This window comes from Larus michahellis, chromosome 4 (genome assembly GCF_964199755.1).
Source record: "Larus michahellis chromosome 4, bLarMic1.1, whole genome shotgun sequence".
Taxonomy (NCBI): Eukaryota; Metazoa; Chordata; class Aves; order Charadriiformes; family Laridae; genus Larus; species Larus michahellis.
Window position 1 is genome coordinate 51,295,026 of NC_133899.1, and position 221,301 is coordinate 51,516,326.

Genomic DNA, 221,301 nt, shown 5'->3' on the forward strand with positions numbered 1-221,301 from the left:
ACTTTTAGTCCAGTGATTACCTCTGCCGGAAACCTTATTCTAACCCACATTTTCCCACACAAACATTCTCCCTATTTTATCTTCTGATGTACATCTGAAAGTTTATAAAGCTTTAAAGAGACAGGGAAGCAGTGTCTACAAATCATGTTGGATTTTTGTGGGGGCGAGTTTCTATGTAAATTTATCGCTTGGGTTCAGCTGCTTTACTCACCCTCGTTCTCTCCTGTGTCAAATGGTAGGAAGACAGAGACTTTGAATCCCCAGCTGTCTAAGGACTCTTCTTTCCCAGACTAGGATTCCACTGACGGCTGAGCCTGAAAAAAACCCTTAACTTCTCCAGATTAGAAGACAGCATATATTTTTATAGAAATGTATATTTTAAAAACCAGTTTCCTGCAGCTTCTCCACATGTATTTTTCCCCTTGTAGTTCAGATTTGATATAAACTTTTTTGTGTTCATTCTTTTTATGTTCTGTTTTTACATTTGTAGTCGAAGCTTTGGTGTACTGTACAGGAGCAGTCAGCCTTTGTAATTACTGTATAAATGCTTTATAATAAAGTATATTACTTTTATTTTAACAAGTGAGCAGACACTTCCTTTTGTGTGTTTGCTGCCTAGGGCACCTTTTAAAAGACTGTTACATGTTAAAAATGTACATATATAAATATATTTACCTGTTGCTGTACAGTTGTGATAGACTGGACTGAATTTATTTTTTGTGTGCTTTTTTATAAAATATTAATACACTAAAGGAAATCTTGCTGATGTGATTGTAATGTACTATGTAACTTATTTACTTAATATCCTCTATATATCTAAAAAAACCTTTTATTAAATGAGGTTTAAAAAATAGTTTCATAGCTGAGTTTTTTGACGGTATGAGGGAGTGGCTGGGGGTTCGGGGTGATCGTGACTCTGGTGCGTTCGTGCAAAGGAAGCGGTTGTGATTCCTTTGAGCTAATCCGTGCTCTCTTCATACCCACCTCTCTGCTTTCCATAACAATCCTCCAGGCTGTTTCTCAATGTAAACTACTTCCTGAAGACACCAGCTTGCGCTGTGTTTTATGTCTTGTATCCAAGAAAACATGGCAGCTGCCACTGCAGTTGCGTTAGAGAAACGTCGATTCTGTGTGTGCGTCCCACTCCAAGCCAAGCACTGTCCTCGAACGCCAGTAACAACCTTGATAGTGTGTTAGAAATTTGCGGGGAGTAGTTCTAGGTTTGCTTCTGTGCTGTAAATAAGGCCAGCTGGATTCTGACCCTACCTGACACAACTACAAAGAGAGCGGGCAGAGCAAAGGCAGCATGGAGTAACCTGGTAGCTGAGGGGCCTGCGTCAAATCTGAATTCCTGGATGGCTGTAGCTGGGACAGAAAGTAGAGACAGGGAAATCCACAGCTGCTGGGAAGAGTTAACATCACCGCTGTTTAGTAGTTGAAGCTGCTGGTTGTAGAAACAATGTCTCCAGATGTAAATCATATTGCATCCTATTTTTCAATGGTAGAGTTTAAAAAACATTTTGGTGAATACTGTCTGAGAGGCACTTGCCTGTTACCTGAATCTAAGGGGGGTTTTAAACGTATTTTGTTAAACAGCGCTAATCTCATTCCCTCAGATGGATCGCTTGCTGTGGATTTTAAATATTAATATGCTTCCGTCCATCTTCAAAACAAAGGTTCCTCCTGTTTTGGGAGTTAACTGTTTTTAGTTAACTAGGCTACTGTTTCTCTCACCTACGGGCGTGAAGTCTTTACGTAGTGAAACACTGGTAGCTTTTAAAGCAGATGGTAGACCTGGGTATCGGTGTCTGACTGGCCTCCTGCTAGATCTCAGTTAGAATCCAAGGTGGCACACCTGTTTTCTTTTTAGTTGTTAATTTATGATGACAAATTTTAATTTCAATATTCTTGACAAAGCTGGCAGGAGAAAGACTCAGCCCAAGACATTGAAATGCTCTTTTTTTTTTTTTTTTTTCTTTTCTTTTCAGCTCAGTGCGGAAGCCCTTGCTTTAATTTACTGCTGTGGATGCGGCTGTTGATCAGCAACGGCATTTGGAGAATTAAGTGGTATTTCACTTGGTGGGCAAAAGAGAGAGGAAACACTGACGCTTCCACTTCAGACAGCAGCCCACGAGTTTGTTTAAGGCTTTAAATAATCTGTTTGCCTCCCTGTCAAAGCCAACTGGCAAAAGTGCCAAAGGTTAGCTACTTTGCACTAAAACTGTGAAGCTCTGCAAACAAACTTCTGATGATCAAAAAAGTCACAAGTTTTGGGCATTCTGGTTTTCATCCTTTTTTTTTAATTGGTGGACCCAAGCCCAGCCTTCTGGAAGTTATTTCAACTACTGAAAGAGACCTTATTAAAGCATTTTAGTGATTAGTAAGCTTTGAGTTAGTGGTAGTGTGCAGAATTCTGCAGTGATTCCCTACATGTTTTTCGAATAGCATTCCAGCCATCACTGCAGGATGCTATTCCTGTCACTGAGGCCAACTGCTATGGACTGTGGGGTAGAAAGCTTTTCCTTTATATATGGGCTTTGGAATTACATTTCAGTGACACTGTCTATTGATGGCTATAGTATATTAATCAGTTAACCTTCTCTTGTCCTGGTTTAATGGAGTTGATGGTATATTGCTTTAACAGAACTTAAATTGAAAGTGAGTTAGTAATTTTGTACTGAAGAAAGACTAGCTATTTAACTTATATGAATTTTTTCCCCATATAGCAGTAGTAGACTTTTCTCTGAGGACCTAAGAAGAAAGTCTGACAACCAATGTCTTAAAAGATTGAAAAATATTTATGTATCAGATGACAACAATCACAATGTACCAGGATTTTTAAAGTCTAAGTTATTTTCTATTGTAAGATATAGAGGCAATAGGGAACAGCATTTACATACTATAAATACATTGCTCCCTGAGCAGCCAGGAAAGTTTATGAGAACAAAATGAGAACAATATTTCATTACACATCCAAAGATGTTTGTATAAAACAATGTTATATTATTTTTTTTTTTAGACAAGTTTCAAGTTTTTAAACAAGAACAACATTATAAACATAGGCCTAAATTTAACAGTTTGGTCATGCTACAAAATTACTGTATACAAAAGATAGCCAAAGGGGGTATTAAAAGTGCTCTCTTGCTTGAAGATTTTTCTAGATGAGTCTATTTCTAGTGCAACCTGAGTCATCTGCTGGTTCTCGGGTCTCTTCTCACCTTTTTCCAGCAGTTCTCAATAGAATCACTGCATACACCAGCTCTCTGAAGAGAGGTCAATGTGCTAACGAGCAAGTACAAAACCTGGGCCAATTCTACCTCTTTATCTCTGACCATGACTTCAAGATTTCAACTCCTGCCACACTGTCACAAACAAAATAATTGAGTGGTGGTCTGCCTCCATCCCTTCTATGCCTGGTCTGGAACCAGCAGGTACACTTGTCGCCATTTTAATTTAAACAAAGATGGTACCATGAATCAGAAGAAAAGCTTTTAAAAAAACAACCCAAAACCAAGACGGAGTGATCTATTCTCTAAAGAGAAGATGAAAAAAAACCCACTCTTGGCATCCAGCAGTGCAATCAGGTATGTCTTCATCACTGTTTAAAGCTTTTCACTAAAAATAGTTATCTGTCATATAAGGGGGCTTTACTAAAACTATAGTTTTAGTAAAGAACGTTTATAGCACATTTAGTATGTCTTTATACTTTTTTCTAATGCTCACTTTCCATCTCATCTCACCTTCCCCACTAACTACATACGCTTCCTCTCACTGCTTAACATCTGTGCTTTCATAAAAAATTAGTATCTCCAAAACCAAAATTTTCTGTCCTCAAACCCAGGTCCTTTGTTCACTGTTTGTTTCTGTATTAGTATAAGCCTACTTAGTTATAGGAAAAATTCAGAGCTGAGAAGGATTATGTCCAGTAGTGACACAAACCAAAACTAGGAACCAGCTGTAGGCTAATAGACCACATATTCCAATCTAAAATAATTTCTTATTAAGAGACAAAAAAAACAAAAAAAAAGCTAGCAGATATTTTAGTCTCACTGAAACCATGCAAAGAATTCCCATTGCCTCTTTAAAATAAATAAATATATTAAGTTATACGTGGCCTTCTAAGCAACGCAGTTGAGTTCCAATGCGAGAAGCCCAAGTCAAAACTTAAGGCCAGTAAGAAGCGATCATTGGACCAATCCCTTTTTTGTGCGTAGGTCCACAACTACTGGGCCTGTTTGGCATAACAGCAAGGGGATGAAAAGGCAAACTCGCATACTTAAAATACTGAGGCATTCCCATGACAAAATTAAACACAACAAAGCCTGTAATGTGTCTCTAAACCACAACGCTGTTCTTTCGGCCTCAGTGTTTCCAACGATAATGTTGGCCAGCTGCACCTGACACGCCACAATGGTTCTATTATAACCCAAGAGTGAACAACAAGCACCACTAATCAGGGATGAAAAATAGCTATGCATTAGATTAGGCAAAGACCTCTTGCTAGCTGATAAACTTAGTTCCACTGGTCTCTGAAGAAGGTGTCATAAGCGTGACAAAATTGGTGTGCCCGAATTTTGGTAACTAACTCTTTGGGTGAGAGACTGTGGAGATAAGCTCATCTTTTAAAAATTGCCCAAAGATCTTCTTCAAAACAAACATTTATATAAAAGTTCTATATGCCGAGCTGTCTGGAGTTACTTAAATACCCAACAAGAAAGTGTCATCAGTTTGCTCCTTCTTCTTCATCTTCTTTTTTAATAACTGGAATACCTAAGAGAAAAAAAGAGAGGTAAAAAATTCTGCAAAGATTTACAAATAGATTATGCAGAGAAAGACATAGTTAATGCTGATATACCTGAAAGCTAATCTGGACTGTCGGCAAGTGTTGGACTGGCAGAAAAAGGAAAGAGTTGTATTTCCTGACACTGCTTCTAACTGACATGAACTTCTACATACCTCAACTGCTCTTAACTTGAAAAGCCTTCAACTGATGAGATCTTCTATTGGATGGGGTTTTTTCCAACTTCTTGGGTAACAGGGAATAAAAAGGGTACTAAAGCAGGACTTGCAAGGATCGGTCTAACTTGGGCACTGGGAGATGCACCATGTTAGTTCAACAACCAACCAACTGGCACATTGCCTTTCTCTTGTTGGGCCCCTACTTCGTGTTGCCATTACCATAACATAAGTGACCAAGTTAGTATGGGATCCCTCTTCAATGATACCCAACTAGGATGTCCAGACTACAAAATACAAATTATATTAATGTGGATCCAAGAAGCAATGTGGTCACGTCTCTGAGGGCTAACTTGGATGTCACGGAATAAAGCTGCATTGCACAGTAGCATCATAGTCTATACCTACCCCTTGGGTACGTTCAAAAAAACAAAACACTTTTTAACAGGCATATTGAGCAAGGGCACCTCAGCTTGTGGCATCCTGCAGGGTTCATGCCACCTCATAGTGATGTGTTCATGAATTTAAAATAAGCTGAAATGCTAGTAGCCCCAAAAAAGATTTATCAAGTTATAAATTTTCCCCACAGTAGCAAAACCCAATAGTACAGGTAAGCTCAGAGCATGATGAAATAGCACAATCAAATACATGCCCAAATAACTAGTACAAGAACAGCAGGGGCCTGAAGGTATATGTTCATTCACCTGCGCTGTCACCTAGGTAATGGGAACTAGGTCATACTGATGCTTTGCTCAGCTTGAGGCAGAAACTTGAACTATGGTGAGGTTTTGTGGTGAGAGCCCTGTGCTGACTGTAAGATTGGGGTGCTGCATTTCTTTTTTCACTGGTAGAAAACAGAAAATAAAAACCACCAGAGCCTGATTTCTGTTGTGCTTTAGGGACCTAACTGCTGAGCAGGGTTCCTGGCACAGGAACTAGCCGAAAGGAGACACCTACCTGCTGAAAAAGACCTTCAGTGCCTATTTTTTTGTCCAGCACATCTTCAACTATTTCAATAATTTTGAGGTCCCCATATTAGTCATCTCACATACAGTACACAGGCATAACAGGATCCTGGGACAGTTTAACAGCAAGAACCTTACAGCCAGTCACAGCATTTCTGACTTCTCTTTTGCTCAACATTCTAGTTTTTGTGGTTTCCGTTCTTAAATATCATCCTATCTTTCTACATTGCACAGGAAATGTACCTGCCTAATTCCGAGCTGCCCATTGCTCCTGGCTGCAGGAATGCTTAAAAAACTAAGGGTCTAACCTTATAGTAACAAGGTTACTCTTTGCCCATACAGATACTTGCCCTATTCCGTTTATTGTTTCACTCTTAAAATGTTTTCTACTACAACAGCAAATGGACTACTGCAGGCCGTCCTTCATAGCAGTACGCTTTTATGACCAGGCCTCCACTTACCAATAATTCTTAGTACTTCAGTTGATCTTGCTTTGATTTCCCATCCATTGCTCCCTGTACTGATGCTGTCCTCTTGGCGCCATCCCTACGCTCGTATCTTCCCTGCTGCTACTCTGACTCTTTATTACTGTTACCCGTCCTGCTCGCCTCTTCATTGCTTTAGTAAACAGCAGCTAACAGCGAACAGCTAACATCTCCATGAACAGAAATTAACATCTTTAAAAATAGATTTAAAAATTATCTCGCTTTTAAAAGTAGAACACAGTTTAATATATTTTCATGTCAGTGATAAAAAGGAGAGGACAGTTTATAAACTGAGGCTTAGTACGGTGACAAGAGGGAGATGTTCAGGCATTTAGGAAACTTGCATGAAATTTTGAAAACTTGCCCCTGTACCATAAGCAAAACAGAACATAACCCTGTCCGTCCCCATTCACCCATGTCACCCTTTTTGGTTGAGGAAAACTGTAAATCAAATTTGCTGGGAAAACTTGTTGTAATTCAACATGGCAGATGAAAGCCTTGTTAACTTATTTAATTCTAAACACTTAGCTATATAGTTACACAAGTCAACATGTGAAGTCCACAAGAGAATTTCAGACCAGTATGTTCCAGTTACCTATTAGTTATGTGCTAAAAAACTATTTGACTGCTTAACTTCAAGAGTAAAGCCCAACGGTGGGCTGCAAGACTACTTAATACTCCAAAATCCATCAAACACTTCCAGAAGATCCTGCAGCCAAGGCTGCAAAATTCAGCTGCTAGAAGTTAGCCTGCTTCTGAAGAACTCCAAAGACAGGAGGGAGGAATATTACATGGGCGCACACATGAACTTCTGAGGCTATGCTGAATTTCTCTGTGGTTGTCTTTATATCAAGCTGTTCACTCACACCAACTGCCTCATGCCCCAAACTCACCATCCAGCTTTTTCAGCTTGGGTACCCGTTTGGTTGCTTCTTCAATCCAACTGTTCTTCTGATCAGAGGTGTATTTCTCTTGTAGTGGATTGCCTGTAAACACCAGATCCTCTAGCAATGGCAGCTCTGCCAGTCTCACAAACTCTGCTGCAACCACAAAGGTGAAAACACCAACCAGATTGTGGAACACGGAAAGAACCTCTGCACCAAACCTTCCTTTCAAACTCAGTGCAAACATAAATAGCATGGGATACAACAGGATAGGGATTGCTTGGGCTTGAACTGGTATCAGGTTAAAGAACAGGTATACATTTTAACCGAAGTCCAATAAAGATGATTCAAAGAACAAACTCCTTTAGACTTAGGAGTTAAATTCAATATTCTAACTATTTTTACTCTCTTGCATGAGTGGATATTTAGGGATTCAGCACACATCTGCAGGCTTATCAGTGAGACTTAAAGCCCTGTAACATACAGAACTATTTTTTACTTGGTAACTTAATTCATGCATTCACCATACTACAGGAGAAGCTACAGAATAGAGAGGTGTGGCTTACCCCAGTCTTTCACCAAATTATTTGACATATAAAGAACCTTCAGCTTCTTCATTACACGGATACCCCTCAGTTTCTCAATGAAGTTGTATGAGATCCACAGCTCCTCTAAAGTATCTGCAACTGCCTCCTGGAAAATGACAGGACTACTCAGGTAAGCAGAAGTATATCTTACTTTTTTTTCAGATACTCTCTTCACCCCGTACAGGTCACCTCATGCGAGAAAATACTAAGGTATATTGGTCCTCATTTGCTTTTAAGCAGGTCCCTAATTATGCATGACAAATGCTCATGGGAATTAAGAGCAAATGATCTGAAATATATTTAGTAGGACAGAAAGCACAGCATTAGAATAAGATAAGGAATAGCTGACTGGAGTAGTTGTTCTTAAGGCATAGGGGCAGGGGAGACAACTTTGGCTGCTTGTCACTGCAAGTATACATGAAGTGAATGCAATTCAACAACTACTTTAGAGGGGGTTTTATACAATATGAGGGAATGATTCATTTCAGGTGCACGTATGTTTGTTCCTGTTGGCCAGAAGTTGCTTTCATAATTCTCTCAAAAGAGAGGTTTTTTTTAAACCAGCCATTACACATTGACTCTGCATTTCACACATAAGAGAGATGTCATCTCTGAAGGTGGGGAATAGCTTTGAAGAGAAACATTCTGCAGGAGAAACATACAATATCTCTTCAGGAAGAAAAGAATTTCTGTATTCATTAAAAAAATGTCAACTGAAAAAAGTTCTTCTGCCCTTAATTTAAATGTAACAAAACTGATCGAATTTTTTTCCTCAACAATTTTCCCCTACCTGGTATACTTAGTCCTGCCACCATCTTCTCCCCTAAAGCCATATTGCTGTGGGTGCCAGTTAACATAAAAAGGACAGACTCTCATGAAGTGTGTGTTCATAGCACTGCCAATATATGTAGCAAAGAAGCATAGCTTAAGTATCTTCAGGTAGAAAATTCCTCCTGCAAAAAGTCTGTAGGAATTATTTTCATGTAAAGCCAGTGGAATTTAAAGGGTTTTATAGACAGACAGCCATTTTCAAATAACAGTTCTGCTCATCTTTGTCAAAGACAACAAAATCCTTCTTTGTAAAATGCGTTTATGTAGTAAATTAGCCCTGAAGAATCTCCGAACATGAAGTGTTTAAACAAAAAAAAAAGAGAGAAAGATTATCTGAAAAAATAGAAACAATATGAACAAATCATAGTGAAAGCAGAAAATAAATGCTTAGGCAACAACGTAAATTCAGCAGACTTTTATAAACACAGGGGAATTATCCCTCGTTCTAGACAGCACTCCATTTTGTTAGTGAAGAATTGACACTGAGGCACATACCAATCCATTCAAGTTCTTTATGTTATTTCTTCCCAAAGACAGAATCTTCAAATTTTCTGTAATAGGTAAAAGAAAGTTTATTGTTAATAAATGGGGTTTTTTTAAATATAAGAAGATGCTGTAAGTCATATAGATAACAATAACAGAAATATTCAATAACAGAAATAAAACTTCCTGACCTACACAGATAATCGGGAATGGATGCAGTGGACAGCTCAGAAACACGCTCATGAATACAAAGCTACTCGTGCAGTTTACCTGCTTAAAATTCAGTCCAGATAAATATTGAATAAAAATGATTATTTCACCTTGCACCTGAACTCTAACTGCTAACTTGCTAGTTTTGATCTTACATAGTTCACACCCCTTCTTCTCCAGGCAAAAGTTGTTCCAATCTTATTTTAAGGCAGCAGATTTGATTTCCATAATAGAGGCAGCATATAAAGCCGCCTTACAGAAGTCTGATGAGAGACATTTCAACTTAGTCTAGCGCCCAGACAAAACTCTCCAAGTGAGTTGTTCTTGCTGGGGTTTAGTGTCATATTAGTGAAACTCAAAGCTATGACAAAATATCAGTCTTTTTATATAACTCATTTTAATTTTTCACACAAGCTTTCCTGCATGTGTAAATAAGCAAATTGAGCTGCGGCACATAGCTGAGTTAACTTTGGATCTATACCTTTCATGAATGTTTTAACCCTTCTTCCTAAGTGCATTAATGATTAAATACTTAATTAACTTGTTTTGCTCTTGTATGCACAATGATTGAAAATACGTGGTACAATAATTAATGGCAAGACCAATAAAAGTTGCAGCCAAATAGCAACAGATACTCCACAGACAGCACGTGTAGTGGCTAGAGATTGCTACAGATGAAGATTCAAGGCTGATCTAGAATAGATAGTTGTATGTTCTGCCTCAGGAAATGCAGGGCTGAAACCACACCTGACAAAACCACATCTGGCAAATATTCTCAAACAGAAAGATTAGTTTTCATTAAAAAGTTGAGGTACAATGAGAATTCTTTATCTTTTTAAACACAACAGCTTAATACATGAGCACGCTCAAAAAATGAAGATTCATAACCAGTAAGTCTAAAGTCCACTAGAGCTAACATTCTGCAGAATATCCCTAAGGATCCCCATCCACAGGGCAGAGCACTGGGAGATGGCCTTTTGCTCTAGACAGCTATTCTCTCTGTAACTCACACTTATAAATTATAAGTTTGCGCTAGCTTTTGAAATTTTTAAGAAATTAAAGGATGCTTACAAATACAAAAATGACAGATTGCTTAAAAAGCCATGCCTTAAAATTGTTTCTAACTGCTGTTAGTGTTTTTTATTACTCTTGTTCTGAAAAATTCCGCATTTTAAAGGAAGAAAGACCTCCCTCATGGAACATTTACACTCTCTAAAACACAAAACTAACACTTGCTGCTGTCATCTCAAACATCTTCCTCACATGTATCGATACAGGGGTGTGACACAGGATTATCTACTTGACGTAACTACAATATCAGGTATATACATTAATAGTAATCTTTTCCATCTGAAAAGAGTGTAGATGCTTAAAAAGATTTCTTGGCTTCCTCTCTGCAACAAGCAAAAGCAAATATGTAATAATGACTGGCTGTTTTTCATAGCTATAAGCACTGCTTTCTCCCTCTTTCACAGGAGCCAATAAGAGATGGTCAGTTCCTCATATTCTGTACCTTTAAGAGACAGACCACGTAGTTCTAGTTTGTCTGGCTTTAGGATCAAATATTTGGTACAGACTGGGTGTTTTGATTCTGTGTTTTGTTAATATAAATATTTAAGATGCTTTAGAGACTTTTAATGTTTTATCCCACTAGGAAATTTCATTGGTTTCCCTTTTATATGTAACTGCCTAATTATTTTTTGCTCATGATGATAGAGCTTCTCAAATTGAAATATTACAATACAAATACAATTCCAAGTATTATTTGGAAAGAATACAGGAATATTTTTTTCCCTGATTAGTATTCGCAAATTTGTTGAAGTCTGAGTATATTATGAAAACAAATAAGTTCATCAAGTTCCTTGACAGACCCATTGGTGTGTAGTTGGAAAGGATGGGATTCCGGGTTCCTTGTCTGTCTGCCTGGCAATTTGATAAGGACAGAAAAGCCTGGAAGCTCCAGCTCAAAGCCTGCAGCTCTTTGCCAGCCTCATGCCACAGAACCAAAGTCTTGAGGACAGATGATTAAGACTTCTGTCCCAAAGTCAGTAAGCCAATGAGTTTCAAGGTGTCATAGACAGCTGCCCATGAAATAAAAGTTCAGTTCCAGTTCTAGACAGATGGCAGGCCCCTTTCAAGTACAAACAAAATCAAACCAAGTATACCCAACCCTCTGCAAAGTGGAATGGCATTTTTCCATCCAAAATTTACAACACTCCAACCTCACACCAACCAATACCACAATTACAGATTATTGAACTGCAGACTATCTCCAACATGAGCATGGAAATTGGTCATTAAATCACTCTAGAACTGATTAGGTTTTGAATATCACAACTCAGGCCCACTGGAAGCTACAAAGGTGCTTTCTTAATGGATTTTTTTTTTAAACCTGCACAGTGAGACAACTGCCAAGGCTAGTGCACAGGAATACATGCTTTAATACACCATTATTGGTAAACATGCATTCTCTAGTAAGACTGATAATTTAAAGGTCACTTGTAATTTTCTAAGAGGAAGGAATTAAAAAGAATAAGAACAGGTATAATGTTAGACACATATAACAAATTATGGTGTATGTCCTAGCCAGGCAACTCGAAAACAAACATAATCGATCGCTGGCTTGTCACTTACTTAGGCTGTTCAAGTTGGCGATTCTTTCAATGCGGTTTGTAGACAGCGATAGTTTCCTTTAAAAGGAAGAATAAACAATTCACAGTATACAGGGGATCACTAGATCAGAAAAGTTCCACGCTCAAACACCATTGCATTAGAAATAATTGTCTATTCTTCTCTCGTTAGATGATGAACTAACTGGATGTCTAAGCAGACTCAAAATATCCTCAAACCATCAAGACTTCTGCAACATTATTTAGCTTCTGGGAAAGTATCATGAGTTACTTACGTGACACGCTGGACTATCTTGATTATCTTTTTATGCCTAGCCTTATCAAATGAATGGATGTTTATTTCTGAAATGGCTCTAATATCCTTCTGAAAGTTCTGTTTGTCTCCTTTTTTTTTTTTTTGCATAAATTTTGGAATGGATCATAATTGTGCCAGTTAGCTGATAGACTCCAAAATGGACCTGTAGTTATATACTGATAAACAGTATATAATATTTCTGGGGACAAATATCAATACAGAATCTCCCCTAACACCTTCTCAGTTAAGTGACAGGGATCTCTGAATTAAAAAGAGGAACTGTGTATGGAAAGAGAAGTTCAGCTGAGAAAAAAAGAAGAGAAAGCCGCTGCTTTGAAGGCCACACTTAAACATAGTAAATACATATTAGCACAGCAGACAGCAGAAAAACTGAAAATTAATATAAAGAGAAGAGAATGTTTGGTTTCAAATTTGTTTTTAACTGAACTTACTCGCAGTTAACAAGCGTGGAGAGAGATTCATCCATCATTTCTACAGGAGGAACCTGACCGTACAGTTTCACCTCCTTTGCCTCTGAGGCCTTCTGGCCATTTTTTGTTTCCTAAAGAAAAAAGGTGAGGAACAGGCTCAGTGCTACATGCAATTACTAGAAATTACTATAAAGGTAAATACTATATAAGTAATTTCAATATACTACTAAAAGATGTTACTGAAAAGTTAAAGCATTTTGAATACTGTTTATCAAGACTCCTGCTGGCATAGCATAAAGAAGGGAAGGCTAGCTTATTTTCAAGACATCAAAAGAACTTATACATTACATATGCTTTTTAAAAAAAGTTAATTAAGGGATCCTCTGCCATAAAGAAATGGAGAATAGATGGAGTTTTAAAATTCTGAATGAAGGTACTTCCATGGAGACTGACATATAGGAGCCTCAACTATGGCCAATCTGTAGCAGAAGCCAATTCTTAAAAGCTCTGACAGAAAAGTCTCCTTCCCACTTCATCCAGAAAACTCAGAACTCACGCCTAACTCACAATACAAACTGAACACAGGAAGTGTGTTTTGGGGGAAAACCTCAACAGATTCACAGAGTTAAGAATCTAAAAAGCCATTAAAAAAGAGTGGAGGAAGATTTCACACTTTAGAGAACACAGTAAAAGACAATTTCCTATTTACAAACTAGGTTGATAATTTTCTAGATTAAATACAGAGCGTAATACAGAGATTAAGTACAGAGCATTCAGAGCATTAGAAAAATGACCATAACTGCAGCATTTGGGTTTATTAAAAAATATAGTCCATTAAATCTTTTAAAATTCTGAAGCAATGGTATTTATTGACTAAACATTTGAAACAAGTATCTATTTAGGTAGTATCACCAGTTTTGACAGCTGTCTCCCTGACAGCACAAAGGGAGCATTTTGTGAATTCACTCAGTGTTCAGTGGTAGGACTGGAGGTCCATTAACAAAGGAGGAACCTACTCTGCACTTTCAGAACAAGGACTCTTGTTTTCTCCCCCATTTTTATGCAGCTACTGAAAAGTGAGATAGCTGAGGTCTGGCCTGGTTTATATGACTATTTTATAATGAAATAAATTGCATCCCAGAAGTCTTTAAGAATCCAACAGCACAAGATCAGGTTTTGAAAACATTATTTTCTCTCTTATGTACCCAAAATACTTCAGGCAACTTAATTTAATAAAAAAAATAGCACATTACCTTGTGCATTTACTTATATCCCAGTTTCTGTCTGAATTCAGTGTGATAATATTTTACTTACAGTTAGCGATGTAGCAAGTAGCCATCTCAGATGCTTTGCTAGAATATGGTGAATGTGTTCAATCTAAGTCACTATATAAATAGGAAACTTGTTTTCTTTTCTAAGAACAACACTGTATCTATTTGCATTTATACTCAGTTTATAATTATTGGTTTATACCAACAAATAAAACCACATTTTTTCTTAAAAATGTGAAAGGGAAAAAGCTTCCAACATAGACTGTGGCCAGTAGTGAGCACTTGCAGGAAGAAAATTCATCCTGATTGTCACGCACTTCTGGAAGAAAGGTCAGCTGAATGACCACAATAAGCCACAGAGAAACCACAGGTAGGACAGATACTTTTTTAAAAACAGGTTATGTATTCGCTAAGTTAAAGTTGCTTTGATTTAACTAATGTCACCCTGACTATAGGGCATAGGTAAACCCTTATGCCAAAGGGAAGAAAAACATCCAGAATGCAACACAACACCAGATCCAATTTTACAAGTCACATGGACCCAGATTAGGAGTAGTAAAAGGAAGATTTAGACCCACCCCCAATAACACGATCAGAAAAGCAAATTCAGCACTTCATGCCTAACACTAATGGAAACTCACTGACACAGGTCAATTATCTCTAAGAGACATGTGACAGAGGAGCAAATGGAAAATAAATCTTTAATAGGAAACATGCAGTTGAGGTTTTGCAGGGCAGACAGAGTGAGTGAGGAAAATTTTTTAATACTCAGTTCACACCCCTAGTAATGCTAATGTCTGCAAGTTGTTGCATTCCAGTTCTTATTAGGAGACCAGGAGTGAAGTTTGTGGGATATACCAACATAAATGAAAAAAAAAAAAAATTTGAAATACTGAAGGTACTAAATACTGATGAAGTTCAAAAAGGAAGTAGTCTTCAATTACAGACTAGTACCTTCAGCTGATGCTACAGATCTTCTGGCTTTCAACTGTACCTGCCCACACTGCCTCACAGCCCGATCTTCTACACCAAAACATTTATAAATTCTTTCCCTAGCAGCTGCCCAGAGTTAGTGAGAGAGTGCGTATGTATCGAACAGCACATCTACGCCCTAACCTAAAATTCTCTGAGACTGGGGCAAAATTCTCACTGGTTTTACTTGACTGTGCACCTGACCCCAGAGCATCCTATATCATCATTTGAAATTACATGCACATCCTTGCCAACAAACAGCTTTCTAGAAGGCTCTAAGACCAGGTCAGTCACTGCCCCAAATGACTGCCTGTATTAACACAATGCTTTAAGAAGAAAAACAAGTAAGAAACTCATTCTGAGTTAAGCTTTGTACGATATGAGGGACAATATGTTAAAAGGCAATTGTAGAAGCTTTGCTGACTTCAGTACAGTGCGAATGTCATACTTGTTTATTCTGTGGGAAGGACTACACTCAGGTAAAATGAAGAGAGCATAATTAATACATAAGACATCCCCATCTTTAAATGTCTTTGTAGCCTCAGGCCTTCTATCAATACATATTCAGCAGAACAAGGCAGGAGAGCAAAACAGACTCATCTTTACCAACCATATCAATTTAACAAGAACACACAGAAAGTCCAACAGAATGTATTATATGTCAATAGTAATAATAAAATTTTTACTTTGTGAAACTTATTATAGCAGATGCTTCAAACAAACATATTTCTTACAATAAGTTTAAAAAATGAATTTAGCTGAATATAGTCAAAACCCATCCTATGGAGGACTGCAAAGCATCTAGAAACTGTTCTAGTACTTACCCATTTGGCTAGAGCTTCTCTGATAGTTGTTGCTTTTGCCTGAAAATGAAAGAAATTTAAATGAATATTCATTGCAAATTTTTAGTTGTCTTGTTCACTGCAAGCCTATCTCCTCTCCCATCTCTCTCCCTATCCTGCTTGTCTACCCCCTTCTACCACTTGCCTGTATTATCTTCCTCCAGCTGAGTCTAAGAAGCTGGAACCCCTCAGTGTCCTGCAATTTTATTGTCTGGGGTACTTGGTAGCATTTTCAGAAGCAATCAATTGGCTTTATGTGAGGTTGTTATCTTCCTGATCTTACTTTCTGCCCCACGTGGAGCACAGGCTTGTGACACTGCTTGTTAGTTTTGATGGTGAAATTCAATTCAACTCAAAGACATAAGAAGTTACTGCACTGAAAAACGTGGTCTAATGCTCTGAAAACCCCCACACTTTCTCTTATTGTGCATTAGCAACTTCCTGTCTGAAAGCAAGTCTGTGAGTAGACAGAATGATACAGCCTCTTAAGATACATTAAGGAAAATAAGGTACATCTTGCCAAAAATCAAGAGCAATAGGGATTGTTTATATTTGGTTTTCTCCAATCATTTTATGTCAAGTCACATCATGCGATGAGAAAACATGTATTAGTCAGGAACAATCTGAGAGCTGCTGCACAAGGGTTTTTAAGGATTGACCCATTGACCAACTTTCTGTTGTCGCTGACTCCAAATCTACTGCCTTACATCAGAGTCTTATCAAAACCCAGCAATGATATCCAAAACAGTAGTATATAGAGAAATTCTGATATATCCTAAACATTAAACATTTTCCAAGATGTCTTTCAGATTAAAAAGGTTCCAGAGACCAATCTTTCACAAAACCTGATCAAAACAGCCTCCTTTCTACAAAAACAGGAGGGCTCTAGTTTGGGCATCTCTATTGCTCTTCAGTGTCGCACTACCATACGGGGATAGAAGCAGCCTTTCAAGTAATCAAGTATCAAAAAAACCCCGACTATAAATGTTAAAAGCAACAAACCAACTTCCACCCAAAATCTTACAGGCAATCACCGCTGTCACAGAGCTTTAGTGTTGGGTACCTTACTCCAGACCCCTGGGAGCTCTGGACCCAACAGTGAAAGAAAACAGTTGAGGCAGCTGCATATTATGGTAGCCAATCATTACGGCATTCAGGTACGTGATCTCAGTCACTCATGCGAAAGACAAAACCAGGTTTATACAACCAGTGCCTGCTTCTGTTTCAAACTCACGCCTAAAACAGGATTGGACTTTAAAGCTAGTGATCCCTGTGAGCACAAGGAGCAGCTTCTTCCCTGACCTCTGCTGACCCGTCTCTCCCCTTGTAACATCAGATTTGGTGGAAATATGAAAATCAGCATAGTGGGTTACGAAGAGAACACATATTTTGTTTTGTTCTTTGAAGTGCGCTTGAAATTTATGTAGATAAATCATAGTATCTTCTGCCAAGGGAGGTTACTTAAGGGAAACTTCGCTCTGAGAAGCCTATTTTCAGGGTTCCTCTACCTGCATATTGAACAATGTCCTAGATTAAAGAAAAGTCATATTGCTTAGAGTATTGAAAATACCAAATGATCAAAAGCTGAAATTTTCACCCTGAAAAGTCACCATCAACATTGCAAGAATAAGAAACATAATACCTTAAGGAGAAAAAAAAAAACCGTCCCTGTACATATAAAAGTTGTAGCAAAAGAAACATTTTTACCCCACAAAACATGGCTGTTGGACACAGAGTATTTACAAAACTCAGACCCTCCAAGTAAAACATCCACATTTTGTGTTCAGTTGCAAACATTTATTTGTCGGTCAAACACCAGAATTGCACAGCAACAGACACCCGGCTAATCGCTGTAGTAATTGCAGATACTGCTGCCTTAAAAACCCAAACTAACTCAGGTTTTCATATGATGGCAGCCAAGACTCCCCACTACTTTGATCTGTCCCTGAAATCCCCCTTTTCCCAGGCACAGTAACAGGCCACAACTCCCCCGCCTTAGCCAAGGCCCCGAGCACTGGGCTGCCTTCTGCCCGGCTTATGCCGTGCCCGGGCTGCTCAGAGCTGGTCTCTGGCGCCGAGGAGCCCCGGGCCGCGAAGGGCTCGGCTCCGCGCTGCCGCTCACGCAGCACCGGGGCGGCGGCACCGCCGCAGCCGGTCCCCGGGGACCGCTCGGGGGCAGCCCTGAGGAGACGCCGCTCCCCCGGCCCCTTCGCCACCCCATTCCCGAGCAGGCCGCGGTCGTCGTGCACCCCCCGCCGCCCAGCCGCCGCCAGGTCCGGGGGATGCCCCGGCTCAGCCTCTCCCCAAGCCCCCGGCCTCCCCAGCAGCCGCTCGGTCGGGCTCCGCGCCTGCAGACCCAGCGCGCTCCCCGCCGGGACCTACCATTGCCGTTGCTACCGTTAACGCTCCGGTTGCTATGGCACGGCCGCCTCCCGCGCACGCGCGGCGCCGCCGACACGTCGGGCTGGGGCAGCGCGAGCACGGCGGCAACCGCACCTGCCGGTCACAGAGAGGCGCTGCCACACAGAAAGCCCCATCCCCATCCCGGAAGGCGCGTCGGGGGCGGCCCGCGACGCCTTGTGGGACGTGGCGGAGGGGGCGCCGCGGTCCTCCCCTCCAGGCGCCCCCTGGCGGGCGGGCGGACCCCCCCCGTAACGGTAACGACTGCCCAGGAGCGCTTTATTGACACCTTTTATTGAAAGCGGACGGTGACAGAAGTTACAACAATTTGGGAATTACAGACAGCGCCCCAGCGGCAGCTCGGTCCGATGCGGCACCCCGGCCCCGGGACACCTCGGAAGCCCTCAGGTTTAGCCCGTGAAGCCAACCCCGGCACCCATGCAACAGCGTGAGGAAAGGCCCCGGGAGCAGATTCTGCCACCCGAGGAATGCAAACCAAGGTAAATAAGGCAGCTTGGACTAAGGCCATCATCAGGGACTCGGTTTAATGTACGTTTCAGGAAATCGCTACATTTTCCGCATAGTGTCTGCGATGTATCTTTGGTCTCCCCATGGCACTGTAAGAGTACAAAACACTACCGCAAAAGTTAGCTGGTTTTCAACAGATCATTTCTTGAATAATTTTGTCCGGGAATATCCTCACCTGTTCACAAAAGGACCTTTACAGTACAATTATATTCTTTTTATTTTTCCTCCCTTCTTTGTTTAAAAAAATACCATTTGGCTTTCCAAACAAGTGAAGTTATTCAGAAACAAAAGTGTCACATCGAATTCTTACACAGCCTTGCTTTTTAATGCAGGAAGCACTTTACTTTTTCACATTGCATATATCCAATGACAACTAACACTGAACTATTTTAAAGGCTTGTGCTTTAGAAACAAAGTCTGAGGACTTTTAAGCTCCCTGGTGTTGGTTTATTTACAACTTAGCACATACTTCCCGAACGTCGAGCCTGCACTCTCGCATGGCAGTGGCTACGCTGAGGTAGGACAGCGGTGTGGGGACACCGGTGTGGGTACTTTGTTGGTAACAAAGCAGGGTTTGGGCAGATACACAGCTCCCACTACTGAAGATGCACATGATGAGGCAGACCCAACAAACAGAAACCTTCAGATAAGCCCTTCCCCTACGGTTGCAACTTGGAGTGAGTTTGGGGAAAAAAGGCAGGATACTAAGCATGGGTGACACCAACATGCACATGACAGCGGGCTTGTGGTCCTGGACTTCTGCGGCTGGCAGTTCTAGTGGAGGTTCAAGCATCAGGTACAACTCTGCAAAGGCCTCTTCAGCCAGAGAGAGAGTGTAGAGAGACGAGGCGTGAAGACATTTTGTGTGGAGTGAGCAGGACGGAGTTTCTCTTGTAAGGAGTGGACGGATAAATTGTTCGATTGGCAGTGATGGCATGTGGAGAACATGTGACTTCAATCAAGCAATAATGAGTAATAACAGTTGCAGAAAACTAATGAGACCTGAGCAGCAGCGTAATGACAGTTAACTGGAGAGAAAAGATCCCTGAGAGCAAAGCAAAATTCAGTACCATAAATGAAGGTTTTTGGGCAGCTCTCAAGCTGGTCTGACAAAATGACCTTGGAAGGAGAAATTGTATTGACAGAGGCCCTTGTTAAACATGCCTTCAGCGCTGGCACCATTCCAGCAAGACCCTCTCAAGAGATCAACTCATTTGGGAAGAAGTTGTCTCTTTCTACCTGAACTGTGGGGAAAAATAAGGCACTAGCCAAAAATTAATTAGGACAAAAAAAACCCAAAACCAGTCTCAGGCAGTCATGGAAAAGACATCCTAGATTTGAGTTCGGGTTGGGTTTTTTTTTTTTAAGGGAGATGGGGTTTTTTTTAACGGAAGGTTGTTTGTTTGTTTGTTTAAGTATTATGATTCTAAATTAATCATCGCCATAAGGTGACAGCTTTTTACAGTCAGTCTTAATCTTCTACTGGCTAGGTTTTCTGTCTCTCAACTTTGCTTCCTCCCCAAGAACAGCTGTGACATCATTACTAAAGAGTTCCACAAGTAATTAATCCCTAACTTAATGGCAGGTGTTATTAGTTTAAAACAAGCAACGAGGAGAGAAGTAAGACTTACACATAGCGTAACCTGCATTTAACCATGCTTTAACCTATCCAACAGAATATTAATACCCTGAGTGTCAAATGCCAATCCAAGATGTTATAGGAACAGATGGTTACATCCCTAATACAAGACAGTGCTAGTGCTGCCATTCTCTTGGGATGACAGGAAAAATACTCTTCATTTTCCCACTCTACAGGTCATTTTTGTTGGAAAGAAACAGACTGTGTCACCAAAAGACCACTACCTTAGGTCTAGGTCTATGAGTCTCATTACAAATAGATATCCCCAGCTTCAGGTAAATAGAAAACATTTACAAACTGTATATGGCTGTAAATCTGAGAGTTCTGGGCTAAGGTAACTTAAGACTCAAAGCCAGAATCATTCATCATTTTGATGTCAAAGTTTATCATCCATGGGTTGCCATCATTCCCCAGGTGCAATCCAATCTGTTATTGCTGAGGATGCAGCCTAGCTGTTAAAATTCTCTGAGTCATAAATACTGCAAGCAAGAAAGTACCTACTGCTCGCTTCAGATACTTGTTTCTTGACACCATGACCAATTCAGGTTGTCAAATTTGTATTACAATGTAGGCTGCTTATCATTGTTTCACTTCTCCTCTGTGTACCTAGTTGAAATAAGTTAGACTAGTCCAAATACATCCCCTTCTTTTTGGATTTGTACTTGTAGCTAAGTAGTCATTTGGTTATTTCATATTTCAAAGCTTTTCTCAGTCAGTCCCTCCAATTCACCAGTCATTTTGGTGGCTCAAGCTCAGTCCTCTGCAGTTCTGCAACAGCTTGCAGGTGCTTAGGTGTTCATCCCAAATGCAAGTGCAGAAACTCCTGAATCTTTCCCCAGGAGTGTTCCTGTGCATGGGCATGTGCTTTGCTCTCTCCACCCCCCAGAACAGGCACCCCCAGAACACGATCCATAGCTACCTGACAAAATGGAGTAGAAGGAGGATCAATTCTGTGACCTGCTCCTGGATAACTCAAGAGTTCAAAGTTTTCTTTCCCATGCTGGCGTAGACGCCCGATTGCCAGCTCAGCATATAAGGAGCTCTTCCACATACGATCATCTTCCCCTACCACTAAGAGAAAGTGACCTTCTGCTTTTTCAATGGGGATCGTGCAAGGAGAATTAGCAGGATTTGTTGGGTCATCCAGAGCTTCAAAAGTGTCAAAAACACCAGTGTCAGAAACACTGACCTTATTCATATCAAAACGCAGCCCAGGCAGAGTCATGTCACCATAATGGAGGTCTGCAACTGTGTTTGAACTACAGCCGGAGACAGAGACAGCAGCCACTACTTCTGGCAGGAAGGTGATCATGGAAAGTCCTAATTCTGCCCCTTTCCCAGTCCCAATCACTCCAACTCCTGGTCCCTTCACCTTCAGATAAGACAGGGGGTGGGGAAGAGAGGAAGAAAGGAATAAAGGAAGTATACATTATAATGGGATTAGCCATTAAATGCCTTTGGAGTTGTGTTATTACACACACACAAAAAAAAAAAGGACAAGAAAAGAAAAGGTTAATTATTGATGTGACCTGTTGGAAAGCTACAGCCTGAACCCCAGCTCCTCCGTCTGTTTAGTGTCTTATTTTTCAGAGACACTAGAGCTGTCAAACTCCACAAAATAACACAAACAGGCACAAGAATTACCATCACTTGGACCTCACCTAGTCCCTACTGCATATTTTGATGCAGATATTTTCTCTTTTTCCCAAAATAGATAGCAGGAAATTCAAGCATAGTCTATTGCTCTGTAAGTCTCAGGCAAATAAAGTAACCTCACAAATGAAGGATCACATAAGTAGTATTTAGTCTTGTCCTTTTCTAGCCTGGAAAGTAAAACTGAAAGCAGCATCCTAAGTCATCAAATCCATTCCTTTGCTGACTATTACAGAATCACAGAATGGTAGGGGTTGGAAGGGACCTCTGAAGATCATCTAGTCCAACCCTTTTGAGCAGTTTTGTATCATCCTCTCTTAAATTAATTGCTTTCATTTTAAAAAATCCCATCTTTATCACCACTGCTCCTGTTCGGAGAATATTCCAGCACTTTATTTAGCAGACAGCTTGTGCTGGAAGAAACTCACTCTCCACAGTCATATACATAGCCTCCTATGCAGGACCTACACTTTTTCCATTATTGGACGAAAACCCGCCCAGCAGAAACTGATACTTCAAAAAAAATAATAAACCACCACCACTTGGGCATGACTGCCGAATCCTCCCTTGTCCTGAAAGATCTCTCATTACACTCACCTTTGGATGACGCTGCAGGAATCTAGCTGCCTCCTCAAAGTACTCAAGTTTGAATTCTTTCATGACTTTAGGGAGATCTTCAAAGTCAAAATATGGCAGAGAAAGGGCTGCAAAACCACGGGTAGCCAGGAGACTGGATCTAAATTCAATCAAACCTCCTTCATCACCATACATGTCAATCACTCCTGGAAAGGGGCCATCCCCTATATTAAAAAGAAGAGGTACAGAGGACAAGTTATCAAACAGGACACTAAAAACTATCTGGTGAAGAGTGAACATCAAAATATAGAAGGCTTAAGACATTTTCTATTAATACTCATTACTTTTCCATTTGCACAGCAGAGATTAGAGAACCTAAGAATAGGCCCTTGCCTTCCTGTAAACATATGTGAACAGTTAAACTTGTTTTTTAAAAAGAAAGTCTTCTAAACGTTTTTTTTTCAATGGTCTTAACCTCCCACCCTCAGAATAATCTTACTCTAAATCAGCTCTTTTCCTACAAAGAAGTCATACCTTATTTAGCGAAGTGCAAGCTCATTACTAATAAGGCAAGAGCACTGAGCCCTAGAATTAAATTCTACAAAACTTACGCAAACTCTGGAATAAGGTGCATTGAGCAAAGCACATCAGAGAGACCCATTGCTACATGAAATCAACTGGACTTACTAGCTCTATCTCAACATCAGCACTGTAACACTTGGCAGCAGAACTGCTACTGCAGATGTGAAGAAACAGGGTAAAATTGAGAGCTATATCGGTGTGGTGACTGATATATAGATAAACATGCCTATACAGGTGTACAGTCAGTCCCACTACAATTTTAAACGAGCATGCTTTTGCAAAGTCGTGTTGTGATATTACTGTATGCCATGCCAGCAGATCTTGGGTTAAAAGGCTAAGGATACTACCTCTTGGAATTATAAAGACCCCAGGCTGGCTATTTCTTTTTTTTTTTTTTTTTTTTTTTTCCACTTTTTTTTTTCCCTGGCCACCAGATGTTCCCACTGACTTACTCGGATCCAGCTCACTATAACTATCTCAGCAGAAAAAGTACCTGCTTGTGCAAGAGTGCATTAACTCTCTGACATTACCTATATGCAATTAAAAAAAAAAAAAAAAAGGACCTCTGGCATTTCAAGGTACTTGAGAAAAGGAAGTTTTGGACAAGACATGTTAGATGGTGGAAACCTCCTAACTTAAAGCATTAGGAAGTCAGAAAAGGACTGAAACATGCTTTTGGGTTCTTTCAGTTCTGAAATTTTTCATAGAAGTTCAATATTCTGCTGTAGAGAAAATATGTCTGGATAAATTTATCATAATGCCATGATCAACAGTAACCTTTTGTTAACAACAGTCAGCCTAGATGGCTAGAAAAAAAACACACATTAATTTATCACCCCTACCTGGAAAGCTGTCTAGCAAGAACATGTGATCAGAACACAGTCAAGCATGAATGCATTTCTCTTTCATGAAGACAACCTTTAACTTACACAAGGATCCCGGACTGCCTTCCTGAGTACCTACACATGCCCTGGCATACAGTTTCTGCATAGCTCACTAAAACGCAGGATAAAGCGGGCTACACAACTTTAGTATTGCTTAAAAACAAACAAACACCCCCCCATACCTGTAACTCCTATGCCTGAATTGAGAAATCTCTTTCATTATTAAAATCACAGTGTAAGCTCACTGATGTCATCTCACTTTTACTAAGAACAGTTCAGGTTTAAGATTCCTATCTTAATAATATTAAGATTTTTCCATCCCTGGAGCAAAGAAAGGTACGGTAGTAATGCTGTAACTGGATCCTCCATCAAGAAAGATGTCAGTATCATTTAGGCAATGATTCCAGAGTTTTCCATGCTATTACAAACGCCAGACTTTCTAAAGGGAAAAATGCAGTTCTATCTTGCAGATCTCTGGATTCCCACTTAGCTCAGCAGAAATCCAGCTAATCCTCTAAGGCAGGATATATCAAAACAACCATGTCTCAGTGATGGAAAATCCAGAATGCTGACTAAACATTTGATCTAAAATTCAAAGTTCAATCTCTGTTTTTTTTTTCTTCAGTGGACTTTGGATTTGTATCTAAATGGATAAAAAGATTATTGGTTTGGAAATCATTCACTGAAAATACTTAAATCCCTAATAAATGTAGTGGTACTTAGAGGATTTGCTGAACCAAGTCATTATAAATTAGAGGTAATATGGAGGGCGGTTCTAGTAGCACAACACTCGGGGACATACAAGAAGTTTAAATCATGGCTCAAGTGTACAAACACCATAACCAGAGAAAGCTTTCGTTTTCCAACAACACTAGTAGTCCATCAGAATACCACACCTCATAAAGCACAAGCATCCCACAAGCAGAACAGGTAGAACTTGCTCAGAAATCTATTCCTCCTTTATACCACAGAACAACCGAAGTAACTCAATTATTAACTTAGCTTTGGCTCTCACGTAACAGAGGTGGAATACCTCTATTTTCTAGAATCTCTTCCACTGCTCTGCTTACTGGCATGTGTTCCACCGGGAGGAAGAGCACCTTTTTGACTCGATCCTACTCGGGGCAAAATCCTTGGGAGATTTAGCACAGGCTCACACGATGAAGCGTATCAGGTTTTCTGAATGCTACAGGTTCTGGTAGTCCAGTGCAAACATCAAACTGACTGAAAAATCGTAAACTGAGAGCAGCACCACGGTAAACTCCTCAACCTCTGTTCTCATTTGGCTCCTGCCTGTCTCACAAGAGCCACCTGTGTCCACCTGCCCTGCCCGGTGCCACCGGTAAGGACCAGGCAGCGTCCCCACGCACAAGCGGGGCCGTGTCCCGACACGCCTTTCCTTGAAATCGCCATGACATTTCAGGGAGAAAAAAAAAAAACACAAAACCCGCCACCTGTCTGCAAGGCGGCGTTCGGATCTATTGCGGAATACGGATTTCAGGGGTGATGTCCTTTTGTACGTTTTTCTTTTGAAAGAGACTTTCGTTGCTCTGGACAGAGAAGCCCGGGGGTCCCGCCGGCCCCAGGGCGCAGGTGTTCGGCCGGGACACTCACCCGGCGGCAGGAAAAGGGAGCCCCTTACGCCTCCCTCCTTCAGCCGGATCCTCCGTACGCCGGGGGCTGTGAACCACCTCTCCACCTCGGCCTTGGCCACCACCGGCCCGGGAATGGCGCCGGGCTGGCTGTGGCCCTCGTGGACCAACATCTCCACCTTCATCGGGGTGCCGGTGCTGCGGGGAACGAGCCGCTGGTACGGCTTCTCCATGCCGGCGGGGGCGAGGCTCCAGAAGAGCCCCATGGGCTCCACGCCGGTGTAGTCCCCGCCGTGCGAGGCGTCGGTGCCCAAGTGCAGCTCGCCGCGGCCGTCCGCCCGGTAGTGCGCACACGACTGGAAGAGGCAGCCGCGCTCATCCGCCGCCACCGCCCGCAGGGTCACCGGCTGCCCGGGGCCCAGCCCCGCCACCCGCGTCTCTACCCGCTCATCCGCCAGGCCGGCGGCGGGGGACACGGCCACGCTTACAGCCTGCCGTCGCGGCGAAGGATGGAGCGGCGGCGGGGCGCGGCACAGGGCTCGCGCCGGGGCCGAGGCGGCGGCAGCAGCGACCGCTCTCCACATGTCGGCGGCGGGTGGGCGAGAGCCGCTGGGCCAACGGCAATAAGGCAGGGCGGCCACCGCCCCCGCCAGGCAGCCTCAATCGATAGCGGGTCGCGCGTTGCTACGGCGACAGCGCGTGGCCGGGGCGGGGAAGGCACCGCCCCCCGGGGCACCTCCCCCTTCCCGCTTCCTCCTCCCCCCCCCCCCCCCCCCCCGCCCTCCCTCAGACCATCGGGAGCCGTCGGTAGAGGTTAACGTTTCCGTTTAATCCGTTAAAAAAAAATTACAGTGGATGCAAACCGCATAAACACACACCAACAGAACTCACCCAAAACACGCATAGCAAGTTTAGACGATATCCACACTCGCCTTGGCTTTGTAAGGCACTCACGTGTTAAAAACTTACTTATATACAATAGTGCAAACTCGCCAGCGCCCCACGAGCAATATTCAGTAGTTTTTCTGTCAAACTCACCCTTGGGCGGCAAACATGACTGACAGCCCCCCGGCGCGGGGAGAATGGGCCCCCCTACCCCTGGCTGCTGAGAAGAAGTAGAAATGGAGGCCGGAGGCCGGCAGGGCCCGGCGGGAGAGAGACCAGTTCCCACCACGGCATGGCCACCGCCTCGCCGCCCCTTCCAGCCCGCCGCCCCGCGCACAGCGGCAGCCCCTACAACCTGGCCCGCACAGCACTGGGCAGCAAGGAAAAGACGACGGCTCAGGGAGCTGCCGCGCCGGTTCACTGCCTTGCCATTTGCAGCAGCACTTACAAGCGGGCAGCTGTGGAGGCACGAAGGGAAAATACAGGCAGGGAGCAACTGCCCTCCAACAGTGCTGGGGACCTACACAGGGATACCCAGCCCCGCCGAGGAGATGCCCACCAGCAGTTCTAGGCATGACTACCAACGGGCCTGATCCTGCCGTTCCTTCGTGCTTACAAACTTTCCAAAACTGTACAAATGTCTCATTTCTATTGCATGTGTTCAGAATGTCGCCTCAGGCTGTGTATGGGCTGTTGTCTATAAGCCGGAGATGTGTTAATCTGGGGATGGAAGCAAAGCATTGCTGCTTTTGGTAAGTGAAATATTAGATATTGAGTGTTAAGGCAGATGCATTTCAGTGACGTGGGAGAAGAGGAAGAAGCAACAAAGGAGATGGAAGTGCACAGGGAGAACAGAAAGATTGCTGGAGGAAGAGAAACTGCTGCTTCCAGAAAAAACTAGAGCACGAAGCTGGCTCTGGTAAGGGCATACAACATGTTTCCTCTGAGATAGCTAAGGCAAATTTTCATCCCAGCTCTCAGCTTGGATGAGCTGCCTTCCACTTAAATTCACATTCAAAGCAGACCCAGCCTTACCACCATCATTTTTCCACAGCTTGTAATCCCATCCTACACACAACAGGAGGCCAAGACCTCTAACCAAGGTTAAAGGATGGTGTTAAAAGGAAGCAGCTCTCATGCTCTCACCCACTATCATCCTCCAAGAAACCCAATAGCTTATTCTCTGATGTTCTTTGTTCTCATTCAGAGCCATTTAACAAAACAAACTTGAAACTCTAGCATCTCCACCTGTAAAGTAACCTAACTCACATCACAGCTTATTGGATGTTCCAGATGGCTTGCCCATGAGGTGTTTGCAGAAGAAAGCTTGGATCTGCTGCCAAGCATCTACCTGTGCCTCACAGTGTGCCTTGGGCTCCCCTCCCCACACCACAGGCTTGCCAACCAGCAGGTGCATTGAGGCTGCACACATCGGGAAAAAGGGGGGTTCAATGTAGTGCCCTGCGCCAGGATAACAGACTATCTCAGGCTTTTCCTTCCCATGAGCTTGCAAACGTTTGCTCCCCTCAACTGCAAAGAATTCACTTTTCCAGTTGCGATCATCCTGACCAACAATGAACAAGAAGCGACACTCGGCCTTCTCCAAAGGGATAAAGCTTTGGCGGTCAGGCCCTTCCAGTGGGTTGTTCAGTACATCCACAATATCAGCAATCCCAGACTTGTTGACCTTGATGCGTTTTACATCGATACCGAGGGGTGGAATGGTGATGTCCTTGTAGCGGAGTACTGCGCCCACATTTGCCACTGAGCCATTGATAAGGGCGGTGGCCATGATGCCCTTTAGGAAGGAGGCCATGGAGATGCACAGGTCACCACCCTTCGAGATTCCAAGCAACCCAATCCCTGGACCTTTAACCTGGAGGGGAGAGAAGAGAAACCACAAGCAATGAACCATGGCATGCCACTTCTTTAAAATGTTGCCATGTTCGCAGCACCGTCTGTCCTAAGTCTGGACCCCAGATGCAGGCATCTAATGTGCGCAGAACCCACATCTGAGGGACACTGGGACACTGTTCCGTGCTTGATTTGTGATCATAAGCCCTGCTGAGACTACAGGATCATCCTAACAAAACTACAATGCTCAGTGCTGAAGGGTACTGCAGAGGGTACAGCTATACTTCCAAAAAGCAATGCAAACGTGCAGCCCCAGATTCACTTTGCTTATAAGACGGTTCAGGGAAGAAGAGGGAAGGGGCAGGGGAAGCCTCTTCTACAAATGCTTTCTTTCAGTGCAAAATGCTCAAAGTCAGCCATGACTATGATACTGTCAATAGCTATGGTAACTTATGTTCAACGACTGTCTTCTATTCCTCTGTCAAGAAGCTAACACGGGGTAGCAGACTCCACACCAGCTGCCCTCCCATTTCTCTAATATGCTTGGTGTCTGACTCACAGGAAGTATTCTGGGGTAGCTTACTCATGAAAAAATATCTTAAAAAAATAACCTATTAAAACCACTTTTCTAAGCAAATTGTCCAGTCCTCTGGAGTCAGTCTAGAATAGGTTACCTTCAACTTCTTTTACACAGGTGAGTTAACTAGAATAGGAAAGCTAAATGATCTTATGGGGTGCTGAAATCCACTGGAAGAAGGCTAGCTAATATCACAACTGCTCCAATATCCAAAGACCCTCAGGGGTAAAAACGGTTTGAGACAGCATCCAAATTTAATACCTTTTGTATCTTACCAGTATAATAAAATATCTTACCAGTGTAATAGGCTCCAAACCCACTGACTTTGAAGCATGGAAACATGTCTGAATCTTTGTAATGTGTTAACAACATGGTGAGGTTATCAGTGGAGGTGATCGTGGGATGCTATGGTAATGCTCTCAGGGAAAAAAAAGGGGGGGAAAAAGCAATTTTCAGAGTTTTTTGTGGCACGAGCAGTTAGGGTTAGGGCGACTGAAAAGCAATCAAGACCTTTAACAACTACTCATCTTTCTGAGGTTGATGAAGGTATTTATTTTGAGTTCTCCAGAGAAACCAAGTGTTACCTCATGCAATTCTAATTATTGTCATACACAGCTACTTGGAAGGAGATGCAGAACCGATCAGGGTTCTCTTCCAAGAGGTGTCAACTTAGAAGGATGCCCAAGTTCACAACTAGCTACTAAAACCCACACTCAACAAATACCAACATTTGGCATGATTTTAACAGCTTATACAATACACAGCAACAAATGTGTACTGGTGGATTTCCTTGAGACCCAGATCACGGAAGCTTATCGTGTGCCCCAAGGCTGAAAAGGGCATTTAGTTCTGAAGGACATTCTACAAAGCATAAACCTAAAAGCCCCACTGGAAGTCAAATAAGCCTCCAGGCAACTAGTATCCAAAAGGAAGAATGGGAATAATCTTCCAGAGAACTACTGTAATGGGAGTTAAAGATATAAAACAAATTAATTACAGCCAAGTTGAATGGAGATGACTAATGAGAGTTCCCTGTAGTGAGAGAGTGTCAATGAACAAACCAACCTGGGTGTGTTGTAACATATAGTTCACGGCTTCTTCAAAATATTCCAGGTGGAATTCCTTCATCTCTTTGGGGAGATCTTCATAGCCATAGAAAGCCAGAGCCAGCACAGCAAAGCCATGGTTGGCCAGTAGGCACGCCCTGTATTCAGGGAGTCCTCCTCCGGTTCCATACAAGTCAATAATTCCTGGAAAGGGGCCATTTCCTGTAAGAGACCATGGAATAGGACACATTAACCTACAATTTTTAATTTATATTCCAAATTCATAGGCCTGGGAATGTGTTGTTTTTAAAAAGAATAAAACATAGAGCAGCAGAATGGTACTAAGGGTCTTAAACTACTGTGCCAGTTTTCAGTAAATGGCTACGTTGCTTCAAGATTAAACAGGACAGCACAAAATAGCAGGCCTGATAATGTTTTGGATAACATCGGGAAACACGTGGCTGGAAGGGCGGGGATCCCTCAACAGTCACAACTAGTTCTCTTTATCATGTAAATTCACTGCAAAGGTATGAAGCTCTGATTCAAAAATACCCAGGAGGCCTCCCCCCAGTGTATTTCTCAGAAGACTGATCCAAGAAATTTCATCTTTTGATGGTTCCAGCTTCACTGTAAATGTACTATAGACATTTGTTCTGGGATTAAGAGAAGAAAGTATTTGCAACCAGCCTTGCTAACCTGATGAGGATCCATAGCTGAGAGGGATTGCTGCAAACAAAGTATAGAAAGGAGGAGGCCAAGAGGCAGACTCCCATTCCTGCTCAGAAGTCAGGATGAGGTGTCTGCAGACTACCACGCAGAACTTGGGCAACAAACAAGAAGAACTGGAAATTCACCGCCAGCCACAGGGCTAACAATGCAATCACAGTTTGTGACACTGGTGGGGACAGCATGTATGATTTTGTCAGTATCATGGAGGAATTATCAGGGCCAGACAGGGCAGAAAGGGGAGAAGGGAAGGCACATACTACGTAGAGGAGCTCCTCGAGTACATGGAGTTCCAGAGACATGTTTGGTGAAAGCCTCTGGGTCACAGAGGGAAGGAAAGGTGGGATGTGGTGGTGGTGCAGCTGCTACAGACCACTCAACCAAGAGGAGGCAAGAGATGAAGCTTCCTGCAGACAACTAGCAGAAGTCCGGACAGCTGCTCGGAGGACAGCACAGCATTTGTCATGTTGAGAGATGTTGTTTAGCTCAAATAAGTAAGTTTTAATTAGAATAAATTACTTGGGGTTATAATACGGCGTGATTTATGCTGTTTGCCTACCTTTACTTGGTGTGAGTAGCTAGATCTGCGGAAGCCTTTAGGCTGCAACAAAGTCAATTTTCTTAGTAATTTTCACAGCAGTTGGTACAGTGGTGTGTTTAGTCTTTTAGTATAAGGAAAATGTTGATAACATGCTGATGTTTTGGTAGTGTTTTCCATAAGTCTGTGACTTTTCAGTTCCCCACGTTCTGCCAGCAAGCGCAGGCGCACAAGAGTATAAACCAGAAGATAAGGAGGCCACAACTGTCAGCAGAGACAGTAAAGAAACAAGGTAAGAGCAGTCAACAGCCTGCCTGCCTGGAAACAGAAAAAGAATCCCATAAGATGTTAGAAGACTCCAGACCAAAAATCACCATTGGACTAAAAGATGCGTGAACAGCATGCAAAGAGCACGTGAGGGGCGGGTGTAGAGATCACAAGGGTATAATTTGCCAGGGATTTCTTTTTTCGACATCCCTCTCTGAAGGCATCCAGTTATCTGACCCTGCTGCTGTACCTTTCAATTAAATTATTTATTTTTATAAAATCTGATGCGTGAGACTCTGCTGTGGGAAAACTAGGGTCGAGCGTGAGGGAGGAGGAAGCGTGCCCAAGAGTAAGTGTGTGTGTGAGGAGCCGAAAGGGGCACCCCTCCAGCCAGCTCACTGGAGTTGCCCGCTGCAAAGGGACCCTGGTCCGAGCAGCTGAAGACTCAGATGGTGTGTGTGCCACTCCTCGAATAGTGTGTGAATGCTCCAGCAGCAGCTTCTCCTTTAACAGTCAGTCAATCTGAAAACCTCACAGACCCTCTCTAAGATTATTTTCTAACAAAAATACCCTAAGGGCAAACCTGTCTAATGCTTTACTTCTGCTCACAAATGGGGAAGAACTGGGGACAAATGGGACAGCAAGAGGCAGCTTGGGTTGCAGCAACTATGACATTATTGAGTTCAGGATCTGTGGAGTTGCTAGGAAGGGAAGCTTAGGACTCTAGACTTTTGGAGAGCAACCTTCAACCTACTCAAAGAATGACTAGCTGAATTCCCTGGAAAGCAGCCAGGTAGAGGAAAGGTACCTTGAAGACTGGCTGATGCCACTTCCCACAGCATTTGGAAATGAAATGGGTACGGTGATCAATGCCCTCACGTCCAATACAAGTCAATAAAACAAACTCACAACTTCTAGCTCACGTAGAGTGTGGAGCGTGGCCAGCAGATCAAAGCTGGTCGGGCTGATCAGGCGGATCCTTGAAGAGTGACCAGTGCCAGCTGGCGAGGTCCAGCTCCCCCTCGTCCTCTGCCTGCTACGGGGCTCAAGGGGAGTCTGGAGGGGGTCTGGCTCTGGGCCTGGGAGTGCAGGGCCGAGAGCGGAGGCAGGACCTGCGGGGAGAGGAGGCCGGCGCGGCCAGTACTCACCGGGGGGCAGGAAAAGCGTCGCCCGGATCCTCCCCTCTCGCACCGGGACTCTCCGCACCCCGTCCCGCAGGAATGCCCGCTCGTGCTGTGCCTGGGCCAGGAGCCGCCCGGGGGGCTCCCCGTGGCCATCAAACACCTCCAGCTGCAGGAGGAAGGGGCTCTGGACGTCCCGCTTCACCAGCCGCCTGAAGGGCTTCTGGGGCTGCAGAGCCCAGAGCAGGCCCATGGGCTCCAGGCCAGAGAAGCTCCCTCCCGGCAGCGCGGGGCAGCGGGCCAGGTCCAGCTCCCCGTCGTCCCCTGCCTGGTAGCGGGCGCAGGCTTGGAAGAGCTCGCCCGTCTCGTCCCGCAAGGATGAGCGCAGTGTGACCGGCTGCCGCGGGCCGAGGCCCTGCACGGCGATGGCCAGTGGCTCATCGAAGAGGCTGCGGGCGGCGGGCGACAGGCGGACGGAGGGGGCCATGGAGGAGAGGCCGCGGGCAGGGGCCGTCCCGGGGGTCCGTGCGGGGCTGCGCTGCTGCGGGGCTGCGAGCGCGGGGCTGGGCCAGGGCAGCCGCCTCTGCCAGCCGCGGGAGCTCGCCCGGCACAGGGAGAGGGCAGTGACCTGCCACATGGCCCCGGGTCTCTCCCGCCTCTGTGGGCGGATTTCGGGGCAGGTCCCCGCGGGACCGGGGCCGGGCTCGGGCACGAGGTGCGGAAGCCGCCCCCGGCGGGGAGGAGCACGGCGCCAGATCCCTCACCCTGCCCGCCTCCTCCCCTGCTTGCCCGCCCCTCCCCGGTGGTGGGCGGGCTCTGCCGGGCCTTCTGTGGTCCGAGGCCCATTCTCTCTGGGGCGGCAGCTCCTCGGTGTTCCCCTGGACTCCCCGGGGCCGGGCGGTGGCTGTGGGCGAGGGGACGTGCGGGTCAGGGCGGGTAAGGGGTGTTGACGGGCCACCGAGCAGAATCGCGATGAGGATTCACAGTCAGGACGCGGAGAGGGAAGGGCCTGTGTGCGGCCGCCCGCAGAGAGCCGGGGCAGCCCGGGCGGCGCAGGGGCTCCAGCCACCCGGCAGCGACCCTGAGCGTGGCCGAGCGGCTCGGCCAAGGGAGGGGAGCCAGCCCCAGCCGCAGCCGAGGCGGGGAGAAGCCAAACCAGCGCCAGCCCGGTGTTGCTTCATGTCCTCTTGGCGTTTCTTCCTCCATGTTGGCTGCCCCAAGGCCTGGGCGAGGCAGGTTGTCTCTCACCTGGCTCTGCCCAGCCCTGGCACCTGCACAGCCAGGGATTGGGAAGGGCTGTCAGGGGTGCCGGAGGGGGGAGGGAGAAGCACTTTCACAGACTCTTTAGGCAGGTCAGGAAACACCTGGCTCTTCCCAGTAATGGATTATGCAGGGGTTTAAAAAGGAGGCCATTGGGTCTGTCTTACCCAGAACTTGGATTTTTTGCTCCAAAGGAAACTACAAAGGGACTCAGGCTCCCTGACTCTTCCTGGGAGATGCAGGTAGAGGTGCCTCTCGCTCAGAGCTCCCTATATCTGACTTAGTGGTGTGAAACAAGTGAAAACATCTGAGGAAATCCTCAGCATTGTCCTAGTTTGAAACACTAAGTGGTGAGGGGTATTGGGCAGAGTCTCAGCAGTCTTTTGTTCCTCATGGAGATTACCCATCTATCCTAAACAGGTGAGATGCTTTGTCATCTAGCATTAGGGTATGTTGTCTGGTGTCCAGTCCTCAATGTATGGCAACTTCGCCTGTTGTTGAGAACAGCACACCTTGGCTTGCAATGCTGGATTGGATCACAAGCTTGAACGTATTCTAGAGCAGATGCTAAGGGAAAGGGCGCTGAAGGCTTAAGAAACACTCCTTCTCCTCCACACTTGGTGCCCCAAGAGCAGTGGAAGAGTGAGGGCAAGGGGGCTATGTGTCAGTCTTCTCTGTCTCCTCTTACCACCTGGGCAGCTCTTGCTCCCAAGCTGCTGCAGGTTCAACCCTGGGGTGTGAGGGTGGTGGAGCTGCAAAGATCCCGGCTTCTAACCAAAGCATAGCAAATGACTCCATGGCTTTCAAATCTCAGGCTCTTTATTACAGTTCTCACCCTAATAATGAAGGTGAAAATGTTCCACATCATGTGGGAGAAGATCACAGTGGCTGTAAATTAAGCAGAATGGCTTTTTGCATGACATCTTGTGCCCAGAAGTATCCATGAGCCAGAGCACTACCTTCTGAAGTGAAGACAGAAAGAAGACACAGAGGGAAAACGACCCTTCCCCGAGGTTAACCAGAGACCCCCCTGGCATCCAGGCTGTAGCATCCATTCTTACGCACTTCCAGGGGCACAGAGATGAGAGACGTTTCCATTTGTGATGAGACATTCTCCCTAAGAGTGGTGAATTCCCTGCTCCACAATTAGCATTTAAGAGTTGTTGCTTTAAAGTACGAGCTGAGGACAGGGTATGCCTGTGGAGACCACAGTGATATGCAAAGTACTGTCAAATATTAGAAGAAAAGAAAGCTCTTGAGAAATGTGACTGAACATTTTGCACGTGATGTGTTCTATCGCGAGATAACGCAAATGTTTTTGCCATTCTGTTTCTTGACACTTGAGCAAAAAAGCTCAGGGAAAACCAGAAAAGGCCAACCCAGTTCTTTTCGGAGTTACGGCTGTGCAAAGCCATAGAAGATACTGTAGCTGTATTACAGTCTGTCAACAATGTTTGACCTGATAAACGTAAAAGAGTTTATCAGATCTGTTAGTTCAAAGTTGCCTGTTGCTTGCACATTATTTTTTGCCCATTAGTTGTCATTTAAATGTTTGTTGAAAAAAGCCTGGATCTGTGGCCAAGCATGAACCTGAGCTTTAGAATAAGCCCCGAGCTCTCCACCCAGGACTGCCCACTTGTGAAAAAGGGGATGGTGTCCTATGGAGTACAAAGGGAAATAGGGAGGGTCAATGCAGTGGCCTGTTCCAGGGTAGGAGAGAATCTGAAAATTTTCCTTCCCTTGAGCCTGCAAAAGCTTGCAGACTTCAGTAGCGTAATAGTCACTTTTGACAACATGGTCATCTTGTCCCACGATGAATAGTAACTGTGCCTCAGCCTTCTCTAGTGGGATCAGGCTTTGGTTGCCAGGGGCTTGAAAGGGGTCAATAAGGGTGTCGTAACAATCAAGAATATTGGAATCAATGACCTTGATCTTTTTTTCATCCACGGGTAAAGCGGGGATGATTTTATCCTTGTAACAGAGAGGAATACAGGTAATGGCCACGGGGCCATTGAGGGAAGCAACAGCTGTGATGTTCTTCAGGAAGGCGGCCATGGCGAGAGACAGATCAGCTCCTTTGGAGTAACCCAGAAGTCCGACCCCTGGTCCCTTCACCTGGTAGAAAGGAGGAAATGCCCATCAATACTGAGCTGAAAAACACAACAGCGAGTTCCTCGTGGGGAACACTGTATAATTGTAAGAGTCTGCAAAACACCGTGAAGGAGGTGATGGCAATGATCAGTTTTTCTTGTGGACAAGTGCGCAGCATGCTTCCCCCTTCAAACCGCTGCCTTTGATAATGCCCCCTGGTGCACTGACATCAGCCAAGAGAGGGGGAACATGTTTTCACCAATTTGCCAACAGGCTGTAGGACAGAGCTAAGAACTGTTAGTCTCAGACACTGGCAGATGCTCTTTAGTTTTCACTTCTAGGACTGTAGGAGGACATTTGGTGGCAATTTGTGAAGGGTGTCTCCTTCACAACTGTCCCACCTTGTTATGTCTCAGCTGTCTCTAATGTGAGATTGCTTTGTGATCTGTCTCCATGGCTCTTCCAGTGCATATCTGCTTGACCCTACCTCTTTCCTAGAACTCAGACACCCAAACTCCTGGCAGATGCCAGCCATGCCAGGTGAGCATTTCAGCAGGTTCCTCCAGACATAACTCAAGCAAAGTGACAGGCACTTTGGAGAAGTGCTCCCCGGAGCCCAGGGGACATGGAGGGTGCTCCTACCTGTGGGTGCTGCAGCATATAGTTCACCGCCTCTTCAAAATATTCCAGGTGGAGTTCAGTTGGCTGCTGGGGCAGATCCTCATATTGATAATAAGCCAGGGCCAGTGTGGCAAAGCCATGATTGGCCAGGAGGCTGGCTCTGTGCTCAAAGAGACCTCCTCTGAGTCCGTGTATGTCGATGATCCCTGGCAAGGGGTGTTCACCTGGAGCAGACAAGACAAAGACCTGTATTGCCTGAAATGACTTATTTCAACGTTTCTCTGCTTTAGAACGCATCAAATGACATACACAATGGGAACTACAGGAAGGCATCTTTTGTGGAAAGACGTAATCAGTCACTCGGCAGTGTGGTGTCAGCATCTGAAAAAACTCTAGTGTGTTGCAGAGAAAGAAAGGCTTAGGAGCAGAACCTCTTGGGTAAGGTGCAAACCCTTATTTATTTTAGGAATAGGCAGTACTTCTGCAGTGTGCTCTTCCTTCTGCGGCAGTTTGCAGGCAAGCAACAGCACATCTACTGACTCCTCATGGACTATGAGCACTCAAAGCAGCGGCTGTGTACCCCAGAGGTCAGGAGTGCAGCTGTTGGTGTCCCACGGCTCAGCTGTGTGAAGCAGTGCTCTGTGGGCTTGAAACTGAACATGCACAGAAAAGGTGGTAACGCTGAATAAGGCTGTGGGGGCTCCTCAAGGGAGGTGGGACGCTACTATAGCAAAAGCCTTTTAAGGTTTCCACCATTATGTGCCCTTAGGACGTTTGCTGAGGAATATCCAACTCCTGAATCTGAATGTAGGGCATAGAGCACTCCCAGGAACTGAGAATCTTGATGGGGGTAGCTTGGTGCATGAGAGATGATTTGAGTGTGGGGAAATCATGGTAGCAAAACACATCTCCAAGTGGAACTGTGTAACAGAAATACTGACTACAGGCCAAGCTTACAGGCTTGCTAAGCTGAAGATTTGCTGTGGTGGTGGCAGGATGAGAATAAACTCCTTCTGTCCTGTAGCTAGGAAACAATTCAAAGCGTCAGGGAATGCGGCAAGGGCCTGTCATTTCAAAACTCACACAAAAGGAGCAGGTCAGGGGACACTGAGAAAATGCACCAGCGTTTGGCTTACTGGAAGCGCCTCAGCTCAGGGGAGGCAGGACCTTTTGGATACAAAATGGATGCAGGTGTCTTCTTCCATGTGCTGGTCATCAGGTGGGGGCAGAGGTGAGGCAGGGGAGGGAGCCCCGGCCTCTCCCACCCTGGTGGGTGGGGTGCTGAGCCTGTGAAATCAGCCCTCCTGCACCCGGACTCTGGCCGGGAAGTCTCTGTGGAGCTGCCCAGAAGGTGCTGGAGCCTGGTGGTGCCTTGGGCAAATCTTGCACCTCAGAGAGGTGCTCTGCACCTTTTTCAGAGCAATGAAATAATTGTCTCTTCCTTCTGCCTTCTTGCAGGCTTTCATTCCTGCAAATGTTCTTGAGCCCCTCCTTTTCCCCCTTTTACAAAATGATGCTGTCCACAGGAACCCCAGCATGGTAGACTGTGGTCACTATATAGTTAGTTGTTACTGTGCTGGGGGGAGAGTGAGGACGCCCCAAACCCTCCCGGTGAGGAGGACTGCCAAGGACTGGCACAGAGCCCCTCTCCACCACTCTCCTCTGCAGCTCCTCATCTCCAGCAGCCCTCCTGGCACGCTCACTCCCACTTGCTGCCCTGGGGAAGCAAGATTATCCCTCTGCCTGCTTCTGCATCCGTGCTCTGGCAGCTGTATAGCCAGGTGAATTGGGAACAATGGCCAGGCTGGTCGGTAGTGCAGGAGGGAAGGAGGGAGGGAGGGAAGGACAGGGCCTTTCATGGACTTATCTTCCAGAGGTCATGGAACAGCTTGCACTACAAAACATTGGTTTATGGAAAACAGGATGGCCGTGGCCGGTACTCACCGGGGGGCAGGAAAAGCGTCGCCCGGATCCTCCCCTCTCGCACCGGGACTCTCCGCACCCCGTCCCGCAGGAATGCCCGCTCGTGCTGTGCCTGGGCCAGGAGCCGCCCGGGGGGCTCCCCGTGGCCATCAAACACCTCCAGCTGCAGGAGGAAGGGGCTCTGGATGTCCTTCTTCACCATATACCAGAATGGCTTCTGGGGCTGCAGAGCCCAGAGCAGGCCCATGGGCTCCAGGCCAGAGAAGCTCCCTCCCGGCAGCGCGGGGCAGCGGGCCAGGTCCAGCTCCCCGTCGTCCCCTGCTTGGTAGCGGGCGCAGGCTTGGAAGAGCTCGCCCGTCTCGTCCCGCAAGGATGAGCGCAGTGTGACTGGCTGCCGCGGGCCGAGGCCCTGCACGGCGATGGCCAGTGGCTCATCGAAGAGGCTGCGGGCGGCGGGCGACAGGCGGACGGAGGGGGCCATGGAGGAGAGGCCGCGGGCAGGGGCCGTCCTGGGGGTCCGTGTGGGGCTGCGTTGCTGCGGGGCTGCGAGCGCGGGGCTGGGCCAGGGCAGCCGCCTCTGCCAGCCGCGGGAGCTCGCCCGGCACAGGGAGAGGGCAGTGACCTGCCACATGGCTCCTGGGTTGCTGCATCCACTGTGTCTGCGTTCAAGATGAGGCTTTTTCTACAGATGCAGCTTCCCACACACAGGCGTGGGGAGGAGAATCAGGGCAGGAGCCGTGTGATGACAGTGTGCTGGAAGACATCAGGGGTGCCTAAAGCCACCGCCGCGGCCCTGTCAACGCCCAAGGCAGGGTGGGATCAGCACAGCCAGTTCCCTGGCATTGCAGGAGCATCTCTAAAGGGCGGCAGCTCTGCCCAGACACTTATTGACAAATACCGTGCTTATCTGCTGTGGTGGCAGCTCTCTCAACCAGGGCTGCTGGTTACCATCCTTGCAGGACTGGATCCAGGTGAAGGTGCAGCTGCAGCTCTCCTCTCTGGGCTTCTCTCACAGGCTCTATCTTTCCTCTCCCAAAGTCGGCCAAGCTGCACACTCCCTTTGGAAAAGGCTCCCGCTTTGCTGCACGCAGACCTGCAGGCAATTGGCACCACAGTCTGGGCGCATTTTGGCAGCTTGGTCCTGCCACCCCCATGGACCACTGCCCCCAGAAAGGCCACCCCTGCGCCATGATCCTGAAGCCAACAGGGCATTGTCATGTGTGACAAGCTGCAGGCATGGGGACAGTGGTTGGGGCAGCATGGCACAGTCTGGCACAGAGCACCTCTCCACTCCCCTGTGCTCCAGCTCCTGTCCCGTGCCAGGGCATGTGAAGAGAGTTCTGCTGCAGCAGCAGGAACTGCGCAGAGTCATCCCACAGGCATTCTGTGCTCAGCCCCTGGTGTGGGGCTGCAGGCAGAGCAACGGGGCATGTTGAGGGCTCAGGTTTCACCCACCCCCTGGGGGAAGATGCTCTGCAGAAGCACATGTGGGATGGGAGCCCACCATGCTCAGCAGGGGCATCCCAGGAGGGGCTGGTGTGGCCCTGTGCTGGGGTGGGCGCATGGGGCTATGGCCTGGGAGCACCACAGGGGAGAGACAGCCACACAAGCCCAGTGCTGCTCTCCTGACCTCTCCTGGGACTTGCAGTCTTGCACATCTGGCCAGATGATGGCATCTGTCATGGGCACAGGCTGCCCCAAGGTTCCCATCCCTTCCTCCCTCTGGCTCTGCCACCTGCTCTTCTCGCCCACGCGCAGACACAGGGCCTTACCCACGCTAGGGCAGTCCCACAGGTGTCAGCCAGAACTGCTGATAACATCTATTACGAAACCTGTCAGGCAGGGAAAGGCTGTGGTGCCCTGAATAAGGATGCCCAGGTGCAGAAAACAGGACAGGGCTGAGAGGCAGCTGCTGGCTCCGAGGTCTGCCCTGGTGTGCCAGGCTGGCTGGGAGGACACCCGTAGCCAGGAGACACCCCAGATGGCTGTTTGAGCAGAGCAGTGGGAGATGCAGTCCACGAGGGAGGTGGCAGCCCTCCAGGACTCACAGGGATGATGGCCCCTGGCAGGCTGGAGGAGGACCTCCCCACCCAGGACTGCCTGCTTGTGAAAAAGGGGGTGGTGTCCTATGGGGTACAAAGGGAAATAGGGACGCCTATATTTATATAGGGAACCTCCCCAGCTATTATGTCTCAGACACCATTTCTGTCACTCCAGGTGACGATACCTGAATGGTACCCATCTTCTGCCCTTCCAGTGCATATCTGCTTGACCCTACCTCTTTCCTAGAACTCAGACACCCAAACTCCTGGCAGATGCCAGCCATGCCAGGTGAGCATTTCGGCAGGTTCCTCCAGAGATAACTCAGGCAAAGTGACAGGCACTTTGGAGAAGTGCTCCCCGGAGCCCAGGGGACATGGAGGGTGCTCCTACCTGTGGGTGCTGCAGCATATAGTTCACCGCCTCTTCAAAATATTCCAGGTGGAGTTCAGTTGGCTGCTGGGGCAGATCCTCATATTGATAATAAGCCAGGGCAAGTGTGGCAAAGCCATGATTGGCCAGGAGGCTGGCTCTGTGCTCAAAGAGACCTCCTCTGAGTCCGTGTATGTCAATGAACCCTGGCAAGGGGTGTTCTCCTGGAGCAGACAAGACAAAGACCTGTATTGCCTGAAATGACTTATTTCAACATTTCTCTGCTTTAGAACGCATCAAATGAGGTACACAACAGGAACTGCAAAGGAGCATCTTCTGGGGAAAGGACATGACCAGTCATTTAGCTGTGAGCTGCTAAATGACTGCAAATTAACTGGCAAGATACTGAGCAGCAGAAAGACAAATACCACCTGAGTAAGATGCAAATCTATCTTAGTGCTAATAATTGACAATTGTTTTAGCATCTTGTTTAAGGTGCATTGGCAGAGATGATCTGTGTGGTGACTTCCCTCAATTTCCTCTTCCTGCTCCCAGACCAGCCCTTTGCCACCACTTGGCCCATTTTAATTCCTAGCAGGTGTCTGAAGGAACCTCTTGTAATTTGCCTTGGAAGAGAGAAGAGGAGCCACAGGGAGAGTTAAACTGAAACCTCTAAAAAGTTTGTCTCAGATGCTTGGGATTTGCTTTAAGTTTCACTCTACTGTTATGCAACTTTTAGGAGCAGTTTAGGGATAGACTATGCATGCCCAGATCATTATTTCTGCTGCTAAAACAAGAGAAAGGATGAACATCCATCAGTTAGCAGACTTTACAGCCGGAATATGAACGCGAGATGTGCTGCCCTCTGCAAGTGTAGGATTTCCAATCCTTCTCCTTTGCTGAAAAGCCTTGATACATGCATTGGTAATCACATTGTTCGTCCCTACAGAGCATGTCCTCAGTACAGTAAAAGAAGGAGTATCAGGCTTTGAGCTAGAACATAAGGTTAAACTAACAGCCATTGTTCTAAAAGTAGCCCCTGCAGAAGCCAGACCATGATACAAAGGCGTTAAATACAAGAAACGGAAAAAGAATCCAGTTACACAGCAGAAGAAGCATAAGGACGTACAATCCCACTGTCCTCCACAAGTCTAAGAAGACAAAATTGTTTGATATTAAAACAGCATGGTCTTCAAGAACTTCGGTAACAAACTTCAAGAGTTGGTTTGTGTTTAAGAACCATGGAGCAGCAGTCGGTATAAACCCAGCATCATCTGAAACAGAAAGTGTAGAGATGACAGTGCAGGCAGTACTACCAGAAACTGACCATCATGAGTGGGACACCTCAGTGCAGGACAACTCCAATGTGGTGAAATTATAGTGGAGAAAAAAAACCTCTGAGCAAAACTGTAAACAAGAGGCTGACTGTGGCTGGAGCTGGCCAGACGGGCTGTGGGGAGCGGTGGGGGTGAGGCAGGGGAGGGAGGCCTGGCCTTGCTGCTGAGTGGGAAGCTGAGCACGTGAAATCAGCTGTCCCAGTTAGTTCCCTATTCAGGAACATCAATTCGGTCCTGAAAATGACTTTTTGCATTTGGTCTGCCATAGCCCAGCACTGGGCACAAGGTAACGGGACTGGGCACAGGGCACTGTGTGTGCGTGTGGCATGGTCCCCATGCCTGGTCCAGCTCCTGCTCACCCCTCCGGCCAAGAGAGCGGGAGGGCTGGCAGCTGCCCCGGCCCAGCAAGGCCCTGGCCAGTGACAGAAAAAATTCTTGCACTTCTCGCCAAATGATGGCAGCTGGTGTGGCCACAGGTTGCCTCAAGGCTCCCATCCCTCCCTCCCTCTGGCTCTGCCACCTGCTCTTCGTGCCCACACCCAGACAGAGGGCCTTATGCGCGCTAGGGCAGGCCCACAGGTTTTGGCTGTGCCGGTCGGGAGCATGCATTACAAAATATCTTGTGTAGGGAAGGGCCTGGGAGTTTCATTTGCTAATTCTCTTTTATCAGTTCTGATCTCTTACATAAATTTTGCAACCCAAACACAAAGGAGCAGGCGTACATCCTTTTAGAGAAGATTGCAGAACAGCTTCTCGGATGACTGGACAGTATTTGGGCCAGAAGTATAAATGTGGTGAAATCTCTCCAGCAAAAGACGCATATGGTGAAAGTTGCTTTAAAGTATGGGCTGAAGATGGGGAGACCACAGTTATATGGAGAGTACAGAAATTTATTTAAAGTTCACAGGCCACCAGCAAGATAAATTAGCATATTGCATATGATCTGTTCAATTAAGATCAATTCAAATGCTATCCCTTTCCTCAATGCCTGGTCAAAAAAAAATCAGGAAAATTATAGAAAATGTGAATCCAATTCTGCTCGCAGCTGTAGGTATATCAAGCCCTGTTATTGGGGTTATACTGGTGCAGGTGTGAACAATATTAATGCAATAAATGAAAAAGCCCCCGTCAACTCAGGTTCCTTCAGACCTCGGTGTGCTTGCTGGTGGGGTAGAATAAAGCCTAGATCTCTTGCCAGGCATCATCCTGGTCCTCTGAACGAGCCTCACACTGCCTCGTCCCCCATCTTAGATGGCCAGCTGGTTCAAAATGGACTCCTTGCTCCTGGTGTTGAGTGGAAAGGGGAGAAAAATATGTCTAGCATTTACTTTCTTTGAGATTGCAAACATTTTTCTGGTTTGATTAACAAAACACTTGCCTTTGCAGAAATGATCTGCCTGCTCAGTGATGAAGAAAGAGGAAGTGCCTGTCAAGACGAGAGGTCTCCCCGGTACTTCAAAGGCTGTGCTCAAGACTCAGCCACTCAACTAATGCTGAACTGAACACCACCTGAGGCAAGCGCCAGCACAACTTCTTAGCTGGACTACCGCTGAAGGTACACCGAGAGACTGCACAAAGTACATAGGGGTGATGGCAGCCACCAGGGTTTCTGCCGCATTAGCTCCAGGCATGCTGCCCCAAGGCTCCTGTCCCTTCCTCCCTCTGGCTCTGCCACCTGCTTTTCTTGCCCACGCCCAGAAAGAGGGCCTTACCCGCGCTAGGGCAGGCCCACAGGTTTTGGCTGTGGGAGCATGGATTACAAAATAGGGAAGGGCCTAGGAGTTTCATTTGCTACTGATTCTCTTTTATCGCTTCTGATCTCTCATATAAATTTTGCAATACAAACACAAAGCAGCAGCTTCAGCCCCGTACCATGGCTTCTCTCCCAAATTTGGTGAAAATGCAGGCTTCCTTTGGAAAAGGTTGCCCCTTTCCCTGAATTCATACGTGTGGGGAATTGGCAACAAAAGTTCATGTGCTGAAAACAATATACTGGAGATCACCTACGTGTGGTGAATAGCATGAATTCCTAGTAAGTGAATAGGATTCTTCCTAGTGGAGGAGAATCTTACTAGGGCATCTAAGTACTGGTACTTAGCACTTGGGGTACTAAGGGTACACCTAGGATTCTGACAGACTGAGTGTTTGATCAAGGACTGATTCTAATGTATTCAGCCATCCCCTTCCTTCTGGCAGCCATCCTCAGGCCATTGACCATATTGCTGTGTGTGGTTATCATGAGGGGTGAGGTCCAAGATGTGATGAGAGGAAAACTGCACAGAGGAAGCGCCCTGTGGCAGGTAGTGTACAGTCACTCAGAGGAGCAGAGCTGTCTCACCCATAGATAGGTTGTAATACAAGTGTATTCTTGCGCTTTTCCCATTTCCTTCCAGTGGAGGGACATTGACAGTAAGGCCTGGGAATAGTTTTAGCTAGCCTTTGGATGAGAACTTTCCAGCTGGAATTCCAGGTGAATTTGCAAGGTGCACTTCCTGCCGTGGGCATGACAGCTTCACAGTTCCACTCGCCTTCTGCAAACCACTTCACCCCCATGAGGTCATTTTGGAAGCCCATTTCTGACTGAACCGCTTTAGGTCGCATGGAGATGCCATCTCTTGTGCAGGGAAACGGAAAACAAAGGGCAGTTAGGGATTGGTGAAAGTCTCCTCCATTTTCCTGGTGAATATATCCCAGGGAGATCTTCCATATGTAAGAAGTATAGAGAAGATTACAATGCCAGTTGGTTGTCTGGACATGTTTTCCTCTCCAATGCCAGATCCCCAGTGATAAGGTGTGACATCAGAAGGTTTAAGGAGGGCTCTCACATGCATACATGTTATCAGTAGGCTCAAGGCTATTGTAGCTTGTCCATCTGCCGCAGTGGAGCAATACGAGCTGGTCACCAGCCCCCCCTCCTTCTCCTCGATAGGAGCAGCCCCTGCTTGGAGGCTGCTGACCCGTGTGTGGGTATGGGAAATTCTAACTGCTATGAAACATTATGAAATCAAGCAATTGCCTGTTTTATCAGCACCATTGCGCTAAAAAATCATCGGTACCCAAAAATGGTACCTTTGGATCCAATATTATAAAAAGCCATAGGATATATATGATCCAAATAAACACTGTAATTTAAGACACCTCAGAAATCAAGGGAATTGGGTGAACTTAATGTTGGCTCACCTCTTTGTACTTGATTGCATACATACTAGAAAGTGAGAGACCATGAAAGCAACATCTGTGCTATTAACTTAATGCAAATGGCTTTCTTTTGTAAATTTTGCTTTTGGGCAAGGTACATAGAATTTTCCTTGCTAGCCATTGTCTGTAAAATAAAGGTAATCATAGTTTTTTACCTTGCCTTGGGTTGCAAGTTGAAAAGTATTGATATTTAAGAAATATGGAGATCTTCAGTGCTGGAGGACATTAGAGAAGGATGAAATATTGCTATTGCAAGTGTATTCATAGAATTATATTATTATTATTATTGTTGTTGTTGTTATTATTATTATTTTATTATGCACTCCATATTTAATTATTATGAATTCAAACATGCATGGAAAATGTGGTCCTATTTTTATATAGGGAACAAAGCATGAAGCAGATAGATTACTTTCTTATTCCGAAACTGTGAGATCAGCTTGTTGCTAGGTCTGAAATGCTGCAGCACGTTTAGGCATCTCACCATTTGTCTCAGTGGAAGTCAGCGTAGCGATCCTGAAGGGAAGACTGTTGTACATGGAACAGTTAGTGACCCCCACCAGAGTTAACCCAGGGCCTGCACACTGCCGCGCTGCACATCCAGCGTGGCCTTTGGGCCTGTGCTGTGTTGCGCAGAGCCCCTGGCCGCCGGGAGAACCCAGACAGCTCTTCCTAAAAGCAGAGCCCGCAGGCAGCTCCTGCTCAGTTCCTGCCATTACGCCACCTGCGTGACCTGGCCTTTATCCAGCAGTGCAGCAAGACATTCTCATGCGCATATTGTTCCTGTTTGACTGTAGACATGGTAAACAGAGGTATTTCCATATACAAAAATCTTAGAATACCTTGAAAGACCAAAAGGGGAGAATGTCTGCTATGGACTATTTCTGCATGGCATGCTGCATGTGAGTGTTAGATGCTACACTGCTCGGGGTTCCCAGCATCTGAAGGGATGTAAGACTATCTATGCTATTTTCTTCCTAGAGTGTTAGATCTAATAAATAGCATATTTAATGGTACCTTACAGAATGTGAGTGCCTTTCTTACTGGGATCATAACAGACCAGCACCTCCTAGTGCAAAAATATTGGCACAGTCGGTAGGTCTCAGTGAGAAATGCCTCTCTGGAGAAAGAACAAAGAAGAAAAGAGAAACTCTGTGCCTGGCTGGCCCCGCACAAATCTGTGAGGGGTATTTGCAAAGTGTTTCCCCAGTGGATTTAGAAACTGAGGAGGAATTATCAGAATGTCCCGCCCCAGCTGAAGTATTATGCTATCTAAGAAAACAGGTGCCAGGGAAAGGAAAAGCTAAGGAGAATTTTTGCTGTCTTTGGTTGTTACTAGTGCAATTGAAATGGACGTGGGAGTGCTTACAGCCAACGCATGAGCTACCGGGGCAGCTCTGCCCCACAGCCCCCGGGCAGCAAGCTGCAGCGCGGGCGCCTGCTATCCAGCTGCCCGTGGTGCAAGTGTCCGTGGTGTGGCCACCTGTGCTGGCAAGTGCCCACGGCGCAGGCCGCCATGGTGCAGATGCCTGTGGGGCACGGCAGGGCACACGGAGCAGCCCAGGAAGGGCACTGCAGAGGGATGCGCTATTTGCCAGGGGGGATGAATGGTGGGACAAGGACTGCTGATCCTCTGGTGAGGATGAGCAGACAAGAGGTGTCAGAGGATGAGTGTGGCAACAGCATTTCTGCCCAGCCACTTGTGATTCACAAAGCAAAGGCAGCCCCAGGGGCACCTCAGCACGCTCTCCTGGTGTGCTATTTTACACAGCCCAAGTTTCAAGATTTAGCAAAAGCATATGGGCAAAAGAGAGGGGAAAGGCTGGTGCACTGATTGTAGCAAGTACGGGACTTTGAAGGAGATGATAGTGTACACGTAAATTCTAAACCATTAAAGTGCAGGGGTGTCATCTCACAAGACCCTGATGACCCAGCAGCTCAGAGGAGCACAGGGTAATGCAGCCTGCTCCTTATGGGTATGGCTTCAGGCTTTAAAGACAGAATGTCCCTCACCTGCTGACTGCAATGAAAAAACAGCATTGTGGAAAAGTATGCCTGAGGCTTGTCAGTAAATTCATGTAACTTGTTAGGTGCCGATATGAAACTTCTGGCATCCAGCATGAAAACCCCCGTATTAGAGGGGGCCCCATTTGCCTTGAAAGGACCAATAATTTCCTTGCTGTGGGCTGCTGCAGTGGGGGAGGTTATTCTATCACTAAGACAGCATGCAATTATCTGACTGAAAAAGAAGAGCCCGAGCCTGAAGCATCTCAAATGCAGCAGCTCATTTGCATGAGAACATCTCGCTGCAACTGTTCCACAAGGGCAGGGGCACTCAAGTGGTGTAATCGCTGGCACTGAGTGGGAGCTGCCTGCGGCTCCACTTTTAGGATGAGTTGGCCAAGGTTTTTCCTGGGGCCAAGGGATCTGTGCAGCACAGCACAGGCCTGAACGCCATGCTGGATGTGCAGTGCGGCACAGCGCAGGCACGCAGAATGGTGACCATCAACAAATTTGCCTGTGAGTAATGAGAGTAATTCCCACAGCAGGGCAGGCTGCTTTAAAACACTGTGTAAGCATACAGATGATTTACAGACTGCAAGAAAAGTCACCAGCTTCCTGAAGTTACCTAGGGTGTAGTAATATGGCTGGCGAAAGGTGACAATAAAAAATGAAGCACTTTCCTTCTCTAGTCACTCAGCCATGCAAAAATCACTCTTAGAGCAGATACACATTTTAACCAGAACGTTTGATTTCTCTACCACGCCAAAGCTCTTCTGCCCCCAGATGAGATACTGTGATCCAGACTGCTGATTCACACCTAGCAGGTGAGATGAGAAAAGACAGAACGCTTTCTAGACAAATGTATGTTTATTTTGTTAAAAAATTAGAGCTGCACTTGCAGCAGGGGCTTCTTCGTAGTCAGAATGCCCTTCTCAAACAGGAGCGTGGCTAGAGAAATCTTGTCCTCCAAAGTTTCACATGGAAGGCTATCCACACTGACGTGATTTGGATAGGAAGACAGGAGAAATTCGATACTGTCTGTATACTCAGGATCTATCTCAAGGAACTTGGGTTCTTCCTTGTGGTATACTCTTGAGTTTTCTGTCGTGTAATACAGCATCACACCTGCTTCTTCATTACACAATCTTACAATGCCATGGCGGAGGAGACGTACTTCTGTGTCTTTTGTTATCAGTATATCGACATCGCGGGGGCCTCCATCTTGCCACCGGGCCGGGAAACCATACACACTCTGTGCCTTTTCACTTTGTGTGAGCACCGGGGGGAGACAGTCATGAAGAAACGCCTTGGCTCTCTGATCCACGGCAGCATCAATGGGTGCATAGCGAATGAGTTTCTTTATCAGGCTCTGCACCTTCTCCATAAAGGCCGTTCGGCGAGCGTCGGCTGTGTCCGAGTTGGCGACCCCCATGTACCCCAGGTAGTCCATGGGAAGCCCTTGCCGGTACTCCACGTCCTCCTCCAGGGCCATCTGCAGGGCAGCTGGGAGGAGCTTCTCCAGGAGGTCCCCCCAGGAGTTCCTCTGGTAGGAAGACACCGTGATGTGGAGCGAGTGCGCGTCAGGGAGACAGTCGCCCTGGTGGATAAAGCCACGGGGGAAGTACAGCAGGTCCCCGGCCTCCAGCACCGTCTCCAGCATGGGCTCCCCGAGCTCAGCCTGCGTGAGGTTTGCGCTGGAGAACTGGGGCAGCACCTCGGCGCCCGTCCGAGGGCTGTAGACCCGCCAGTGCTTCTTCCCCTCCAGCTGCAGCACGAAAGCCTCGATGTCATCGTAGTGGGGGGCAAAGCCCTGTGTCCCTGGTGGCGTGAGGTACGTGTTGGCCCCCGCCATGCTGCCGAAGTGCTCCTGCAGGATGGAGAGGAAGTGCCAGACGGTGGGGGAGAAGGTCTGGGGGCTGAGGAGCCGCAGGGAGCAGCCGTTCTGATAGAAGTCCCAGACGACGGCGGGCAGGGCCCGGCCGGACGGGTTGTGGGTCTCCCGCACCCCCTCGGCGTAGCTGGTCACGTCCAGGTGGGTCCCGAAGTCCACCTGGCCGCCTCGCAGGACGGCGTCGAAGTCGGCGGTGGAGAAGAGCCCCGCGTAGTAGCCGGGGTCGCCCCGCCGCACCAGCAGCGGCGCCCGCTCCCAGTGCCGCCCCAGGAACTCCCCCGGTGACACCGGCGACACCAGCCATCGGAAGAGCTCGGCCCCCCGCTGCCGGCTGTCCTCCAGCCGCCCCAGCCGCCGCAGCAGCCCCACCACGCCGCCGTCCTCTCCCGCCGGCCGCGGGCCGCCCGGGCCCGCCGCGGGGCCGCCCTGCCGCTTCGCTTCGGGGATACCGGCGGCGATCGGCGGGGGGGCCTTCCCGCCTCCCGTCCCGCCGCCTCTCGACCGCGCCTCGGGGCCGCCCTGCCGCTTCGCTTCTGGGACACCAGCGGCGATCGGCGGCGGGGGGGCCTCCCCGCCTCCCGCCCCGCCGCCCCTCGGCCGCGCCTCGGCCCGCTCCACGCGGCCGGGGGGGGCGGCGATCGGCGGCGGGGCCTCCGGCTGCCGGCCGCCGCTTGCCGCCCCGCCGCGCCTCGGCCGCGCCTTGGCCCGCTTGCCTCCCGCCGGCAGCGGCGTCCCGCGGCGGCGCCGCTCCAGCCGCCCGGCCCCCGCCGCCCGGCGGTACACCGAGAGCGCCGAGAGCCGGCCCAGCCGCCGCCGCTGCTCCTCCACGCCGCCCGCCGCCATGGCCGCCCGCTCCGCTCCGCTCCGCTCCGCCCCGCCCCGCCTCCGCGCCGCGCCCCGCCGCGCCGCTTCCGCCCCGGCCTTTGCCTGTGGGTGCACCCGGCAGACGGGGATTTGGCGGGGTGGCGGACCCCGCGTGGGGAGCCCGCGGAAGGAAGCGTTAAACGTGTGCTTGTGATGCTGTATAAACCGGGATGGCTTATGTTTTATCAGCATGTCCACCTAAAGTACTTATTTCCCCCTCCCCCCAAAAGGAAAGGTGAGGCGATTCCATTAGGAACCAAGGAATGTAGACGGATGTGTTCCCCGGCTGGAAAGCTCTAAGCACGTGCAGAAAAGATTTCTTTCCCAAGGTGTACCGTAAGGATATGCTTTTGGCCAGCATGCAATTACTTTGCAGCCTAATGAGGCGAGATGAGGTGTTACTGTAAGCTAGCAATTAAGGACTCTAAGACTCAATTTGGGAGTGTTAGAAAGCAGGCATTCTTTATTGCAGCGCTGGGCGCACAAGGGATCACTCCACCTAGTGTGTGTGCTGAGTTGCTCAACTACAAAGGTTATAAGCAATCAGAATATACATTACATTTCCCAGAAATTATTAACATATTCATATTATCACCTGGAACTCATTAATATATGTAAATGTCCTTGACACATGTGCATCCATGTCCATCGGTGGTCTTCCAGGGTCCTCTGGTGGTCGTCAATAGTCTTCCTCGCCATGTCGGCTGGTTGAACTTGGTCTTTGCGCATACTCAGTTTGTCTTTTGGCTTAGTTTGCAACTCTTGTTTTCACAAAACTAGTTTATTCTAGCATCTCTCCCTATCTGTTCTACTCAAGGATACAATGTCTCAAGACTTCCTTTTATCCAACTAAACCCAGCAGATGTTTAACCCATCTGCTTACAAAGCATTTCAAACTTAGCTGCATTATTCCAGTAAGGAGGGAACTATATGTTCTTTTTAACTCGGTGTCAGTAAGGCCTGAGGAGCCTTCCGCCCCAGTGTTTTGTGCTGTTCAAGGCTACTGTATCACCAGCTACTGTATCAGAGGCAAGACCTACTTCCTAAGGTTCTGTTGCGCAAGGAGTAGAAATCCAAGTTGGACAAAGCCAATTCTGGTGTGCCACCCCTCCTTTCCCTTTCTTGTGCTTCCAATGGAGACGCCAGGTGAAAGGCTATGTCCTCTCGAAGGATCCCCAGAACCAACAGGCTGCCATGTCATGTAGTGTTTGTGGGGTTTTTTGCCAAATCCACTAACTACCTAATAACCTGGGCAGACCTGTGGTCTCTCTCCATCTCTCTCCTAGGCCTGAGGCTTCCCAGAAGGACAGGGTCAGTGGCACTGCAGGTACCCGAGGGCTGCTCTGCGCTTCCAGAGGCTGTGGCTCCAGCACAGGAAGCTTTGCTGGAGAGTAAAGGACAGACCAGCAGGACTCAGCTCGTGGCAAACATGAAAAACTGGAGGGGTTTGCATCATCAGACTGTGTTGATGCTTTTCTGATCAAGAGCAAGCTTCAGTACAAGAAATTCACTATGCAATACTTCTGTGAGAATAATTTTTGTTGGACTCCAGTAATTCATGGGAATGGATTTTGCACGAGAATTTCATCTCCAGAGGCTGCTGTGAGCCTAGAGCATTTAACTGGAGCAATCACCAAGTGTACCCAGGAATCCTCTGGTTCACAAGGGTGTTAGTAGCCTCTCACAGATATGAATATCAGCTTTGCACAATATGTTAAATAAGCAGCTAACGTTCGCAAGGCATGTGCAGATTTGTTGCGTGGGCCACTTAGCGTTCTGGGTCTAGGATACCAGCTGAAAAGTGAATTTTTACCTCTTTTAACTTTACCTTTGCCAGGCTTTCATCCCAGATCTGCATTTCAATTTTACCACAATTCAGAAGCAGAAATCATTAATTAGGCCTAATGAGGATGACTTCAGCTGTTAATTTTTAATTCTAGAACAGATGCAGACATCTTAAAGGTTTAAGGTTTTTTTTGGATTGCCTTAAAACCAAGACAACACAACGCAAGAGCCTCACATCCTGTCACTGTGCTGTAAGCAGCTGGGACTCATTTTGTACATATGCAAGAGCAACTATTTTAATTTTAGAGGTGTTTTCCTGATAGGGTTCTGCCGGCACAGCCTTTGCAGACAAAACTGTGGGAAAAGCAACAGCAGCAGAAAGTTGTCCTGTTTGTACCCTGATGGTTTTAGCTAAAGGAGCTGGATTTTAGACGTAGAATAGAATAGAATATCATAGAATGTGTTGGGTTGGAAGGGACCTTTAAAGGTCACCTAGTCCACCCCCCCTGCAGTAAGCAGGGACATCTTCAACTAGATCAGGTTGCTCAGAGCCTCATCAAGCCTGGCCTTGAATGTCTCCAGGGATGGAGCCTCCACCACCTCTCTGGGCAACCAGTTCCAGTGTTTCACCACCCTCATTGTAAAGAACTTCTTCCTAATGTCTAATCTAAACCTACCCTGCTCTAGTTTAAAACCATTGCCCCTCGTCCTATCGCTCCATGCCCTTGCAAACAGCCCCTCCCCAGCTTTCTTGTAGGCCCCCTTCAGGTACTGGAAGGCGGCTATAAGGTCTCCCTGGAGCCTTCTCTTCTCCAGGCTGAACAACCCCATCTCTCTCAGCCTGTCCTTACAGCAGAGGTGCTCCAGCCCTCGGATCATCTTTGTGGCCCTCCTCTGGACCCACTCCAACAGGTCCATGTCCTTCTTGTGCTGAGGGCTCCAGAGCTGGACGCAGTACTCCAGGTGGGGTCTCACGAGAGCAGAGTAGAGGGGGAGAATCACCCCTCTGGATCTGCTGGCCACGCTTCTTTTGATGCAGGCCACGCTTTTGCCTCCAGTTTAATGCCTTGAACGTTTTCGGCTTTGCCAGCAGGTGGCAGAGGCCGATCATCGCTCTGGACCCCTGCGGTGGGAAACACGCGTGGAAGGGGATATTGCATTTTCCCGGCAAGGTGACTGGCGTGGATGGGGTTTAAAAGGAGAGGGATGTGCAAGCAGCCTGTGCCTGCCTGTGTAGGCTGGAAGAGAAGGGAAGGGTGAGCTCTCTATTTCAATCCATTCTTTGTTTTCCCAAGGTTAAGCCCTGCTTACCAGAATAATCTTATCAGCTGAAACCGTTTCAACAGAACTGGGCCCTTAACAAAACCAAGATACAGGCGCTTTGAAATATGGTAGAATTTAAGCTATTGTATAGTTTAATTATACGTTAGCATGGCTAAATAGGCTTGGGGGGGAAGACCTTTGAAAAATCTGGGCCTCTGTGTTGTTATTTGTGTTACTGTTTAATTTTCTGTAGTGCAACTGATCCTTCTCAGAAGGAGCTGGTCACTGGACACAGAGCCTGACCTGAGTTACACCAGAATACCTGTAATGACTGCAGCAAAGCTATTCTGGATGTTTACCAGTACGGCGGGTTCAAAGCCTCATTCGAGGGCTCTGATCTTCATGCAGATGTCACTTTCTACTGCCAAGAGACAGATGATTGACGTTGGATTTTGGTTTTGATGTATAACAAAGTCTCAGAGTGGAGGACATGGTGGAAAATGATGGTGGTGAAACAATAAAATGTTTCTTTCAGCAATTTAGCCTTTCTACTAGTAGATGCTTTCAAGAATAAAGAATGTTGCTATTTTTCTGTGCAACACAAGAAAGGGTTTTGACCTAAGGCAAAAAGAGGGAGCTTCAGTATCACTTACAGAGTACTCAGATGGTTGTCTAGGAATAGCCACAAGGTCTACACGCTGTTTTCATTCATTGTCCAATATTTCAAGGGAATTTGTCGTAAAGAAAGAACAGTGTCACGTACGGCTCTTTAAATAAACAAAAGGAAAGTAGCACAGATCTCTGAATGATTAGGTGGTCCCCAGCTGCTGCTCACATAGACAGAGTAGCAACTGGAGGCTCAATTAAATTTCTTAATTAGAATTTAGCACAAAGTTACTCAGTTTTTATGAGCGTATAGGCTGCATTGCCAAGAGCCACACGTGTTTTATTTAAGAGGACATAAAAAATGTGGTGAGCACAACTTATTAAAGAGCCACAAGTGAATTCACAAGAAATAAGTAAATGACACCTCAAAGACATGTAGAGTTCATTTGATACTTTAACCTTATGCCATTCCCTGTTCAAATAATGGAAATCTCAAGTTTAAAGAGCAGCTGGGGTAAGGCCTGATCCTGCACAGCTGTGTGCAGTCTTCACTAATGAGCAGAAAGGGCAAAATCCTTTGCAATTCTCTGCGTAGTGGATGCTCAGTTGTTCACCAGCATGCAAACTGCCCAGCACTTTCTCTGTGTTCCCGGTAAACCATTAATGTAAACCAGTCACTTTTAGAAAGTTAAACTCAGTTTAATCCTTTTTCTCATTATTACTTTGCTGGCAACCTTCCTTTTGCACTGTCAGTTTTGTTCTCGTGCCAAAAGCAATATCCAGTAAGGAAAATGAACATATCAAGTCTTCACTAATGGGTTTCCTTAGCTGACAATCTTTCTCATACAGCCTAGTGGCATCCAGTATGTCATCGCTGGAAGGACACTGGGCTGGATTGTGAAGCCCGCTCCTTGTTGTGAAAGCTATAGAGTTCACTGCCAGATAACAAGACCGAAAGCTAATTCAGGAACTGTTTCTCAAGAGCTATCCTCTGGCCCCCCTCATCAGAGTGAATGCACTCACTCACTGAAGCATCTCTTGGCAGAGATTTTGGCCTCTCTCCAGCTGTTTCTCTCTTCTCAGGGATTTTCTTATCCAGTGACTGGTTGTGGTCTTTAATCCTGGTTATCTTGCACACAAAGCCCCACCGAGAGAAGAAACCTTCCCTACCATGGAACAGTCCAATTAAAACAAATTTATAAAAATAATAATTACAAGGTCCAGTCCTCCCTATGAAATTATCTTTTTGGAGGGATTTGGAAGCAGAGGCATTTTCTCTTGTCCTGTGTGACACTAAAATACATACTTTGTAAGTTAAAGCTGAATTTACGTAATGTATTTGAGTAGGTTACCCTCGACTGAGCTTATTCACCCCCTTGATGGGGCATGTGTACTTTGAAAGCATTTTGAAATAATTTTATGAGGGTTTTTGTGCTCTTAATAGATGCCATCTAGCATTTGGTAGCATTGAGCAGATACCATCTGCAGTGACTCTGTAGGCAGTGACTAAACACGAAGCTGCAGACTCCAAGACTCTGGTCTTGTTGCTTTTCAGCGGAAGGAGAGAAGTAAATGGCCATGAGGGGAAAATCCCCATCCTAAAATGAAAGCAAAGAGAACCTGAATGAATTATGTGCCCCGTTTATCACATCTAGGCAATCAAGATAGAAGGAATAGTCAAGCTGTTCCTGCATGCATAATTGTGTATCGTGTGCTAGAGAATATTCTTTTGATATGTACAGACTATGGCTCTTGACAAGCTGCTTGGGTGATGCTTTTCCATGGAAGAAAGATTTTAAAGGATTGCTGTTCACATCCTTTCTGTATGAATGATGGCAACTGCCTAGCTTTGCTCATTAAATATATTTATGCTCACTGTTTCAAAATGAACATATAGCCATGCTAACATATTGCAGCACCATTCAGCGATTGCTTCTTCTGTAAGTTAAACCTTTTCAGAAGACTGGCAAAAGACTTTATTCTTTTTTTTTTTCTCTTGTAAAAGCTACCTATACTGAAGGTTTTCTGAAGTACTCTTAAATTGCTTGCTCACCTCTGACTCAGCACGTGCAAACAGGATGTCTTGGGTTAGCAACCATATTGTTCAGCTCTGCTCAGAGCGTGGTAGGTGGTACTTGCTTATTTGCTTCCTGTAGTAGATTTGTATCACTACCAGACTATATGGCACCTTCTAGAAGTATTTTTGAACATTTTCAGTGCTCATCCACACACACAATCTCCCACTGTTTTATCTGTTTTGTCAAAAATATCGATTTCTCTTGCTCTTGGGTGAGCAGTTATAACAGCATAAAAATGCTTATGTTGTAGTATTTATACTGGTATGGCTTGTTCCTAGAAGGGATAATATTATGGTGTGATTAGAGAAGGGAGATTAAATCACTGACATTGTTTTAGGTAGCCAATAGGGGAGAACGATGTTAAGCCTCTGGGCATCTGCAGTGAGGATATGGAGTTTGCATTATCATGAGGGCGCGTGTAAAATACTCTCAGGTCCTTAGGGGATAGCGTGCTGTCCTGCCATTCCACTGAGACCAGGAAGGATCTCAGCTAGAAAGGAGTAAGTGGGCATGGCAGAAACAGCCAAATCCATTAATCCCGCATATTACCCACGGAGCCCTGCTCTCAGTCTTAAAGAAAAGGTGGAAAGGGTGAAATAGGGTTGGGTTTCTCGGGGAAGCTATGAAGTCTCTCCCACTTCTTTGTTATCCGTAAGGATTATACCGCCGTCAAGCCTTGCTTCCAGTATCAGGCCTTGGAGAATGAATTTCCCCCCTCTCATGGAAACTCTCTGTGGGAAGACTGACTACAGGGAACGTGACTCAGACCCACAGCGCAGCACTGTGAGTGTGCAGTTTGCTATGTCAGATGCTCAGCTTGTCCTGCTAGGTAACCTGTAGGGTCATCTTCCTTTCCTTTCCCACCACAGCCCCCTTTCCCTCTGGTCATCAATGACTATAAGGGAAGGTCAAGTTAGGGAGAGATACAAACAGCCAAGCAGAGAAGCGGTAATGGCAACAAATCAATTTACTATCTAATAAATATTTGTGAAAGCTATATATAGCTGAAGCATACATTAGAACTTTATTTACAATAGCATGTCCTGGCCTTTTCCTTGACAGCCCTCAAATACTTTTCGTTTGGAATTAGAGCATCTTTATAATATGGGAATTGTTCCTTAGACATCAAGGTTTAGGGCACCATGTTTTATACATTTTTTTATCAGAAATCCAGAGGCTGAATAAGATGAAGAGTTACATGAAAGCTACTGGGAATGCAGTATTTTAAGAACTATGCCAGGTCAGGAATATTTTAATCAAATCAGAAGAAAACTCAGGACTGGTAGAAATGTCAAGACATTTGTCTGTCTAGTCATTTTGGAACATGTTTGGCTCAAAGATGGCTGTGTTGTGCTGCTGGCTGAGAACAGCAGTGTGAAAGTAATTGAGAAGCAACAGTGAGAGGGAAGGCAGCTCTGTGCTTTGGTTTTGCCTTCCAAGCACAGGGATATGCAAAAAGATGTAAGGAAAAAAAGGAAAAAAGCTATATTCTTCTTAGTTTAATTTGTGAACAAGGTTCATTTGTGAACAATGGTTTGTGGGTCAGAGCATCAGTCTGAAACTCAGAGTCAACGTCACACTCATACTTCTGCCCAAGCACCTCCTGCATGAGCTTGGTAGTTGTTTTTTGCACGCAGTGTTCTGAAATTCCCACTGATTTCAGTTGCTTTATTTTCTGGATGTTTGCCAGTTAACATTAAGGCCCATGTTCTTTGCTGCTCTGTTTCTTTGCTTGATTCAGAAACAAAGAGGAACAGGGGGGATGGTGCATGCAGGGAGAAGATAATGATGCAGAGAAACCTCATGTAATCTTTGCATTTCAGTTTCCTGAGGGTTTGGTTGCTTTTGGGTTTGGGTTTTTTTGGGGTTTTTTTTTTTTTTTTGGTAGCTGAATCCTCTGGGGACTGTTCTGGCTTGCATTTTGGATGAAGTAGCTGCTTGAAAAAGTCTGGGGAGAGGAGGCAGCTGTTGGAAATTCACATTCTGGATCAGGCGCCCAGGCCAGGCCCTGTGTTCGCAGCCACCACATTGGTGCCACACATGGTGGATTCCCCTGGGTGACTCCCCTTTGAAGTGCAGCCTCACCCCCTGCTGAATCCAGAAACCCGGTATCTCCTCTGCTTGGAAAATGGAGGCAGGCTGGTGTTGCTTGGGCTGAAGGCAGGAAGCTGAAACAACGTCTTGGATCTCAGAAGGTCCCAGTCATGGAAGTTAAGCGCGTTTTTCCCTACAAACGCGGCCTCTGGCCGAGGGAGGACATTCTGTGCCACGTTTCTGGGGAGCGGGCACGTTTCACAGCAGCCCCTGGGGAAGGCGACATTTATCACATGTGGCTTTTTGGGGGGAAACCGAGGTGGGCCAGCGGGAACCATCCTCCTCAGCCACCCCTGCCGCCACCCCGCGCCGGGGCGGCTGCCTCTCCCGTGAGGGGCTCTCCACGGGGTGTCCCCACTCGGGGAAAAGCCCCCAGGGCGGCCATGCCGGTGACAGGCTTTAGGCAGCCGCCTACCCCTGAGTTCGCCCTCACGGGGAGACACGTCCCCACTTCCCGCGTCAGGGGAACGCCGGCCGGAGGACCCCTGGGCGCCGGGTGCGTTTCTGCCCCACCGCCCCGGCAGCGGCCGCCCGCCTTCCAGCCGCGCAACCCAACCCTTAGCCGCGTCAACGCAGCCGAACGCCGAGTGGCGAGGCGGGTCCATCGCCGCAGCTGGCATCTCTGCCAACCTATCCTGGCAGGCTGCTCCGACGGCTCCAGCCAATCAGAAGCGGCTGCAAAAGAGTGGGGGCGCTAAAGCCCCGGCGTGAATAAAACACCCGGGACCCGTGGGCGGAGAGAGGCGGGGTCAGGGCTTTGACGAGCAGCTCCTCGCAGCAATCCAAAGGCCGGACGACGGGGCGGGTGGCCAATGGACTGTCGGGATGGGCGTGGGCCGGGCGGGCGGGGGCGGGAGCAGTTGCCGGGAGGGCGGGGGGGGGGGAGCGGCGGCGGCGCTGCTCGGTGGCGACGGGCGGCTGAGGAGGCGCTGGAGGGAGGAGGCTGCGGGCAGCAGGTGAGCGCGACCAGGCCAGGCCAGGCCGCGGTGTGGGGTAGGGCAGGGCCTTCGCTGCGGCAGGCGGGGGCCGGAGCTGTGGGCGGGTGTGGCGAGGCGTGCGAGCCCCGCGGGGTGCGGGGGGGGCCCGGCTGCGGGCGAGGGGGGGGACGACGCTGGAGGCGGGGGAAGCCTGAGGGGGTCGGCGGGCGGTGATGCCCCGGGAAAATGCGTGTGGGGGCTGGGGGAGAGGCGGGGGCGCCCTCCGGTCCCCGCCCCGGGGGGCAGCAGGGTGGGCCCCGGCGCGATCCCCCGGGTGGGGTGGGGTGGGGTGGGGCGGGGGCCCGGCGCAGGTGGAGCCCGCAGGGGGGGGAGCCGGGGCGAAGGCCTGGCGGGGAGCACCGATCCGCCAGCCCCCGGAGGTGGGGTGGGACCCCCCACCCCCGGGGCGCTGCCGCTTCCCGGTCTCCCTCTCCTGGGGCCGCCCGTGCCTGCGGTCTCTCCTAGGCCTTGAATCCCGTCCAGGTTTCCGTCAGAGGGTCCCTCCGGCGCGGCCGCTGCCGGGCCGGCTGTCGCCGTGCGCGGCGCTTTGTATCGCCTCCCGCCCCTGCCCGCCGCCGCGGCGGCGAGCGGGGGGCGCCGGGAAGTTTGGGCTTCCCCGAAAATCCTCCGCCTCGTCTCAGCCGGGGCTGGGGCGCTGTGAAGTTTGGGAGGCGTCGGGACGAGCCCAGCCGTCGGGACGGCCCAGCCCCGCCACGGGAGTTAGTGGGGGGAAGGGTCCCCCGCACGAAGCAGCGAAAATCGCCGCTTTTCACGCCGTTCGCGGCTTCCCCCGGTCCCTTTCTGCCCGTGCAGCCGCCCGCCGGGCTGCACAAAGGAACGGGCGGCCGGGTTCGGCTCGTCGGAGGGGTTGATGAGCAACAGCGTGGTCGGCGGAGGGCTGCTGTGTGCCCCGGGTGGGCCCTGGCCGCGGGCGAGCATCCCTTCCCTTGGCTTTCGGTAGCTAACGAAGGGTTAAAAGGCAGCTCCTGTTTGGAATGCGCTTAGCTCCCTTTTTATTGCGCTTGTGGAGATGAACAGCCTTCAAGAATGAAATGATGCATCCCTCGGAGGAGGGTTAATGTCTTGCAGCAGCTCCGGTGTACAACTCCTTCGGTCCAGTAGATTTATGTAACGTGCTCATTAATGGTTTATGAAGTGATAAGAGAGCTCTTTTGGGTTGATTTCTGTATCTTCAAGGTTGTTGCCAATGTTTTTTAATTCAGCTGTCCGGAGTGGGAGATACTTATAACTGTGAGCAGGGTCTGATTGTACCGTTTGAGGGGTTTTGTTTTGCTTTGCGTTGTTTTGTATTTTTGACCTTCCTGCTGCTCCAGATAGGCTCCCAAATGAGGAGAATGGGTAAAATGGAAGGCACAGTCATTCTGGTTGGCTACAATATTACTCTAGGTATGGCTTGTAGCAAAAAGTGTAAATATTTAAATGGATTTCTGACTCATCAGTTCTATTTGACTTATTGATCTATGTTTACTGCTAAAAAGATCTTTATGATTATGCAGGAGTTAATAGTTACCATAGAGAAACAGTATTGTTTTTCTGCTCATCAGTGTGTTTTCCATATCTTCATCTCTTGGCTATTCTCTGTGGAAATGCTCCTTTTTTTTTTTTCCTTAGCAAAAAATCTCACAGAAGAAATAAAAAAATAACGTGACTGAAGTCCAAAAAAATGAATTTGAGATGTGTTCATCCTTGCCTGTGATTCCCAAAGTCTTCTGATAGCCTGAGTTATCCTACAGTAAACTCTTTTTAACCTGTGATTGGGTAAGGTGTTGGTTTTAAGCCTCAGTGAAAACTGATTTACAGAACTCGAAACATAACACATCAAAGAAATTTTTTCCTGAAGTATACATATGAAATGCAATTCAAATCAGCCATTTAAATCCTTATTAGCAGAAAATTTATTTTTTCAGCCTGGGAATTACTTTCCTGCATTTATTACTTCTTAAATGTGTGGAAACTGAAGATGCATGTAAACTAGACAGAGTAGACAAGTTTGTTTATCTTCTTACCCTGGTGTTGTGAAACCCTCTGATTTAGTATTAGTAGCTGACAGCATTATGCATTTAGGAAGAAAAAACCCCAAACCAAAAAGCCACGCTGGGCTCTTAAAACTCGCAAGACTTCCAAGTATTACATTTCATAGTTTGATATGAGCAACCTGATCCTAGTGGGAGATGTCCCTGCCTATGGCAGGGGGGTTGGAACTAGGTGGTCTTTAAGGTCCCTTCCAAGCCTAACAATTCTATGATTCTATATAGCTGCTTGGTGTCGGGATGATCTGTAAATACTTTTCTTTCCTACCATAATAAGCATGGTGGGATAAAAACTTTCTGAAATGACAGTGACAATCCTTGCAAAAGTGCTTGCCTCCCTATGAAAAGGGGCTATTGGGAAAACATATTGTAGATTTTTTTTTTATCGCGTGTTCATAAGAGCTTGTTACAGCACCATACAGGATTCTTGAATTCTGCCTATAGCTGGTTTTTTTCTACTAGTAATATTGATGGAGCTTGTATAACGTTAGGAAAAAATTAAATTGCGCTAATGATATAGAAATTATATCTTCTGCACTGTAGAAAAGATCTTTTACAGAATCTCTCAGGTAAGAGATTCTCATCGCAGCCTAAGCTGGTTTAATTGCTGACTTTGGGGTCCTGTCCTACTTATTGCACTCATCTGACAATCTGCTGACCTTGTTCTTTTTTGGGGGGGAGGGGTCAAAGGTTATTTATATTCTTATTTTGCCAGCGTATCAAGCAAGCTTGGTTTAAACTAATGTGAAATCATGGCCTTAGTCTTGCTTTTGAAGTTTATGTTGATCAGTGACCATCTATTAAAATTATACATTACTTGTTCAGTCCAGGGATTTCAATTTTAGTAAGTGACATTAGAGTGTATTGCCTTTATTTTTCTACAGAATACCAAATATAAACTTGATCCAGCTAAGACTTAACGTGTCCTCTACAGTCATGTTGTTGCATTACCACCAGAGCAGCTTTGATTTCTCTGAAGATGCTTTTGCCAAAAGGAGCTATTTTTCCCTGTTAGTCCTTCTTTGCTGATCCAGCTGAAAACAGTGGTATGGAAAAATGTTGAGCTTCTGTTGGATCAACTGCCTGAGCTGGCTGACTTCATGGCTATGCAAATGTTATTGCTCACATAGGAGGAGGCTGTGACCGCTCTTTTCTGAAGCAGCTCTATTTCAGTTTTGCCTAAGCTTGTCTAGACTTGGCATCTTAGATTGGGGCTGTGGTGGTCCTGCCTCTTCCTTTACTGTTCATCTTCCCCTGCTGGCAAGGAAGCCTTTGTGGCTGTGAGTTAAGGAAAGTCAGGGACTTAATCGGGCTGGTAATGAATTGCTTTTTTGTTTTGTTGGATTTTGGCTGGATCATGTTTCTGAAGTGGCTGAGCATCCAGGTCAGGGGGTGGGAATGGGACTTCCCGTGTAAGTGAATGAGATAGAGGGTGGGAGATGGGCCCATAGTAGCTCTGATTTAAATTTCCTTGAGCTTTTCTGGAACCGTACCTTTCCATCAACGTGACCTGGGTTGACAAAGACCGATAGCAAACTGTTTTAACAAGGCTTGGCTAATAAAACCTCAAATAAATTGGAGAGTGTTCTTCTGTTTTTCTCAGCTGGCACATTGGTAACAGCGGCGGGTAAAGGATGAGGAGCTAGGGATGGGGTAACATCAGACTGACACAGCTGTGTCTCAAGATAATTTGCTCTCATCTTAATTGTGGGATCCATCAAATACCTATTTTGAACTACTGTTCTTTGCAGTGTATAGTTAAAGCAGATATTGCATCAGAAAGAAGAAAACTTTCATAACAAGCAAGATCAGGAAGAATATTCCACTGTGCAGGAGACAGTGATTTGTTGGTTTTTTTTTCTTTTCATTTCTATTGATCGAGACTCACAAGCATTAATAGGCTGCCATCAGTCTAGAAGTAAAAATGGCATCACGTCATGTGTAACTGTGGTTACACATTCATCCAGAATCCTTTTAAATGTTTTGTAGGAGGTACCTCTGTGAAAACTTGAATTGCTTTGTTCAATACTTGCCTTTACAGAGTAATTCTTTGTACAGTCCTGCTGTTTTGTAGTTATCAGGTGTGATGGCTTAAAGGTGTTTCAGGATAGTAATTTATATATCTTCTGTTTCTGCAGAGCTGTGGCTGTAAGTGTGTCAGGACAAATGATTCGTGTGTGAGAAATTGGCTGGAAGAGGAATATGGATGCCAAAATGTAAAGGTGCTCTTGAGGAAAATGTGAAGCCATTCATTTCAGAGTTTGGGGGGGGGGGGGGGGTGTCGTAAAAAAAACCTCTTGGTTTCTTCAAGTGCTGAATCTGTAGGATTTTTTAGATTTTGCTGGGGGTTTTGATATTGAAGCCAGAATCAAAGTTATTAGCCTTCTAAGTGAAATAGTGGTTTCAAATACAGTGTATTAAGACTTGGACCAAACTGTTTGGAATTTTCTCTGGTTACCTTTACTTTTCTAGGAAACAACAGTCTGGAACTTGCTGGTGAATTAGATTGTAAACGGTACTCTTTAATGTTTAGGTATACCCAGAGAGTTTATTAATCAGAATTGCTTTCTGTAGGTACGTACTTGGTTGTTGGCCTGGGGTTCTTCACAGGGCACAAATCTAGGAGCTACAAGTAGTACTGAGGCTATTAAGAACAAACATACACTGGTGCGTTTGGCCAGAGCCAATCTTACTGTATGCTAACTGTTCTTAATCTGGATGTGACCACTTCTAATCAATTTCTAGGGGAAAAACCCCACAAACCTGAAGGATGTCTCTTTCCTTCTACTTTTAATGTTGTTTAAACTTGATTAATGCAGCTCAAGCCTGTGTCGAGGCTCCACTCTCAGCAGTGGACTGATTTTAGAATGTTAAAGAAGCTCGTTGCCATGATCCACCAGGACTCGAGATACATTGGCTTTACCAAGGCTGTGCAGTTTGCTGATGGGCACCGCTGAGCATAAAACTGCCAAACTCTCCTAGTTACTGGGTTTGCCTTGCAAGTGAATGCTTAGTGGCTGTTAAATGCTTGGGTCTGTAGTTAGCTGATATCTTTGTGTGTTGACTTAAGATTTTGATTGAGGGTAGTCTGCTTTCAAGGCATTAGTTCGTCAACTGCTGAAGTAAAAATCCATGGAGACATAGGAATTTGTTCCCCATACGGAGGAATGACACAAATAGAAACTTGGTTCAAAATTGATATAGGCTGTGTCTAACTTTTGTTTAATAACTAATGGTAAAAGTGTTGGATTTGTATTTTTACTTCGTATGCACAGCAAGAGGGAAAAGCAAGTATGTTCCTTTCTTCTAAATGTGTTTAACAGTAATCTTCTAATTTTGTTCTTGGATGTTTTTTTCTGGAACTCGGTAGCACCAGACCAGTTTATGTGAAGCAAATACCGTAGTCCCATGGAACTTAATTGCTGGCTTTGTTTTTTTGCTCTAATATTTGTTTCTTACTCAAAGTAATAACCTAAATTCTGTGGAAAATAATCATTGGGTATTTTTTCTTATGAGAAGACAACTGATGCTCATTTGATTTGTACAGGTGATGGCAGCTGCAGGGCTACAGAGCTGTATTGGGCTGTGCTCTGGGGGTTGTGGCTGGCTCATGTCTCAGTGGTGGGATAGATGAATTTTGAAGCCTTTTCCTCTGCTTTACTAATACGCCTCTGTAAAGCATATACTTTTTTTTTTTTTTTTAAGGCTGGCTATTTTATTGTGAAAGTCTGCTTAACGTGATCTTTCTGCTGACTATTTTTCATTTACAAGAATGAGATGTGATGCTGTTTCCAAATAGCCTGTGAGGCTTAATCTGGTCTAAAAAGCCCAAGAAAGAATTTACCTGTGATTAAGGTGGTACTAGTCAAGATTTAGTGCTTTGTGCTGGACCAGGGTTACTGCGTGGGTTCTTCCTTGTAGTTGTGATCAGTGCAGAGTCTGCGTTTATGCCTTTGAGGTTGAAACGTGTATCACCTATGCGTCAAATTTGCAAACCCAGCCTGAAAATACCATGTATGAGAATTTCTGTGTCTAGTTTAAGGTCTTGCATAGATTGGGTTTTATAGGATTCAGCGGTTGTGATATTGGTTTTGCTTTTTGTATTTTAGCAGGTATTTACAGATATAGTGGAATTTGGGGGTTTCTTTCCTTCCCCTCCCCCTTCAGTGAACTATCAGTAGTCTAATTAATAGTTAGAATTAATTGTGCACACTTTTGTATTAACAGGCCTTGAACGTTATCAGAGGTTAACTTAATATCGTGTTCAGTTTTGCTTGTGTCTATAAGTTTTGGTTTTATCTCCAGAGGTTGCAGCGTCTACGTGAAAAGCATCTCTTATGCAACATGCTCTTTCTTTAACTGGATTTGCAGGGGGGGCTTTGAAAGAGTGTCATGACGTTTGTATACATATTATTTATTTACACATTAGGATTACTTGCTCTTTTTTTTAAATGACATGAACTTGTTTTTCAGAGGAAATTTGTTTGTTTTTAATGCCTCTCAACTGTGCAATCCATGGATTTTCCTATGTAAAGAAAGTAGCCTGTAAAAAGCCACTCAGTCTTTGAGCAACTGGGCAGCCCTGTGTATTTCTCTCAGCTTTGTCGCAGAAAGCCAGCCTCGTGCAAGGGAATGAAGGACTGTGATTCAATTGGCCTGGATCTTTTTGCCAGGATATTTATTGAAAGCTTCTATAAAGTAGCTGTTTTTATAACAGGCTTTTCATAGTTGATTTTATATATACATACACGTGTGTGTATATATATATTTGATCTAAGCTGTATCTTGGATTTACTGTATGCAGCTGGCAAATAGAGTCACTGAATGCTTTGTCAAACTCTCTGGGTGTGTTTTGGATAGGTGCATCATGCTAATATTGAATATAGATTGTTTATAACTTCATTTGAATGTCTGTAATAGCATTATGTGTCTCTCTTTTTTTTTTTTTTTTTCTTTTTTTTTCCTTCAGTTTTTATTTTGTCTGGGCGAATTCTGACCTGCTATCTTAGATGGCCTAGAGAGTCCTCCACCAGACTGTAATGAGTGGGATGGTAACTAGGTTATTTCTGTGTTGCCCCCAGGAATAGCACAGTGGTACATCAAGGTAATTTTTAGGTTCTATTTTAGCCTTTTACCAACCTGAATACTTTGTGTCTTGGATTTTCATAAGACACGCTCAAAGTCTGTGAGTGTTATCCTCCAAATAAGGTTGCTGTTATTTTTTCCTCAATCCTGCAATACAAATGTTCATGACTGTTCAAAGGCACTAAATGAAAGCTTGTAAGATAGGCTTGGAACAGTAAAAACCCCCAAAATATTTCTTTGCTGTTTAGTGAGGTAGGGTACACCCCTTTGAAAGAGGTGTATGTGTGGTACTATCTGAAAGTTTTCCTCAGTCTTAAAAGTACAAACCTTGTGCCTCAGAAATGACCTTTGTTGCTTAAATGCACAACCTTAGCTGTTGATACAGATGTAATACGGTTTCATGTCCATTACCTCACATTTTAGACTTGGTCTTGTACTTCAGTTTTATTTTCAGTTGTAATCACTTATTCTCTGTGTAATTAACTCTTGCTTTGGACATCGTTTACTTTGCGTGCAAGAGTTTGTTCTCAAGGTAGTCATATCCATGTAGTGTTTGGTATCTTGTCCATCCACAGAACAGGAACATAATTGGGACTAGAAAAAGTCAATGATGTTTGTCTGCCTACAGTATTTGTTGACTTTAAGCTAAGGACCCAACTCTACAAATCTTACAATGTAAACAATATTCATCATTCAAGTGAAAAAAAATAATTAAATATTTCAGCTCTGACACATACTAATTTAACAACTGCTAAATTGCTATTCTGGTACTGTAGATTTAGTTCTTCCTTTCTTCTGAGGCAGACAGTGCGGAGGTAGAAATACAGATACACCAAATACAGCAAGGTCCTGTGAACTGTGGATGTGTTATTCTTGTTTTGAAAATCCTAAGGATGATAAGAAAGTTGATCAAAATAATTATTTTTTGAGAAAATCCAGGGTGGAAATCTGTCCGAGTCTGTCTTAGTTTCCTTATTCCTCTATTTCCTGTCTTAATTTCTTAATACGTACTGTAGTGCTTTGCTGTGAATGAATAAGTATGGTGACTTGGTTGGAAAAAACCAGTTTTCCACAAAAGAGCTCACCTTCTCCTGTTGGGTGTTGTCTATCACCTGCAGGAATTTGGTTGATTTGCTAGTTTATTATTCTCTTTCATCTCCTGCATTTCAGAAAAGTAAATTAGGTATGCAGAGGTAAGAAACTTTTTGGAAACGTAATGTATCCTGGAATTGTCTGAGATGCTGGATCGTGACTTATCTCCAGTCTTGCCTGATGATGGCTAAGCTTCTTGCATTTCTGAGTTGCAGTTTAGCATCTGGGGACTGTTTGATTGTATATTCCTTTCTTGAATTGAATAAACAAAACCAACAATTTCTGTTTTCCAGTTGTGTTTTTTATTTATTTTTTTTTTTTACAGCAGGATCAGTTCCCACTTTCTACTTCTGCAAGCTCTAGCGCTGGAGCTTTGGGTGGGGGTGAAAGAGCAGAGGGGCTGTGCTATTCCTAAAAGGAAGTGACACGGATCCGGTGCATATGGCTAACGAAACTATGAGCTAGTACGTTTTGGAAGTGGTCCTGCCTGTCTCCTTCACGCTCGAAAGGTGTGACCTGAGGTGAAGATTATGCATTCAGGAGCTGTTTCCCTGGAGTTTCTTCTTGATGCATAAGAGAGAGGCAACCACTAACACGGCACAGGTAATGACAGCTTCACCTTCAATAGAGAGGCATCTGTAGCTCTGGTTGTGTGAGCAGACAACTGCTGATGGTCTTGCCATAGGATGTAGGTTTCACAGATGAGAACGCATCTCAAACCCATCAGTGATGGTAGATCTCCTGACTATGACCCTATTGTCTCGCTTTCTGCTTCTAGTAGATACCAAGACGTTATCCAAACCAACTGGGTTCTGCTCATTGCCTTAGCCCTTGCTCCCCATGTAGTGTATCACAATCCAGTGGCCAGACTGAGCTCTGTCCCCTCGCATAATAGCCCTAGAAGTAGGGGTTTCTGCAAGTGAAGGCTGTGCAGCCCTCTGACCACAGGTAAATAGTAATAGTTGAATGGATGTTTTGCTTTTTACGTCATTAGATCAAGTGGAGAATGGAGTCACTTGGTGTGGACAAAATGTAGGCTAATGCTAAAATGATTAATGAGGTGATTGTGAAGATACAGTTTATCTTGCTAATGATAATGTTACCTTAGGGAAAAAAAAAACCAGTAGTGCCCGAATCTTCCTTCCTTCAGATTTTCCCCAAAGAATGGAAACCTCCATTTCTTTTACGGCCCTGGGCTATGAGGTTGGGTTTTTGTTCCCCTTCACATCCAGTTACATCTGAAAATGTACAAACATGCGTACTCCAGTCTTCTTAATGTGGCTTTTACGTAAATGATTGCTTATTGTTCAGGTTACTGCTTCAGTGTCTAGGTAAATTCTGCATAAGCTTCCTTTCCACATTCAAAGATGGTCTTTCAACTTTCTGATGTGCATCTTTCTGCTGTGAGACATATCACGTGTAACAACTGATTAGTTGCAACTACATTTGCCTTTATCTTCATGGAGTAGCTAATGATTTGTTGACTCATTTATTTGAGATAGCATTGCATCTGGTCTAGTTCTGTGCAGAGATACTAGATCAATCTACTGTGAATTGGTGTCCCAGTTTCTTCAGTCGAAAGGGACTGGCATCTGCCAGTCTTGCATCATATCAGCCCAGATACTGAGGACTGCTGTTCTGTGGTAGGTGTAAAATGTCTACAGCCACAGTATTTTGAAATTCAGCTTAGAATTAATTTCATCTTCCAGAACTTGCTTTCAAATGTACTTTGTGGCATTTTTGGGTATCACCAGTAGTTCATGACTAAAAATTGTGTTTTCATACTGCACTTTTCTTGGTTTACCATGTGGTGCAGCATTTATGAGGCATGTATGGCTGTCAGGGCTCTAAACAATACTGGCTTAAAGCTGCAGGCCTAATTCTTGGGACATTCTGTTTTCAGAAAGTGGGGAATGGTGCCAGTGCAAAATACCTGGGAATTGCTTCTCTGCACGGCTGTTTATGTGGAACTGTGAATAGCCCTACCACTCAGGACTTAGTAGCTTTTAAGATCTAAGCAAAGTCATTTGTTGAATTCTGGTAATTCCTAGCTCTTGCTTCTTTTAGGCACGTCAGAATGATTGAAGACAATTGTTAGTTTAGGGAAGTAGCAAGGATGGTCTTGGTTTGTGGTTTGGGTTTTTTTTGTTTAGTTTTTTTTCTCAGAAACACCACATTATGTATTTTCATCCTTTAAAAACAAATAGTAGTCACCATGTCAGGTGTCATTAATGAGTACTTATTTAGCTTCAATAGGCTGTTTAAAAAAAAAAAAGAAAAGAAAAAAAGTAATGTTCCCCTGGTAATGCGGTTATGGAGTATATGGACATCAGTCTCATTTATGCTTAGGTGCTAAAGCAAGCTGCATTACTGTATTAAATTACATATTGCATAATTCTATGTTTACTTTGGGGACTTCATTATCTGCTGTTTTAAGTTTGGAACTGGGTTACAGAAGTTCCTGGGCTTTAATGCTAATTCTTTCCTTTCATGCAATTTAGAAGTTGTTTTTATTTTCTTGAAGATAGGAGTTCATGTCTCCATACGCCCCTCACAAGTCTGTAGTCCCAATAACATTTGTAAAGGACTTAACCAAGAGAACTGTCATTAATATATATTATTTTCTTAGGTATACTTTCCTAATGGAGTTGGGATCATTTAAGTTCAGATGCATGGGAAATGTGTGAGGGGGTTAATGTTTACATTGTAACATATTTCATTACTCTCAGTCTTGTTCGTAGCAAAATTAGGGAAGTTCTTTGCATCCATTTAAGGTTTTTATGACTTGTCTCTTTTGGAATAGAAATATCACAGTTTATCTGAAAGATGATGGGAATAGTTTAAAGCGCTTAAAAAATTTCCCTTGATTTGTAGTAAGTCTATATCATTGTGTAGTGGTCTTTAAGCAGGTAGCAGAACACTTCTTTAATTGTGACTAATAGAACATCTGAATATCAGAAATTCGGAGTAACAGGAAGGGGGAGAGGCAGGACAGTAGCAGTTTGTGTAATTTTGTATACACAGAAAGTAAAGGATGTTGAAGAAAATTGCAAATTCTTGTTGATTTTGCAAACTAAAATGTTCCGTGGTGTGGCACAGGCTTGTTGAAGAGGAAGCTGGTTGATGGATCCTCTCTTGTAATGTTTTGGGTTTTTTCCTCCCTCTTATTTTCCTTAACCTTTTTCCTGTAGAAATGTCAAGGGGAAAGGTGCAGGTTCTTTTAGTGAAAGACAAACTTACGATATCTGGCTTAATTTTTATTTTGTTCTACAGATCTATTTGCTAATATATTATTAGCGGTTAAATCCAGAAGGCTTAAATTTTGCAACATTAATGTTTAGGTTCTTGGCATGCCAGACTCAGGGTTGTGAATCATGTTTTGGTTCTGTGTGGTGCATGGTGGAAAGCGAGGAATGCAAGAATCTCATTGAAAAGAAAGGGTATTTGCTGCTCAGGGTAGCAAGTAAAACACAGACAAGACTGGAGTCCTCTTATTTTCTCGGGTTAAGGTGCCACACTCTAAGCTGCAAGATGCTTATAACCCTTGGGATTTATAGTTGTAAGCCTCTTTTGAAGTTTAAAACATTTCTGTGGTTCATGGGTCATTCCTTCTAAAATACCACCGAAGGAGGCGGTAGATGTGCCTCCAGGCAGTGTTATGACATTCGTAGGAACAGCCCAGGGTGTGAGCTCTAAGCTCAAAAATGTATTTCCCAAGCAAGTCCTGTTCACTAACAAGTATTTTTGATCCTGGCAATGACACTACTGAGGATATCTAAAGATATCTCATGAATTCTTATCCTGACTGTTTGCTACCACTGGATCATTGCCCATCGTGTGCTTCTGCTGTGTCTTTTGTGTTCGACTCTTGTAAACCATAACCATTCAATGAATCCATCAAAAAGTGAGTATTTTGTGCTGCTGTGATGAACTGAGTTGTCTCTGAGTGGTCTGGCAAATCCTGGTGTAAGGGAGAAAGGGAACTAGTGGGAGCAATGGGCACTTGGATTGGTACAACCACGTCCTGCAACCTGGTTTAAATGTGAAGGGATTGTAGGTTACATCAGTCGAGGTTCTCCAGTGCAGGGAATCAAGAAGATCAGTTGCAGCTGATTAAACCTATGTCAAGTTTCCACGTGGAAGTGGCATGCTGATGATTTTTGGGATGGTAGGAGAGTAAAAAAGTTGTTTGTGTGTTCGGGTGGGGAGAGGGGAGAAGTTGCACAAAGTAGTAAACAAAAAAGGAATTGCCCTTGAAAAAGTACAGCGTTTCAACTTTTATGTGGGGGAAGTGTTTTATGTCATCACTTTGAAGAGGTTCCTCGTTCCAAAAAAAGCAGTAGAAGCTATACTGGACTAGAGATGTGGGCGAGGGCAAGGATGGCCTTCCAGCTTAGTTGTCAGGGCTCTCTTATGAAGGAGGAGAGGATGGTGGAAGTTGTGGTAACCGACTTGAGGACTGTGTGGGTTGTTTTTTTTATTACTTTTTTCTTTGGTGTATGGATGTAACACTCTTACTCGGTATGTGAGTGGTTTTTTGCTTTGAATGAGGGTTACTTGGTAAAATGGCAGGCAGGTTGGTGTTAGGTGGGTAGCAGTGGGGAAGCACCAGCTTTGAGGAGATCTGTTGGGTGCCTGAGCTGCATAACCATGGCTAGGGAACAAGTGCTGGGCTTGCACGGGAACAGGTGCATTATAGAACTTCACTTACGCAGAAGCTTGAGCAATGGCAAACTTTAGGCTGTGAGAGGAAGGAGGTTATTGCTTGTGGGACTTTAATGTCTGTTTTCATCTCACCCCGTTGCTGACTGCCTTTCTCTGCCTCTCGGGAAGGAAGAGGAACCTCTTATCTGCCTAGGAAACCTTATTGATTTCAGGAGCCGCCTCTTACAATACAGAGAGCTCAGTGAGCATTGATTTTTGGGACAGATGATGACATGTAAATAAGCATTCGTATGTTAGTTTTGGAAATGTCTTCATTTTAACTAGCTCTTACTTTCAGAAAGGCTGCATCAAACATAGCAGAATTTGTATTTCTCTGCTTCAAACCCCGAGGCACCAGCAAGTGCAGGTGCAGACACTTGCCCTAACTGTTCAGTACTGTAAAAATCTGTATTTCACTGGTTAAAGATGTAGAACCGTATCTAACCTGTTATAGGCTATAGCTGTGACGCGGTCGCTCTGTTACTGTTTTCTGTGTTACTGAAGCATTAAGTCAGTACCTTTTAATGTTAACTACCACTTACCTTTCTAGCAAAAGGGTACAGCAGTACCAAGTACCCATGTCTGGACATTGTAGCTGATTATCAGTCTGTTAGTCCCCAGACAAGGTCTGTCAAGAGTATAGAATTTCTGTGAAAAAAAAATTGTTAGCTTTAAACAGCCTGTGCAAGGAAACCTAAAGTATAGCTGAGCTCAATTAAGTTTGAAAATTCATCACATGGACCGGTTATTAGTGAGGTAAACACCTTGTATTTATGGAAGAGCGAAAGAATTTTAGCCATGAAAGAAATGCTGTATGATTACAGACTCAGTAAAATTTATTTGGGTAGGAGGAAGTGTTTAATTTCAGTCTGCTCCAGCCAACTTTTCTGTAATACTCTGTGATGATGAATGCCAAGGAATCACTGTTTTTAAAAGCTATTTTGAAGTAAACTTGCATTTTACAGATAACTTAGGAGAAGAACCTGAATATTAAGTACAGTTTGATCTGTTTCCCTGGCAAAGATGCCTGCTGTGTTTATTCAGCTATACCTTAGTACTTTATCTTTAAAATTCCTATGGAATTTTCTGTCTCTGTTAGTTTGCAGTCTTTTTCTTTAAAGAGGGGTGATTGAGCATGGTTGTGTGCAACTCTGACTTTAAATAGGCAGTAAACAGCAAAGTTTGAAACATGGTTTCCCAGTTTGTTTATTTCTGTGATGAGGACAGCTAATCTAGAAGAATCTTAATGGGATTACGTATGCTTTGATTCTATTAAAACGAGTCTGGTTTTGCCTAAAAACTTCCCAACATAAATGCTGCGGGTTCAGTTTTGTTGTGGATGCATGCCATTATAAAATCCATATGCTTTTGCCATTTAAACACTGTAATCTATTCCTACTCTTTGCTTTAAAAGCCTCTAAATTTGTTAATATTAGTAATTCACTGGTAGGATGTTACTTGGGCTTGAGTTGTAGCAGGAATGGTCAATTTTGAGAAATGAGTGTGTGCACTTTTCTCCCTATCCCCTTCATTCTGGTGTGTGACACCAAATGGACAGCTTAATTGCTGTGGCACAGCTGTGATTTGACTCTTTGCTGAATGGAGTTGTCAGGTCTCCTGTGTGTTAATGTTGTAAAGGTGATCTGATAAGCTGTATGGGTGTGTTGGCTAAATCTTATTTTGATGCCTAAAGTAATGAGGGGTTATTCTTACAATGGTGTCTTCAGAATTGGGTATTCTGGTGTTTCTAGAAAAGTTCTACCCAGTTGTTCTAGTAATTTCTAAATCTCTATGTATAGACAGGCCATTCAGATTTTTAAAGTCAGAGGCTTTGTCTATTTCAAGTGAAGCATAATCAGATAACCCATCCCTGTTTTGCTGGAGGCTAAGATCAAAATTCTTTCTGAATTTGGCAAGCAACCCTTGCGTTTGGGGTGGTTTTTTTTTTTTTTTTTTTTTTTTTTTTAATTCCTTGATGCCTTCATCTTTGTGAAATAGCTTGTATATGGGCACAGGGGTTCTGCTGATATGTGTCATAGTGGGCTGCCTGAAAGTGAAGTGCGAGACTTGTGCTTAGGCACGGAGATAGTCCTATACATGTACCTTAAGAAGATAGCTGCAGAGAAGTCTGAGCCCAGGGAAAACTATAAATAATGGATGCCTTTGAGCACTATTTAATACAAAGGAGGTGTTAGGGTAATGAAGGTGATTGATAATCCAAGTTACTTGCTGACATCCTCCCTCCTGAAATGATTACTTATGTAACTCATTTAATTTTCTTAAATTACAGTGAGGATGAATTGCCTTTGGTGAGTTGCCTTCAGTCCAGCTAGGTTTGTCCAACTTGTTTAATTCTGAGAGCAGTTATTTCAGATTCTGACTTTGCAACTGTCCTGATGCGACTTCTCTCAGAAAAGCTCTTCACTATGAGTGTGAACAGGTTCGTTTCAAAGTGAAGAGTTTAATAGAAATTGAACTAGAAAAAATGCTGAGAGTCTTCAAAGTGAGAATGCGTATTAGCAGAAACATTGTGTGAGACTTTTGGAGATCAGTTTTTGTTTGATTCTGAAGTAATCTGGATGAAGTCCACCTCTTAAAAGTTGATATTGAAAGTTTGTTTTTTTTCCTCTTCTACTTGTTTCATAAAACTTGATCATGAATGAAATTAATTTTCTTCTTGTCAAACCCAGTTTTCCATTATTCTTCAAGTGGGAAAGCTTAAAAGCTTAAAACTTTGAGAAGACTTGAAAGTGCAGATGTCATCCTGGAAAGGTCTGTTTTCATACTGAGTAGATGAAACATTTCCTGCTTCTTTCTTAGTGAGGCACGCTTGCTCAGAACAGGCAAAGCTTAAGAGGAAGCCTTTACCTGGATATGGTTTCCAGCTCTTGCCCCTTTACAGTCAGCACCCTTCCTCTCAATCCCACAAGTACTTTCAGGAGGACTTGCTGCTGCTGCAGATCAAAGATCTGGTGGTGGTTTTGGAGCAATTGCCAACCTACAGGCTGTAGAGGCCTCTGTCTAAATTGTGCAAGTGAAGATCTTCCTGCAAAAGCACTGGAGGACTCAGTGCATGGCTGTTTTCCAGTGAAGTGGTTTATTAGCACAGAGATAATGGCTTTTGCACCAAAGAAGTACTAACAACACGAGAGGAGGAATGTGTTGCTTCAAAACTCTTGCTATTCAAGGTATGTTCTGTCTTGTGGTTCTTAGGTCCCATGCTAGGTTAACACAAGCAATGATCCTGGAGGAGGCAGGTGTAAGACAAGCTTTTTCTTCCTCACACAGTCTTATTTTAAGTTTGATCTCTTTTTCATTTTCAGGGGTTAAAAAATACATTAGTTCCTGAAGGCAAAAGGGTATGTTCAAAAGACACTTCAAGGAGCAAAAAAACCATAATACAAGAAATTAAGTAATTAGAGGTTGTAAGTACACAGTGAGGACTATCTATTTAAATAGAGGTGACTTCCAAAGCTTGTACACTTTGTTCTTTGGTTTTGTTGTGTGGTTTTTTTTTTTGTTTGTTTTTTTCTTTATGGATGCTGGAGCCACAAGGTCTACCGTGATTCTTTTAAAATCAATTCTGGATATGAAAGTGAGGGAAGGATCTCACAGCTATGATAAGTCACAAGCCTGTAATTTCTTTTTGCAATTAGTTCAGTCATGCCAGCTGAAGCTTTTCAGGCTCATAAATTTAGTAGTGTTCATGATTAATCTAACAATTAGAATTTGTGTTAAAATACGTAGACTTAAACACCCAGAAATCCTCTGTGACTGGCTTTGCTGAGAGTGAAAATACATCCACTGAAGCAGACAACATAATTCTTAACTGCTGGGTAAGCTGGAAAATAACAATGACTGAAAATGGGCAATCTTTTTCATAGAATCATGGAATTGCTGAGGTTGGAAGGGACCTTTAAGATCATCGAGTCCAACCATTAACCTACCCTGACAAAAACCACTTCTAAACCATGTCCCTAAGTACCACATCTACCCTATTTTTAAACACCTCCAGGGATGGTGAATCCACCACCTCCCTGAGCAGCCTATTCCAATGTTTAATAACCCTTTCAGTGAAAAAATGTTTCCTAATATCCAATCTAAACCCCCCCTGACATAACTTGAACCCATTTCCTCTCGTCCTATCACTTGTCACCAGGGAGAAGAGGTCAGCCCCCATCTCTCTACAACCTCCTTTCAGGTAGTTGTAGAGGGTGATAAGGTCTCCCCTCAGCCTGTTCTTCTCCAGGCTGAACAACCCCAGCTCCCTCAGTCGTTCTTCATAAGGTTTGTCCTCCAGGCCCCTCACCAGCTTTGTAGCCCTTCTCTGGACACGCTCCAACACCTCAATGTCCTTCTTGTAGTGAGGGGCCCAAAACTGAACGCAGTACTTGAGGTGGGGCCTCACCAGTGCCGAGTACAGGGGGATGATCACTTCCCTAGTCCAGCTCACCACACTATTCCTGATACAGGCCAGGATGTTGTTGGCCTTCTTGGCCACCTGGGCACACTGCTGGCTCATATTCAGCTGGCTGTCCACCAACACCCCCAGGTCCTTTTCTGCTGGGCAGCTTTCGAGCCACTCCGCCCCAATCCTGTAGCGCTGCATGGGGTTGTTGTGATCCAAACTTTTCAACTAACAGGACTTAAAATATGAAGCCTCGTCTGTAGGGATCCTACCTCTAAAGGCAATTTCAGCCTGGTTGCTAAGAGAATCTTGGGTCAGTTGGTAGCAGTAGAGATGGAAAAATTTCCAGGTTCTTTCCTGAGCCTCAACTCTACTGGGACTATAGTGGCGTTAACCACAAGTGCCAATCGACAATGCTCAAGGGTGTGTGGTAATTTTTAAATTCTAACTGTAGGAGTCTGAATGCAAGCTGATATTCCCCAAAAAGAGTATTAGCAGCACTGAGAAAAAATTAGCCTATTAAGCAGCTCATAACATCAACTTTTACAAAAAGGTCTTGCTTTTTGGATGGTAAGATGATTTTAGAGGTCGTTATTTGTCTTAGTGCTGCTACCAATCAAACATGAAGTCTCCAACTCTAGATAAGCCTTGTGTTAGTCTTCTGTACTATTCTTAGTACAGCTTTCAGTTACAAAATAGAACTTGAAATAAAAATAATAGCAAATGTGAAAATTACATATATATGTCTGGAAATTGGTTAATGTGCTGCTGCTGAAGCAGTTTGATATTTGGTATCCTTAACATTTAGCACTGTTGTCAAAAGAAATTCTGCCAAAGGTAAATTTATCAGTAGAATTTGAGTCTAAAACACACAGACTTGTAATGGAGGATCTCCTTGCTTTTGGAGTAACTGGTTGTAGAGGCAGATTGCTCTTCAGAGGAGGATAATTTATAAAGGTGGCTGACACGACTTCACCGTTAAGGTGCGAAACTGTATTTATTCATTATCTCTTCTATTGTGCTCTTAAACTTGAAGGCAATTTAGGTGCCAAGAACAGAAAAGACTGTATTTCTCACAGGTTTCCTTCACCTTGTTAAGCTGGACCGTCTTGAAAATGTGTATTCAAATGAAGCCAGGACTAAGATAAGGTCCAGTAATTGTTAATAATGCAATAAAAACTGCCAAGTTCCAGTTACGTACAAGTGTTTGCCTAAATCTGTATTAAAGCAGTCTTTTCTGCTTTTCTTCTTTAATCATCTTAATGAAGGCAGACATCAGTTACTTTGAAACTCTCAGTATAAAGGTCCAAGTCTTTCAAAGGTTTGCTCTAATAATTGGGGGAGAATGTTGCCAAAGTCCGAAAGAAATTGTGAAATGCAGTTTTATAGTAGTCGGTGTAATGTGTTTAAATTTAAGTGTGTGAAGTCTACCTAGTAGAAAAACTACTGGTATTAGGAAAAACTATTGGTGTTACTATAGTCACAAACTAGGCAAGTGAAGACAGACCTAATTAAGCATTTGACTCCCGATAGTGTTTATAGAGGTCTACTGAAACAATTCCTAGCATTGGCAAAATCTCGGTTTACCTCTTCTCAATGTTACAGTGCCTTAACTATAGTTAATAATGAAGTTCCAAGTGGAAGAGATTTTGTCAACACTGAAAAATTGTAAAAGCCTAGATTATTTTATTTTTTTTTAATACCCTACCTGGGATGTTGTTGGTGTAGATGGAGTAAAAGCCTGAGCTTGCATGTTGTATGTTATCCTCTGTACTTTCTGAAAAGATCAACTATAAGTTGCTGTTAGCTCAGTCCCGATATGTTGAATTATTAGTGTCTGCCATACTTTGAAGCCTGCTGGTTATACGAGAGACAGCCTGCTGTTAGCTTCAGGGGCCAGCCTTTAAGACAGAATTTTTTGTTTTGTTTCTGACCCTTTGCTATGCCTAAGTATAGTCAATACCTGCTTTTGTTTTGGGATTTTTCTCTGGATTGCTTAGTAATAGATGCAAAGTCAGCTCGGATCCCGTACGGTCTATTGGCTAGTGCTTATTACAGTGCCTCCCAGCCGGCAGTGTTGCTGGGTCCCAGCTGGGCTGAGGAAGCAGCACAGCTGCTGCTCACCGGCTCCATGCAGAATTACCATTTCCACCAACAGCTGGTTGTGCACTGAGCAGGCCTGTGTGCCATGGTACCGCTCTTGTCCTCTCTAGCCACTGCACAGAGCTGGGTCTGTCTCAGAGACGCTGCCTTTTGTAGAGCTGCTCTGGCTGCGTCTTGACACTGGGCTTCCCAGTCTGCTTTTACTTTATTTTCTCAGGGGTGAGGGGAAGCAAGTGGGGCTGCTCAGAGGAGAGCTGTGCTGGGCCCTGCATTTCCCAGGGTGATTCCAATGCCGGGAAGTTGTCGTGGGGCTGGTGCTTCCCCAAGAAAGACGGAGGTTGTGAGGTAGCTCTGTAGCTCCGTGGCTTTATGAGCAGTGGACTTGGGCTGACTCTACCTGGGTGGGTCCCAGGCTTTGTTGCAGAGGTCAATATGTACACTATAGCTCAGCCTGCCTTTATCCTAGATAAAGAGACTCTGTCTCTGTATATTGATTCAGTCTGCAAACAGTGGGCTGTGCAAAAGTGGGTCCCAAGTTTGGAGTTGTCTGCTCTTAAATAATGCAGATGCTGTAACTTTTTTCCCCCTCTCTGGAAAAAAACCAACAAAACAAATGAAACCACCAAACTTTGCCTTGTGGTATCTCCTCTTCACCCTGACAGAGTTAAAAGGAGTAATATTTCTTTAACAGCAGAGCATTCATTCCCATAGCTCTATAAAGCTCTGTGGTGTGGAATACGTATTTTAGCACATCTCCAATTAAATTGGTCTGTTCCTAGTATACTCTGAGTAACTAAAACTTTTTTTTAAAAAAAAAACAAAACAAAAAACAAACAAAACAAACCAGCCCCCGAAACAACAGTGAAGACAAGTGCTTAGATTTCTAGTGAAGTATGTCTTAATCCAGGGTTTGAGTCACAGGCAAAGTTCTGCTTAAATGAAAGTTTTGTGGGATCTGTAGAACTATTCTGTAAAAATTTTATGTGACTGACCCCCTCCCTTATAGTTTGTGATTCAGATTAGGGTACGGGTGCTGAGCTGGCTGCACATTTGCCCTTTGCCTGTGCTGAGCACACCCAAAGTGTTGGCCTTTATGAAATTCCCCATCAAGATAATAAGGTACGGGGTTCTCTCTTTGTCTGAGGTAAGGACTCTGATACCCTATCAAGTAGGTGGGCTTATCTAGGAGGTCCAAGTGTGTTTGGGCATATGACATTAAGGAACTTGGCAATAGCAGTATTGAAACTTTTGTCTCAAGAGAAGAATACTTCTGAAGAGGTGCTAAGAGAAAAGAAAAGAGTTAGAGGATGTGCGTTTAGCTTATATAAAGGTTTACCACCCCAAATGGTGAGCTCGTTCAGCCTAGAGGCATTAGGGACTGGGCACGAGGTATCTCAGCCTGGGTCTCCCCTTGCCCTCATCACTCCAGCAGCTCCTTTTTTCTTTTTAAGGGAGAAAGGTGGCAGCTTTAAAATGCAACTAATCTCATCTCTGTCATGCAGACATCCACTCCTGTCTCCACATTTAACTTCTCAGCATTTAGATAAGGTTTATGTTGAGTCTCTCTTTTCCTCATTTTGTTTTCTTTCCTAGGGGCACCATTTTGAACTAAACCAATGTAGTCTAATTGCAAATCTTTTATGAGGTCCACCTATTTTATAGTTGGAAATAAGACACAATACAGTTTCTTTTGGTGACCTTCTGTGGTAAAAACTTACACAAAGTAGACCTAAAGCAGCAAAGCCATGTTTTGTTTGAACTATAGCTTATGCTGTAAACCACACTCCCTATTTTTTTTTTTAAACTTCAAATGTTGGATTCTCCTCATATGCCTTGGCAAATTATTCCGGTGGCTAAAAGTAAACTACAAATATTGGTCTAGTATCAAATGCCAGCTACTTGATCTAGCAGGAAAAAAGCAAAAGATGAAAGGAAGTTTGAAGTCTTTGTCATTTAGATTATGATCTCCTTGTTGCTTAATTTTCTGTTATATATTTCAGAAGTCAATTAACCTGAGTATAAGAACTCAGTTTTCATGTATGTGTGGGAGTGGGATGATGACCTGATATTGCTGTGGGAAAGCAACGGAAGATCGGCAAGGAGGATTCTAAATATGCTCAAGTGACTCGCACCTGGGGTGCTGGGAAACACGTATATCACACTAATTGTTGTTCAGTCTTGGGTGCTTGCAAGTAAAACACTTGCACTTAGATAACGTAAGTCTGCGATGGGCTCTCAGGGACGTCTGCGATGGGCTCTCAGGGACGTCTGCGATGGGCTGTCTGCGATGGGCTCTCAGGGACGTCTGCGATGGGCTCAGGGACACCTTATCTAGCCGCTTGAGAATCCTGGCCTGTTGTTGAAGAAGATCAAAGCACAGTGGGAAACTATGCCCGTTTGAACCCTTTAAATACCAGCGAGAACAGGGAGTCCACGCATGCTTTTGCTAACAAGGACTCTCACTCTGCGGTGCCCGCATCCCCTGCTTGTGTGCCTCTACCCGGGTGTTGCTTCGGAGATTCCCCGCTCTGTGAGGTATCGAGATTAAACTTGTTCTTTGCCTTTCATCCGTGGTTTTGTGGTTGTTCCTGTGTTCTGCCTGCATCGGCTCACACAATTACAAAGCTTCTCTTAAAATGCGGGCACCTAAACTGTAGGCAATACTTCAGTGATAAACATGTGAGTGGACTGCTGATGGTGCTTGCCCTGCCTACGTGTTCTGAGGTTGTTTCTTCTGTCTCCTGCAGCATCAAGTATTCACCTGGCCCTTACTTTCCTGCTGGCATAACTAGAATCCAAGATAGTCCCTATGATGGAAATGTAGTCTGTGTTCCTTTTTGTGTAGACATGGTCTTATGTTTGACTAGTCATAATCCATAGTGAAATAAATTCATTGTGAGAAGGAATCTGACACCATAACTAGTCCTTTGTTGGTACCTCTGAATTTGTCAGTTTCTGATATTGGCAGATGTTACTGTTAAATATTCTTCTTCCCAGGCATGAGTACAATACAAGCAGTATTAAGCCTAACGCTAACCTCTGCTGGACACAAATAGAAGCACCTCCTTCTCCTTTCCCCTGTGGGCTCCTATTTACCTGTTAATCCAATTAATTGATCACAAAGGTAAACATTTAACCCACTTGAATTTAAGATAAGGCAGCTAAATTTTATGGGGTTTATATGCCTGTATTTAACTCTGTGAAGTCATGATAGTAGAGGTTAGTTTGTGGTTATGGTGATTCTTGTGACAGAAGCTCAGAGTGTATGAGAGAAATAGTGAGATTGCACTTCATTCTTTATTTGTTAAATATTTGTATTACGGAGGTCTGGAGACTTCTGAGCAGAGAGAAAAGAAAGATTTCATTCCTGTATCACTATATGATGTGATTCATTCTCAAATTAGTAATGTAAGAAGCCATGCATTACAAATGAGCTTAGAAGCCCTTCCTTTATTTGCTGAATAGCTAGTATGGCCATTGCAAGAGCTCCCAAGGTGTGAAGCAAACATCAGAATCTCTGGAGTGTTCCTTCTAAAAGTATTCTATTTTCTGAACGTAATAGGACTTAGAGTAGAAAAAGCAGGATGTAAAATCAAATATTTCTACAGTGTGGTTATGGCTGAACTGTGCAAGTCAAAACCTGTCCTTTCCTCTCTACCAGATATGAACTAACTTATATGTACTCCAAGTAGTGCATAGGATGTGCTTCAGATTACTCTATTTTAAGTTGTTTAGGTGAACTTCTCTAAAATGGCTCTCAGGAATATGGAGTTTAGTATTGCATTATGCTCGTTTTTCCAAAGAAGTTGAAAAACCTATTGTACTTTACTGCTTTTTTTTAGTGCAAAATGCTCTCCAAACTTTTGGAAATAAAGCCAGAAACAGCAAACCAGACTCTTTAAAAGAATCCTTCGTTCCATACATCTGAAAGCAGTTTATGAAAAATGTTGTTAGAAACCTCAGATGGCACCCTTCAATTTAAAGAAACAGTAAAATGAGTCATTCTTTTAAAAAAAAAAAGTCTGTAGTGGTTTTTGTCCAGTAATAGGAAAAGGGATTGACTCTGGATATAAAATGCTGACCTTTATTGCATTTGCATTAGGCAGAAATTATTAACATTGTATTGTAGAGGCCGTGGCACATTTTTGGCAAGCTGGTACATTCCTCCCTTTCTCTGTTGCTTCCTCCCACTCAAGAGCTTTTGTCTTTCTCCATCTGCTTTTTGAAGAGAGAAATGCGGTATGCATAAAGACCTCTGAAACTGTAACTTGAGTTTGGATTTGACGTAAATCTAAATTGTTACCATAAATTCGGACTACAGAAATACGCGAAATTAAAAAGCTCTGTTTTCTTATTTAAATAAAACCAAATACAGTTAAACTGTAGAATCGGGCAGTAGGAAGTTCACTGCCCAGACTTTTGTAACTAATACCTGGCAGGCCTGAGAAACAACTACTGTGAAAGTTAATTGTGCCTGCTCCCTGTATCTTTGTGTATCCTCTTTTCTCCATTGAGAGAAGGCTATTATGAAAGATGACAGTGAGTTAAATATGAGAAAAAAACCCACTTGTCACATCAACACAAGAAGTGTATGATTATGATGCAAACTACCGTCATGTTCTATTTTTAGCAAATATGAACTTGGTCCATGGTTTTACTTGGAAAACTTAGCCTCTATTGAATGAGTTTGTCTGGAAGAGCAGCAGTAACCTATGATTTGTTTGTTAGTATGGTAAGAACTTAAATTTTCATCATCAAACCTATTGGATGTCCCATGTAATGTAGCTGAAAATAGTTATGTGCCATGAGCTGATACCTTGAAGGATTCTTCTAAGCCTCTCATATGCAAAACCCCATTAGCAAGGCTCAAAGGTGGCTCCACACAGCAGATCTTTTATGAACAGCCTTGGAATGCTACGCGTGTGGTTGTTTCTAAAACAAACAGATAGTAACTCTTCCCCTCTCCCTCTGTTTATATATAGACACAGATGAATTTAAAAGCTTAATTCATTTTCAGGCTGCTTTTTACTTATTTAATTTATTGAAATAAAAGTCCGTAAAAGGTAATGTTCTCCTTTAAATGGATGTTAAAGTAGTTTAGGACTAATATTTAAGCAAGCGGGTTTTTTTATAGAGCTACTAATATTTTACTTTAAAGGTATTCCCCTATGATGTTTTACATCTAAGGCTGAAGAATTATGTCCCTGAGATGAGAAGAGAGAAATGGAGGGGGTGGTGGGAGCTGACTTTTCATAGCCAAGGATATCTAAAAATGGGGCATAAATAGTGTAATAGTGAATTTCCTTTTTATATCCTCTTCAAATTTTATACAATACTAACAACAGAAAATAGGTCTAATCCTTGTTAGGAGAAAATGGAAAATATTCTGTATGAAAGATGGAGAGGTGGATCACTCTTTTATGAATGTTGCAGTTTCTCAAGTTTTATAAGTTGCTGCAGTCTTAAGGGAGGCTAGAAAAATGTTCTCTAACAGTATCCTGCGGGTCTCGGGTCTGTGTGTACACAATAGCATTGGATCTTAGAAACAATTTCAAACTGTGTAAACTAGGTGCTTGTTTTTTAAAAAAAGATGTATTAAAATCTCTATTTCTGTAGATTGTATGTATCACCTTGGAGCAAGGTTTCTGGCTGTCCCTGCGCTCTTAGTTACTGGAAATTCTCATCTGTAATGCCTTTACGGTTATAAATATTATCCTGAATTACAATATTTTTGAAAAAGCAGAATAACTAATAATTTGATGATGGAAGACATCTGGCTACTTCCAGACAAAACTTTTCAAGTGATGGCAGATACTCTAAAAAAAAAAAAAAGTGCGTGTGTGTGTGAAGTATCTAAATACCTTCTCTAGGAGATTGTCGTGAAAGTTCAGAGATGCTTAAGAAGGTGGGGTTCAGCTTTCCTGGTGAAGTGTTGCATCTTGACAGATCTTGTTATTCTCAAAGCTGTTGGTGAAGTCAAGGGTTTTCAAATATTCAACTATCACACAAACTTTTCAGCTGTGTTAAGTTCAAATCCGCAATGATACGCTGGCATTATGGCTTTTCTATCTCATCCTTTGTCTTACTGTGTGCTGGCAAACCACTGTTGCCATTTTCTGCCCTTCGCATAGTCAGAAAGGGAAACTTTAGACCACTCTAAATACTTTAATCTGTACAGTCATTGGGTTTTCCTGAAGGATAGACTAAACAGTGTGTTCATTTTAGTAAAGTTGAGTTAGGGAAACATTGGTTGGGCGAGTAATACTTTTCTTTTGTCCATGTGGGCAAACCAGTTTTTCTTGTTCAGTGGTAACCAGCATAATACAAAATACGTGTATTTGGGTTGTAGTTTCTTTGTTTCATTTTTTGTTTTGTTTCATTTTGGGGGGGATTTTTTTAAATTTCCTGTGCTGCATATTTTGATCTTGACGTTTCAAACTGTAAAATTGTAATGAAACCAGCAATATGCTTTGGGAAAGCTAGCAGAAAATTCCATTATTCAGCACCTGAAGACTTTTTCATTTATTTTTGTTTTTGCTCTTTATGGAATGGCTACTGCTTGTTGTTTTCTCATCAGTTGTGCACAGAAGTCATAGTATGCTTATGTGCAATTTAATGCAGACAGGTGATCTGGTGGGGACTTAAATTGCAATATTTAGTAGCGTTATGCTGGTCGTATCAATATTTCTGAAAACAGAATGTCCTTAAACAAGTCCTTTGAGAAATTTGGCCTATTACTGTTAGTGCTTCCACTTAGTGCTCAGGAAAGCTGTGATGGGCTTGTTGCTGGCTTTCATGTTGATGACTGACCTATGATATTTCTAGCTCTGGAGAAAAACTCAATAAGGATATGTTTCTTCTCCTTATATGTAGTGAAATTTGTAAGATAGAATAAGAAACTATTGGTAGGGTCTTCAGGTATCGAGTTCAATTTTCGGTTTTGGGCATATTGTAATTAAAAACAAGCAGCAGGAAAACCATTCCCCATACTAAAGGTACTTAAGATTTATTTTCTTTCTTAATTTTTTTTTTCTTCCAGACACATGTAGCATAGATAGATATATTGTAATGTTTTGACTGCTGATTGTTAGTGGTGACCATCAAATAGGGTGAGATCTGGTAACAAACACGGAAATTTTCTTTGGGAAAGAGAAGTAATACTGTGAAATGATCCACAGCATGGAAATGCTAATTTTTCAGTTTTTCAGTTTTGTAAACTAAATTCCATTTCTTTAGAAGCCAAAGTAGTAAAGGACCAGATGGAGTTGTCTGATGAGCCATGTCTGACCTGTGGATCACCAGAAAGAATTTTCTGCTTTGCCATGATGAAGCTTTTTCTGAATGCGTGTTTTGCTAAGAAACTAAATACTGTGACTCTAATAGAGCTACATATCTGCTAATTACCGAATGCTAACAGTTTCTGGACAAAAATAGTTATTTCAAAATCTTAATAAAAATGCTTCTTGTAAGTCAATCTTACTTTTTCTTTGGATGCATGCAGAACGAACTCGTAGAGGTACAAAGGAGTCTCTGCTTTCCATACTCAGATGCCACTTCAGACGTAAGAAATGCTGAGTGGGGTGACCTGTAGCAGTGTTTCAAGTCAGGCTTTCAAATACTTGGTCAGAATTGTGTTGATACAGACTAAACTTTAGGTGTGCTGGCCTTTAAGGAGGCTTGAGATGTCATAGGTCTCACATTAATACCGGAATTTTCACTTCTTGTATTGAGAAGTAATACAATTTTGCTTTTTTGAACGCATGGAAGTTAATAGTAACTAGTACATGAATACAATTTAAATAAACAATGCTACAAAAAAAAATTTTTGTAGAACCTTACTTTTCTTCTTTACTCATTTGTTTTGGTACTTCTTCCATGCATTTTTGAAGCTGATGGGTAAAAAAGAAAAAAAAAATGATTTGTACACATACGATGCATTTTCAGTAGTAAAAATACTTGCTCAGGCAGATCTTTATATTCACTACCACACTTAAACAGACACTAAAAAACCTCACTGACTTGTTTCTGAAGGTACCACTCCCAACATTTCTTCATCTGCCATTCTACTTTTGTTGACGTGGTTGTGGAAATCAGTAGAAGTAGATGAAACAGCTGCATGCTGGCTGTTTCAGTTTTAGCGTGGTTTGGGGTCAAACAAAAATAGCAGTACTAATGCTGGAAAGAGGACTGTGCTGAACTGATTATACTTGTAAATGCACTGGAGTTTTACCTAGAGCACTGAGACAAAATGGGTGCTTGTTTTGGAATAGATTTAATTAAAGTTTTCTTCAAAGGGTTTTTTTTGGTAAACCTGTTAAATCAGTTTGGGAGCCACTGATCTGTAGGGAACTGGTTAGGGATGTACTCTTGTTTTTCTCCCTTTTTTTTTTTTTTTCTCCTGTTGCTGTTTCTACAGTTGTTCAGACTCCTTGTGCCTTTAACAGTTGCCTTATGTCACACAGGGGTAGAATGGCTGGGATACCTCTGACTGGAGAGGGTTGTCCGAGAGACTAGCAATGGTGTGGCACAATGTATAGGAGGAAGAGGAGTTGTAGGGAAGTGGCAGGAAAGCAGCATTCAAGTTGTTCAATTGGTGAAAGCCATGTATGCACTTGTGTGTAGGTGAATCGCTTGTGAGCTTGAGGGAGGAAAGATACTGGTGTGGAGTCCTATGATCACTTTTTGTTACCCTGAGAATTAGTTTCTCATATGTGACGCTTCTTATCAGCCTCTGCCAGATGCTTTCTGAAAGTCCAAATACATTTTTCATCTTTAAACAACTCATCTAAATGTAGTTGACAAGAATTCTGATGGACAACTAAAGCACATCTGGATTTCTACAAAATTGGGGTTTGTTTGTCCCACTTATGAGACTTGAAATCACTTACTATTTTGAGACAGGCTAAAGTTTGGGAACATGTTTTTATAAGTGTAAAGATGATCTCATTTTCATCTCTCTACAGATGTCAAGCTGTTAATATCAGCTATTCTGAGCTTCTCTGGAGCTTTCTGTGCTGCTGTTTTTTTGTGACACTTTGTTTAAACCAGCTTATCACCCTAAAGTATGTTTTGTAACTAATTCTCAGACCTGCTCCTAGCACCCTTTAAACATGAGTGCAACATTTACTATCCTGTGGCATAAGAGCTGGCTTGAGTATGTGCACATTAGTAGCTTAGTCATTTGCTCTGTACAGTCAGAGCTCTTTAATGCATCCTATCCAGACCTAGGGAGTTGTTTAAATTATTTGTTCTAACGCTTCACCTCTTGACATACGTATGACAGTGCCGTGCCCCAGAAATGCAGGGCAGACAGTAAGGTATGGGTTGATACGTTAAGATGAAAGAGCTGTATGTGCTAAAACACCAGAATACGTAACCACGGGGATGCATCATTTCAGTTTCCTGAAAGTAACAATTTGCTTTCATCACGATTATAAACAGGGAAGTTGTGCTGCTGTTGAGACAGCTGTCTTGCTACCTAATCATGTTCATTCCACTGCACATCACATATGTCAATCAGGCTTGCTATTTTTGACTGTAGGAGCAAATTTAGCCATCAGTAGCATGATCCTTGTGTTGTAAGGTTAAGCAGGGTAGAGAGGCAATTTGGAGCCAATTCTAACGAGTTGGTTAAGGTTTCCTTGATTCGTTTGTATTGTATTTAAATGGTTAAGTTAGAATATGCCCAACAAGAAGTTTTTCAAGAAGTGCCTTTTCCCTTATTTTGTACTTTTTTTGAATCTGAACTTAAGTCCTGCTTGTGGGTGTGTGAGGAATGACAGTAATGGAACGTAGAAAAGGTATGACTGGGAGTGGCTTTGGACCTCTGTTTTCAGGTAAGTGTTCAGGGACATGAAGGGCAACAAGAAGGGCTTCTGCAAGAGTATCAGCAGCCAAAGGAAGACTAGGGGAAACATGGAAAAAGCCTAGGTACTTGATGCCTTTTTTGCCTTGGTCTTTATTGGTAAGATTAGCCTTCTGGAATCCCAGGTCTCAGAGACTAGTGGGAAAGTCTGGAGCGATGAAGACTTAGCCTCACTAGAAGAGGACCAAGTAAGGGAACATTTAAACAAATTTGCTATAAGGAAGTCCATGGGACCTGACAGAATGTATCTATGAGTGTTGAGGGAGCTGATGTCATAGCAAAGCCACTCAGTTATTTTTGAAAGACTGTGACAATAGAAGACTATTCCTGAGGACTGGAAGAAAGCAAATGTCACTCTTGCCTCCAAGAAGGACAAGAGGGTCTGGGGATTTACAGACTGATCAGCCTCACCGTGATCTCTGGGAAGATGGTGGAGCAAGTTCTCCTGTGAAGCAATTTCTAAACATACAAAGGACAAGAAGATGATTAGCAATAGTCATCATGGATTTATGAAGGGGAAATAGTGCTTGACCAACCTGTGAGTCTTCTGTGACGAAATGACTAGGTTGGTGGATGAGGGAAGAGCAGGTGATATTGTCTGACTTTGCCAGTGCTTTTGACATTTTCTCCCTTAACACCTTCATTGACAATCTAGCTGATGGTGTATAGGCTAGATAGTAGACAGTGAGGTGGACTGCAAACTGGATGAAATGCTGGGCTCAAAGGGTTGTGAGTGGTGGCACAAAGTCCATCTGGAGGCAAATTACTAGTGGTGTACCCTAGGGGTTGATAGTAGGGCCTGGGCTGTTTAACATCTTCACTAATGACCTGAATGATGGGACAGAGTGCACCCCCATCAAGTTTGCAGACAATACAAAATTGGGAGCAGTGGATGACACAATAGACGGTTGTGCTGCTGTTCAGAGGGGCTTTGACAGGCTGAAGAAATGGGCTGACAGGAAATTTCATGTTCAAAAACATTCAATGAGCAAATCTGCTAGAAGGCTGTCTGCATTCCAGCACTGTCATCCCCGTACTTCACTGTTCGTACCACTGCTGGCTGTTGGCAGACTGCTTGTGCTTGGGCTCGGGCAGCACGCTGCCATTAAGCATGGTGATTACACTAAAAATATGCAAAACTGTTTGGAGAGACCTATCAAAGTCCTAGGGAAGAATGTGATAACAAAACTAAAACATTTATTGTAAGGGTACTTGAAGAGTCGAGGATGCGATTTTCACAGCTCTGGACTATCATTTAAATGTTACTGGGTGTCAGAGTTCAATGAAGCAAGGAATTTGAAAGTGGCTTTAATCACAGCTTAGGTAACGATTTGCCCCTTGAAAACTTGCAGTGTCGCTGGGGTCTAGCCTGGTGTTGCTGAGCCCACAATCTGTTATGCTTGGTACAGTCAGCCCTGCTGCCACAAGTTGCATGTGGTTTCTAAGTTATTTCTTTGTGAAAATGCAACATCTTGTCCAGCTATCTTTAAATCTTCAGAACCAGTGTTGCCACTTCATGTTATTATTTGCTTAAGCACATCTTTTTCAAGATTTCAGGTGTTCATATAGTCTTGGTTTGCAGTTCTCATCTTTAGAAATGTTTTAGCTGGAGTTAATCATTGCATAAAAAGTGGATTGTGAAGAGACAAAGCCTTTGAGTGTGAAGGCTAAGAGGAGCGCTAGGAACAGATTCCTTAAGTTTGTCTGTATTTACGGGTAACCAAAATAGCTTTAATAGAAATGTTGGGGTGTATGGTAAGCATCTTGTATGCAGCCATATAAAGCATTCGATACAAGGAATTGCAGTCCAAAAGAAGGACTTGAAGAAGATGACCTGGATTGATTGTTATGCCCTAACTTTCACAGTAAGTAGGGGTTGTGTGAACTCTGGAAGGTTTTCATAAACCTTATAAGGTTTTATTTTATGAACATTTATGAAATGTTTTATTTCATAAACCTTCATAAACATTATGAAACCTTTCATAAACCTTATCAAGCAAAAGACTAATGTGACTACACTTGCTTGAAGGAGCGAAAAGCAACAGTTTTGTAGCATCAGTGTTCCATCTGATCTTCGAAACAGGTAATAGTTCACAAGCTTCAGGAGAAAAACTTGCAATAGCTATCTGCAACTAAATGATGCTCTTTTCTGCTAAAAAGCCCAGTGTATCAATTTCTGTTATTTAGGGTTTTGTGCTGTTCTAGTACATCTTTATCAAGGTTTGAGACTGTGACACCCTTCCATGGCTTTGTTCTTTCATGAATGGTGGTGCAAGACTGAAAAAGCCATCACAAGCTTCTAAATTATAGATAGTCTCTGGAGTGGAAGTACTCATCAACATAGTTAAGCCAAAATAAAAAGAAAAATGTAGCTTGATTAATGTGATTATGCAAAGGAAAAAAAGTAACTTCTTGCCTCTAATACTTGATGCAGGTGTTCATCTATACACACAACACCTTCATGGGCTTCTGTGGTTATCTTTTTACTTATGTTGGCTTGGCAGATTGGGTGCAGCTAAGCATGGATTTTATTAGTGTGTCAGTGATAGATGTCCACATGTATTCATTTATATAATGAAGTTGCACAAGTATTATGAGTTGGTATGCGAAGGCAGAAGGCAGGTTGGTTGGCTGGAGGTTTAACAAAAAAAAAAAAGTCTCTCCTAGTGTACTGAACCTAGAAATACTGTTCTATATGCTCTATGGATTCCAAGGTACTGTTTTATGACCACTTTTAAAGGGGCATTTTCCAGCTTATTTATGAATCAAACTTCTGAAGACTTAAACTTGCTGTGGCATTTTCTGTTGACAAATATACCTATGTACCTGTGCATCATCATACTGCAATCAATTGCAGTCAGTTTGGCAATTGCTTAGATAGGCGTTGTTGGAAGGAACATGTCAATGGAAAGAGGTTCCTGTTTTAATCCTAATAGTGCAAGCTGGAATGTGTGTTGTCTACTGGATTGTTATTTGAAGTGGATGCCAGAAATTCTTATGATAAAATCAGTGATGATCATTATGCCAATTTAAGGAGACACCAGCTCCACCTCAGAAGTTCATAGGAAACAAAATCTGGAAAATTGGATCCAAGTTGAGACTGTATGTTGGCCCTGGTTCTCTCATTTACCCCAAGTGTGGGTACCCAAATTCTAGAAGCCTGTCTGCCTGTGTGACCTTAGTTTTATTTCTTGTCTGTGAAATTGATCTTAGAATTTTGAGATGCTCTTGGCAGGGAATTGATAAGAAAAATATTTATACAGTTGCAGCTGTGTGGTTCTTCCTCATGTATATACTTGATTCCAGATGTCTAGATCCAAGCAGGAATTAAATGGGGTTGATTTCCTTTTTTAAAGGGATGGTAGTCAGTCAGCTCCTCTGTATGTGCAGTAGAGTGACTGCTATGTAGTTTGCCGAAGATTCTGCAGTGGCAATACAGTTAAGTGTTTTAACAGAGGTGGTTTCTTGTTTAAGAGAGGGGTAATTATGGCACAGTGTAATATGTGAACCATAGCGTTAGAGGCAGGTAAGCAGTCCAGGAGGCTATAAAATTTCAGCCAAGGTTTTTTGATAAACTTTGCTCAATCTGAAATTGGACCTCAAGGATTAACTTTTGCACTTAGATCTTGCTCAGTGCAATTTAAGCTGAACCCTAAAAATACGGTGAAAGCAAACCAGTTTTGTAACAGCTCTCCGAAGAAGTGAATTATTTATCTTTTTTTTTTGCTGCAAGTTTGTACAAAGACCAAGTTGTAGCTCATAATATAGCTGCACTTTCTAAAAAATTTATGTTTATGAAACTTTCCATCCACTAACATATTTTATCGCTCTTTAAAATAGCATTTGTGATTTTAGCTCTACTTTTAGTTCCTGAAAAACAGAGATCTCAATGTTGCTTTACTCTGTAGGAAGGGGTGTGTATACATTATAAGGAATGTAACCAGAATCTGTAAATCTTGACATCTAGTTTATTCAGTCTGGATTGTGTGATTTGCTTTGTCATTGTGTAAAAACTACGGTATGTAAGTGTGCTTTGCTGTTTGAACTAGGGTTTAATATACACAAGCTCAGATTTGACCCTGTGACTTGGCTCTGTGTTTTGTTATCTGTTGCTTGCACAATTCTCTTTGCTATTTGATGAAATGACATTCTGTCCCTCAAAAATTCTTAGCTGTTATTTTAATCTGGTGTTAAAAACAGAGGTAATGCATTTTATCTAATGTATTAAGAGCTTGAACTGGAAGAATATTAACTGTTTGAGATCTTATCTGCCAGTTTTTTTCTTTCCTATCTCAGTTTCAAATGCAAATATCTAGAAATGCAAACTGGTTGCTGACACTTGGTAATTGAACTAAATATGAGAGCAAGCTCATCCAACTGTCTCACTCTAGCAAACATTTTTAAGGGTTTATAGTGCTGAACCAGATCTCACTGAATGAAGCTTTTATGTAGTTTTCAGTAGACATTTTACTAAAAAAAGATTGAAATAATGTTGCTTATTTGCTCAACGCTCTCCATTTCCATGAACTTCAAGAAAAATGCAGAGATCAGTGCTCCATCCGGGGGGGGAAATGGTAACTAAATATAAAAGTCTGCTAATACAAACACAGTAAAACCGCATTTGAAGCAGCCATTCAGGCAGTCTGGGCCAATCTTTTCTGTTAATTGTGTACTTGAGAAGACTTTCTGACCAGCAAAGCAGTAATTTTACTTAGGAGGGAAATGGGTAAAAGATTACCAGTTCATTTAAGTGCCCTGCAGTTTATTATTGACCTAACTAGTTTGTTCTATAAGGACTTGGTGCCAATACTAAGAAACAGGGAAAATGAGTCTGATCAGAATACTTGTTGACCTTGTTCCTTACATCACAGGCATCTCCTTGTGGGTTTGGGGATGTAGTCGTAAAAAAGGAAACACAGAAAAAGCTACAAAAGCAGTAAACATCCCGTCTTTCCTAAACAGGTGAATACATTTTCCTTAATGAACAGACCTGGACTATATTCTGATAAATTCCAAACCTCTCTATTGGAAGAGATAGCAAATAAATACTTTGTTCTGCTGAACCAGTTTCAGGAAACGTGTAACTCCAAAACAGAATGGATGTTAACAAATGAAAGCTTTCACACAAGATCACCACATATTGTTCTAGGAACTAGGAACAAGTATATTGTTCCTAGTTCCCTGCAGCTGCAAAAGTGGACATGTTCAGCAGCATTTCTGAACTGGACAAGACTTGATGTCCTGGATTCAGCTGGGATAGAGTTAATTTTCTTCCTAGTAGCTGCTGTGTTTTGGATTTATCATGAGAATAATGTTGATAACACATATTGGTTTAGTTGTTGCCAAGTAATGCTTATATAAAGTCAAGGATTTTTTCAGTTTCCCATAGAAACTGAGAGAGAGCATAGACAGGACAAGCTGGCCAAAGCAATATTCCATACCATAGCTGTCACGTGCAGTGTATAAATGGGGGTTGGCTGAGGGCCAGGAATCAGTGATTTCTGCTCGGGATGGGCTGGGCAATCGATCATCAGGTGGCGAGCAATTGTATTGCATCACTTTTTTTTATTTTTATATCTTTACCATTATTATTATTGTTGTTATTACTTTCTCTTTCATTACTGTTCTATTAAACTGTCTTAGTCTCAACCCACAAGGTGCTTTGTTTTTTTTCCTTTTTCAGCCTCTTCTCCCTATGCTACTGGGGGCGAAAGGTGGGGGGAGTGAGTGAGTAGCTGTGTGGTCCTAGCTGCCGGCTGGGGTTAAACCATGACACTTGGTTAGAAAAGCCTCGATGTTCTTAGACAATAATTTTTTTTTTTGGAAGCCGAAATAAGTAACTAGCAAAACTGTATTTATTATCCTAATCTCCAAATTCGCACGCTTGTTACTGCTTTCCTGACAGGATGTTTTGGAGGACAGTGTGTCCCTCCCTTGAGGTCAAGGCAGGACAGGGAATAGATCTTCATCCTTAAGAACTGAAGCCATTTTAAACAATGATGCACCTTTGATATGTGATTGTCTGCAGAGAAGAGGGGTATCAGCTACACCACTTCCTCATATTGTTGTGTACTCAGAAACACGTCACTATGAAAGTCTCAAATCTTTACAAAGTCCATGTTGTAAACCGGAGTGTGTGCAAAGCCGTAATTTATGAAAGCTCAATTTCTTGAAGACCTTTGTACTAATCGGTTTAAAACTCTACCTTTGCTTTGCAGATATAGTTTAGCAGGTGGTTTTACTCTACGTGACACAGCTGTTTTAAACGTAGCAAGATAAATGTTGAGGGGGATTTTTTTTTCGCCCCCTCCTCCCCCCCGGCTCCCAAATCATGACTCTTAATTTACATCCTTCACATCTATATAGACTGACTAGTAAACAACCTTATAGTGGAATTAGAGGGCTGGGTTGGTGGGGAGTTCTTGGTTTGTTTTTTAAAGCTGTGTTTTCTGCTGGAAGTCTCATTTTGAACTTTCTTCCGTGGAGCACCTCCCTTCTGGCCTTACGGGGCTGTGAGTTGGTGTTAGGTGAGCGCTGCTTCTGGGTGACTTGGATTACTGCTACTCATTATTTAGGTTTCCCAATTTGAAGGAGTGTCACTGGTTTAATTTCAGTAACATTTCAAGAACTACTTGACACAAGGAATGCAGAGGGTATCATGCCAGCTAGTGAAGACTGGGTTTGTTTGCTTGCTGGCCTGTACGCTAAATTCCGAACCAGCAGTTTAATGGGTTTTCCCAGATGTAGCACTCTGCTTATGGGGGTGCTGGTCTAAAAAACCTGTCCTGAAAGCGTTCTCCAAAAAAAGCTGGATCCCATTTTACTGATGACATATAACACACTTTCAGATGAGCGCAAAGGAGCTGTCGTTGTAAATTAAAATGAAATTATGAAGGGGGGTGTGTGTGTTGTGCTGTGGTGGTGGTGGTTTTTTTTCTTAAGATCTGAATGTAAATCTGATCTCTGATTACAACTGAAAGAGCTGCCAGAAGATCTAATGCAATGGTTTGATAAGTGGTTAGCTCTTTTGGGAGGAGGGTTGGGAATGAATATCAATTTTCATAAGAGGTTTGATTTTTTTTTTTTTTTTTTTAAAAAGTTGCTGTATTCAGTTGCTCAGTCAGTAGACTCTACCGACCAAAATGTCTGTTGAAACAAAATCATTGTTGATACAAAAAGCTGTAGACTCGCTTCAAGGTACAAGTTTTAAGTACTGATACTTGCTAGGAATTTAGGAATTAATTAAGAAGTTACTGACTTGCAGAAAGCCACATGCCAACTTAAGCTAAATATATAGAATTCTAATAGAAAAATGATACAGTAATTAATAGCGCCTAGCAATTTCATCAGGGATTATCATTATTTTGTAATTTTAAGTAAACTAGACATAATTTTGGTGCACTCACAGCAGCTGTAAAGTAAATCTTTTTCCTTTAAAGGGGAAAAAAAAAAGATGGGAAAAGGATAGGAGAGGCAATCATGGGAAGCAGGGTGGGTAGGCTATTCGAACTAGATGTAATATTCACAACATAGTGGTGTGCTGACTACTGTGATGAAAACTTTCTAATAATACCTTCAGGGAGATGTGGAAGAGGGGATTATAGCTGTGACTTTCCTACTGAGAGTCTTTAATTTTGGTTTCTACAGAAATGAAGAGGACAATTGTCCACTCCTGAGCCTTCCTGAATATAAATGTGATGTTGCCTTTCACTTACTGGATTGATACTGTGGGTTGTGGTTTGGTTGTTTTGGTTTTTTTAGCTGAGAAGTGCTTTGTTTTCTCCGCTGTTTTTAATGGAATGGAAAATGGAGATGAAAAGGCATGAATTCTCATTGAGTTTGCAGAGAGGCACTTCCGTCTGTCTCTCTTCTTCGTGTGGGCTGCTGAGGACTGAAATGGGTCGAGGCCACGGGGCCGTCCACCTGACGGAAGGGCACAGCAGAGCAGCGCAGGGCTCTCTGGAGACCTTTGTCCTCAGCATACAAAATGGATACCGTAATAGTCCAAGCTCTTCTTTAACCCTTAATGCCAAGTTTACTAGTGATTTGAATTGATTTAATTCAGGAACGATTTCTGTGTGTGAATGAAAGGAGTGAGGTAAGACTGTGTAAGAGCCCGGCGTTATTCTGCGTTGAAACTCTCCAGGTTAAGTGAGCTGGAAGTCTGGCCCTAACTTACACTTTGCTATTAATATCAGGACTTGATTTTGTACTTTGGTTACCTGAAGTCTGGTGGAAAGTTCTTTTTTTCCTTGTGTTTGCCTATAGGATATTTCGCTATGAGTGAACATGTTCAAAACATAACGCTTTGGTATATGTTTAAATAGTAATTGATGTTGGGGGTGGGTATTTCCTGAGACTTAATGATGGTTTAGAAGAGTTAGTCATCATTGGCCAGGAAATACCAACTCCAGATTAAACTGAGTTCTGTTATCTAAAAGATATTTCAGTGTCCATCTGAATGTGGTATGTTGTCAGAGACATTGTGTTCATAATAGCATCTTGTTTTGGTGATTAATTATAGAATAGGTAGTGGTTGTGTGGGTTCTGTGTGCTGTAAATATGTCATCTTGGAGTCACTGCCTCTGCTGCCCCAGGTTTTGGGAAGTGGTAGGATGATGTTGCCTAAAACTCGCTTTAAGTTCTCTAACTGTAAGAATTGCTTTTGGATTCTCAAATTAAAGAATACTTGCTACTTCCTCCTCCTCCTCCCCCCCCCCCCCCCCCCCCCCCAAATTTTTTCCCTTGGCAACCACAACTGCTGTCTATCTGTCTATGTACCGTTTACAGTATACTTCTTTGGGATTTAAACTGCACCTTTTCAGTTGATCAGGTTCCCTTCCACTTTCTGAATGGGAATGGGAGTGGTGATTTTGTGAATCCTAAGGAAGCATTTTTTCCCTCAGGACTCTTACAAATATGTAATATTTGTAATATAAATAATGTAATATAAAAGACTCTTACAAATAGTGTAATAACTAGTGATGTTTACATCAACCTATGTTCTTCAGTTTACAGATTGACTTGGTGCATGCATGTACTTTTTCCATGTCATTGACAGAAAGTTAAAGCACTGACATTAGAGAAAAACGGTATTTTATTCCCTCGGCTCTTCCCCCCCAGCCTTTATACAGATTGAAGGAAGGGCTTGTTTTGCTGCTTATATTCTTTCCTACCATAACAAAAAGCATTTTAGACTTGTGTTGGATTTTCACAGAAGTTCGTCAAGCTGTTTTTCAAGGTGAATTACCAGTCTCTTGGTAGGGTTAAGCAGATGCCATGATAAACTTTATACCACTATTTGAGAGATCTTGAGAGATAAAATACCAGTAACGCTGAGTAATGTTTCCTTTTTAATTCCGTTTATCCTGCTTAGCTCAGTTTAGATAAAGATGTGCCTCCTCCTTGCAGGAAAGGGACCAGATGCAATAAAGCCTTTTGTACCAGCCAGTAGACTGAACTGGTCAAATAAACTAGATGTGGGGTGTACAGTACATGGTGCATAATGGTCTTAATAGCTTTGGTAATGTAAAAACAAAACAACCCCCAAATTGCTGATGATCTCCTACATAATAAGTGTGTCTCTTTACTGTGTAGCTTGTGCATTTTTTTCTATGCTCATTTTTCAATATTGAGAACTCTCTCAAGGGTCTGAAATGCCAGATGTAATTTATCACTTCATGTAATGCTATTTGAAAGCACTTCCCCAATTTTTTTGTGTGTGGATATAAATTCATTATGATGTTACTCTTCTCTGGTTAGGTAGTCAGAATTTAGAACCTGTGAAATCCTTTTCCTAGTTTTTAAAAAAAAGAAAGCATATGTTGGCAAAAATTCATTGTTCAATATTAACATTGGACTCTGAATCTTTATCTTAAAATAAGATTGAGGTATTGAATTTAAAGCTTCTTCAAAATATTAGATTTGATATAGTTACAAGGCAAAATCACTTTTCCAGTTATAGCTATGCTGCTGAATTGAGGCTGCTTAAGGCCTTAATGTGAGAAGTAATAATCCAGAGGAGTGCTCTTATCAAATAATCGCATGTGCAACTGAAAAGGGATGGGATATTTTACAGAAAATATCTAGAAAAAGAGGTACGTGTATTATAGCGAACTTTTTTGTCATGCAACAGCATGTTTAGTACTAGAGTGGTGCATCTTAGTGGATGGCAGCACTACGTTACTTCCTACAGCAACAGAGCTGCTGTCTGGGAATCCTCACTCTTCTGCTCTCTTTGGTGAAGCAGGCTCTTTGCAGCTGGATGCTCTCTAATTTGCAGACGGATAATTAGACCCCTCTCTTCTAGGACACGTGCATGTTATTGCCTGATCACTCTAAACCCAGTAACAGCTCATACAGGGTTCACACAGTCATACAGGGTTCTGCTTTTGTGCTTGTAGTCCAGTGTACAAACAGTAGCTTGTACCTGGCATGACAGAATAAGTAAGTGTACTTAAGAAAACTGGACAAAAATGCAGAGGCTGGCATATACCAGTATTAAACAATGCTGGTAGTTATAACCAAATATTGTTTTTTGTTTTCTGTCATTAAAAAAAAAAAAAAGATTTGTAAGTAGTTGCAGACACCTTTCCCAGAAGTGCTTAGTCCAGATATTTGCTCCAGTCTTTACTGTCTAGGTAAACCATTTTGACTGAATATTTGTGGGGAGGTGAGGGGGGCGATGAAAACCACCAGTGACTTCTGTAATTCAAGGCTGAAGTGAGAAATTCTGGGAATATCTTCCTGACTGTCTCAATCTTTCTTCTGCCCTTTGGCTTCTTTCCTTCTCAGGACAGGGGATTTTTTCCAGCTGTAATCTTGTAAAAATGTATATTGGGACTTAAATGTGTAATTGTAGGCCCCTGCTTCCATTAAGTATTACACTCCTTTGGAAGAGGCTGAAGCGTCCTGCTCTCCAGGCCTGTAACTGTCTTATTAGTACACCTAGAGATCTTTTCTTCTGCACAGTTATTTTTATAGGTGTGTGCTGAAGACTAAAGTAGCTCTACCAGTCATTCAACAGACTTGAACAGCATGGGTGAAAGCAGGATTCACACAGTCAATTCAATTTATAGAACCAAATGTACTACGCAGTTTACATACACAAGAGCTAATCTAAGATTTTTTGCTCCGGATGTTACCCTGTGGAGAGTAAGGAGCCTGCGGTGGCCTATCCCACTGGTGCAGTTACTCAGGCTTTGCAGAACAGACATGGTGTCACTGTCTTGCTTAAGGTGTTGTACCCAAGAAGAGGACTGCTATTGCCTGCTAAAACCCACTGGTTTCCATTCTCTGAGTGGATGGACTTTGAGTACATTAACTGCAGAACAAAAAAAAAAAGGGGTTCAGTAGATTATATTTATAATTTTATGTAGACAGTGTCGGTGCTGCTTCAGGTGGAATGTGATAAGTGGCGGTCATGGTAAGCTGTGTTAGTTTCTATAGCAGGACATAGCTACTGCTTCTAATGGAGATGTCCTAATGTATTATGACTGTAGTAGTCTCTTCCAAAATGTTTGATTGGAGTCAGATATCTGGGAACTGATGCGGGTGCTACCAAAACCTCTGTAAAACCAGATAGCTGAAGATGGCTTTGGTTTGTGTGCACCACAGTGTCTTACAGATCCAAGTTAGGTACCTTTGACATAGCCTTTATTTTGACCCAAGGCCATGCCTAGTTTGTTGAGGTTTCCCAGAAGCGTTTTGGTGTACCTGACCTAGAAGGAAGGCTGTCCAGGCCCTTCCTGTTGTGTGTCACGTCTGTGTGCCTCACACAAGGGGATGTGGGTGGTGAAGAGAATTTGCAGGGAGTGTCTCAGGGCAGCCTGTCCAACAAAGCCTGTGTCACAGCCGCAGTCTCGCCTTACCCGCTCTCTCTGGAAGAGGTTTTACCTTTTCATGCTCTGAACTTTGGAGAATTACATCATCTGGATTTATTTGTGTGACATGTAACTGGCTGTGTGGGTAGTAATTGGTGGACTTCTTAAAACAACAGACTCTTTTTTTCAAATGGTAAGTTAAGTACTATGGAAACCATAGTGGTTTCTATAGGTGAAAGTAAGTGTTTCATAGGAGGCTTTTCTTTTCAAATCTTGGGTGGACTGGATTAAAATTATTAAAGGAGGTATTTGTTAGCACTTCTGATTGAATTAGGTACGACAGTGTACTCTCAGTCAGTTCTGCTTTCTTTGACTAGTTGAGTAATGTGTTTATTCCCTGAACTAAGCTTGTGAACTTCCCCTTCGTTTCTTAAAAACTGAATACCACATCTTTTTACTTTAAGATTTTGCAAGTTTTAAAATTTGAGAGATTCTATGAAAGATGTAAAATGAATTGTGAGGCATCCTCAGGAAGTTTATTCTACTGTAGCTCTTTTAAGTTCTCTGAACTCATCTTTACCAAAATCTTTCAATTTAGTGAATCTTTAAATAATATTTTTAATTGTACTCATACTGAGGATCTTTAACCACTTAAAATAGATTCAGAATATTAGTTACTGATATGTTGAAACAATTTGAACCTTTGAAATTCATTAAATAAACACTGGGGATTTTTACATTGCATTTAGTAGATAAATTGAAATGTTTCTCTCGTTTGAAGACTTCAGCCTTGCTTGGATTTGTTTTAAACATCATACTCAATAAGCTGATCCATAATGCTATTAATATTCAGATTTCTACTCAAAATCTATTTCTTCTGTGATGCCTGTCAATAATTAGCCACCTTAAAAGCTAGATATGGTGCCACCTAGCAATAGCTGTGCTAACGATGAAGTAATTTCTTTTCATTCGTGTTTTAGTCCTTATTTCCTTTACTTTTTTGTTCTTTCATTGCCTGCTCCCATAATCTATGGGTAATTATATCTTATAAAAGCACATAGTTTCTTTTTCTTCCCCATTCCCAAAATAATTGTATGAAGGAGAATTAGAGCCAGAGGACTTGGTTCTGATTTTGCGCCAGGGTGAGCATGGATTTAATTTTACATAATGTGTATCAACCTGGGATGCTTAGGTTTTATAGAGGTGTTCGGTCACATCTCTTGATGGTGTATTGCAATTGCCTTGGTCCCTTCTGGAGTCTCGGAGAGAAGGGGAGCTCTGCTGAGAGTTTCACGTGTTGCAGATACTTTAATTTTACCAATGTAACCATTTTTATGTGTAACGTAATATTATTACCCAGCAGGAAATATAGCCTCCTACTGTGAATGTCAAGACTGTCCAATATTTAAGGAAAGCTGTCTAACCTTCTTCCCAGAATCGGGGAAATCAGAATGTCAAATATCCCTGTCCTGCACAATCCCCACCCTCTACCCCTTTAGGAAAAAAAATTACAAGCTTGCTTTGTATGTCCTGACTCTTGTAAGATTTTTTTTTTTTTTTTTTTTTTTTAATCTGTTCAGATTTTAATTGTTTCATAACTCCAGGGTGGCTTCTAGAAGAGGGCCGTAACAGTAACAAAATTTTCAAAAATCCTTCTTAGAAAAGTCACTTAACTGCAGACAATATTTTGAAAAGTAAAAATATTCTTAGTAGAACAGCATCCTCCCCAAACAATTAAACAAACAAACAAAAAAAACAAACAAAAGGAGTGAAAACAGTTAAACCGCAAAAACTGGAGCAGATCACATGTATGTCCATCTATGAATAGGATCTTAAACATGGGCAGATTTTAGGTATGTTCTGTAAAGTTAATTTACCTGGTCATTCAAATATTTTTGGATCTTTTGCCTTATTAGATAATAAGGAAGGATGGAATTGGCTTATCTTCTCAGCACTGGTGTCTGAGTTTTAACTCGTGCTGCTTGAAATACTGAAACTTTCAAAGATTAATCTCAGTTATTCTGGAAATTACCATTAGATCAGGAATTTCAGAAGTTCGGTTTAATAAAACATGTATTCAGTCTGAGTGTGTTGTCAAGTTAGTAACCTATATTATGATTTTTCACTGCAGAAGCAGGATAGGAATGAGGTAGAGCAACCGCCAGTCTTACAGCCCCTCTCTGAGAGAGAAAACATGGAAATGCCTCTTGCTGCAGAGTTGTGTTTGCAGTACAAAACTCCATGGAGGCTGCTGATGCTCCTTAGCCTCGTGGTATGTCAGACACACGTGTGTGTTGTCTTCATCCTTATGTCTTGTGTTACGGGGCAGTCTGCTACTAGTTAATATATTTTTTTGACACAAAGTTTACTTGTTTTATCTAGAAAAGATTAGTTCAGTAACAGGATCATGTGCATCAGTATGTAATAAGAGGGAATTTGTCTGTAGCCCAAACTCCTGATTTCTTCCACAGCCTTATCTCTCAGTTGCTCTGTTTTCATGAGAGTTCAGAGTGCACAGGGCATGTGCCTTAAAGTAGGCCAATTCCTAAATCTCCTCCTCTTCTGTAATTTTATATTGCTGAAACTTTACTCTCTGTAATTAGTATTTGGGTCTCCTACATATGGCTCCAGTCTCCTCCTGTATCTACAGAACTAGATGTTTATAGCAAACCCGCCTAAATGTATTATTCCAGCGGTGAGAAACTGATTCAGTCCCACACTGTGATTCCTCCTGCGCCTACGTCAGCGACCAACTGTTGAGTTTTGGCATGCGTTGCATTCCTGGGTGTGGTGGTAGGACAATCCAAGATAGCCTCGGTTATCTTGGCTTTGTTACAGCAGCCTGTCGCAATTTAGAGGTTCACGATAGAGGCTATGAAAAGCATTTCATTCCAGACTGTGAAGTTATTTTGTCACCTTCATCTTTATTTCTTTTGTTGTAAGATTTGAGGGAGAGAGAAGCTACGTGAGTAATAAGAAAGGCCTGGTGTAGTTCACAAACTCAATAGATTATTTTATTTTTTTTAAATATTGTGAGTCATGGGAATGACTTCCCATAGTTGTGGTTGCTTTTCAGCTTTGGGATTTAGAATCCTGGGTACGCTGAATTTCATCCTATTCTTTTTGCTATAGATTCAGGGTTAAGGAGGTTTCATCTTTTAACACTAGGAAGTCTACTTCCAGCCAGCATGGCTGTAATGCTTAATCTTGAGAAGCTTCTAAAATGGAAGTGACCAAGACTGACCGAGATAGGACTTGGCCGTGAGTTAAGGTTGAACACAGAAGGACTAATACAGGAAAGAAAAAGAGGACAGGGCATGGAAAAACAAAACCCACGGTAGCTGTCAGATGTGATGCATGGACTGCAGCCCCTTCCTGTGACAAGGAATTCCCAACAGGCAATGTGAATGGGAGTGTGCTGGAAACTGTTGTTGCTTAATAGTGTTGGCATCCCTCAAACTCACAACTTGGAAAGGCTAAGAAAGTTCTGTTGGTTTGTATAGTCAGACACTGTGTACTTCATAGAAATGTTTCTATATAGTCCCTGTGTAAACAGTGCTGGAGGTCAATTTCCAGTCCTCATATTTCACAACAGAGAGAGGTGGAAAAGGAGAAGCTGATTTTTGCAAATGTGGCCTCTTTCTTTATAGAGTATTTTCTCCAAAGTGAGGGAACAATAAGAATATAAAACTCATTAAGAACTCTGAACTTGTTCAAATACTTCAGCTCTTCTTACCAGGAAAGATTGAGTGACTAAACTAGGCTACCCTAGTAAATTCTTATGCTATTGCTTCTGCAGCTTGATAAATTTCATTGGAGAAGCCTTATTTATGTAAAATATTGTGTGTAAATAACTGAAGAACATGTTATTGCATAGGTGATTATCTTTTTGGGTGGCATTTGTGAGTTTATCAACTTTGCCTAACCACTGGAAAAAATCAATTTGGCATAGATCTTAAATATGCTTAGTGTGAAATTTGAGGAAAGGTGGTTTGTGGCTTCCAACGGTACTTCTTGAGGCATGCAATTCAAATGCCCTAGACACTTGCATAATTGTACTGTCATGAGGCTAAATTGGCCAGAGAAACATACGTAATAGCTACTTGGCTTTTTCTCCTCCTCATTTATATGAGTTCTGCAATGCTGCTCTTTCTGAGTAGGAATCCAACTTCTCAAGTCTCGATGCTGGGAAAATTGTGTGATAAAATGCTTTTATTTAGAAGAGAAGGCTTGGTATAAATGCTTTCAGCATCTCTATCTACAGTGTAGCAGTGGGCTGCTACAAATGAAACCTCAAATAGGTTTTAGGGTCAAAAGAAACCTCTTAATAGAGAGATGAGGAGTTCTGCAGTTCTTGTCTGAGAATCCTTTCCTTTTCCAGAAAATAATACTGCTGATGGAGACCACTGCCTTTAATAGTGGCAGCTGTCTGTTTGGTGCGATGTGTGCAGCTCCAAAAAGCTGCAGGTAAGATGCTGCTGTGGAGATAATCTCAGGAGGTGAAGTTTGAGCTGGGAACATACAGAACAAACCATAAGCAAAGTAGAAGGATGGCACTGAAATAGAGACGTGGCACCTGATGGACAGGTGAAAATTGAAATTAAATCTGTCTTTTAGGAAGTAATGTGAGGTATTTGCACCCAGCAAGTGCTAGAAAATGCACGCAGGGAGACGCTCCCCATTCGGATGTAGACAACCTTTGGTTTGTTAGTGCTTGTTGATGTATGTTTGCAAGACACTGGTTGCCATCAGTTAACCAGGGGTGAAGATTGCTAAAGCTGCTGGAACAACACTGCAGTTTGAGTGGACTTTCAAAGTTCAGCCATGGGCACTGATGTTTTCTGGCCAAGTGAAACATGGGGCTTTGGTAATCTCAAAGGGACATAAGATCATGCTTGGTCCCCCAGGGGTTGTGGTCAAGATCCACTCTTGTGGAACTTGCCAGCAAGCAGGGATTATGCCAGCTTCTTAGGAGATCTGATTTTCCTAGAGTGGTATAAGATAGCTTTCTATCTTAATTCAGTACCTATGTCACCAACTTACTATTTGTATCCCCCTGCTCATGGGTTCCATTCCTGTGAGTGTAGTAAATAAGGTGAAGTTATATGTATATAGAGGAATTGTATGATAATTGAGGAATGTACAATTGACTCCCTGTAAAGGAAGGTTAGTGTTGTCTCCCACATAATTTTAATGACATTCTAAATTATAATACAATAATCCATATTATCAATGTCCTGTATGCTGCCTATTGTATAAGGGACAAATGAACCTTCTATAAGGAATAGACTATTTTTTAATGGTTTCTGGACTGAGACAGGGAAGGCAGAGGACACTGTTAAGAATGGTGATCTATGAATGGAGTAGTTAAGCTACAGTCAGTTGCCAGAATAATTGAGTTTATTCAAGGTCCTGCTCAAATCAGTGGACCCTGTGACCAGTCAATGGTGAAGATAACACAGTTGTGACTTTTATGATTGTGTGAATCTGCAGCACAATATCCAGTGCCCTTTGTACCAAGTCCCTATCATGCCTGCCCTGCTGCTGGGTGCCAGCTGTTACATTGCAGGCATTTTTAGACTGCTTTCCTCTTCATCCTGTCTTCTGCTTCCAAGCTCACTTGCCACCCCAGGAGGCAGCTGTCTTTTGTGGAAGTAAGGTGATGTGTTGCTGTCTTGGTACGGAGAACAAGGCACGTCATTTCATCGTCCAGCCTGGGCAGCAGCAGCACAATTGCCTACTTGCCCAGGCTGTGGAGCTCATACTGCTTCCATGTCAAACTCCTTCATACCAGGAGTGAAATTTGTGGCTTGCCACTGCAGCGTCCATCAGCAGGCAATGCACAGTATGGCAGTGGTAGAATCTGAATATGTTATTCAGAGGAGCCTCCTGTGAGTGATGACTTGGAGCCACTTGCTCTGTGCTGTGTCTGGTTTTGCAGAGGGACTGGTAGCAGTGTGCTGTGCTGCAGACATAGGAAGGCTGACGATGGGTGCGGGATTTCAGGGTTGTCGGGTGATGTTTCTGTCTGTACGAAGCTTGAAGCTTCATTGATTGCTCCGATGAACATGAGGCCCAGGGAGGATGAAGACAATTTTCCTGGTTGTTTCCCGTTTGGCTTTTCTTGTTCCTTTGCCAAGCAGTTTAAAGTTGGGAAGATGACAGCCCGTTTATGATTCAAGAGGCTACTGCAGCCGCGTGGTTTTCCAGCATGTGTTACTTCTGGGCAAACGCACTTTTTGGCACTCTCTGCCACCAACCTCTGTGTTGTTGCAGAAGATCGTTGTAGCAGCTTTGCTGTAGTGAACAACAGCTGATTTAGAAAGGTGAGAGACATATGTGGATTTCAGAGTTCCAGCCTGGCCGAGGTCATTCAGTGAGATGGGTGTGCTTGTGAGGACTGTTGGCACTGGTGGAGCTGATGAATTCCCGCTGTTGCGGGCAGCCCTGCCTGCACTCCGGTACTGACTCGTGGGCAGCCTGAGCTCCCTCCCGGGAGAACATCACCTGCTACACGGCTGCGGGATACAAGTAACCATCTGAAAGAGATGGAAGCGTGATCCCATATATGATAAACAAAATCCTACTTTGCTTAAGAACACGGTAGTGAGGTAGGTAATTTCTATACCAGTAGCATAACTAATGTGAGGACCACTTTAGGGATCTGTATTCTCTGTACTTACCTCTGTAGGTCAGTGTGGTGTTAATATTGGACTTTCTTCCTGGATTTGAACAACAGTAGCAAGAAAGCCAAGAACTCAATTTGTTCGAATAATGAATGTCTTTGTCTTTTTGTCCGTGTCTCAGCTGGCAGACTATTTTAAATAAAGTTAATAGGTGCACAATTGCAGCACATCATGCAATATTTCTGTAGCTCTTTCCTGTCCCTAGCTGACAAGATGAGCTTTACTGATGGCTTGAGATGCTTCTGACTTAATTCAGCAGATATTGCTTATAATTATACTTTCATTTGAAGCTTTTGCTGAAATAGGCACTTTTTCATGCTCTTCTGTTGTTTTTCTTAAATTGACTATGTATTTGCAGATCAGGGCTAAAATAAACACAGTAGGTTAGAATCTCTTAGGTGGGAGAACAGTTCATGAGTAATGGTGAAACAGGAGTTTTGTACATGTGAATATTTATGGGATTTTGGTATTCGTGGAAGAAGGTGATAGTCTTAGCTCCTTGTATAGATAAACTGGGGCCCTGGAAGGCAGCACTAGCATTTTCAGATGCATATCTTAGCTTTGTCTTTTGAATGCATGATTGACCAACTGTTAAAGTACTGTTGGTTAAACTTCGTCTCATTAGTAAGTGTTCTGTATCTTGCTGTACTAAGAATATGGGAACGCTTTTGATCTTAATTTCTAGATTCTACGGACAATTTCTGTGGAGGTTGTTTATTATTACGTGAAGGTTATTTTAAACTGCTGGTATTAGGACGCACATTGTGGCCTCCTCTTAAAATCCATTTCGAGATGCGAGTACAACTTGCAAGGAAAACATACATGCAAAGGCTTGTTCTGGCTTTTAATGCATGTTTGTTTGTAGTACTTGTTTGCCTTGTAGCAGAAAGTCCATGCTGAGCTTGAAAGAGGTAGTAAAACCTATGCTAACAGTTTGAATTAATATGGGGAAGAGAAAGCTAACAGAAAAAAGTTGAATTAAGATCCCAATATTTTATGTCCAAGAAGGTGGTGCAGTAAGGCTGAATCCATTATATTCGAAGCCAACGACTTGGCTTGTGTGCTAAATTACCATAGATTTAATTTTTACTAGAAGCTGAAATGCTGATGCGAGTGCTTGCAGTGCAGTTAGTAGGTAAAGCAGTTTTACTAGTTTGGAACAGTCTATCTCAGGTAACAAATTGAGATTATCCCCCTCTACACCCCCCCCACCTCCCGGCCCCTGTACTAGAGGATGTTATATTGGAATAAGTGGTTTAAATGTTGTCTGCAGGCTGGAATTAACATCTCATTGTTGTGCTTGAAAGACGAAGTACTTTAGCTAGATTGTTGGAGAATTGAACGTACTGCTTACATTTCTTGATTTTAAAAAATCTCTACATGGAGGAATTTTGTAATTATTAATTTGATATTAGGTGAAAAGGATGGAAACAATCTGTTTGGATGTCTATTGAGTTATGTATTTAGAGAAATACATTTTCATTGTTAGGTATACTTAAAGTAGGTTTGTATAACTGAACTGTTTTTTCTCTCCACTGAGTGTAATCAGAGTATAAATAACTGGTTTGGATGTGGACCCCTGGACTTTAAGTTGTTTAAAGTTGGGCATTTTAAGTTGTATGTGTTAATTTTCACTGAGCATGTAATTGTGGATTCATAATATGTTATTGCTGATCAGCAATAATGTGTTACTAATTTTAGTGATCATAATGAAACCTGGTGACTTCTGTGGAAGGAAATGTCTGAGAGATTACTACCAATATTTAAAAAAAATAGTGCCTGGGAAATTTCATAGCAATAGCAGTTAAATTCCAATCTACTGTCTCCATAAAGATGAACACTACTGTCCTTGTAAGCAAAAGGCTTTAAAATGCCAAGCGATAGGAAGAGGGAGTAGGGAGGGAAGTACGCATCTGTTTACAAGACCCCATCTGAAAAACATGATTTGGAGTTCTTCCAAAAAAACCCAAACCTTAAATGCAGTCTGACTGATTTGATTTTTTTTTTATCCTTGAATTTTTTTTTTAATCCCCCACCCAAAATCTTTCCCAATTCCATTGAGATTACACTCCCTGCCCCAGTTACCCACAACTGCAATCCCCAACACCCAATACGCAAACACTGAAATCAATAAGATAAAAGGTTTTGCCATAGGTCTGAGAAGCCTCAGGTCTGTTGCCATAAACAAAGGAAAATCCAGTCTTGACTGGAGTTGTGGCAAGTTGTTATAACGGTGTAACAATTTCAGATTGTGGGGTGGTTCTTTAAAAGAAATACTTGAAATATTCTAAACATTTATTGGCTTTTGAGGCACAGGGAGGAAAGGACGTAAGTTCTCAGCTGAAGCCTTTTTTAGCCCATATTTGACTTGACTTTATCATCTCTCTGTTTTTTTTTTCATCCCATAGGTTTATATTTTTTTGTATATCCATTGAGTCAAGATTATAGCTTCAAGAGAGAGGGATTTTGAGAGAGAGATTTTTAAGAAAAGTAGTATTGCAGAACCTGAGGGAAAAAACCTGTCAGTCAGTCACCAAGTCAGTGTATTCTTGCTGCTGTCATATGAATATTATGTTCTAGTAACTGATTCTATGACACTTGTGGTTGGGGCATTTTTTGCCACAAATTACGTAGATCAAGATTTTATGAAGTGAAATACTTTTAAAAGAGAAATCTTTGGTTATGTTGCTATATATAATTTTCAAAATCGCTGAGTAAGCATGCCACTGAAGTTGGGTTTAGATATTCTGAAGGCTTCGCAGTAAGCGGACATGGCAAACGTTAGGCACAAAATGAGTTTTTAAGTGCTGTGTAATCATGAGGAACACTAGATGTGTGTGTACCAAATTGTACCAGAAAGATGGAATTGTCTTAGAGTACCCTGTTGAGACACCTCTTGTTTAAAGAATCTGTCACCGTAGTCCCTACATTTTGTGAGTTCTTCTGTGGTGATGAAACACGTGACTTGTATTAGACTTGAGGGAGGATGCAGAATATTTTTAAAGGTATTTAGCTGGTGGGGGAATTCAGAAAACATTGCAACCTGTGCGCTGAAAAGAATTTGTAGCTTGTATCTGACTTCTGATTTGATTACAATTGTGTAGAACGAACAGATTTGAGATATAATCCTGTTAGTTCCTGGTAATGTTTTGCAAAGAGCTATTAGGAGAAAAGAGTTATGGAACAACTCAAAACTTGCACTGGGCAGGTGTACAAATGTTAACATTAATTCCTAATATAATAAATAAGAATATTTCTGAGAAGAAAAAATTATGTTCTTACAAGGCAGCCACAGTTGCTGTGCTGGGCACCAGAGCGAGTTCTCTAAGATGATTCTGCCCATCCTTTATGTGGAAGTGAGCTTTTCTGTGTTGCTAGATTTATTGAGGGATGATCAAATGATTTTTCCAATATTCTGACAGCCAGAAAAAGTTACCGTATCTTTTCTCTAGGCTCATTTTTATTATCACAACCTGTCGTTTTCACACAAGCTTGACGCAAAGCCTTCACAATTTCACTTCATGAGTTATAAATTAATATTAAAAATGCCTTTTGTGACACTCACCCTCCTCCTCTGCATTGGCTGCAGTCAAGAGTGACTGATTTATTGTCAACAAGCTGAAGAAAATGCACAGATAAAAGGACTTTAATTATATTTATCTAACTGTTGGAGGATGGGAGCGGGTAAAGTGTCTTGAACTGCCACATAACAGCTGCCAAGCAGTGACTGAAGTGCCTGGGCCCACTGCAGTAATGGTATAACATAACTAGGAGTCATCTGTCATCCTGGGAATGGATGAGCTAATTCTTCCTCACACGTATTTCACAGCAGTTTAAGCTAACTTTCATTTTCTAATTGAGATTGACTAGTGCAGGCATGGCCTGTTGCCACAGTAATTCAAATTTTGTGAGCTATCTGGAATATACAAATTCACGTGCTGATTTTCATTTAAATGTCTTGAGCTATAGAAACTTAATTAGCTCCTGTGGGCTTGGGAAAGGGAGATGCTTACCAGGCAGGTGCAGGGAGCCAGCTCTTGCCGATCCTGCTGTAGCTGGGCGCCAACAGCTCTGCTGCGATGCTGCGACAGCTGTAACGCAGGGGTTTGGCTGGATGGATTGGTACTGAAGGGAGACCAGCTTGTGAGTTAACGCTAGTTGGCAACAAAGACTCCGTAGCACCGTAATTCTCTCTGATACGGTCGGTGTTGGATCCCGAGGAAGAATAGAAGGTTAAGGCAGACATGAAATAAGCCTGCCCAGCTGGTTGGATTAAACTGAGTGATTTCCTGAATGGGAGGCTGCACCTCCACTGTAGTTTCTAATAACCTTTGGAAGTTTTGATCAAATAATTTTATTTTTTTTTAATCCTTTTCTGTTTTTAGTTTGTAAAACATCCCAGGGCAAGGAATTGTGCAAGTTAATTCTGTATTACGAGGGAAACGCTCTTACTTTGAAACCTGGACTGCTACAGAATTCCATTGTTTCTCCACAATTTCTACAACATAAAAATTGGACAATCATCATTCCCTGTTCATTTTCTAACACTTGTGGTACTATAGTTTTTGTAGCTCTCCCCACCAGTAAATTGCTTTTCTGAGGTGAAGGCCTTTGTTGTATCTAATCTGTCCTTGAGCAGAAACTGTTGATGCAGTCCTAATTATCCTTGTTACCTTCCTGCACCTTTTTGTTTCATTTCAGAAAGGGTATAGTAACTACAAGAACTCTGTGGTTCTGGTCTGGTTTTATGCTGCGGCTTCTCACTGGTTTTTCTTTGCTCCTTTCATGATAATTCTTCCTACTGTTTGATTATTTGACAGTTACCTTTTTAGAGGACTAAACATGTGATTTATGATCTTTCCTAGACAATGGTAATAGCTGAATTCATATTCAGCATTATTTGTAGTTGGGGTCATTCTCTTACCCCACTTCTGTGTGCTTTTCTCTGCTGTTTTTATTACAGAATAATTTCTTCTTGTGAGATCCTCTTGAATCTCTGAAATTAGCTTAGTTTAATCTACTCCAGAACATTTTGCATTAGCTGTAAACAGACACTTAACTGTTTGCTTTTGAGAGCATATATGGATGAAATAAAAATCACTGTTTCCACAACTCCTCTTTCTGCATTAGAGCATGCTGTTATTCTTTTGGATTTACCAAGTGTGAGTTACCTACTTTCTCTATACCCAAATCCTACTTGCTGACAGATGGGCAGCGCTACTATCCATTCCCATTGACGACTTCTCATGAAGCCGATATGAATTTAAAGTTTGCTGTTGCAAATGCGTTCAGAACACGGGCCACGTAGACTGGACTTTGAGGGCTGCTGTGTGCTGGTGCAGAGCGCTGTTGCTGCATCAGTTGACCAAAATGCTGTGGCTTTCGCTTCTGTGTTGAGCATGACCATTGTATATGAAACGCTGTGTAAAGATTCAGTATGAATTTTTTTTTTTTCCCCAAATCTTGCTAAAATGGATCCTCCAAGTGATCTGGTTTAGAGTCCATGTTGGTTCCTGACACGCGTGCTCTGCATCTGTATCTTGTTTGTTTGCTGTTTCTGCACTCACTTTGGATCTGGAACCAAAAATACAGTGTGTGTTCATATGTTTCTGAACTCACAGTAAGTAGGTAACAGTCAGGTCAATAGCACAAAGGTATGATTGATTGATTTATGTTTGACTTTTTCGGCTTCTAAGCAGCAGATGTCTGCTGTACTGGATACAATTCCTTGTCAGTTCAAACACTGATTATTTGGTTCTAAAACACTTATAGGTCCTATTGAAGTAACACTGGTGTAAAAACCTGAGATTTGTGACTGATTTGCCAATAAAATATGCTTCTTTTAATTGTAAAAGTTACTCTCTTTTAATTTTGAAAATGCATTTATTTTTGTGAGATTTAACATATTTAACTTCAAGCTTTGGTTCTTGAATTTGGGTGATTTAAGGAAATCTTCTTCCACTGTTTTAGCCCTTTTTGGTCTGTCTCTCTTTAATATTCAATTTCTTTTCTAAATTCCATATATATTTCTAAAGATACCTTTTGAACCGGAGATGTTCATGTTTGAAAACTGCTTAGTCGTCTGAAATTTAGCTGCCCTAAATGTAAATGATTCACTTGGAAATGGCGTGACTGGGTTAGTTAAAATTCTTCACATGCATGCAGATGAGCTGCAAAGCAGAATTGCTTGAACTGCTTTCCACAAGGCACAGCTAGTGTTTCTTTAGAAAACTTTTGCTTATTTTCGGTTGTTATAGGTAGTATATATAATTCAACTCGCTTTTTTTGTGTGGAGTGTTTAGGAGACCCACGTTTCACCAGTGACTGACAGTCATTGCAGGGTATTTTTAGAGTGAGTCTATAAAACAAGGGGATTACTGCCTTATATCTCTGCACTTAAAACGTTTTAGCATATTGAATTGGACCATAGTCAGGACCGTAGTCAGAGTTTGCAGTCACTGTGGAGGCTGATGAATTGGCACATTTGCTTTAGAATAGTTATTGATGGAGAAAACAGGGCTTGCTTTCTTTTATTTGCTGAACCTCACAGGTTTGGGAGAGGCAAGTGATTTCTTATTGCGTGGCTTATCTTTAGGAATAACTTCTGCCTTGCAATGATCAAACTCGTATTTTTCTGACAGTTTGAGAGTCTGAGTGTAGCTGCTGTGCTGGTAGTTCTGTTACATACTGTCATGGAATACTGAATACTGTATTTAATTGCTGCAGTGCAGGGATATTTATGTTTGAAGAGTCTGGCATATTTTGCAAAATTCTGAGACTTAGGATAGGGCTTCTGGTAGCCGAATGTTTTAGCCACGCAATTGTTGACGGTGTATTGGAGTACAGTTCATGATTTCATTTCCTGATATTTCATAAGCTATCTGCAATTTTTGTTTAACTCTGTTTTTTGCCAGTAGGATGTTGCTGTCATAACATTCTTTTTTCCCCTTCTTTCACCCTCATCTGTGGTGCAGATAGAATTGTCAAGTGCTCTGGAAACAGCTGTGGAGTTCTCACATGATACTTTAGCTCAGGTATGAGACAGCAAGAAAACTGATGGCTTTGAGAGGATGCTTAGTACCTCACTTCTTACAATGACAGGGCATCACAATTTCTAAGAACACTGTCAGAGAAATTGATATTATCGTTACAGCTCTGACCTCCTTGGGGTTATATCAAGAGTTTGCTGTTTCTGCTGTATTTTCAAAGTATGATCTAAATATTACTTTCACTGCTGGAAGGTGAGTTTTCTACAGCTGATGTGCTTGTTTCAGTAATCTTTTTATTATGTATCCAACACTGCATTTTTCTACAACAGGGAAAATCCCCTTAATTCGAATTCTAAATAATAACAACAACAACAACAAAATGTATTTACTGGCTCAACAAATGAGCTCATGCTTCACCTTTATGCGTATTTTGATGTCTTAGAATGTTTACATGCAGTATTGTATTATTAGATCTTAATTGGGTAATGAAAGGGTAAATGGGTTGGAAAGCCATGTGGTGAGTAATGTGGTTAGTCATACCGTATTGCGTAAGCAGGACTGTTAAGGTTTTAGTGAGCATGCTCATATGGTTACATGCCTTGGTTTGCTCCAGTGTGACAGTGCTGGATTTAATTAGATTTTATGGGATCTAAACTTACAAAAAGGCTCAAAGTTCTGCATTCAAAATCTGACACATGGGGTGACCTTTTCTTCCTTAGAAGATAAGGGTACTCTGTGTTCTTGTGCTGGTGAATAATTGCAGAGAAGCTGTTGCAGGGCAATTGCAGCAAGTTTTGGCTAACCTTTACAGTAGGCTTGGAGAGATAGGGCATTACATGTTTTTGTACTGTGTGAGTGGGAGAGGAGGGGAGACTGTTTGTTTAGCAGCAATGCTTAATAAGGATTTTTTCAGAGAACTAAAACTCCATTCTTGGCAGATTCATAATAGACAGGGACAGACTATTTACCTTGGCGGCAATCAACTAGCTTTCCTAGCTTGCCTCTTTCTTATAAATAAAATCTTCTTGCCTTGTCATCTTAAATTTAGAGATTCAAAATGTGCATTAGAAAGCAAAATAGATCTAAATGTTTTGAACCACTTCTTTATGTTTGCGCTCATACTGCAGATAAGCCTGCCAAAATCTTGTCACAAGGAAATGACTTGGAACAAGCATAATTCCTCACTGATGTCCTAGTGTCCTGCTTATAGCCAAGATTTACAATAATGTTCAAGCGTCAGCAGTGAACTGAGTTTTATGGGAAAAAGCAATGCAGAATACTCTTCTGAAATGCAGAAGTGCAGGCTGTTTGCTTTTCCTGGTGTGAACCCTTGTGGATTTCGTAATAAAATTCAAGCTTTGGTAATGCTAAAAAGATATGTTAGACTTGAGTCTTTGGACAGGTGTGTCCAGGTTTTACTTGCACAAAGAACTCAAAGCCATGGAGTTTTCTGAGGATACAGATCTTCACAGCTGTGCCAAGGAATGTTTTTTGGAGTGTTTTCCTACTAAGTAGGTTAGGCAAACACTTTTTTTTTTTTTTTTTTTTAATCAGATTAAGATAATTCGCATGTCCTCTTAGGCCTTAAGTATCAGGTAACTTTGTCAGGAAAAACGCATCCTTATTCAGAAAGCTTTGAAATGCCTGGTATTTCTTAGGCAAAAAACATATTAGAGATGGATGAACTTGTTGCTTTGGGTTTTGGTCTCTGTTTGGCTTGGTCCTTTTTTTTATTAGCAATATTAGGTGCATTTCGCTGGGAAAGAGGACATAGCTGATAGTTGTGCAGCTGCCCCTACCTCACCTGTGTGTGGCCAGCAGGCAGTGGAGATATGAATGAGATTATTTTTTTTTAAATACTTAGTCTCATTGTAACATGTTAATTGAATTACTTTCATGTGGAGGCTTGTAAATTTTATAATGATCCCTGTAACACGTTGTACTTAAACCTAGATTTCCCTGGTGTTTGAAATGCGTACTTCTAGGAATTTTATTGATGTTACTCCTGATGGTTCAGGCTTGCAGGATTTATACTATAAAGCAGGAGGATGTCACTGGGGTCGGGGTGTGTGTGTTCCCTCCCTGCCCTGGCTACTCTGTACTTGTTGCAGGCTGCAGAGAGTACTTTGCCCTTACTTGACCCATGAATTGTTGTGGGGTTTTTTTCCTAAATTGGTAAAGTAAATAGAAAACAGTATTCAATTCTGTGAGAAAACAGAAAGTAATCCCAAACGCTCTGAATGGTTTTAAAAAACCAGCTGAACTGAAGACTTAAAATCAAGTTTTATCCTTTTCCATTGCAAACAAAAAAGATACCACGTAATTGAATGTGGATTAAATAACCTTTGTGAGGGCTAGAGTTCAGAAGAAAGGTAAAAATGGGGTTATGCTGGTTTTTTGTCCTCAATGTTGAAACTGTAGGTGGTTGCTTAGTGTGAAATTTGTAGTACCCCTTGCCTAAAATCTAACCACTTAAATTTGCAAACTCAGTTCAGGTACCAATACTGCCCTTCTGCCCTGCGGATTCTGTAGTTTGGATCACCTTGGAACAACAACTGCTATGCGAGAAACATTTATGCAAAATGTAAAGGAACTGCTTATCTGAAGGTATGGGTATATGCGTAAACTCCTGCGAGGGGAGCTAAACTGCATTTGCATCAGCAGCAGCTCCCCACCTGATCCAGCTTCAGTTAATGTGAAAGCTTACCCATCTCTCACTGAAGGGTAAATTGCTGGCTTGTGCTCACTGAAGGGTAAAAGTGAACACATTCATACAGCAGAGCAGCTAACGAGACATGAATTAACATGCTAGTTTATCTTGCAGTCATTTGTTCTGCAGCCATAACCTGATGATGCACAAGGCAATGAAGCCGAGAGTGCTTCAACATGCACTTTTATCCGTGACAATGTTATTTCTGTCCCTCTGTTGCCCCTGAGTTGTCAGTGAACTGATATGGGTTAAAATGCTACCTTTTCAGGTGGTCAGAAGAATAATGGTGCCAAAGCTCTCTTTAAATTGGCTTTGGAGCTGTGTTTTCAAAATACCTAAAATACATCCATTCGCATAAAAACAAATAGCAACATAAATATATAAACTCACTGTGAATAACTTTTGTCTTTTCAATGCTTTTTGTAGATGCTCGTATGGTGCTTTGGGAACTGGTGTAATGTTTAGTCTAATGTTGTAATCTCTTGGATTGCAAAAGTGGTGAAGGTTTTCTTGGGGGGGGGGGGGGGCGGCGGGGTTGGGTTGGTTGGTTTGTTTGTTTTTCCAAGGGGCATGAACATTCAGATAACCTTGAAATGTACAGAACCCAAAGTGTCTCTGTTTCCTCTCTTCTCCAGAAGATTTTAGTGCTTTCAGCCTTTGTTACTGGTTTGTCTCTGATATAATGCTATGTTTTGTGATTTAGCTAGAATTTTGAGTTTCCCATCTTGGCTTTCCGCCAGGTTTAATCTTTGAATACTGTTTCTCCATGTCTTCTCTCCGGGTCTGAACTGGATTTGGGATTGTAAAAGTGAAAAGGAAATAGTGTCTGTGGTAGTTTGATTTGTTTCTTCTTGGGGGTTTTCAAAATGCTTTTAATTACAGGACAAAATTCAGCTGCTAAATATAGAAAAAAATCAGGGACAAATAACTTCCAGCCTGCCTAATCCCGAGACAGAGTGTAAAACTCTGTACAGTATCAGTGATGCTGTCAGTAGAAAATACCCTGCTGGCTTGTTGCAGGCTAGCTTGGTGTCTCTCGTTGTGTCGGTGGGCCTGCTATGCTTGCATGGAAATGTGAAGTGCCCTGCAAAGATTCAAAGTAGAAAACGCTCACTTGTTCTTCTCTAGAGCTCCTGAGCAGGGATTTTGAGCTCCAGACAAAATTAGTAGAAAGTTAAGCACCTAATTGCAGCAATTCATGTGCTTCTCCTCTCAAATACCCAGCGCTTGTGTGAATTGTTTTACTTAACGCCTTCAGTCAGATGGCAATCCTGGTTATATTGGGCTGACATGCATGTTAAAAGCAAATTAGGTGTTTATAGGGCAACCTAGTTTGCAACCTACTCCAAACAGTCCGACATCTCAGACATCCGAGTATGGCAGTTGGAGAAAGCTCACTGGTTGCCTGGCCAGAAGTTAATTTTGCTATTTATCAGCATTGCTATTAAATAGAACAAGCTATTTTTAAATTGCTTGTTGCCAACATGACCTCAAAATTAGAACATGCAGGAAAATGGGTTTGTTTTTCAGTGAAAAGGAAATACTTTTGGGCAAAATGCCACTTCAGCTTCTCATAGGAAGTGTAGTTGAAGAACTCTTTTTTTTCTCATCCTACCCCGTGGGCTGAGATTCCTGGTCAGAATAAATCTCTGATAAGGTACCAGTCTCATGGGCAAAAGCAATGCTTCCTGGGAGAAGTCCAAGGAAATGCTCACATAAGCAAATGTTCCGATAAGGCAATTAGGCTGTGATTTCACAAGTGGTACAGCAGCTGCCTGCTGTTCTTGGTTCTTGTTTTGATACTTACTGAAGCTTCTGAGTTACCTTCCTAACTCTTACACAGATTGCTTTTACACGGGTGTAGGTTGAAATATCCACAACACGTTTTTTTCATCTGTTATGCTCAGAATGCCAGCAAGTGAGTCTTACTGCATTTGTTTGTACCAGTTTGAGAACCTGTTGTCCTTTTTGGCGGAGCAGGGTGTCTGTGCCCGTTTCTCAGTCCCCCGAGCGCCAAGTCGGGTGGGTGGGCTCTAAGCGCTGGGCTGACGGCACTCCTGAGCTTTGCACCGACGCGACAGGAGCTCATCATGCCAGTCTTCTGCAGGGACAACAGTGGGTGTCTGTCCTCGTGAGCTGAGGTGCCGTGTGTCAATCTGCTGCAGTACAGTGTCACCTTCCCGAGGTGATTGAACGGCTTCCCCCATGAAATTCTGGTTCCTTTAGACTGAGTGATGCATAGACTCCTCTGTCTGCAGTTGGTGAAGCAAAATACATAACTAATACTGCTCTAATGCCTCTCTAAGCGTTAATGGAGAATAGAAGCCTTGCATCTTCTCTTAAAACTTTCAGAATTGCCTTTGCACTTTCAAAGATTTTTTTAAATGGCTTGTAAAATAAGGAAACTGTGTTTGTAGAGGAGCTGCCTCAGCTTCTTCAGTGATAAGAAATGTGCGTGTTTTTTATTTTGCACACATGTTCTAATCTCTAAATCCTACCAAGTAAATTCAGGAAAATATTTAACTAGTTACGTCAGGCACTTTGCAGCTATGAAGGAATGAAGCTAACGCTACTTTATAACTAGATAATTGGGACTGAGAATCCCTGAGCAACTTCCTATCCCTGCTCTTACACTGTTTGTTAGAGCTGGTGGCTACTTTAGGTACATGCTCCCTTCCAGGGACAGTCATCTGGCCTTTGCTGTACATCTGAACCCTTCACTTAATTTGCAAGAGAGATTTGGATTGCTTGGAGTGCTGCACCTAATTGCTTTCAAACGCTCCTCAAGCATCTTTGGGCGCAGGTGTTTGCTGCAAAAGTGGAGTTCGGTCTGGTTGTTTCGCTAATGTAGAAATACTTCAGGAACTATCCCTTATGCTGAAAGAATGCACCACAATGCTACAAGATCAGGCAGCATTGCATTCATTTGCCACTGAACTCGTGCACGAGTAGCATGCGTATTTGCACTTCAACAGGTATTAACATCACCACACTTAAATTTCCCACTTCTAGTGGTGTTTTCCTTATCCATGGGTATATCTTTAAATTAGTACGTATTGTACAGTATTACTTTTAATAGATGATGGAAAGACAGAAGATTCTAGAGAAATGAGCCAATGCCATGCCCGTAAGGAACGGTGGGAACTGGCTTCCCTAATGACTTACAGCTTGAGGAGGAAAGTAACAGTTGCTGAAGGAGAGTTTGGGGAGTCAGTGACAAAACTCACACCTTTTTGTTGTTTGGGAGTGGCTAAAGTGCGTCATGAGTTATAAAACAATATTTTTAATTTGGCTGATTGGAATTAGTACTGGTGGGCAGTGATTTTTCTGTAACGCTTTCAATTTCTGACTCTTGTTCAGCTTTGAAATTGTTGCATTTTGAATTTAAGCTTCTTAAATGTCAGATACCACAAACATGAATGTGTTGATTTTTCTCACCTATGTGAAATAGTTTTAACTGGAAAACACTAGTTCTTTTCAAGGTTTAAAATAGTGTTCAAACTGTTTTTAAACCTGCTTTCCTACAAGGGCTGCCTATTGATACCCATAAACATCTATATTCTGTAAATTAGTTAATCTAGCGGGAAATAAGCATATATAATCCAGTGAGATTTTGTTGCCTTGCATTCTGCAGTGTCTTTTTTTTTTTTTTTCTATCAAAATTAGATGTCACAGTTGTAAGAAGGCTTATTTTTCGGGAAAGAGGACCAATATCTCGAGAATTCTTTCAGCATGTTTTCTACATTCCCCCACGTTGTATCCCATATGATTTTACTTCTGTAGCTGAATATTGAATCTTTGTATTAGTAGTGCTTTCCTTGATATCTTCTTGGCTAATTGTAGTTTGAATCTAGTAAAGGTGAGCATGTCTAAAGTATAGACTGGCTTGTATATAGAAACTGATACATAAGAAAATCGTGTATAAAAAGCATCTAATTCTAGGCTTTGGAAGTGTTATTACAGAACTGTCTTCCCCCTTTGAAGAAGTAAGACTATGTAATTGTTTAGAGATTTACCCAGGACATGGTAGTCACTTCAGTGCATTTCTTATTTAAGTATAAGAACTTCTACGAGTAGACTAAGCAAGGGTTGGACTGTGCCCCTCAATAAAAGCATGAACCTGTCACTTGTACTTAAAGAACAGCACAGGCACCTAATTTTAGGGCAGTCTTAGGGCTATGAATCCTTGCCTTGCATGGGTGCCTTGGAAGCTTGTGCTACTGGTGTCTCACTTGGTTGCTCTAGGTAGGTGTTTAAGTTTGGGGAGGCAGGATTTCGTGTACGTCACTCTTCAGAGCTTCTCTGTCAGCTATTTTAGGTAACCTTATGCCCAAGAGTAATAGTTATTCCTGGGTCTAATACATCAGTTGCTGTGGAAAGATATTAAACAAGTAATGTGGATTTGTGTTTTCCACTTTGAAGTGATATCTATCTATCTTTGAATCTACATACAAAATGTTTTCGTTTCACAGGTACCTCCATTCATATCTGCAGAAGCTCAGATTTTTCACAGGGACATTTGTCAAGATAGTGGTTGATCCAAAGTGGCTAAATGTGTGGTTTGGTGCCTATTGGCAATGTTCTTTTTTTCTTCTTCTAGGACGTGAAAATCTGAGAAATGAACAAATTACGGCAAAGCTTTAGGAGAAAGAAAGATGTCTATGTCCCAGAGGCCAGTAGGCCTCATCAGTGGCAGACTGATGAAGAAGGCGTTCGAACTGGCAAGTGTAGCTTTCCTGTTAAGGTAAGATTTTTCTGCCTTTTTTTCAGATATCCATGAGATACTCTTGCCATGAATTATTATTTGTGGGTTCTTTTGGCAAGCATAAGCCAGCAGCATGCTTCATTACACACTGACCTATTTTACAATCAGCTCTCATTGCAAAGGATGTGGCTTTTTTAAAAACCCAGATGAGTCATGTAACGAATGCCTTGGAAAATCACTGTCTGAGATATGCTGCGTTATTATCTAGTTGAAATAAATCATGTAGCTAGGCAGAGGAGTAATATAATATTTGTCTTCATTTTTCTGGAAGAGCAGAAATGGTAGACCTCTTGGATTGCGTGGAAAGGTACTCGGTTCTCTCTGTTAAAAGTGGAGTTACGGTTACGGTTTTGACTTGTAAGGTAAGCGGTGGGTTGTGCTTGGAAAGGAATCATTCCTCCCTTTTGATAACTGAAAACGTTGCAATGTAACACCTGGGTTTCCTTCCAGCGCTTGAGGTTATAAGCACTTGCTAACTTCTGAGAGCGTCTTCTGTGCTGTGATTTTGTGTGTGTGTATTACAGACTGTTAATGCATGTGAAACTGAAATTACCTTTTTGAATTCTGAGAACTCATTCCAGATTATTGGAGTATTAGAAATAGTTATTTTCTTTTGTGTCACCATTTCTCCTTCCCCTTTATTTAAGAAATGATATTATTTTAATATTTTAGAATAATACTAATGCTTAAGAAATATAATAATAAAAGTAAATATGAAATTAAGGTGGCTTGTTGCATATGCTTCCCTTGTAATCAAAAGCTTTCTTCCTCAAAGCACGCTAATACTAACTCTACAATAGATTGTAAGCAGATGACACTTACGGAAAGCGAACGGATTAAATATCTATGCACAAGGAAAACAGCCTATGGTTCTGATGCCTAAGGACCTCTTATTAGTTTTTGTCTGTATTATACGTGAAGTAATTCTGTCTGATAGTTAAACAGGTGATGCTGCTAAGTGGAACTCTTGAAACTGGCTGTTACATGTTTTTGTAAAGCTGTGGGTATGTGCAGATATACAATAAATCTGAGAACTTTCACACTACGTTCATTCCTACATTCACTTTACCCTACTATAGTTGCTTATGTGTGCTTTTACATACACTCAAGTGTTCATAAGGTTTCTAGTTTGTTATGGTTGCTTGCTTATTGGTCTTTGTCCTGTGTTAGTTTTCAGGTAGAAGGAAGGAACTGTAATCCAATGCTAAACTGTGATGGTGTTTTGCCAGAGCTTTGAAAGTAACCGCTCTGTGGAAGCTCAAATTTAGGTTAAGGTTTAGCACCGTCTAGGAGAGAACAGAGGTGTTAGTTTAAGGATTGTCATTTTCTTTAATAACTTAGCCATTACGCAGGTTGAACAGCAAAATGCTGGCTTTCTAGACATTTACTTTCACTCCAACTTTTTCAGTCCTTTACTGAACACAAAGGGTGTGAACCATTTGTTGCTGTTTAAAGACTGTCTTTTTCTTTGACTTGCAGTCAGGACTTGCACTTAGAATGACAAATGCTTCCTGTATTTAAATGAAGCATTAATCTATTCTGGGCACATGTACCCAAAGTCAAAAAAGGTTTTAGGCTATTCTGTGCTGAAGAGGTGTAGAAATGGAGGAGTCTTTGCATCCTGTCATCATCATGGCACTTGTTTGCCTTTATTTGCCCACTTCATATTGGAATTCACTGAATTAATGTAATTTGTTCATTGGAAAAAATACTCTGAAGTAAATGCATTTTTACATATGTTTCTTGATTTGATCAGAATGGTAGACTTTTTAAAGAAGTTGCAATTAGATGAAAACTTAAAATCAGAACAATTTGACATTAAGAGGTATTTTAGCTTAGTCGATTAGAATTCATACTGTGCCTTGAGATGGGCAGTAGTGGAAACTTTTATTAGGCTTGGGATGCAAAGTGGGTGTTAACTGGTGTTTGATAGATACAGACAGGAAGTATGGCCATTGTGAGCGAACGAGATAAACCAGATGTAGAGTCATCGGTTTAGTGGGTGGTACTATATTTTGCTTGCAAAAAGAATAGAACTTTGTGCTATTGAAGGAGAGTATCCTGTCATGCTGTTCTTGGGTATTATTCGAAATTCATACATTCCAGGAAAAGTACGCTATCGCCTAGATTCTTAAATAGCCGATGAGGTGACTTTTCTTCCTGATGCTCCTCAGTGGAGCAGAATAAACACAGATTTTGGGAAAAATCGTTAATGAATAGGAATGCATTCAAGTCTGAAACATGGTGAAAATATCTTCATTTTCTTAAAGTTCCTAAGTGGGTATTCCAGAGGGGCCCATTGCGTGTAGTATAGCTGCTCGACCACAGTGTAATGTTTCAGGGGGTGTGTGTGTATGTGTGTGTTAGTCTGTCCTTATTGTTTATAGTCTGCCTTGCCCATTCTCTAAAAATCATTGGCTGTGGTTCTTTGGAGCTGAAAGCATAGCTGAGTGGAAAGACTGGAGTCTGGCTTGTGCAGGGATGATGAAGATTTTACCTGTATAGCAGGTGAAGACCTGAGAATTGTTAACAAATGTGTCTACGGCTGTCTTTAGGGTTTTCTGTATGAAAGTAAAATACATGAAACTAATGTAGTAGCAGACATGTTGAGAGCTTTGTTTCTTCTAATGCTTGCTATTTTAATTTAGGTAAGACTCAACATTCTTTTTTTTGGAGATAGGAGACTAGTACAAATGCAGAGTAGGGAACAATTGCTCTTGGTTTCTCTTGTAAAAGAGAAAGATCATGAATGTTTGATCGATGAAAGAAATGTCACTCTCTTAAAGTAGTGTTAAGTTCGTGTGTGTTTTAACTTCTTGACTTTGGGCATTTATACTTTGCCTGGAGTTGGGGTGTTTGTAGAGTGCTAGGACAGATTTATCCTTTTTTAGATATTACAGAACATGTGGAAGCGCTTTGAAAGTCATGTTGCAAATAGGGTTTCATCCTGCCTCAGGCTTCATTCTGTTAGTGTTGGATAGGGACTCCCGTACCTGCTCGTTCATTGTGCTTTGAGGATGCTGTACTGCAGACAGGTTTGATGTTGTTGAAAGGATTTCTATGTTGGCACAGTTTTCGATGCTTTTCCTGTGCCACGTCCACAGCTGATCCTTATTAGTAATTAAAGTCCATAAGCGTGCTGTTGGATTTTGAGCAAGTCCGATGCATCTATGGATCATCTTCATTTCGGTAGAGGAGATGCTCTGTGGAAAGCATTGGCAAAATTCCTTATACATTGTTGCTTTAAAATTGAGGAAAGTGGATTTGATGCACAGTTGGTTCTCTCCAGTGCTGTGCTTATAAATTAGGAGATGGTGATAATCCTGGGCACGTACTGTTACTTTTAGGCAGTAACACTTTTTTGTTGTTGAACAGTCTGTGTTTTTCCACTAGTTGGAGTGACTGTGTTGTATGTAATGAGCTACTGATCATATTTTTCTCAGTCATCTTAGTGTGTGTAGAATGTATTTAAAGATAGCTCTTCACTGTGTTGGAAATCTAACCACGCTTGAGGTGGTAATTTGACACATTCAATATAGGGCCTTGTAGTGGCTACTGACTTCCCTGCACTGCTCTTCTGCGTTAAACGGCTTTGAATCAGCTAAAGTTGCATTGGAAGAAGGGCCAGGATGCTGGAGCATACAACTGAATGTGGTTTTTTTGCACTCCGCTGCATCAGCAGAGAAGCAGGTGCCTGTCTGTCAGCAAGGGTATGAAAAGGGTGTTAAACTTGTGTTTAGACAAGTGTCACTTGCAAACTTCTGCTGTTCCATTGCGAATGTAATGGTGTTGCTCTCCTAACTTTTGTGGTGTGGAGACACGATACATTGCAGCTTTTATAGATGTACTCAGGGTTGCCCTGTTATTAAATATGACACTGTTACAGCTGCTGGAAAATCTGTGTAAAAGTATATTTTCAGGGGTCAATTCTCTTCCGCTGTCCTAACAAACTAAAAAGTAATGACCATGTTTCAGTAGTGAATCCTCTCTCTGAGGGGGGAAAAAGCATGACAGATACATGTAATGTGTAAGGGACTTAGACTGAGACATTGTATTTAAACTACATAAGTAAATTATTCTAACAGACGTTAGTCGTGCTTATCAGTGCTATAATTTATTTTTATGCAATCTTTATACACTGTAATTGCAAGAAGTGAAGCTCATTGACATACACGTTTTCAAACTTGCTTTCTTGCTCCAGACACTACCTCACTGAGAACATGCAGCTGCTCTATGTTTTAATGACTAAAATATTTGACACTAGGGCTTCTTTTGTCTGAAATGCCTTTTCGAATGTCCCTCTGGGTAAGTAGTTTTTATTCATACAAATGCACTTTAGAGTAGCTGGGCTGTGAAATTTATATGAGAAAAATTAGGTCATTTCCCTCTACTTAAAAGGACTAAACAAATCAAACATTTGCAAGTTCTTGGTGGTTCTAACCAACTGGGCATGTTAAATGGAATAGTAACAGCTGATTCCTATATGTGGTTGTAGAAGACACAACAGTCACATATATCTTGGGTTAATTTAATTAGCCTTATTCTTTCACTTTCATGTTTTTGGTGGTCAGTCTCTTCCCACCTTAATGTGCCGAAGGGTACTGTTGCCTATAGGCCTGCAAGTTTGCTTGCGTATTTTATTCCATTTATTCCAGTGAAAAAGGTCCATGTTGTAGAGTAACAAACCATATTTTTATTTTTGAATTTGAAGTCCAGGCTTTGCTGCTGAGTGCCTGGTATCATATGAATTAGCCTTTCCACTGAATCTTGATTTCTGTGCTAGTGTTGACAAATAAAAATTGTATGGACGCAGTTGTACACTCAGACATAAAAGAATTGACTTCACAGTGTAAATACACTTCAACTGTTTCCTCTCTAGCCTTTGCTTTGGTGGGAGGTGTTTGGAGGACACCATATTGCTCTGTATTCAAGCAGAGACAGAAGAAAAGGGAGCAACTCGCCCTGAGTCTTGTAGAGTATCCTCACTGGGACCTGTGTCAGTTTTCATCCCTGGAGTCCCTGTGACCCGGCAGTGTGCAATGTCACTAGGCCATACGTGGCTGTGTGGAAACTGCCATCAGTGGGACATAGGCCATTTCTGTCACTTTGCTGTGTGCTCTGACGCCACTCGAGGCTGCCCAGTTGTCCTCATTAAGCTTTGGAATTTGCATGTTGAACTTTATTGCTTATTGTCTAATTCATAAATCTCATATTGGAAATAACATCCTATTTTGGTCCGTTTGTAAACACAGCTTGCATGTGATTCTGTTCTCCAGATCAGAAAGCCTGGTACTCAGCCCAGGTAACTGGGGCTTTCAGTTTATGTCTGAAATGCACTTCTAGTTTGAAATAATAGTATCTGTGAAAGAATTTAAAGATTTAAATGCTGAAGTTCCTTTAAATTAGGCATGTGATATTTTTGACTGTGAAAGCTTGAGATGCTTGAATAGTCTTTGGAAACTATGTTAAGTATTTTTAAGAAGTTAATGTGACAAATCTGCTGATTTCTGAAATGTTGCAGAGCCTTACACATTAAACACTACAAATCCCTACCTCTTAAGGCACGCATTGATGTTTGCACTGAACAATAACCATTTCTATTGAATGCTAACCCAGCAGTAAGCAAAGGCACATTTTTAAAGTCCTAAAGCATTTAAGATCACAGGAAAAAAAGCTTGAAGACAGCTAATTATAAAAGAATTGTGATCATAAAAGAAGGTGTGAGAGTTGCCTCAAATATATTCCTATGTATTTTTGTCACGATTAAAAGGAATGTAATGCAGTCCCTCATCTTTAAACTTTTCATGCTTGTGTCCAACCTTTAGTTTTGTTTGAATAGCCTTGCAAACAAGAAGTTTTAAATGAAGCTTCTTACTCAGTTTTAAAACTCTCCTGTCTTTGGGCAAGGTCAAATTCATAAATTGTTTAGTAAACTTCAAATTGTTTTAAAGATATGATTATTATTGTTTAGAGCCATAAAAATGGTTTGAATGTCCTTGCAGAAATACTTCTTTTAAATGTAATTTAGGTGTTGGAAATAAATTTTTCAATTCCGGGTGTTCTGTTTTTTAAAACTAGGGGGTTTCCAGTGTCATAAGTGGAAACTGATTTTTTTGCAGGACTTGAAGAACAGGTACGATGTGCACCTGTGCAGTGTGTTTATAAAACTTTGTGCTTTTCTTTAAAAAAAAAAAGAAAACTTTAAATTTACTTACTTAATTCTGAATTCCTGGAAAAGTAGGGATTGCATGTCAGAGTGAACAATTGAAAACCTAAGTGTAACAGCACATCCATGGAGCTGTAAAGGAGCTAGGAGAAATAGCAGGTTTAAGCCTCATCAAGGGAAATTTCGGATAGGCACTACAACAACAGCTCAGCAAAGCAACCGCCCTTTCTAACAGTGAGGCATGTAAACTACAGAGTAGGTGGTCTACCCTATTGATCTCCAGTTACAGAAATGTCATTATACTTCAAGGCTGACTCCTCTGATGTAGATGTGGCAGTAGATCCTGCCTTGAGGCAAGTGCTGTCCTATATAACCTCCTGAGTTCCTTCTCTGCCTCATTTTAGGGATTTGTGAGAATATGAAGAGTATAGCATTTGTGTGTCCTGTACTGAGCTTTGCTGCTTCATCTTCAGTAGCCCTAAGGGGAAATGTTTTCATTCCCTCACAGTGTTGTTTCTGTTCACACTGATAAATATGATATGAGAACCAGTAAGTGAAATGCACGGTGTGGCTCTTAGATGGGTGTGATGTGATGAGACACAGAGAACTACTTGTACGAATACTGCTTTGGTTTTAGAGTTAGATTCTTTTGACCCACACTATTCAGAGACATTTAGCAGTCATAGACTGTTACAGCTCCTGTTTTGGGCGGTTTGAGAGGTTGGTGAGACATTTTCATTTCTGGTGACTTAGGGAAATGGAAGAAGTTGGACCCCACGGACATGTGTGGCATCATAACTAACCTGTAGCTTTGACTAAGCAGAATTAGGTTTATTTTGTTGTTTGATGCTTAATCATGGAGTTTGTTGTCTGTTCTTCTACAGCTCTGTCTAAGCAAACATCTGTTTCAAACCAATAAATTAAAAAAGCAGGAGCATGGGTGTGAGAGTGGAGAGAAATAGAGTATTGGACATTGGAATGTAAATCTTACAGAAGTCAGTGGAAAAGTAGCTCAGCTTTAAGACGTATCCAGGCTTTCTGGATTTAAGCTTGCTAGTTGCAAGACAGCATTTCACTGTGAAACTGTGGAGCTCAGGCTTCAGTTCTTAAGCAATACCAATTCCAGAAGCATATCTGCACATGCAGATGCCAAGCAGTCACTCCTACTGTTACAAATAACACCCTAGTTGTAGAGAGAATAGTACTTCCACAGCAGAAGAAAGAGCAATGTCACTGCCTATAGGAAAAATACCAAGGAAACGGGGGTGTGCTTCTCTCTGAGGCAGCTAGTTCCCTAGCACAGGACATCTTGGCCAAGACTTGAAGTAAGCTCATTTCCCACATCCGTCTACTTTCAAATGCAACCTGAAGAACCTAATCTGTTATTGCAAATAAAACAGCGCATGTGAACATCTGCTGTTACAGAGGGAACTTCAATGATTTGTGTAGCTACGTCTGTTTGCAAGAGAGGCTGTAGTAGCGTATTACCAGGCTTGAACAAACAAATCTGGCTCGAGTGAGTTGTCCAAGTGGAAGGAGTTCTGGTGAAGGATCTTTCTTTTTGCCAGCTGTTATTGTTGAACTTTGAAATTTTGAAAACTGAGTCAGCCAAGTGCTTGTGAAAGAAATGAAAACAAAGAAAGAAGATCAGGGCAGTATTTCTTGTACTAGGACACAGATGGTAGATCTGTTTCTGACCTGATACATCAGCCCTTGATGTTTCTTAGAAGCAATTTCAATAGCGTATCTTTGGGGGAAGGCAGTAGGATAGCCTCACCAAAACCACTTGATAAGGTAACTTAAGTTGTTAGTTTTCAGATGAAGTTGGAAAAAATTTAAAATGTTGAAAAATAATAAAGTTTCTCAAGTACTTTTCAAGTTCTAAGGGCGTTTTGCTACATGCCAGTTTAACTTGTTCCTGTGTTGGTTACTTTCTGTTTGACTTGAGATTGATATCAAGCACCACCATCTGTAAAAGAGAACAGTCTCTTTTTTATTATTATTATTATTACTTGCTGTACCATCATCTCATATTTTTTTATTTTTTTCCTGAAAATGTTAATATAAGCAATACTTGTATTTAGAAATATTTGTGTTAAGGGGTTCTCCCAACAGCCCCTGAAAGTATTTTATTTGAATTACAGCTTTATTTTATGTTACTTTGTATGTGGACTCTGCCCACAAGGATTTTAGCTTTCTGTAAAAGCCTTGGTGGTTAATTTCTGGTATAATGATTAAATATCATACAGAACATCTTATGGCTGAGAATTGATGATGTCATGGCTATCATTCATTGGTTGCTATGGGAATTAAGTAGGAATGCATTCAATATTAATACTGCATTCCCGCTATGTGCACTTTCATGATGGAAAAGTACTCGCGTTCTCGAGGAACGCTAGCTGCAGTGATCCTTGTGACAAGGAGTGCTCTTTGCAAGTATGTCCAGGGTACCCCCTTCCTTACCGTTCTGCAAAGTCATCAGCCACTGTGGTATGGATTATGATGTTCACATTGATTTTGTGCACCCAGTAATTATGCGTCCCAGTCCTTGAGCACATGTGTGGTAATGTTGCCATGATGGATTTGCATGAGACGTTACTTATATAGGACAAGTCGTTGCCCAGGCACTTAGCAATATGTTTCTTCTCCTTTAGTTTGAAAGGGAAGTTCCTTTTCAGAGATCCTGAAAGGTTGTGTATAGAAGTGTGGGACTTGTGTATGTGCTTTTTAAAGTGATTTCCATGCAATCTCTTCCTGTGGCAGTGGTGATGGTTTATTTTTATTAAGTCCTGATTTCTGGTGTTTTAACTTCCATTTCAGGCTGTGAAGAGCAGACCATGTCTTAATCTAACTTGCAGCTGTATTTTCTTTCTCTATTAAATTTTGAAATGTTATTCATAAAATGCTGTTGCACTAATAAGTTGAGATAATATTTCAAATTTAAGGTTAGGCAGTGATATAACTACAATTTAACAGTTCTGATTAAAATGTAAGGGTACTAGAAAAAAAATCTCAGTCTGGAGCAGAGCTGCTTGCCAAGTTTCTTGAAGAAATATTTATGTCTTTGATTGCTACCCATTGAAAGTCAGGTAGATATTGTAGCACTGGTTAAATACAGGAACCATGTATATCTACTCTCAGCCTGGTGGGGGGAAAAAGTTTTTAGAAATAACCCTGAAGACTTGGAAGGGGACCTGCTGCTTAAGGGACACTTGGCTAAAAAAAAAAGAGGAGGACCACAGCTTTCAGATTATACAGTTGAAAGTTATTTTTATAAGAAAGAAACTTAAAAATATGTGGGTATCTATAAGAAATTAACACACCACTACCGCACACTAGAAAAAAACCCCAGGAAGAATTTTGAAACTGGCTGTAAAACGTACAAGGCCACCAATACTGATACTGATGAGGTTCTGGCTTCTGCAAAAATGGTGTGATGGGAAGAACAAGTTTTTTTTTGATGAAGGGCTTAAAGTGTAAAGTGTAAGTGCAAACAAAGCACCTTTTTGTCCTCTATATCATGAAGTAGTATTGTGTGGCAGTGTAATTTCTTTTATAATTCAGAATTGATTGATGCTCAATGAGGTCTGTGGATTGTACCCTTTTGGTGTGGGTAGATGCACTTGATATGTGCAATAATGTCTCCATTCACTGGAGTGGAAGCAGCATTGAAAACTGGAGCTAAACTTGCTGTCTCTAGCAGCAGTGGCATGACTGATTGCTGAAAGTTGGAGCATGGGACTTGAATAGAGGTTTGGCAACACAGGGGAAAAGGGTTGTCTGTTTTGGAGTGTGACATGAGGCAATATTTACCCTGCTCTGTTTCTCCCTTTTCCAAGCAAAAGGCAGGTTGCCAAGTACAGAGACTGAATGGTTTGAATCTTCAGTTGGAAACTTTTGCCTACACCGAGGTAAATGAGATGTGCAGGTATCTCAGGAAATCCAAAAGTTGTCTTTACTCAATGGTCATGCAAATTAGATGGCTCATTCCATGCATCTATCTTTTTTTTCCTGTCCTCTATAAACATCAGCTTTTTTCCCATCTGTACACCCCCCCCCCGGCCTTTTTAAAGAAAAGCTGACAAACTTTCTTAAGTTACCAAACTCAAAACTTTCCCCTGACAAATATACACAACCACAGAATTTCTGCATCTCTGGGACTTCCAGAGGAGTCATGGTAGAAGAACATCTAGTTGTTGGTATAAATATGTACTTGCAGACACGTAGTAAATGCATCTTTAGTTGTTAATATTTGTGTATTTTTTAGGATTGAGATTTTCTAGTTCGTGTGTGTTCTGGAGAAATGAAGATCTTGCGCAAGTGTTCAGCAAGCTCAGCTGAGGGAGTACAGTTGCTGTTTTGGCAGCTCCAGCATTCAATTATAAGGCTTCAGCCTCACAGAGCTCATTTTGAAAAAGCTCTAAAGTGTCAGATCTCTTTTCTTTACCTTGTAGCTTCTATGCAATTTATTTTTCAAGCTGCTCTCCAGCTGTGAGGGCTGGTTTAAAGGAAATTCTTGCAGAATTGTTCCGTATAGATTTACTCTGTTTTAAAAATGCCACATAGTGAGATTTAATGTTAAAGCCCTCTGTCACTTATGATCTTTCAAATCTTCCAGCAGTTTAATGATACGTAGGGTAACATGTAGAATCTCCTCTTTTGGAGTATCTTGCTTTCCATGAATAAACCCTCAACTTTCAAAATTCCATTAAATCTTTAAAACAGTTTGAGTTTGTCTATTTTGTCGAATCTGTTGTATTATTCTGATAGAGCACTTCAGTATGGTGCTACACAGCAAAATCTTTTTTTGACCATCTAGTTAAGTGTGGTACCCTAATTAATGAAACAAAAACAGAGATTTCAGGTAACTCATGACAGAATATTCTGTGATGGAGTGGGACTTCTCGATAGATTATTAAACCTAGGTTTACTACTGCATTAAGTGACACAAGTATTGATTCTGATATTTTAAACCCATTTCTTCACTCTCCGGCTAGAATAGAATATAAATGCTGAATTGCATACAGTTCCTGCAATGCCATGTAAATTGGGGTTTCTTTGACCTATACCTCTTATTACCAAACATTAGAAAGCTGTTATTTAATAGTTTTTATGGTTTACTTCAAGAGTTAAGTACTTTGAATATGGATATTAATGTTTCTGAGAGAACATTTCCTTCCCCTATCAAAAAGAAGTATGATTGGAAAAGGTAGGGAGAAACTGGAAAACTTAGACCTTCCTCCCCACCCACAAAATGTGAAATTAAACTATTCACAGTACCCTGAGCACTACACTCTGATGTATTTCTTGAAATTGCTTTCTCTATAGGCTAATATTATTCCAGGTTATTAATTTAAAAGCTTTGAAATTTGCAGTTTCTGTACATTGTTGTTTTGTTGTTGTTTATAAGTTGTGATAAGACGAATATACAGAAAACTGGTATTTTTTTAAAACTTTTAGTGAGAATGATGAATGTTTCAGTGTCCATGTAAGAGCCTGGTATTGTAATGAACTTAAACAATTTTGATTTACAATTTTAAGAAAAAAGCAGGGGGGAAGAAGGCTTTTTTTTTTTTCCTGTTTGTAACATGAAATTTCTTCTATTTCGACATGAACATTCAAATATATTTGGTTATGTTACTATGTAGTATAATTCAGTTTTTGATAACTAAATGTATTTATCATTATTCAAAAATAATTTATTCACAGCCAACTCTTTTGACTTAATGTTTTCATGCTATGCTAGTGAAAAAAGTGACCAAAGCTCAAGCTGAATAAGAAGGAAAATACAGTTCTACTTTTGCATTTCATTTTTTCCCCTGAGTAAGCAGAATCTGTCTTTCCCTCAGAATTTCTAGTTGTATTATGCCTTTCTACTGACGCCAGTGCCCAATATACATACCAAGTCAAACCTCCAAATACAGGTCTCAAAAGAAGGCTAGCAGAGTGCTGTTAATGTCCATCATCTCAGCTGTACTGAGCTGGGTTCAGAGATTGGATTTTTAAACCCAGGGAGTTTAAGGAGCTGTTGTTAAGCTTTTCTCTCCCTACTCTCTTTCCTGCAGTACTTGGGACACGTCGAAGTGGATGAATCCAGAGGAATGCATATCTGTGAAGATGCTGTGAAGAGACTGAAATCTGTATGTATATTTGTTTCATGGAAAAGCTGGCTTTGGGGCTGTGAGTGTTACTGGAGAAGGTCCGTGGGGCGGCAGTGCCCCAGCTAAAGACTGAACTTCTGACCCGCGTTAGGAGAACAGTTGGCCGGTTTGAGAGCGCTGCTGCAGTTAGGGCGATGTGCTAATCCAGTGATGAGAGGGAGAGAGTTACAACTGCGCTTTCGACTTGCAGAAACTATTTGCAAAAGAAACGCGTAAAAAATCCTGTGTGACCTTTCAGGCTAAGTTGGTACACACATGGGACTTCAACCATTGTTTTTAACAGTTCTTTCTCCCTCTCTTTCTCTCTCTTCCTCTCCCTCTCTCTCTCTCCCTCTGTTGCCTGCCACTTTAATAGTGACTTAATTCACTGTTATTATACAAAATAGTACTTGATTTAGGCTGCTTTTTTTCTAATGCACTGCAACATCGTAGCCATGCATGAAATAATCTGGCTTGCATCTGCTCAGAGTGGCCTGAAGGCTGCCTAATTCTGATATGTCATGAAGTGGGCTGCTCTTAGTTTGGCTTCTGTGAACGTTTGCTCCTGTCAATGGCACTCGTTCAAAGCTCTTTTATTTCTATGGCTCATTTGAAGAGGTCTTGTCATCTCTTTCCTGCAGTAGTAATATCACAAAATCCTGCAGAAACAGCAAACTCCAGAAAGGCAATGATCAGTTTATCGAGGAACTGAGGCTAAAACAGCATTGAAGAGAACAGAAGGAGAAAGGGCATTAAAATTTGAAGTCTGAATGGAGATAAAGAATTGCAATCCTTTTCATCATTTCTCTTATGTGTCTTAGCTATATACATTCTTCAGTGATGCCTTTAGTGGAAGAAACTCTTCTATTCTTGTAGCTCAACAAAATTACTGAAAGTACATCGCACACTTCTACTGCACCTTTGCTAATTTAAGATTATCTGCTACTGGGCATCACTTTTTTCCCCTCACCAAATGTGAGAGCTCAAATGGCTTCCAACTAAACCTGTTCTTCCCTTCTTCCTAGCACACAACACAGGATTATAGGTTATCTTTTCTTCTGTTGTGCTGTAAAGTTTCTGAATTGGTTTAGTGCTCTGATTAAAATCAAGTCTTTTCATTCTTTTCTCTCTCAGCTAATGTATAGCAACCTGCTAAAGCCGCATCCCATCTGTTCCTATTCAGTCCAACAGTGATTGGTGATTGATTTTTATTAAAAAGGGACACACAAATTATAAATGAGTTTCTTTGTTCTATGGATTTAGTTTACGTAGCTAAAAGTGCAAGTACCGACCACATAATGAATTGCATCCGTTTTTGTCTCGTTCTGGTTTTTGTCCTATAAGAATACTTGCTATTAGCACACCAAATAATGTTGCAGTATCTACTTCATGCAACTTCTCTCATTCTGTTCACTGGGGAGCTATGCTGTGAAGTATTTGTTCTCTAGGTTTTTTTAATAAACCTTAAGCCCACAAGCCAGTTAAGTGTAACTAAGCTTATAAATAATGAGACACAGTAAAAGCATAACGCCCAGTTTCTTCTGGAATCTTGTTAATTCCAGGATTGTGATTCTTGATGACCGGAATTATTGATTCAAATGTCAGACTTCGATATCTAGCTTTTACAGTGCATTCTCTGGAAGTAAATAATTTCATTTCCCTATTCTGTGCTACGTCATTGTTTCAAATTGTGAATGGCATCAATTTTTACCCATTCTCATAAATTCAATGGTTTTCTTCAGATAACTTTGATTTCTTCTGCTGTTTGAAGCTTTTGATAGATCAGACACAAGCACATGTCTCTTGCGATTGCTATTCGCATTGTCTCTTTTGTCACTGTTGGAAGTTGAGAAGCAGAGGTGAAATTGTCATTGGGCCCCAAGAGGAAGATTCAGATTACGGAAATTGCTTTGTAAGCTTTGGTTGCTAGACTCCATCAGATCCAAGGTTCATTTGGAGCTGCTCGCTGCAATTCAACCCCTGCCCCTCGCCCCAGCATGTAGGTTTTAAACTGGTGGCATTTCTTTAGGACTCTACTATTACTGAAAGCTCTCTCCTGTACAATATGCTCTCTTAATTAGCAAAAGCCAGGCCACTGGATGATGTTTCAGCATGGAAGGAATGCGATAAGAAAACAGTTTGTTCCTTTGGAAGTCTCTTGCTTTCACAGTGCTTGGTTATTTTGATGAGCTTTCTCTTGGTCTTGAAAGAATCACAGGTTTTAGCTGCAGTGCTCAAACTGAAAGAGTAGCTTAAGGGAAATTGGACTTCGCTTTTCATGTGGTTAAACTACATCAAAATGTATGTGGCCTATTTTAATCTTTACTGCTTTCTTTGCAGGTAATGTGCAGGTTTTATAAATCATATCCAGTCAATAAATAATAGTCCTGTTCTCGGAGATAGAATTCTTGAATTCTTGTCTCTTGTATCTTCTAAAAATTAAGTTATCTCTGTCTTTACTTATTTTAATAGATATATTTTTTTTCTCTTAATTCTTGTTCTTCACTAGTTCGCAATTCATTTGGGGAACCAAAGTCTGTTCTTTTTTAGGGTTGACTAATGGACTTTAAAACATTTTATGGAATTTGTCAAGAAGAGTATAGAACAGTGTTAATCTTGGTTAACACAGCTTAATTTCTGCTTTGCTTTTTGAAAGAAAAGATGCAAATAAATCTTCTTGTCTCTTTTTTTTCTTGTGGGAAATAACCTTACAGGGCTTTTTTACCTGCTTGTTTAATGTGGCATAATTGGTTTTGAGTATTGCATCTTGCAGAACTTGAAACCAAATGATGGTGAGCATTTTATTCAGGCATTGTTTAATTGACAACTGAGTAAAAGAAGCCACTTTTAGCTAGAGAATCCCTCATCCATACTGTACTCTGTTGTTACAGTTTTATAGCTCTGAAATTGCACACCAACAATACTATAATGTGCAGTCTGTAATACTGTTTAGAATGAATGAAGACAAACTTTCGTTATGTCCCTATTTTCTGTCTAATGAAATAGCACTGCAGTCTCATTAATAGATCAGAAACCCATGTATTCAGCTATCAGTCTGTTATTAACATGGGTGTATGTTACCAATGGAGCTTGCATTTTTCCCGTAGTAGTAGGATATGACCAATATAGCTTACATTTTTCCCTTAGTAGGGATATATTACTAACTGCGTATACATTTCATATCAGGTAGGATCCTTGTATTTGGACACTAATCTCTAAATGGTTTCTTCGGAACCATTTCACTGAATTTAAAATATTTTGTGCAAAGTGGGAAATCACTTCATAAGGGCCCTGTAAGCGTATTTGACTCCGGTATGGGAACATCATATAAAGACAAAAGTATACTCTCTCACGTCATGTTTCGATTTTAAATCAGCTTTAGCCTGTAGTATTGGTTTCTAACTTGCCACTTTTTGTTTTTAATGATGAATTTGTTTTAATATATGTTCTTGTTTTAGCAGGTAAAGAGACATAATTTAATATTTTAAAACATGCATTAGTTATCTCTAAACTACATTAACTTAGTGTTGTTTAAAACCCATTTTGCATGATGCCTTTTCCATTAACCTTGTCTAGTTTATTTAAACAAAAAATCTTGTTTAACAAGCATTTTGCTGAGAGCAAAATTAACCATCACCTAAAAATGAGGTAGCTTCTGGTGAATCTCTTTAGCTTTTGCTATCTTTAAAAAAAGCTGTTATTTAGTGTAATGCAATAGTCATTGCTCAACTTGGCAGCAGCATCCAACCCCTTCTCATTATGTACACAACACTGTGATTAATCCATTAGTTCCCCTCCTAGTGTTCAGCATATCCTGTCCAAATACATAACCATTCCTGCCTCTAAAAATTGTTAAGCTTTTCAGCTGGCTGAACTTAGAGATGTTCTTTCTACAGTGTCTGAGTTGACATAAATATGTTACAGATACTTGGTTAAACGCTCTGTGGAAGGATGTCAGGCAGAGCCACACAGCAACAGAAGTCAGGAAATACAAAGTCGAGATTGACACTCCCTTCTTAACTTTGTGTTTCCTGGCTTTTGTTGGCTTGCGTCAGAACCATAGCTGTGTTTTAAATATAACCTTGTTTATCAATCAATTCTCGAGACACTGCCTCAGGATATTTGTAATAATATTTTTAATATAGTATTGTTATCAATGATCAACATGTTGGAATTACACAGGGTTAATTTGGGGTCAGGGGCTTTCACAAAGATGCTCTCTGTCTCATCTGCAGTTTTCCACCTCTTCCTCGCTCCTAGCTTTCTTACAAGCGAAACAGTTTGGAAAGATAGCGGGAACAGCACTGTGCTTCACGCCAGCTTCCCTCAAACGTGGAGCAGTGTGTGGCCTAGAGAAGCATTCTCTCAGGAGATCAGTTTAGATCTTGCAGTTTGCTTTTCACAGTCTGGTAACAAAATAAAGCCAGTAAACTTAACTGCACACAAATATACTTAAAAATGTGTCCTGCCTTTTTCTTAATGTGAATTGGGCAATCGGTACAATTACTTCCAGGCTGAAGAAATTTAGGAAGCGCTTGCCTAACTGTTGCTGTCTGAGCTGTCTTTAAAGGGGTCTTCTCCAGCCTATCAATTCAGAGTTGTAGAATGAATATCTAGTATTTGTATAAATATTGTATGAAGCCTTGGAAGGCTTCAGAGGGAGTGAAAGAGGAAGGATCTCATTTGTGTTTCGGTTGTACCATAAGGTAAGATGAAATTTCTCCCTGTTCAGAGAAGACTGCATAAGGTGTGAAGTTTAAGAGCACCATGTAAACCAAAGCAACAAATTAACGGAATAAAATGAAGCAGTGTTTAACCCTGCTTTATACATGCTTTCCCAGCTTACAAAGCACTTACTTTGGGAAAGAGTAATCGATATAGAGCAAACTTGACTGTAATTCTGGAGTTAGAACTTTGCATTTTACAAGAGCCCATACAGTATTTTAACTGTTTAACCACCATGTCTGCTGCCAAGTTTGGTTTATAACCTAACTAAAAGGGACTAAACAAGGGAGAGTGAAAATAAAGTAACACTTTGCATGAAATTGGGGCTGAGGTTCTCTTCTTTCCACCAATTTCAGGGCAATAGCTTGTTAGAATTGTGTGCGTGTCCTTTGATCTGCATTTTCATGGGATTATTTTCACGTTTGCCTGTCGCACCTTCTCATGGATAACTCTAAAAACCCCTTCCTTTCCCTCCAAACCCTATTCTTGTGTGTGCTTGTTGGTTTGAAAACCTGGGACATTTTAGCTACCTACAGTAATAGCGCTCGACTTGTCCCCCCTGTTCCTCCAGGAAAGGAAGTTCTTCAAAGGCTTCTTTGGAAAAGTAAGTTTAATGCCTCATTTGTGCTTGCACTATAAGGAGTTACATCCCTGGTATAGCACTGCCACAAAATCAGGGTGTTGAGAGTCCCCTAATCCATTTCAGAATAATTTGCTTCTGAAACAGACTTGGAAATACATTGATCAAACAAAGAATACGGCTAAAAAGCAACCTGAAACAGAAACTTAAATCTGCGTGGACTGTATCGGAAATCCAGTGTTCTGAAGTGATTTGGTCTTCCTGGAAAAAAAAAAAAGTGAATTTTCCTTTCTAAACCCTTAAACTTGGGCGGGCCTACATCACCTGGGAAAACATCTAGAGGAGTTGGGGTCTGTGCCTTGTAAGTGCTTCATGGTCGGCTGCCTGGCACCACCACGTTGACCCAGATGTTAGCACTGGGAGAAAGCAGTGTCCCTACACATACCGACTCTTATACCTTTCTTTTTTGAGCACAGTCCTATTTCAAAAGTATACGAAGATGAGACTAGGCATTTACCTACTATGTTTTTCTAATTGCAACTCAACTGTAGAACTGAAAAATTTACTGTTTATATTGTTGTTCTTGTTTTCATGAGGACAGTGTCTTAGATGGGAAGAGAAGCAACTCTTTGTCCTTATTAAGAATGCACTGTACTGGCGGCTGGGTGGTTTTATTCCTGCTGTCTACATCTCTGCAAGGTGGTGCGTGTAGACCTCTGAAAGAGCTCTCTCTCTTGCCTCTCATCTGTTCACTACCTCTGCATTTACAATTCCTGTAAAACATTTTAATTTAGTTTTCATGTAGAGTTAATCTAAGATATGGCTTCTGAAGTATCTTCTTATAAAATGAACTTTGGCTCAAATAGAAACTAACAGGTTTGTAACTTTCATACATACAAAAATCTTTTGGAGCATATTTGGTCACAAATTTGTTTTGGCATTACTTGGGAGTAAATAAAATTGTTTTTTTCACCTTTTTCACCTTTCATTCAGGTAGTGATGCATGTCACAGAGGGACAGCTGTTTCCCCAATTCAGGTTTCTTCCTATGATCTGGGAAAGCACGTATCTAAAGTGTAGTGATAGTGAAGGGCCAAAATACAGTAGGTAGGTGGTAATCTGTCAGATTAATCAGATCATTCCTACAGGCGAACAAAATTTAAGAGCTGGGATCCACGAAGAATGCAGTGAAAACAAGCTGTTTGATTTACAATCGAAAATGCTAACTACTACTTACAATTTGTTTAAAACAAATAGAAAAACCTGCACCTTAACCTCATCAGATATGTTAGATTTCTTTCTGCTTGCTGATATTAATTTATTTTAGGATACATAAGGAAGTAAAGATGTAAAAGGACAGAGCTTTGCATAGCACTTAAAATCTGTCTTTGACTTTTTTAGTTATCTATTAAATATGCCAGCTTCCCCATTACATCTTAGTAGCTTTTTTTATGAAGTCCAGTACTTTGCCACAGCCTTGTAGATTTGCTTTGCCTTTTGTTATAATACCTTGCCAAAGAGGCACCTACTTCTGCTTCAGCCTGTGAAGTTATATTAGTTAGCATTGAAAGCACTTAAATCCGAAGATATCCCCACAGTGTCAGTATGGCAGTGCTGGCAACAATAGGCCAAATCTAGGGGAAAAACTGCAAAAAAAAAAAAAGACAGCTGTTTTCTTTTTAATATTTGAGAAATACTAATAACTCTAATATCTTTTGGCTGTCTTATCTATAATTTTTCCACAGATGCCTTGCATGGGGATTAATATAATATTCCAAACCGCAGAGCTGCTTAAAACGTCCTACCAGCTTTCAAATAGTCAGTCTAGACAGGTTTGCTTCTTTCCCTGCCCATGTTTTCTCCCCTAAAAGGTAAAACTGATGGATTTCAAGTGTTTAGTATTGAAAATACTCTCTTTTCAGCTTTAAGTACAAATTAGTGTCTGTTGATAGCTTCAGGTTAGGCTTCTGCAGTTTTATTTTATGTAGCATATGCAATGTAACTGAATCAACTGTCTTTTTAGGCAGCTCTTCATATTTTAAAACTTAAGCTTTTCTGTTGTAATGAATAGTAGTATGGATTCAGTGATCTTTCCCATGTTTTGCTTCCATCGAGCGCATGTATTTCTCATCATGCAATGGTTTATGCAGGGACTGAAATGAAAGATTTTCTTTTTATGTACCTTAGGCTCCAGATATATCTTACAGCTGTTTGTAAGTCCCAGGACAGAATAAAATAAGCAGAAAGACTAGAAACAATTTAAAGTGTTTAAAAAAATGCCTTATTGGGCAACTTTTAATTCTGCTCTGGTATCCTTAAGACTTTATTTTCCAGCTTACAATATAGCTGCTTATGATCTCCACATTCCTATTGCCTCTAACAGTTAAATTTTTGTGACCTGCACTGTTGATTAGAAAATGCGCATTTCAGATTTAGTCCACTTAATTTTATTTTCTTGTTTTGTTTTTGTGGATGCCCATCTCTGTTGGAGAGGTTTCCCTTGTACCCAACACACAGTGGTCCTGCTTTGTCTTTGGGCCTTGTTGTCTGTTAAGACCAATGCCTCACCCACCCTCCTGGAGACCTCTGAGGGCTCCGAAGTTAGTCCGGGTAACAAATCTCGCACTGGAGCAGATACCTGATCTCCTCAGAAGTGCTGAGCTGCGAGGTTTCTATTGGGGCTGACTCAGCACTGACAGATCAGGCTCCTGGGAGTCCGTGGCACCCATGGCTCCTCCAGCAGTCCTGTCGTCCAAAAGCTCTTGAATATGAAGACAAGCTACTGATACGGATGTCTAGATGAGTCCCTTGGTAGCAACATTTAAGACCACACTGTTCCAGTAGATATTGACCATTTGCTTTAAATACATTTGTACATTTGTTTGGAGTCACCTAAACCTTTCAGCGTTCCTGCATTGGAGGTCACTTCCCATGCAGTATCTTGCTTCTGGTCTGATCTTTGTCCAGTGGGTGCCAGGAGTGCAAACGCTCATCTCTACTTTCTAATCACAATATACGTGGCAATATCCCACCCATTACAGAGTAGTACTTTGATTTGTATAGCCAATGTAAACTGATTGGAGAAGTATGTTCATATACATCACTTGCAGACACAGATAAGCTGACGATTCAGTAAAATCATACGTTGCCCAACAGTAGTAGCTGTGGGTTTGGGATATAGACTGCAAGGACTTACCCCTTCTAAGCACTGCACGCACCATAAATTTAGAAGAAGAAATTGGGAGATAAAAGTGTGTTTTCTGTTTTCCTTAGTGTAGCAAACCCGTGTTTGGTTATCTTGCATGAGGAACCTTATGTTTCCAGTGGGAGAGGAGGACTTAGACAGCCCTTTAGGCTTTTCATTTTATTCTGAGAAACATGAAGTTCCATGTCTTGGCTATTTCTAAATCCTCATTTGGTAAAATAGCAGGTGAGGAGTAGCTCTGCTGAAGATCAGTACTGCTCTATGAAGTACCCAGCTCAGTTAAACTTGACTTGTTTAATACAAACTTCAGGAACCATTCACTCTTTCTGCAGAAACAAGGTTTTTACTGTTTGTTGGGGAAAGACATGTATCTCAGTTTCTAATGCTGATAATCTAAACCAAACAGTTACCTGCAGGCATTGTCTTCACTTAATTGTTTGTATTTGCTTGGAATAGAGATTTTAGAACTATTAACAGCTTAGAAGTAACTGGTACTCCTTTTAAAAACAGTTCAAGGAGACAAACCTCTACAAACCACTTGCTTTTGGGTTTAATAGGGACTTTTATGCTATGGAAGCTGTCTGAGCATTGAAAATATAGACTATATTTTGTGGCTATCAGTATTTACTGCCTTTTAACACCAAAACTTAGAAGTGACTTTTACATGCTGCAATATATATATATATATATATATATATAAAAACACAAATGATGGTAAATTTATTTACATCTTCCTTTGTGAATTATACTCTTTCCATTAAGGAATTCCAGAATCTGACAGTTTTACTTTAAACTTTCTCTGGGGTATCCAGCAGGCTGATGGACATTTAGAAACTTGCTTCTGCGGGCAACTCTCCATAGCTTGCTTTCATGCTGTGCTTATTTTCTCTCTTTTCTCTTTTAATCACTCTTCCGTACAAGTCAGTGCCGTTCTCTGTTCTCACCAAGCTTTTTGAAAATGCTCGGGTTGTCATTGCTGCTTCCGAAATTGGGACAGATAGTTCCTTCCCAAAAACAAACAGAAGTCCTGCCAGGCCTGTTTTCTTCACAGTTACTGCTTTCTCTGAGAATGAAACCAATGTGATGTAGCAGACTTTTCACTCCAAGATATTTCATCCTTACAGCATTAAAATTGATGTTGCAGACTTGGTAGCTTATGCCAGAATGTGTGCCTGCTCCATTACTTGCCATATAAATATAAATTATATACATCCGCAATGAACTATTAAAAAAAATAAAATAATTGCAATTCTTGCATGAAGCCATTAGCTGATACCCCTTCATCTTTTGTTGTTGTTGTTGCTCTCTTCATTCCCCGCAGCGGTCTGTGGCGGGTGCCATTAGCAGCCACAAACTATGTAAACCCAGTGCTTCAAAAAAAGTTATAGGGAGAATAGTTTATTAGCTGGCTTAAAGTATGAGCTTTGTGAATTAAAGTAACACATTAAAAAAATAAATTATTTTGCTAGTAGTATTTCTCTGTAACAACCAGTGAAATCACGTTGACATCTTGTACCTATTTTATGTTCAATTAATTGGTTTCAGGAGAATATTGTGTCAAGTGTTTATAGTGTTTTCTGTAACTTTCCCTCAAAAAGTAAACAGTCTAGAAAGAATCTGTAGTTTAAATGGCTCCTGAAGACTTCCTGTGTTTCCCACTTTTACTTACCCTCCGCTTGTGGCAGCTGAAAGTTCCCACAGTCAGATCTTGGATAAAAGCCAGACAGCTCCTCCGCTGCGTCAGCCTGCCACGCACCGTTGCTTTCTCAAGATACACGCCAAATGGTTAAGAAATCGTATTTTTCCACTTCTCTTCCAAGATGTGACATTTAGCTCTTAATAAATTAGTGAAACATGTTTTGGATGATTGATCTTAGCATTAAGCTCATAACACAGCAACTGATGATTTTTGGGTGCTTTTGACACCGGTTTAAGGTGATGCCATGATTCTGCCATGCGACTATTGGGGCAGAGGGTAGGGCTGGTGGAAATACCAGGTAAGAATTTTCCTATGTTTAAACTTGTGCTCAAGAAGCTACCTGTGGTGTAACTCCTTATGAATTAGTGTTTTTCTTACTCTTTAGTGGAATTCTTCACCCACTTGGTCGGTCTTGAATTCTTTACTGTCAGTGGACGTACACCCTGTTTTTTGCCTCCACCCGTCCTTTGCCCTCTCCCCATCCCCACAACGTGCTGTTTCTGGAATACTGGCTTTGGCTTGGTTCTCTGAATGTTTTGCAACTTGGATTGAGTATCTGGCTTTGGGCACCCTACTGACCGTGGACTTCATCTACACTTACTGTTATGGTTCTTGGAAAGGGGAAGCGGGTGGCAGTCTGATGCTGTTGGCATAAAACTGTTTTTGTTTTTTTTTCTTTTTTTTTTTCTTTTTCTGAAAGTCTGGGAAGAAAGCCGTTAAAGCAGTCCTGTGGGTTTCGGCGGATGGACTCAGAGTTGTAGATGAGAAAACAAAGGTTAGATTTCCCTGGACAAAAGTTTTTAATCTTTCTATAATAACATATGTGCTATAACTTTAAATGGACACCAATCTTCATGTTACTGCAAATGTTGGTATTTGAAAGGAAGACTGAAGTGTCTGGTTAGTTTAATCATTCCTTGCTTTGTAAACATATGTATGCCTGCTAATTTTTTTTCCCCAGTTAATTCCACACTACTCTCAAGACATGTTTCATAAAATGCGGCAGGTAGCAAAAGCTTGGGCTATTTTTTGTTGCATTTACCAGATGAACCGTTTTTTTCCCTGATAAGCTCTGTTGATATTGAACTAGGAGAGTCCCTTGGCTTTGTTCTGCACCGCTGCAGGAGGCTGCCATAGTAATACGTGAGCAAACTCACGTTAATCAATATAATTTTCAGTGCATCCAAATCCCAGAGTGGGTCTGAATGAACAAGAACTAGTTTCCAAAAATGTAACGAGCATAGTAAATGAAATAGAGAGGGATTGTGCCTTCAGACTCAAGCTAAATAGTAACCGAGTATCAAATATGATAATTTCTAATTCTAGTATCTAAGCTGTCGTTCTGAAGTGGAAGACTAATGTATTCGCAGCGTGCTTCTGGATTGTTTTAAATATTTTATTTTTTTTTAATTGGGAAATAGCACAGTATGTACCACCAAGATGCCTGTGTAATAGCAAATGACGCTTGCTTTTATCTAGATGTGGGCAATTAGAAATAAGAGCTTTAGACTTGCCTCTATAAGTGTACTAGGATTTTAAAAGATGGCCTGGCTACTGGAACATTTTTTACTCCCATTAGTCTGAAAATAATTTGTTTTATATTCATGTCGTTTAACCCTTTGTCAACCTAAAAGATGATTTCTGCAAGCCAGCACTGAGAAGCAGGTAGAGATAATTCGTATCCTCCTGTGGTCAGCTGCCAGTCACATACCTGCTCTGTGGTATGCTCTAGGGCTGCGCTTACCGTGTCATTCTTGAGCGCTAAAGTTACCGCCTCTTAAGAATTCAGTTTCTAATACAAACATACTTAGGTAGTTGAATTCAGTCTACTGATTGCCTCACTTAAAAATAACAATACATGTATTATTTTTAGAAATGTTACTGCATATATCTAATCTTTTAAAACTGAATTTTAATAAATTGTGCAGACCCTGGAGGAAATTAAAAGCACAGGGCTTAAAAAGAGAATATGCTATTGCCTCCTGGTGGTTGATTACATTAGCACAGGTGCCAAGTACTAACCACTAACTAAAAGGAACGATTTTGAAAAAAATATTGAAAAAATAATTTTTAATGACGATAGCATAGTTGTTAAATTATATTGTTTCCTTTTTAGAAACACTTCTCCCATCAATCTGTGGGAACAAATCAGGGCTGTGTGGTACTACCAGTGCTGCTGGTGCTTTTCCATTGCATCCCTCTTGGCTAATTGCAGATCAGCTTTTGCTTTTTGGGTGGCAGCTGCTTAGACCTTTCCACACTTGCAGACCATTCCCATAAGTTTCAGCATTGTGTTTTAACCACAGTAAAGATTTTTTTATTTTTTTTTTTTTGATTGCAAGACTACTGGAGCTGCTGTAAACATAAAATAAAACAAAAATGTGAGCTCCATAGTCTAGAGGAGAGATCTTAGGAATTGTTTGTCCTCCTAGATTCTTAAGTGGTGCCTTGGCACGCTTCTTCCAAAGGTGGCTGGTGGAAAATGTCGTCTGTCCTCTTTGTTTCATACTGGGAATAGATTCTGAATGGTGAATTCATTGACAGATCATTGTAGCCACATGAGGTTACCCTCTTTTTATTGTAACTTGTCTTCTTGCAGTTAACGCTGAAAATGACTTGTTCAAGTGTTTCTCTGTATTTCCTCACGCTTCTTTTATTGTGGGGGGCGGGGATTTTTTTCCCTCTAGGATCTTATAGTTGATCAGACAATAGAGAAGGTTTCTTTCTGCGCACCAGACAGGAACTTTGACCGGGCGTTCTCATACATCTGTCGAGATGGCACGACGAGACGCTGGATATGCCACTGCTTTATGGCTGTAAAGGACACGGTAAGTTTAATATGGTGGTATCCAGCTCTTCCAGCTTCTAGCTGGAAGTTATGATTGGAAAAATTAACTACCTAGAACACTGCAATATGTTTTGACTTCAGCTAAAATATTAGTTAGTCCTTGCAAATTATTTTAGTTCTAATTCTTTATATCTGAATTATTTGACATCCCTCTGTGGTGTCATCTTGTGGAGAGAAATGGTGCCCAGCATGTGTATAAATGGAATGCAGTCAGCCTCAGATATCTCTAGCAGAAGGGAACTACTCTTCTAAAAATAGACAGGAGATATTCTCATCTGAAAATGTATACAGCCAAAAACTGAAACAGCAATGACAGTTTTTCCAGGATAAAATCATAGTGAGTAAATACAGAGTGGTTATGAATGCAGCCTCTTGTATGCGAATGTTATCTTGAATGGAAAGTCATCTGAATGTTAAGAGATGAAGTTAAACTGAATTAAATTAGCATCCTGTTTGCTTCTAAATGATAGAGATTTTTCCAGTAGAAGGTTTGAAAGTAAGTTACTTCTATCAGTCTCCTGCTGTGTAGACTTAAGTTATTTAACTCCCTCATCTGGCCTTTTTCCTCTTTCTGCTTTGTGTTGAATCCCACCCATATTACACAAAGCGCTTGAAACCTCATGCAAATTCATTGCGTGAGCTCCACATAGCTGCGTGTTCAGGGCAATTGTACTTGACAATTTATCATTTCTCTTTAAAGAGAAATTCCCAGTTAAAACTATGTTAGAGCTGGAGCGTTTCTATTTTCCTCTGTGAATTCACTTATTGATTATAATCGATGAGTTGAGCTGCTGGTAGTAGTAGCACTTCTGACTCAGCTGTAGCCGCCGTATCAGCTGGATTGCTGGACTTCCTCCGACTTGAATTCCCTTTCCTTATTGCAGACAGTGGATCCTTTTGACCTCACTGGTTAATAATGGAAGTGCTTTTCAGAAGGCACTCTTAATACTAACATGGGCAGTTGGTCAGGGCCATTAAGAGGTGTAAGTAATCACCATTGCATTTCTAATTTTCACACTTGCACCCAACCGTAGTGTCTCCCTGAGCCCTCAGTAAACTTTCTCCATCTGAGAATAGCACTTATCTGTCCTTCAGGACTTACACCTGCTTAAGATATCTTCACAAGCGTTTCTTTGTGCACAACTGTATCCAGAGGCAAGGGATCCGTGCAGGCACGTTATCACACTCGCATCTTAGTAGCAGTTGAACTAAACAGATATCCAGCAATCTCTTTCATTTCTGGGTGGCCTTGTTGAGCACTGCTTGTGCATTATTTGTTGGCGGTCTTTATATGCCGGGTTTAATTTTAGAGCCATACAAAAGGTGGCCAATTACAGTAGTTCTCTCTAATGCCTCAATTAGATCCCTCTTGTAAAGGCAGGTTATGACTTTGCAATGCTCGAAGCACATGTATGTTTCCGTTCCAGTTACTGTATGACGCAATGTTGTCTTGTACAGGGGGAAAGGTTGAGTCATGCCGTGGGCTGTGCATTTGCAGCATGCCTGGAGCGAAAGCAGAAGCGAGAGAAGGAGTGCGGAGTGACTGCCACCTTTGATGCCAGCAGAACCACATTCACTAGAGAGGGGTCATTCAGGGTCACTACAGCTACTGAGCAAGCAGAGAGAGAGGAAATTATGAGACAGATGCCGGATGCTAAAGGTACGGGGTGCGACTTACACAATCATCCAGAGTGAGCAAAACCAGCACGAAGGTGAATTGGAGCCCCTGCAGGGATTGAGGCTTAACGTCTTGGCCACATTCCCTCTCTTGAACCTGATTATGTACAAATCATATTCCCCGATGCTTGTCACTTCACAAGATGAAAAATGCTCCCAGATTCACTCATAGCGCACTTTCCCAAATCTCCTCTAGAAAAAGTACAAGTGGCTTCATATGCAAAAGCTGCTCCTGCTTTGTGTTGTCAGCCTGCTTTATGGCAGAGAACACTGTAGGTGTACCGTACTAAAAGGCCTTATTAGAAAAATGTTATAAAAATATAACAAGTTCGGCAAACATGAAGTAATCCTTTTTGTAGTCTAACGCTTATGGTAAATGAACAGAAAATTATATGCATTTTTCTTAGAAAATTATGTATTTTTATTTTTAAGGCAGGTTACAAAGTGTATGCATAGAGTTATATTGCATGAGGGAAGAACAGATCCATCAGTGTGCTTTCTAAAAAAACCAACCAGCAACTCCCTCCCCATAAAACACATGACTGTTGCACTGTTAATTACATTCAAAACTAGTAACTGATTTGAGATGAGTTAGTTTTTACTTCTTAGCCATTTAAAACGTCATTTAAAGCATTCTGAAATTCAAGCGAAAGTAGAGCTTCTTACCCAAGTTTATTACAAGTAGTGGAGTTCTACAGCTAACAAAAAATAAGTGTTATAAATATTGTTCATAGCCCCCTTTAAAGTGGAGTGGAACTTTTGTTTCAGAGGGTTCCGCAGCAAGTTTTATGCCGCCACTCGATTGCAAAACTTTAATCTTCGTTTTCATCATCCATCTGCTTGTTCCCATACGTTAGTTTTAGAATGTGCTAAATGAAGCTTAAACACAAGGCCTTTGTTACTTGAGGGCATGAGTCAAAGTCTTGACTCAATGAAGGTGTGTGAAATCCTTTCCAAGAAAGACTGATTAGAAAAGTTTCACTTGAACGAGCAGCTGCAACTCATGGGTACTGAAGCTTGCAAGACAACGTAATTAGTTCCTCCTACCATTCCAGCTCCTCAGAAATCTCTAGCGTGACTCCTCTCGTACCAGACTTCTAGTTATTCTGTTGATGTGCCAACAAAAAAAGTCGTTGTTTCTCCTGAAATGTTTGGAAAGCAATATAGGTAAAATAAGAGTTCACGTGGGTGTTGAGGTTTCCCCTTCTCCTGCTGTGGTGATGACCTGTGTTTATTGCCCCCAGAGCCAACTCCCTTGATAAGAGGGAGAGAGTTTTCCTAGAGATGGAGAAATCCCTGTTGCTAGTCTAATCATAGGTGTCATGATTTACACTAGGCTTCATCCTACATTTCTGCCGTTAGGCCTGGGTGACAGAAGCATTGTGGTGCTATGCAGAACCCTCCCAAAGGAAGCAGCTGACTTTAAGTCGGAGGAGCTTCCAGCGCAACTAACTAGTGACTGGGTGGTAACGTGACGGCTCGGTTCAGTTAAAGAAGTGACACAGGAAGTCACTAGACGTGGCTGGTGTTAGCAAGGCCTGTCAGCTCAGAGGCTGGGTCTGCCTTGCAGCGCGCTTCCATCTGTCCATAATGTGTTTCCCGGAGGAGCTGGGGAGCTGCAGCCTGAGCACTGAACGCAGCGTAACCTGTTGAGTGCTGCTGCTGTTGCTGCCTTTGGCCCGCTGAAGCTTGTGCAGTGTGTTTGGCTGCTGCTGCTGATTCTGCGGGGGCGGGAGGGTGGCTTTTAAAAGAAGGTCCTAGAGCTGGGTTCTGTTCCCTGCTGCTGCTGAGCTGTGCCGCCCTAAGTAACTTTAAAATACAGTCTGTGGTAATATTTTGGCCACAGTTTTTTGTGAGGCAAAGTAAAGGTCTCAATACGCTTTTTGGTCCTAATCGTAAATGAATTGCAAGTATTTCTAGAGCTGGGGTCTCGGCAGTAGCTAGAAAGAATACGTTTATAAGGCCATCATTTTTTATGAAGTGACTAGCCTTGTAAACTTTGCTTTGGAGACTGGATGTATGTAAAGTGACATGGTGAGGACAAAGAAGAAGAAATGATTCTTCTACTGTGATATTAGAAATTCTTTTGGAAGAATACTATTTATGTAAATTCCTGCCATTTCTCTTTTCAAAACAAGTGGGAGTAGGGGCAGGCAGTTGAACACTACTTTGCTTTACTTTTCTAACCTCACCGTATTTCCTCCAGCAGTTGAAACAGAAGTGAAAACAGTAGCACCAGGTGCTGCACCAAACAATACTGCCCCCTCTTCTGGCTCACCAACCTCTCCTACTGCTGAAGTTGCTGCCTCTCTGGATAAAGAAATGAGCAATCCCCACGCTATTCCACGGAGGCATGCCCCTATAGAACAGCTTGCCAGGCAAGGGTCTTTCAGGGGCTTCCCTGCCCTTAGCCAAAAGATGTCTCCTTTTAAACGTCAGTTGTCTTTGCGAATAAATGAGCTGCCTTCAACAGTGCAAAGGAAGACCGATTTCCCCATGAAAAACTCAGGTAAAACCAAATGGTTGCAGTGAAACATTACCTTAAATTGTCTCTTCCTCCTTTCTTTCTCTGTGGCTTCAAATAACTCCTTGTTTTCTAGTAAATCCTTCTTCCTACCTCATGTGGATCACTTCTTGTGAGCAAACAGCACCATGCCAGAAAACTTCTGCTTTGGGAGTAGGCAAGAATTTCAAATGCAGTACTGACATGCAGAAGCCAACAGTTCTAATCTCTGTCTGAAATGTTGGAGCACAGCTTGCAGCGCTCCAGGAATGGGTGTCGGTGAAGTAGTAGGTGCTGGCTCTTCCCTCTGAGTCACCGAACCAGTTCCTCCACTTAATGCCAGGGCATCTGGAGAGACAAATCCCTTCAAGGCCTTAACTGCTTGTCGTGGGATCGTGTGATGCTTTTCGGCAGTCTGTCCTTCTGCCTGTGGGAAGTCCTCTTTTTGAGAGCAATGAAATGGCTTTCCACCTTGCATTAAAAGAAACTTTACTGTTTAGGCGGTACAGCTGGCTGTATCAGTAATGCGTGGTACGGTTTTTAGATGACGGTAGTGGGCTTTTCTAGAGTCATCCCAACATAAACACCCGGGGTGCTCAGTACCTTGCATAATGTCCTAGAATCCCCTTAGCTAGGTTATCCTGCAGGCCAGCTGTACTCTCACTTGGCAACAGAGCTAGTTTTAGGCTTCTAAGCTTTGAAGCAAGAATTACTGTGGCAAAGGCAACACCGACAAAAATACCTAGCCTGGCTTCTCTTATAGTCCTTATTTGGTGACCTGTACTTTAAGACCAGCACTGAGTTTATCGGTTTTATAGGAGCAGTGCACTGCTTACTGGTGATGCTCACTGGTGATGCTCACTGAGCACACTACAGTCTGAGTGTTTCATGATTCAGAACATTTCTGATGCATGTTCCCATGTATGCCGCTGCCAGTGCTGCTTACTGTCACACCACATGCCCTGTGTTGGAATATCCCTCGAAGAATCAATTTTTGGGCATGCCTTCCCCTGAACTGTAGATACGGTGCATGTCGTGTTCTGACATCTTATGGTTTTTGTACTATTTGTGCTTAATTATGCTTGCTCGTGTCAGTTCTGTGCAATGAAGGACTGATGATCAGTACTTTTGAGAAGCAGTGCAATTATTACTAATGAGAACATCTGGTAAGATGGCAGTTTTGCTCCAGATGTTACTTTATGCACATTATGCTGATACTTGGTTTAAAACTGAACGTCCGTTTTATTTGAGCAGTCAGCTTTTGCCTTTCATAACTCTACCACAGGAGCTAGGGATTTCAGCTACTGCTGAACTGGAGCAGTCAACATTCTAACTCTAGACCTAACTTGCCACTGTACATTGCTGTCAGCACGTTTCAGCTTCAACCAGTTACTGGGGAAGTATGTTGTTGGAACACTTAAATCTATCATAAGTATTTTCATTTCACAGAGTGCCAAATCTGAGTGCCAAATCCGTGATATGTTTAGCACTTTAATACTGAAAGATTTAGATCTCTACTAAAGCTATAGAAAACCCTTTTATTTTCTGAAATGAACATCCTCTTACATTAACACAGAGAAGCAGTAATAACCGACTTTAAATCTGGAACGCTGATCTCCTTACCCTCTTGACTTAGTCACAAAATACACTAATGTGGTGTTCTATTTCAGGTCAGGTCTTCAACACAGATTTTAAAAAAAGCTGTCATGCAAATCAGTAGCAGGAACATCTAGGACATTAGGGAACTGATTATATTTCAGTTTTACGTCGGTGTTTGTAAATTGTTTCTATATCCTTTAAACTTCCAATTTAATGAATTTTGTTTACATTTTAGTCCCTGAGGTAGAAGGGGAAACGGACAGCATTAGTGCTCTGTGCTCTCAAATCACCAGTGCTTTCAGCACACCATCAGAAGATCCTTTCTCTTCGGCCCCCATGACAAAACCAGTGACAGTAGTCGCACCACAGTCTCCTGCCTTTCAAGGTTTGTGATTTCTTTGTGTGCCGTGGTCGTGCTGGATGAGGCTTGAATGCACAGAATGTTCCTTTCCAGTAACACATGGTCTTAATGTCTTGTGCAAGTCCTGTTATCAGTATTCTGGGGGAATGCATCCTGCTTTATTCATCTCGTCTGTTTACTTTTTCTGTGTTTTTTGTTTTTAACAAAACGTTCACGCACCTGCCACACAATAGTTACTGTAAAAGGGACTGGCTTTGAGATGACGGCTATTTTAACATTCTCCTGAGCTGCAAAAACCTTAACGAGTGTGTGTCTCAGGAACCATATCCCACGAGGGAAGAGATTTTGTGCCACCACATGATTACTATTTTTCACACAAACTCTTAGATAAGTTGTGGAAAGATGCCAACTATAGAACTCATAGCAGCCTCTAATCTTCATTTCCCTGATAGGCTTTTGTACCAGTTGTGTGAAAGAAGAACCTCTCCTTGTTAAATGTAGTTATAGCTACTTTACATCAAAAATCTGTTCTTTCGAATCTAAAATTAATCATACAGTAACTTCTGGTGAGCCATCTCTCTTCTCTGTAAAAACAAATTTAACTTCCGTCAGTCATCAGAACTCAAGATCTCATCAGATACATGAAAATCCACCATCCCACAATTCTGTTAACATGCGTTGGCTTGGTGAAATGGAATTTACTGGCTTTATCAACTGTCAGTCCCATTCGGCTAATTTACACCAACTGCTGTCATGTGGAAGTGTCTAAAATTGTTGTCTGTTGGTAGGTATGACATGGCCCACTAATATTCCCGTCACGTGCATGCCTTGCATGAATTAATCGCACTGATGTTGTCTGCTCCCATTTTAGTTAATGGCACTGCCTCTGCCTTCTGTGTGCTTGCTGCTAAACCATCCCAAGCTGCTGTAGTGTCCACAGCTATGCCAGTTCGGGAAACCAATCCTTGGGCTTATGCTCCTGCTGCTAATACTGGAGCTGCAGCCATGGTCGCTGGTAAGATTGGAAGTGGATCCGGTGCACTGCTATGAGAACTTGGATCAAAAGCCTAATTGAGCCCTTGAGACAATTGTCAGTGCCACTTAATGGCAAGTGGAAGGAACGGTAACAAAAGCCGGAAGTAGTAGCCTTTTGCACAAGTGGATGGAGGGAAGCGATGAACTCATGGGTTCTGGGTCTATAAGCTGGACTGATTCTTATTTTGGCAGCATCTTAGAAAATACAGTGCTTAAAAAGGAAGTAATGAAATAGTGTGTGTTTGGGGATGAAGGGCAAAGAATCTGTATGTGTACCCAAAATAATTTTTGTGTGTTCTTCCCACTAACGTACGTAAGGAGAGAGTAAGTTGGTCGCTTAAAGGCTTTCGAGGTTCATTTCTTCTGTGTAATAAGTTTAGTCTGTGCCTCAAATCCTTGTCTATAGTTACATACAACGTAAGGTAGTACTTTAAATGGCTGTCACCCATGTGGTACATGTATGCTAGAAGGCTACAAGCAAACTAACATCATTTCCTGGTATAAGCTCAACTCTAAAAGGTAAACTTTGCTAGGGAAATAGTAGGTGCTGCTTGGCCTCGTAAGAGTACTAGATCCATTTTCAGTAAGTCTTCCCCCATAAGAGAGAGCCCCTAAGCTCTGACTCCAACAGTTCCCACTGGGAAAACAACAGTAAACTGATCTTTGGATGGCGTTTAATTAGATCAGGCTGAATGAAGACTATTGAGCAGTAATGATTTTCCACGTCTCTAAAACACCAAATAACACGTGGATTGCAGAGGCATCTCCAGCATTCCCGGTTGCTTTTCTCATCACATTGGAAACCTGGCAAGGCCCTAAGGGAGGGAAAACTGTAGGGAGAAGGAAAACCAGAATTCAGCTGGTGGGAAATAGTTCTGAAACTGTGGGAGGAATGGAAATGATGGTGATTTTTTTAATATTTTTTTTTTTAATCAATCATTGAAGATAATTGAGTTAAAATCAGAGCTGGTTTTATAGAAGAAAAGTCTAAAATGCTGTGTTGAATATTGCGAAAGAATTTGCGAGTTTAACAGCCTGAGTTATATATGAAAAGAGTAAGGGAGGAGTGAGTGGAGATGGAGGAAAAACGTAAAGGCGTCATAGTAAGTACAGTTTACATATATAGTAATTTGATTGGATGTATTGCCTTAAATGTGCATGTATATCATAGGGAGTACTCACACTTCAGTGGGTATGGGACAGAAAAATGAACTCCCAGTACCGTTACATTACTGTCCTTTAGTGGGTAAAGCCTTAATTTAGGAAACGGAGCAAATGAGTCATAAAACCGGTTTCTTTATAGCTTTGTGTTCTGGCAGTCCACCAGTCCTGAGCTGTACGTTCAGAAACCAGTACTCCCCAGTTAGAGGAATTAGTGGTTATGCACTAGATCATTGCCACTAAGTTATGAGTGCAGGCGGCATCTCTCCTGCGTGCCCTAAACTCTCAGATATCTGCTATGAAGAAAAAAAAATAATTTTGCATTTTAACGAAGAAACTCTTCTCTATTTCCTCTCGACCAGTGTCTTACTATAAGAGGACAGTACAGTGGATGCATTAAAGATGCTTCCAGTGTTGGTGGCAGTCCTTTCAACTGTGGAGGCGTCTGTTCTTGTGTACATCCTCCAGCCTTTCTAACTGATAGAAGGGTGAAGAAGATTGGAAACATTAATGACTTGCCCATGCTTTCCTTCCCAGGCACTGAATGGAGCAGCACCTCCTCAGGTGCGGCCTCGCCAAGTCTCTTCCAAGGAAATCACAGACGTACTCCTTCCGAGGCAGACCGCTGGTTGGAAGAGGTCTCAAAGACTGTCAGAGCCCAACAGCAGCCAACCCCAACCCCAGCCCCAGCCCCAGCCCCACAGCCGCTACTACAGCCTCCTCCAGCAGCTTCCCAGTCAGCGCCAGCCTTCCCAGTCAGCACCTTCATTGCGCCCCAGCCTGTGCCGGTGGGGGTGGTACCACCCATGCAGCCAGCGTTTATTCCGGCTCAGCCCTATGCTGTAGCAAACGGGGTGACCTATGCAGCCCCAAGCGTACCTGTGGTTGGGATCACACCTTCCCAGATGGTAGCCAACGTCTTTGGTACTGCAAGCCACACTCCAGCAGCCCATCCCCATCAGTCACCCAGTCTTGTCAAACAGCAGACGTTCCCTCAGTACGAAAGCAACAGTGCTACCACCAGCCCTTTCTTCCACCCACCCGCGCAGCACAACGGCTCGGCAGCCTTCAACGGAGTCGACAGCGGCAAATGGGCTGCAGAGGACAAGCATTCGCAGCCTCCCGCCGCTGCTCCGCAGGTAGACCCATTTGAAGCACAGTGGGCAGCGCTGGAGAGCAAGGCAAAGCAGCGCACTAATCCCTCTCCAACTAACCCCTTCTCAAGTGATTTACAGAAGACATTTGAGATTGAACTTTAAGCAGCCCTATGGGGGGGGTGGATAAATTGTACATTAGAATAAGAGGGATAAAGGGAGCAGAGGGGACTGTTTCTGATCAGTTTGCTTTGATAATCCCAAAGGTCCCTTCAAATGAAAAAGAGTTAGAAAGAGGGAGCAATTACGGGGAGGGATATAAACAGACAGAGAATTTAACGTGCGGTTCTTAAAAGGAGTCCCGGAGCCGCCCCAGTCTGCGTTCCCTCCTCACTTGGAAAGCTGGAAGTCAAACAGAGCAAAGAAAGGCACCCAGTCCCGAAGTCTGTTCTGCAGAAACACCAATTATCTCACAGAAAGGAAGGCAGATTTTTGTACTTGTGTCCTTCTGATGCCCTTCGAGTCCTGGACATTCCCCCTCAGGGAAAAAAAATTGGGGTGGGGTGGGGGGGTGGCTGTGGGTGGGAGATTGTCACCTGCTTAGCAAAAGCTAGGTTTGTGGAAAAAGTTGAGCTTCCATTTTGAGTAACAAAGTGAATATTATATGTAAAGAATAAAGTAAAGCCAAAATCTTTATTTTTATGCATTTAGAATATTTTAAATAGTTGGATATTAAAAGCTGTATGAGTTGTAAGTAATCTTGCCAAAGGTTAAAAAAAAGGGGGTTGGATGTAAGAAATTGTACATAAGATTGATTTATCTCTGATTCTTATTGTAAGTAATATTGGGGGGGTGGAAAAGGGGGCTCTAGCTTGTTCTTGTATCTGTTCATTGTAAGTAGCATATTGCAACAACAATCACAACCAGTAAGTCATTATATCGTAGTTTTAAATAAAGAAAATTAAAGAACAGTATTGTCATGGTTTGAAAACCATGGGGAAAATTTACTGTTTTTTATTGAAATCAAGCTACTTATTATATATAGTATGGGGTTTTTTTCCTTTCATGTATTGCTGCAGTTTCTTTGTCTTAATCTATTGGTTCTAACACTACTGTGACAACTTTACTGTAATCATATCTACATCCTGGGCCTACCTGGGAAACCATTTTATGTTTGTCTGTCAATAGCTCTTGGAGTTTTTTAACTTTGTTTTTATTTTTTTTTCCACCGATTTGTGAAACCTTGTGGTTAAGGCTGCAGCTGGTCCAGGTTCTGCCTCTGGTGACTTGTGAAAACCATCTCATTTTAACTTTACTTTTAAACTTTGGCCTTACAAGCAAATGTAAGTTATATATATTTGTACTGATGATTTATAATCTGCTTTAACAGAAATAAATGTTGGTGGTAGAAGCACTGTCTGTGAAAGCTTAATTCCCCCCCACCCTGCTTCAGTTTTCAGCATTTGCCCTTCTGGATATCTCTGTTATTAGCCCAAGCTAGAAGCTTAGTAATGGCATCTTAACACCTCTCATTTCGTGCCCTATGTTAGATTACCTTGAACTTCAAGACTTGCAAATATCCTTGTGACCCATAACTAATTAAAGCTCTGAAATGGAGGGCTTTACTGAAAAACATCAGATTCCGGGTTTGCATCACTGTAATTTCTACCACTGAGTATTTACATAGCGACAAATATGAAGACACTAACATTCAAAAAGGAAAACTCACTTTGGTTTTATGTCCCCTGCTGCTAAAAGTAGTACACATGAGAAGACGGTGTATTTTCACTCCTTTTCTGTTCCCCCAGTAAGTTGGTACCTGTGCTGTTAGTATGTCTTTTTCCTTACCGCATTTTTATGTGCACCACGTAGTTTTAGACAAGGTAAAGTCAGACTTCATAATCTGAAGGTGAAGAAATGCTCTCTTTGTGTGACCCGAGCATTTGCGCTTGCCAGCAGTTTCTATTTCCAGGCAAGGATGGCGAGTCTCACAGTGACGTGGTCTGGAAAACCAGGGCTTTTTTTCTTTACAGGTTCTTACCGCTTTTCAGTACAATATGAATAGTAACAACCAACACTCCCCATGGTATTTGAGTTGGTACCAATGTTTTTTTCAGCTTTCAAAAAGCAAGCAAACGTTTATAATAGAATAAGCTATACATGCTTTCTTTCATGTTTAGTTCCATATCTTTCACAGCGGTGCCCAAAGATCAGCTGAAAACAGCCCAGTAACGCTACACCCGTCCCCTGTCCTGGAGGTAACAGCAAGGACCGACAACCTTCTTACAATCCAAAATGACCATCTTGATTCTCAAATCAAAAAAGTTAAACATTCAATTTGGCACTATATAGATGGGAAAGCTCTGCTTGCCAAATGGAAGAAATGTAAAAAAGACCCTTTAGTTAACTATGACAGTGATGACACATATTTAAAGCAGTGAAGCGCGTGCCTTCAACTACTAGCCCTACTGCCATGGGTCTGCAGCTGAAAGGAAGGGCAGAATAAACACTCGCGTAACTGAAGCGCCTTCAATGTTACAAGTCCTGCCCCTCAGGACACAGGTGGCTGCTACAGCCCTCAGGAGTCTTGAGAAAGCGTTCCCTGGCCACGTCTTCTATAATCATACAGCTTAAATGAAAGCTGACTACACAGAATATTTAAATAGTCTAAAAATAGAGCCTCTGACATAGTAGAAAGTGCTATTATAGAACTCTGGCTGCTTATTCTGGGACAAAAGGCTCTGATACAACCACAGTCAACTTCTATCCGTGCTCCTGAGCAGGGCCACAGACCTTGACTATGCTCTGTGCCTGCCACGTGTGAACTGAGGCTGGAATGTACACCCTGGCATTAGTCTCTGGCCTCAACAGGCAGAGTCAGTCATACTATATACTAAAACAGCCTATATGCACACGCACACACAAAAAAAAAAAAAAAAAAGTGTTGGTCTGAGATGCCAAATGCAAAATTAGATACAAACACAATTAGAAGGTCTGAGGACCGTCTCACTGTTCTTGACTATCCAATGATGGCAACTTCAAACCTCACACCTCCCATGAATTACAGCAGAGGAAGTTTACCCTAATTAAATTAAAGGGTCTTAACTGCAAATAAGTATTTCTTCTAGCAAGCAGAATCTATCAGCCTACAAAAATACCCACCCCCAAATAGCTGTGAGACTGTCACCTCTCGCTCCTTTACTGGATTGCTTCTAAGCTTTTCAGATTGCTTCTAAGCTGTTCAGTTAAAGCAGCACGTCCAGTCCTGAAGCCACACCTGTGCTGAAGAGAGTGCAATCATTAGGTTACTAATTCTTATTTTTAGGTGCAGCTGAACTGATTTACTGGATTTAGCATCCAAACCAGCTTTAGGCTGTCAAGCCTGGGGATTTACACCTATGTATGTACATATTACTACTGCCCTGAGTACTGAGGCTGGACTGAAGGAGAGGAGAGTGGCTTGAGCCTAACTAACCGCCTTCCTCAGACGTCTTAAATTAAAGTAACACAAATAGGAGAGGAGGAAAAAAAAAAAAAAAAAAAAGAGAAAAGAAAAAAGCCAATCCTCCACCATCCCATCAATACTACACACCAGTCTACTAGTTTATAGCTACATCTATGCAAATAATAAGTGGGTAATGGTGCTAATTAATTTGATTAACCCATCCAAGTCTCACTGGGTACTTTGGAATGAGGAAGAGAGGGACTGTTAGGGCTGATGCTAGGGTAAAACGATACCATGGAGGCTGTAAAAAATGCTTTTCCTCAGAAATAATTCCATTTTGAGATAGTGAAGACACCCAAGGGCCTTTCCTGGCCTGACAAATCATCATCTAATCTCACCTCCCACCCCTTAATACCTGAGACACTGTCTTTCAGAGCCTCTTATGCACGCTCACTGCCACTCACTGTTAGTCTCAAAACTGACGGTGCTTTTCAGCTACAGCTGCTCTGCATCTGGGAGTCCTGGCTTGTTAGCCCATAGCAGCAGGAGCCAGCCCCGGCCACGTGCAGAGCCTGGCTTTCTGCAAGTTAACTGAGAGTAAAGCAGATCATTGGGAGGTTTATTCTGGCAAGTCTAATGGCCCTACACCTATTTCTATGTGTATGTTATTCACCTTCCCAAGCTGAAACTCAGCGCAACGCGACCACTGAGCCTGGCTTCGCAATAAATTCAACAGCACAGTTCTGGCTCAGAAAAAAAAAATAAAATTATCTGCTAAGTCTTCCTCAAGCGAGTGATATTTAAACTGTAGCATCTCAGGACAGATAACAGTGTTGGTATATTCATCAAAATTACCCCTAACATTCAGAAAAGGCTAAAAGCATTCTTCTATTTTGTCTTAAGCTTTCTGTGAAGCGTCGCTTCTGCATTTCACTCCAAAGTTGATTACAGACACATAGAAACCAAACTGACCCAACCAGAAATTTGTCTAAGGTTTAGTGGAATAAACCAGCTACAGTAATGTGACATTACACCTGCATCCCCCGAGCGAGTAATCTCATAGGACCCAAATGCTAATTTTACATGCATCAAGCTGTTTCTCATGGCCAGAGTTCTTTGCATTTAGATGGAAAGTGCTCCCCAGGAATACAAATATTCATCGCTCATTTCTGCTTTGCTTAAGCCAGTTCAGGCTGATCTTCAACCACCTCAGAGATGATTTCTTTTTAAAGATACTTCTCTCTCGTGCTTGTATGAAGAATTGGTCTGTCCCTCTTTCATGCTGGTTATCTGCCTTCTCTATAAAGTCACAGCATCCTTACGTTCCCAGTGTCATCTTGTTCTGTGAATGACAGCAACTACCCTTAAGCGAAGAGATGGATTAGCTACAGCAAGGCATACACGGGAGGAAAAAAGAAGCTTGCAATAAACTTGAGGGTGGTGGGTCTCCCACCTTTCAACAGTTATTACACCCACTACACTCTGCTCAATTCACCCTCTTGAGCTTTCCAGCAGGGCAGAGCTCCCAGAACAGTTTCATGCAGTTAAAAGGACAGAGTTCAGACTTCCAGCCTTGTCACCTGTACTTCCATGTGGCCGCGGAGGTGTCTGTCACCCACGGTGATGAGGAGGGCTGGCCTGCGGTTGGTAGCGAGAGCAGGTAGCGCAGCAGAAGCTGGAGTAGTATTCGTTAGTGCAGAGCTGGGCCTGCAGGATCAGGTCGCAGTTGGCCAGGTGCGGCTGGTCCACGCACTCTCTGCTCAGGTCCACAACGTGATTCACAGTAGCTGCAGCCAAGCAGAAGGTGAAGCAGCTGTGAACACACTGCCAGGGCTTACCCTCAGCTTTTGTTTCCCTCCCAAAAGACACAGCGTGTTCCTGCTTACTCTACCCTGCCGGTCCTAAGGGGATTGTTTTAAATTTAGTCCAACATCAAGGATGAGAGAGAATCTGGCACCTCTGGTGAGACAGAGGAGGAGAATGGATTTTCTGGGGCTGATCTCCTGCGCTGGATGGTGTCCAGAGTCCAAATACGAAACTTGCAGCCAACTATTTGGTCAACCAACTGTGACATTTTGGCCTCGGGAAGTTAATTAGGCTCCCAGCACCCTTGGTAGGGGAGGTCGTTCCTACTGTCCTGCTTTTCCAGCCAGGGAAAGCAGGGCTCCTGGGGTAGCACAACCCAGAGGCTCCTGCTGCTCCCCATTGCCTGGGGTCCGTGGCGGATGGGCAGACACAATGGGAAGACTTATAATAGGGATTGTGCCAGGAGAAGCGAGGAGGATGGGTTGTACTCACTGCTAGGCTTGCTCCTTAGCACTTTCACCTCTGTGCTGGCACTGACGGAGTTGCTGCTGCTGTAGGCGCTGCACGTGTAGGATCCCTCGTCAGCCTCTTGAACGTTGCTTATGATCAGGTTTCCATCCTGGGACAAGTGGATGCGGTGGCCATCTGCCCGCATGGGGACTCCATTCCTGTGGCAGAAAACATTTTGTATTACAGTTCCCATCCTTGGGGCTAAAGGAGCTCTCTGTGCTCTTTGGGAACTGGTGCTCTGCGAAAGGGGTGAATTTTTACAAAATTCAGCAGGAAGGAAGAAGAAATCTTTTTTTGCCACGACCTGGCCTTACAATTGGGTGGTAACACAAGCCTGAGTGAGTCTGCATCCGTTAGCCTGCTGTCTGCATGGGAGGCAGCTAGCTGTGCACGCTGTATAAAGACGTTGCCCTTTCCGCTGTTACACATTTTTGAGGTTTGAGGAACTGAGAGAAAATCCAGGGTGCCTTTCCCTCTCTCCAGGTTGTGGTCTGGCAGTGCTTGTTTGGCTGGCATTGACAGCAGCACATACTGCCTGAGGAACATATGGGGTAGTGAGCAATGCACTCTCTTCCCTCTCCCTTAAAAGTTTGGTTAAAAAAAAAAAAAAAAAAAATCACGCTTAAAATACCAGCAAGATTGTGTCTGTTCTGTTCCTCCTGGAATACTCTGTGCCCAGCAGGAAAACTGCCTGAATTATGAACTCCCAGTTACCAAGGAAATGAGATTTGTTTCACTGAAAAGGGTTTCATTCAGACTCTGAAACTTGCATCATTTTGTTAATTCAAATACCAAACTCATTACGGAAGAAAAGCTCTCTTTGTGAGATGGCCCACTTCAGTCCTACCCCTCGGAGTAGAGAGATTTAAACAATTACCAATCAATCCCTCTGGATCCTTTGCAAGAAGGCTCCAAAACAGAACCGATTCTTTTCAAATAGAGAAAAAACAAACACCAAACACTTCCACAAATTCAGAGTTTCCCTGTAAACCATCAACAGAAAAGGACACAGCTTTTCCTTTATCTTTATTAAAACACTTTAAAACCTCCTTTGCTCCCACTTGACAGTAGAGGGAGAGAACTATTGCAGCAGGAGGCTGGGACTGTAGGGGCTAAAATGTTTGCTAGGGTTAGTCAGAGTTTTCTGAAGCCCAACTAAAGGTCTTCTTTTGATTACTCATTTCAGCTTTTCTATTGTAATGTCACTAGCTTTCCAGCATGGAGCCCTTTTGAACTCCATAAAATCTTAGCTTAACGTCTGCTTTCCTCCTCATTTGGCTGGAATGTGAACTTGGTGACACCCACACCCCACAGGGATCTTTCCCAGGATTTTTGGGTAACAGCCAAGTTGTTTAGGAAAGGGTACGTGATGCTAGTTGGGGTTGAGAACCGCGGGTCTCTCCCTTACCTAGCAGATATCCGGCATTATTATTTGGAGGGTAAGTGATGAGGTTTGGGAAGAGAAGGAAAGGGAAGTTCTGTCTCATTTTTGCTCACCTCGACCACCTTATATTCACGTTGTTGCCAGTCACAGTACAGTGAAGCTGAGCAGTCCCTCCCTCAGGCACCGTGATGCTTGGCAGAAGACCAGTGATCTTCAGGTCTCCTACAGCAGAAGGGAAATCATCACTAGCAGGAAGCCAATGCCATGCTGCCCTCTGGTAGTAGGAGCATTCCCTCATGGGAAAAGTCCAATATACACTACGATGAGATACGAGCCCCTGGGCCTTGAAACGGCACATTTGGAGCTATGGTGCCGTTGCTATGGGGAATGTGGGTTTCCTAAGGACCTTGGCCCGAGCAAGGACAAGTAGCAGAGGCCTCAAAGAGCTTTTGCCTCCAGCTGGACACAAGCACATCACATGCACAGAAGAACCTTCTCTTTAGTTCCTCTTGCTCCTATACCCGTTCCACAGCAGTGTCCCAGAGACAAGGCCCTGAGAGTCACCGTTACTGTGCTATTGGTCCCTCCTCCCAGATGCCTGGAGCACCACGATCTACAGACACACAGAGATTACCACTGGGTAAAACAACTCGCTCTTCCCTTGCCCTCAAAGTGCCTGTTGAACATTAGGTGCGAAGCCAAGAGGCATGGCCAGACAAGAAACCCCCACTGCCCAGCCCTCCCTTCTTCCCGCTTGTGTGTGCAGGCACGTGTGTGTGCGCAGACATGCCATGCGTGCCCCCACTCATCCAGTACCTAGAGGTCGGAACAGGACCTGGCGCTGGTCCTGGTCGCGTCCATTCGAGGCAATGCAGGTAAAGAAGCCGGCGTCTTCAGAGCTGACCCGGCTGATCACCAGCGCCCCATCCGACTGCTGCCTGTGTCTGGGGAACAAGACCAGAAATCCCCTCAGCCTGTGCGTGGGTCAGGATGGGACTCCAGCCACCAGAGCTGAAGCTAAGCCTCGTGCACAACTTTGTAGTAACACCGAGCAAAGGTTTAGCAGCAGGTCAGTTCAACCTGTAATGCAACCCTCAGGTCCTCAAATCCCAGCACTAGTGCTGCAGACTCTGGAAAAGCCGACTGCTAGAGCAGGCTTCAGGGAGCAGAAGGTGAGGGGAGCTGCAGGAGAGCAGCCCCAGTGGCTGTGGAAGTTCGCTGCAGGCACCCTGATCTCTCTCTTCGCTGTGAGCCTCTGCCCTGGCTCACAGACCAGTTGGGGTTTGGCAAATTTGCTTGCTGTGCGTTCTCTTTGTGTTAATCTTGTAGAGGAGCAAATTTCAGCTTTGGCTCGCTTGTAGACCCTGTATCACAGCTGTTCGCTTGAGGGTTCAATGTTCAGACTTTGATCTGTGAGCGAGGCTAGTACGGGCAGTCAGGCAGTACCGTCTGGCCGTAACGGAGGAAGCCGGCCGGCATAAAGCAGGATGGGCCCTGGCTGCACGGCCAGCAGCTCCTTGCCCTCAGGGAGGAGTCAGGGAAGGCAAGGCAAGGAGGAGACTCCCCTCCACACGAACCTGCCTGTGGGTACGGTGGAGCCACCTGGGAGCTCACCTGGGAGAGGAGAGGGGCTGCCCGTCTTTCTGCCACTCAATGGTGAGAGCTGGCGACGCTTCCACTGTGCAGGGCAGTCTGACTCTCTCCCCGACGTTGGCCTCCATTACCGAGGGCTGGCTCTTATCCATTCTCAATCTGCAAAGTCCACAAGCACAGCAAAAGGTGCAGAAACTTCCCCGCTCAGCGTTTGACCTTCACCACAAGGCGTTTTTAATTACAAGCCTTATTTTTTTACCTTCAATGGGAAAGGGTGGTCTCTGCGCTCCCGCCAGAGCTCTGAAACCTGTCATTACCAACATTCACTCACAACGTTCAGAAAAGAGCAGCCTCCATCAAACCCTGCTCCAGTTCAGCACAGCTTGGCGCTGCGCTCCTGCCAGCCAGCTTAACCCTTTCAAGACAGCAACCCTGTTTCTTATAGCATCCCTCTGGATAACAGCCTAGGAAGTGTTAACAACGTGAGCACGTGGTACAAAGTCCTGAACAGGGCACCAAGCAAGTTTCCCCCAAGGGGCTTGCCTGGCACACAAAAATGAGCAGATATTTTCTGGGGTGTGAGGAGCCCGTTGCCATCACCTGCCTGCATGCAAGGGCCAGGAGCTGGCCACCCACGTCACGCAGCAGAAAGGTCAGGCTCTCACACCACTCATCTCCTCATGCTCTTTGCTGTCTCATAATTACAGCTAAACACCATTTTAGAAGGGAACTAAACCATGATGTTCCCAGCATCGAATAAAACATCATCTCCCCCACCCCCATTCTCTGACCTGAATTCTTGATCTCAAAAAACAAAATCAAAGAGCCTTAATTCAATGCTCTTAATTCAATGAATCATTGCTTTCTGCTTTTAGGCAGAAGCAGCTAAGGAGGCTGCTGGAGAGTTCAGCAAATTGGCTAGGTTTTAGGTTGTAAACTCAAAAGAAGGGAAGAATCAGATCACGGTCCCACTTAGTCTGGAACCCCAACGTGCTGCATTTAAGGCAAAAAATAATTTGTACCCTTTTATTTCTGTGTGGACTAGAAACACCAAAGAAACATGCAAGAAGCTACAAAATATGCCACCCAGTAAGTGAGGAGACAGTTTTAAGTCAAACTGGTTTGTTCACAAAGTATTTAAAATAAATGGGTGGGGGACTGGAGCTTTTTTTAATATACATGTGTCTATTTTGTGCTAGTTAAGCAGTTCCTATTTGCTCTGTTTTTTTCCAGAACAGGTTTCTCTTTCTGCCTACACTAACTTGAACAGCTAAGGAGGCTGCCCCTGATATTTCTACTTTGCTTTGAACTTAGCTCCTTTGCTGTCAGCCTCCCTGCGCGTCTTTGCTCAGAATATGCTTCTTTCCAGAGACCCTCGGGGCGGACAGAAGACAGCTTGCGACTGGGATCTTCTCCCGTTCCTGTTGTCAGCAGTTCAGTACTGCTTGCTTCCCAACTGTGCCCCACAACAGCTGACCCGGGACCTTTCCAATCTTCAGCTTTTCTACATGAAGAGATGCCATATGGTTCATCAGCTGGGCACGGTGGACAAACTGTTGCTGTGTACGAGCTTACCTGTATGTGAATTGCTGATGCGCAGAGGAACCGGCTGCCTGTACAACCTTCCTGCCTCTGGATAGCTCTGGCTGCTGCTGATTTTCCTTGTGAAGGACCCGACCTCTCTCACCCTCTGCCAGCACAGCGCCCTGGTACTCTATTCAAAATGAAATGCCATATGTGAATAAAAGGACCCTTCTTACTGTGACCTCTTGCGCAGGGTTTCTGCGAGCTTGGGAGAGCTTGCTGAACTGGAGCCAAAGAGCCCTTCAGCCATCTGTTTTCTGGCTGACTAGTGCAGTAAGCCTGCGCTGCCTGCTAATGAGAGTCACAGACCTGCAGGCAAGCAATTTCAGACTCCTTTCTCTCCTCTGTCAGTGAACATGTTGCAGCATCCCTTAGGCCACAATGCCTTCTGCCCCATGTGCCACCGCTGTGACAAAGTCCACTGAAGAGACTGAAGGCTACAGGGTGCCTTGCTGGCCCATCTTTTGAGACTAGTCTTTCATAATTTTTTTCTTTTTGTTTCTTAAATAAGGCACATTTTTCAGAACAGGGAATCGTTTGTTACCCAGCAGGACCTGTTTGGGTGAAACACAAAACGTAAATGCACCAGCACAGAGAGCTACGGCAGACTGGTCACATTATAGCGAGAGATGGAGGGCCCAGGAAACTGCAGAAAACCCCTCTTCTGGAGCCTCTTTTCTGGGATCAGGAGGCAGCTGACGGCTCGCAGGGAGGAAGACGCGCTCACTGTGCTGGAAGTGGGGTGGGTCACAGGCAAGCCACAAGGCTGGTTATGGGATGGCACCGCAAAGGAGTGCTTTAACACGAGGCAACACCAAAAGAAGCCCTGCTGCCTCCACACTCCCTCTTGGCACCCCTGCAGCAGAGGAGACCAACTGCTTTGCCCGTCTCTTGGGACACCACTGCGATGGAGCGAAGGCAACGCTGCTAGCACAGTGTGGCAGCGGAGGAAGTTTGCTCCTGCAGCTGGCTTTATCGCTGCCGTTGTCAATAACCATTAAGAAGGAGCCCTGAGCTACCTCTGGTTTGAAGCGGAAGATAAGTCACCTATGATCTGTAACTGAATCTGTCGGCTCTCTGTCCTCCCGTCAGAAACGAGGCACTTGTAAGTCCCGGCGTCCTCCAGCTTGACGTGGCTGATCACTAAGGAGCTGTCGGACTGGTAGGTGTGCCTGCAACAAGAACAAGGATTCACGGCCTCTGCCTGGCCAGGGACAGCAGCTGGCCAAGGCAGAGCGGCCCTTCGTGCTGAAGTTGCATAAACCATCACCATGGAGCGCCCTCCCCGGCTTAGAAAACAACAAAACCCTGTTGACCACAGAGGGGTCACAGGCAGGGGAAATAACTGCGGCAGAAAGGAGGTCAGGAACAGAGAGGAAACCGAGATGGGAAAACAGGGAACTGCTTTCAGCAACCATCTCCCATGAGGAGGCAAACTGCCTTTCCGGGAAGGAGCCTGAGCCCCAGCAGTCATCTGCAAACAGAAAAGAACCGGGCTTTACTTAACTGTGATTTTCATAGCACAAAGGGACTGTCTGGCTCCAAACTGTTGCTGGAAACAGACTTCCCAGGAAAAACTGGCTTTAAAAGTAGTTTTTTAAAAAGTTGTATCTTAGGTGGGAGTGCCAGAAACTTCTAGTCAGAGGAACTCTGACTTATTTGTCTACACGCTTCACCCTGGACTACCGGCTTACTGCTGCCCCAAGATAAATCCAACAGAGACAACATTTTTCTGTATCACTACCCACACGTCAGCTTCCACCAGTGCCTTGTTACGCGACAGCACCTGTTCTGCCCCATAACATTCAGCCAGCGCGTCAATACTACTGCGGACTCTGTCTCTGCTGGGCATAGACCAGGTGAACAGTTTGTGCTTTTAGGTCAATACACGGGCTTGTTTATTTATTCATCCCATTTTTTTATTTATTTATTTTTTAAGAACGTTAACAGTAAGATGACAAAGAAAGTAGGCAAGCATTTGGCGCTCTGCCCAGCAAGGAGCCTGTCTGCTCTACAGCGAAGGGAGCTGAGCTCACCTGTCAGAGGAGACCGGTCGGCCGTCCTTCATCCACTCCACGCTGGAGAAGGGGGACATGCCTGTCTTACAGACCAGCTGGATGTTTTGTCCCACGACTGCTGTCACAAGAGAGGGCTTGGCTTCCTCCAGGGTGGCTCTGAAATGGAAAGAGATTTTCATTGGCACCTCTGCTGCCCTCCTCTCCTCCAGGTCCTCTAATGCGACTCTGGGTAAGTCACAGCCACAGGGCAAAGCAGGACTGGCTGCCCATAAAGCTCTGAGCAGATCACCAGGCAACATGTGGGGACCCCTCTCCTACATGGCAAAGGCTGCTCAGCAGACAGACACAGATCCAGTGCAGACACACTTAGATCTAGCTCTGTGCACTCCTCATTTGCAGGGTGACACTGTCTGGATCCTGACCCACGCTCCGTACCTTAAAAGCCTTTCCTAGAACAGCGCACTGTTGCTCCGTGCAGTGCTGAGATAAAGGCTCTGAAGTCAGAGTCAGCTACATTTATTGGTCAGAACAAGAAAAACACCCATGGATTCTCATTTACAGTGTAAGAATGCCTCCCAGACAAAGATCCCAGGATCCTGCAGTCTTTTCACGCACCATACTTCCAGTGCTGTCAGAGAGCGAGGAGAGCGCAAGGAAAGAGAGAGCAGATAACTCCAGGGCCTGAATAACTCGATTTACCAAAGGGCCACATGTACAGCCAATCTATTGCATGGTATTCCCAGTTAGCTGGTCCCAGCTGGGGCAACACTTTCACTCCAGGGGAAGATGCACTGACGCTTCACAGTGAGCTGGCAGAACAGTAAAATAAAAAATAAAAAAATCTTCACCTGTGCAGAGCCCGTGGTGGGAACGAGTCTGCAGATGCCTGGTGCCCAAATCCTTCCATCATGAAAACATCTGCTCCAAAAGCCTTATGCCACTGCTTGTCTTCATGGGGCAGCACCTGCTGGCCACTGCTACCCTGCCTCTCTGAGGGCCCAGGCACTGCTGTTTCCCACAAGTGCAGCTGGCTCAGGCTGTCCAATCTGCTTTGCTGGGTGCCCCCGTGCTGCCTCTCCAGCCCACCAGTCCTTGGCAGCACCTCACTTCTCCAGCTGTCCCGTCTGTGGCTGTCTTGCGTGGGGCGCGAAGCCCGGTAGGCTCTTCCTTCTTGGCTGTGACTTGCAGACTCTCTCACGGGGGACTGCTGCTGACCCCGAGCATCCCCTGTTCGAGAGCGGGAGTCAGTATGCTGGTGTTGCAGGGCTCCTGTGACAGAAGATGGCTGGTGCTCCAGAGGACTGACCCCCACAGAGTTGTGGCACGCTCTCATGCACTCCTCCTCCGAGGCAAAGCTGTTTTTATTGCCGTGACAGCCGCCGTACCAAAATCGGTTGCACTTGCCAACGACAGTCACAAAGTACCAGCGAGTGGTCCAGTTTGCGCAGGGGCCGTGGGCACTGGGCAGCAGGCATATGACAGGATATGCTACCAAAAAGACCAGAACAGAGGGAGATGTGAGGGTCATGAGGGACACAAAGGTCCAGGCGCTTCATGCCACCTACCTAGATGATCTGATGGGCCTTGTGTGGCAGAGGTGGGAAAGTAGGACACCTGAGTTTGCACCCAGCTCTGCTTTGAAATTGGGCGGCTGCTCACATGTTTCTTTCTGCCCCAGTTTTGCCACTGGAGGAAGGAGAACCAACCTCAGAGACATTTCTGAAACTAGATACTAGACGGATGCTTTACGGCCTTTCTCGAGGAATTGTGCAGCTGCAAGGTTGGCTCTGGGGCTTCCTCTCCTGCAAGGGGCACGTGGCTGGCGTTTGCACGTTTCCAGCCCACAAAGCAAGTGAATTGGACCCAGTTATGAAGCCTCATGCATTACAGAACACCCATCCACACACTGGTATAAAAGAGGAGCACAGCCCAATGTGTCTACGAAGCGAGCCCCGTGCTCCGAGTCACAGGTATCACAGCCACAAACACTGGATGCAGAGCTCTGACTGAGGGGTCCTTTGCCAAGCTGTGGTTGAGCAGAGAGGATCCAGAGAGCTTTCCCTTTCTCCAAGGCAGGCCCACAGGGCTGGCCACGAGGCAATCTCTGTGTGCTGCAGCAAAAGGGCAAGGCAATGCAGCAGCAATGTGCCGGCAGGGGATACAGCTGGGAACGAAAGGAGCAGAGATGCTTTTGCCCAGCAGCTCTAGGGCCCTCATAGTACAGCAGGCACTGTATTGAGCTCTGCTGGCTGAAAGCTTCCATACGGCCCTGGGCAACACCTCCATCCTTAGCTGTAGGCTCTTTCCACCTCTGTCCATGGGCTGTCTGAAGGCTGAGCATGGCCTTGAGTCCTCAGAGGGGCCCTACTTCTCCTAAACCCAGGTAACTAATTTGGAGCACTCCAGGCTCCATCAGGTTGTCTTCCCAGGGGATGACAGCTCCCCAGAAGACCTACAGACAGACAGAGGTCACACAAACGCACTTCTGTCCAACTATCAGCAGAGGACAACAAGAATTTCTGCGGTAGCTGACAGAGCTGCACCACCTGGCTGCTTTCCTACACTCCCTCCCACCTTCACCTGCCCCAGGCACCAGGCAGAATTTCTTTTCAAAGAGACAATTTACTACATTTTACAGAGAGCAGAGCATCTGCACAGGAAGTTTCCAGACGCTACTGGGTTCCGTAGGACTCTTCCTATGTTTCTAAACCAAGAAGCCAAAGCATCACTTACGGTAGTTGGGCCTATTGAGACATCCTTCCCCTTGAGGACCTGAAGCTGAAGCGACATTGTCAAAACAGCAGCCGTACATGGAACTGCGGCACTCGCCCGAGGGGTGCTGCTGGGACAAGGCTTGGCTTGCCTTAGAGACAGGAATTGAAAGCCAAAAGTTATCATGCGTACATGAGGACAGTAGCACATGCAAGGCACCGTGTCCAACCTGTCGGCTGCAGAAGGCCAGCTGTTAGAGGAACCACTGTTTTTTTGTTTGCTCCTGGAGGCTTTCATGCTGTGAAGGGGTGGGAAATTTGGCTGTCAGCCATGGAGCCAGGGCTGCACTTCTCTGCAAGATAGACCTAACCAGCGCAGGGGCAGGCCAGGTTTTTTTCATCTGGTCCCACCAAGCACCCCAAGCTATGAGAGGAATTACCTCCCTGACAACTTTGCCCTCAATTAGTCTGCAGAGTTGACAAACAAAGGCAATTAATAGTGGCCGTGTTTTTCCCATTTTTTTTCTCCCAGAAATTGGCAGGGCATCCAATTGCATTCTTGCAATGGGATGGCAAGTTTCTGACTGACAGAAATTTGATTACTCAGGATTATTCAATCAGTTCTACGCAGGATGGTCTTCTACCTCTCAGACATCTCCCAACCACCCTCTGTCCCCTGCTTACAGAGGATCACAGGTGGGTGCCCCAGACTGAACAGGAGCGAAGTGGGACGAGGGGCTTGTTGCCATGCCTGCAGTACTGGTTCTCCAGCATTATCGGCAGAGATGAAGCACAACAGAAACCCACAACCTGAGTCACCAGGGTCAAATCTGAATCTTCATATCAGATGGACTTCGAAAATGCAAAGAGCTTTTGTACTTACTGCTGGAGCAGCTGCAATGGTCTGATTTCTGCTCACTTGAACATCACGGTAATATCGTGGGCATCCCATGTTGTTTGGACCCTGGGCAGACGATACTCCATCAGGACAGCATCCATACCTACAGAGGCAGAAGGGCTGCAGCAATACCTGACCTGCCCAGCTCAGCAGGCACAGGCCATAAATTTCAGTAAGCCCCCAGGAAAGGCAATGCCTCCCTGTTCAGGCCTATCTACTTCCAGCTACCTGCTTCGGTGACAGGTGCTGAAGGGGCAGCCTCTCCCCAAAGGGCCTGAAGCTGGAGTGTGCCCATCTGCACAGCAGCCGTGTGGGCTCCGATGACAATCCTGAGAGCCAGTCCCTGCAGTGGGGTCCTGAGAGAAGCTGAGCTGATGGGAACCCGAAGAGCGCGACTGGGATTCCCAGCGAACAGGCAACAAGTTGATGCCATGGTCCTTGGTGGATGGGATGTGGCGATTCCCAGAGGTACTATGGATCGTGGAGCTCCCAGGAAGCATCCTCTCATCATCAGAATCTGGGGAGAGAACTCCTTAAAGCATGCAGGTGTGCATCAAAATCTGGTCAATTTTCCTCATCTCTGCACTCTCTCACCTGCCCAGGTCTACAGGGCAGGCTTTTCTGTATCAGGATTACACATGAATATGTATCTTCTGGCCTACTCTTCTAGATTTGGTTGTTCTGAGGTTCTTTTGCTCACTGCCCTGACCATTCTTCCTGCTGTCCCATAAGAAACCACCTGCCACATTACTGTGGTCCCCTCACATGATCCTTTCCTCTTTCTATGGTCTGCTTTGGGCAGTATTTCTCTCAGCCACTGCGTAAGTCATGCTGCCAGACCGTGGGATCTATATACTGTACAGTCTGTTCTGTACGGACAGATTCAGATACTGCTCACTATCAGCGTAAAAGAATCTACACTGTCCCTGGCTCCATGAATTCCTAGAAGCCCACAAAAAGAATGAAAGAAATTAAGAAAAGGAGGAACCTTCCCCCTACCACACCCTATTTCAAGTCCACAATCATCAAACCCCCAGACTAATAAAATTCTTCCAAACCTGTGGCAGGGCTGTTTGGGTTGTAACGTGTCAGCAAGGACTGGCGAGTGACATCGTATCCCATAGTGTCCTGCATACTGGGGACCTCTGCAAAGAGAGACACACACAAAATAAGTGCAGTTAGTCCAGCCCTATGTTCTAATAATTGCAAATACATCCAGGAGTCAACACAAGCTGATGAAAATGTTTCTCATCTCCTGGAGCAGCTGCTGAGCAGCAATTGGATTCGACTGGATTGTCAGGACAGTGACCTGTGACGGGCAGGCAGACAAAAGCCAGCATTTCAGCTCTGGCATGAAGGCAAGACACAGAAAGCAACCAAAACCTTCTGAGCAGTTGTGCCTCCTTTATAGCTGGTCCACAGAGGGATGAGAGCTGGCTGTAGGTTTTAGCTACTGAGCCTGCCTAGGTTGCCATCCTTCTTGACTGGGAGTCCGGAGGTCAGTCAGCAGCACACACTGGGACAGAGCCATCACGGGATACTGAATTCAAAATGGACACACACCAACATTGCTCCCAAGCCTCTTACACACATTTCAAATAGCACAGGTGCTGGGACTCTGAAGATGCCATGGTTACGCACACAAGACATAAATGCACAGGATGGAGACAGGCAGACAAAAAGCTGAGAACACAAGCTGGTGCAGAAATAGGAATTTCTACTCCTAAACAAAAACATCTTAGGAAAAGCTAGGTGTGCAGCAATACCACTCACGCTGTGGCAGGTAGCAGGGCTGCACGTTGCAGCTACCCAGGGTGGCTGGTTTCTGTGGCTGGATGGCTTTACATGTCTCAGGACTGTAGAATTTGGAGTCGCCATCAGCGCAGATGACTTGGCGTGTCCGTATGCCTGAATTGCAGCTCTTCGAACACTTGGGCACAGAGAGAAGGCAAGTGAGCAGGCAGCAGAGGCCAAATGCAGAAGCCCCACAGACCAGAAGTGTGGAACTGCTGCATGATTAGCCACAGGCTGAGCACAGCTTCTTCCACCAAGACAAGACAAACAATACTTCAGCTGGACAATTACAGAACCACACTTCAAACAAATGTTGCACCCAGCCCTGAAGCATTAGGCTCCCGGCCATGCTCAGCCTCTAACATCCAGATGAGCTGCCGTTACCCGCAGCGGCGTGGCAGGGAGTTGCAATAAGCAGCTGGAGTGAATTGTTTCAGCCCAGTCTGAAGGCATCTCAATACTACAGGGATCCACCAGCGGTGGGAGGGTCAGTTTTGAACCATGCATTCAAGAACAACAGTTTACAATGGGAAAGCAAACTGGTGGCTTTCTTGTAAGGAGCTAACTGGAGTTTCTCTCACTGGAAGCTGTGGATGAAGAGGGACCAATGAGCAGCAGCTCAGTGGAGGGGAGAGGACAAGGTATCTGTGTAACCCGTCTGTTCATGGCAAGCTCTACAAACATTGGGAGAGCGCTTCTCTCTTTTTTTCAGATGCAGGTAGGAGCTCTTCTGATACTAGAAAGCCAGGGGCCAGGAAAGATCAGATTAAGGTATGTGACTTTTTTAGTTGTTATTAAAACTTGGCCTGCATCTCATGAAGAACCAGATGTAACATGTTCTAACTCAGAAGAAGCTGCTCTGGCTAGCACAGAAGAAAAAAAGTGTTTAGAAGTCACCTGATACATCGGATCTACCCCTATTCTCCTCCCCACAGTGCTCTTCCTGGACTGAACGCAGTCTGGCTCCCTCCATAAAGACAAGACTAATCCAGCTGAAGCACAGTCTATCTGAAGAATTACAAAAATGTACTTTAAACCATATCACTAAACGTGATGACCAGTCCTGAAGACTGGGGCTCCAAGCCATACTCAGTCAGAGAGCTGTTCCAGTATTCACAGTGATGGAACGAAGAATCGGGAATAAGCAGCAAGAGTGGATTGTTTCAGTTTATTGGCTGCATTTTCCCACTGTCACTGAAACTATAATCCCCCCCTCAGAAGGCTTTATTTTTGTAGCAGCTGCATACAAAGCAGGCAGCAGATTAACTGGAGCATTACTAGTGCCAGTTACAACGCAACTGCGCGCCAAGGGACTGGCAATGAAGCAGTACATGCACTCCCAGCCTCAGCCAACGTGCAGGCTGCACGGATCAGAGCTTGTTTGTGAGGAGCACAGCAAAATAATCAGTTATTTCCGAACCGTGAAAGTGCAATGCTCACCAGGCCCCAGTCTCCAACATGCCAGCCGATTTCCTGGATGCAATTCTCCTTAAGGCAGGGCTGGGTGGCCGATGGCTTTGGCTCCATTAGGCAAGCAAAGTCCTGAGCCTGAGAGCCCTGCTGCGTTCTGCAGGTGACGGTCCGGGTCTGGACCCCTTCCCCACAGCTGGCTGAGCACTGCAGAAAGGGGGCCAACAATTACAAGGAAGCACCTGGTTTCCACTTGCGTTTCCAGTCTGTGCTCCCTAACATTAGGGCAGAGCACCATTTTGAGATTGCCTACACCAACCAACCATCATTAAAATCATCTTCTGGGATGGGAGTTAGCAGAGTAGTTGTTTACACTGTAGAAGAGACATTAAGGCATGGTGGATAGGGTCTGGGGGATCTGGAGCTCACTGGATGATTTCAGCCTAGTCACATCATTGCTCTTGATCTCTACCAAAGAAGACATGGAGAATCATTTTGGAAAAATATCAATACTGCAGGATACATTGAGAACAATAAATGGCAGAAAATACCTGGAATCTCTTGTTATTAACTCCTGATTAAAATCAACTCAAGGTGAAGAATTCGAGGGAAGATAAAAGATTAGGTTCTTGTGTTGCTCCTTTCTTCTGCCTGAAGACCTTGTGCTCCATTTTTACAGTGTGGAGCAACTTCTATACTAGTAACTGGTTTGTGACATTTTCAGCGCCCTCTTAAATTCACAGTGGTGTTTCCTGGAATCCAGACTACTTCTCCATGAATTACTAAGGCCTCTTACAGAGAGCATTAACTTGAGGCCAGTGTGAATTACTTTAGATGAGTTTCCAAGATGAGTTTCAGCCACTCATTTACTATAGTGACCTTCTCTGTCCGAGAGTGCATGAAACACAGACGCTTTTGAGAACCCCAGAATGAATCACTTAGGAACAAGTTTCTAAGAGCACGACACTTGGTGCTTTTGCTATACGGTGCTCTTACTCCGCAACCCTCAAGTCATCTCAGTATTCACACCTCACAAGAGAAAAAATTAAAAATAAATACATAAATAGGACTTTCAGTCTGGGTTATCTTGCCTCAAAGTTGCATTTTATGCTGCTGCACCACCCAAAGTGCCACCACAAGATCGTAAATCAAATGTTGCAAGCATACATGTACTTCTTTTAAAAGAGGAAAATTCACTTGTGCTTTAGAAGAAGGCACATACAATAACAGCAACAGGGGTGCAGGGGCACACACGGTTTTGAGGAACAGGCATGTGTTTACAGGAGGGCATAGCTGCTAGCTAGCTGGAGAACTTGTTTGGAGGACTGCAGGGACAAGTCCTATACCTCTGCACAGCACCTATCCAGGAATACACACCTTTTGCAGCCCCAGAAAAGGAGCCTGGCTCTTCATCCCCGAGCTTTGGCAGATCCTCCTTTGGTACGTGCCAAGCAGCGGTTGCCTCCCAGACAGAAACTCACCTCTGACCAGGGCCCTGTGCTCCAGGTCGCACACTGTCTCATGTTGCAGGGCTGACTGCTGCGAGGCTGTTGCGCAAAGGCCATGCACTCAGAGTTATCCACCACCCCTTGGGAGCTCTGACCGTCGAACGCCACGCAGTAGACGGAGCGAGTCTGGGTGCCCCCACCACAGGTAGCTGAGCAGGGTCCCCACTCCCCTGTTTTCCACCTGCAGGTCACAGAATCGAGCAAACAAATGTAAGCCCAGCTAAACTGCCCAGAGGCACAGGGGCGGTTGCTGTTGTAATCAGACAGGGAAAATGTCCCTTTGCAGAACAGAGTCAGAGGCAAGTTCCCATTTGACCAAGCGCTGCCCAGCTTAATTGGCAATGCAGAGCATGAGCCCCACTCCAGAGACAAATCCCCCAACTACAAAACACATGTTTCTATGGAAGTGCAGAGCTCTCCCAGAGGGGGAAGTTTTCTCTCCATGGCTTTTGGTCTCTTGATGTCCGCAAAAATGTCATGTGTGAATGGGACACCAAAGAAAAAAAGGAAGAAAATAAGAAAACAATCCAGATCAGCTAAAAGAAAAGCAACCCACACCAGCCTAACCACCCATTACACTCCAGCCATTATCAGAAACAATAAAACCAAGCCAAGACCTCACTCTTCCTGCAAACCATGCCAGACGCTCTCAGAAGCGCTTGTGAACTTTTCACTGACAGCCAGTAGAAAGCTGGTTTATTCCTCCCATTGGCCAAATTCTCTAACGGCAGCACTCACATTAAAAAATAAAATAAAACAAAACAAAACCAAAAACTTTAAATAGATTTTGTCCTGTGTTTGGTTGCTGAAACTGTCACAGAAATGATACACCCTTGCTAATGGAAGGGGGAACGTCCACAAAACAATCTGACTGTTTGGATGCTAAAATCTCTGCCCTTGTCCACTCCTGTGTCTCAGAGCTGCCCAGGTAGCCAGGAGCACAGCTTACATGGCTTGGCTTCAGGGGCAACATGATGGGCTCTTGATCCACCTGGTCCATCAAGGACAACATTCACGACTCCAGCGTGGTGCACAGTCAAAAAGCACTAGTGATGCAAGGTGAGCATCATGGTGATCTGTTTGTCAGCTGCTACTTCCCCTTGCAGTCAGGTGTCCCAGCCAGGGTGTGAAGGTGGTTCATGTTTTCTCCTCTATCCTTCCAGCTGCTTCTCTGGTCTGCCCTCACCACACCTAAACTGAGTTTCAGCCAATTCCCATTCACACCCTACCAGAAACTCTGCAGCAGACTCAGCCAAGAGAAGACATGTTCATCTCCTTAAGATACTCTTCTTTACTGCTAAAGATGCAGATACCAGCCCAAAACTGAACAGCCTTTGCTATAAAATAAGATGTTCCCTTTGGAAAGGCAACAGCTGCAGCAAGAAGTCACTTTGAGTGGTGTGGTTGCAGGGCTCAAAAAAAAAAAAAAAAATTCATTGATCAAGATTTTTCAGAACTTCCAGTGGGGCTAAAAAAAAAAAACCACAACCCAAAACTGTTTTTTGCCTCCTGTAAAGCAAATGCAAAGTTTTAGAAAGGCTGTATCAACTGGATAGGCTCACCTACAGCTTCCTTCAATTGCGAGACAAGACATCTTGTCTGACACTTGTTTCATTTCCTTTGTAAGACAAGGTCAACCATAAGGCTCAGGCCCTCATCAGAGGGCAAAGCGTTGCAAGTCCTAAGCTATTAGCAGTTTGCTGAGGAACAACTATTTTGCTTTTGATTTTTTTTACTTCTCATACCTCAGTGTACGTTTTAAGTATTGTACCTGTACTCGTCCTTGTACTCGTCACAGTATATAGGCACTTTTCTGCCTGCTATAGGGCACATGCCAAAGAAAGGAAAGCTTTCGAGAAACTCTGAGGCTTTTGCTATGGCATGGTGGCATCCTGGCCAATGCTTCAATTGTCCAATCCATCATGCTCTCTTTTCTTTTCTGTTCTTTTATTTATCTCAATAAACCAAACAAAAATCTTCCAGAACATCCCTTCGCCTCTCTACCTTGATTCTAGAGAAAACCCAACAATTGTCAGGACAAGCAGCCAAAAGCTGTGAAGAAACTGTCCCCTTCTCAGTCCCATAAGAATCAAGTTACCAGAAGCACGCACAACCACCTAAGCAAAGCTGCCAGCCAGCACCCTCCACCACTATTTTCACAGGCAAGAATCAAAAGCAAAGCACCACCCACTGCTACCACCAGCACCAAAGAGGAAAGCCCCCACATCCCCACAGACTTCAGTGGGCAACTAGGCGGAGAGCAGAAGAGAGCAGCTGCCTTCCTGTACTTTCTGTAACCTCCTTCTCCTTGTTACCTCTTCATATGAGACCTCCGTGATCCACTGTGGCTCCAGGCTTGTGGCAGATAGATGTAAGAAGTCCTTTATACACAGAACAAAGGATTTAAAGAACTTAAAACAAGTAGCCACAGGCCACCATGTGTTCAGAAATGCTCCTAGGTTTCCAAGTGCCCTCTCACCCACAACTGCACTCTCACAGGCCTCTACTGCACCCACCAGATACGCAGTTAAGGCTCTGGCTACAGCTCTGAATGCGCATGTAAAAGCCACGTGAAGCCAACTGCAAGGCTATGCCTGCAAGAGACAAGGTGGAAATGGCTGGGTAAAAGGGTTTGAAGATGCCGCAGGATGAAAATATTTGAGGATTCATTCCTTTCTAAAAGCAAGGACACTGGGAATGCAGAAGTTACATTAAAATGACACCCTCTGACCTAGTCCTCTCTTTTTGCAAGCTCCAGTAGAAGAGAACAAAAACCAGAGAATCTGTTTCCTATCTCCTACATGGGCTAGAAGACTATCTTCCACAATCATACTCTGGAAAGCAAATCTAATTGGTCTACAAAATGAACATAAGATGTATTAAGTCCTTTCCTTGTGCACACAGAAATGCTCATCACAGTGTTATCAACACCACCCTTTGTCTTGGGCTTTCTCCAAGAAGTATAACATTTCCTTGGAGAGAACCATGCTGGAGGGCAGGAGAAGCGAGAGGGTCATTGTTTTTCTTGGTTTCAGAAGCACCTCAGAAAGAATTCAGAGTCCAGAAGAGGAAAGGAAATCTTACCGTTTTGTCTGGGGACAAGTCTGACGGCCACATGTCCGGTTATTGTCTGGTTGTGGTTTATTCCTGCACATATAGTCTGGATAAATTTCATTGTCTATGGTACAAAACACCAAGCGTGATTGGAAACCTAAAGGAGAAGCAAGAGAGTATCCTGATCAGTGCAAGTCACCCAGGACAAGGTTTGCAATGCACTGCTGTTGGCAAAACGAGTTTCTAAAGTAGAGCAGAATCCACACTCATCCCAGCCAACCTGGAAAAGAGTCAGGTGCAGCTCTCGGTCTGTCAATAGTGACAGTATGAATGATGCCTCCCCAGAGTATAGGAGTCCACTGGAAGGGGAAGAGAGACAGAATAGTTCTGTGTAGCTGAAGGGCATTTCCCTGTTATCTTATGGATTGAGACTCACAAGGGAAGCATCATATCCATATATTGCTTATCAAGGAACCCAGCATGGTGTGTGCAGTAAACAGCAGCAGAGCTGGGAGCCTCCAGTTAGACTCAGAAGGTCAGTCTTGTGAAGAGCGCATACAGGAGGACAACTTGCAACTCTTCCTACAGGATAAGAGTGCCCAGCAAAGACAATATCATCTCCTTCAACCACAATATGGCAAAAGCAATCATAATGGCCATCAGCACAGACGACCAGAACAGTCTGATAGGAACTATATGTATTAGTCAGCTGAAGAGGTTTTTTTGTTTGATTGGGGGTTTTTGTTTTGATATTTAGCTTAAAATCCATAACTTTGCCCACAGCAGAATCTGTAAACGGAACATGACGTTACACTCTGTGAGACCTGACAGTCCCCCTGAAGAGAGGGAATCTTCCAGGCTCTGGTAGAGCGGAATGATGTGGTTCAGTTATGTAGGCCAAGTCAGTTTGGAGAGAACCTCTCAAGTGGTTGAAAAGGCCTGAACAGGACATGAAGAACTGAAGCAAAACAAAATGAAACAGAAGCTATTTATGAAGATTCTTAACAGATCCTAGTAACACGTCTGAGGATTAGGGCATGGAAAATAAGACAGGACAAGGCAGGGGACACAGTCCTGTTGTGATTCCATGTGTGACCCTCCCTTGGCAAAACCTTAGCTGCCCCCTCCAGATACCTGTGCTGTCTTCCAGCGGGAGACTGCTGGGAAGCAGCTGCAGAGGGCAGCACACAGTCACACTGTCTTCAGGGTGTGGATATAAACCCCACACCAGCCACCAGAGACCAGATCCTGTCCCCTTACCTCCTCCACACTCAGAGCTGCACTCACTCCAGGAACCATAGCTCCAGCTGTAACCCGGGGCCTGTCCTTGCACGGGCAGGTAGTACTCATACTGTACCCCTGGGTTCGGCTCCTGGCTGATGAGCTGTGAAAACATGGGATGAAGTCAGGGAAATAACAACAGCAGCACTTTTTGCATTCGCAGCATTTCCCCACTATGTCTGAGGGTTTGAGCTGACCTGCTTCCTTCCCATTCAAGGGGCACTTATTCTCTACGCTGTATTTTCTCCTTTCCATCTATGATACTCTAGAGAGCATTATTTTTCGGAGAAGGGGGCATTCGCCCCTCTCAGAGGCAGAAGGTCCAGCTGCTCCTGTAACAGTCAGTACCCTTGCCTGGCTTGCAGCACACTAGAACAAGCAGTGCCCTAGAACCTGTCCCTGCCCCAACACCATTCGGTGTTGACTCTCCGCTCCCTTAAAGTCAGAGCCCAAGGGAATAGGCAGGAAGCCAACATCAAGCCTTGCCCTGCTCCTTTCTCGGCAACAGAACCAGACCCCACCTACAGCACCATCACTTCTCCAGTCTTCCCCACATGGTCCCTACCGATGCACTCCTGCTGCCCCGCTGCACAAAGCGAGGGCTACTACGCAAAGTGAGAGAGCAAGAGCATCAGCGAGGGGCAGGCACGGCCACTTACCTCAATGACGAGGGGTTCTGTGGTGGGACCCTGGGCATGGAGGAGCTCTGGGGCCAGATCACCCTCCGAGCCACGGTCATAGTGCATAACCGTGCTAGCTATGTGCAGTGCTCGGCTGAAGTCAATGGTCCAATGCCCGTTCAGATAATACTCCCCTCGTACATTCTTGACAGCTGGACAAATCCATGTGCCAGAAAAAAAAAAAAAGAGGCAGTAAATTAACACACCTATAGCCTGACACCTGGCTCCAGATACCACAAGACAGAGCCTACTCTAGACTTCTAGGGTATTGGCAATCCATAGAGCTCTCAGATCCACTACTTGAACCCCAGCTCCTTTACACCAGTATTACTACCCTTTAAGTGTGGCAACAAACTAATATGGCAGCATCTACCAGTGGAGCACATTCACACATTGAAAGAGGACCATAAGAACCCATCAGGGATGCTCCTGTTTCCACTCAACACTGCATTGCAGGCGTAGCAAAAAAATGGGACCATCATCCTCCAACAATACTGCTCCCCCGTAATGCTCTGTTGCCAGAAGCTGCTTCATATTCGGACAGTGGTTCTTGCCAGCTTTGCTGCAGATCAAGCATTTTTTTGCTGCACAATCAAATGCTTCCAGTATATTCCAGCTCTGCCTCTGCAATCCCCACTATTAGTCACTGAGACACAGCCTATGTCCCACTTGCCGTTAAGATGTGGGCTTCACACCCCACTGCCTCTACACCACTGTCCTGTTCATCAGACATTCTATTCAGAAGACTTTGGTGCCGCATACAGTTTTCTGCAAAGGAAAACATCACCAAATTGATCTGTCCAAAGCGTTGGACAATGGAAAAGTCAGAAAGCAGAAGACTCTTTCTCCCCTGGAATTTCCTCAGCCCTGCCCAGAAAACTAGGAAAACTAGGTGAGAACTTTTCCACCTCCTTTTTGCCCTCTGCAGCATGACCTGAGTTTAAGGTTGTGCAGACAAATACCCAAAACATCTATGGGGAAAAGCAGCCTATCCCAAACTTTTGGGTGGCAGGGAGAATTAGGGTTTACATTCACTAAGCAACCAGCAGAACTCATAGCCAAATTTTGCTGCATCAACTAGACTCCTTGTAAGTGCCAGGCAGGAAGTCTGAACATGGTTTATTCTTTTTATTTCCCACCCAACAGCAAGATTATCACAGGAAAGAAAATGAAGTAAACCTGAAGCTCAGGGCTGAGCATAACTAACGACTCAACTCAATAGTCAGATCCTGACTTTCAGAGAGTTTTACCCTCTGCCACATCAAGCCCTCAAGGTAAACATCCCAAAGCCTGGTGTATCTGAAAATCAAATTTCAAAGCAATGGCTGGAATCTAAATGGGCTGAAACACAGATTCTGACATCAGGCTTACCCAGAAAATTCCTGCTGGGCATAACTTCCTTAATTAAGATGCTGGTGGCTCCCACGGGGATGATGAAGATCTGATTGTAACCTGAGAATAAAGACAATTATTCAATATCTGTCTGTGGATGCCACACAGTCACTCTCCTGTGCCGGAGGTGCTCATGGGTTCATTGGTCCCTGAACAACTGGATAATCATTATGATAGTGGCTTGAAGCATTTCAGCTGTCACTGTATCTGCATTCTGAATAGTTTCACCCAAAACTATCCACAGGTCAGTCCAGGTCTAAAAATTTCCAACTACACCTTAGCAAAGTAAGCGCAAGGGTCAGTGCAAAGTCTGTTTTTTAGATTTTAAAATCTTTGAGATTTCAGCAGGCATTGTATTGGAGCTCAACACAGAGAGATTTGACCACAGTGCAGTTACCTTGAAATTACTCAAAATTGGCCAAATGCAGAAGATGCAGTCCCATTTCTAGCCTTGCACCAATCCTGGGGGGCTATCAAGACACTGGACAGGAGGACAGTCTTATGAAAGAGGTATATAGCTATATTCATACGGTATATTTCTAGCACTTGCTGGAGACAGAGCAGGGAAAGACACCAGCAGCATGGCAAGTACTTCAGTCTGTACTGAGACTAAGGAAGTGATTCCCAAGACAAGGCCATCAATACATTTTCTGATGCTAAAGCAGCCAAAGAGCCACATTTCCGGTGAACATCCAAGCCTGCCTACAATGACCATTTGAGCAGGTGTCTCCACCAGCTCTTGTAGCAGCTTGATTTTAGGTTTAACTCTCCCCTTCTCACCTGTCCAAACTACCTAGATCATCTGTACCTTTGGGGAGGGTTGCCACATCAAAAGTGCCCTTCACACCATAGCAGGTGCTGCCATCTCCTCCACACTGCAGGCATTTGTCCTCCTTCTTGGCAGATTCCAGCATGTTATCACAGCCAACAGCCTGTCAGAGCACAGCGGCGTTGATATGAATAAACCATAATGACAGAGGAAAGAAAGAAAAAATGGCCAATCTAATAAGAAAGCCTGAACCTAGGCAATCTGGGAAGTCAGGAGAAGGTGGGGAAGGAGTTGTCAGAGAAAGGACAGTTGGCATCTTCTATTTCACAGAGACAGATAGATAAATGCTGTCTGCATGCTCCTCAGCACCTCAGAAATGCAATGATCCGGCTTTTTTGGTGTTATTATGAAGGGCCAAGTAGAACAAAGGGAAGCAACAGAAAGACTGACAGTCACAATGGTAAAGGCAAGAAGCAACAAGGTGACTCACCTGGCAAACTCCCTCTACACAGATGTCCCGCTTGCCAGGTTCACAGGTAGTCCCATCTATCACTGCTTCCTTGTGCCTGTAGTAGAAGTTTTCTCCCTTGGGAATACAGTTTAACTCACACTTATTGGGCGCTGTTAGGAGAGGAAAAAACCCACATTATATACTATGGCTAATAGCTTGCTAACGCATCAGGAGCCTGGTTTTAGATCACAGGAGCAGAAACAGAGAGGTGGACTGATATTAAGTGACAGATATTGAACAGATTCCTGTGTCACAAACTGCTGGAGGCTGGAAAAGTACCCTGGTAAAGCCTCACTGTATGCAATCATTTCCTCAGGCACCTTGACTGGCCAGTAGTGGAGGAGGGATGTCGGGCCAGGTGATGTTTGGTTATGCCTTAGTAGGACTCTTCTTATGCTCCCTTGGAGTACAAGGCTTTCTAGAATAACAAGTGCTGGTACAGAACACAAGGGAGCTGTTATCTTAACGGCCAGCAAGCAAAACTTTAAATCCATCTTGAAATCCCTCATAATTTTTTAAACTGGTGTGAATGATAACATATCAAAGCACAGTGAGGACCTACACCTGCCTTCTGAACTGGTTCCTCAAGAAAGCATGGGCCAATTGCGAGAGATGTCATATTTTCTGAAGCACTCAATTATATGCATTTGTTTCTCATGTGCTCCAGTAATATTTCATCTATATTGAAAAATACAGCAAAGCTTCTGCTTCTCTAATATTTTAGGACCTAGCCGCCACTTCTTCCAGCACTCCTGGGCAATGTTTCTGAAAGAATGGCTGTTACAAGAGAGAACTATGTATTGCTGCAGAGAGAGATGTCTCTTGGCCCATGCATCCAGTGTCTTCATGAGAGCAGTTTTTTCCTTGCCAACACCCTGCCTACTACTCCAGCTAAGGAAGTCCCCCTGCCAGGATACTACAGGCAAAAACATTATAGTCACTTCAGAACATACTGCTGATAGTCAGGGATGAAGAGAAATCCTACATGTTTGTCATTACCTCCGTAATAAGGAAGCCACTTGTATTTCTTTCCTTGGAATTCTGTCCCGTCAAACTCTGCACATTGCTCTGCCCGGAAATCCCGTGAGCCTTCTGGACAGCTCTGTTTGGAGGAGAAAATGTTTGCGCTGGGCCATTATGAAAAGGAGGACAATTAGGTGTACAACAAAAAATTGTTTTTTATTTGTTACTCTTCTCATCTGAAATTAGCGGCATAAAATCAATATGCTTTTGAGGGGTCCTGTTGGCAAACAGCATTCACCAGTGATGCCAGAGAAGAAAACCTAATAATGACATATTACTTCTGAACAAGAATGGTGTTTATCTGGGGAAAAGGAGCAACAGGCAAGCAAAGACAAAAAACAGAGCACAAAGAGAGCACTGTACCTGAACATTGCATGACCGATAGCTTCGAGTTGGTCCAACACAACTGGAATCACCTTCTGTCCTGAAAGAAAACCAACATGAAGTTCTTTGAAGAATACACATGCAAAAAATCATCTCATGGCAGATATTACAAGTCACCTTCACATTGAGAATATCACCCTCACAGGGTTTCCTGAAGCCACAAAATAACTAAAACACACTACTTTTCTACTAGAGGAAGCTGGCATCTTCTAGTGACATTTTCTGTTATGGTTTGCATTCTAGCATGAAAGAGACACACACTATGAATGATTGCAGTATAACTCTTCAGGGTCACGTTTTCACTAAATAATGGAAGCAGAACTTTTTGTCCTTTCTCCACCGACACACAGCTGAGGTGTCCTTACCAGAACCAGAAACATGCTATGAGCAAGAGGGTAGCGGCCTATTTAGAATATGTACACACGTGACCTATCATGCACACATTTACTTGCATACTATGCATAGTAGGAAGATCTAAACATGCCCATGGAAAGTGTGCAACACCCTCATTCCAGCCAAATGTCTCTAGCTGAGAATGATAGAGAGTAAGTTATGGAAGAAATTGATCTGAAAAGCCAACAAATGTCTAATATCTTGGTATTCCTAAAATGGAGAGACAGGCCCCCAGGGATTCTGACAGGTGTCTACCATAACACACAGCTGTATATCATAATAGGCAGCTTCAAAAGAGACCTTTCTTTATTCTGGGTGGGAAGAAGCAGTGCTCCATAACTCTGGATTCTTCTATTTAAAAAAAAAAAAAAATCAAAACACCTCTCATTTCTCTAAGCATGAAGAGGCTGTTTTTTCAGGATATTATTGAGATTCTGGCTTTTTTTTCCATTTTCTTTCAGGATCTTTCAGGTCCATCATTCCCAACAGGTGCAGTCCCAGACATCGTCCTCACTGCATCTAACCCAGCTGCAAATGAGACAGCACAGTGTTAACACCACTTGAGCCGACTCCACTCTCTTCCATTTCTTCTGGGGCAATTTACCTTCCTGGGAATCATAAGCCTGAGAAAATCTCAGCACCATCATCGGCTCTCTGGAGAGAAACCTACTGCTCTGGACTCTCCTCCCTCTCCCCCAGGCCTGCCACGTTAGACCTAGTTGAACCTCTGCTGCCATACCAATTACCTGATTGCACAGAGAAACCGCTGTGCTCTAGCAGAGGAGCCAAAGCAAGGATGTGTTGAAGAGAGCACTATTCAAAACAGCAGTGACAAGACTGAAGCCGAGGATCATCTCAAAGTGAACGCAGGTGACTTATTACCCTGGAATCAAACACTAGGTCATTCTTGTTCTGGAGGTATATTGGAACAGAAGTGCAGGATCTCAGTAACAGAAAAACACATTTAAAGAAAGAAAAAGGAGGTTAGTCCTCACCTTTGGGAATAGCAGCGCCTTTGCCGAAAGCTGACTCCACCACCACAGCTCCGACTGCACTTGCCCCATTCACCCCAGCTCCCCCAGACACCAATCTGCCGTTTCATCCGCCAGCTCTGTAAATAAAAAAAACCACAGACATATCAAATGGACATGGCAACACAGAAAAAAAAACCCAATGAAAGTGAAGCAGAGCTCCTATGCATTCTCTTGCCAAAGAGACTGTCTTGCTGGGCTGTATTCCTAGTATGAAAAGTGGCAGAGAATAATACATCAGAAACATCAAGCCTCTAATATCTAAGAGTATTAGCTTCCTGAAGCCATATAGCACATCCAGCTTTATATCCCTTAAACTGTTACTGTTTGTCTATTCATAGAATCTCAGCACTTTTGAATAACCATTTGAAAGAGGATAACATCTCCCTCTCAGCTAGGCAACAAAGGCAAATCATTACTTCAGGGACTATGAGTGCTGTCACTCCACACCAGATCGATAGAGGCACTTAATCCCAAATCCTTGGCTCCAAGCCAGATACTTAAGAGAAATAAAGGAAAGAGTAAGGAAACCCCTGCAACACACCTCTTACTGCAACAAAATTCCGTTTGTGGACCATTTTTCCCCGTACCTAACTGTATCTTATGATGAGGTCAAGGTCTGAGCCACCATTAGATACAGCCTTAATTAATTTTGTGTTTAGAAAGTCTGAATGGATGCTGACACTAGGAGAAATAAGCATGATAACATAGACACGTTGTTACAAATGCAGCGGAATGAACCAAAACACATTGTCTTAGAAGCACATGAAATATCGTATTTTCAGGAAAAAAAGGCCTACTGCAGCAGGTAGGATCCACATACAGCAGGACATGGGGGTTTAGCAGGAAGAATAGCAATATCCTGAAAAAAAAAAAGGACAATTGCAAGATGCAAAAGGATTAATTGTGTTTGGGAAAAGAAGGTAAATGCAGGGTTACACAGGGACTGAGGCTGTAAAAACAGGGTTTGCTGTGCATCTGCACCTGTAGGGCAGTTTATGTATGTATTACACAGCTGAGAAGGTAATGCGTACCGTTTGGGCACTTAGACATTTGGGGTAGTGAAAAGTGGGCAGGCAGAGAAACAAAAGGTAAAAAGTTATTGAGATGTAGTCTAATTCCCTTCCACACACACAGTATCCCACCAAATCTACATAATCCCTGGGTCTGGGTCCCAATCCATCCTCCAGTTTCACACAGCCTCTTTTGACTTGAACATGGCACCCCACATTCCCATCCTCTGGGTTTCCCTGCTTGTGCTCCATTTCCATTCCTTCCTGTTGTCCCTCAGGTAAGCTACTCCCCGACGATCACCCGACTAGTAAATGCCATCATAAGGGCTTTCTGCTGGAGCAGAGGAACATCCTAGAAATGGAGAATTTCACCATAGCAGGGATATTAACCCCACTTGGCTCACACTTTCCACCCACCCAGGTCACTTTCCAAGGCCTACAGAGAAGGCACAAGCTCCTTACTTCAAGAACATAATTTTCACTTCAGTTAAGCGATAACTGCTTTTATATAAGACATCCAGGTCTCTGCTAGAAATAGGAGCTAGCCTAATAAATTATCTAGTGAATCCGACTCAGACAAGATGCATGGGTTAATCCTCACTTGTCATTTAAACAGTTTTTGTAATTTTCTACACATACTCCCTGCCTGACCATATGTCCTTGAGTTACAGTCTTGTTTCTCTCTTTCTCTCACCCTCTTAAGGAATAATTCCCTGCTGCTGACAGAGCAACGCAGTCAATCATCTTACCATTTATGCATTTGCTACCAAATTACCCACAACTATCTAGCTGCAAAGTCACCCCAAATTCTTCCTGCCTATTACCTATATTGCTCTAAATTGAAGCACTTTCTTCTTGGCCCCTGCTATTCAATTTCCTTCGCAAAAGTTTTGTGCAATTCTTTCTCATACCTCTGCAAGTAAAATCCTTCAGGACAAGTTTTCTGGTTCAGACCAAGTCTGTTTGCCTTCACGCTGCTCACTTAATGGCAGTACCCAGGTTACAGCCACTTCTACATACTTTCTCTCTGCCAAGTCAACATCTCCCTGACCCCTTGCCAAACCTTTTTCCCATTCTCCCATTCCAGATATTGAGCTCAGTGTTTGTCTTCTGCATTCTCATTTGCCTTTCCAGGAGTAATCCTGTCAATAGAGTTTCAGCTTTCGGCAAGGCATCTTATTTTCCCAGGTTTTCCTTTCAGGCTGCTAATTCCTCCCCCTGTAATCTCTCCTCCCTTACTCTCAAGAGAATGAAACACGCTACCGCTCTGTTTCTCTGCAGTTTTATTCCTCTCTATCAACTGACTGATTTAGGAGCAGTACTAGCTCACTCTGGAAACAAGGGACCTTTCAGTCAGCACAAGGCAGAAAAAAACATGTAGATAAAAATCCAAAGGAAGAGCATTTGAAAGTCAGATTACTGGAAGGCAATTAGAATAGAAAGCCCTTCCCTGACACACACACCAACCTGATAAATATTCCAATATCTCTCCTAGAGAGGTAGCATTCTTTATTCCTTCTATAGAGAGTAAAATCTGCAGGGACTCTTTGTTTTAAGGCTTATGCATCCACCGAGTGCAGGAACAATAATTTTCTCAGTATCACTCCATTTATGTACACCCCAAAAGGAGCACCAGCAGGAAGAATTCTCCCAAAGCTGTATAGCGTTGGAGAAACATCTTAATAGGGGCCCAACTCACACATTCAGAAACCTGCGCACAGCCCTCATTACTTTGATAACTGCATGCGTGCGTGTACAGGCAAATACAAAGCTGCATGTTTATAATAAATAAGAAATCTATTATCACATAACCTGATAACAAGATGTTTTTAGATGCTGTTAGCTAGTTTCTGTTCCAAAAGCCCCCTCCTGCTTTCTTCGCACTCTGAAATCTGTTGTCAGCCAGGACAACTAAATCCCAGTCTGTCTTGGACCCCTAAACTAAAAATCTACTACTAAAAAACGTCACTGTTTTTTATTCTAAAGTTACTAATTCATTTGGTTCCATTCCTCCCTCACTTCAGCCTAACATGCATACAAGAACACAGTTCCGTTATCTGTGTTAAGTATGTATTTTAATGTTTCAGGAAAAGCAAGAGAAAGCGTACAACCATCTTACTTGACTTCTAAAAACTCCAGAAAGGACAGTCGGTTAATGCCCAACCGTTCTGTCCAGTTTGATTGCCTGTTCAGACAGTAGAAATGCATACCTTCTGGGGATATTGATGATGCACGTGACCCTGGCACCACATGCTCTCAGTGCTCACTGGTAAACAGGCTGCTGCGGTATAAAGGTTTAGAAGGCCAGTGATTTCATTTTTATGAACACTGTATTGCTTTCATCAGTTCCTAGATAGATGCATTGCTGATGTAGTTGCAGCATCTGCTGTTATCAGGCCGACTCTATCTGATATAACCAACAAATAAAAAAATCTGTGCCTCCAAGTCACTAGAGCTCCAGACTTCATCTTTAAGGACAATTCCAGTATGCATCAGACACAAACAAAAGAATTCTGGAAAAGGGTCCTAGGTAGCATAATATATGCCATGTAATATTTATTTTTGTATATGAAACATGCACCGGAAGAGGCGTTATGAATGGGACTTGACTCAGAAAGTCAGAAAATGTTGGCAGTATGTAAGAACACTTTTAAAAGGGTCCTTGAAATACTTCTCAGTCGGTCTGATAAGATGCATAGGAAACTATGCATGGGAAGACAACTGTGCTTCCCAGAGGGATGCATTGCAGGCATGCAGTGATCCACAAAGTTCATATAACCAAATGTACACTAGCAATTCAGCATGAATGATTTCCTAATGCCTTGTTGCAATTCAATTGCAACTCAAATACTGGCAAGCTATCAAAGCAAACGTCAATTTATTACACAGTCCAAAGTGAGCCGTGAAGGTCTGCAGTCACAGGTCCAAATAACCAAAATCCCAGACAAGTTCTTCCCAAAGAAGCAAGTGTTTCCCTGGCCCCTTGGGCACCTTTGAGGGCCCAGAGATAGTCAACCTGAATTATTCTGTGATTCTTTGCACTGCCTTTCCAGACTGACAAGCAACAACAAAACATCATGTTACACCACTCCAACAGTCGCTCCTCAAAGCACAGGGTTGCTGACATCCAGGCTATGCCTGAGAGGTTTTGGACAATGCTAGTGCTTGCTTTTAGCTCAGCAGGTCACATAGCTTTGGTCCACTGAGCTACAACTGAAGCATCTTTTTGGACACTGAAATTTTTTTGCTGTGATTTCTTGAGCTGCATCACATAGTTGCTAGAATTCATTCAGATCTGATACAAATCTCAGTGCCTCAATACTGAGGACATGGTGGAAAATCCTTGACATTGGAAGTTGACTACAAAGCCCTGTACAATTGTTACCCACTGAAAACAGACGTTGCTGTCAATTGTAAAGTGAGGCTGGTTCCCCAGGTATCACTGTTATTTTATGCAGCATTTCCATGGCTTAAAACGGGAGTAAAATTCAGACTTTCTCTCTAACCTGTCTTAGTATTTCTCAGATAACACTACATCCTTTTATTTAATAAATATCTGCGTTCTGGGGTTTGCAGTTTCTGAAATAAGGTTAATGTTTATTTTGACACACCCCTGAAATGTAGCCCCATTGATGAAACATGTATGAAAGAAGGGTGAAAACCAAACACTTTACAAAAGATAGTGATCACCACAGTCATTTATTCAGTAATGGTTTCATTGCCAAAGTCTTGGCAAGTAAGAAGGCCCCAGTCAAAAATGCAGCTTTGCTAAGCTTGAATTATAATTGCTTAGAGAAAAGTTAATTGCTTAGAGAAAAGTTAATAAGGGAGGGGGGCCAAAGAAAAAAAAGAAAACTGGCAAGGTTCCCTGAGGGCTGGCTGCTCCCTGTGGGCTGGGGGCCAGTAGCAGGGGCTCTCCCAGGGTGGCAGTGCGAGCCAGGGAGCAGGGAGGCTGGGGGACAGTCCCAGCCTTGGGAATTGGGCACCTCCGGCCAAAGCCAGGCCAGGCCATGAGACCGCAGGTGGGCCTGGCTCATCAGAGCCCATGGCTGGGCAGGGCAGGGTTGTGGGGTGATGGAGACCAGCCCTGCTGCAGCATCCCTGGGGCAGGGGCTGACAGCCCTGGAGGGCTGCAATGGGGTTCTGGGCTGTGGGCAGGATGGGCTGAGGCCAGCCAGGGCCAGTAAAGCCTAGTGGTGCTGTCAGGGCACCCACGTGGAGTGTATTCTTAGACCATGTGCTTTTCAGGAGGTGAACCATTTCCTTCTCCTTTCTATATCCAGAACACCTACCCAGTACTACAATGATGATCACCTCTAATGTTTCCATATAGCTAAGCCCTGCAAGACACGTGGCATTCACCACTCACACTGAATTGAAAGGGGGATGGAAAACATTCAGTGTATATCACATATTTATAATGTAGATAGATGCTACTATTCCAATAGATGCATTTTCAAGATAAATCCATCTGCAACAAGCTATGCTATTAGCTGAAAATGCAACAAAAAATAAGTGAATTAATCAGACCCACATCAGCAAAGCATTTTTTATAATTCTCTCTTAACCCTTGATCTTGGCTCAGACACAGCAGGCTTGCAAAGAGCTTTGAAGGTGAAGAATGCCAAGTACCATTTTTATGAATAATGAATAAGCAATCAAAGAGTTGCATTTGAGCGAAAAGAAAAACAAGAATGAAAGTGAACAAGATGGTGACAGCAGGAAGCGAAATACAAAATGGTACAGAAGAGGAGAGTATCTTATTAAGACAAACTGCTTCACAAAGAGGAGAAAAAAAACCAAGGCGTCATTAGTTTTAATGGCTTGTGGTTTTTACACTCACTGTGTATATCTCCTTTCATTCCCTTCTATCACCCTAGCCATGGCTTGTTAGCATATCCCCTCTAACAAATCCACTACAATCCATCATTTCCCTTAAATCTTCAACTCCTCAGAACACTTCGGGTTCTCCCTACATCACTTAACCCACTCCCTCATTGTTCCCAACTCTTTTCCGTGTTCCCTGTGTTCACCTTCCCCTAACACTCCTCACCCTTCTACCTCTTTATGGGCTGTCCCATCACATACCTGGTCCCTTCCACATCCCTCGCTTTCCTGTCAGCCGCGCAGGATGCTGCGTGTGCCTCACCCACTGCAGAAAGAGGTACCTGATGGCTTCCTGGCTAGTGGGCAGAGCAGATAAGTTACTTTTCAGAAACAGAAAGCCTCCCAGAAACACCGGGTGGCCTGGAGCTGACTAGGGTACAAAAAAGAGTTTTCTACAGAGATACAGCCATCATGGAGAAGTCAAATTAATTCTTGGAATCCTTGTGGAAGAAACTGGGGACATTCAGAAAACTCCACAAAGAGGGGAATTGTGAGAAAACTTTATGACCCCAAACTTGTTTGGAAAAGTGGACAAAACACACAGTATGAAGTCACCAGAAGTTGTTTATCCAAGGGACCTAACAGGAACTCAAGGTTGAAATGGATAAACTGTTACATACTAGCAGACAAGCCTCCCGGCTAAAACCACTTCGGCATCTGATTATTGGAAAGTCTGACACGAGTTTACAAAAGGATCCCAGGGGAGCCCAAGGAACCGTACACCCAACATAGCATAAAGCTGACGTCTACTGATAAATTAATAGAAATGATAACAAAGAACAGAATTAGCAGGCACCTGCATAAATACAGTCTATGTGCGAAAAAGTCAACAAGGCTTTTTTAAAGGCAAATCCTTAAGACTACTGCAGTTCTTTGAGAGATTCACAAACAAGTCAACAAGGCTAACTTGTCAGATACACTCAGATTTCCAAAAAGCTCAAAATCCTTCACCTAAAGCTTTGAAAGAAGATAAGAAGCCAGAAGGAAAGTCCTTGAATGGATGATGAGCAGGTGGCCCAAAGACAAAAACAAAGGAAGGAGTGAAATCTCCATCTACTGCAAGAACTGACATTAGCAGCAGGATTCTGTAAGGAACCTGAACTGATCAACTCTTTTATAAGCTACACCAAAAGCACAGAAGTAACAAAAGCAGCCAATAGGGGTAATTCAGGGTAATAAAGGACAATGAAGAACCAGGGAGAAGCTGCAAAGAACAATGGAAGTACAGTATAGTATAAGTGACTTGCCACTAAAATGACAGTTGAAATTTCATGCAGGTAACTTAAGTGATGCACGGGAGAAAACACAAATCCTATCCTAACAAATACAACCATTACACATGAGCTGATCTTTACCACTAAAGAGCAGGATCTCCGTGTTATGATAGAAATGCTGTGATGCTAGAAGTCTACATGGCTTCAAGGAGACGCTGACCAAATTCAGGGAAGAGAACCAGAGACCTCTCCAGCTCAAAAGGTTCATAAATTATTACCAGAGACTAGAAGCATACTGGGGGAAATTGTACTTACTTACCAATCTTTTTACAGTTTTTTTTCTATACATGTGTTTGTGACATAGCTGGAGATAGGATATAGGGCAATATGAACCGGTCCTACCCAGTACGATTATTCTTATGCGCTTTTTCTACCTTTCCCTCAATAGTAGCATTAATAAGATCTCCTTCTCTTTCTCCCTCCTCACAGCAGTTTTCACTGTTTCTGTATGACCTTAAATTTGAGATTCTTCTGCACCTTCTGCCCTTCCTGTCAGATCTGGTTAAGGGGTTTAGAAGTTTAGTCAATAGATTAACAGTGTTTAAACAATAATTATGCTCTTTAGAAGAAATTAAAACCAGCACTTTAACCTAGAAATGCAGACCCATAGAAAGCAATACTGTCCAGATGAAATGTATCTGAATGTGATTTTCAGCCAAGCTTCAGACCAGCCTTTACTTTCAGCACACCTGCAGTACAACCTGGAAGCAAATGTAAGCATTGGACACAGTCTATCAGCTAATGTCTAGAGATCATAAAAGATTAAACAAAACTCTTCCTCTGATGAGCAGTTTTTCCTTGAAATAATCCCATGGTATGGGCAGATAAGACGTTTCCGATCTGGAAAGAAGGAATTCCAGATGCAAAAATTTGCCAACATGAAATCACACTTGTAAAAAAGAAAATGAGGCAGAGAGAAACCTGATGAATGCTGAACCTGATGAACTAAACATAAAGCAACCCCAAAGTATATGATACACACAAACAATCATGCCAAATGCATGCATGCAACAATAATAGAAGAGATGTTCACATGGAAAACCTTCCAAATTTATTTTCTCTAAGTCACCAGAAGCACCATTCTGTCAGCAGTAGCACTAATGGACAGAGCTCAGGCAGTTTTACATCATTTCATCCTTCTCTGAAAACACAGGAGGAATCATGACAAAAACACTTGAACCTGTTTTTTTTTCCATTATTCCCACTGTTCACAACCTTCCTAGAAGCAATGACAGGATGGCCTGAAAATTGCACTAGATGCTTCTGTCTCAGTTCTGCGTTAACAGCTAGGGTATAAGATGGAGACACATCCATATACATGATGAAGAGACATCTTTGTTTTCTCTTTGTATAGCCCCTAAACACAACTCCTCGTGTCCATCCAGCTGTAGCTTCTAGTACTACAGTATTTCAGTATTTAAAGAGGGTCTACAGGAAAGATGGGAAGGGAATCTTCACCAGGGAATGTAGTGATAGAAGAGGGGTAATGTTTTTAAACCGGAAGCGGGTAGATTTAGATTAGATAATAGGAAGAAATTCTTTACTGTCAGGGTGGTGAGACACTGAAACAGACTGCCCAGAGGAGCTGTGGATGCCCCATGCCTGGAATTGTTCAGGGCCAGGCTGGATGGGGCTTTGGGCAACCTGGTCTAGTGGGAGGTGTCCCTGCCCATGGCAGGGGGGTTGGAACTAGATGATCATAGAATCATAGAATTGCCTACGTTGGAAGGCAGATCATCTAGTCCAACCATCAACCTAACTCTGACAAAAACCATCACTAAACCATATCTCTAAGCACTATGCCTACCCGTCTTCTAAATACCTCCACGGACGGTGACTCAACCACTTCCCTGGGCACCCTGTTCCAATGCTTAATACCCCTTTCAGGGTAAAAAATTTTTCCTAATATCCAGTCTAAACCTCCCCCGGTGCAACTTGAGGCTGTTTCTTCTTGTCCTATCGCCTGTTACCTGGGAGAAGAGACCAGTCCCCACCTCTCTACAACCTCCTTTCAGGTAGTTGTAGAGAGCGATAAGGTCTCCCCTCAGCCTCCTTTTCTCCAGGCTAAACAACCCCAGCTCCCTCAGCCGCTCCTCATAAGACTTATTCTCACCAGCTTTGCTGCCCTTCCCTGGGCCTGCTCCAGCACCTCAATGTCTTTTTCATAGTGAGGAGACCAAGGTTGCTTCCAGCCCAAATCATTCTATGATGCTATGATTCTACTACCACAGTGCAAACAATAAAGGAGCTACAAGTAATGGGTGACTTCCTTTTCCAGATCCTTCAAAGCCTTTTGAAAAGGGACAGACACCGCAGGTACTGTATGGTAAGACCCTCTCCATATTCTAGCAGGGAAAAAGGGAAGAAGAGTCTAGTTGGTCCCAACAAGGATGGAGCACTGGTCAGGAAATTCTCAGCAGCCAGTGTCTTTGACAAGCAGGAGTCCCTCTCTTGATCCTCATGCTGCCTGCCATATCTGGTAGATAAACCAGCCACTCTCAGACTGCAAGCAGAGAGAAGATGTAGGCAATAGCCTCAGCTGCTCTTAAAGTCTCAACCCTGTCAACATTTCTGCCCTTATGCTGCCTGCTGCTTTCCCTAGTCTAACAATCAATAAAGTAAAAACAAGTTCAGCTACTCCACTCCAAAAGTAGAAAAGATGAAAAACAGCAGGCATCAATCTACACCCTTTAATCACAAGCAGACATGAATCCCTGTAGACCCATCTTCTCCATCCTTGTGTAAGCTTGCAGTTCACAGGTTTATAGTTGTACTCCCATTAGCACTATCAGTCTGTGTGTTTGTGAATTCATGCTTTCCTGCTTCTGGGACAAAAGGTATCCAAGAAGCAATCGTTGTTTGCGTCGGTGGACAGGATGGATCTCAGAAGTAAGCAGTTCATTCTGGAATACTGGAATAAAATCCACACATGCTAGTCTGTGCCTTTTCTGCTGCTTTTAGTTCTCCCACCACCACCTTCTTCTTCCTGGGGTGTACATTATTCACTGTGTAGCTGGAGGTGACCCACCTTTCTACCCATTGCAGCTCATTTGATACCAAAATAGAAACATTCCAGCTGCTCTGGATCTAATATTTAAACTCAATTTCTTAGATATTTGCAACTATACATTAAAGGAAGTGTTTCTCCTTCAGTGTGGGGAAATGCACCGTACCACCTGACAATCTCTTATACCTCTACCACTGGGAATTACAAAAGAACAGCTTAGGGAAGGGACCATTTCAATGCTACATGACACGGCTTCAAGTTACTTTTCAATAAGCCTGCCGTCTCAGATGAAGCCTTAAAGGAGTGGGGAATGGTGTAGAACAGCAAGCAATTCTCCAACTTATTTTTCCACTATGCCATGTTCCCTGCCTCAGTTTTCAGCCTCACCCTCTCCTTCCCTTCCTTTCTCCCACCACGTAAGTACAGAAGTTGCACTTATGGTATGGTAGCAGGGCTACCACTCCTCTTCTGCAGCAGTGAAGCAGAGGCATGCAGGCACTGCTTTTCCAGAGCTGTCCCACCTGTGGGAGTTCCACTACTCTTTTGGTGCATAGCCTGATCTAGCACAAACTTAAGTTGCCATCGCTACAATAAAATCAGTCCCGCCAGGTCCAGCTCCCACAAGCTGACTGTCTCTTTCCATGGTTCAGCCTACTTGCATTAGCATCTGGTAAGGAACAGCCCATAAGAAACCAACACCATTTCTCTCTTCCCTCCCAGAAAAAAAATATGGAGAATTACTGCAGCAGGGTGCCTTGAGTGCTGCTGGATCTTCCTGCTTCCTCATGGCTTGGACAGATACAGCATGTCAGGAAAACTAAAATTAAGTGGTGGCCAAGCAAAACCTTCTCCCTTCATCCAGCACGGCTTCAAGAGGAGCTACTGATAGCATGCAGGGGACAGAGTCTAATGCTAGGGAGAAACGTCACCCTTCACAGTTGGAGGGTGTTTCAGTCATTTCCCTTCCAAAAAATCACCAGGTTGGAGATCGACAGGTGAACAGATGAACTGAATATAGTATATTGTGGTTCTGGTTCTTTTAATGTCCAGCACCATCTTCTATTAGATGTGAGATGTCAAGATCTCATTTAAGCATATTTCCAGCTGTAAGATAGGAAATCTATGATGACTAACAAACTGCTTGATTTCTGGCCTCTCATCCCTGATCTTCAAAGAAAGCCTAGAAAGGACCTGCAAATGCTGAATCTGGGAACAGAAATTCATAATCGTACTAGAGATTAAAAGTTATGGGCTCATTAATTTTAATGGCATATTTATAATTACGCACGACTCCCACAAAACACTTACTCCAGGTGATAATTACCTCTTTGTTTTCCTCCTCTCTGTTCCTTTACACCTAACGAACATATCACGTCTTCCTTCGCTAGCACTTCCACTCTACTCAGCAGGTCACCTTTTACCTCAGATGTCCAACTTATTAATATAGCTGAAGTTGAACTCAGAGAAACTGTTCTCAAGGTGCATTTACTTCAGAAAGATCCTACTTCTCTCTCAGAAAGGAAGAGGAGTCCCAGTTCCTAATAGCTGTGCTCTTTTTCTGACAATATCAAATTGGCTTAACAGAAAGATTACTTCCCCCAGTAAAGCTAAACCATACGGCTTAGACCACTACGACCAAAGATAAGAGAAGTGGCTAACCAAAGATTCATTCTTTTTACTTCAAGTGAGAACTCTCTGTAACTTTGAAGCAGGAGACAGCAATTACGGCTTTGCAGATAACAACCCCTATAGCCAAAGGCACTACCAGAATTTTGTTATTTAATTGCCGTGTTAAATTTCTCGTAACATGTACCACAGTAGGCCTGATGACTTGAACCCATTAGCTCTTTCAGGAATACTTTCTGCAAAATACTTGAGTTACAAATGTTGACAGCCCTTAACAAAAGTATCATTCATTCCTCGTAACAGTGTTCAGAAGAGCTTTTACTTACTGAAAATGCAGAAGGTGGCATCATTACCAGCAGGAGCAGAAGGAACAAGTTCTTCATCTCTGCCTGTGGGAACAGAAAGGCTATTGATCTGAACTGCTTGCTTCTTTGCTGCTTGTACGGCAGAAAAGCCAAGATACCATACAGTAAAAATGGAGGGGAAACTAAAATCAAGTGAGAGAAGAAAATCAGTTTTACTACACTCGCTGGATAGATGAAGGCAACTGCAAAGACTGAAATTACCCTGCACAGAAAGCCAGAAGGTAATTACTGAGTGCAAATATTTCCCTGAACTTTCCTCTGGTATTATGACAACACCATCCCCGGGCACAGTGGAAGATGCATGCTGTTGCATGTCTGCCCTCCCACCCCTTTACATATGCACATGATAAAATACTTGAAGATTGCAATGACTTCAACCAACCCAAGGTAAGAAATTCCACAGTTAACATTTCTGTACCCTATATTCATCCTGTGAGGCTCAGGGAAGACTCATGTCTGTCTTTGTGTGATCTTGTTTGTTTAAAATCCTACAGTTCATCATGGACAGCTATAGCTAGATTCAGCCATCAGTAGTTATATCCTTTCTGCAGAGCTAGAACGGAGATCAGGCCACACAGAGTGGTATGGCAGCGTACAACAGGATACAACAGGTCCTAAAAATCAGGGCATTATGCACATTTGGGACCACAATACTTCACTGGTGCCTTGCCTGTTGCTACTTTATCATTCCTCTTTTGAGTTGCAACAACCAAGCCCACACCAACCACCACTCACCAATGTTTACAGCTGTGACCATGGACACTTCAGCCACCAGAGACTGCCTGTGTCTCATGATCATTTTCTCATGACCTCACGACCAGTTGATTGAGTCCAGAAAGAAGAGGTGGACTAGATATTCCTAGCATAGTTTTATCTGGGTTAAGCCTCTTTTTAACTTGGGAAAGTAAAGGAAAAAGGAAAGATGGAGAAATCTTCCTTTTACAGCACATGAAAGCATCAAGGAAGAAATGTTTATCTCAGTCATTGTAACAACACCTGTTTTAATACTAAAATTTCATATATAGCTCCTTTAGCCTGGCCTATTGAATCCAGATAAAATATAGAATGCATATCACCATTAACAATGATAATATTGATATAAAATCATTGTTGCATGAGAATGTCAAATCAGAAACAAAATATACCCAAAATGAAACCTACTTGACCTAGCATTTGTATACTTCAGGTTGCTTTATGATGGGCAACCACTTTTCTCAGTGCTAGGCCTCAGTGAATCACAGCTTGTTACAGCTCTCTAAGTCCATATATACCATGGATTTTGAAACTCCCAACATTCACAATGCTGGGGATAAAAAGCTTGTTCTTTTATGTTTTTTGCTTTCGGATGCAAAAACTATTAAGTGCTGAAAATCCAGTTGCAACAAATTCTACATGCAAAATATTAATGAACCGAGAAAATGTAATTGGGAAAACAAGCACTTATAAGCTTCTGTCCCTATAAACTGAGTGCCAATCGTATGATTCATAAGAAAATTAAGCTATAGGAGCTTTTTATATTAATAGCTTTCATTCATTTTGGATTAGTCCTTCTTAAGAAACTGAGAGAAGACTGTGTACCCTCTATCACACATACTACTACTTCTCTTCCTGTTCAAGTCAAAGAAAAAACAACCTGGAGATGCCCTCCACAAGAGGTCAAGTACATTCTCTATGCTGAAGAGACAAACAGGCAAAACATAGACTAGATCTGTATCACAGCCCTATCCAACTGCCAAATCCTTTCAAAGGGGAAGGACAGCCAGGAGAGAACCTTTTGCTACAAGTTCCATGCACACACACAGCAAAGCTTTCCTGAAGCAGCTTATAACGTCCTCACATGACTAGCAAATAGCACTGAGAGCGCAGCATCTTCCTTGAATGGTATTGGCATCAAACAGAGATAAATCTTTGAGATTGATCAGCTTCTCCTTCTACTGCCCAGAGAGAAAAAATATCTCTTCCTCAGCATTCCTCTCTCACATCTTCCATTCCAGGCACCTCTCAGGTTCACAGAGATGGCTGTGGACATCATATCCCCTGCTCCAGCAGCCTTGTTCTGCTGCTAATGGACTGCCCACTCAGCTCCTTCTGGCCTCCGAGCCAAGAGGCAGGTGGGGAACTGGGCCCAAACCACATGAGGCTCCCAGAGAAGAGGCTAGAGAAGCAGCTCACCAGGGCTAGCAGTTCTCCCACTCTCCAAGTAGTTAGCATCTTGCAGGTTTTTAGCCAGATAGGATAAAAAGATTCTGTGAGGAGACAACTAGAGACAGCAACCAACATTTGGGACAATCCCCTGCATCGAAGGGGGATGACATCCTGCATGAAATCCTTGTCTCTAAATTTGAGATAATTGGATTTGATGGATGGACCACTTGGTGGATAACGAATTGGCTGGATGGGCGTACTCAAAGACTTGCGGTCAATGACTTGATGTCCAAGTGGAAACCAGCGATGAGCGGTGTTCCTCAGGGGTCAGTACTGGGACCGGTGCATTTTAACATCTTTGTCAGTGACATGGACAGTGGGATTGAGGGCACCTTCAGCAAGTTTGCCGACGACACCAAGCTGTGTGGAGCAATCAGCAGGCTGGGGGGAAGCGATGCCATCCAGAGGGGCCTGCACAGGCTTGAGAGTTGGGCCCATGCAAACCTCATGAAAGTTCAACCAGGCCAAGCGAAAGGTCCTGCATGTGGGTTGGGATAATCCCAGGCACAAATACTGGCTGGATGGAGAATGGATTGAGAGCGGCCCTGAGGAGAAGGGTTTAGGGGTGTTGGTGGATGAGAAGCTCAACATGAGCTGGCAATGTGCCCTTGCAGCCCAGAAAACTAACCACATCCTGGGCCGCATCAAAAGAAGTGTGGCCAGCAGGTCAAGGGAGGTGATTCTGCCCCTCTGCTCCACTCTCGTGAGACCCCACCTGGAAAACTGCATGCAGCTCTGGAGCCCCCAACATAAGTAGGACATGGACCTGTTGGAGTGAGTCCAGAGGAGGGCCACAAAGATGCTCAGAGGGCTGGAGAACCTCTGCTATGAGGACAGGCTGAGAGGGTTGGGGTTGTTCAGCCTGGAGAAGAGAAGGCTCCGGGGAGACCTTGTAGCAGCCTTCCAGCACCTAAAGGGGGCCTACAGGAAAGGTGGGGAGGGACTCTTTACCAGGGAGTGGAGTGATAGGATGAGGGGTAATGGTTTTAAATTGAAAGAGGGGAGATTTAGATCAGATATTAGGAAGAAATTCTTTACTGTGAGGGTGGTGAAAGACTGGCACAGGTTGCCCAGAGAAGTTGTGGATGCCCCATCCCTGGAATTGTTCGAGGCCAGGCTGGATGGAGCTTTGAGCAACCTAGTGGGAGGTGTCTCTGCCCATGGCAGGGGGGTTGGAACTAGATGATCTTTAAGGTCCCACCCAACCCATGATTCTATAAAGCAGCAAGAGGTTACAGCTCTGGTGTTTGGATGTATTTTTGTGCCATTGCGCTTTCATGGGAATTGCTGTCATATGTCCCAAATTTAGCATTAAAAAGTTTAGACTATTTTAGACCACCAGCCCTATTAAACTAGTCAACAGATTCCAGGAAGGATAGTCAGAAGGAAAAACCGCGCCTTCTGTAACCTATTAAGTCCCCCACTGCAAAAAAAAATCATGTGTCTGATTCTCAGACCTTCAAACAATTTCTTATTTTAAAAGCTTCCTCAGAGGTAGTATTCAGCATTGATCTCTTTTGCCTTACTTTCAACCACAAACAACACAGATGGGACTGGGGAATCTGTCTGAAACCTTCAAAAAAGGTTCAAGTTCTGTTTCCGGATTTAACGGCTCTGTCAGTCCTTGTAGGACCTGGGATAGAGCAGCATATGTTTATTCTGCTTGTTTGCCATTCTTTCTCACTGAAGGCTGGGTATGCGGGGGAAGGAATGAAAAGGACAGTGTTTTGCAGTGCTTTCACTTGTAACAGCAGCAGCTGCTTCTCCCTGTGCCTCCTGCCCTTCTTCAATTCTCTTCAACCCTCCCAGCTCCCTTTTCCCACTGTGTGCTAGAACAGCATCTCCATCCCCCTCCACCCAGAAACAGCAGCAGGGCCTGAGGGGAAATGGTGACTTTATGCTCAAGATATGGAACAGCTGCTGGAAAGCTCACATGGAGGAATTCCTGCCATAGTGTTAAAATATGAAGTTATCTCAGCAAGAGGGATTATGAGAATCAGTTCGCAGTAAATAAGGAACAACCAGAATCTTCAACCAGAACTAGAGGTGTGCCCAGCTGAAACCTCCATTCCATACACCAGAAGAGATTCAAGTTGTCTAGCCAACCACATCTGGCATTAACTGCTCGGGTTAGAAGAATAAAAGGGTTGAAGTAGTGACTGGTTCCAGCCATCTTTAAGTTTGGTCAAAAAGAGTCAGCCCACATGTGAACTATAGAGCTGTTTTCTCTAAGAGATACTGACCCAAGCTCCTCTGAACACTGGAGAAGTTCAAACTTGAATCTGTTTTCAGCATCTCAGGACCCTTATTTCTATTCCAAAACAGTATGGATCAAATCATATTTTGTGGAAATTTCAGAAACTTCTGAAAGGATGTTCTGGTGCCCTTTCTGATCTTCCTCCACAGCACCTGTTTCTCCCTGGCACTGTGGACAGGAGAGTTAGAGGGCCATAAAGGCCCCCTGGAATTTCATAACTGGACAGAACACAAAAACTCCAGCACAACTGGAAACTGTGATAAGCGCCCTTATTTCAGGACTTAACACTGAACACACTCAGGAAAGAAGCTTTTGCCTTAGCAAATAGAAGGTCTAGAAAAGACAGATGGGCAGCCTTGGAGATTTCTCTATAGTGAAGCCAGCAGTGAACTGCTGTAAAAATATTTTATTTAGTTACAAACTCTTATCCAGGGCCAGGCAGGCTTAGCAAGATCAGTCAAATCTTCATTAAGACCAGAAGTATGTTTCAGAATCAAGGATAGTTTTAATGACTCCTGTATTTACTTTATGTGTGCAAATCCTGCCTTCCAACACATAAACAAAGTTCAAGATTGTTTACTTAAACTTGGCCTCTTTTCCGAAAAACCTCTCAAAATCCATGTTCCTAGGGAAACAAGACCTACATTGCCTGTATATATATGTAAAAATAACTTTGAATCAGCTGCCTAATTTCAGGGTTTCAAAACCATAAACTTAACTTTTGTTTGAGGGAAAAGACACTGGTCCGGGATGAAGAGATGTACTGGACTTCTAACTCAGAGAGATGATGACTTTTTTTTTTTTCAATAGAAGGGAATCCAAACTTGAAAGAGATGTTACAAATAATTCAGCTTTGCTTAAACAAGAGCTTAAGCTGTTTAGACACTACAGAATCAGATCACAAAGTCAAAATAAAACAGGTTTCATGAGTTCCATTGCTCACAGATTTATCAGTCTGGGTTTTTCTCTATTCTTTTTGACAATAATTAGACAACCAGTGCTATGCGTTTCTTCTCTGTTTAGCACATAAGACAGACCAGTCTTCTTTTGCCTGTGAAACGTGTTTCTAAATCATTCTTTGGCCAAAGACACATACAACATAGGTGGGCCAGGGACTGTTTTGGGAGTGGTTCATAGGCAGAAGATAAAAAGACCCCTTCAGGATTCCCACTTCTCTATTGCCAGACAAGATTTAGCTGGGCATGCAGGTAAGCAGCAAAGCCACCCAGCAATACTAGCTTCAGCAGGTCCTTACAGCTCATTTCGTCTCCTGGCTGGGGATTTGAATTACCCAATGTAGACCTATTATTCCCATCTGAGGTAGCCCTGACACAGAAGCTGCCTTTGCATGGCTTGTGAGCCATAGGTGGGCCACCCCAGCAATAAATATTTGCCTGTTGCAATATAGACAGAAATTGCTTATTGTAAAGTTTAGCACATCGAGCACTAAACCAGAAGCTGTCACTGTGATCCTGCTACTCGCACCTTTTCAGAATTTCCTTCCCTTTCCTCCACACCCAACTCCCCCCGCCTTTAACACCCGCCTTTAACATATCATATCTCACTCAGTTGTTATATTTTTAGAAGTTTGGTTGAAGGAGGCGAGAAGTCACAAAAAATGATGATAGGTTGCCCAATTATCCACTGGCATAAATTTTGTTAGCCATTGACTCAGAGCGGTCTTTTAGCTTTCAGACTCATTACATTTTCTAAAGACATTAAGATTTTTTGCTTTGCTCTCAAAACATCCATCATATCTTGGTTCCAGCTTGCTTTTGTTTGCCTTGTCTACTGAGAAGCACCTTTTAATTTCTGGGTGGAAGAGTTAAAAAGGGAAAATATACACATACAGCAAAACGATGAGATGAAGGCGAGGAGAGAAAGTGGCTCCATGGAGCAGGGATTGAGGGTAGGGAAAAACCTTATTTTACTTAGGCTGGGAGCCGAGTTGGGAGAGCATGAAGATCACATCACACAGCCCAGAGGAACAAGAAACCAACCACCCCTTTAGACAGAAGATATCATGTTCAAGATACTTCTTAATATGCCTGTTTTCTTCCCTGGCTATAGTAAACCATCTTTTGCTTGACATTTTGCCAAAGAAAATCCTGGGCCTAATGTCCTTCGGGATGTGACAATTAAGGTGCATGTGTCTGTTAAAGCAGGAGGATGCTGAATTTCCTTTGCCTTGACCACGGAATGAGACGCATTCCTAAAGAGCTATTTATATACAAAGCAAGGGATAAATGTTTATAAACGTGTTTAAGTACGAGACTGGTTGAAAGGGCTTAGTGGGAAAGAAGAGAGACTAAAGGAAAACAAGACACAAGTTGTCTGAGTAGAAGTTTTACGAAGGTATCTTTCCCATTGGTATCCAGATTTATTAATTCACTCTAACTACATGCTGGGAGTTGAAGAAGCCTCGTCAAAAAAGTAATCCTGATGAGATATACTTTCAGCCATATTATGCATATTATGAAAGATAAATTTTAAAAACTTTAAAAATCACCTTGTTAAATGAAAAATAAGTTACAAAAACTTACTAATGAGCAGAGCAGCAAAGCACCAGCTGGCTGGAGAACTGAGCAGTGGTAACATATAAGCATCTTCTAGACTGCTCTGTCAGTAGGCTTTCATCTCAGCCTTCAGCCTGATTTATAATAGGCACATAAATCTGCACCAGGCCATCGCTTACTGTGGCTGAATCAGACTGACAATGCTTTTACAGAGGACTTCTACAGCAATGCCAAGTTCAGCCACACCTGGGAAAGCTGTGCCAGCCTTTGTTATAGAGTTTTAATTCGAACACCGAAATCACACAAAACTGTAGGTGAAAAATCATCAAGTGCAAGAGCAAGATTAGACTGCGAAACACACAGAAGTTCTAGTCAGGCCTCACACCATACCCTATCAGTGGGTAGGAGAAGAGGCAGATCTGCATCTTTCCCACTCTCCAAAATCCACAATGAAGTATCTAAGGTTTAGGTCAGTGAAGCAACATCTTCCAAGTAAATGTGGTCACTACGCCATCCCTTTACAGGAGCTGAGAGAGTATTTCATGAGGACAACTTTCTGCCTACCTATTAATATCAGCTGAGATTCAATTTTCTGCAACCAGCCTTCCACTATTAGGTTTGCAGCCAGAGATTTATTATAAGGAGCAAAGATAGGATTCTGCCTTCTATTTTGGTAGTCTCACTGTGCTTAGCTGTTAATTAAATCTGGGAGCGCATAGGGATAACGACAAGTGCACACAGACTAATTTAGACAGTTAACATTGCAACGAGAAGCTACACCCTGCCTACAAAAAATACATGACAAGGATATATCCCAAACACTAAAATAATTGAAGAGGAATAGCTAACAACCTTTCACATTTACTACTGTCCTGTCACAGCTCAAGCTTCATTTATGTGAGTTATTTAGCCTGATCTGGAATATTACCCATCACTGAGCACTGCTGCTGTTTACAAACATGTTAGCCTGCTGAGACTAATCTCTTCCAATTCAAATTTTGGAGACTTCTTTAGGAAAGCAAAGGATTTCGATGCTGGAAACTTACTTCTAATTTTAACTTCATTCCATCCTGAATATAAAGATGGCGATCTTCTGCACTGTGCAAGGGGTTAAAAAATAAAAATGAGTGTTATCTCAAAAGGAAATTTTAAAACAATGCAAATTGTTTTCTGCCTCTGTTTGCAAGATCTACATCTGCTCGCTGAGCAGGTGTTAGCGCTACATCCAACCCTATGCTTGTAGTACACATAGGGAGCACCTGTGTTACCTTTAAATAAATTTGCTTGAGGACTAATAACATAGACAGGAAAACATGACAGTATTTACCCTGAACCTCATGTGGGTTTTGACTGCCGCTGCCTCTACATTGTTTCTGGAGCCTAAGATAGCTTTTGGGTTTTTTTTTTAAAGCTTACTCAGTTTTAAATATATATCTATAAACATGCCAAGCATACCACATTGTATGGGTACATCTCTTCCCTAAGGAATCACCCTTACTGACTGCGATGCAGACATATCTTCAGTGGTACGAAGCAGGAGTTCCCCCTGAGAAGCCAGTGGGCTTACTCACACTACTCTGCAAGGGAAAGATGACTAACATGAGGAGAACTAAAAGAAATCAAAAGGAAAAAAAAAAAAAAATCCAGAAATTCTGACTAACAAACTTAGGAGGCAGAACACGTGCTAGTGGAATTAGGGCTACAGTCTCTAAGGATACCGGCCCTAGCATCTTTCATCTGTCACTAAAAATTAACTTCATAAAAAATGATCTTAGGAGGGTGCGATCACACTGCAGTGCCTGGAGAGATCTCAAAGGAAGCACATGCTCGACTGTGTGATCACAGCAAAACGACAACAGTGTGATCTAAAAATAAATTGGTTCTTTGCTCTGAAGCTGGTTTCTCCCACAGATGCCCAAACCAGAGCCTCCAATTACTGCTCTAAGGGCTAGGCAGAGACATAAACAAACTGTGGATGGTACTTGTTTTCTATACATCATGACTGCGTGTCAAGAAGGCGAGCTTGTTACTGTGTGAGAAAGCATAAAGAAGCGGTTTGTACATAGGCTATGCATATGAGTAGGTACCCACTCAAATCCTTTTATATTAAAGTCCATTCTCAGACATCTAGTAACCATTATTATTAATCATCCAAGACAAGAGTGGACCACAACAAATCACATTTCAGATCCAAGAGTGTTAAAAAATGAGAGAGTGACACTGTATCCAGCAGAGTATTATTTCCAGTGAAATATATTCTTTTGACAGGTCCATCATACCATGGGCATAACTGCAAATGACTGTACTGGATCAGAGCAACCATCCATCACTGTCTAGGCTCAGCAGCTATGCTAGGTATACTGAGGGGTTTATCATCAGTTTTGTATAATCCTTCCCACAGACCTAAGAGCAAAGAAACTTATTTCCTCTGTAGTTCACTGAGCGTCAATATGCCACTAGAACATCTGCCCCTTCACTCAGCTAATGATGAGCCTATAACACGAATCAAGAGGATGATCACAATTGTGTCCTATGTATTCTAGGTGCCGTTGTTATACAAAACAGCAGCTCTCATCCTCTTATAAGAAAGCTGTTTGTTTGCTGTGTATTGATGAGTTGCAAGGTACATGCATATGCTTAACATTTTATTAACATTTAAAGCCCTCATCTAAACAAAGAGAAAGCCTTCTGGCAGCCTAAGCCCTACCTGCTCTGAGGCACAGAACAGTATTTTGCCTTATTTACACTGCATTCAGAAGAAGGGACCCTCAGTCAAGATCGGAGTTGTTTTTTTTTTTACCAGGTTCACCATTTTAACAGAACATCTGTGTTCCTTTAGAATAAGATTTGCTCTAACTCAAAGTCAAGGACCACCAGGAAAACCAGCTGCAACAACATAACTCCTTTCCCATTTCCTAAACAGCAAGTCAGGACACAGCCATTTGCACAGATTCTAACTGAATCTTGATGCCTAATTTGTGAGACAAGTAATCCCTTAAGCAACTAGATTAGATGAGCTCTACCAGCAGTCTCTTTTACCCAAGCTGGTAAGTAGTGGGATCAGAGAGAGAGCCAAACCCAAAACCGGAGTTACAGAATCTGCGTCAAAAAGTACTGCACTTATTGAACATTTGAGATCATCCATTCTCTAATTTCTCTATAGCATTGTAGTACCATAACGACAGCTACTTTCCCCTTAAAATTAAGACAATTTAATTTGTTTTATACTTAACACTATTTTATATACATATACAGAGAGAGACCAGCAAACAAAAAGCTACACCCTTTCTTGAAAATCACCTCAAGTCATTTGTCACACACTTTTTGGAAAATGCTATGGAGTAGACCGTTTACTAGTAAACAGATTTGGAATATGCAAATGCTACAGAGTAACTACCCCAACCCCAGCATTTCTGTGAAGCCAGCAAGCATTTACACTCAAGAAGCAAAATATTTTAAAAACAAACACCTCTGAGGTGTCAGAATGGTCCACAGTGTGCGAGAACCTGAAAATGTGCTTGAAAAAGAAGTCTCAATTATCTCACACTGGACAGGAAAATATGCTAAAAGCAAAACTTCCAGAGATAGCAAATTTGCTCTACATCTTATTTGTTTGCATTTTGTTAATCTTGCCATTTACTAACATGAACGAGTATTAGTTTAAGGTAATGCCATGCCAAAAATACGTGGTCCTACCTACCTTTGTTGCACATCACAAACACCTCCCTTTGCTCCCTGTAACAGCAAAGTATTTGTCCTGAAAGTCCGCAATGAACCTGTCCAACACACACGTGGCTGCGTAGCACGCTGGCCCACCAACGTGCTGCATCTCAGAAAGTGGTTTTTCATGGCAGCTCTGTGTACAGAGACTGAGAAATGCTCTGCCATTACAGGGGACGGCACACCTCTAAGAAGCCAGGAGAGAAACACTGAAGTGGCAAGTCAGCTTACAGAGAAGCTGTTGAAGGGCCCTCATAAGTGCAATGTAGAATGGATAAAACAAACCCCGAGTGCTGTGTAGACACTTCCAAAAGCAATAAGCATAAGTGTTTCCAACCTTCTTTAGGGTCTCTAAAGACAGACATAAAGAAACGTACCATCTCCCTACGCTCCTTTACTAACACCAGTTATTCCTAGTCCCATGAACTCCATGCAAGACTGACACTACCTTCATCAAAGCTTTGAAACTCAAGTTTTTAAATCAACTGCTCCTCTACCTCCACCCAACCACCCAGAAGGAACACCAGGGCATCAGGCAAATCCGCAGCTCTGCCACACTGCTACATGTGCCCATTACCACTTCCGTGCCAGGACAGGTCCCTGGAGCTGCCGCCTCGGCCTGCCTCACCCGCCAGATTTCCTCAGGGATGAGAGATCCGGTCCTGCAAACCTCCCCTTTCACAAACAGGTCCGTTGACTCTGACAGCATCATTTGGCTGGGAAGAGCCTCCCAAATGGATCCTGTCTCACACAGCTGAGAGCAATGCAAGACTGATTAGGAGACACTCCCTCCCCTCAGCACCTGCTACCACATGAACAGATGCAGCTGAGCACTCCAGGGGGCACCGTGAGGGGGTACAAGAGTCTTCGCACCTGGCCAGGCTTTTATTCCTACCAGCAAAAATTATGTTTCTCCAGTCAACATCTCTGCTATGTTTGTCCAGCATCCTATCAATATTATACCTTCCCCTTCCACCCCGCTGCTCCTCCCACCCACAGTATCAGGAACAGCAGTTTTGATTACATTAAGTCTCAGTGTAATTAACTGTGAGTAAGAGGGTGATGTTCACCAAATACACGTAGTGTCTTCTTCCCTCCCTTCTAGGAAATAAAATTCTGCAGTCATAAGGACTCTGGTCTCTCCTCTCCCCTGCACCCTTAACTGAAGGACAAAAAATGGTGGGAAATAAAAAATAGCTTAAAAAGCACAAACAGCATTGAAAAGACTAATAGAAAATACATGTCCAGGTAGAGAGATCAGGAGACAGCCCAGAGCACGAAGTCAACTCTTACCTTCTCGGTATACCTGTGAAAGGTGAGTGCAAAAGTTGGAGACACTTGCACCACACACCACTCTTCAGCCAAGTTCCAAAACCCACTTTCCTATTCTGGTTCAAACAGTGGCTCTTAAGCGCTCTTCTCTCCAGCTTCTGTTTGGTTACTAATCCTTGCTGCACAGGAAAAGGAGAGTTGTATTTCATTTAACCCCTTCAGCCCCTAGTTTCTTCACAAGAGGTTTCGCTTTTGCTTGGGAAAGCGAGAGTTGTGAGCATGCATACACGCACGTTTTGGAATTGTTTCTAGCTCCTGTACACGAGTGTGAGCACACACGTTATCTCTAAACTGTGCCTTAAGTTATTGCAGGGGTGGGGCCCTCTGTAACTAGTTTTATTTTAGCTGTAGGCAGCATATCAAAAGAGAGACAGTTATCCACATATCCCTTTGGTATTCATTTTCAGTAAGTTCCTAACTCTAAAAATAAATTATTTGACTTAACATTTACTTTAAAACTAAAACCTGAGTCACAGTTCACAGATACACTTTTGACCAAAGGAAGTTTGAACTTAAATACAATTTGCAGCTAGATCTGGCTCTGGGCAGAGTTCAGCAGGTCCCTAAGATCGGAATATACCAGAGCTTTGGATACAGACCTGAATTTAACCAAAGACAATGGCAGCTCAGGTTTCTCTATTTTTCTCCTCTAACAAATGCCATGCAATTCAGATACCCTCTGAAAAATGCCATGAAGGAACAATTCAGCAACAGAAAAACTGTTAAGGGAAAAGGAATCTAGCTGGACGCATTACAAGGAAAAACTTGTGCCGTTAATCATGTGAATACTAGAGAAATCATTGCATAACAACTTACGTGTTGCTGCTGTTTTATCTCGAAAACAGGTAATTCGCCCCCTACTGATTTTGCCCTCTGCTTAGTATAAAACAAATAAATATTGAAATACAAATATCACTGATCTATAAAAATAGATTCTGGTCCAGCAATTATAACAGCTATCAGCATTTCAACACTACTTAAAAAATGTTATGATTGAGGTCTCCAGGATGATGAGAATAGCTTTAAAGTCTTGAGTTTGGGTTGGTCTTTTTGTTTGCCTTCCAGTGTTAGAGTCCTTTTTCATCTGTGGTTCATTTGAAACCATGAGATACAGAACCTTGCTTTCAAAAGGAATGCTGAAGCTTTTACCTTCAGGTAACTCCACGAGCTCAGTCTTCCAAGGAAGACAGCAAGATGTGCAATGAAATCCCCAGAACTGGTATCACTACTCTCTTCTTGGCCACGCTACTGCTTTAAATTATTAAAAGAGATAATTTCCTTGGCAACTGTTGACAAGTCTAGACACATACAGCTCCAAACTGAAAAGAAGTTTCTAGCAGCCTCATAAATGCGCCATGTGACACAGAAGCAATTTTATTCTAGGACTACAGTTCTTTTCACACCTCCTGGTCAAGCCCTGTGTGGCAACTGGCCACAAAGGTACACAGTACTCAAATCCTACCCTTACTCATGCCAAAGGGGACAGAGTTCAAACAAGAGTCACACCTTTTCCACAACCAAAAGCAATCCTGTACTTCCCTGTCCAAGCTAACTCTGACATAATAGACAGGGACAAACCCTAACAGGAACACCAAAAAAAAAAAGGCAACACCTCCACCAAGAAGCAGGGGAACCCCAAAGGTTGAAAGACATGACACACCCCAGAAGAGTGCCTAATGGTGGTGCTGATGCGTGGCTTCCTACATTCCCCTTGTCAGGACAGACAACAATTGGACATTGTTACATTGTTAACACCTAATTAAGAATACAGAGATTACCATCTTGGCCCTTTAGATTCAAATTTTCCCCGTAAGAAAACAAATTTTGGCCTTGGGACAAGCTGTGGGCCCTCCTTTTCCATCAGAAACAAGTTACATCAGCATATGCTTTTTCTTTATCCGTCTGTACTCTCAACTGGCCGTTGGCTACTGCCATCCTGCCAGCTGTCACAGTTATGTCCTAAGCTGCATGATATTTGATCCCCCACAAACCAAAGCCACAACCCATGGCCTCATATGAATAAACCACACTTTCAGATCAGTTTAAAGCTTTTAGCCTGTATCATTGGCAAGAAAAGACATGAAATCCAATCCTAAAGGTTCAAAAACAGTAAGCAAAAACCCACAACTCCATACAAATTTATCAATACCTGATTCTTAAAATTTCTTCTCACAGCAGCAGGACCCTCAGTGAATGTTTTTGGAAATACCAAGCTTAGTAATGTTCTTGTGGTTCTTGTGTTCTTGTTGATAGTTAGAACTACAAGGGAGTTCAGAGACAGGGAAAATGTGACTGCTCGGTTTGGAATCTAGCCAGGATACATCCAAAAAACAGCTGTGCCTACTGCATTAAAGCAGATACTGCGTAAACACATCTGGATTAATTTTTAACCCCATAAATACTTAATAGATAACCTCCTGAGATGCTAAAATAAAACAAGAAGTGACCAGACTTTTACCACAACTAAGCAACAGGAAACATTAATGAAACTCCTTTTATTAACAAAAGGAAACAAAAATCTGCCTATGCTTCCTGGTTCTAGTAGAGACATGACAAAATCAGAAGCTATTAGTTTGGGATTTGAACTTGAGGCCAGTCCTTATCAGGAAAAAGACAATGCAAATATGAAGTAAACCTTTGCCCTGTAGTTCCACAGAAAGTTTTGTGTGTGTACCTTTTCTCTGGGAGAACGGACATGACCCCTATGTTGAAATTGTTTTCAACACCTATCATTTAATGAAAGTAAGGTAATCCACCAATTCAAAATCATTCTCGTCTCCTGGTAAGTTCACTATGGAGTGAGTACAGTCAAGACCACAGGCATTTGCCTCTTGCCACTAGCTCTATTCAGTGGCTAGCCTGGAGGCAATGGCACCTGGGTGTCACAGATGTGATCATCAAGAATAAACAGTTGAGGTGAACACATAGTAAATGGATACTGCTGAACAAGATATCCCTTCTAATCCCATCAGTGAAGTGCTTTTGGCAAGAAGGAATCTATACAGGAGCTGTGATACTGGGATTTCAACAGTTATGTGGCCAGAGGTCTGTAGTAAGACTTCTTTCTCTGTTGTTATACTCCAGAAGTACATCTCATAGAAACAAACCACCTGGATTCCTTACTGCCAGATGCTGTTTTCAAAGACTGTCTAAAGATTTGCATCCTTTACTGGACACAGCTCCAGTCTAACTAGTCTAACACTTATAGCATTGTGGTGGGTTGACCTTGGCTGGTCACCAGATGGCCACCAAGCTGCCCTATCACTCCTTGTCCTCAAGAGAACAGGGGAAAAAAATATGATGGAAAAGTTCGTCAGTCATGATAAAGACAGGGAGATTATTCACCAGTTACAAGACACAGACTTGACTTCAGAGAAATTAATTAGTGAGAAATAAGAACAAAACTAAAACCACCTTCTCCCCACCTCTCCTTCTTCCCAGAGGGCAACTTCACTCCTAACTCTTCTACCTCCTCTCCCCTCCCCCTGAACAGCATCCAGGAAATTCAGACAAGACTCACAAAGCTTCCAGAAGAAAAGCTGGTCTTGGTGTCTTGAGCATTCACCCAAGGAAGTAAAGGATCTGTGTTCAGTTTGTTTAGGGGATCTGAACCTCCCAGGAGACTGTTGTGATCAGGAAACCATGGTATACAGACACATTACAAACTGGTGTTCTTGATCAGCCCCTTACTCTTTAAGCCAAAGAGCAAGGATCTGTGATGTTATGGTTATGGTTGGGTCACATGCTTAAAAATTGGATGTTTGCCGTGCTTGGATTTCAGACTAATACCAGTTTCTTAGGTAAGTGCAGTAGCCTAATCAAGGGAAACTGACAGCCATTCAAATACTTTAGTCTACTATTTGGGGCGTTTTATTCAGGTGATATGCTCAAATTCTTCTGAGCATAGGATAACACTGAGGAGTAATCTGACATCCCAGGTAAGTGTGTTGATGACTGAACAACAAGGTAAATAAATAAGGGTTTCTGGGATGTCAGACCAAGTCCACTGCTACTGGAGACGCTACAGCATTTCACTCCTTCCATCAGCCGCACAAGGGTCTGAAAACAGGAGGCTTCAGCTCACTCTGAAAAGAACACATCGTTTGACATACTGAATTTTTTCTTATTATTTTTTTAAAGAAAAGGCAGAAAAGTAAAATTTGATTCAAACTTGAATAGCGCACCAATAACACCATTCCTACCAGACTCTCGCTTAGTATCGCAGGATAGGCATGTCGTTTAGCCCTCTGGATCACAGCCTCTCAGTACGTAGAATGAACCCTTGCCAACCCTTCAGGAAAAGAAGCTCAATTTCATGTCCTGGAGACACCACAAAGTCCCTAGAGGAAAGTCAGAAAGCATATTACGCACCGATGAGCTCTGCTGTGCAACGTAACTGCCTATTAGAGCCTGTTATGCTCTTGCAGTAACTCTTGCACTGGTATGTATCTGCCCCAGAGACCTGGCTAACCATGAACTCTTTCAAGCACTGAGGACTGCTGCAGAGGAATTGACCCTGTACAACTTTTGTACAGATCCTGTTACTAGCAGAGATAATTTTACTGTGGTTTGCCAGTGTGCAGCCACTGAAGTCAGCAACACAAGGGAGGAAACTGGAATAAGATATGTGGAGAATAGACTCCAGTATTGGGATATAGGGTATAGGGTTATTGGAACATAACTCAAGATGACCTAAGCCAGAGCTTTGAGGACTGCAAAACTATCACTACAGAGAACTAGATACATACAGACCTAGACCAAACAAACTTCTGAAAAATTCGCCTTCTACACTGTATTCACATTTCCACATGATTTTTCATCTAGAGGGTCAAACTCCATCTTCTGACATTCACAAGTTCTGGAGACACTGTATTTCTAAAATCTGGAGATGTTTCCAAAGGCAGGTTTCATGAGCAGTGATAGGTAATGAAATAAGGGCTCTTTCACCTCTTTCATGCAGGGGCTGTAGGGCTGTGCTTTCATGAAGTTTTGGGGACTTTCAGTCTACTTTTTGGAGGTTTTCCTCATGTTTTCCTGGCTGCACAGAAGCAGCCCACTTTTGCTTATTCAATAAGTGAGTACACCCCAACAAATTTGTGCTTCTCCTCACTTATACTCCTTACAAATCCCAAGATACCTCTAGCTTCTACTTTTGATTTGCCAACATGATTTCTTGTCCATTGCGAGCTACTTGTCCAGGATTCCCATCCCCCAGCTCATATGCTCATGTGCATCATTAAACTCCCTCCCCCTCACCCAAGCACATTCTTGGTGAATGTCAAAGAAATAGAAGTATCAGCTTCATTCTTATCCAGTCTCCCTTCTTGCACACTTCCATATAATGCAGCCCAGAAAAGTGAAAAACAATGCAATCATCAGTATTTTGCTGTAAATCTGCTCCAAGAACAGACCAACTCACAGGCACTTGGTCTAACTTGGCCTCTCCTCTTAGTCCCTTCTTGACAACTGAGCCAATTCCTGTGCTGTGCTCTCCAAGAGAGCCTACAAATAAATTTGCTTTTTGTATTCAAAGAACTAGATACCTCTTCTTCATCCCTTTCCAAAATGAGCGAAATGGTAAACCTGTCACTTCATATTTATTTTGATTCTCACCCAAATCAGGCGAGACTTTTATTCAGGCCAACTTTCTGAAGAAGCTGATGATGCTACACACAAGTTTCAGCTCTTCATCCTTAGGCCATTTGAAGAAGAAAAGCAGCACGTACTGATAATGTCGGTGTTCAAAAAGCAAAACCAACTTCAAAGCCCTGTGACTAATTCCAGGCAAACTTTGTGGTGAAAGGTGCTCTAACACACGGTACCTCAGAACACAAGTGGAGGCATTAATCCATTGCTAAGACTATATTTGGATACACAAAGATTTGCACATAAAAAACAGAGGACCTACATGTAATACAATTGATTTTAAACCAGCCCAAATTCTCCCAAGTTTAACCCATCTAGGCAAATCCAGGACACAATCTAGCATTGGATAATGCATCAAGTTTTTCAAATGTCCCACCCCAAATCTTAGGATACTTACACTAAATTATTCTCACAGCTTTCCTTAAAATGAGACACTTTGAATCCTGTTAATTATTAAGAAACTGATCATAAGGACACTACAGTCCCATTTTCTTTTTCTGTATCATGGTTTTAAATCCTGTAGGGTGAACTTCGCAGCCATACAGAGAATCTCCTTGAGAGAGATTAACGGGGGAACAGAGAGAGATCTGGAGGGTCTCCATTAGCCCATTCCTTGCTGCACAGGATTTAAACTGGAATAATTATATTCAGCAAGCACATACACACACTAAAAAAATAACACATACATGCATTAAATGAGGCAATGCCTTATCCAGAACAGACGCTCATTCAGCTGTTTGTTTTCCTTTTATTGTTGGTTTTACATTTTAATGATATATAAAAAGTAGGAAAAATCACAGGTGGTAAGCAGATTCGGGCTAGAGAATTAATTTCAAGAGAAAACATTTCTAGTTCATATACAAACAAATATAGTGATTAATGGTGATTTCTTATGCTCCCCAAGCTGTCACTGGTGAGCAAGGAGCAAAGGGTCAAGGCTGGTCGTTCGTATTCAGATTACATTTGAAAACATAAAGGACAGTCTCCGATCTCCCAAATGTTTTCCACATATTCCAATCTGCTCCACCCAAAATAGCAAAAAATAAAAGTCTAGATCACACAGATTTAACAAAACACGTTGTCACATCTCCCACTTACAGCAATTCACAGGAAAAGCTGTTCCCCATGGATGTCCCAGTGCTTTGTTTGCCACACAAACCACAGCCCTCTGCTCAGAAGGTCTGGCCCAGAGGTCAGTCAAATTAATGGGAAGACTTTAATTTCCAAAGGTTTTGGTCAGGCCTAGACTGATATGGCAGAAGGGAGGGCAGAGAAGGAATAATAACTAGATAATTCTAGGCCTGATCTCAGAATTTTTATAATCAATGACAAAACTACAATTATTTTCACCAGTGCTGGACTGAGTCCTAAGAGAAGGTCTTGATGAACTGTTCTGCCCCTGCTTGAATCTCCACATGGAAAGGAAAGCAGCCAGGTTTCCCCTTCCCCCTGGGCTGACTCCCTGCTCCTGGCGTCTGGGTTCCTGATGCCACAGGATGTCCCTGAGTCCGTCAGGGATGGAAACAGCTTCTCCCCCTCGAGTCCGTCAGGGATGGAAACAGCTTCTCCCCCTCTCCTAAATATCAGCCCTCACTGGGCAGGAGCTTGCCAGGCAGAGACAACAACACAGCAAAGCTTCGGAGGGAAGAAGGAAGCTGGCTACATCACAGGCAACATGAAGAAAGATCCGCCTGGAACTATTCCAGCTATTCTCCATTTTAACATTCAGGCTTTTTCTGCATTTAAACATTCAGGCTTTTTCTCTCAGCAATGTCTCTATGCTCCCCCCAGAGATCTCCCGCTATTCACTGTGGAGTCAAAAGTCACCTGCTCTTAGCTGGGCTTGGCACTGACTACCCCCAACGCTGCTTAGAAGAGACAGGAGAAGAGACAAAAGTTGAAAGCAAAACCTCTGACAAGCAATTCTTACCCCCATGCCCCACATACATTTATCCCTCCTAATTCCCGGTCCGTTTATACACGTTACTTCTGCTTGAGAAAAGTAAATCCAGTGCCAAAACATAGCTCTCCGGTTAAAAAAGTGTTATATTCAGCAGAGGTTTAACTCTAGCATACTAAACATGGAGTCATTAGGATTTAATGCTATTGAAATGGAAATTGAGACAGAAACCTTTCCAGTTCTTATACTTCACTTTGGAATTGGGAGAGGGCAACACCAACTGTAATAGCATTAAAAGATCCTCTGGACCAACATGCCCTTGATAGCCAGTCCTTGGAAGGTTGAGGCACGACGTAAGCTCTTGATGATGTCTTCCAGCGTCAGGGAGCACGGAAGCTGACACTCTACTAAGAACAGCCTCGCTGTGCAACAGAGAAAAGTTAGCAATGAAACAGAGCAACAGCGGCTGTCAAGACGATGATCCTTCTCTCCGTCTCGGCAGACTCTCACAGCACAGCTCTCTCCAGTGGCTCAAGGCAGAGACAGTTCTATTCCAGGGCTCTGTCCTTGTGCAACCCCCACGGGGCATGAGAAGGTGCCCAGATCCTGGCAGTCGTTGCTGTATGTCTATGGCTCAGATCTCCGACAAGGGATTCTGGAATGAGATTTCCCTCCCAGCATAATGAGGTATTTAGCCGTTAACAAAGGAGCCTTCTGGGGCAGAATTCCAGCTGCGCCTGAGATCTTGCCTCCACAAGAGATGTTTTTTTCCAGCACACAGGTTTAATCTGAGGAGGAAGGGAAAGGGTTGCTTTAAAATACTGATCCAGGGATTTTCAGTTGCAGCAGTCGAAGGTTTCTGTTTGCTTTTCGATCAGGTTAAATCTCTCGCTTCTCTTTCCTGCTGCTTCACAGCTGCCGGTTGAGCTTCTGTGCTTGCCGCTCCTTTGCCTCAAAGGCAAACTTGGTGTCCTGCAGCTGGGCAATGGCTTCCTTGGCCTCCTTCAGGTCCTGACAGATGTGCTCGTACTTCTCTGTCAGCTCCCTGTTCTCCCGGCGCAGTTCCTGTACCACCTGGTTCACCTCCTCCGTCTGCTTGGTGCAGTGGATCTTCAGCTGCTCTACCTCAGAGAGCATGATCTCCATGTTCTTGACCAGTGACTCCAGTTTCTCTTTGGACATGGCGTCAGGATCGGTTCTATTCAGTCTGCCTAACCCAAACCCGAAAGGGACAAAGAAAGCCACCCTGTGTAACATGCACCAGAAAGCCTGGCACTCACAGTCTTGTGGTCTCTTTTTATACTCCCTCCTGCTCATCCTCCTCCCTTCCTTTTCCTTCTCCAAAGTGTCTCTAATCTTCTTTGCTTGGTTAATCTACTTATTTTTATTGCGCTGTAGAAATCTACTGAAAGGCTGACAACCCTGCAGTAACATATGTGCTGTGCAGCAAAAGCCAGAGCAATAATGAGACTCTATGCAGCCTGCTTATAGAAAAACAGCTTTCATCTGAATAATTCTCTTGGGAATCCCTTGCAGTGCCCATTAAAGTACAAAGAAACCTCTTCAATCCAGACGCCTACTCCAGTCTTGCACACCCAGTCCCAAGAGCACAGCCTGACTTTCGTCTTACATATGCTGAGGTAAGCAAGCTTACAGCAATATAAGCCAAGTGTAGGCAAAGGAGAGAATTAGCCTTAGTTTTTCTTCCTCTCTCCTAATCTTATGTTTGGGCAAGGTGGAAGGAACAAAACATAAATTTTCTTTTTTTCAGGAGAAGTTCTATCCAACAACTAACTCCACAACAGCCTGTACGCCATCTTCTGTTGAAGGAGTACACAATGGTCCACAACCAGTGGCAACCACAGTTACTGAGCCACGTACCACTTGAAGGTGGCTTGTGTTCTGTTAGTGACATCCAGGCTAGAGATTTTAAACCCTGGTCACATTCCCGTCCTGAAGCCACTTCAACTCTATCGATAACATTGGCCCCAGAAGTTATATGCCAAATGACCTACCAAAGGGGTTCCCAAGCTACTTCCAAGCCACTGTCAGGTGCTGCCTGAACACACAAAAACTTCTTCCTGGACACACATGGCACCCACAACAGAGTCTTGAACTGCTGCTGAATGCTACCGTGAACTTGTGAGAACGAGAATCAGGACTGAGACATGCCAGTCTGACAATACAC

The 221,301-nt window shown here is 43.1% G+C and overlaps 7 protein-coding genes across 27 annotated transcripts; 1 reads left to right on the plus strand and 6 right to left on the minus strand.

Moving 5' to 3' along the window:
* Positions 1-2,775: 2,775 nt before the first annotated feature.
* Positions 2,776-18,386, minus strand: DNAL1 (dynein axonemal light chain 1). 3 transcript variants are annotated; one of them, XM_074584708.1, is made up of 8 exons: positions 18,225-18,386; positions 15,825-15,863; positions 12,779-12,888; positions 12,036-12,091; positions 9,204-9,259; positions 7,857-7,983; positions 7,300-7,392; positions 2,776-4,770 (listed from the first exon to the last, which is right to left on the minus strand). In XM_074584708.1, the coding sequence occupies exons 1-8, from the start codon at positions 18,225-18,227 to the stop codon at positions 4,724-4,726; spliced, it is 531 nt and encodes a 176-aa protein (XP_074440809.1). In that variant the 5' UTR covers positions 18,228-18,386; the 3' UTR covers positions 2,776-4,723. The 3 variants fall into 3 exon arrangements, with proteins under 3 accessions (XP_074440809.1, XP_074440808.1, XP_074440810.1); XM_074584707.1 differs by having other exon boundaries at positions 7,300-7,443; XM_074584709.1 differs by having other exon boundaries at positions 7,300-7,446; positions 18,225-18,371.
* Positions 18,387-18,770: 384 nt separating this feature from the next.
* LOC141742441 (acyl-coenzyme A thioesterase 1-like) lies at positions 18,771-26,364 on the minus strand. The gene is made up of 3 exons (XM_074584710.1): positions 25,719-26,364; positions 22,660-22,862; positions 18,771-21,781 (listed from the first exon to the last, which is right to left on the minus strand). Exons 1-3 carry the CDS (start codon positions 26,278-26,280, stop codon positions 21,206-21,208), a joined length of 1,341 nt encoding a protein of 446 aa, XP_074440811.1. The 5' UTR covers positions 26,281-26,364; the 3' UTR covers positions 18,771-21,205.
* A 140-nt stretch (positions 26,365-26,504) lies between these two features.
* Positions 26,505-33,493, minus strand: LOC141742442 (acyl-coenzyme A thioesterase 1-like). Its single transcript, XM_074584712.1, has 3 exons — positions 32,738-33,493; positions 30,078-30,280; positions 26,505-28,457 (listed from the first exon to the last, which is right to left on the minus strand). The coding sequence occupies exons 1-3, from the start codon at positions 33,345-33,347 to the stop codon at positions 27,852-27,854; spliced, it is 1,419 nt and encodes a 472-aa protein (XP_074440813.1). The 5' UTR covers positions 33,348-33,493; the 3' UTR covers positions 26,505-27,851.
* A 1,282-nt stretch (positions 33,494-34,775) lies between these two features.
* LOC141741585 (acyl-coenzyme A thioesterase 5-like) lies at positions 34,776-39,236 on the minus strand. Its single transcript, XM_074582432.1, has 3 exons — positions 38,627-39,236; positions 36,704-36,906; positions 34,776-36,085 (listed from the first exon to the last, which is right to left on the minus strand). The coding sequence occupies exons 1-3, from the start codon at positions 39,234-39,236 to the stop codon at positions 35,504-35,506; spliced, it is 1,395 nt and encodes a 464-aa protein (XP_074438533.1). The 3' UTR covers positions 34,776-35,503.
* An 8,925-nt stretch (positions 39,237-48,161) lies between these two features.
* RIOX1 (ribosomal oxygenase 1) lies at positions 48,162-50,290 on the minus strand. The gene has a single exon (XM_074582433.1). The coding sequence runs from the start codon at positions 50,288-50,290 to the stop codon at positions 48,440-48,442; it is 1,851 nt and encodes a 616-aa protein (XP_074438534.1). The 3' UTR covers positions 48,162-48,439.
* An 8,720-nt stretch (positions 50,291-59,010) lies between these two features.
* On the plus strand, positions 59,011-157,597 carry NUMB (NUMB endocytic adaptor protein). Of its 14 annotated transcripts, none has more exons than XM_074584720.1 (12): positions 59,019-59,093; positions 121,230-121,373; positions 121,666-121,756; positions 133,626-133,700; positions 138,997-139,029; positions 144,609-144,683; positions 146,596-146,736; positions 148,215-148,416; positions 150,640-150,942; positions 152,771-152,920; positions 153,768-153,911; positions 155,630-157,597. In XM_074584720.1, exons 2-12 carry the CDS (start codon positions 121,285-121,287, stop codon positions 156,349-156,351), a joined length of 2,025 nt encoding a protein of 674 aa, XP_074440821.1. In that variant the 5' UTR covers positions 59,019-59,093; positions 121,230-121,284; the 3' UTR covers positions 156,352-157,597. The 14 variants fall into 14 exon arrangements, with proteins under 14 accessions (XP_074440833.1, XP_074440826.1, XP_074440827.1 ...); XM_074584721.1 differs by having other exon boundaries at positions 150,643-150,942; XM_074584728.1 differs by lacking the exon at positions 138,997-139,029 and having other exon boundaries at positions 59,012-59,093; positions 121,671-121,756.
* On the minus strand, positions 157,393-213,824 carry PAPLN (papilin, proteoglycan like sulfated glycoprotein). Of its 6 annotated transcripts, none has more exons than XM_074584715.1 (28): positions 213,717-213,749; positions 199,499-199,561; positions 187,330-187,445; positions 185,921-185,981; positions 185,534-185,636; positions 184,514-184,644; positions 184,063-184,186; positions 183,234-183,314; positions 181,842-182,014; positions 181,162-181,285; positions 179,932-180,058; positions 179,163-179,228; positions 176,821-177,028; positions 175,370-175,546; positions 173,909-174,065; positions 173,194-173,280; positions 172,364-172,652; positions 172,121-172,238; positions 171,260-171,389; positions 169,375-170,014; positions 168,545-168,682; positions 167,556-167,680; positions 166,500-166,638; positions 164,946-165,083; positions 164,148-164,275; positions 163,445-163,553; positions 161,930-162,105; positions 157,393-161,418 (listed from the first exon to the last, which is right to left on the minus strand). In XM_074584715.1, the coding sequence occupies exons 2-28, from the start codon at positions 199,553-199,555 to the stop codon at positions 161,243-161,245; spliced, it is 4,098 nt and encodes a 1,365-aa protein (XP_074440816.1). In that variant the 5' UTR covers positions 199,556-199,561; positions 213,717-213,749; the 3' UTR covers positions 157,393-161,242. The 6 variants fall into 6 exon arrangements, with proteins under 6 accessions (XP_074440816.1, XP_074440820.1, XP_074440814.1 ...); XM_074584719.1 differs by lacking the exon at positions 213,717-213,749 and adding an exon at positions 211,529-211,663 and having other exon boundaries at positions 157,393-159,463; XM_074584713.1 differs by lacking the exon at positions 213,717-213,749 and adding an exon at positions 211,529-211,663.
* Positions 213,825-221,301: the final 7,477 nt, after the last annotated feature.

Excerpts from the sequence above, each read along its gene's own strand:
- LOC141741585 (XM_074582432.1), bottom strand. The coding sequence starts at position 39,236 with ATGTGGCAGGTCACTGCCCTCTCCCTGTGCCGGGCGAGCTCCCGCGGC. Across the intron at positions 36,907-38,626 it reads GACGCTTTTCCTGCCCCCCG|GTGAACACCCCTTGCCAGGG; the intron begins GTGAGTACCGGC and ends TGTCTGCTCCAG. Across the intron at positions 36,086-36,703 it reads ATATGCTGCAGCACCCACAG|GTGAAGGGACCAGGGGTCGG; the intron begins GTAGGAGCACCC and ends CCTTTCTACCAG.
- LOC141742442 (XM_074584712.1), bottom strand. The coding sequence starts at position 33,347 with ATGTGGCAGGTCACTGCCCTCTCCCTGTGCCGGGCGAGCTCCCGCGGC. Across the intron at positions 30,281-32,737 it reads GACGCTTTTCCTGCCCCCCG|GAAATGGCCCCTTTCCAGGA; the intron begins GTGAGTACTGGC and ends GGTCTCTTACAG. Across the intron at positions 28,458-30,077 it reads ATATGTTACAACACACCCAG|GTTAAAGGTCCAGGGATTGG; the intron begins GTTGGTTTGTTC and ends TCTCCCCTCCAG.
- RIOX1 (XM_074582433.1), bottom strand. The coding sequence starts at position 50,290 with ATGGCGGCGGGCGGCGTGGAGGAGCAGCGGCGGCGGCTGGGCCGGCTC.
- LOC141742441 (XM_074584710.1), bottom strand. The coding sequence starts at position 26,280 with ATGTGGAGAGCGGTCGCTGCTGCCGCCGCCTCGGCCCCGGCGCGAGCC. Across the intron at positions 22,863-25,718 it reads CTCCCTTTTCCTGCCGCCGG|GGGATGGCCCCTTTCCAGGA; the intron begins GTGAGTGTCCCG and ends TTTTTAATATAG. Across the intron at positions 21,782-22,659 it reads TCCTGCAGCGTCATCCAAAG|GTGAAGGGACCAGGAGTTGG; the intron begins GTGAGTGTAATG and ends TCTTATCTGAAG.
- NUMB (XM_074584720.1), top strand. The coding sequence starts at position 121,285 with ATGTCTATGTCCCAGAGGCCAGTAGGCCTCATCAGTGGCAGACTGATG. Across the intron at positions 146,737-148,214 it reads TTATGGCTGTAAAGGACACG|GGGGAAAGGTTGAGTCATGC; the intron begins GTAAGTTTAATA and ends TGTCTTGTACAG. Across the intron at positions 150,943-152,770 it reads TTTCCCCATGAAAAACTCAG|TCCCTGAGGTAGAAGGGGAA; the intron begins GTAAAACCAAAT and ends TTTACATTTTAG.
- PAPLN (XM_074584715.1), bottom strand. The coding sequence starts at position 199,555 with ATGAAGAACTTGTTCCTTCTGCTCCTGCTGGTAATGATGCCACCTTCT. Across the intron at positions 177,029-179,162 it reads CGGAGGTCTCATATGAAGAG|GTGGAAAACAGGGGAGTGGG; the intron begins GTAACAAGGAGA and ends TGTGACCTGCAG. Across the intron at positions 161,419-161,929 it reads GCTAAGGAGCAAGCCTAGCA|CTACTGTGAATCACGTTGTG; the intron begins GTGAGTACAACC and ends GCTTGGCTGCAG.
- DNAL1 (XM_074584709.1), bottom strand. Across the intron at positions 12,092-12,778 it reads TCCACGCTTGTTAACTGCGA|GAAACTATCGCTGTCTACAA; the intron begins GTAAGTTCAGTT and ends TTCCTTTTAAAG. Across the intron at positions 4,771-7,299 it reads CAAGCTGAAAAAGCTGGATG|GTATTCCAGTTATTAAAAAA; the intron begins GTGAGTTTGGGG and ends TTTTTCTCTTAG.